The sequence below is a fragment of the Paroedura picta genome, chromosome 8 (genome assembly GCF_049243985.1).
Source record: "Paroedura picta isolate Pp20150507F chromosome 8, Ppicta_v3.0, whole genome shotgun sequence".
In the NCBI taxonomy this organism is placed as follows: Eukaryota; Metazoa; Chordata; class Lepidosauria; order Squamata; family Gekkonidae; genus Paroedura; species Paroedura picta.
In genome coordinates, this window is record NC_135376.1 from 29,563,601 (window position 1) to 29,851,958 (window position 288,358).

Below are 288,358 nucleotides of genomic sequence, written 5' to 3' on the forward strand. Positions count from 1 at the left end.
AATTATGTGTGCGTAAAGTGCCATCAAGTTGCAGCCAGTTTATGGGGACTAGGGTTGGGAATGAACTTGAAAAATGCAATTCATTTTGTGGCTTGTGGCATTCCTGGTTTGCAAACCATGAACCATTACAAACTTTTAGAGGCCAAACAAACCAATCCAGTTTCTGAGGTTCCATATCCCTAGTCCAGCAATCTAACTATTACACCACAAACTGGATTTCTGACAATTTCCCATTGAGAAGCTGCAAACCACAAGGGAGGACACATAAAACTACCTTGACCATTGCTCTATTACGATTATCATGATCTATTCTAAATAGCTACCTGATTCTTGAAGTTACAGAAGCTAGAGATTGTAAATGGAACTTTCTATGTGCTGAACAGATCTTCTATCACTGAGCCAATGCCCGTCCCCGTAAACTACAGCTTTTGGCTACACCTGTGCAGCCCCCGTTTCCTGGAGATGCCACCTTCTGGTTCTTCCCAGGTCACCCAAGTATTTTTAAAAATTTCCTGCAGTTGCAAGGAAGAGTCATTCTGCAGCATCTCAATATAATATAAAAAGAGGGATTAAGAGGTTAAGCATTCTGGAATAGTTGAATATTTTTGCTGCAAAGATAATATATATTTAACATGGGCCTTAAGCAACATGTCTGCACTGCCATTCCCCCAGGTGTTCACCAGGATATCAACCATTCTATGCACAGCCGCGCAATGGGTGATATCTGTTATTTTTGGCACTGCTGTTATAGAAATGGTTGTCTAGTTGCTGTGGCTGCTCTACTTCATTTATTACATTTCCACAAAATAGCATCCACTGGGAAAGCTTTGAATGGAGCCAGTTTGGACCCTGCGAGTTAGCTATCGTAAGCATATTTGCTAGGAATCCACTTTCAATGAACTTGGTACAGATAACTCATACAGTGTAAGGCATGCAAATGTAATATTTGCCTCCAGCTATTTCCTCCAGGTATCTCTAAAGAGATTGCTTGTATAAGCAGATCACACACACACGCACACGCACACACTGCACAGGAAAATACTTTTAAACATGGCATACAGTGTTTGAAGGTAATTGACTCATTAAATGAAATTTTAACAAGTCTCCTTGAAACTGGGAAGGTGGCTAATGCTTTGATTTTTCCAGTCTCTCTTGGTAGCTATAGCTGAATGTGAAATGCAAAGTTATCTAGATGGTGATATATTAACTATAGAACAATTATCTTTATCTTTCTTCACTCACGAGCATATTGATGGAGGTCATGTACCTTTAAACCCCCTTGAGCTTTGCAAAGACAAGAGACTGGAAAGTCCAGGAACGAAGTCCCATCAGGTGCTTGGCATTTTGGAATGTATAGCATTAGTCAAGCGTTGAACTTCTTTCAAGAACAGGATAAACTATTTGGACAAAAACACAGGGCTTGAAGCATTCGTGTCACATACGATTCAGTTCTCAAAAGGCTCTGCTATTTCTTTTAAGTAGGAAACAAATCGATTTCCCAAGTAGATTTTCTACTTGGAAACTTGAACGTTACTCTTGAAGATAAAAAACGGGATCCCACTTAAGCCGAGGCTTTGAGCACGCAACGTGAATGCAAGTGCCAACAACGCTCCCAAGTGCTTCTTTTCAGATTGCAGGGGCTCTTTAGGCCATTGTTTCCACTCACTTGTTACTCTTCTTCCCGGACTACTCCGAGCACATGTTCACAGTGGCAGCACACTTCACCGGAAGAACAGGAGAGCCTCACTCATCTCAGTGGGTGATAATACTCCCAGGCAATTTCTCTATTCTGAGAGCACTAAACCGAGTCAAGACCACATCTCACCAAAGTCAAAGGCCAAACTTACTGGAACAGATTAGGCCACGAGTAGTCAAACTGTGGCCCTCTAGATGTCCATGGACTACAATTCCCGTGAGCCCTTGCCAAATGCTGGATAAGACTTTTTCGATTCAGCAAACATTCATTTCCTGGGGACTCAATTAGACATAAACTACTTCATTTCATATATATACACAGGGCAGCGTGTGGAGAAAAACCTAAGAATTATGCATGAAAATATATATTTGCTGCTTTTCTTCCTCTGTAAACTGTAATCCCAATGTCACATTACACTGACTAGTGTATACATGCAATTGCAAATAAATAAACTTTTGATATTCTGTCCCGCATTACCAACATTCTCAATGGACTCTACAGATTAAAAACCGAGTACTGGTCTTAGTTTTATTAGTCTACCCCTTTGCTTTGGAATATATTTGCATGGTGCAAAATAGAAAGCAGTGTGCCACTAGCAGAATGCAGCATAAACTCTCTCAGCAGGGATCATGGCCTTCCTATTAGCATCCTGACTTCCAGCAGAGTCTTCTGTGTCCCACAGTTATGTACTTGAGCCTGCATCATCTCATTAGGCTTCCACGCACAGCACTGATATGCTGCTGGGGGGGGGGGGAGCACATGGCTGAAGAGCCAAGAGTATGCTTTTCAGATATAATTTCTGGCATCACCAGATTAAAACAAAAAAATCTTTCACTGAGGCCCTGGATTCCTGGGTTTCATAGACAAGGCCAAAACAGGCCTGAGAGCCAGCTTGGTGTAATGGTTAGGGGTTCAGACTTCTAATATGGCGAGCCGGGTTTGATTCCCCGCTCCTTCACATGCAACCAGCTGGGTGACCTTGACAGCACTGATAGAACTGTTCTGACCAAGCAGTAATATTAGGGCTCTCTCTACCTACCTCACAGGGTGTCTGTTGTGGGGAGAGGAAAGGGAAGGTGACTGTAAGCCACTTTGAGATTCTCTGGTAGAAAAAAGCAGGATATAAGAACCAACTCTTCTTCTTCTTCTTTTTCTGCACTCACATTTTACTTCAGATTATCACAAAATTCGAATCAGTATTATGTTAATTTCAATTCTGTGATTTATGTGCTAGGCTACTCTCAGCCAATCTCCACCCCCTTTTCCCCTGCCTCATAGATGGACACAGCACTTTGAGGGGGCTCAGTAACTGTGGAGAGGGGCTTCTGCTTGTGCCAAGCTCCCTGAATCCCCTGCAAGGAAGCGATCACTCTCTCCATGATTTCCAACATGATTGGCTTGGGGGGGGATGGGGGGGGAGAGGAGAGGGTGTCTTGCCCAACCAAGACCAGCCCAGCCCTATTCAACCTGGCCCCTGCACTGCTCCCTTGCTCTCCCTTGCTCTCTCTCTCCCCCAAGGAGCTAGAGGAGAGTCTCTAATTTCCAGCCTTCTCTGATGGAAGCAAGAGGCACCTCCCAGTTGAACAAGGTATCTCCTCCTGAGGGCATGTTCAAACAGCAATCTCTCTCTCACACATACACAAATAACTTTTAAAACCTTCCCTGTTACTAATTTTCTTGCACCAATAATGCAAGCTCAGTAAAAAAAAAATAGTAGCATCGCTAGACCAAACCCCTTTAAATAAAAAAAAATAAATAAATGACTTTGCAACAATATTTTATTACTGATGAAGGAAGGAGGACTGGTGAAAGGTGCTTTGAGCCACTTTAAGGCAGCTTTGTATATTCATCAGATAGTGTTCCTGATGCCTAGAATGATGACTCCCATCTTCTGCATGCTGCTATATATTCTAATGTGCAAGGCTTCCCCAGCTTAGGAGGATTAGCACAATTTATAACTGGTATCTGATTAGCTTGCTAAGAATCAACAAGGTCTAAATGTCTTGTTTCAAGGGTTCAAAAAGCCACAGGCTTTACCTTAGTTACTTACTATCTCTTAAGCAGCAAATCCACACTACATGCAAAGAGAACTTGGGAAAGCATGATATCGTGTGTTTAGCTCTTTCGGGCTTCTTTTCATTTAGCTGTTCTCAGTCAAATTTTCCTTTTGCATCCCTCCCACCATACGGGTGGTTCTGAGCCCAAACGACAAGGTGAACACCCCAGGGAGAGGATGACCATGCCTATGGAGCTCAACTTGATCCCAGTCAGCAATAGTGAAGGGGGAGGATATGAGTATTGTTTGTGTCTTTCTCTGGAGGCTGGGTTTGATGCAAGCCCTTGAGATGCAAACATCCCACTTTGCCTCTGTTGGCTGAGTCTGAAGGAAGCTCCTATGAAGCTGACATAGTGCTGTGGTTCAGCTTACACCCAGCACCAAGCAGGAAGAGGAGATAAACACTGTGTAAACTAATTGTTGACTCCTGGACTTGGATTGCCATGACCTGGGTGGAAGGTGTATTACTGTGGCACTTAGAGCTGTGGCTTGGCTTTATGCTAACCAGTAGTAGCATGGAGGAAAGGATGGCTTATATCTTCCATTGCCACCCAGACTCACAGTGCTATCAGCTGAATCTGAGCCAAGTTAATACAGCTCTGCTTCCAGCCTTTTGTGTACCATTTCATCCTTGTTTGTGTCTTGGGTTAATGTTGCTTTGTGTCAGTAAAAGCAATTAGTTGGTGTATACAATTCAGTCAACTGGGACAGCTGCTTTGCTTATTCAGATTGGGAGAAAATTGTTGTGTAGTTACACTAGAAACAAGCAAAGTCTTTCCATAGAGCCATGATATCTGGGAACAAGTATGAAAGCTTCCACAGTGTATTATCAAGCATGCCTGTACAAGCTATTGCCATTGCTCCTCATAGCAGCCTGCCACGAGCTTGACATCCCTTTTGTTTTTGGAGTCTCAAGGTGGCAACATTAGGGATGGACATGAACCTCATTCTTTTTAAAGTTTGGTTTGTAGTTTGTGGTTGAACCATGAATCGAACCATGACCCAAAACAAATCAGGAGGTTGTTTGCAAACCAAACCAGTTTGGTTTGTGAGCCTTATAAAGCCCTGCTTTCTGCTCCATGTGGCTTTTCTCAGGCAACAGAAAGCAGGGGTTTAAATGGCTGGGAGAAATTTAAACCCCTGTTTTCTGATCATTGCCAAAGGCCATTTAAACCAAACAGCTGAACACAGTGGAGCTCCCTGCTCCTCAGTTGATTTTCATGAAGAGACATGAACTGCATCAAAATTCCTGAAAGTTTGTAGCAGTTTGGGAGAATATTGCTTCATGAACTATGAACCAGAACAAACTTTAGGTCATGAGCTGGTTTGTGCCCATCCCTCGGTAACACTCAAATGTTTTCTCAGGCTTTTGGGAACTGATGTACCTCGCCAGGGAGCTGCCTTCAGTTAATTGGGTCACAAGTTGTAGCAACCCATCATGTCACAGGGTGATCTAACTTCTTCTCAGCTGAAAAATGTGCAACCTGCACATTGCCCACTAGTGATCTTTTGCCAACTTTTCTGCCACATCACATGAAGTCGAATTTAGGTTTCTGTTCAGTCAAATGGAGCTTGTTGTTGAGTATTTTACCAAGGTGTACTTGCAGTCTTTTAAATTACGCCTTGGAGAGATTCATATCCTAGCAACCGCAGCGATGTCTGGAATAACTATAATAAAGTAGCATTCTAAAAATATGTGGCTCTTTACAAAGATGGATTGGTTCTAGAATTGGCTTCAGGTGAAGGTGGGGAAGGGAAAAAAAGGCCTCTTGTTCCTCCAGATATCTGCCCTCTTTCATTCTCATTAACCCTTGCTGGAGAACTCTGGTAAGTAAGGATTGGAATGAATCACCTCCTGGATACCATGCAGGTAATTTCATATCACAACCAGCTGGCTGCCGTGATCTTCTTTCCCAGTTCTCTCTGCCTTCTGATTGGACCCTGTGGAGGGATCCAATTTTTCAAGGTAGCAGGTGGTTGTTTTGTGTTGGGAGTGGGGACTGACAAGTTGTTGGAATATGTTCTGTTATCCAGTCATTTGAGATATTGTGTCAGAATAGCAGCTTGGATCCTAAGCAGAATGAAAGGAACTTGCTAGGGGAAGGCTCCCTCCTCTCTCTCTCTCTCTCTCTCCATAGAGAAAAAATGCTGCTCCATCAGAGGAACTGCTTCACTGCCAACAGAATGGCACTTCAGGTCCAAGCCAATATTTGGGAAATGCCTAGCTGCCCTAATGAAAGGAACATCTGTTATTCATTGAACAGCTGTTCATGCCAGGATTTGTTCCATAGCAGACCGCAGCCAACTATGATTTGGCCATTGTAGGAGAATGTTCCATTACTCAACAACAATTGGATCTTGTCAATACTATTGATGTGGAAGAGAGGAGAAACAGATAAATTATTCCCTGTAAAATAAGTTTGATAAGATGCAGAGAAAAATCAAATGGGACATGGAGCAACTGTTTCTCTGTTCCAAAATGTCTTGCTAAGAAGGATCAAGATTCTGTTCCATATCCTTCAGGGGGGAGGGACAACTTGAAAATACATGGACTGTGGATGGCCTTAAATGTTAATACCAAAACCTGCATGCATGGAGAGGGATGCTTCCAGGATGAGTCTATCCCAGCTTCCAGTGCCTGTCTCCTTTCTTGGGGAAAAGGCTCTGTGAAAGCCCGCTGTTTTTCCCCTTTCACTTCTCTGGACCTTACTTCAGAGTTGAGCTGTGCTACTTGATGAAGCTGTCAGCATTGGCCAAGGCTGCCCCAGAAACATGGACAGGCTTACAATTAATTTGTCTGTCCTCTTCAGCCGCTGTCCTCATTATTCTGGCTAACATCTCAAGAAACTGGAGTTGTAGGATTCTTTTCTGGGCAGGTTTTAGGTGGCAATCAATGAGGAAAAAATGCAGATTCTATACAAGAGACTATCTTGCAAGTCCATTCTACTATAGGGAAAAAGCATGGGGGGAAACTAGTTTAGGAAAGAATGAGAATAAAACAAGGAAGGATTTGGGACAGCATGAGGATGTTAATGGAGTTTCCTAGACACAAGAAAAAAAACAACCTAGTAACATCAGGGAATAACAATTTAGGCCATCTGGAAAACATCCACGGTGATGAAAAAGTACCACCCAGGTAATTTCGACTTTTGGGTGGCTTTTACAAAAACAATAGCACAGGAGGTTTTCACAAGAAACAAGTTGACAAAATAAATGTAAACTAATGCAGCCAACAGAGATGCTCATTTGTTTGGTTTTTTAATCATCTGGATTAAGTCGATGAATGCTCATCAGTTTCTGTTCTTAAGTGTATAAAAATAAGTCTGAAAACGGGCAGGAGCCCAATGCTTATGCATTGTTGAAGTGCCAGATGCAATAACTTATAAATTTCTCATTATTTCAGGAAATAGAATCTTTTAAAATGATTTCTCTTTGCAGCCAAATGCATAATTATAGAGGAAACCTCTTAACATTGTTTCTAAAGGCACAGAAATCTTCTAAATCATTCAGGTGCAGGAATGCCAGGTTGCAAAACAACAAAAAGCAATGGGAACGACTAAGCTTTATTTTTTCCACATTTATTTATCAATTTTTCTTGCCCATTCATTCTTTAGGAAGTGTAGACCACTTCACCTGGATCCCCTGCAGTCTCCCACCCAGTCAGTGGATTTGCCAACAGATAAAGATACAAACCCAGGCCGAGCATGACTCCTTTCTTTTAAAGTCAGAGGTATTGTGTCCTCCACAACAGGACCACAAACAGGGCACAGAGCCTAAGGCTTTCCCCTGATGTTACGTTCTACCACTGGAACTGGCAACTTTGATGCCCCGGTTCCCATGTGAGAGCACAAATCCAGGGTGGATGAGGTGCACCAGGCCAAATGCTCCCCCATACAGGAGCAGGAAGAGGCAGGGTACCTACCCCAGCTCAAACTCCAGCCTGCAGCCCGGTGCAGAAACTTGATTGTCATCAGTTTGTTTTCATATCATTTACATGTTCTTTGGGAGTGTGTAAGTGGCAATATTCTAAGAGGCTTTTTGCAAAACTTCCAGAGTTCCCTTTTGACTAAGTAAAGCTAAATGCAAATAAGGACATCTCCATGGAATTATCCTCTGTTTAATCCTGTAAGCGAATGTGGGCGACGTCAAGGCAGCAGATGTTATTTTTAAGGGAACGGCTGAAAGTTCTCATAAAATCTGAGAGATGTTATTAAACATCAGAAGGATGTGAAAAGACAACTATCAGGCAAGGCTCAAAAGAGCAGCACCCACCTAGCAGCTACTGATGGCTTACACACCTCTTGCAAGCCTGCAATTAAACCACCCAGCTAATCTTGATAATTTGCGTGGGAAGCATGACATCCTGTATAAGGTCAAAAGCCCATTAACCTATGAATTCCTTCACTTTATCACACTTGCTCTGTTTTATATTTATTTATATTTTGACATATAGGCCTCCCCTCTTTATCTGCCCTTCTTCAAAGGGCATAATAACCACCTTCTTGCTGTTTTCATCAAGAGTGACATCTTCAGCAATTAAAGATAAGGGAATATTTTTAAAAAATCTATCCATCAACCAGTCAACTGGTATTTGAAAGAAAGCCACAAGAACGGCTCACCTTTTTAGGAGTTTTGAAAATTAAATGGACCATCATCAAAGGTCAGATAGAAGGTATGCCACATATTAGGAGAACAAGTCTCTTGGAGAACGGAAGGCTTGGCTCTCTGGTATTATACTCCACTGATGGCTCTTCCCTCTACAAGCCCCTGGCATTCCCAACCCAGAGTCGGCAACCCTAGATGCAGAAGAACAGGAAATCCCTTGAAGAATAAAAACATGGCTTCTAGAAAAAAAAGACTTGCAAAGAAAAGTCCTTCTGTCTCACCAGTAATTTGGTGTTCTTTGAGAGTTACCACCCATGCGGATAGATAAGGATGCTGCTGCCACAAGTGTGCTAGTAGAGTTTGGCTTCAAGATAGCTCCTTCCCCTTTCACTCTCCCGGGAGCCTCTTTTACTGAAGGGTGAGGCTGCCTGGATGCGTAACTACGTTTGAGGGGTCACTCACTTGAAGAGCTTTAAGAACTTTATTTTTTAAATGTACTGGAAAAAGAAATGGTAACAAACACTGTTCATAACTAGAAGAAAGTCACCTCTAAATGATCAAATGCTTGCATGACAATCAGGGCAGGATGAATAATTGGGATTTTGCCCCTAAGCGCTATGGGATGGACAGCTCTGTACGATACACAGAAAACTGGGTATTTGGGAGTGGAAAAGTCGTGGAGCTGCAACTCTTGAGCAGGAATATAAACTGTGTAATTGCTTAATAAATGAAAGTAATGGGCACTGGCCAGAAAACAAACAAAAAGGTGCTATCTTTTCCAAGATCATTAGGCAAATAAAAGCAACAAAGCATTCCCTAACACGTCTAAACTAAACTGAGTCTTAGTCCATTTACAGAGTTCTTGATCAAATCCGGGCCTATATGCTTTGTGTGATGGCCCAAATACTGTGGTCTGTAAAATGGGATAATAATAAAGAATACAATTATTTCCTTGATTTACAGATTGTTGTGTATATATATGTACATACGAACTGTCTTTTTTTGCTATTGTCTACCACCCATCACCACTAAGTGACCAGGAAATAAGTGACCCCAAGTTCTCTGGGAGGGGATCTTTATAGATGTTAGCTGCTACCCATCTTGGGGCTCTGACTGGGTTCATTTTCCTGCTGAAGGTAGACATAAAGGTAAAGGTATCCCCTGTGCAAGCACCGGGTCATGTCTGACCTTTGGGGTGACGCCCTCCAGCGTTTTCATGACAGACTCAATACGGGATGGTTTGTCAGTACCTTCCCCAGTCATTACCGTTTACCCACCAGCAAGCTGGGTACTCATTTTACCGACCTTGGAAGGATGGAAGGTTGAGTCAACCTTGAACCGGCTGCTGGGATTGAACTCCCAGCCTCATGGGCAGACAGCTTCAGACAGCATTTCTGCTGCCTTACCACCCTGCGCCACAAGAGACTCTTAGAAGGTTGACATAAGCCCAATCAAAGGCTTGATTATTGCCTAGTATGGCACTGACAGGATGAACACTTCCTCCTGGGAGACAGAAAGAACCTCCATGGAGCACCTTGGCTAGAAGTCAGAAACCCCGTGAGATTATTCTTAGTGCCTAGGAAGGTCACTCTTTGAAGGAAAGGTCATGGGGGAATCAGAAAAGTCAGATTAAAAAATAAGGATAAGAGTTGAAGAAGAAGTGACAGGCTCTGGGAGACCCACAGATTTCTAAGGCAAAACCACAGGGACCTGTGGGATTCCTAGAGTGTCACTATGTCACTTACAGTTTTTTGGGCCAGAACGGACATTGTGGCATACCAGCTTTGCTATCATTCTTCCTCCCAGTGCCAAATTTACCAGTAGTTGCTGGCCAGTGGGTTTTTGGTAACTCTAGTATCCAATAAAGTTGGATGTTAAAGCTTTGTTAGAGCAAGTTTGGTGTAGTGGTTAGGAGTGTGGACTTCTAATCTGGCATGCTGGGTTCGATTCTGCACTACCCCACATGCAGCCAGCTGGATGACCTTGGGCTCGCCACGGCACTGATAAAGCTGTTCTGACCAAGCAGTGATATCAGGGCTCTCTCAGCCTCACCCACCTCACAAGGTGTCTGTTGTGGGGAGAGGAAAGAGAAGGTGACTGTAAGCTGCTTTGAGCCTCCTTCGGGTAGAGAAAAGTGGCATATAAGAACCAACTCTTCTTCTTCATCATCCTCTTTTTTTTCTGGAGATAGATGAGGCCAAGTTGGGTAACCATGTTAGTCTGTAGAAGAAGAAAACAGAGTCCAAGAGCACCATAAGACTAACAAAATTTGTAGCAGGGTATGAGCTTTCATGAGTCACTGTACACTTCTTTTTTCTGTGCTCCATCTGATCAGCCAGTGTGGCATTAAGCACTGTGATTTCTTTAAAATGATTATGTTCAGGAGCTAACCAGGCTGACAGACTCCAGTAGTTATTTAAGAAGTGGTTTCATTTTTTTCTTTACTGTAAATTCACATGGAACTGAACACTTCAGAGCTAAGACAGCACAAAGACCTACCAGTTTGGCTCACATTCTGCTCACCAGTTGTGAATATGGACCTAAGCTAAGTTATGAACATGGACCCAAACTGGGTGACCTTGGGCCAGTCTCAGTTCTCAGAGCTCTCTCAGCCCCACTTATCTCACAAGGAGTGTTTACGGACTGAGAACTTCACTGCCCCAGCTCCTGTGCAGGAGCACAAATTGGGGACAGATGAGGTGCACCACGCCAAATGCTCTCCCACATGGGTGCAGGAAGAGGTGGTGGAACTTGCCATGACTAAAACTCCAGCCTGCAGCCTGGCATGAAACCTCCAGGGAGTAAACAGTCAAGGTGTCTCGTGGGAAGAGTAGGTGATTATAAGCCACTTTGAGACTCCTTTGGGTAATAACGAGCAGGGTACAAAAAAACAGCTATTATTATTATCATTGTTGTTGTTGTTATTATTTAAAGGACTACCAATGTAATACAACTAATAGGTTTGCTGACTTCCAGATGGAGCCTGAAGATCTCCCAGATTTACAACTGATCTCCAGATTATCTCTATGGAAGGCAGAGTCATTGAGGTTCTTCCTTTGCCCAAATTCTTCCCTCCCTAGGTTCCACCCCAAATATTCAGGAATATCCCAACCCAGAACTGGTAACCCTAACTAGTAACTACAGAATAACATGTATGGAATAGCAGTGAGGAGCCATGTTAATCTATTTTGCAGCCAAAGTTAAAAATAAATTAGTCTTTAAAGACAAACTTAACTTATTGACTTGATTTAAACCCTGCATCTCTCCCCAGCGAGGATCCCCTCAAAGTGCTTTACGTCATTCTTCTCTCTTCCATTTTATCCCTTGTGAGGTAAACTAGGCTGAGAGTGTGTCACTGGTCCAAGGTCACCCAGAAGCCTCCATGGCAGATTAGGGATTCAAATCTGAGTCTCTCAGACAGTAATCTGACACTCTTAACCACGACACCAGGCTAAATCTCAGAAGAAGAAATTTACTGTGACATAAGCTTTGGTGAGCTCAGTTTCTCAGATGCATCATGTATTAAGTTACTTGAAAGCACAGTTTTGTAGAACCTGAATCCATGTCTGCAGTGAAACTTCCCAAAAGAGTATCCCCTCCACTCTCTTGAATTTCGTGTTGTTAGTTTATCATTGCCATTTTACTCAATCTTTCTTCCAAGGTCCATCTGCTGGTCCATCTGTCTTCAGCCTCCAGAGCTCTATATGTCACGAATGATATGTGCAGAAATATTAAAGAATAACAAATCGGCTTCAGTGTAAACATTCTGTATTACATTATATGGTCTATTTACTTCAGAAATGAGGGGTGAGGAAATTGAAGGTAACTGTGGAGTTAATATTTCATGCCATTTATTGAAATAAGCATGTAGGTCAGATGCAATTCCTCAAAGTCTAGGATTTCTCTTCCCCCCCCCCCCTTGGACTTTTGAAGAACAGCTGTTGGACGTACAGCTTTCCCTGCAATTTTCAGAACAGTGGAAGAGGCCAGCTTTGCATGGGACAAGCCAATTATTTTTCAGACACGCACAGAAAAATAGTTGCATCATGATAGTAAGTGCCAAGCATGTAAACCTGAAATTAATTACTGGGCTCTTACTCTAATCCAAATTTTATAACCAAGCTAGCATTAGAGCAGGGGTGGCCAAACTGTGGCTCTCCAGATATCCATGGACTACTATTGCCATGAACCCCTATCTGCATTAGAGTCTTTTGATGATCCTCTTCCAACACTTTTAAGTCTCTTAGTCTTTTTCCCTTAAGTAACCAAGTACTGGACAATTGTCCCATCTCTAAGCTTTCTTTCAGTCTCAACACAGTCAACAGAGAAACCGTGAACAGAGTTACATGTGATTTATATAGGCATAGCTCAATTTAGGATTTCATGGTACATCACAGTGCATAGATTTAGGTGGCTTAATATTACTAACTCAAAGTTGAAAACAGTCATTGGCTTGTTTTGGTAATTTGGAAAATAATTATTTCTTCAGATCCTCAGCATGATTAACCAAACAGTGTATTGGCAAAGATTAGACAAGTACATTTTGTGGGCTAATTGTCGTACATAGCTTGCTGCTCAGGATACAGTCCTGCCTATCTTTACTCCATCAAATCTGTTTTGAGATTGGCCAAAATATTTCTCACACTTGTTTAGATTGGGACAGAAGCATGGCAGTTCCCATTTTTATCACTTGATTGGGTTTAAACTACAAGTACAACGATATAGGCTAGATATCAGGAAAAATATTTTCACAGTCAGAGTAGTTCAGCAGTGGAATAGGCTGCCTAAAGAGGTGGTGAGCTCCCCCTCACTGGCAGTCTTCATGCAAAAGTTTGGATACACACTTTTCTTGGATGCTTTAGGATGCTTAGGGCTAATCCTGCGTTGAGCAGGGGGTTGGACTAGACGGCCTGTATGGTCCCTTCCAACTCTATGATTCTTTGATTCTATGATTTCTTCCCTTCCTTGCTGAGTTATCTGAGGTAACGTCTGTTTCCCAAGAAAGTTCCTCTTCGGGGCTGTCCCAGTGCTCAGCATTCTAGCCATTTGCTCCACAGCTTTTAGAAATAGTATCCAGGTTCCCTAGTTTGCTGATGAAGTCTTGCTCCTTGTGTCAGCCAAGAAAATGTCCATAAACCACCTATCATCTCTTTCCATCCTACTTTAGCTATGATGACAACTCAGTTTAAAGCACATGTTCTTGAACTGTGTCTGTGCATTAAGGATAATCTATACTTGATTTCAGAGCCAATTCATTTGACACAAAGTTTTCATGGCCACCTCAAGGACTTTATGTCAGAAATCATAGAATTATAGAATCATAGAGATGGAAGGGGCCATACAGGCCATCTAGTCCAACCCCCTGCTCTACGTAGGATCAGCCCTAAGACTGCCAGTGAGGGGGAGCTCACCACCTCCTTAGGCAGCCTATTCCACTGCTGAACTACTCTGACTGTGAAAAACTTTTTCCTGATATCTAGCCTATATCGTTGTACTTGTAGTTTAAACCCATTACTGCATGTCCTCTCCTCTGCAGCCAGCAGAAACAGCATCCTGCCCTCCTCCAAGTGACAACCTTTCAAATACTTAAAGAGGGCTATCATGTCCCCTCTCAACCTCCTTTTCTCCAGGCTGAACATTCCCAAGTCCCTCAACCTATCTTTATAGGGCTTGGTCCCTTGGGATGAAGCTCTGTGCCCTCAAGCTGCATATGGACCAGATTCTGGCTGCATTCTTAGCACACGTGGTCTTTAGTTTTTTGCCGTATGGATATTAATTTTCAGGCTCCGTTCAGGCCAAGTGGCATGTTATATTAGAAGAAACTTTGGCGTCAGAAAGTGTGATCACTTGTCTACCAATGTATGGTGATCTCGTAGGGCTCTCAAGGCAAGAAGCTAACAGAAGTCGTTTACCACCATCTGACTCTGCATAGCAAACCTGACTTTCTTGGTGGTCTCTTATTCATGTACATACCAGGGTTGACCCTGCTTAGCTTTTGAGATATGATTAGATTGAACTAGCCTGGGCCATCTAAATCAGGGTCCACTGCATTCACTAAATGTAGTCATGGAGAGAAGGCTATTAATACAATAAATGTATTTATTCATTCATTCAGTTTTTCACTGCTCCTCTTGGCATAGCTGTTTCAGGGCAGTTTACAACAATTTTAAAAGCCATAATATTAAAACAGTTAATAATATTTAACAATAATAATTAAAACCATTAAAAATCCTAACGCCATTAGAAATGGCATGAGGTCTGCTGATATCTTTTCCCCATGCCTTTTTTTCCCAGTAGAAAACATTCTTTCTTCATAGCTACAATTTGTTCCAATTCAGGTATGATTCAGGCACTTGTATTTTTCTCAGTGGAGGAAATAACAGTGGAGGAGCAGTTTAGACTGGGAAAACAGATAATAAGAAAGGATTAATGTTCTCATGCCCTTGGATCTCCTAACATAATATGTAGTTAAGAGCACCCTTCAAACTCAATTTGTCTCCTACTCACTCCCCACAAAAAACCCTCAGCAAATCAGTTATGGGTCTCCTGGCATAACATAGTTTGTTCTCAATCATAAATCAACACATCTTTTGGGTCAAGGATATCTGAAAGAAAACTACTTTTCCCCCCTGACTCTGAACCTTGGGCTCATCTGGAAAGACTCTCTTGCAGGTGTCCATCTTTTCTGAAATTCAGGAGTTAGCTATCAGCATCCAAGTCTTTTCCGTTATGGGTCCTTCTAAGAAAAACCCATCTAGGCACCTCTTCCTTAGTTTTTAGGAAATAAAGATCTTTTTTTTTTAGGTAAGCTGTGAGGACTTATTCCTGTAGACACTGAGATCTGTGGTTTTCTCCTTCTTGCATTTTCATACGCATTGATTTTATGCATTTTGATTGTGATTTGATTGTTTGTTTGAAATTTCTAAACACTTTGACAGAACATTCATTTAAAGAAGAGCCTATACATGTATAACATACAAAACAAAATCATCCCTTCCTGTACCAAGAGCTGCATGTACAAGTAACATTTTGCTTATCAGTGAAGCTTCTTGTCACCTGGTTCTGCTCGGAATGGCACATTCAGAACCAAAACAGGCATTCTACTTCCATGCATGGAACTTTGGGATCGTGCACTCTTCAAAAGGGCCCGCTTTGTGGCAGGAAATGCTCTATTAATCACTACCGCCTTCTGAGAAGTGACATCATTGCTTCCCCATGTGATTCTAATTAACATTTCAGCCCAGGGTCTTGAATGGAAGGCCTGCACGCTTTGTGGATCCTCTCACCTGGCAGCTAAGGCATGAGGAGAGAAGGCCAGCAGTAAAAAGCTCTCAGCCCTGAGCCAGCCACTTATCCATCCTTGTTCTAATTTATGAAGGCAGCAGTGAAAATGGCAAACTGCATGCTAGGAATTAGATGGGAAAGGGGCTTGAAAATAAAACAGCCAATAAACAGTAATGTTACGGTACAGCTCCATTTGGAAATTAGTTCTGGTCATTTTATCTGGAAAAATATGTTGCAGAGCTGGAGAAAAGTACAAATGAGGACTATTAAGATTTTAGGAGGTGGGAGCATCTCTCCTATGAGGAAAGGCTGGAGAATCTGGAAATTTTCCATCTAGAAAAAATGATAGTTAAGAGGAGACATGACAGAAGTTTATAAATTGTTCATGAATTGGAGAAAATTGATACAGGCAGCATTTTCTCCCTGTCCTGTAATGCTGGAGCTGGGAGAACTCTTTGAAATGGTTGGGAAATAGAGTCAAGACAGACAAAAGGAAATAATCAAACTCTGGGATGTGCTGCCAGTGAGGGGAGGGATGGCCATGAGCATAACTAGCATTAAAGGGAGGTTAGACAGATTCATGGAGACTATTGTTGTCCAAAAAAACAATGTGTTTGATCCTTCTACTGAGTGGAGAGCTCTTTTCTGATGAAGACTGGCTTCCTCAATTCAAGGATGACTTCTTGCTTGGCAGAAGGGAAACTATGGATACAACCTTGTCATTCTAAGCCAGGCTTTCTCAACTAGGGTTTCATGAAACCCTGGGGTTTCCATCTTGGAGGGACTGAGTTTCAGCTCACTCTGTTCAAACCAGTCAGCCACTATTTCCAAACATTTGGCAAATGTATCTGGGGGGAGTTTGGGTGGCCATCCATCAGGAGATAGAGCTGGGTGTTAACTGCATATTGGTGACAAACCAGCCCATAACTCCAGACCAGCTGAGCCAGAAGATGCATAAAGATGTTAAATAGTGTGGGGGAGAGTACTGCTCCCTGTGGGACCCCACAAAGGAGTCGATAGGGGCGCAATAGCTCCTTCCCCACTAGCAACTTCCAGTGCTGCAGAAAGGAGAGCAGAGACGGAAGGGCTGTCTCCCGATTCCCAGCCCCGGCGAGGTAGTGCACCAATATCTCGTGGTCAACCATGTCAAACACAGCTGACAGATTGAGCATCTTGAGAATGGCCAAATGAGATCGTTTGTCAAGGCAATCAACACTGTCTCTACCCCATGGAAGCCCAAATGGTATGGGCTCAAGACTAATGTGTTAGTCTTTTAAAGCTGTCCATAAAGCCCTTCTTGCCACACTGTACAGTGCAAAGTTCTAAGCACTGATGCACAGCACTAGGATTTTAACCCCTTCTAGCCCTCTGGGACCGTGCCATCATCAGTGCCTGGTTTGGGTGCCTTCCCATATCTTTGGATGCCACAGGGTGCTTGCTAACACTTACCTGAAAAAAAATCCTGCCACCCTATTAGAACTTCACCAAGCCCTCAGGATCAGGCTGATTGTACATCCCAGTCCCAAAACAACGTACGTGAAGCAGGTGTTATCTAAATCAGTCACACACACCCTGATTCTGACTTGGTGCCCATAGTGACCAGCTAAGCCTACACTGTTGCCACAAGGAGGGAAAGTTGAGGGGCAACAGACAAGCATATATATTGAGGAGGAAACAGGCTCAAATAGCCTTCCATTGTCAGCCCTCTCATTAGCTATATTCCTTGAGACAACCCTTCCTTTTCCTCTGCTCCCAATGACTGGTGCCTACATTTGCCTGTGGGGGTGCACAACTGTCCTTGCCAATGTTTGGGAAGAAATAGGTATATTTCAGTGAAGAAATATTATTTAAAGAAATAGAATGTGGTAAAACTGGCATCTTGGCAAGGAATCATAGAATCATAGAGTTGGAAGGGAACTCCTGGGTCATCTAGTCCAACCCGCTGCACTATGCAGGACACTCACAACCCTATCACTCATCCACTGTAACTTGCCACCCCCTTGAACCTTCATGGAATCAGCCTCTCCATCAGATGGCTATCCAGCCTCTGTTTTAAAAACTTCCAAAGAAGTAAGTGGTTACTTTTGTATCTGAATTAATAATTAAATTGCAGTGTATGTCAGTGATAAATTATGATCTAATAGTTTTAAAGATGAAATCCAGATCAGTTTTCAGTGCTAAAAATCTCATTACCCTAATTTATTACGTTATTAATATATTCTATTCAGTTTCTGCTCCCATTAAAGCAGTGTGGTTTTTGCAAATGAGACAGAAATTTGGTGAGGCTTAATGCTGTTCTTTACACAAGCTATTAAATACTTGTGTTCTCTTAAGTACATGCTTAATTAGAAGTCTCTGTTAATATAGGCAGAGTATTTTTTGCTCATTTATCCAATTTCTGCAGCCAAAAGTTAACAAGGGATTGACTTTCTTTCTGTTGATTCTTAACAGCCTTATTGAGAGAGCCTAAATGTTGCACTTAATTTATTTTTCTGCTTGAACGATGAATGTCAATTTGACTGCAGGCTACATGTTTCTGTTAGCTAGCCTTTCTTTAGTGGTAATGAAATCCCAAGCAAGGACAGGAAGCATGCCATGTTGCACTGAGAACCAACACTGTTACAAACTGCTCAGCTGAGCACTAGGTGGACAACATAGCAAAAGTCTCTGGCTTATGGATTGCTGGGATGGGATGCAACTGAGCTGACAGTAATCAGGGTTGGAAAGGTGGCAAAATCATTTCTCTTGCAGGTTTGGGGAGGATTATTTTCCTGGCACCTAAAAGATTGCAAGGTGGGTGCAAAGCAAGGTTCTCTGGGGATGGAATTCCATAACGTTGATGCCAGAATGGGAAAGTCCCCATCCTCAGTGTTCACCCACCTATTTGCCTCCTCACAGAGGATCAGCTGATACTAATGTTGACTCTTTGAGAAGCCTGGCAAAGCCATTTGAAACTGAATGCTGTTCAAATCATGTTACTCTGTTCAAATATCATTTTTTTAAAAGCAACACTGGATTTTGAAAGTATTTCTAATTACTGCCATTGTAATTTCTTGACAGGTAAAATTAATATAGGTACTTCCACACAAGGACAGGATTTTGTGGTTTCCTTGTTGCTGGTGCAGTTGCAGTTAAAGCACAAAAGCAGCAGGGCTTTGAAGCTAGTATTAATATAACAATATTCCAGTGCTGATTTAACAAAACAACTAGATGTGCCCTGGTGGTGGAAGAAGGAAAGGGCTGCCAGTATTTCAATCCTGGTCCAGACTTTTGTGCTATATCTTACCTGGGCACACCATTTATTTTCACAAAGGTGACTATTTTGTCCTCTACGTGGAGATATGCATTAGTGCCTCTTTGCTATATATTTTGTTTAGTGCTCTTATCATTAAGATCCTCAAAAAAGAAAACCCTCAAATGTAACAGAATCTCCAGACAAATTATTCTGCTCTTAAAACATGTTGCAGTGTTACCTTCCAATTTTAAATGAAGCTGTGGCATATATTTGATTCATACCGGACTGTGTCTTTGGGTAGAAATAGCCTAATATAGAAACCTGGGCATGAGGGAGTCAATTCTTTCCCTTGTATCATGCTGAAGGGCTCCTCTTTTGTTCAAGATCCCCACCCCCACCCCTTGTGTCTGCAGCTTTTACCACTTAGCCAATTTCAAGGCCTCTTGAGAGAAATTTTCCTGGATGACATTTGGCAGCAAGTCCAAACAATCTCTTAAAGTAACCACACTAAATAAGGAGTGGGATGTGTGGCCGTTCCTCCACACTCAACTCTATCCGCATCTCCCCGCTAATCACATCAGAGGACCCTCTGGATGAATGACTTTATAATAAGTCAAGCAATAAGCTATAGAAGAGTGAGGTGAATACAAAACTTAGAGGGTTGATACAGTCAGCTGGGTCTATCAGGCTCAACAACCCATGCTCAGGGATTTGTGAGTGAAAATGCCAGGTCATGTTATAGATCTAGTACACTAACACTGCCATCCTAAGCAAGTCTACTCAGAATCAAACACATTGGATGGGGATTACTCCCAGGAAAGCGTTCTTCGAAATTGCATTGTTAATATATCCTTCATGCTTGCCTACACATTTCTGCTGATTGTTTCTATCAAAGATGGAACTCTGGATCTACCAGATCAGTGGTTCTCAAACTGGGGGTCAGGACCTCATTGGGGGTCAACCCTTTCACAGGGGTTGCGGCAGGGCAAGCAGCTTGGCCGAGGGGGGGGGAGGCGTGCAGCCACTGTTGCTGCTCCTGAAGGCACCCATCAATTAATATACAATTTATAACCAATTTATATACAGTCATGAACTGTGTTGCACAGCATCAGGCCAGCACCCCTCCCCAGGATGTAGAAAATGCACTCACATCTGTGAATGTGAATTTGTATATGCATCATTTTCTGTTTCACTATGCATTGTGGTTTTTCTCTGGTGGCAAGAGGGTGGCAGTGTCATGGGGTAAGGGGTATCACCAACATGATGAAGTCTCCTCTAGAGAATACTTGGAATCAAATTTCAGTAGCTCTAGCAATTATGGAAACTCTATGGTTTTACCAGAATGTCTGGTAAATATCACTGAATATGGTATGGGTTACTGTCAACATTTCATCTTCTCTCCCATGTACTAGAAGGACAAAGAGGTCCAGAGGAACAACCCTCAGTATGCTGCACATTAACCTGCTCATTGCTAATAAAATGAAAACAGCCACCATTTCTTAATTATATGATCACTTTTTAATTTCTAACTGAACAACCAATTCCAAAAATACCATACCTATGATTACGGTGTGTTTACACCTTTATGGTGTATGAACAACAGGTGTAAAGGATATAGTTGAACATGTGAGTAATAATACCCCATTAATTGATGACATCGCCAATTGAGAGCTGTCCCTGGTGTTTAGTTATCATCAAGAAGGCATTTTGGACCTAGAAGAAAGCAAGAAAAATGAAGATATCGTCTGGGCTTTATTTACATGATTAGTGATATGGAAAAGAATGCATACTATTTTATAGTGGATGAGGCACAGAAATTAAACAGCCCTAATTTTTAAACTACCAATCAGTTCACTGCATCAAATACTGATCTACTCTAAAATATATATAAATAGATGAGCTCATTTGGTTTACATGGAATTGTTACTCTCCATGACAACAAGATGTTTCTCAAAACCTATAGAATTTCCAGGTTTATAGTAGAGACGCTGAACTGTAATTAATTCATAGTTAATTTTTCTACTGAAACATATACATCCATCTTCGACTTCCTTGCGGTACAGCCACAATTCTTAAGACAAGCAATACATTAATTTTTTCCAGCCTTGGTTCTCTTTCTGGGATCTAGGTCAAACCAAAATGTTAAATCGAATTAAATCAACGAGGACCCCGATTGGTATAAAGAAGATTCTGCAGGCTCCAGTGACCTCACATGTTGCATGGAAATCAACAGAGCATTGGTTGTCTGGTGCAGCTGCGGTTGCTATGGCAATGCAATCAGAGGAGTATTCCATCTGCTGAGGTAAGGACCGCTCGGAAACCCCCTTGAAGGTCTGAAAATAGGAATGCAGTAAACAAATGAAATGACTCATCCGGTTATGAAGGCAGATTTGGAGGGCAGCTCTTTTGACAAATCCTGTTATGCTAATCATACTTTTAAAGATCCTTTGGAAACACATCGGCTTTGCACAGTTTTCTTTTCTTTTTTTAAAAAAGGAATCTAAAATGTCAGCGTTTTAGACAAAGACTGAATGGCTGTGTGTAAAAGCACACATAGCCTCAACTGTGCTCCTTGGTGTACCTTACAACATTTCACATTTCACTGGTCAAATTCCCAATGGTGAGATTTTGATGATAAAGGATATTGGGCTCAAAACATGTTCAAATCTGCTGCAAACAAATAAGCAAAAGAAAAGGAAGTCCCTAATTTTAGGCTTCATTGAATCAGTAATCAATTCCTGCTTAACAATTTGTATTTTTAGTCTTTTGAGATGTTTCTTTTTTATGATTATGAATGTTACCTGACTCTCTGCTCAGTGCCAAGCACTCTGGGGAACTGGATGCATTCATACAGTGCAATTATCCCTAACCCTCACTTGACAGCTCACATGCACTGATCTTTCTCTCATTCTGTATTTAGCCTCTCCTAGTTTTCCACCTGTTCACATGTCTCAAGTGAGTGATAATGGGTCACAGCAGACTAGGCATCCTAAACAATTGAATCCTCACTCATGTGGGTGACACAGAAATCTGAGCAAAAATCTACCTTCTCCAGGAAGACTCACTCTGTTTCTCCATACGTGAAAACAAACCTATGAGCATCAAAGGTTTGCATCAAAGAAGAAACTGACTTGGGGTTGGATTCCACAACCCACTAGAAGTCCTTTCTGAAACTTTAATCCCAGGGATATATGACTGACATGAACTAATAGATCAGAAGTTCTTTTGCTATGGGACTCATACAATTTTCCAACATCTCTGCATTTGTATTTTTGCATATAATTGTCCAGGTTGTAGAATAGCAAAATATAGCCTGATCTTGTCAGATATCAGAAGCTAAACAGGATTGGAACCAAGAAAAAGAGAAATCTTAGCTATAAGCCCACTTTGCCATTTTATCTCTGTTCAGAAAACTATGTTATGGGTTTGCTTCTAGAAATTCAGCATACTTTAATGATTAAAAGCAGCATTCTCTAATCTGGAAAACTGGGCTTGATTACTCACTTCTCCAAATGAGGTCTGCTGGGTGAACTTGGGCCAATCACAGTTCTCTCAGAACTCTCTCAGCCCCACCTACCTCACAAGGTACCTGTTGGGAGTTGAGGAGAGTAATTAAGTTTCTTTAAGATGCCTTAAAGTCAAGAACAATGGAGTATAAAAATCAATTATTCTATAAATGCATCAGTGGGACCTGTGGTTGAATATATCATTTCTTTATCTGTTCTGTGTATATTAAAAATAAGGCTGAAGTTACTTTTTCTGTTTAAGTGGATGCCTCCTAGCAGAATACAAAATAAAGTCCATCAAAAAGATTATTAAAATCTATAGGTAAGACAACAACTCAAATAAAATGCGAAGCTCCTGAATTTCTATACAATTTGAATAGAGTGATTTTATAAAGCTCATGTCAAATACAAATATTCCATTGTTTGCTGCAGGGACCAATAAATAATAATCCAGACTGTCTGACATTTAACTTTAGGAAGTTCAAAGGCTTCAAAGCTTTACATGTCATACAAATAGTTGAAGAGCACCAAAAGAGCTTTAGTGAAGTCTAGACGGAAAAGAGGGAAAAGGCATATCTATGTCTCATGCATCGTCCCTATTTTACTCTACACATGACACTAAGAGAATCTATATTGCTGCAAGTAAGTTTTGTCCAATAGTTTAATATAATTACCTTCACCCGAACACCCAGAGAAGATAGTCTTTGCCTGGATTTGCCAACATACAAGACACTGTGAGGACGTCAAGGGCTCACCACCACCAGTGATCTCTTCTAGCAGTAACAATAACATGTCAAATAGCTGGGAAACAAAATGGAATTTAGTGGAACTCCCTTAGGCCAAAGATCAAGAGGCAGAGCAGGTCCACTAGCATGACCTGAATCATTTGGCCTGTTCCAACAGCACTCCTCAGGTCTAAAAGACTGCAAAAGCTTCAATAAGTATTTAAAAAGATATATAGTTATCAAAAACAAAGAGAGCTATGGCTACATTTTCTGGCCTGTGTGCTTCATCACTGAGTTGTACTTTTTCGTTGGCATAGTTACCACTGAAAAGAGTCTAACTCAGAACAATAAAACCACTGGTTATTTTTCTGTATTGAAGACACGTGGAATTTACAGGGATAAATGCACTGTATTGAATTACTATGAAAGTTTCTTTAGTGAGGGCTTAGGAAGTAAGTTTAATTAAAATAGTTAGAGGGTGGTATTTTTCTTTACTTCACACAGTAAGATTCAGATATTTGAATGTAAAAAATAGCAGATTCATTGAGGCATTAATGATCACTCAGATTATATTGTTACTTCTAGTCTGCTAAGTATGTAGTTTAGCTTGAAGCAAAACTATAAGAAAACAGCTAAACCAATGTCCTCTTTTAACTTTTTTTAAAAGTTAACTATTTAAATTGTATTTAATTTAAGTTACCAAACTTGCTCTATCGCCAGCTATACTAACACAGTTGTTTATTTCTCAAAAAGAAAAGATGGACCTGATAGTTGGTACAAGCAGCATCACATTGCCTTTTCTACTGCTGGCTGTCTCCCATTCTCAGTTGTCGATTAAGTTCACTCCAATAAGCAATAGTGAAGATTATCAAGTATGCCTCAAATTAGCATAAAATCCAGCCAATTCTACCTTAAGATCGATGTTGGTTTCTGCTGTCTTGAATGTAAAGGTCTGGCTAGGTGTGAATACCGAATTGCAGCAACCTTCACTGTTCTTCCAAATAACCAAAATTGAGAAAGGAGACAAAATACAAAGTTATTTCTGTCCATGGTTCTGGATTCCAGAGGCTAGGTAAACATGATAGTCCAGCCCAAGAAGTTAAAGTTTTCAGGATTCAAGCAAGGTATCAGCATATAGCAACATCCTTCAAGAGACTTTATAGTTAAATGCCAACTCCTCAGACTTCATCCTGCAACAACTCATCAGCACTTTCAACATGAAACTGATGTCTAAATTTAAGGCAAACACTTCTTGTTTTAGCCTGCAGATCTTTGCCTGTACTTTTGCCTCTTTAATGGTGCAGACGATCCTGGAGGACTGGAAACAGGTAGCTGGCTTTCATCTCCTGGATCAGAGCCAGGGGATGGAGGTGGCTCTGTGAAAGCTCTCACTTCCTCCTCTTGTTTGTTGGCTTCTGTTGCCTCTTAACTGGTTATGCTGCTCCATTTCTCCTCTGTGAAGTGCTCAACATTACTGAGACCTGGCTGACCCATAACACTGAATTTGTTATAAGAGTCGAAAGCTACTGCTTTGCCTTAATACTAAAGGGTCCTCAACCTTTGTGAGCTGTGGCCATCTTGGAATTTTAAGTGGGGGTGATGAAAATCACTTCAAAATGACTTCCACAGAGGTGGAGCAAAACTCAAGATGGCCACTGTAGGAGATTAATGGCTTTCATGCTAGGGGGAGCCAAACACTGTCTCACCGCCTCACTTTGCAAAAGAATTGCAGAAGGGTAATAAAAAAATAGAGGAAAGCATGAAAAGAAGGAGCATCTGGGAAAGGAAGAAAGAGGAGGATTAAAACTATGTGAAAGGGAAATGGAGCAACACATTGACTAAGAAAAACCTGTCCTCTGTATTGGTTGTGGCTGCTTTTGCAGGTGTGGAAAGCTGCTTAATTTGAAGGATTATAAAGAATAATAATCCCTGATGTTCAATGGCCCTGTCTACTTTCTGAAAACCAGTGGCACCCATGAGCATTATGTTGGGTGACCTTGTGCTAAGGAATGACTCTACACTTGCACTGATGTAGCAGCTATCAAGGCATCAAAGCCAAAGTAGCCACAAGGCTACTGATTAAATATTGTTGTTTTAACACCAGCAGTATAACTTTTACTGGTTTCGACTGGTTAGCCAGCTGCAGCCTTTCCTGGGTATAAAAGATTTGGCCAGTGTGGTGCATGGCCTGATTACATATAAATTAGATTACTGAAATGTGCTGCGCATAGGGCTGCCATTAATAAATGTTCAGAAACTTCAGTTGGTACAAAATGCTGCACCAAGGATGTTGACTGAAGTGGGTTCATCTCCCAGTTTGTTTGTGAGAACATTTCAAGATGCTGACATTGACCTTCAACATCCTATATGATTTGGGACCAACATACCTGAAGGACTGCCCTCACCCTTATGAACTCACCTGGCCCTGTATTATAGTCATCTTCAGAGGCCCCACTACAGGTGGCCCAACATTGACTATTATTTATGTTACTTATAATCTGCCTTTCTCAGTTGGACTAAAGGCAGACGACAGTGTGAGTCAATACAATAAACAGGTTGTGATGTTCAATGAACAATGCAACAGAAATTTAGGATCTAGAACCAACCAGGTCTAAGATCAGAACTGAAGCAAAGCACAGAACAATGCAGAAATTACATGCTAGGATTCTACTTTCAGCAAGCTATAGCAGTGGTCCCCAACCCCCAGTCTGTGGACCGGTACCGGGCCGCGGCTCCTCGTCATCCTCCTCCCCGGCTGCTGCCTTGGGGGCTGCCCTGCCACTCTGCTGCCGGCTCACCTTTGGTGCTCTCCAGCGGCCGCCATGGCTGGGACTCCCCCTCGGCGTGGCACTGCATAGCTGTGGCAGGAAGTCAGGGGCGCTGGTGGGAAAGCAAGTGGAGCAGGGGCTCAGGCAGTGATGTCCCTCGGCAAAAGACTACCACCCCCGAGCCTCAGTAAAATTGTCAAGCATTGACCCATCCCCAGTGATAAAAAGGTTGGGGACTACTACACTACAGTATAGACTGTGGTCGTTACTAATTTATTCAAGTAACTCTGTGCATAGATCAAGATGGGTAGCCATGTTTGTCTGTCCCTGGCTGTCCACCAGGGAGATAAAATATTACCATTCTAAGCCATATGTCCTGTTGTTCTATCCTTGGTCAATTTGTAACCATAAATGCTTCAGATGAAGTATATGATGGTGAAAGTTTATTTTGATCCAAGATCAATTCCAAACAAGTAATAAAATAAGCAATGCATCAAGTATAAAACAATGAACAGAGATTAAAGGGGGGGGACAAGAAAAGTAAAACTCTCCTCCAACAGGCAGGCCAAGTTACTTGGACTCATTCAACCACTTGCATATTCCACAGGCAAGATTCGGCAACTTTGTGGGTTATCACCTCAGAGGAGTCTGCAAAGAGAAAAGAGATGTAAAGTTATTTGGATCTTGCCAGTATAGTTGATGGAACTGAACAAACGTACTGATGTCAAACATCATTGTAGAATGGCCAGTTACAGCAGAACATGTTCAGATGAAGTAGATGGGAAACCAGAGGAAGTATCTTGCTACTTGTTCTGCTGATGCCATAACTTTCTGGTGTTCCAAGTAAGATGTGGACAGCTCCCACCATCTGTTAATCATGTCAACATCCATACAGTTTTCAGAAAGGAATAGCAAGGGCGTGCTTTTTCAGGCAAATCAGTTTTTCATTTGCCAGGCATACAGAGGCAAACTATTGACACTCCAGATGGTAGACAGCATTACAGAGTGTGCACTCCAGGACGTCCAGCAGATGGAGAAGTGGGAGTTGTCTGGCAATTCAGAAAGGCAGGGAAGCAGGCAAGTGACAGAGCAGTCATGCTCTCCAGGTGAACTGAACTCTGTAGGTCAGTAGTAATCCCAGGAGATGTCCAGCCATCACCTGGAGGTTGCCAGTGCTAACCCAGGCCATTTTTAATTGGCTTTCCCTCAACCAGTCTCCAAAGCTACCTTGAACCAAGAGGAAAGGCAGGCAATAAATGTTTTAATACATTTTTTTTAAATGGCCATGTAGTGGTGGAGTACCCCTGAGGGCATTTGTTCATCGTGATTAAGCACGCTTGTCTCCTGCCACTTGCTGGCCTCCATAGCTGCTAAATTGACTCTAGAAGAGCCTTTGTCAAAAGCTTTTTGGAAGTCGAGGCGTATAATTTGTACTGGATCACTTTTCCCCTACCTGTTGACAGCAACTTCAAAATGTCTGGGAAGGCAAGAGTACTTTTTACTCTAAGAGTAAATGGGAAAAGCAAGAGTAATTATACTGAATATGTTTCAGTACAGAGCAAAGGCAAGCATGGCAGAGGAATTATTCCCTTGCAAAGCTTGATCTTCTGTCTGTTTAATAACTCACTTTGGTCATGTTTTCCACCAATTTACCTGGGGCACATTAAGCTGATGGACTTGCAATTTCCAGGTCTCCCTTAACACTTTTAATAACTTCTCATACGTGAGTTGCCTTTCAGTCCTCCAGGACAAGGCCATAGGCAAGATGCATAACATTTGAGGGTTTAGCAACTATTGGCTTGGTTAACGGAGAAGTCTTCTGCATGTTACACTGGAAACCTAATCCTAGTTGAGGACACTAAGCACTGGCCAGTAGTCACCAGAGGCTGGAAAACCTCCATCCCAAGTTTTCATTTTGCTATATTAAGGTAACCAGATTTTAACATTGGTAAAGCGGGACACCATTGACTGGGGGGGGGGAGGTTCTTGATTAAAAATTGGATCTATATGGAGCAACAAAAAGTTTCATAGAACACATAGAATGCAAAAATAGTATTGTAATATTTTTTTAAATTTCAACATAAGTACAATTTGCCAGGTACCCCCAGATGTCCCTCCAAAAGTGGGACAATCTGGTCACCTTATGCTACATTAACCCAGAGCCCTGTCTGAATGAAGAGAACCAGTTGCCAAGATGTGAAGAAACCAGGGCAGAGTCTGCACTTACTTTGTTTATTCCATTGTCAATCCTGTTGAAATCAGATCAATTTGAACTCGGGTCTTCCTCTCCCCCCCCTCCCCATTGAAACATGAAAGTGTTCTGCACGTGGTTAGTGTAGTTCAGAAGGGGGGGGGAGCCAAGCCTCTTTCTTTCTTTTCTTGAAGGGGGGGGAGAGGAGCCAATCAGGGAGCCTCTTTCTTTTCTTGGAGGGGTGGGGGGAGAGAGGATCGAAGAAGGCAGAGGAGGGAGAAAAAAATCCAAGACTGACAGGAGTTGAAAGAAATTAGGAGCTTCTCCTTTAAGGCAAGCTTGTCACATGGCCACCTTTGGCCAATCAGAGTGTCTCTACCATGGAGGATAGGCCAGATTCAAAACAGCCTGCTTTCTCTATCCGAATCTTGAAATATTAAAGTTTAAATGCACTTTAAGATATCGCACAATAAATGTAGGGTCACTCTGGATCAATCCTTCTTGCTGCAGAAGGAAAATTTAAATCGCCCAAAATCAAAACGGAAATCACATTCTGTGTAGATGGCAGGGGCTGAATCGATCTGGGATTGGAATAAAAGCTTTGTGCAGTTTACACCCAGGTTTCACTAACTAATAATAAAGTCATGTTCCTGTTTTTCCTTGGAGGTCTCCCATCCAAGTACTAACCAAGGCTGACCCTGCAAGATCTGACAAGATCAGGTATGCCTAGGCTACCCAGGTCAGAGCTACACCCCTGCAAGGAATGGGTGACCCTGGACAAGTGCACCTATGCTTCTCCCCAGGGGAGAATAACTTGATACATTGGGGGGAGGGGAGGAGTTTCTTTTCAACAATGAGAGTTCCTGTTGCGGAATACTAATGAAGTTTTACAGCTGGTCACTCGGCAAAGCCTATTAGAGTAAGCTTCATTAGCTCTTTTGTACAGTTTCACTAGGGGCTAAGCAGCATTCTTTATGTCTTTGTCGCTGCTAGCACATGTCTATGCAATCTAAATATAGGCACCTATAGATATGGCAGTTTATTGCCAAGGCACAGCTGTGAAGTTACTGCTTACAACCAAATTAGAGGGAAAGAACAATTGAACGGATCAGACCCCCCGCTAAAAACTATTGGTAGCTTTGCCTGAATGAAAATACTGTTTCTTTCTCTTTCTCTCCCCCCTCCCCTTACTCCTACATGCCAATATATCATGAATGGAGGAAACAATGCTGTGTTATTTTTATTATCAAAGTCATAATGAGGTTGTCGCTGCCAACTTTTGCTTTTCCATGGGATGAGCCTGTAGATCAATACTAGATGAATGTATGCCTTTCTCATCTATCATCTGCTTCTCAGGAATTAACTGGATCTAGAAATGACTGTTTGGGGCAAAATAAAATAAAAACCTACATTTGCCAGACAAGCAGGCCTCATCTACACACTGTATTTGCACCCACTGTTAGCAGTGAAGCCCCTCAGAAACACCAGCTTCACTTTCGTTCAATTAGGGAGTAATAATAAGATCCCCTCTGTTTTACTGTAAAATAAAAAGCAAAGGGCAGGTGCTGTGTCCAACTGAATGAGCATTGTATGGAATCTTAAAAATGCATTGAGGTCAGTGTTGCTAGACAGGTTTATAACAGTGCATGTTTACTTTTACTCATTTTGTTAAGGAACAATAGAAACACAGTCCTTAGAATAACAAAATATTATTTCCATCTGATTTTAGCACTTTACTGCAACCTACTGGTTCATCAGCAAACAGCAAGTTTAAAATCTCGTTTCCGTTAGGAATATTTTTAGAACCAGGGGAGTTAACCAAGAATCTAGTTTGGGGAGCAGACTAGGATATATTAATGGTACCCTAGTACATCTCACTTTTTTACAAAAAGGAGAGCAATTTTGTAAGGATGAATTTAAGGCTGACAAGTCGAAGGGAGGAAAATACCCTTTCAATGTCATGTCTTTCCTCCTCAGGTGTATGTGTCTCCAAGTCTAGTCCTCGATTAATGCAGAAGCTAAACCCTGTCAAGGTGTAACTAAACCTTGGCTTATATCTCACAGAAAATTTCCCATGGAGCAGGATTTGTTCCACAACACTGCACGAGTAGCAAACGTGGTTTTCCTCTCCCAACACATTCAGCCTCATGCGCATTGAAGATTTTTACAACTGGAAAATATGAGGAAATGACAATGAATAGGAAGGAAAACATGATCATGAAAGCAAGACAGCATTTCTCTTTGTTTTCTTTTGTCCCCTTTTTAAAGAAACTTTTAAAGAACATTTTTTAGAAAATTTTAGAAATTGTTTTTAGAGACAACCTCACTCCTTAGCTATTAATTGTTTATTGTGCGTGTGCTATAGCCTGGAGATCCAAAGACTGTCCGGCTGCCAAGCAAAAGATGCTAGGAGATGGTGTTCCATTGCCTGGCCCCGCATCATGACCCCAATGTTCCTTGGAGGCCATCCTTCCAAGTGATAGCTATGGCCAACCCTGCTAGGTTCCGAAATCTGATAGGGTATCCATGTGACCAACCATGCAGAAGTTTAATTCTCAATAAACAGCTCCCATCCCACACACTCCACAACATTCAGCTACATATGAGAATTAGCTCTGAAAGGAGTCGATGACACTTGTCCTTGGAGGCCAGCAGAAAGTATGCCAAGATTTCAGTACAAACCCAGCAGGAGCAAAAACGGCAATTCAGGCATCCAGTTCTCCAGGCAACTTGATTAAAACTGCCAGAGCAATGCAGCTCTGTAGCTAAGACTGCCTAATCCTTCCCACTTTCCTTGACAAGCTCTCCTGCTGTTCACATATGCAGCAGCTTCTCATGCTGGGTGCCAGGGGCACCTATCTTGGCCATGTGGGCTCCTGGAGGTCTGGCAATTTCCACGTCTCTCTGTTTTTATGTCAGACAGGGATGGGTTAGGAACTGGATGGAAAGACTACAGGCAGTATGAAAACATAGTAGGATGTAGTGCTGACAAAGAACATAACCATTTTAACCCATCAGGCTTTGTCCTTGAGGGTCTTAGTCATATTGAAATCTATCCAGTGAAAATTTCTGAGGAGGGCACTGTGTCATGAGATGGTTTAAGGGCTATCTTTTCCCCACTGTCACTGAATTAAAACTAATGCAATTCATTCATATCACAGAGCCTGTTGGATACTCAAACAATAATTGGGCTCATGAAAAACAAATTTATGCAAGAGAAAGATCGCTCAGGGATGGCATAAGGCACACCTACCTATGGACTACTGTGGCCCACAGATTTGATTCTGGACTAAGACTTTGTTTGTTTCTTTGTTTGTTTGTTTGTTTCTTTGTTTGTCTCTTTGTTTGTTTGTTTGTTTGTTTCTTTGTTTCTTTGTTTCTTTGTTTACCGGCCCTCTCAGTCACCCATCTCAGGGTGGTTTACAAAGTCCAGACAATGATTCACAAGATAAAATTATATAAAACCACAATTTAACACTGCTGCATCACTTCGATTACTTAGGAGAAGCTGTAGCCAGCAGATGTAGGCTATAGGGAAGAAGTGGGGGGGGGAGAGAGCAGAGGGGGCAGGAGGGAGGACCTTCCCCAAACACCACCATCCCCATGATTCAAAAGCAGGAAGTACCAGGCCTGCTCATTGCAAGTGGAATGTATTTTCAACTCAGAAGTGAACTGTTTTCCCTCTGCTTCTTCCCCCTTTTATTTTAGAAAACAGTGGGGATACAGAAGAGAAAAAGAAGGGAAAGGTTATACAACATAATTACATTTGTCAAAGGCATTACTATAGTACATAATGTATAGGACAGAGACTATTTTCACTTTCATTATAATTTTAAGGTATTATTTATAAAATACAATAATTTTTATTTCTGTTGCAGAACAATTGTATTCATCATTTAAATTTGAAACTTCGTAACAGATCTATTTTGACTCCAACACTAGTTTCATCATTACTACATATTCAGTATAACATCTTTTCGCTGCTTCTACATATTCATTAGAACCTTTAATAGATAAGTAGCATATCACAGTGTAAAATAAAGTCTGTTATATCTCAAATAGAGAACCTAGTCATACTCAGGATATTACATTTGGAACAGATTTTAATTCTACTTCTGTTTCACTACCATACATTTGTACATGATATTTTCTCACTGCTAACATAATATTAAGAATTCACGCTCTACCTTTACTCAAATTTTGTATTAAAACACTTTCTCAAATAGATTGTTAGTTTTGCCATTACTATATTCAACAAGTTGAATGTATAAATCTGCTGTCACCATACATTTGGATATCTCTTCTAAAATGTTGGATGATTTGTTAGGCAGCATGCCCATGGCTGCCATTGGGAATTTAAACTTTAATATAACTCTGCATTTTTTCAGTGTATTTTTTTCCAATATCTTTTTTTCTTTTTTACAAGTCCACCACATATGAAAGACTGTCCCAACTATGTCTTGAGACTTCCAGCATTTTCCTTTGTAGTTTTTATGTGCTTTCTCAACGTTTTTAAGAGATATATACCATCAAAAAAACTGTTTGTATCAATATTCCCGTAGTGTCTGGCTGACTGTAAATTTTATATCTTTCCCCCACAGTGGCATAGATATCTGTTCTTTAAGGTTTTTTATCCACTTAATCATACAAGTTTTCACTTATTCATTTTCTGCTTCTAGCTGAAGTAAAATCTTATATATTCATTGTAGTAAAAGAACTTTTTGTTTTATAATCAGCTGCTAAAATTCAGTTGCATGTCTTAGAGCTCCACTTTCAATACCCATGATCTCTATTAGACCGCTTATGTACAGGCTGGAATGCCCATGATGGTGGCAACAGGGCTTCAGGGAAAATCCCTAATTATGTATGATGTCGCTGCCATCTGAGCCCTGGCCTGTCCGAGGCTTCGGAAGACCCACATTAAGAAAACATGGATTCTTCCATGGGCCGGGATCTACCGCAGGCACAGGCAAGAACTAGGCTGGGCTAGCCCTATGCATAATTGGAGGGACCGGGCTTTTGGGTCCAGCTCCTTGTCCAACTTATGGCATCCCTGCAGGGATGCCTCTTGCCCCTGCCGGCTCCGCAGCTCCGCAGAATTGACAGGGGCATCCCCCCATCCCCACCATTGTGGGAGAGCAACATGCTGCTCCCCACCATGGTGCAGTGAGAGCCCCATGCCCCCGATTCCGCCTGCCACTGCTATGGCTGCAGAGCGCTCCTGGCACTTCCAGATCCACATTGTGCACATGGAGCCATTGCATCAGGGCAACCAGCGTGCACCAGGGAAGCCCCTCCCCCATGCATACATGGGGAATGGCAGGGCTGATGGAACGCCCTGCTGGCGTGGCTGCCACCATGCATAATAAGTCTTAGTGTTGAAACTAACTGTCAATAATATTTTAACCACTGAATGTTTACACTTAGTGCTTTAATACCTTGCCAAGACATGATTTCCCCCTAAGCGTTTATCATCATGCCATAAGTTTAAAAAATCATTTTTGTTTCTCATGGTATACAAATGTGATAAATAAAAATATAGTAATGATAAGCTTCTAATGAGAACAAAAGCAAGGAGTTTGAGGGGCTCGGTAAATTCTGGTACGTAAACCGTATTCCCAAAGAATTAAAGGGTTCATGTAAATAAAAGAACTTGACATACCTCAAAGATAAATGTCTGTTGCATATTTTCATACATTTTTACCCCCCCCCCTTCCCCAGGCTTTAATTTGTGAAGTGTCAAGCAACATTTAAAAAAATTATTATCGTACTGCACAATAAATTGAGTAGGTTTCCAATTTTCACACTTTTATTTTGTATTTCAGGCTGGTTCCACAAAGGGGCTGGAAAAGCTGCCCTAGGGACACCAGTCCCCAATTTGGACCTGGGGATCCCCAGGAATTACAGCTCCCCTCAAGAGACCCTGGGGAAAAATTATTATTGTTATTGTTGTTGTTGTTGTTGTTATTGTTGTTATTGTTGTTATTGTTGTTATTGTTGTTATTGTTGTTATTGTTGTTATTGTTATTAGATTTATTCCCCGCCACTCCTTTGCGGCTCGTGGCGGGTTACAACATCCTAAAATCCCCATTAAAACAATTATTATATTCCCAGCATTACTAACATGGCAAGATCGGCAAGTCAACTTCCCCCCCTCCCACTACTGGCGGGTGGAAAGGGGACCCTGATGGTGTTTACTTCGGTCCTAGTCCCAAATCCCAGGGGGGGGGCATAGGTCTATATTTTCAGCCCCGGCCTCAACCATAAACCTGGCGGAAGAGCTCCGTTTTGTAGGCCCTGTGGAATGATGAAAGATCCCACAGGGCCCACAGCTCTCCCGGGAGCTCATTCCACCAGGCAGGGGCCAGGACCGAAAAGGCCCTGGCCCTGGTCAAGGCCAGGCGTGCTTCCCTAGGGCCGGGAATGACCAACAGATTTTCACCCGCAGAGCACAAAGCTCTGCGGGGGGCATAGGGTGATAGGCGGTCCCTCTGGTATGTGGGTCCCAACTCGCGTAAAGTCTTGAAGGTTAGAACCAAAACCGGATCCGGGTTGAACCGGATCTGGGTTGCTTGGCAAGGTACTTGGCAAGGTGGGCTCCAAATGGCTGCTTGGCAAGGTGGGCTCCATAGCATGATACTTCACTGAGGTACCTCCCTGCCCCACATCCTGTCTGCTCTTGGCCTGAATGGCCTGAATGGTCTAAATGTTCACTTGTGCCATGAAGCTCACTGAGTGATTCTGGGCCATTCTTTCTCAGCCTAACTCACCTTCCAGGGATGTTGTGGGGTTAAATGGAGTGAACAGTGTAAGTCACTTTGGGTCCCCTTGGAGAGAAAGGCAGGGTGCAAATGAAGTAAACTAATAAATGCTTCACTGACAAATCCCGAACTTCCAGATTTTTAATCCACCCTTTAGCTATTTGTTCTTGAACAATGCTGTATATTGATGGTATTAAATCCCCGATTCTGCATCGGTCTCACATTTCATATTAAACCACCCTAGACCAGAGATTCTCTGCGAAATATCACATTTTTGCATCTGGAATCAAAATATTATCCTGAAATCAAGGACAAAATGAAAAGCAGATGCTCAATTCATGATAAAACAGCTGCAAATTAGAGTTTTCCTCTGCTACAGTTTTGTCTCAAAAATGCCCGCATGAGAAGTGGCTCGTGTGAAACAGAGCTCCACTAAACGGGGAAAGGAGATTGTAATTTTTTTTTAAGTCAAAGGAATGGCTTTGGGGAAGACAAAGTGCTTCAGAGACAGAGCACCAGCCTGATCATGTGACAGACCAAGAGGCAGAGCCAGTGCCAGAACAGCACCTGGGCGCTCTGCCAAGGAGACAGATGCTGATGTGAGCTTTTGTTCCCACAATCTGGTGTCTGCCTGCACAGCCTCTCCCCCCACCCCAGCCCTGTCTAGAGGATAAATTTCCCAAAGCTCCGTTGCATTAAATGTAAGAAATCCAGCATCTTCAGCCTGCATCTTTGGCACTGGGAGGTTGTTTGTACTTTGAGCAATCTGTGTGTATGAATGCCAGGGTGTTTTCACACAGAAAGGGTGACCGCTTCCAGAAAACGACCTTGAGTATTCTCTCTTCTTACTCAAGTTATTTATATTCACTAGGCTTATTGTCAAAGTGTTTGTGTGTGGATGTCTGCATGTTAATTACTTTGTGTATTTTAACTCTGGCAAGTCTAGATGACAGCTTGGATAAGGGGCAGCTTCAGATTTCTTGTTCCTGCTGTTTTGATCTGAAAATCCTCATTTCAATCTTGCTGCTCTCGTGAGTGACTTGAACCTGGGAGGCTTTTTTGCTGTACCCTCACACCATCCCCCCCCCCCATAGCAAGAATGCATTAATTGTGCATCAACAAATCAGCATGTTAGTAACAAACACACAATACATACCAATAAGATACATTTCTGGGTAAAAACCATACAGTATGCATAAATGATACAAATTAGCCTGTAAAACCAATAGCAAAAAGTACAGAGCCAAAGTGATTGGGAAAAAAAATAAAGCAATATGAAAAATGAAATAGGAAATGCTTGTTTTTTGTTGTTGTTGTTGTGTTTTACTTGTCTGTACCTCATGTGTAAAAGAATAAATAGGAAAGGAGGTGGTAAAATCTAGGACTGCACAAAACCCAACACACCTTGAATTTGGAGTAAAGTTTATGTTGTTTCAAAACCAACATGAATCAGATTCTTATAGCAAACATTAATCCTTGTTTCCATTAGATTCAGTGGGAATGGGAAACATATTTATGCATGTACACCCAAAAGAGGAAAAATCTCAGGGATTACACTCCTCATCCAAAGGAGTGGACCTCCTATATTGCATGCAGATAGGAGAAAGTACCCCTCATCCTGTAGCTAGATACAGCTCCCACTTGCAGAGGAGCCAAATAATGCACTCCCTTATTTCAGATTACATTCACTGAACAGTATGCTCCAGAGGAGTTATCTGTATTGTTTCCCTGTGTTATGTAAACCGCCCTGAGCCTCAGGGGAGAGCAATATATAAATATAATAACAAAAACAAAAGGAGGCAAAAAATGGCACTGAGTGGGTTTTTTACTTATTTCCCAGGATCCTCAGAGCTAAACTAGACATTACACCACCCACAGGTCTAACCCATGAATGCTGATGCCCTTGTAGAGCTGAACTTGACTAAAAAATGCTGCAAGGACCCGCAGTGTGGTGGAACCAGGCAATCTCCTCCCCCAAAAAAAACTTTTTCATTGAAAAGTAATGGAGGGGGGGGGAGGGCAAAATCATCTAGCCCAGCCATGCTGTATGTCCAATCAAGATTGGGCTGTTGTAGCATTTCTGAAATGGCCAAGTTCAGGCCTAAAATGGATCTGGTATTCACAGTTCACATCCCTGGATGCTGCAACATTTAGTTACGCTGTCAAAGAAGGGATGAAGAGGTCTGTCTTGTATATTTCCTTGTTGCTTTAATATGAGATCATAGATGCTGAAAGACTTTAAATCCCATGTCAGTATTGTTCTTACACATAGAAAAATGGCATGATTGTTCAGGAACTTCAGTCTCTCTGCATTTTCTTCTGTCTGGTGTGTGTTTGTATACTGTGTGTGTGTGTGTGTGTTGAGTGGATGAAACCTTAGTCGCTGCCTCTCTCCTCCCTTGCACCTACCTACAGTTTGAGCTGCACACCCTTAGCAAGATCGCTAGGGGCTTATGCTGCTGAAATATCTGGTTAATCATTGCTGGGACTGGCCACTAGAGGGGGAAAGAAATACATGCAAACTAATAAAATTCATTTTATACACACACACACACACACACAGTCAGGAAGAGAGGGAGCAAGAATAAGGAAACTATTTACAAGCCGCAGATTTGTCCCATTGGGGAAATTTTGTGAGCAATAAGACCATTCTTGTGCTTGAGAGATGTCTTAATTTTTTAAAAAATAAAAATATCTTTGTATGATACCCAAAAGAAAAACACAGAGAAAATGAACAATTCCTACCAGATCAGAATCCACTGACTGTTTCCCTCTGAAGAATGAGACTTTCAAAAAGGTGTTTTGCTTTAGGCCCTGCCATTCACAAGACCAGCAGTGGGGGCTTCACAAAACGGAACACCCGAAACTCCATCTTATTCCATCAGGGTAGGTCCTGGCTTCTGTGATCGGCAGCAGCTCTCTAGGGTCTGAAGCAGAGTTCTTTCCCATGGCTTACTACCTCAGACAGAGATTGAACAGCAGATGCTGGCAGGGGCTCATGGGAAATGTAGTCCATGGGCATCTGGAGGGCCGCAGTTTGACTACCCCTTCTGTATCATTAAGCCATAGCCCTATAGCTCAGATTTTTATCATAAGAAATGCCTTGCAGCACTGTCCATGGCCATCTCCAATGAGGACACATATTAAGATAGCAAGCTGAAGAGAGATGGGACAGCAGCTTGCAATCTATTTGGATCCATTCACCTTCAAGGAAGGCCTATCTCAGTAGGTCAGCTGCCCTTTCAAAGATGAGGCAGGAAACTTAACTGTGACTGAATTGGCATGCAGAGATAGCAACGCTGTCCCATGAAGAACATAAAGAGTCTAGAAGACAAATAGATTTTCTATGAAGAGCCTGTTTTCACTCAATGTGGACAAATTCCAGTTTGTCTACTCCCCTGCCCCCCCCCCCCCGAGCTCAGATCAAACAATTACTGGTTTGAGAAACTTTTAATTGAACCATGGTTTATTGTGTTGCCCAAATTTGGGGGCTTTGAATGGAGTTTGTTTCTTGCTTACAAACTTGGATTCTAAATGTCAGTTTGTGGAAGTGCCCTGAATTGGAATAGCATGGAATAACACATTGTGAATAGCATGAACTATGAAATCCCATCTTTAACCTCAGCTTCCCATGTGAGAGACCTGCCAGAGTTGGTCAACTATGAGAAGGTAGAGAAGACTTTGAAGGCACTGATTACCCTTTCGAAGTTGAGGCTCTGGAGCATCTGTACTGCTGTTCATTTAGGAAGAAACCTGCATGCTGCCCAAAGGTGAATAATGTCAATTTCCATTGAAATGTCTTTTTTGTAATTGCATTTTGATAATTAAATACATACCTTTGTGCTTACCAGGAATATAATGCACATTTCTTACTGGGCACTAACACCAAGAAATGTTAATTCATGTACTATTTTTTTTAAGTAGAACAAATTTAGCCACCTGATGAAACTCTGGGGACTTTATTTTTGTTTTTAGATTTCCAGCTGCTCCTCAAGCATTGTTATTACAGTGCTCTTTCTAGAGTAGGCTTACTTAACCAGGGTTTCATGAAAGCCTGGGGTTTCTTGATGGCCCTGGAAGGGTTTCCTGAATGGGTAGGAGTTAATCATTTTATATGTTTATGTTTATATAATTTGTTAAATATTTATTGGGTGATATGATCATATATGGCCATGTTAACCCAATCACCCCTCAAAAAATGACCACTGATGGGCCTGGAGGAGGGGGAGGGCCCCTGGGTGGGTATGACCACAGCTATGCTTCCCAACCATAATGTGCATGATCATGCCACTTCTGGGGTTGCTCAAAGACTGAAGGGGTTTCTCAATTATATATACACATACATACATACATATACACACACACACACACACACATAAGGTAAAGGTATCCCCTGTGCAAGCACCGAGTCATGTCTGACCCTTGGGGTGACGCCTTCTAGCGTTTTCATGGCAGACTCAATACGGGGTGGTTTGCCAGTGCCTTCCCCAGTCATTACCGTTTACCCCCCAGCAAGCTGGGTACTCATTTTACCGACCTCGGAAGGATGGAAGGCTGAATCAACCTTGAGCCGGCTGCTGGGAAGGCTGTTCTAGACCATCCCCCTTCCCAAACATCATTCATGTACAAAATGATGGGGGTAAAACCCATATTTGCTACCCTGAATCCCTTAGAGGTAAAACAGGAAGCAATTGCAATTAACTAAATAAATAAATACACAACTAATCCTGTTCATCTGAAAGGAAATAGTTTCCTGGTGTTGGTAGAACATTTGTAAGTGCTTTTGCATCTTTATTGTTGCTTTTTAAAATCATGGGTAGACAGTCTTGTACTCACCAAAGGCTCGAAGATTCCATCAGAACAGAAGCAGTTTCTGATTTCACTCCCTTGTATAACCTGAATGCTATGTCTGCTACTGCCACATTAATTTACTGTATGCGAGCCAGCAAACTAGTTTGACCTCAGGTTGACTCAGTGGTGAGTGCTTAAAAGGCTGGTTATAAAGTACAAATACTCCCTTGTAAAGAATTAAAAAAAATGAAAGTGGCTTCTTAATAATTTGCACATATTTTCATGTTGAAGAGAAATCAATATAGCTCCATTTTTCTGGAATAGGTCCAAGCCGCATAATGCCCTGAACAGACCACAACTGGTTCTGGCAAAGGAATGTGGGCCTTAGATTCTATCATCAGTGATATAACTTCAGGGCCGTGATAGATTCCGAGTTGCGTAGCCAAGTTTGCTTTTTTAAAATGCAGCTTTAAAAAATGATTTTAAAAGAAGAAACAAAAGGCTGGAACCCAGATTACACAAGTACAGTACTGCTCATGGAAGGGACTTTTTCAGTTTCTTCCCTCCTATTGCAGTCTACCCTCCCCTCCCCCCTTTGCAATTCTGCTACTGGGGAACTCCTTGAACAGTGTGAGAGCAAAATGGGAGTCTGCAATGGTATGGTGTTGTTTGGTTTTTGGAGGCAGCTTCTGAATATTGTTCCCTCTTTTCTATGAACAGAAGGGCTTCCTTTAAGTGGAAAAAATAGGTGAGACTCTCCCAGATCCCTTATGCTGAAGATACCCTTAGGTTTTGTTTTAAATAAACTCAAACTTAGTTCTCAAATCTATTTGTTAACTCCTGTATTGTTCTGTGCTTACATACAAAAGCTTTTACCATACATAAAACTTTGCCTTAACATAAAACTTTGCCCCTACTTTGCTACTTTGCTGATATTCACAGGTCTTACCAATGGCTTTAGCTATACTCATCATTCTTAGCTATACTCATCATTCAATTACTTATCTATCTTGACTCTTATTAGACCTTCCAGACAACTACTGTCCCCCCAAATATATAATGCTTGAGGAAGTCTTGCTTCAATGCATCTGAAGAAGAATGCATGCACAGAAAAATCTTATACCCAGATTTAAACTGTTTGTTTTAAAGGTGTCACTGGCCTCAAACTTTTAAAAAATAATGTGTAATACTTACATTCTTCTAATGAAAACATGCATGGAGCTGAACTAAGCATATGCCTGAAGAATAGTTATTCTTATATGTATTCCCTCTTAGACCCATTATGCACGGGGGTTTTAGTGCACATTCGGGGTGGAATGGCGGCGACTAAAATCACCGATAACGCACGGTGCTGGCTGCAACCGGCTGCAGCTTCGGTGCATGCTGCCGAAAAAGCCGCGTTTGTGAAACGCGGAAGAAAGCGCAGCTTCCGGGTGACCGGGGCGCAACCAGAAGTGGTGCCGGGATCGCCGTGTGCATAATCGGTTACTCTGGGTTTTGCCGCCGTCGTGCCCCGCCCCGTTCATAACCGGTGTGTGTCGCGTCTTCCCCCTCCGCATTTTCCATGTGACCCGAAATCGCCGTTTCGGCAGCCGTGCATAATGGGCCATTGAGAAGCATCAATAAATCTCTTTTCTCAAATTAGTCCCTTTGTAGGCTCCAATTAGTTGGGACGAGCAGCCATGTTTTTCTCAATTAAGAAACCAAACAAATCTAGTTTTGAGATTTAGGGAGACAAGATGTTGGGACAGTGTCAAAAAACATCAGTTTCTACTCATCCTCACTCACTTTCCAGGCCCCGTTTCTCCAGGCCTCTCCAGAACAACAAATCTGGTGAATGAAATGACTCACCTGTATTAACTGAAATGGGTGTCAGACTAGTTATGGTCATAAACGCTACCTAGTGAATGAATGACATGTATGCTGAAGTCTCAAAATAGTAGTCTTGGAAGACAGGCGACAATATCCCAATGAGGATGCCTCAGTGGAGTCTCTTAGGCAGTGGAGCAGTCTTTATGCCAACAGAGCCCCCAGTCTCAGTTGGATTTGCAACAAGCTGCCAACAATCAAAGCTGGTGGTGGTCTGCTCCATTTGAACTGGAGCATATTGTTCAGCGTATTTAATCTGAAAGAAAGGGGTGCATCATTTCCCAGCAAGAAGCATATGGAAAAGGCAGGCCACAGATGGTCTAATCTGGAACATCAAAGGCAACATGTTGTCTCTGTGTTCTATGCCACTCAGTAATACATTATCCTTAGACAGGGCAATCCCTCCCCCTCCCCCTGTATTCAAACTGTGGAAAGATCTTTCAAGAAAAAAGCCAGCAGGTATGCTGGAAAGGACAATAATTTCCATTGTTCCTAGAAAAAACGATTTCAGTGGAATTTTATTTTGGTCATTAAATTTCTCAGAACTGCTTTGTTTTCCAACTCTCAAGGAAAATGGAGGGGGTTTTTTTCCACATATAAATACACTTAATAAAAAATCTATCCAACCAAGAAAAAAAAGTGATAGATTTTCTGCCAACATTTATACTTACTTACAGTGGGTTCCTAAGAATTACATCTTTATAAGCCTGTGGAGTTCAATGGATTTATAAGGCATAACTCAAGACAGCACTGCCATAGCCATTTCTTTAAAAAATGTTTTTCTAAAGTTTGACTATAATAAGTCTTCTGTAGTGCAAAAATGATAACCTCCTCTATGAAAAGATGAGCATACCTTCATTTTCTGGGAAACCAATGTATTCTCAAGTGGTGATGTATGAATTCTGAGGTTCTCCTTTTCCTCAACACAGAAAATCTCTATATGTAAGGAAAATACATGAAGAGGCTGTAAGCCAATAGCCAAACAAGTGTAATACTGTTATCCCAGTAATCCATTTTAATCATAGCAAGACAAATAATGACAGTCAACCGCTAAAGAATCAAAGAAAGGAAGGGAAGGTCCAGTGGCCTTATATTCTGATCTTTAAATTTTGTTTATTAAGAACAGCGTTCCATCTACATACAAATAACAAGTAAGTAATCCATACAAGATTACAAAATTGGCTTTACGTTCCCATCTCGATGGATTTCTAACTATTTAAAAATTGGAAAAGAAGGGAAATTATATTCATGCTTTTCCAGTTCAATCAGGACCAGCTCCTGAATTGTATTAAAGGTTTATTACTGAATTAGAGCCTCTTGTGGCTCAGAGTGGTAAGCAGCAGAAATAATGTCTGGTGAAGAGGGGAGGGTTGGAATGCCTAGCTTTGAAGGAGCGAAAACCAAACAAAGAACTCACAATTTTTGTGTTCCTCAGACTTCTGCTCTCTTCAAGCTGGAGGGAAAAAAGAGATACTCTAGGGAAAATGCAGGCTTTTATCAGTTGGTCGTTCCAGGCTTAAAAGATTATTTACGACAAGGTCGCCATTATGACTCCCCGCACAGGAAGCGGTGATCCGGAGAACTTAGTCTCCATGGATCTGTAGGACCCTCAGGATGCCGTTCCCAGTTCCTGGGGGCAATCTGCAAACAAGATTCGCATATCTTGCTTCTGATCAGCCAGGTGCTTCTGCTCCTGGCCCTCTGCCTGGCTGGGAAGCCTGATACATATCGGGCTAGCATGGCGTCATCTTCAATCATCAGAAATACTGTCTGAAGCGGTCTGTCCATGAGGCTGGGAGTTCGATCCCAGCAACCGGCTCAAGGTTGACTCAGCCTTCCATCCTTCTGAGGTTGGTAAAATGAGTACCCAGCTTGCTGGAGGGTAAACGGTAATGACTGGGGAAGGGAATGGCAAACCACCCCGTATTGAGTCTGCCAAGAAAACACTAGAGGGCGAACCAAGGGTCCAACATGACTCGGTGCTTGCACAAGGGATACCTTTACCTTTACCTTACTGAATTATAGTATGACTTTTATATTTATATTACTTTATTATATTGCAATCTGGGACCTTCATACCTGTGGGACTGCCTCCTCCACTGTAACCCCAAAGAAAGTTAAGATTGAGCACATTAAATCTGCTTGGCCCGAGAGAAATCAAACTGGCCTCAACCAGAGCCATGGACTGGCCTGAAGGAACTTTCTTTGGAATGAGATAAGGGCCCTGCAGGAATTAATACTGTTCTGCGGGACCTGCAAGTCAGAGCTGTTCCACCGGGCCTAAGGTTGAGCTGCTCCTACAAATACAATCAATAAGCTGGTCTCCCTACACAGACATAAACACAAGTAAGAAACATGTCCATTGAGCTCATTAACATCTGAAGCACTTTACTACCCCCTCCCTTCTATCGGAGAGCAGGTGGGAAGTTCCTTCAACATTCGTTCATTTTAAAATGTTTCAATCTGTTTTTTTGATGTATGGTAAGCCACCCCTAGCCCTTGTGGAAGTACGGCATATCAATTTGACAAACAAATAAAATATTCCTTAGCTACATTTTAAAAAATTATCATTAGAAACAGTATGGGTACATAAACACTATTTTCTAGTGACAGATTCTTTCTATTCCTGATGGCATAAAATGTACTGTATAATTAAGAGAGTTGTTTTCTTTATTTTTCTCAAGTTTTACAGAAGTAAATATTTTGTGGTTATCACCAAACATTAAAAATGCATAAGATCAAATCCCATCTTTATCACTCCAAGCTGTAACAAACATTGGCCATTTCTCAATAAATATATCTGACTATAATTACCATTTTAAGACTTCCATGCTGGTATGTTAATTAATAAGTCATGGGACACTAATATGGGACAACAAATTTTTCAATATAATAAACAGACATCCAGGGAGTCTTCATTCTAAAAGTAATTCTTTATTAAGCAAAATTCTTAATCAATCCCAACACATTTCACTGTGTGGCTTTATCAAGGGACATCAAATTTCAAATTGTTTTCAATTGGGGACTTCACTTTAGAAGAATAATCTCTTAACAGAGAATCTGTTGTATATGGTTTTTAACCTGGATACAATTACCGCCAACCAAAGACTGTTGTAGAAAATTCTATGAACAGCTACACCTAGCTTGTTTGATATTATTAATATGAATTTTCTGTATGAAAATGTTCTGGAATTATTATTTATGCATAAATTATGGATCTATGAGGTTTGTGAAACTTGGGGTGGGGGGAAATCAGTAAACAGGTAACTTTATCAGTTCCCCAAGCAGGAGAGAAAGTGATTATTCCAGTTTCAGACAGGGGGTAATAGTGGCAGTTCCTGCCAGATGAAAAAATATACTGGACAGCCAGAAGGGCAGACTTTCATTTCTTAGTGTCCTGACTGCCCAGGTTCAGGTCATTAAAAATGGGATTTCAAAATCAGAGTCACCAACCTTCCCTACCATTATTGGGAATTAAAAACTTTAAGAAATGTTTGCTTCAACTTAAGTATGTGCCAAATTTAAAAATACTTGCATGTGGTTTTGTTGACATCTTTTGACTGCAAACAGAATCCTAGATTTGGAAGGCATAGAAGCCATCTATTCCAACCCGCTGCTCAATGCAGGATAAGTATCTATTCAGCCACTGCTTAAAGCTCACCAATGAAAAGGAGCTCACTAGCTCTTTAGACAGCTGATTCCACTGCTGAACTAGCTGGTACTGAAGTTTAAACATGTAGTTTAAAGCCATGACTGCGGGTCCTTATCTTCTACTGCACATAGTACTCTGGGTGCGCTGATTATTAATATGTGATTATTTCAGCTTGTTGATAGCTTTGTAAATGGGTTATCTATTGGCCTCTACATGAAAGAAAGCCATGGATAAAGGCTATATGGCCCACTTTACCACCCCGAGGGCCAAGGCCTGATGGGTTGCTCCCACCTTCTAATCCAAGGTATAAAGATCAACCTGCTTTTAATATGAGTTAAGTATCAAATAGCTCACTTCTTTACTGTGGTATTCTTTAGACCTCCTTCTTCTCCTGTTTCCTCCATTCTTCTTTCCTTTCAGATTATCTACACTTTTAGATGGTAAGCCTACTTGTGCAATACTCTAGACCAGCCCTTTTCAACCTTTTAACTGTGGAGGAGCCACCGAAAGATGTTTTCAGGCTTTGTGGCCCCCTAGAAGTGATGTCAAGAGCCTCTTGTGGTGCAGAGTGGTAAGGCAGCAGACGTGCAGTCTGAAGCTCTGCCCATGAGGCTGGGAGTTCAATCCCAGCAGCCGGCTCAAGGTTGACTCAGCCTTTCATCCTTCTGAGGTCGGTAAAATGAGTACCCAGCTTGCTGCTGGGGGGTAAACGATAATGACTGGGGAGGGCACTGGCAAACCACCCCGTATTGAGTCTGCCATGAAAACACTAGAGGGCGTCACCCCAAGGGTCAGACATGACCCAGTACTTGCATAGGGGATACCTTTACCTTTATGTCACCCTTCAACAGGAAAATGAATCCAATCAGAGCCTATACCTCTGTAATGCAAGTACCCAAACTTCACTCAATTCATCAAGCAACTCCATCTATAAATCACAAGCTAACTTTGATAGTAGTGTAGGATTTTATCCTAGTTTTGAATGCCTGTTTTTCTCTTGATCCGCCAAATAACCGTGCCTTCTCCATTGACATTAGCATCCTCCTTGTTTCCTGAAAGATGCACGCAGTTAATTGAGTGAAAGACTCTTTTTTTTTTTTGTGCTTCATTTTGATCCACTATGCAAAGAAGCATCATCAGATTTCAGGCTTGGATGGGTTTTTTTTCTTATCTGATACCATTCAATGAAGAGAGTAATTATGCTAGGACTGGTCAGTGGTAAAAGGAAACCAGGTTTCCACAGTTATTTGCTGACGTGTTCTTGTGCATTGATTTCTCGAGGGTGCCCCCGATTTTGCACCTGGCATTCTACATTTGTGGGTTTCTCCAGTGCCCTCCAGGACTCTATTCATGGCTTGCATTTTACACTTCTGTCGGAAGAGTAGGCATTCCTGGCTCTTGCCTCGCCTCCTTTCCCTTTCAAAAAAATTCTGAGCATGCACAATAACATAATGGCGGAACCTTCCCCCCCCCCCCTACACACACACACACTTGTTCTCATGTCTTGCTCTCATTGCAAATTTAAAGCCGGCTTGGGGAAAATGGTGCCTGATTGCACCTTTGGTTCCACTGTGCCACTTGTGTTGTTCATTTCCTCCCTCCTCCCTCAATAACAATGCATGTTATTTTGTTTTTTAAAGAACCCAGTCATTACCTTGGGTCACTCCTGTGTTGTAAAACAAAGCTTTTTTTTTTTTTTTTAACTTGGGGAAATCCCTGGATAAAATGTTAGTAGCCTCCCTGTCTGAAATTGACCACCACTACATTTCCCTTCATGAAATTGACAGTCTTCTGTTGAATGTTCAGTCTTGCTGGAGAGGGAGATGGAGAGATGGTGTGAGTGTCATGCTTGTGCTACATTGGAACTGCATTTTCACATAATCCTGTTCAAAACCTTTAAAAATGCAGGGGGGAATGGAGAAGGGCAGGCATCAATTTGAGGTGGGAAACAGTGGAGGAAGCCAATGGAACTTTTGCTCTCCCACTTAGGTTACTGCAAATTCTCTCCCAGGGGAGGGGATGGGGAGAATCACATTTAACTGAGATCCACAAAACACAGGGCAAACAGGGAGTGCAATCAGGAGAAGTGTGAAAGTAATTAAATTCCATGGAGCTTTATCGGTGCTGCCACAAAGTTTTTTAGTAACTGAGGAAAAGGCCATTGGACACTGGCCAGGGCATTATACAACTTAAAGAACCAATGCAAGATTGAAAAGAGCGGCAACAGTTGACCCATGTTGTGTTTATCGCAACAGGTAAACTGGTCCCAAGTCCATGATTTTGATCTGAGCTGACTTTAGATGTTCAGATGAAGACATCTCGTCATGAAGAAAGAAGCAGGTTCATGGCAAAAAAGTTCCAACGTGTTCCTTTGACCCTACCGTTCTCTCCGCATGTCTGGGGAGCCACCTCAATGCCTACTTAGTTAAGTCGGTTTCCTCGCACCGAATCCTGAAGCAAGGGATGATCCGACCCGCTCAAATGTGTAAAAATGAAGTGGCGCTTGGGCGCACGGCGCCTGCGGAGACCCCCCTCAGGAGGACCGACTACCGAGGCGCATCAAAGTTCGTCCCTCAGCAGCAGCCGCGCTTGGCTCTTCGCCTTGCCTGGCGTGCCGGGTCCGGTCCGAAAGGGGCGGAATCGCCCCAAGAGCCTGCCCGAGGCAGAGCCGGAGAGCATCGGGGGAGAGGGGCGCGAGAAGCCGCCTGCCTGCCTCCCTCGGCCGGGCCGGCGCAGGAGCGCGGAGAATGTCTTGGCGCGTCTGGGCCGGCTGGCGGGCCCGCTCGGACTCCGGCCAGGCGCCGGGGCCCTTTCCGCGCCGCGCCATTCCAGGTCGCCCCCCGGCTGCGCTCTGCCGAGGCTCGCCGGGAGGGCGCCTCGGACTGCTGCTGTTGCTGAGGGGGGCTGTCGGGGGGCGGGGGCGGCCGCAGGGCAGGCAGGCAGGCAGGAAGCAGGAGCCGCTCCTGCAGCGCCGACTGTCCCGGCCGTGACTGCGGGGCCCCACACCATCCCGCCAGCGCTTGGCTGCAGCGCCGCCGCGGAGGAGAGGAGAGGGGAGGGGGGGGAGCCCCAAGTTCCGCTTCCTGAAAGCGCCTCGCTGCAGCCGGACGAGTGTGCGAAGGCGCCCAGGCGGCAGTAGGACGGCGAGCCCACGCGCATGGCTGTCGAGAGGACGCGGCGCTTCACGCGGAGCCTGCTGCGCCCGGGCTCGGCGCTGGAGTTTCGCCACAGCGCCGCTGCCGCTGCCGCCGCCGCCACCGGCGCTCCGTGTGGCCGCCTCCAGCAGAGGGTGAGTCAGGTCGCCTCTTCTGGCGAGCGCGGGAAAAGCGCGGAGGGGCGCCCGGGCGAAACTTTGTGGGGTGGCCAGTGGGGTTTCTCGGGGCTTGCACACCGGGGGGGGGGGGCAGGCTTGTGGAGCGACTGTCGAGGAAAGGGCATTTGGGACACCGCTGTCATGTTCACTTAAGGGGGCGCCCCTTTCATCCCCACATCTGCATTTTGTCAAGCCGGGGTCCCTTCGGTAAAGCTTTCGGATTGTATCACTCTCAAATGGTCTGGGCAGAGGCTCACAACAAGCTGGTAAGGTAGGCCAGTTGTCATCGCTGCGTTCGAAAAAGGAAGGAGGGCTGAGGCCGGGAACCTCTTCCGGCTGGAGTCTGGATATTTTCTGCTTCATACCTGAGTCTGGTGCAATGCTACGGGAAACAGTGACACTTTTCTCATGTCGTTCAAGTCAGTGGGCATATAGAAATGTATAACTCAGATGAGGATCAAGATGTGTAGCCAGGTTAGTCTGAATGTAGCACCTTAAAGATTAACATTTGTGGCTGGTTACAAGCTTTGGTGAATCACGGTGCATGTGGTTTAGGATCTAGAATGTAGTTTAGGATCCCACCATTTAGCATTCTCATTGAGCTGGGCTGCCTCTCTAATATTGCTCCATTCTTGTTTTCCTTACCTCCAGACTTCCATGGAGACTTTCTGCTCATTTGTTTTAACTTTTTTTTTTTTTAAAGTGTCCTGTTACTTATTTGGTATGGGAACATTTTGATTCTGTGAGGCACATGTTTCTGCTCAACATTCGCAGAGAAATTGATGCATCTAAATGTTCTGAATAAATCACAATCTGTCTAGCAGAAGAAATGGGTGGATTCTGACGATCTGTTCTGAATTTGCCATTAATGCTACATTAATTATGTGAATAGCTTGGCTGTCTTGGATTGACAGCTTTTGAACATGTGCTGTTTCGACTACTGTCAGTGTTGAGTGACCAGAAAGGCATGTGACTCTTGAAACGCTTGTGGCAAGACATTTTCCTTTGAATCCTGTCTTGAGCATTGTCTTTGGAACAAAAAAATTAACATTTTAATCCAGTGTGAATAGCTGTCTACAAAAACAATTTTAATTTGATTGTATGATTACATGGGTGTGCTCAAAAAAGATACAGAAACCATTTTGTAATATAGTCAATAGTTATATTCTGAGATATATATTTATATATTTATCATCTGCTGAGGCTGAAGGCAATGCGTATGAATGTGCATGTATAATAGCTTGCCATGGGCCTGTGATGCTGAGCATGGTAGTAATATGTGAACTCACCAAAGGAGTTTCTTCACTGCTTCCTCTTTCTTGTCTTCAGGCAAAAGATTTCCCTAACAAAAGCCTTGGCTAGCTTGAAACTTGCTTGGCTTCTCGAATGCTGCCATAGCAGCATGACATGCAGACTTGTTTGAGCAATCCAGAGTATTCATTTGCTTCTCAGTTGTCCTGTGTAATCGGAGTCCACCAGTGGTGTTGCGAATATGCCTTTGGTCTACTACTGTATCATAACTAGCCGTTCTCTTACACGTATTTTGCTCATCAGCCCATTGCATCAGGTGATCTGTAGTCTTAAAGTTGCATAAACGTTTGGTTGAGATGAATTTTGGAAAAATCATAGTCAGATTTGGCATGCAGATGACAATATAGGAATGCAGATGTTGGAAAGAAGAGTAGTCTGAATGCGGTCAGTACAACAGGACGCAGCGCTTGTTGAGCATATTGCCATAATGAAAATCTCCCAATTGAAGGTGAAATGTGGTTGAACAGCACACAAAAAGAAAAAGAAAAGAAAGGGGGGAAGTGGATTTCGATGCCAGCATCATAACTTTTAGAGCAGAATTCAGCTCAGCCAGAATGTCAGCATTCAATTTTAATTTTGCCTTTTGAAAATCCTGGCATCAGATCCAGAATTGATCCACAATATGGAACAAGCCCCATTCAACTTGGGACCCCACTTGCCGCTTGCACACTTACTACAGATAGTGCCTGTCCAGGTTATAGTTGTATCATCCCGGTCCTTTCTAAGAAGTCAAGGTCATCTTTGGTGCTGCTGCATTCTGCCATGGTCACTGTGGTCACATTTGCATTCCAGACCCTGCTGTCTACCCCCATCCCCGCCAAATTTTAGTTTGAATGACATTTCTTATCTGACAGTAGTGTAGGTATCACTAGCCTCATATTGAAGTTCTGCTTAAAGACACCCTGTGAGGTAGGTGAGGCTGATATTACTGCTCGGTCAGAACAGCTCTTTCAGTGCTGTGGTGAGCCCAAGGTCACCCAGCTGGTTGTTGGAATAGACAACGTCCGGTGTACAAAGAGAAGAAGAGAAGAAGACCCTGAAGGAGTTAGCAAGAAGACTGTTAGATAGGTTGTTCCATAAATAAATCCTTTTATCTCCTTTATCCTAAAATAGAGTGTGTGCATATCTATGACTTATTTACTCTGCTAACACTGGTTGCATGTGGGGCAGTGCAGAATTGAACCCAGCTCGCCAGATTAGAAGACCATACTCCTAACCACTACACCAAGCTTCTCTCTCCTATAATTGGTTGTGGGTGTGTTGGGAGTTGAACGTTAGCTCTATCACCAGAGGCTCCAGGAATTTCCCAACCTTGGCAACCCTAGTGATGTTACACCCTTCCTCTTTCCATGATACTTCCTCTGCAACCCACATGACTGTTTGGTCTACACAAGTCTTGCACCCCCAAGAATCACCTTTCTTGGTAGGACTCATTGCTGGCTGGAGGGGACTTTGAGAAAGATCTGCCGCTACGCCTGGCATTGCAGTCTACAGACATGACTTCACGTTCAGGCCTTTGAAATTGTTGGTTTTTATATTGTTTATGTATTCTAAATTGCTGTTTGAGTCACTGTGACACCCTATATTTGTCTATTGAAAATATGTATTATATTTTATTCTCTCACGGAACTCTAGGTGGCTTACAATAGGTGGGGCATAAACATTCTGAGCCAATAAAGTATGTACATTTCGTAGTTCTTAACACTGGCCTCAATCCATGCTTATGAGTCTATATTAAAAACAAAAACATACTGTCTCAAAGAAGGTTGCCACCTATACTTACAAAACCCTCTACAAATAAAATGTAAGCCACAATGTAAACAAACTGTTAATGATGAGGCAAATCCATTAATTGGTATTATGGAAAGTTTACTCTCCTAAATATCCATAACTGATTTGTTTCACATGCATTTATTTTAATATTTTCAGTGGAAAAGTGGGTTTTTCCCATCTCCCCTCTACTTCCTTTGTCTTTATTTGTTTCTGGATTTTTCGGCCATATTAACAAGTCCTTTAAGACTGTTGTGTTACTTGTAGGGACCCAGCTCTCTTTTTTTAATTAGTGAGCTTTAACTGCACATTCTGAAACTCAGATTTAATTTGGAAGGGTTTTTAATGTTTGCTATGGCTTTAATGGGGTTTCAATGATAATTTCTGGTAGTTAAATAAATTTTTGGTTTTACTGTGTTTGTGTGTATTTGGTGCTATTTATGGAGAAAGGTAGAATGCAGATATTTTCAATAAAAATAAAATAAATAAATCCTGGGGACAATGTTTGCAGGAAATAACAATAGGGAGCAAAACACTTTTTAAGGCATGCGTATGTAATACCCGAAAGAAAATCTTAGAATCATATAATTTGAAGGTACCTTTGAAGGTGGCCTGAAATTGAATTAATGTGGCACTTCTGCTTTGGTAAGCTGTTTTCTTGCAATGCTTCATTGCAGGCAAGTATGTAGCATGCATGCATAGTTTTGTACATGTGTGCATAGCTTGCTACATATATGCAGTGGTAGCTGCAACATATATGCAATTGCAGGCATCCTTGCTGCTGCTTGTGTGCTGTGGATTAGGCCAGGTAATCCTATATATATATATTCACAGATATAGATTCAGGTGGCAAGCAATAGGACAGGGTTTGAGTCAAGTGGTACCCTTAAGACCAACAACAAAGTTTAAGTCTGGGTATAAACCTTTGTTTGCTGCCATGTAAGTGGGGCCTTCATTTCTCAAGATATCCAGGACAGTGCTTTTCATCAGCCCTGCCAGAATAGGAAACCGAAGGTGCAAATGTTGTAGGCAATTTGTGCTCCACTCAACCCATACGCACAATTTCTGTGCAGTCATTCCTTTCAGGATGCAAGCCCCATTGCAATGAATGAAGATTGTGTAGTGACAGGGCTTGGAAGATGACTTCCTTTCTCTGCTTCCTTTGTCTCCTACTCCTGATGAATGAAATTGCTGGCATGGAAGTATTCTGTTGGGAAGTTTCAAAACCAAACAAAGATAGTTTCACATTGTGTAATTAGAGACTGCAACATTGCCACAGGATGTGGCTGAGATACCCATGATTTAGCAATTCTCAAAACACAAATGTCATATGTATTAAAGTACAGATGATCTGAAATGATGGTTGCATTCATAGTACATTTCCCATACAATTGTTCCACTACCTTAAATGAGATTAATGTGGAATGGATTATTTGCACCAATATTTTGGGCTACTTTGTGTTAAAGTATTGAGGCCAGTGTTCTAAGTCAGGGGTAGTCAACCTATGGTCCTCCAGATATCCATGGGCTACAATTCTCATGAGCCACTATCAGTATTTTCTGGAACAATTGTATGGGAAATGTACTATGAATGCAACCATCATTTCAGATCATCTGTACTTTAATTGGTTGGTAAAATGAGTACCCAGCTTGCTGGGGGGGGGGTAAACGGTAATGACTGGGGAAGGCACTGGCAAACCACCCCATACTGCGTCTGCCATAAAAATGCTAGAGGGCATCACCCCGAGGGTCAGACATGACACTTACTTTGTTTTCTTGAAGGTGGGGGAGGATTGAAGAAGTCAGAGGAGGGAGGAAAAAATCCTTTCTTAAAGGGGGGGGGGAGAATCGAAGAAGGCAGGAAAAAAATCCAAGATGGACAGAAGTTGAGAGAAATTAGGGGCTTTTCCTTTAAGGCAAGTTTGTCACATGACCACCTGTGGCCAATCATGGGTTCTCTACCATGGAGGAGAGCCCAGATTCAAAACAATGCAATTTTAAAATATATTGAGCATTAAAAGCACTCAAAGATATCACACAATAAAGGTAGGGTCACTCCGGATCAATCCTTCTTGCTGCAGAAGGAAAATTTAAATCACCCCAAATCAAAACGGAAATTGCATTTTGTGTAGACGGCAGGGACTGAATCGACCTGGGATTGGAATAAAAGCTCCGTGCAGTTTACACCCTAGTTTGGCCCTGCAGTGTGTGGTTTCCTTCTGTCATTTCCTCTTAACAGTAATGCAGTAATGTTGTGGGCATGCTTTCTGGAATGCAACTTTCTCCAAGGTAACTGTGTGTAGGATCCTTGGTTGAATGTGTGAAAGTAGCCAAGGAATCCCATTCCTTAGTTAATGTGTTTAAGTAGTCAAGTTATCAGAATGTTCATGAGCCACTTGTGTCAGCAGAAGATCCATTTTCTAGTAGGTGGTGATAAACACTGTGGTATTTAACAGCCCATCTGCCCATGTTTGCATGCTTCTAGTAGCAGATTGTTGATTCCTGAATTGTCCTTAACCTTTTTTGTACTTTACATGTGATCCAATTGTTCTCATCAATATACTTGAAGTAAGCAAAAAAAAGCAAATCAATTCTAGTTGGAGCTTAAACTTTTGGGAGAAATATTTTGATTCAAAATAAATTGTAATTTGTATGGACTTAATCAGTGAACGTATCAGTTGTTGTGGTTTTATTAGGATTGCTAAATGTGGCTCCTGCATAAATCCTTACAGATTCTTATAAGGAAATTATGACATCTGGAAAATCTAGTATTCATGGGCTCTCCTTTGCCAAAACCACATTAAGGAGAGAGACATTGATTTTGCAATTTCTGTGACTATAGAAGCATCCAAGTGTTGCTGAAAAAATGTTGGTGAAACTTTCAAAGAAAGGTTTTTTATGCTTTTCAAACATTATGCTAGAGGCAAAGCCCATTGCATGCAAGAATAGAACAGGTGGTAGTGGCAACCATGGGGCTGGCTCATGCAGTGCTCCTTCCCCCACTCCCCAGAAATGAGTGGAAGGAAAGGCTCAGCTGAGGCCACACTCAATGCCATAGGGCTAGCAAACAGGTTGACTCTCTTTCCTCCCTGGCCTCAGACAGGAAGGAGGGCTGAAACAGATTGGGGCAGCCAGCCAGGGGAGCTAGGCCACACAGCTGGCTGCCCTCCCCCTGCTCCTTCAGGAGGCTTGGGAGCGTAGCAGCTCAGTAGTGGGGACTGGGTCATGAGGGGGTTGGGCCATGAGGGCCAGCCTCCTCCCCTCCGCCTTGGCTTACCGGCTGCTGGCGCTTTCTGCTCATGGTGACTAGAAGCAGTAGTAAGGAGGAGGAGGAGGACAAGGGCAGGGAAGACCTGCAATTGGCCCTCTTTGGGGGATTTCCTCTCCTATTGGGGGTATATCCTCCACTACGGGCTGATCGGGTAGGGTGTGCATCATCCATAAATTAACCCAACATTATTATGGCAAAAGATTAAAATGCCAGTCAGCTACAATTTTCAGCACAATGAATATTTGGAGGTTGCAGTACTCAGTAGAGAAACTGAACAATCATAGTTGAAATCATTTTGAGATTTAGTTTGTGGACCAAAACCTATTGTATTTTGCTTGTGGAGTTAACATTTTGTAATAAGTTCTCCATAGAGATATTAGTCCAGATGTAATCTGCTTTTGATTTAGATGGGGAACGTGGTTTTAACAGTGATGTTTTAGTGAGATCAGCCACCGTGCAGATAAGATCAACTCCTATAAGATAGATAGCCCATTGGTAAGACAATCACCCCTAAATTGGGTATCCATATATAGATGCTGAAAGGTTCTACCTACTTTGGGGTATATGTTAGGTATGCATAAAAATGACTGTATTTCTTTTAAGCACTTATAACCTGGCCTTTCTCCCAGTTAATTGAGAGCCAAGGCAGGTAACACCAATTAAATCTGTCTGGACATGTGCTTGCATCTGAGACTCAATCTTCCCCTTGAAGTTGGGATACTTACCTGGCCTGCAGCCACTGGAGGGGAGGAGGGAGCGGCCACAAATCCAGCATTGGTCAGGCCAGTTTGAAAGCCAGCTGTCTTGGACTTAGTGCTACCTCTGATGCAAGGGAGCTGGCTGGGAGTACACAGCCCAGCACCATTATGGCCTGAAGGGCCCCAAGGAGGAGTCGGTCCATAATTGAGAACTGTGGATTCTACTGCTGGGGTGGAAAGAGGAAGGTCATCCCAGGCAGCCACAGCCAAGGCCCTGGCTGATGATGCCAGTGGCAAGGAGCACGCTCCCCATCTAAATCAAAAGCATAAAGAGGCCCACTTGGGGCAAGTAGAACCAGCATGGCTGGGCCAGACTCAGATGCAGGGGCAACTGGGCTAATGGAGAAGAATGGGGTGCTCACAGATCAGTACAAATCAGCTTATGGACCAAATGCAGTTGGTTTAAAAACTAATACTTTGTTGGCTAGTGTCAAGACCTCCTTGTGCAATAAAAGATTGGGGTCCAACAGGATGCTCAAAGTCTTTGTTTGACAAATTAACACTTTGTACAATAGGCAAAACAAAAAAGGACCCTCCCCCTCCCCCCAATTGCGTAATGAGGAATGAAGATGCTCTAAGGAACAGAACAATGAGAACAGCTGACTCCTCCATATTAGCCTGACAGCAGCCTTGTGAGGTTAGGCTGAGTGTGGGTGACTGGTATAACTTCGCTCACCAAATTTCCATGGAAAAGGGTGGATCTGAACTGGGTTTTTGAGATCCTATTCAAGCTCTCTAACCACTGTACCACACTGGCTTAATTGGAATTAATTTCCCCTCTCCCCAACATGCCCACACATGAGACATGGGGATTCTTAATTAGGGTTTGCTTCAGGTTCAGAATATCAGTTTGTAAGGGGAAATTATAACAGGTTGAAAGTTCCTGGCTTTGTATGCCAGGGAAACCTGGATTTGTTCATTTTGATCTGCACAAGAAGGGAGAGGGAAGGAGCCAAGGTTCAGCAGTGTGGCCTCAAAATCAGGTTCACATGGACTAATTATGCACGGGCAGAAGGGCTGGGGATGGTGGTGACAGAGCATCGGGCTAATCTTCTCCCATGCATACACAGGACGCGGCGGGGCATTCTGGCCCACCGCTAGAAATCATCATCGGCATGGCACAGCCACAGCATAATCTCTTTTGGTGTCTGACTCCAGCCTCTGTCAGACTGAGGAGCTCTAGCCTTCACAAAGACATCTTCCAGTGTAAGTGGCATTTGGCTCACACCAAAAGTTCACACCTCTGATCACGGCCAGCTTCAGTACTTGTTAACAGATAGGAACAAGAGCACACCGTAGACACCTTCTTTAGGTGTCAAAAATATTTCAGATCATGGACTTGATGGTAGGAATTTGAAATGGTACCTTGGGTCCACCATGACATGGCCATACAATCTTTAGCAAAGTCTTTCCTGTCTGGCTTGGAAAATGCCATAAATATTATGACTAGATAATGCCAGCTTGATTCAAACGTGATATGATATTAACTCGTCTATCACAAAAAGAGTGATTCTTAAACTGGAGTGTGTAGATTAAATCTTCCATGCAGATATATCCAGAAAAAAGTGCTTTCTGGTGAAAAAATGTACTATATATTTTAGTCATTTGTGACCAGGGATAAAAATAATAATGAATGTTTTCTACAGTGTTCTTGGGAACAGATATGGATTCTTTTTTCCCCCTTTTTTCTTTACCAAGCAAGTGACTTCTTATAAATATCTGCTTAACCTAAAGTTTTTCTTGATGGCCCAGGAAGGGTTTCTCAAATGGGTGGGAGTTAATTAATTTTAATATATTTTTAAAAAATTGTTAAACATTTGTTGTGTGGTATGACCATATATGGTCATGTTGACTTGCCACCCCCTCCTAAAATGGCCAATTATGGGCCTGCAGGGTTTGGGGAGGGGAGGGGCCCAGCTATATTTCCCAGCCATATTCTTCATGATCATGCCACTTCTGGTGTTTCTCAAAGCCTGAAGAATGTTTCAGGGGTTTCTCAACACTAAAAAAGTTGGGAAAAGCTGGCTTAATCTCCTGTATATAGGACTATGCCATCATAAAACAATACTTAATACTAGGTTGTGCTTTTAAACCTTTTAAATGCTATCTAAATGAGATAATTATGCAGTTTTCAAAACTCTTGTCTTTTGAAAGTAAATTCTGCCATCTGGAAGTTCTGTACAGTATGCTGTTTGGCTGTTTGCTGGATGTATTTAATGCAAACTAAGTTTTATTCCATCATTCTGTGCTCTTTTTAAATATCTTAACTGCTAGAGCTGTGGATTAAGAGTCAACCAGCAAAGGGCAGAGACAAGAATGCCATACTTGCAAATTCCTTGGCTGCTGTTCTCACCCTGTATAGACCAAAACAAAAGGCCAAAGTATTCCCTCCGTTATAACCAAGTAGCTTGACATCAGAGATGAGTTTGTTCTCCGAAAGAGGAGGAGGTAGGGAAAAACAACAGCAGGCAGTGCAGTCAAAGGATTAAAACATAACAGATATGGGGGAAAAGAAAAAAGAAACAACCATAAAAGAGGGACTCGAAAAGAAATGGAAAAGCAGGACTGAAACAAAGAAAGATGCATCAAAACTTGGACAGGTGGGTAAACAACTAATGAACCCATTATTGAATGTTTGCAGTTTCTGAAAGCGCTTTATTTGGACCAAAAGTTAATTGAGCTTGTTGATTCAAATATATTGATTTGTGTTTCAGCTATTTTTAAAGAAGGTATGCAATTTTAAAATAAAAATAGGACAATTTGGTGCAGGTTAAAACCTGTTTAGACAAAACTTTTGTATTTTCTTATAAAAAACCCTATTTTTCTACTAGGTAGAAATCAGATGTGTTATGAAAGAAAGAAGATAAATAACTGCCAAATTGCTTGCAGTGGGGAGCGAGGAACAGAGAGCCATCTGATTGGTTGCAAGAGGAATTGTACACGGAAGGAAAAATACAAGAACTGTGGCAGAATTTAACAGGCTGCTGTGTTATGCCAGTTGAATTTCATTAAATTCTATCATTTAGGTTTAAAATACTCAGTGCCTGGCTGAAAAGCCTCAAAGTAATGAGACAGGAGCTGCTTAACTTTTGGGTGCATATATGATATGCACGAGTAACATCTATAGTAACTGTTCTTTTACGCCTACAGTGCTAGCCTGTTTACTTCAGCCTGGGCCACAAACTGGCTTGCTTTGTGCTGAAGTAGGCCGTTTAAACAGTGCCCCCTCTCCTGGTATGTTAAAGGCATGATGAGAGGAACTGGTGCTTGAGCAAAGTACCCACCTGTGGTTTTGGTTTCATATATTCCTTATTGTTGCTGCCTTGGTAGCCCTGATTGGGCAGAAAGGCAAGATGTAAATATATTATAAAAAAAGAAATTGCCAGTGAATGTGCATTATAAAAACTCAAGAAGCATTTCCTGTTTTGAGAGTTTTCAGTGACAGTTTCATTTTTGCAGTACTCTCAGGAGGCCTAGTAAATCAGTCTGGGCTCTTGTATGAAAGCTGTTGACACTCTACTATTGGAGTAATTATGGTTAACTTTATTGAGCAGATGCAGATGCAGTTTATTTCTCCATGTTTTTCCATTATGGTCCCACCCAAGTTGCTCATCTGCAGAACACTCCTGGTTCATTTAAAACTGGTGCAGAACAGTAATAATGTAGTAGTGGAGCCTGTGACACTTATATGTTAAGATTCCACTAGCATTGTAGTCCTAGGTAGAATTGCAGCCCTGTAAGCCATTCACTGGGTTTACAAAGTTGCAAGTATCTGGATAGGCTTGCACTTTAAGAGATTCTTGGGAAAAGTGGGAAGTGAAAAAGACTTGGTTGCTCATTTGGGAGTGATGTTTCACTGTGGTGCTTCTAGTATGCTAAATATTTCTCAGTACTTGTAGCTGTGGTTCAGTTTTCTCAGCTAATATCGATCATTGTGTTTGGCTAGAAGAAGAAGAAGAGTTGGTACTTATATGCCGTTTTTCCCTACCCGAAGGAGGCTCAAAGTGGCTTACAGTCGCCTTCCCATTCCTCTCCCCACAACAAACACCCTGTGGGGTGGGTGAGGCTGTGAGAGCCCTGATATCACTGCCCGGTCAGAACAGTTTTATCAGTGCCGTGGCGAGCCCAAGGTCACCCAGCTGGTTGCATGTGGGGGAGTGCAGAATCGAACCTGGCATGCCAGATTAGAAGTCTGCACTCCTAACCACTACACCAAACTGGCTACTGCAATGAGTAACTAGCAGTGAGGGAAACTCACTATTTACAGGGAGCAAGGCACTGACAAATTCATTGCAATGGTTTGCTCCATGAAGGGTTAGTCTGTTTGCCTAGAAAGTTACTGTGTATCTTGTGTATGGTATGACATGTCAAACAACAGTCACTATAGTATGCTTCCCTAGGGGAGAAAAATCCTGCATGTTGAAATCTTGAATGTCAAGGAAAAGGTTAGAACCCCTTTTTAATGATGGTGTTTTCTCAGTGAAAGGTTTTCATAAATATTCATTATACAACTTTATAGCAAGCTTCCACCATGCCATACAAGAAGCAATTCAAACAGCTCAACAATGGCCTAAATCCCACAACCTCAATAATGAATGCTCAACAGAAACCTACAATCTTTACCTGTACTCAAAAACTGCCAGGAGACAAGTATAGATTGAAATCTGTTTCATCAGCCCTCATCACGGCCCTAAGAGGCTTCATAGATGACTGGGGTTTGAACCCATGTCCCACCACCAGTTTTACTCAGAATACAATAGTATACTGAGTAACTTTTGTAATGTTAGAAGGGGAGGGATATGTCTTCAAGGGATGTGTTTATCTAGGGGTGATGATCAGTTGAGAAATGAGAGTTGTTAGGCTCAAGAACTCAGATTTTCTCTGCTTTTGCTAAATATCTGCTGTTAGTTTGCTCTGCTCATGAGGCTGGGAGTTCAATCCCAGCAGCCGGCTCAAGGTTGACTCAGCCTTCCATCCTTCCGAGGTTGGTAAAATGAGTACCCAGCTTGCTGGGGGGTAAACGGTAATGACTGGGGAAGGCACTGGCAAACCACCCCATAATGAGTCTGCCATGAAAATGCTAGAGGGCATCACCCCAAGGGTCAGACATAACCCGGTGCTTGCACAGGGGATACCTTTACCTTTATTATGTTGCAGGGAGATAGAAAACTGCTGGCAGAGGTCTAAGACACAGCAGAGAAATAATCCTGACTGGGTCGTTCTTACTGTGGGAGGGGGGAGAGGGAATCAGGGCCGCGCATGCGCACATGTGCGATGCACGGCTGGAATCACGCATGCGTGGCACTTTCATGCATGCGCGCATGCGCGAAAGTGCCACACATGCGTGATTTCGGCCACGCATGCGTGCATGCGCGGCCCGGCTGTGGCCACGCACGCGCGCATGCACGGCCCGGCTGTGGCCGCACATGTGCGCTGCGCGGGCAGGGCAGTTGCCCCGCCGGTGTCCAGCCAGAAAAAGGTTGGGGAGCACTAGATTAGAAGACTGCTGAAAAGAACTAGTTTATCCTAATAATTGTCTACAGTTATGGCTTTTGAACATGTTTGAAGCATCTGTTCATAGTTAAGCATGCTGAGAACTTTATGGGAAACAAGTAATTTTTTGGTAGCTGTAGTCACATGTGAAAAAAGCTTTTGAATTGTCTTGACTTATATGTTCTGCTCTGCTGGCACACAGAGCTGAGCAGTTTTGTGGCTGTAGCATATCTGTGGTTGGTAGACTTATATTCTTTTGCCCTGTGGCCATTTTTGCACCTGCACAGTAGGTTAAATGGATTTTCCTCCAGGTTCATTGCTAGGTCAGATGCTTAAAAGACTCTGAGAGATGAAAAACTATGACTCCCATGAGACTGTGCAACTGAAAGGGCAACACAGAAGGATGGCCAAAACAGTTGGATCATCATAGGTTTCTATGATTCCTGTCTGCAATGAAGAATCCTGACCATGAAGTCTTATTTCAGAAGTACAGGGTTAATCCACAGAGATGTGACCACTGAATAGGAACCCAGTTTTTCAGCTGATAGTTCAGGGTCTTTGTGAGCAGTTCAACTCTAGCTTGTTCCCTGGGCTACTTTTTATATATACAGATGGTCCCACAGAGGGCACATTGGTGAAAATGTCTTATGGTGTTTCACTGCCAGTTACTTAAATGGAGAATGAAGAATAATCATACACAAACACAACCGAGTCTTACTAATTAAGTCAACACTGAGGGCTTCCAATCTGTCTGGCTCTGCAGCAGATTGTGCCCATATTCTCCTCTCTCCTCTTCCTTGAATCCTGATACGTTTGTGGTGTAGTTGAGGAGTAGGAAAACCAGAAGAATGAAGACTGGCACCAGGGGAGAGTAGGTATCAAGTTGATATTCAGAGGAGGGTTGACTTCAGTCCCTAATTATTTAAGGAATGCGAACCAGTCTAATTTGTATTCCCAAAATCTCAATTTCCAACATTTGCTGCCATATACGGCTTGCCATTTATTAATGATATATATTTTAGTCAAGGAACAAACATGTATGTAAAATTAAATAATATTCTGCTGCTGATGCTTAATGCTTCTTCAGCCATATCAGCTCATTTGTGGAAATCCTTTTCACACCTACTTTATATTTTAAAAAGGACTTTCACAAATGATACATTATGGTTGGTTCTGAATATAGCTTGGTTAGCTTTTCCGTACTTTGGAAGAAAATATGATCTTACATTATGTTGACATGCTGACCTAAATTAAATGATGCAGATATAATACTGTGTAATAACATGCAACTAGCTTACAAGCACCAGTGGGGAGGAAAATGGATTCTTATTTAAGTGGAGACAATTTATATCAGAAAGGATATGGGGAGAAATGATCAAATTTGACTGCTGTTTGCAATTTTGTTATTTTTTTTTCTTCTTTTGAATGGATTTCTTTCTGTATCCATACTGCAAATTATAATCTGTGGACTCCTGATGGTTTGTGGAATTCCTCTTCATTGAATCTAGTGTGATAAAATAATGAGGGATCCATATTTTATGACAAAGTTAGATAATTCCTTCAGTACAGGGGGAAAGAACTATGACAGTTTGTGGTTATAGCCCAGGGGATGTGTAAAAAGATACGGCTGTGTGTCTTATCTAGTAACTAAAAGGAACATTCAAAACTTTGTTAAGCACAATTTGTTTAATTTTCTTTGGATGGTATAATTTTCTCTGTTCTTTCAAGTTAAATAAAATGGGTGTCAGTAGATCAGTTTTTAGTGGTAGTACTAGTTTATATATAGTTAAATTCTGCTCAAGAGGAAGGCAATGTGTGTGTGTGTGTGGGGGGGGGATCCTAAGTAGCAAACTAAATAGATGTGGAGAAAAAAACCTGAAAAAAAATTAGTTTGCTTAGTCAACAACCAGTTCCTGAATTATCCAATCTACAAATTATCTGCTTCTAGAATCAGAGTTGGAAGTTACATCTAGGGTCATCTAGTCCAACCCCCTGAAGAATGCAGGAAACTATTATTCTCTGCCTCTCTCTGAACCAGATGTTGGGTTGATTGTAAATTCCTGCCCTTCTCCTTTTCCTGTTTGTTGTATTTTTTTCCCCTCTTGCCAGCCACTTTGGGTCCTCTTGGGATAGAGTTACCAATTCTGAATTTGGAAGTACCTGGAGATTTAAGGGTACTTATGTGGGGTTTAGGGAAGGACCTTGGTAGGGTATAATGCCATGCAGCTCACTTTCAAAAGCAGTGGTTTTATCCAGAAGAAATAGAAGAAATGTTTTAAATAAGTAAATATAGTATAAAATATTATATAAAATATAATAAATAAATAAGTAGCATATGTAGCCTGGAGATATCCAGCCCCCAGCTGGAGGTTGGCAGTTTTACCATGGGGAGGAAAGTGGGATACAAATATACTAAATACCTTAACTGCTTGCTAAAATAATAGTACAAGGTGGGAGAGAAGCAGGTTAGAACTTGGATAATCCCTGGATAATAATTTCATACAACATAAAGGGGACTGTTTTTCTCTTAGACTCTCACCATTTGTTTGATTGTTTTGAACTTAATTTATAGTCTAGCTTTCTCACTTGAGATTCCAGGTAGGTTACCCGATTAAAAACAATACAATGAAAATTGTTGGAAAATTAGAGTAGTGCAGTAACCAGTGGATTTACAGTAAAATAACATAATGGTACAAGAAAATGTAAGCAAAATTGGATTATAAAGGAAGGAGGGCAACAAACAAAACAATGCCTCCCAACAAAACAATGGAAACAACTTAACATTCCACAGACATCCAGTCTGACCCTATTCCCTATTCCTGAACAGAGAAACAGTGTACTGTATAATTTGTACAGCGAATTAAACAGATGCATTCATTTGGCATGATAATATCTGAAAAGCAAACATATTTATGTTTTTCAAATGCCAGTTAATTTGAGCATGTTTTCCAAGTGTTCCTTATCTAGAACCAAATCCAGATTAAGAGATTTTCTTCTTTCATATTACATTGTTTGGATTCATCTTAATAAAATTTTATTTGGACAAGGAATTTGAGATTATGTTTTTGCTGCATCACGACATCCTGGCATACAGTACTGTGAACCTATGACAGTCTTTTGAGGCTGTGTTCAAGTCCTCTCCTTGGTTCATTTGGGTCATGGGTCTGGTGAGAAATAGGCTTCCCTTGGAATTTTGGTTCTGGGCTAAAGAATGAGGGGTGTTACAAGAACTGAAAGCATAGAATCATTAATTAAAGATCAATACAGCTGACAGATGATCCCAGCCCACACACGTAAAAAGTAAGTTGAAGCCATTCTTTGGCTCTTACATAACCCTAGATTTGCTTTGAACTGCACTGAGTTCCACCCATTTTAGGACATGTGAATAAATGTGCACAGATGTGATAAGCTGGTTATTAGTTCAGCATTGACAAATAGCTTGTCAAAGACACTTTCCTGTTAATTGCAGATCGAATCAGAGTTGGGCAGCTGAATGTAAAACAGGGACATCTAATCTCAAATTCAGGAAGTCATTGTAGCAGTATGATTCTTAGGCCTTTGCTCTAAGCATAAAATATAACATCTATTGCTGAACACTCCCATTCTAGTACAGCTGAAGTCTTTCCTGATTCTGCAGAGTCAGAGTCACATGAACATCCCAGTGATCATCTGATTGTCTTTAGTGGCATATGCAGATTGTTCTGACTGAACGTCACTTGCCCAACCAGTTGAGTCAATAGTCATTTGCTACTCTGAGTTCCTCATCTCCTATTATCTAAATTCGGTATTACCATGTTGCTATGCTGTTTCTTGGACTTTTTTGCTACCTGCCCTAGAATCCTCCTACCACCCTCAGGGCAAAGCTTGTGATCCCTGCCACCAACCTAGGCAAGACTACATTGAATGTGTTGTCCCCTGCAATTGATTCACTCTCTGGTCTCTGAAGAGATTTTTGACTATGACTTCATCATTCCATGAGGATATCATCACTTGGATAAAAGTGGAGGACACCAGTTGCACCATAGTTAATGAACACTGCATGGTAGGGAGGCTACCAGATATTGTTTGCAGAGAGGGCTCTAGGAAGACTAACAGTAAGAACAGGACTGTGGACTGTGGATTGAGGAGGACACTGATAACAAGATCAGAAGTCAGTAGGGGGGGGGATAGGCCAAATCATGTCACTCTTGAACCTCAGCTTTCTATCAGGCTGTATGCTAGTTACTTCATCTGCTCAGGAGAAAAACTCAAAACCATTCCTTAAATGTTCACTGTAAAGAAAACTGCATATTGACCTATTATGCACGGCCGCTGAAACAGTGGCATGGAGAACGAGGAGGAGGAAGAAGCGAAGCAAACCGATTACGCACACGATGGAACGCAACGGCGGCAAAACCCAGAGTATCCGATTATGCACGTGGATACTCCAGAGCCGCTTCTGGTTGCGCCCTGGTCCTGGGAAGCTCCACTTTCTTCCACATCTCGCTAACAAGGCTTTTTCGGCGGCATACGTTGACTCTGTGCCCGGTTGCCGCCTGTGGCGTGCATAATTGGTGATTTTAGCCGCCACCATTCGAACCCGAATGCGGACTTTCCACTCTGTGCATAATGGGCCATTATTAAGACTGCAGGTTTAAACACCTGATAAACTTTTTAGTCTGGAGCAACCACAGTTAATGAGGCAGTTTGACATGAGATTCTTTTCACTTGACGGTTCCCATAGGCCCATTATGCATGGCCACCGAAACGGCGATTTCGGGTCACATGGAAAATGTGGAGTGGGAAGACGCGACGCACACCGGTTATGCACGGGATGGGGCTCGACGGTGGCAAAACCCAGAGTAACTGATTATGCACGCGGCAATCCCGGCGCCGTTTCTGGTTGCGCCCCAGTCACCCAGAAGCTGTGCTTTCTTCCACGTTTTGCAAATGCGGCTTTTTCGGCGGCATGCACCGAAGCTGCAGCCGGTTGCAGCCGGCACCGTGCGTTATCAGTGATTTTAATTGCCGCCATTCCACCCTGAATGTGCGTTATTCCCCCTGTGCATAATGGGTCATAAGGAAAGCACAATGCCTGTGATTCCAAAAAAGTGCATAGCTATTTATCTTTTCTGGAAAATGAATCAGATAAATATGATAGGTACAGTAGGGTTCCTGCAGTTCACATAGGAGTTTGTGAAAGAAGTGTGGCAATTACATGACAGCGTTCGCCTTAAACACACTCTTAAACCTGTGAGCAAAACTCAGTTGTAAATGGAAACTGCAATCAAATATAGAAAAACTAGAAAAAAACACAGTTTGTAAATTCTTAGTACAAAATTTATTGCCTGCATTTCCTTGTTACTCAGAGTGTTTTACAAATAATAATTTAAAACATACAGAATGATGTATGTCTTACTGCAAGCCAAACACAAGGTATCTTCTTCAAGCCTGCCGACCTCTGTTATGTCTTTTCCTGCTGGCTAGCACCTTTTAAAGATGAGCTTGCCTGGACTTTGCTTAGTGTACTAAAGGGTAACTCCCAACCCTCTAGCAGCTTCCAGGCTGAAATAGTAAGTCAACCTGTTGAAACACAGCCACTTGTCTCAACTTATCTAATTTACATTGACTTCTCCAGCAAGAACTTTCTGTTAATATAACTCATAAAGGGCTAATGCAGTTCACATTGCATCATGCACACATCTAACAGTATTCATGTAATACCATCAGCATAATTGACCTTGGGCCATTCCGCACATGTTGGATAATGCACTTTCAGTTTGCTTTTGCAACTGGATTTTTCTGTGTGGAAGAAGATAATTTATTTCTAAAATGCATTGGGTGCATAATGGGCTCTTGTTAAGTATTTCAAATGAATCTACACAATAAACACAGAGCAAACATGGATGGGCAAAAGAATATTTCTCCAATCAAATAATAGCTTATAATTTGCCATGGGGTTAGGAAGCTTTCAGTATGCATTGAAATTTATTAGACTAATGTGTTTCTTTCAGAGCTCCTTATCCTATTTCCTGCTTTAGGAAAGACTAGTAATATAGCCCGCTGTACTTTGGATACAGCGGGCGCTAGCGGTGGTGCGGGTGCCTCTGAGTCGTCAGGGCGGTGGCGAGGCGGCAGCGAGAGAGCATTTGTTGATTTGGGCCACACTTGTACAAAATAGATTGTTCTGCAAACCAGGATGACCTCCTAAGATTGTAGAAAAATCTGAAATCTATCAAAAACAACAACAAAACCGTGAGGTTTCAGAGTGTTCTCTGCACAAAGCATGCTCTTTACTATCCCTGATGGTGTAGCAGGCCCAGCAATAGAAGCAACAGCAAAGCAGCGAGTAGGATGTGCTGGCCTGCAGGTGGCAGGGCCTGGTGTTGGTGAAGAAGCAGCCTAGGGGGTGCATCAGAGGCAGCACAGCCCAGGAGTCCCACGGGGCACGGAGTTGGTGACTGCACAGCCCAGGGGATGCTCTGGACCTTGTGTCAGCAACCACCCAGGCAGGCAGTCTAGTTGGGCTGTGTGTTGGCAGCTGCACAGCCCAGCAGCCCCTCAGGGCTCACAGGTGGCTGAAGTGAAAAACAGAGTCTGGCAGCCATGGCAAAATCTGAGAATCATACTGGGAGTCTGCCGCCAGCAGCAGCACAGCCTCTGAATTGTGCTGGGCCTGGCAAGAAAGGACGGGAGTCTCCCCTGTGATTATCACAGACCCACACATATCAGTTCTGTTTCTCTGTTGATCAACTTGTAATAGAGACCAAAATGTTGAAACTGGGGATGAAATGTCTCACAGCAATGCAGAGGATGTTCAAATCAGTACATGCAGGTGCTGCTGATCCCTTGTCCCTCTTAGTCGGCATCATTTAGTCCTTGCAATGCCCTGTTTTCATATATATATCTCTGAATTTAATTCTACTCTGCTGGAAATCTTTTGTGAAACTATAGCAGGAGATGGTGTTTGCTTGTAAGCAAACATGTGAGCAAATCTCCTTTGTTTAAAGTCCTACTTCCAATAGTTAACTGAGTGGTTCTTATTAATATTGAAAGCAGTAAAACTAGACAACCCATGAACCAGGTAGTGGTTTTTGCATATTCTTAGGTAGATGGTAGGAATGTGGTTTTGTAAATTAATAGAAAGAAAAGGGGACAAGAAAAGATCCTTTTTATGTACTGCAAAACAAGAGGTGAGGGCAGCCAATGCGGTTATGAATTTGCTGAATAGGAAGAAGATGGTAATATATATGTTAAATATGCAGAGCCCAGAAACAGTGATGTTAAGCTAGAGAATAAGTAGAGGTTGAGTTTAAGTGCTGTGTGGTTAACTTTAGATAACTTGACAGGAAGCATATTTGTTGCTTCTGGTTAACATTCTGAGAAACGTGCTACTCATGTGATACTTTCAGGGCCATTTCGCACGGCTTCAAAGTAGCAGAATGGTTGCTATTTGGAAACGCTACTAATTTGCCATAACCCACGACGTCGTAGACAATCTGCAATACTCCTGAAACCAATCAGCAAAAAGCGCTTCGTTGTGGCGCTTTCAGGGGAATCCAGAAAAGTGGATTCACCCTCTGGATAGCGATACACTCCTGCAACCAATCTGCAACAGTAGCGCTAAAGACCTGTGCGTTACCATTGTTGCTGGTTCTTCAAAGTCCCTCCCCCTGGCTCTCTCCTCCAAACTTCCGGCGAAGCGATCGCCATTTTTTTTTCTCCGAGCGAGCGGGGATAAACGCACCGGCGAGCCTCTTTCTGTTTAGAGGCTTCCCTGGCTTCAGTCCTTCACCTTTAGTCACTAAGCACAAACCACTGAAAAGCCCGTTTGCTGAAATAAAGTCCCTTTATTTTTTACAAATAAATTCAGCCGAAAATCGGGCCCGTGAGAGGGGGGGGGGATTTTTTTTTATCACTCGAGGCAGCATGCAAACGATCATACAATCAAACGACAGCTCACATTAGGCAGCTGGATGGGTCTCTCCGTAGCAACGAATCTACCTAGATTCGTTGCTATGGGTCGTTTTTTTTTTAAAAAACCTTTCTTAAAGGGAAAGGGGCTGTTTGGGAGCATGCTAACGGCTGCCCATTGGCTGCTTGACGGCCAGGGGCGGGACGAGCTTGGCAATAGCGCTTCCTTTCTAGCGATTTCTGCCGAGACCGGAAGCCTGTGGGAAACGCTAAAAAACGCAACTGATTCCACTACAAAGGCAGGTATGCATAACGACGAATTCCACTATTTTAAATGGCGATTTTTCATTCCGCAAACAATTTGCAACAAAGATCCCTGTGCGAAAAGGCCCTCAGTGTTCACAACAGGTGTGGTGAAGAAGAAAGATTCATTTCTGAAGGTGAATACAGCATTGTATTTTATATATAGCAAGTCCAGTCCAGAATGATCTACTTACCTTAATGAGGTGACTTTACTGAACATAGATTCAGGTGGGTAGCTGTGTTGCTCTGAGGCAGCAGAACAAAGTTTGAGTCCAGTGACACCTTTAAGACCAACCACGTTTTATTCACGATATCAGCACATTTCTTCAAACTGTCATGGTTTGAACTTATGTAACAGCCTGTCATTGCAGGCTGGTACAACAAAAGTCTGTATCCTGTTCCAGAATGGTACAGGAGCAAATTATCAGACTGCTGATTTCTGATCAGAATTCATCTGTTGCCATGCAAGCAGCTAAGTTTCTGCTGTCAGCTGCAAACCTAGAGCACGTAAAGATAGCTATTTTACCATACATCTGTACCTGAAGTGTGTAAGTGATTCTTTTTTTTTTTCTTGCCAGGATGCTACATATGGCCATGCTGGGGTGAGACAGAGGGAATGTTTTGATTGTTTATTCAAGCTCTCATTCACATATGAAGCTGCATTGAACTGTATCAGATCTTCCATCTATCCAGTCGTGGCTGTCCAAGGTCTCAGGTGGAGGTCCTTCACATTACTACCTGAGGCTTTTAACTGGTCAGGGTCTGAATGTGGAAGACAGAAAACAATAAATAACAAAATAACATAAATGTATAAAGAAACCAAAATGGCAGCAGGTAAAATCAGTGGACACAATGCACAGATAAACAAAAATCACCCAGGCACACAAAACAAAATCATATTTTTTTGACATCTGAAAGCCGCTAAAGCAGTGGTCCCCAACCTTTCTAAGGCTGGGGACTGGCAGGGCATCGGGCCGCGCCCGCGCCCGCTCATCGGGCCGCGCCCCCGCGGGCCGCGCCTGCACGGCCGCGCAGCCTGGCCCTGATTCCCTCTCCCCGCCCTCCCACAGTAAGAAGCTTCCCGGGCCGCAAGCTTGCGGCCTGGGAGGTTTTTTACTGCGGGGGGGAGCGGGGAGAGGGAGCCGTGGCCCGGCACCATGGCCTTCGCGGCCTGGCACCGGGCCACGGCCCGCAGGTTGGGGACCACTGCGCTAAAGTATTAAATGGACATGTAGGGAATTCCATGCATAAGCTACCAACTGACATGTGGAGAACCTAATGTGTGGTAAAGTTACAAGTCAACAAGATAATGTAGATAATCTCCTAACAGGGGTAGTCAAACTGCGGCCCTCCAGATGTCCATGGACTACAATTCCCAGGAGCCCCCCGCCAGCAAATGCTGGCAGGGGGCTCCTGGGAATTGTAGTCCATGGACATCTGGAGGGCCGCAGTTTGACTACCCCTAGGATGAGAGAGTTTTATCATGGGGATAGTATGGTCATCTGTATTAACTGTAAGAGTGACTAATTATACAGAAGTAATCTCCCAGTTTTGCAGTTCAGTAGAATGCCTACAGTCATCACTTTCTTTGTTGGGATGTTTGCCAAAACTACTAATAATGTTTTTCTCCACTGCAATTTTTGGAGGCTGATGACTTTCAGATGTTTGGTTCAGGAGGAGAGATTTGAATTTGAGTAGAATGGGTTTAACTCAAGAATATTCATTGTTTAGAACAATTGAACTATGAAATTGATTGTGAAAAAAAGATGTGAAATCTCTTTCCGCTTGCTTTAAGAGGTAATGGTATAACCAGATGTTTAAAAATGTCTTGCTGCTTTAAGGAATCCTGGCTGCTGTCATTGAAGTATATTCCCAATTGTCCTAGCTTCAATTATTTGAATCTGAATCCAGACAAGATAGAGGTAATGCTGTTTGGAAGGCTGATTTTTTGATGGATTGGATCCAATTGTAGTGTATAGAGTGGAGTTGCATTTGCAGAGCAGGTAATAATTTGGACCCAACCTTAATATTTGAAAGTCAGTTTGGTATAATGGCTAGGCTTTTGTAATTTGCATCAGATCCTCCAACTCTCATCCTTCCTAGAATTAGCTGTTCTTGTGAAATGCGTTTTAAATCTCATAAGTGGGATACTGTATTGTATTCTACCTACACTGGGCTGCCCTTGAAGTCAACCCAGAAACTTGAGATGGTCCAGAATGCAGCAACTATGGTTAGGCTTCCTGACTAGAACATATCTTGCCTAACTTAAATTATCTACATTTCGCCCTTGTTGGTCTGTGATTTCAAATCAAAGTGCTAGTTATAGCCTCAAAACCCTTTATGGTTGAGAACCCACATACCCAAAGGATTGTCTCCTCAACTGTGTCCCTGTGCACAAGTCCTAAGGATGCCTGTACTGGCTTTTTTTTTTCACTTGAGGCAGCCTGTCTGGCATCATAGAATCATGGAGCTGGTAGGGGCCATGCAGGCCATCTAGTCTAACTCCCTGCTCAATGCAGGATCAGCCTAAAGCATTCAGGATAAGTGTCTGCCCAGCTGCTGATTGAAGACTGCCAGTGAAGAGGAGCTCACCACCTCCTTAGACAGGCTACTCCACTGCTGAACTACTCTGACTATTTTTCTTCCTGATATCTAGCCAGTACTGTTCTACAAGAAGTTTAAACCCGTTACTCCAATCCTCTGCTGCCAACAGGAAACGCTCCCTGCCCACCTCAAAGTGGCAGGGAGATATTTAAAAGAGAGCAATCACATCCCCTTTCAACCTCCTCTTCTCCACTGCAGTTATAATTTTGCGGAATGGGCTGCCTTAGAGGGAGGAAAGGGCTGTATTTAGAAATTTTAGATTGTGCTGTCAGAGTATTTTATTTGCCAGGACTTTTAATGAGGACCTTTAAACAGCTTACACCATTCTTCTCTCCTCTGTTTTACTCTCACAACAAACCTGTGTGGCAGGTATGGCTGAGGCTGTGGGACTGGTCCAAAATAACCCAACAGGTTTCTCTGGCAGCATTGAGTCTCATACCTGAATTTCCTAGATCCTAGTCTGACTACTACACTACACGAAACGGGTAGCAATTGCAGGAACCATTTTGTGTGTGTGGGAGGAGATTGTTTTGTCTGTTTTAAATTTCGATATTTTTAATTGGTTAGGGTTTGTAAACTGCCTTGAGCCATAAAGACAAGACGTAAATATTTCAATGCATTCATGAATACAAATAAACATACAAACACGGATTCTCATCTGGGTATTTCCTAGTCATTGTGAAAGTGGTCACTGGAGGGTAAAGGGCTGCCTCTAGTGCCACAGGGATCATATATGGTAATTCAACACCTTGAGTGCCTTGTGCAATATATAGTCATTGCCTTCTGTTCTCACTGTGCTAGTCAGCTGTGGGAGGCAGGACCAAGTCAACGTGGTCCCTCATCTCCCCACCCAAGGTTGTGCTGAAGAAAGTACTCATCAGGAATTGCAAACTTTAAAATATATATAGTATAATTTGTTAACGCTAAGAAAAATTCAGTAAGTGGTGCTACAAATTAAGAAGCAACTTACTGAAAGCAATCCAGAACAAAAGATCTGCTTTTCAAGTATTATTCCCTAGAGGGTGCCATATACCAATTTTTTTGCAGTTTTCATTTGTTTGCTTACTATAAGATCCATGAACGATGACAGTACAAAGCTGAGGAATATTGTGACTCTGTGGTTCTCTGATGTGAAACCTGAGTTACAAATATGTACAGTGTTCTCATTAGAGGGAAAGTGTTTCTAGTCAAGCACACGGCAGACTAGTTTGACCTCGCCCCCCACCCTCCGATTGTATCTGCACACATTTTTATTAAAATAGTTTGAGGGATTAAGAATGATTCGTGGTTGGATTGATTTTTCTCTGATCCATTCCTTTTGAACAACGAATTCCCAGATGGCTCATGTGGTGTGACATTTCCGCTTGCAAAGTGCAAGCAAGTCACTTCTTATAACTGTCTCTCACCCTGTAGACTTGACATTATTTAATGTCTATCATACTTGAGGGTTTTTCTATAGTGGAAAGAAGACAAATGGGGTGCCATAGGAATCTAGAATGGGTCCTGAGCCATTCTGTCACCATCAACAGTAGATTTTTGAAATAAAGCTGCCAATCCCATTTGTTCAGTCTTTAGGTACTGTTTTGTAAAGTCTGATCTGTCAAGTATTGCAAGTGCACTTGATTGACTTTTTCTTATCCATCGTGGCAGTTCTTACACTTCTGGGCACCTCTCAGTTCATTGTGGTGCTCCCATGTGGGCACGCAAGAGACTGAATGATTGCTGGCCAGCAGTGGAGAAGAGCTTACAAGCTTTTCTGAAGACATTTCTAGGCCCTGGAATGCCCCCCCTCCCCTCTGTCTATCCAAAGCCCCTTTCCTGCCCAAAGAGTCATGTGACAAGGGAGGGACAAGCACTCCTCCTCAGTTCTATTCTTGCCACCATGAGGAGAGGATGTGCTTCTAAGCAGCTGCTTTGTGGGGCCTCAGAACTCCCAATGAAGTTTTCCCCCCATGATGAGCAGTGTAACATTTCACCTACAAATCAGTAGGATGGCTCTGTTTTAAAAATGCAGGGAGTGCAGTGAAAATGGCCCCAAATGATAATCATTCATCATGCCTCCTATGCTTGGGAGAGGGCCACAATACAACCACATGCCCAGCTTGCTGATGCTTTACCCCTAAAGCATACAAAGGCAAAGCAGTAAGCCACTACAATGGGGACAGGGGGCACCCCGCAGGCTCCATACTCATGGCAACCCACAAGATCTTCCACAAGAAATTCCCAAAGGTATCACCAACTAATGTACTATCATGTCCAAGGTTACAGATACCAGGCCCCTCCTCCTTATGTTCAACAATCCCAGCCCAAGAGGCAGGGTTGACAACAGGGAAGAAACCTCTCCCAGTCCCACCGGGACCAGCAGTCTAGTAGAGCCCTATCTCCCTGGCGTTCACTGTGTGACAAAAGGTAAGCTGTGGGAACCATATTGCGATTGGCTCTGCCTCCTCTGACAGCCATTTTGTGGTTGCCCCCACCAAACCATGACAAAATTCCAAGTATGTCTGCAGGCTCAGAAAGATTGGAAACCCATGGATTCCTGGGGTCAGCATACCAAAAGGACTGCATACTTACATATGAACCTACCTGACCAGTTTAGTAAGTTTCCTGCATCCTGAGCCCTAACCATTTGAGGGGCTGGTATTTTGGGGGTTTGGTATATTGAGCCTGACAAATATTGGCATTTTCTAATATTCCCAAATCCCAATGGTATTTGGATTACCTAATATTCAGGAATTCTGAATATTTTGACTCCATTATAGCCAATGGTCCCCATAGGTTATAGTGGAGAATTGATCTGGGGCTCTGGGGAAGGGCTGTGTTTTGAGGCAGCAGCACCAAATTTGCAGCATAGTTTCTGATGCCTCTTTTCAACCTCCCCCCAAGAATTGGACCAGGGAGGTCAATTCTATGAGCCTTCAAAAAGGTACCCTCCCATCCTCCATTGTTACCAATGGAGGGGGAAAAGGTATTTATATGTTAAAAGGAATGCAGCCCCTTTAAAATTTAAATTCCTTTTGAAAGCTGTGGTGGCATTGGCACAAGTGAACGCCAAAGGCATTTAAAGGGCACTCAGTCCTCCAGTTGGAGAGTTCAAATAAATTTAAAGGAACTGGGAGCCCTTTAAATGCATTCCAGCTGCAGCTATCCAGAGGTCCTGAAAAATCCCAAATAGTTTAAGGACCTTTTAGGCCAGCCAAATATAGGGAGGAATCCAGCTGAATTAATACCCCAAAAATACTGCTAAGGTTTATTTGGGAGGTATTTTTTTCTGGTTCGGTTTAGCTGAATACACCCCCCCCCCCCAAAGAAGCATGTTGAACCTCAACAAGGCCAGATCTCTCAGTCCTTTGCCCAACCCGGTGGAATGAGCTCGGATCAGGGCCCTGCCTGACCTCCCACAATTCTGCAGGGTCTGCAAAAGGGAGCTACTCCACCAGGTATTTGCTTGAGGCTGGCTGACCTAACACATACACTGGTCACCTCTCCCTCAGGCACCCCCTCCATGACCTGAGCCAATCTGACCTCCCTGAGGGGTTCTGTTAAAGTTACAGTATTGTTTAGTCAAACAATTGTTACAATATTGTTACAGTATTGTTTAGTCAAACCTATTGTAAGTCTGTTAATCTTAGAACCATTGTTGGAACTGTTGTTGTTGATGTGGTAAGTTATGACTCTGTTATATGTCTATGATGTTCAATGTAATAGCCTGTGATGTTTTATGTAAACCGCCCTGAGCCATATGGGAGGGCGGCATAAAAATAAACAAACAAACAAAAGTGACCAAGAAAGTGCCTTTGCTATAGTGTTACAATCAGAGAGATTTGTCTGCCTTTCTCCATCAATGTATTCTACTAGCAGGTAAAAGCTTTTTTGTTATTTTTGGCATTCACTCACCTAGTCTTTCTATCCGTCTTTCCTGTTTGTGTGTGTTTAATATGTTTTATAATAATGTTAACTGCCTTGGGTAACCTTGAACAATGGCATCAAAATGTCTTAAAAGAGAATACTAGAGCTAGATGGGATTAACCCATCCTGGGGCATGCAGGGTTTGTTCGTTACTTTCAGTTGTCCTCCGACCTTCTTGCCAGCCTATTTGGAATTTCTAACAATTCCTGGCCACAGTTGAGCCTTTTTTCCTAGGCAGGATGACTAAGCTCCCATCAGCAGTTCTGAGGGGCTCCTGTATGAAGATCACATTCCGGGACAGGTAGTGCAGATGTGGATGAAAAGAGCTTGAAACATTGGATCATGTGGTCTTGTTTTCCTCGTGGTATAAAGATCTAAACAACGGGAGTCAATCCTGAGGAATTTAGTATCTGCTGATAGAACTAAGATTGTACCATAGTGAAGGATGACGGTACAAGGATTACTTTAGCCATGGCACAATTCTTCTTGATGGTGATGATGTGGGAGGAAAAGATGAAATCTTTTTGATGGAGAGAACCTCAAATTTAGAAATAAAGTAGAATGTAAAATATATAGATATATATTACTGCTGCTGCTGATAGATGATGCTGTATGGCCTGGCTTGCGATCTTAGGTCAAATGAGTTGCCTATTACAGGAAATCAAGTAAATAAAAAATTGTGATGGATGCATATTTTCAGCCACTTCTCTTCGCTGCAAAGGCAGTTGACCTGCTTCAGTACAACTTCCTTGGTTTGGAGCCCAAAACTCTTACTTTGGCTTTGATCCATGCATCAGTTTCGAGGCGATTGTCTTTCAGCACTTGAGTAAGTTTTAGTTCACTTCTCACTCCTTTGGAGGACTGCATTTCTGTTTGGAGGATTATAGATCTTCTTCCTAAGCACATATTTTGTAACACTTTGTAGCCCTTTTCTCTCTGAGCTTTCCTTATGGGAATACTTATAGAGAAAGGACCTCACCTGATCCAGCACCCTTCATTTTATGTCTATATTAAGCTTTTTCAAAAGGATTTAGAAAAGGGGGGGGGGTCTAAAGAATTATTTGGCATTAGTTTTCATGGCATAATTGGGCCTTATTACCATGGTGACCAAACGTCATACAGATCTTCTCTATGCAAGCACTGCAGAATGCCATGAGGAAAACTGGAGCAGCAGCCTGTCAGGCAAGAGGTGTCAGCATTGCCCAAGGCCATACATCAGCGACTCTAACAGCAAACTCCCTAAGCCCTACAAGAAGTTAGTCAAGCCACGATGGATGCTATTATGACTAACGCCGGCACGAATTTTGATCTCCAAGCTGCCAAGCTGATGACAAAAGTGTCAGTTTCGTCTCCATGCGCAGATAGGAAACTAATGGAAATATAAATGAGGCAGGCAAGAGGGAGCAAGATTTCCCATTTGGTTACAGAAATGACACAGCTGTGCCACTGTGCAGCTGCAATTTCACTTGAAGAAATGAAACTACTTAGTGCAAAACCCATGTCTCAGACTCTTCTAATAACATATTTGCCAGTATGCAAGACCATGGAATGACAGTATGAGTTCTCATGTGTAAGACATTCTGAGGAAGGAGAAACACAGTCTCAAGGGTGCTAACGGCACTCAAGACGGATGAATGCAGAGCCTGCCTATACTCTCTGTCTCTTGGAACCAGCATGATGCAGTGGATAGAGTGTCAGACTATGATCAGGGAGACCCAGGTTCGAATCCTCACTCTGCCATGGCAGCTTGCTGGATGAGCTTGGACCAGTCACATGCACAGGGTTGTAATGAGGTTAAAATACAGGAGGGAAGAATGCAGTCTGCTTTGGGTCCCCATTGGTAGAAAGGAAACTTACTAGGGAAGTAAATAAATCTGTCTGTGTGTGCGGGGGGGGGGGGGGAGAGAGAGAGAGAGAGAGAGACAATCTTAAACAGGGCTACACAGAAATGGGTTTCATTTTATTCACTGAGACTTACTCCACGGAAAGTATTCTTTGGACTACAGTCTGTGTGTAGACATGCTCTGGGCTCCGCAGCCTCTGGATGGGGCCTTGAGATCTCTTGACATTATGACTGATTTCCAGATTACAGAGGTCAGTTCCCAGGAAGAAAATGGCCACTTTGGAGGGTGGACTCTATGGCATTATAGCCCTTCTGCAGACCTTCCCAACCTCAAATCTCACTGCCTCTATCCCCAACTCTCCAGGAATATCCCAATTTGGTATTGGCAGCCACATGCAGGCACCAACATGCAAATGTGCATTGCTAGGGTTGCCAACTCGCAATGAATATGTGTTGCTATTTTGGTTTTGTCACTGATGGCTTTGATTGTGTTGATTGCTTTGTAGTATTAATTATGAGCCTGTGAAAGCTGCCCTGGATACTTGGGGCTGGGAGGGGGGGAAACAGAAAGCCAGGTTGATCAAATAAATAAATAAGCACTCCATTTTACTCTAAAGAAGTATAAGCAAAGAAGACTCACTTGGCACTGAGTGAGTAGCATGCTTTGAAAGAGCTCACTTCATCTCCCTGGTAAATATTTTCATTAGAATGCTGCTGTGTTGTGACAGATTAGAGAGCAATTAAAGCCTAATCAACTCCCTGTGCAGAATAATCCCAGGAAACAGTGTGAGCAGCCTTCTCCTTCTCTTGCCTTTCTCTTTCTCTTTCTTTTTTTTTTGAACAATTCATTTCATGAAACATCCATTCCAAAGATTACATCAACGGGAATTACAGGCTTGCTTGAGTCCCCGTGAAACTCCGTGGCAAGGCTCCCATTGCCTTCCAAAGCAGCAGGCCCCTTTGTGTGTGGGGTAGATAGACACAAGAAAAGAGCCAAAGACGGAGACAACTGGGGATAGAAGAGAAAGGAACGCTCGCTTGCTAAAATTCTTAGTTCTCATAGTTTTGTGAGAGATGCTGTTTTTAGTGCCAGCTTCCTCTGAAAGGGCTGCTACCTCATGCGCCTCTACCATTAAACCTTGATATTTCTCCAAGGCAGGGTCATGTGATTTCTTACTGAATAACTTGGCTGCCAGCAGTTTGAATGCTAAGTTGCTAACTGCTCCCGGCTTCCTTTTGCCTGGATCTTTTATCAGTCAAGCATTTGCAAGAGCTCCCCATTAAAGAGTTACCTTGCTCGGTCTGTGTGTGCAAGAGATCAACAGGGCTTAATTCCTTGCCTGTGAGGCTTGACACAGGCAAGATGCCTTTGCCAATGTAAAAATGTCCCATTATGCAGAACAACTGCCTGTGTGGGATCATGCTTTAAAAAGCTTCCATTGAGAAAGCATTTCAGAGCTCAACAGTGGCGTTTCTCATTAAAGCTCAAGTTTGAGCTAAGAAATTCATATTTTTTCAAATGCATTCTGCTCCATTATGTTTGGATTGCTTAAGGAGGCTTGTTGCACAGCTGAAAACAGAAGACTGTATTCCAAAGCCACTGTCTCATTCTCTTTTCTGCAGAGCAGAAATCGGTTCCTCATCCTTAATAAAGAAGCATTCATTTTCATTTATCCCTGCTAATTCTCCCTATGCTTGTCATCCCCCCCCCCTCCAACCTCTGCCTGATTGGTAACAGGCATGCAAAACTAGCCTTGCCAGTTTATTATCAGACCATCTGCTTTACACTTTTCCTTTCTGTGAATGTGGGATTCCGAGGATGATTACAGAAAAAGGCAAGGGGGGGAATTATTTTCAGAAACAGCCTCCGTGAAAAGGGACCTTAACACACTGTGTTGATCTGTGGTTCCAGCGGATCAAATCTTTCCTATATCTGCATCCCAGCTATTTGGTTGTGATCAGATGATTGCAGCTCAAGGAAATGATTGGAGAGAGCTCGCTGGCTGCAGCTGCACTGTAGGCTGTTTTCAGGGACAAGGAGCCACTGTTTTTCAAACATAGCAAAAACATAGAAGTTATTTTGTAGGCTTCAGGATGCAGCTATGGGCTGTGCTGCCAGCATTGTTCTGCTTCAAGCCTTTCGTTCAGTGGTACAGAGGAACTGTCCGCATATTTGTAGGAGACGGCGAGAGGAATTGTCACATGAAATCCTGCCTCTGGATAGTGAGGATGAAATGAGCAGACCCAGAACTCTCATCATCATGGTATGGTATACTTTTAGCAAGCAAGCAAGCAAGCAAGCACAGTCACAGGGGTTTTTGAGAGAGATGGAATGTGATTTCTTGATCTGCAGGAGGAGGAGAGAGGAGGAAGGAACATTTGCTAACACTCTTGAAACTGTAATAGACCTCTAATTGAAATTCTGTCCATAAGCTGACAGGATCTGATTTTCACTTTCCTCTGTAACAGAAATTGGGAAAGGCTGTATGCTGTGTAAGAAGTTCTGCTTTGCCATCTGCATTTTGGTTTCTGTGAGGTCTTCATTCGCACTATGACAAGATGCAGAGTTTGTACTCAGATTGTAATATGTTGTATCCTCTTACTTTTGAATTCTGAAGGGTAGCCAGAGTGTGCACTGTGTTTGTGATCTGCTAGCAAAACTACTTTCTCAGTGGTTTTAACCAAATCTCTACAATGGATCAAGGTGTTTTCCAGTTCTCATAGCTCTTTACAGGCAGCCTTGTAAAGCACACCATTCCTTCTTGCCTTCAGGTACAGAAAGGAGAGAATTATTTTCTTTTTTACTTTGTCAATAGACTCTTCTGCAATAGGCAGCAATTGCTAGCTTATGAATGAATGTTAAGAAATGGGTCTACTTTTGTTTTGCTGTGGATGAAAATGAAATTTTCACTATGAGCATAAAACTGTGACTGTAAATGTGGTGTTTTGTTTGTGCTAGGATTTTAAAAAGCAGTACAAGACTCAAAAGAGTGTGTGGTGAAATGAGATCTCCCTGCCCCCTTCTTTTCAGTCCCCCAAAGTACTTACAGCAACTTAATTACTGGGCCACATTACTGATCCTCCTGATTGGGGTGTAAAATAAGAAGAGTCCTGATTGTCTGCTTCTTGACGTTTTAGCCTCAGTTACCATGACCACAGCACACCGTTTTCAAATACACGAAAGCATTGCATGAGCTATCACAAGGACTGAAGGCAGGTATGATGTGACTGGAAGGCTGCACGTTAGGCTTCATTGCTCACGGAGGTAAAGTATAATTGAATCTGGTCTAGATAGCTTTAGACTCTATCCTAGTAAAAAGTCTCTCTGAGCATTCAGAGATGCTCAGATAGTTGGAATCTGAAAGAATAATATATACTTTTCATCTTAAACTCTGGTCTTATGGCTTGTGAATATATTTCTTATTGAGCTTTGGCACATTGGGCTCCGGTAGGACTTCCACAGAAGATGCTTTGGCTTTAACTGATTCTCCACCAGCACAGACAGCTGATAGAGACCATTGTGAGACAAATGCAAATTGCATGGTGGTGGCTGGCATCTTGCTTTCAGTGTTGGGTGCTCCAGGGGAAAAGATACCTGTTTTTCCCCATGGACAAGTGCTATGTGTGTGTGTCTTCAGGCTGAGAGCAGCCCTAAGCAATGCACTTGGAAGTAAATGCTATTCAAAACACGACTAGTTAGTATTGTATTGTTAGACTTTAAAAGGCCACAATTATATCTATGCAATCAATTAATTGCCCAACCATCTCAAAAAATAAATTTGGCAATTATAAGAGAGGCTATGGAATAGTTTTCCATAATGACAAATTTTGGTTTGTCGTTATCTAAGCATTCCTGGGGTATCCGCCCCTTGTTCCCTTGCATACTACATGGTATTTAAACTTTTTCATTTTCATGGAAAATCATACCACATCATTACATCCCAACCACAAGCTGGAATTTGCTTTCTTCCCTACAAATTGTGTGACAACAAACTGTGGTTTATTGTGAAACTCCCTGTAAGTTTTGAAAACACCTGCATTGCTTTAAAAGAAATGAGGTAACACTATGTGCACTTCTTGAGTTCCCTGGATAGGGAAGGGAAACAAATTTAAAAACATAACATTATATCTAAACTAGCTTCAAAGCCCGTTCCTAAGAACGGGCCTTGAAAGGGTCCCTTCCCCTGACCAGGCAAGCTCAAGGTGGCTTTGGGCGGCAGCTACCGGATCAAGTCGGGTGGGCAGGGGCTGGCCAACTTGTTAGCAATGCCGGGACAGAGCTCCTTATCAGGCAGTCAGCAGGCTGGGAGGCCCTTGTTTGCAGGCCCAGCCTAGCAGGGCAAGAGGCCTTCATTAGCAGGCCCTCCACCGCAACCCTTTGCCCAAGGCCCTCTCCCCTTAACTGCTGCTGGCTCCAAGCACTGAGGAGCAAATAGGTTAGAGTCCAGGGATGGAGGGTGGGAGCTGCAGGGGCAGGGCCAATCAGGGTGCAGGCAGCTTTGCTGGCTGCACCCTAATTAGCCCAATTCCAACTTGGACAGCCAGACACGTTCCACCCCCGAGCCTGTTTCACAAATATATAGACTAACCATGGATGGATGGATAAGGATTGCCTTCTGTTACTTAAAAAAAATCATACCAAAGAATCATATGATTGTTAAACTTTGCATATCTGTCAGCTAGTACCAAGCTTTACCAAACAGTTTGAAATTGTTTCAGAATGATTTGGAGAGGATAGCTTGAGTACTTGGGGCCCTTTAAGGAAGTGATTGCAAAATGAAAAGATTCAATAACAGTGGCATCCTTACCAGAGTTACATCTTGCTAAGCCCACCAAGGTCAGTGTTTAGGATGACAGTGTAAGTTTGTAGTGCGGTGAGAGGCAGCTGGCATGATTCTGGATAAAGTTTGCTTTGCTTCCCTTTCTGCATTTGATTGCGTGAGAATAAAAGCATTAGTGCAAGAGTCAGAAGACATCAGTTGTGGCATGCAGCTTGTAAACAGCCATTTAAATAGCCAGATTTCATTGAACTTAAAACAGTCAGTTCACTGTGAGCCTATTATTTTACTGTCTGTGGGATTTGTATTCCATTCACCCACACAATCACTGCGGCAGAAGTTTGGTTGAAAAAGAATGTTTCACCAAGGCCACTTAGGAAACACTGAAGGTGCCAGGAGGCTTGACCTTTAGTTTAGCACATTCTTGCCTAACACTCTAGATTAGGGATGCCTGACCCTGGGTGGGCTCTAAGAGTTTCCCAACCTGGATCTGGCAACCCCTCCCCCATTTCTTGCCCACAGCCAGGGGAGACTTGGCAAACTACTCAAGATTTTCGCCATGTTGTCGACTTAAAGTTAGTGTCCATCCCCTGCTCTTTGCAGGTTTGTTAGCTCTGTGTGTCCTACAAGGTTTTTTGATTGCATGATGATAATAATTAATTATTGAAGTGGATGAATTATTGATCGATTTATAAGGCGCCCATTACTAAGATGTTCCAAATGAATGTAGCTAATAGACCAGTACCACAATGTTGCGTACATCCTATGGCAAATTTTAATCAATAAGTAACTACCCTGATGCCAACTCCACTTTGTCAGTCAGGGTTCTCTTAAGCATTTCCTAGTGATGTGTAAACTTTGTTTGTTTGTTTTTGACATTGTGTGGATCAGGGAGAACCCTGGCTGGATAAGCTGAGAGAATGTTATGCTTCCAACTGTCCATCACTGGCACTTGAAAGAATGTTATGTTTCATAGAATCATAGAATCGAGTTGGAAGGGGCCAGTCAGGCCATCCAGCCCAACCCCCTGCTCAATGCAGGATCAGCCTATAGAATCCAAGATAGGTTTCTGTCCAGCTACTGCTCAAAGACTACCAGTGAGGGGGAGCTCACCACCTCCATAGGCAGTTGATTCCACTGTTGAACTAGTCTGATTGAACATTTCCCCCCTTGATATCTAGCCAATATCATTCTAGGCATAGTTGAAACTCATTACTGCAGATTCTATCCTCTGCTGCCAATAGGAGCCTTTCCCTGCCCTCCTCTAAGTGACAACCTTTCAGATCCTTAAAGAGAGCAATCATGTCCCACCTCAACCTCCTCATCTCCAGGATGAACATTCTCAAGTTCCTCAGCCTTTCCTTATAAGGCTTGGTCCCCAGGCCCTACATCATTTGTCTCCTTTAAACCCTCTCCAAGTCCTTTTTGAAGTGACTCCTCCAGAACTTCACACAGTACTCCAGATGGGGTCTGACCAATGCGGTATACCGTGGGACTATGACATTTTCTGATTTTGATGTGATTCCTCTGTTAATACGACCACATCACACTGTCTGCTCTTATTTAGTTTACAGTCCACAAGTACCCCAAGATCACATTCACACATACTGCAACCCAGAACTGTAACTCCCATCCAGTATGCACGCTTCTCATCTTTGTGACCCAGATGTCAAACTCTACACTTCTCTTTATTGAATTGCATCTTCTTCTCCTTTGCCCACTTTTCCAGCATGTTAAGATCTCGTTGAACTCTTCTGGGGTGTTCTCTACTCCTCCCCATTTGGTGTCATCCGCAGATTTAATGAGGAGTCCCCCAACTCCCTCATCCAGATAATTGATAAAAATGTTGAAACATACCAGATCCAGTACCAAGCCCTGTGGCACTCCGCTGCTCACCACCCTCTACTCTGATTCTGAATTGTCTTAGCAAGCCTCTAGGTGGAAAGGTCTAAATGAAATACATGCCCAAGGTTATTAGAAAAAAGCCACTGTAAACCCCATACTTGTGTGGGGTTCTGAAGCTTGGGTACACTGAACAGGGGCACGTGAGACTACTAAAAGGACACCATTGCTAGACCACGTGAAGCATGATGTGGCTGAGTGTTAGATTAAAATTTGTTGCACCAGAATAGAACATGGAAGGGGGAGCACAGATAAAAACATGGTGAAAGTGGGTTTTTTTTTTTGTTAATAATGTTCACTTAATAAAATGATAAGATATGCTTGGTATTTGAGAATGGAGTAAACTGTGTCTGAATCAAGATACTAATAATTTTAACTTCAGTTTCACAATAATTTTGATACTCCTTATGGAGACATTTACATATTTGTTTAAATCGCTGTTGTTCATTGTCAGGTAACCAGAAGTGCTTTGATTTTATTTGCTGGTGTCCACTGACACCATGTTAGATGTTTACAACAAGATCCTGGATTTGAGTGAGTCACCTATGTGACATTTCTAGAAAGAGGAAGTAGCAACAATTGGATGTAGGTAAGGGAGGGTGGTGCGGTGCTGAAGAAACAGATGCTGGGGAGACGATGCACAGAACTGAATTGCAATCAGGTGACTAATCTAGAGGGGAAAACATTCTACAGCCATGGAAAGTGCCAGTTTTGACTAGAAAAGACAAGAAAAACCTTAGGAATTTTTAGTACAGACCTACAGTAGACACAGAGATAATGTATAGGCAGTGGGGAAGATGCAAACCAGCAATGATGAAGAAGAAAGCAGAGAGACTTAAAAAAAAATCAGGATTTCATGAGCTGGAACTAGGTTTAAATGCAACAAAAGGCCTTGGGTCCAAATTCAAACCTAGCTGACATCACATAATTGTATGTATATGCTGGGCAACTGTTTAGAATGCAGCGCTTAACGACATTGTATTTGCTTGCTATGAAGGTAGAGCACTATTCCATCAATACAGGGCCGTCTGATCTATGATGCCATACTGCACTTGACCCTGGGGATCTGCTATTAGCTTTGCTGACAATTAATTCTGCCTTCAAAAGCAGCCACAGTAGGAGCACAGGAATTGGATTGGGCCTGCAGTTCAATTGCTCCTGTCCCCCCTCGCCCTGCAGCTGTTATCAACTTCAGTAGGAAAAAACTAGCAAAGAAAGGGTGTATGCCTCCCCCCCCCCAACACTACCAGGGCTGCTAGCAGCTCAAGGGCACTTGTTTTGGTTGGAGAAATAGGATGGGGAAGAAGAAAGAGTGGACTTAGTCATTGCTGCAGCCCAAATCACCACTTCCTGGCTACTTTTAAAGCTATAGTTCACCTTGGGACTGCAAACAACAGCTAAGGGCCAGTTTGCACAATGTGGTATAGTTTGGCCCTAACTGGTAGAGAGTGACTCTTCAGGGAGTTGGGCTTTTTAAAAAGTAATATAAAATGTCCATTATGTGAGATCCTTTAACTGGGGAGGGCAGGGATCCCTCTGGGGATCTTCTGCATGAGCCATGGCCCTTCAGGATTTACCTCTGAGTATATCTTTGCAGAGTACAGTTTGGGGGAGTTATTTCAGATACTGCAGGTAAAAACCAGAAGCTCCCTCCAAGATTCTGACCCTCAGCATGAGCCTTTGGAGGCAAATAAGCGCTTCAAGAGAGACCATGAGTGAAAGACAGAGCAATAAAGTAAAAGGACCAGATGAGCAAGCAAGGTAACCAAAAGCTAATTCCAGAATAAAGGACCACTGGGGAAACAAATGGGAAATAAAATGGAAGGATCAAGAAATGAAGAGTGCATCGTAGAAGAGAGAAACCAATGTAAAATGTGTTCTCTCAGCTCTAATTAAATTGGTATGTTGAAGTTGAAAACATACTTTATTACCTTTTGCTCTATAAAAACATCCTTGCAATGTTCTGTGTTGGTGTTACATTTCTAATTGGATTTTTTATGATTAGTCTGTCCTTCAGCAACAAAATATAAGGCACAAGAGGGGGATTTGCATGGGCTTGCAGGAGGCATCTCATTTCCCCTCCTCCACTGTTTCCTCTCTCCCTTCCCTGAAATCTTCCATAGCATTTTCCCTTCCTGCTTCCTTCTAATCCACCAGCCAACCTACATTTATCTGCCTTCACATCTTCCATTTCCCCTCCTCCTCTCCTGGTGGCTGCCTCTACCCAAGAAAACTGTGGCACAGTTTTATGGTGCCTGCCACTGGCCCAGTTGGGAACCTTGCAGGAGTACCACACCGATGCCTGTATTCACTTTTCCACATTATTTCCTCTTGCCTCACTCTTGGCAACTCTGATATCCTCCAATATTCTCTCTAGGTACAATATCCTTCTTTTCTTCCCACCCGCCAAACATCCTGCTTTTCCCATGGCCCTTGTCTTCTGCTATATTATTTATTTCACTTGTCAACCACCTTTTTTCGCAATAGGGCCCCAAAAGCAGCTTGCATCATTCTCATCCCTATTCTCAATCATGTGAGGTAGGTTAGGATGACAATGTGTGAATGGCCCCCAGGTCACCCAACAAGATTCCGTGGCAGATTGGGGATTTGAACCTGGGTCTCCCAGATAATAGTGTGAAATTCTGCTATACCCTACAGCAGTGGTCCCCAACCTGCAGGCTGCGGCCCGGCACCGGGCCGCAGCTCCCTCTCCCCACCCCCCCCCCCCGCAGTAAAAAACTTCCCAGGCCGCAAGCTTGCGGCCCGGGAAGCTACTTACTGCGGGAGGGCGGGAAGAGGGAATCAGGGCCGGGCTGTGCCCGTGCAGGCCGCGCCTGCGCGGCCCGGTCCGCGGCCGTGGCTTCCGGGCGCGGCCCGATCCGCGGGCGCGGCTCGATGCGCAGGCGCGGCTCGCGGGCGCGGCCAGGCGCGGCTCGATGCCTGGGCGCGGCCAGAAACGTGGGCGTGGCCCGCGCGGGCACGGTCCCCGCGGGCGCGGCCCGATGCCCTGCCGGACCCCAGCCTAATAAAGGTTGGGGACCACTGCCCTACAGCAGGGGTAGTCAACCTGTGGCCCTCCAGATGTCCATGGACTACAATTCCCATGAGCCCCTGCCAGCAAATGCTGGCAGGGGCTCATGGGAATTGTAGTCCATGGACATCTGGAGGACCACAGGTTGACTACCCCTGCCCTACGGGCTTTTATGAGGTGGCTGCTCTTGAATGGTAGCAAGCAGCTGGGCCTGGGTTATCCCCCCGTGTAGTGAGGTGGGATGAGTTAATCACCGCATATGTTTTGATTTTAATTTATTAGGTTTCAGATAGCCTGCAAACTCACTTCATTTTTCAGGGTTTTAGAAAGATCTATTTTGTATTTTCAAATCTCCAGTCTCCAAATTTAAGTATCTACAGATCTGCTTGTGTGAAGAATTTAGACATATTGATTGCAGGGAGGCATTCTACTATTGGGTTTTCTTTTCTTGGGAATGGGGTTAAAGTTTAACTGTTCCCGTTGGAAATCTGACTGCAGAAAGCCAGAGCTGTTTTCTGATGTCCCTGGCTTGGCTGCTGTAGCTGCTGTTCTTCACATCAGGCAGCCAACACTCATTGCTGCTTGTGTCTGATCTCCGTTATGTCCCTGGTGTAATTGTGGGGGAAACTCTGCTGACATCACTGTCACAGGTTGAATGCTTGCAGGCTGCTTCTGCTTTCTGGAGCCTGTCAGCTTTAGCTGCTGTAATTGTAGCATTTAGAGGCAAAATCTGACAAGAGGCTGTGCTTGTTGCGACGCTGGACTGGCTATTCTATAACCCCACCGAATGGCTTTTAGGCTTGTAAATGTTCTGTGTTCACATCCCCAAGAAGTGACTGAGAAAACCAGCAAGAAATAAAAGTAATGGATCAGTGTTTTTTATCAGCCATATAGGGGCTGCTTGACTGAAAATACAAAGAAGTGTTGAAAAGGCTGTAAAGAGCTCTGCTCTCTGATGGTCCCGTTTTTTCATTACGAATTGCTGCACTCTGCATGTGGGTTGTGAGCAGCGTGATTAAAACAATGCCACTCTTACTAAAACACATGGCACTTGGTTTATTAGGGACAAATATAAATTTCTTTTGGGAGCTTGATCCACAATGGCTGCTTTAGATGTCTATATCACATTTGTATCCTACTTTCTTCCAAGAAGCTGGATGGCATACATCATTGGCCTCTTCTCCATTTTTCACCTCATTACAGTCCGGTGAGGTGTGAGTTACCCGCCATAATTTGCACAATTAGGGATATACCCAGTTACACGACACTCACTAGCAAACATGCAAGTTACTCCCCTATGTTTTTATTTGTTTACTACATTTACGTACGGCCCTGCAGAACACAAAGCAGGGTCTATGGCCTACTTTTAGACATCTGAACAAGAATGTTTTTACTTTTGTTATTGAGGACAAAACAAACTCCAGGTGCTTCTATTCATTTTTCATGGCCAGTGAAAGACCTATTAACAGAAGGCTCATCTTGAACAGAGAGGTATATTGAGGCGGTTTAAGGCAACAGAATATCCAGGTCTTCCAAAAACCTAGGTCCTGCTTAGCTTTATCACATCATGTACCTTTGTGGCTGGAACCTATGTTGCCATCTGTGAGTGATGAACATGTATATATGAACTCACTAGCAAATGAACACATATAAACCTTCTTTATAGAGCCTGTTCTATCGAGATTAGGGTTTCAGGTACAGGTCTTTCCTGGCACTAATTCTTTGAACTGGAGATGCTGGAAACTGAACCTGGGACTTTTACATAGAAAGCAGATATTTTTGCCACTGCCAATGGCCCTGCCCAGATGTTGTAAAATATTCTGTGAAACCTCCAATGCAGCTGTGTCATTGACATCTCCGCCCACCCTCTTTTTTTAGGTGGTTTCATTATTCAGGAAGGGGAAGGGTGAAGACTACTTGCTTTTGATTTTTAATAGTTACTTTTATTTTGCTTTATTTCTGTTCTTTAAAAAAATGAAATTGCATGCAAATCTTTTCTGGATATAGACCGGATAATATAGACTCATTAACATTTATTGAAGCCTTCTCAAATACAGGAAGTCTCAACTATTTAGAACTGTTTTCAAAAGACTAATAATATTTCTGTTTGATGTTTTTCTAATAAGTTAATGTTTTAAACTATTTTGATTATATTTGGGTCTGTTGACCAAATCTGGTTGACCGGTCCAATTCACAATTTGAGATAGATGAACGTGGGGCAGAGGAATATCAACCATGATAGATACAAGTTGGAAAAGTCTTATCACATCCCTCTCCCCCCCCCCCCGAAATAAGTAAAGATCCAGATTCTATCAGCCACATCCCAAAAGTATACTGCTGGCTGAAAAATAATAATAAACCAAGTCTGTGCTGTTCATGTTTTATGCTTCCCGGAATAAATTTGTCCTCCTCCCTTTATGATGTAAGATAGTTTGGATGGAAAGATCAAGTGTTTGGATGTGTCCTTGATGTCATGTTTTCCAAACTTCCTGAATGTTATAGAATTCAGTGTATGCCAGACATTGATGCATGTGGGCCTACAGACAAAATAATAGCCTAATTTTTTTGATTTATTTGGTACAGATCCCTGGTGCTTAGGAAGGGAAATGTCACTTTGAATCTAATCACTTATGCAAGGAAAGATGCTGACTTTGTACATTTAGCCTGAGTGTGAGGTTTAAAACTTTTTTCAAAATAACTCATTTCTTTTTTACTACTGGAATTTATTTTTAGAAACGATCAACATGTGGTTTGCAGTAAATATAACCTTTCACTATTTAACCAAACTAATTATCCCATGAAATACTGCAGTTTTGTAGCTTTAGCAAGGCTGCTGATGCCTCAGGGACCACTGTGACAGGTTTATATTTAGAAACCATTTTGTTTTATAAATTAGTGTCTGTTCTCTAGCCTAATACTAACACTTCCTACTGTTTCACTACTCCTGGCATTTGAAAACAAAGACAAATAGTCTTTAATTAAACTGGAGAGCATTTTGAAGACAATTGTCAGGGGGATAAAGGATTCTGAAGACATGACATATGGAGAAATGCTGAATGGTAAAGGAGGCATCATACTGAAGAAACAAGAGGGCAGGGGAAAATGTGGTTATTCCAAAAGCTAAGAAGATGAAGAGGAAGAAGATGAGGAAGAGGAAGAGTTGATTTTTATATGCTGCTTTTCTCTACCAGAAGGTGTCTCAAGGTAACTTACAATCACCTTCCCTTTCCTCTCCCCACAACAGACACCCTGTGAGGAAGGTGGGGCTGAGAGAGTTCTGAAAGGACTGCTCTGTAAGAACAGCTCTAGCCCAAGGTCACCCAGCTAACTGCATGTGGAGGAGCGGGGAATCAAACCTGGTTTGCCAGATTAGAAACCACCGCTCTTAACCACTACACCAAGCCGGGCCTTAGAAAAGGCCTAGGGTTAAAATGGAAGCATGCAATTGGCAATCAGGAAGCAGATAAACAAGGGAGGTTGGGCGCTGTGGCCTTTGGAGCCAGGAGGGTATAGGGTTGCCTGGTTCTTTTAGAGTAGTGTAGCAAGAACAGCTCTGTTAGATTATGACTCCTCTATCATTACAGCAATAAGATCTGGCTGCTTTGCCACATTGTTGGATGTTGTACTATGGCAATAATTCACCTCCCTGTCCACAAAGAAAAATCTAGTTGTGAATGATTGTGAATGATAAATGACAGTAGCACAATAGCCAACAAACGTATAGAATGAATTTTTGGGCATTTCCAAGTGCAGTGAGGACCAAATGTAGGAAGACAGCTGATATAACATGTTGTTGTTGTTGCTATTGTTATTAATTAGACTAGCAAGAAAGCCCATTGCAACCAGAAATGCAATGGGCGCTAGGACCCAGGGGACACTGGGAGGTGCAGATCTCTCTCTTTGTGTGTCTCTCTCTCCCTCTTATTGCGTGTCTCTTGGTGTGCCTCGCAGCAGGAGGCATAGCAGGTAATTAGGGCTCGTTCTTAGGAGGGAAGCAGGCCTGGTGTGCAGTTTGGGGAAGCACTCTATATCTGTCTCTCTCCCTGTGTCTCTCTCTCCGGGGCAGCAGGAGCCATACCAGGTAATTAGAGCTCATTCTTAGGAGGGAAGCAGGGCTGGTCAGCAGCCTGGGGCAGGTCTCTGTGTGTCTCTATCAGCCTCCCTCGCAGCAGGAGCGATAGGAGGGAATGAGGGCTTGTATTCGTTCTGGTAGGGCTCTGTGTGTCTCTCTGTCTCTGGCATGGCTGTGAGGAACGTGGCTAGCATCCAGGGATGGAGGGCGGGAGCTTTAGGGACAGGGCCAATCAGGGTACAGCCAGCGTTGCTGAGTGCACCCTGATTGGCCCTATTCCAACTTGGACAGCCATACAGGTTCTACCCCCCAGGCTGTTTCACAAATATATAGAGGAACCATGGATAAGGATTTCTAGCCCACCACTCCCAATATGACTTGTGGTGGTTAAAACATACAACATGGATTTGAATGACTCTGCAATCCTTTGTCTGCAGGCTTCTAGTGTAAACTAACATATAAATTGGAAGGCGTTATCTGTCACTGGTAGTCCAGGAACCAAGATTGTCAGGTTCATTACCCGTCCTTACATAGAAGAAAGAGACACTGGAGGACCTGGTGGTCATCACCAATGCAAATCCTGTGAAAATGCTCATGAGTCAACCATAGCCAAAAATGATTTCATTCATTTCCAGTAATGATTTCATTCTCAGTATCCAGTGCACTGAATCAATTTAATACACAATTAAAGAGTACAATCTTAAGCAAGAGCATGCCCCTCTCAGCTGTGCTGGAGTTTGGAGGACTGTAAATGAAATTTGGATTTTAATAATGGAGGGCCTTTGCTCAGAGAAGGTAAACACCATTTGGGCTGTGTTAGAAGAAGCATCATGTTCCAAACAAAGGGCATAATTGTTCCAGATTTCCACACTAGCAAACCTTCAACTGGCATACTTCACTCAGAGTCACATATACTGACAAAAATGAAGGGAAGGGCAACAAAGAAAGAACATGTTGTGTTAAGGCAGAGAGGAGATAACAGTGAGGTGACACCAAAGTAACAATTTTAAAATGTATTAAATATACCTAACGTGTTTCTTTCACAAGTAAAAGGTTATAAACTTTTAGCTATATTATTTTGGTGTGAAAGCTAAGCTTAATTATTGCAACAGTGGAAGTTTTCACCTTGGATTGTAGGTTAAGTAATGAAATGTTAAGGATCAAATTAATTACTACCAGCCAAACCATCCATGCTGGTTGTATTAATGTTAGAATGCCAGCAGAGGATTAGAAGATCTGGCACACATACCCTTGCCTTAAAACTAATATGGTGACTTTGGGCCAGTCACCAGAATCATAGAATAATACAGTTGGAAGGGACCTCCTGGGTCATCTAGTCCAACCCCCTGCACCATGCAGGACACCCACAACCCTATAGCTGACAGTGTAACCTGCCACCCCCTTGAGCCTTCAGCCTCTCTGTCAGATGGCCATCCAGCATCTGTTTAAAAATTTCTAAAGATGGAGAACCTATCACCTCCCAAGGAAGCTTGTTCACTATTTCTCACAAGTACCTCATGCCATTGTCCATCGAGCTGAGTTTAAAAGAAGTTGGGCAGAGGACACAGTAGATGGAGTGGCCTCGCCTTCTCCAGGCTGGAACTTGACAAAGAGGCTGGGAGAGGGAAAGAAGTACAGTAAGGAAAGCAGACTTACCTGCATGTGTCTCATTCAAGGGAGAAGTGGAGATGGCTTACTCTGAAGAGAGAAACTCTATGGACTGGAGGTGAAAATGACCAAGAAACAGAGACCAGTAGCAGAAAGAGCCATTCTATAGGTGAGGCAGGGCTAGGAACAGTCTCCTGACTTGGGAGAAGAGAAAGAACATATGCAAAAAAGAGCTAATGTAGCAGGTAAAGGTAACGGTATCCCCTGTGCAAGCACTGGGTCATGTCTGACCCTTGGGGTGATGCCTTCTAGCGTTTTCATGGCAGACTCAATACGGGGTGGTTTGCCAGTGCCTTCCCCAGTCATTACTGTTTACCCCCCAGCAGCAAGCTGGGTACTCATTTTACCGACCTCGGAAGGATGGAAGGCTGAGTCAACCTTGAGCCGGCTGCTGGGATTGAACTCCCAGCCTCATGGGCAAAGCTTTCAGACGGCTGCCTTACCACTCTGCGCCACAAGAGGCTCATAATGTAGCAGGTAGGGCTGCCAAATGTCAAGTAGTGCCTGGAGATCTCCTGCAATTACAACTGATCTCCAGGTGACAGAAATCTGTTCACTTGGAAAAAAATCGCTGCCTTGGAAGGTATGTTCTTTGGCATTATATTTGGTGCCCTAATTCTGAGGCATCCTTGGGCACAAATGTGACATTTAGACTCACATAAAACCAGTAATGGATTCTATAGCTGAAATGCAACTTAAAGACTGGAATATCTGGATTGATTTTGGCCACAGTGTTTAGGTAAGCACCTATTAAGCTACATTCCTTATTAAAATTGTTTTATCTCAGCAACAGATCATCTTCATATTCAATTCCTGTAAATGCATGCACACTTAAAATCAATCCTTAAGTAGGAGTTTTGGCAAACTATGTTCACTTAATAAAACCTGACAGTATCAGAATAAAAAAAAAAAAAACTCCACACAGAGTGAGTGAGTGAGTGGCAGTTGCAGGCCTGCCATGGAAAAGATTTCCAAGCTTTCTGATAGACTCGGAGCTCCTCTCCTCCCTCTGGCATAATCCCGCTCAAATGGTCACATAACCAGGAAGAGGGGCGCTACTCTCCATACCAAAAATTAAGTTTCCAGAGAGTTCACAGATGGCTAGGAGGGAGGGATGTGGGTCTGCATAGAAGACCACTCAAAGAACAATTGTTAGAGGTAAACACAATCTTGTTTTTTATCTTTGTAGTTTCTGTAGAGCCCCCCATGGGGAGAGTAACAAATTTATTGAGTGAAGGAGGCAAATGTGAGTCTCCCAAAGGGGTGGTCCTAGTCTATTAGAAAGTTTGGAAATATTTTCCATGGCATCAGATTTCTCCAATGATGGGTGGTGAGTCAACATTAGTGAGCTTGTCAGTGGCAGAATGCCATCAATGGCAAATTAGCAACTTGCCCTTGAAGTTGACTCTGAGTGTCAGTGCCAAGAATGTGCTTGGGATTAATGTTCTTTATTAGCATTCACCAACATTGATGGCCTATCAGTCGAAGGCGACTGTTGGCACTAACAGATGTCCGACTCAGAGGAACTGCAGTGAGATGACCATTTTTCTAACTTATTAAGTTTTTATTACTCAGAAGTGGCCCCCCACCTAGAGGATGACACCCCTAATGGCAACCAGTCTAGTGGGAATGGGCATGCATGTCACAAAGATGTAATTTATACTGTGTTTTGCTGAGGGGGGTTTGCCAGGAAGGCTACTGTTTTAAGCAGCATGCTCCTTATGTGATGTTCAGCCCTTAGCATGTACAAGTTGTGTTTCCTTCAGTGTTCCTGGCACCAGCAAGATGAATAGTGGCTTAACTTGGTTCCTTCTTGTCTGTTCTGTGTGGGCATAAATTTCAGCTGCCTACGCTTTCCAGTCTTCCATATATGTGGCATGGAGATGTGAAATTACAGCTGGTCTCCAGATGAGAGAGATCACTTCCCCTAGAGAAAATGGCTGCTTTGGAAGGTGGGTTTTATGGCATTACATCTCTCTGAGGCCTCTCCCTTTTCTGAATGTCTTCCTACCAGTGCTTCATCCTCAGACCTCCAGACTTCGCAGCCCTGCAGCTCCCCAGTACACACTGGATTTCTACAATTGTGTTTATGAATGTGAAACGTTATAGGGTCCTGAACTCCACTTTAAACAACAATTAGAATAACAGTGTGAAAATAAATCTTGATTTGCACAAGAGACAGCACAAACAGATGAGTCATTTCCTGAATACTAATCTAAATCTTGTCAGATCTGCTGATATGTTTGCATCAAGCAAAGAAAGTGTGTACATGAACAAAACTGAACTAATCAGCAATGTTTAAAAACAAACCATTATAAAAGTCTGTCCTACGTTTTGTTTGGATGTGACGAGAATGCAACAAGCCAGTTGGTGCGGTGATAGCTTGGACCGGGAAAAACTGGATTCATAACCACATTCAGATTATTTCCATCCTGGTGATTTGCCCTGGTGTTGATGCTGTTGGGAAGTGGATTATTTTGTCTTGCTTCTCTAAAGAACCATGTGCATTCATGTACTTTGGGGGTTTTCCTAGGGGCTTTCTGCACCGGGATCCTTGTAGCAAATTGTTTGCTGAACGAAAAATCGCCATTTAAAATAGTGGAATTCGTCATTATGCATACCTGCCTTTGTAGTGGAATCCAGTTGCGTTTTGTATTGTTTCCCACAGGCTTCCGGTCTCGGCAAAAATCGCTAGAAAGGAAGCGCTATTGCCAAGCTCGTCCCGCCTCTGGCTGTCAAGCAGCCAATGGGCGGCCGTTAGCCTGCTCCCAAACAGCTCCTTTCCCTTTAAGAAAGTTAAAAAAAAAAAACACCCATTGCAACGAATCTGTGTTGATTCGTTGCAACGGAGAGACCCATCCAGCTTGCAGGTGTGTTTGAGCTGCCGTTTCATCGTTGCCACGCTCCCCCCGAGTGAAAAAAAAAATCCCCCCCCTCACGGGCGCGATTTTCGGCCGAAAACAGTGTGAAAAATAAAGGGAAAATACATCAGCAAATGGGCTTCTCTGTTGTTTGTGCTTAGTGACTAAACAGCTCTGGGGAGGGACTGAAGCCGGGGAAGCCTCTAAACGGAGGTTTGCCGGTGCATTGATCCCCGCTCGCTCGGAGAAAAAAAAATGGCGATTGCTTCGCCGGAAGATCAGAGGAGAGAGCCAGGGGGAGGGACTTTGTAGAAACCACAACAATGGTAACGCACAGAACTTTCCCGCTAGTGTTGCAGATTGGTTGCAGGAGTGTATCGCTTTCCGGAGGGTGAATCCACTTTTGGGGATTTCCCTGAAAGCACTACAACGAAGCGCTTTTTGCAGATCGGTTTCAGGTGTGTGGCAGATTGTCAACGACGTTGTGAATAATGGCAAATCAGTAGCGTTTTCAATTGGCAACCATTGTGCGATTTTGAAGGGGTGCGGAAAGCCCCCCAGTTTTTTTCTGATCTTTTCCAAAACCTGCTTTGCTGCTGCAAAGGTTTTCAAAAGTTCACAGCAAAGCCTGGTGGATTGCTACTATTGAGTGAGAAATTTTCTAGGTCCTGCTCACCCAGCAGCCATTTCCTCCTTGCTACTATCAGGGAGCTCTTTTTTTTTAAATTGACAGTTGATCATTATAACAATCTATGTATCAGAACAAATTTGAGTCCAGTAGTGCCATAGAAATGAACAGAATTGTGCAGGGAATAAACTTTTGCAATCCAAAGCTTACTTTGTCATATATAAACAGGATGAAGCTCCAGCTGGAATAAAAATATAACTAGCTTGATTAGAGTTATGGGATATGCATAGAAGCACCAAATCTGCCCCATGTCTGTAATGAGATGCGTGTCCTGACTTGGTTGGCCGAGGGTTACTGAATTTCATGAGATCTTGGAAGCTAGGTTGGGCTGGCTCAGGTTAGTACGTGAATAAGAGGCCACTAAGGAGTTCTAGAGTTGCTATGTAAAAGCAAACAATGGAAAACCACTTCTTGCCTTGAAAACTCTATGGGTTGTCATAAGTAGATTTTGACTTGACAGCACATTCCATCAATGAGAAATGTCATCTTCATCTGGGCTCCAATTATCCTTTCTTTGCAGGACCCCAGCCACCTCTGAACAAACACTCATTTGAAACCATCTATGTATCAGGTTCTTAGAAACCTCAACTTTCATTTTAAGAAAGGCCTCTAGTCCTTTTCTTATGGAGATCCAAGAACAGGGGCTAGGAGTTTAGCTTTTTAAGTTTTAAAAAAGAAATGCACCATTTTGGGGCAAGGTGCTCAAGCAAATAGTGGCTAGGCAGATGGAAGAACATTATCTGAACCCAGTTCAGGCCTAGCTTTGGACAATAACTACCTCATTTGCCTTTACCGAGAAAAAGGAAGGGGCAGCATGACCCTGCTACATCTCTTCACAGATATTGATACCTTTGACCACTGCATATTTCCAGACAGATGCATGCCATAGCCCTAATCAGCTGGGGAGGCATGGCAGAATTTTTAAATATAAATTCTTTTAAAGTGTCATTTGCTGGTAAACTTAAGCCAGACAAAAGTGGGGAGGGAAGCACATTTAATCCAGTTTGTGTAAGAGTGTGTGTGTGTGAGTGAGAGAGACAGAGAGAGAAAATCATGTGACTTTGAACAAGGCAATTGACCTCCTTTTGCTTTAGTCATTTCAGCTGGAAAATTGGGTATAAAATCTGAATCTCTCCATAAACCAGATGTTGCATCTGAGCTGGGCTCTCCTGACTAAATAAATAAATAAAATCCTTTCTGTAACTACTGCAGATATTCCTGGTACTCATTAGGCAGCAGTTTAGAGTAGAGTATACAGAAAGCCAAATAAGCATGTCTGAAAATAGTCAACTGCACTGATTCTGAATTTCCCCAAATCCTAGAAAAGCTGTGGCAATCGAGACAAAGCTGATTTGATTTGCAGGTCAGCAAGGAGAGACGGAGGGGAGGGCACTTGCTTTGCAGACCTTTAAATGCATTATTTTGGTTTATTGTCTCTAATCTCAGTGGACCTGAGTCAGATTCAGGTCAGCCAAAAGGCAGTACAGCTGCAATCAAGGAGGAAGGCATCAGAGCCTTCTCTCCAAATCTCACTTTGTGTCACAGTCAAGGTCAGGTTAGCCTCACCTGTCAGTTTATGACAAGGATGGGGAGAACACATTCAGAGCATACTTGCAAAAATGCATTCATTCATTCACCTTCATTGACATTCCAGAATATTACAAAATATATGGCAGAAAGCCAGAGCAGGAGAAAATATAAATACAGTAGTTTACCACACAGTTTTGCATCTCTCCTCCTATACCTGTGTTATTCATGGCACAAAAGTGGGGAGAGGGTAGAGAAGTAATGTTTGCAAGTGTCTCTTTTATTTCCTGGAGGCAATTTTTGGAGACTGAACAAATGGCACTTTAGAAACCTGATTTAAAAAAAAAAGAATGCAGGAACTAGTAAACATAGCTGTCACAAAGCTTTCTTCATGTTTTTTTTTAAGGTCATTTCACATAAGTATTCTAATTAAATGCAACCACTAAATGCACCTAATCTCATATGGCATTGAGTGCTATATCTCCCTATATAGATTTGTGGACTGTGCTGTTTGTAATGACTTCTATAGGGGAAAGTGCTTTTTGTCATATGGTATCCCTCTGACTGTTTTGTGTATATCTTCAGGGATCAAAGGGGTAATCCTAAACAGTGTCACAAATCTAATTCTATTGATGTCAGTGGGTGTAAAAGGGTTTAACTATATAACTGAATGTGACAGACCAGCATAACAGCAGTGTTCTGAATGGACAAACACTGGGGGTTCAGTGCTGATTTCTGATTATTCATTTACCTAATTTATAGTCCACCTTTCTCTCTGAGAAGGAAGGCAAATTGTACTAAGGGTTGCCAACCTCCTCCCAGGCCCCAGCAGAATACGCAGATTAGTTCCCTGGAGTAAGTGGCAGCTTCAGTGGGCACTGGATCCCTTGCATGCTCCCTCCCCAAACTCAGCTGTCCCCTGTATCTCTAAGAATCTCCCAAGATGAAGTCGGCAACCCTACAGTACAACAGAAACAGTATAATATATACAATAAACAATGCAATAAAAATCCCACAGGCTATTTGAATTTCTTGGTGCTGCTAGTTCAGCAAGAGAGTTATCTTGCAGAGAAATCAAACGGAAATGCTTTTCCTTTTGCACAATAAATTATAATGTCAGCAACTTATAACAAGAGAAAAGGGCCAAAGGAAAAATTGCTAAAAAAGGGGCTCTTATCCTAAGAATGCTTCCCAGGGAGGATGTCTCATTGAATCAAATGGGCCTCACTTCTGAGTAGATCTGCTTCAAGTTGCTCCCTTGATGGACATGTAGAGCCAAGCTTTGGAAGCAGACATTAGCATTGCTCTGACAGAGGGGCTCCCAAAAGGCCTGAAGAAATATGTCCTGTTCCTGTATGGAAACAGGCAGCTGAGGTTTTTTGTGATGCAGAGAGGTAAATCTGATAAAACCACATCCTGTTAAGCAGCTGGGCATTTTTTTTCCTCCAGGCCTGCTGGCAACCCTACTGGCAAAGAGACCCTGCAGTGACTGATTATTTGTGCAATTTCTGCATCTCTTGAAGAAATCATCTGCAGCTGTTTCTGTGATCCTTGCTGGTTTAATATAGCTTTAAAGGAAGTGCAGAAGTTTTCATTTTCAACAAACTCTCCAAGCTATTTGTGTGCTGAGTGTTAGATACACTGGTTGAAGTCCAGAAATATGTTCCTTTGCAACTCATCCGGCTTCCATTTTCAGTAGTTTGAATGAAGAAATTGGAGGAGATTTAATACAGAAGAAGCAATCTTACTTCACTTTTCATATTCTCAGAAATTGTAGGATGGTTTCATTCCATTGCAGCAACAGAATTATTTGATCTTCAGTAGGCATAATCTTGCAGGGGGAGGCAGCCTGTAATTTATGGGTTTTAGAAGTTGGCAGACCTCCCTGAAATGCTCTTCTTCAGTTTTTGAAAGTTAAGGTTCCACTGTTGTAGCTGGAAATGTGACTGTTAAAATGCATCATTATTGCTCATAGACTTTGACTGATATTTCCCCTGCAACTTCTTGTACTTTTAAACGAGTTAATTTCTGATCCTCAGTAAATGCAAGTACCAGTGTTAGTTCACAGTAATTTTCAAACAAGCTTATCAGGGAAATTTGAGTCTTAAAAATAGGCCAAATAATATGACTGAGACCAGGGTAGAGTCTGGATTGACAATTAAAAAACAAAGAAAGTGCAGAACCAGTCGTGGTGTAACACTTCCACTTTTTCCCACCCACATCTTCCATCTCCACCATACTTAAGTAATGGCTGCATGAATAAAACTACAAAGTTATATTTGATATATTGCTAAAATAATATTTTGTATTCAGGAATGTATCCATATAAGGCATTATAAGAATCTGAACAACAAAGGCGGTAACAAAAAATGAAACACATTGCATTTTCAAGGCACAACAAACAGCTGGCTTACTCCCAGGCAATAAATTTGGGAGTTCCAATGACTCAGCATCTACTGATTGTAAAAAAATAATTAAAGATAGCAGATTTCTGGATTGCATAGAACTCCTTTTCCTACCAGCACAGTTTACTGGATTCTATCATCAATCATCATTTAAATTTTCCTGGATTTTCTGTAGGCAGATATGATTGTCTCCCTGGTCAAGGCAACATTATGTTTATTCTGCCATAACCTTTACTTCAATGGAGGACCTCAGATTAGAGAGCCACATGAATTGCTATTTGTTCATACTTTATCTTCTCTGCCCTGCCCCCCCCCCCAGATTCTGCTTAAATAGGGAAGCCTTCCACTCTCGAACCCTGGCTTGCTCCTCCCCTCTGTTTATCAACCAATCAGAAGTGTCCTGGAGCCCTGTCTCAGCTGCAGCTGTTTCCCAGGCAGGGCTTGCTGATGTGACTGGCTCCACCTGGCTGCCTCATTGAACCTAAAGTCTGTAAGCCTGGCTGTTCTGAGTGCCTCCTGGCCTGGTGGCTGCAGTTATTAGTTGAGTTGGGTTTTTCTCTGGCAAGCCTGAGGGGGGCCCCATTGCTGGAAATCCAGAAAGGCTGCTTGTGCCTTTTCTACAGTAGTGCCTTTTTGAGTAGTACCATTGGTAAGATGAAGCAGAGAACACAGATTACCATGAGTCCTCAATTCCTGGTATGAAAAGACCTTGTTGTCAGACATTATAGGGCTTGTAGGTCAAGTATCAGTTCTGCCTTTCTGTATGCCAGAGCTGCTGGTTAGATATACAGCCCAGAATCTGTCTGGCTGTGTTTTGGAGAGTGGCTGTCAGTCAGAATCAATCATGTTGGGCTGTACAGAGTGTGTGGCAGAACAGAGATCTGTGGAAAGCCTGATGTATTAGAGGGATTGAATCAACTTGCAGTAGATGGAGCATAGCTGGCATTTGTAAAACAAGTTAAGAGCTTCCAGCGAAATGATCGTGAGCTTAACCTTGCTCTTTGAAAAGTAGGGGGCTGTCATGGCCGCTAGTACCTTTCATTTACAACTGGTTCACCAACTTTCATCCTTCTTAGATCCATGATTTATCTATGCTCATCCATACTTTTGTATCCTAGCTGGACTCTTTTAATGGATTTTGCATTGGGCTCCCCTTGAAGACATCTTGGAAAATTCAGGTGGTTCAGAAAGTGGTACTCTAATTATTGTTGGAAGGTAGCCAGTTGGAATATATTTTGCTGCCAGTTTGTTTCTGAGTCAGTTGAAGGTGCTGGTGACGATTTCGAATGCCCCTTATGAGCTAGAACTCACATATTTAGAGGATAGCATTGTTATAGGGAAGGGAGCATCATTTTAAAAAGATTCATTCTTTTAGATATAGTTATTGATGACTTTTATTCTCTATTTTTCTTTTTAATTTTTATATTGCATTTTAATGAATGTTGTTTGCTGCAAGGTAGCTGGCTAGGAGTAGCAGCCTAGAAGTCAAATAAACAAATAAATAAAAGGAGATTCTCTTACATTTCTGTCTTTCTTGGTTTTGTAATGTCAGTTCTTGCAGTTTTTTTCACAGTGCACACTGAAGGATGGTGGTATAGTAGGAAGATACGGGAAGAAATTGCCTGCTTCTGAGCATCTACAGAGTGAAATTCTGAAATTTTGCAGAAATTTCCTTTCTCCCCCTCCCCAATTTCTTTTTGATCAAACCAGAATTGATCAGAAAGTGTCTAAATTCCTAAAACTGTTAGATTTCTTGAAGAAATAGGGTACAGAGTAATTAAGATAATTTCTCTTAACAACACTACTAAGGACTGTCTCCTGTGCCAACTGTGGCCCTTTGACTGCTGCTTGCTGACTGTATGCCCACTGCAAGTAGCCCAACTGGGACCAAGCACTTTGTGAAATGGACTCATTCAGGCACTGGGCTTTTAACAGGGTAAAAACTGCATGTATATCTTGAGTTTATTTGGGAATTTATTTTGTTGGCATTGAATTATGTTTGAAATTACTATTTGTAATGGCTGTAGGCAACAAAAAATAGGATAACTATATTGCTTGATATTATTTAAGGTTGTTTGTTATGGTTAAGTTTCTGAAAATCTTTTTCTGACATTCTCAGAATAGGCGTGGGGAGGGGAGACCAATAATAGATTTTTGATACATATTGAAACTATGAAGAATTCCTCCCCCCAAAAAAGCATATGCCATCTAGGAACCCCAAAAGTGTCTATGTTTTAAAGAAAACAGAATGGAACTGGTAGCTGAATTTATCCTGCAAGCTTAATCACAGCATGGCATCGACAGGCATGTGTGAAAGGCATGACATTATAAACAACATTGTTTTAATTTTTAAAAATAAAAGCAATCCAGAAAAGGCCTATGGATGCATCCCGGGAAAACAAACCTTAGCTTTTTCTATTTTCTTCTTAAAAGCAGTGTTCAACTCTAAAAATAGCTACGCAAATCTGTGATATGTGACAGAGTGAGCTTTGAAAACGGTTACCTTTTGCATTCATTATGGTTTTCTTTGGACTTGCTTCTCCATTCTGCATTTTGATGCTTGCTGTAGTGTTAAAATGCATAATAATGCTTAGCAGTCTTCATTTTGTTCACTATTACAGTCATCATGCGTGCCGGGTCATTTTCATGCCTGTTTAACAAATGCAGAACTAAGAGGCTGATGGGATGCGACGTGTCTAACAGTCCCAGGGAGTTCATGACTGAAATCAGACATCTCCAATTATTTCAGTAGACGGGACACACTTGCTGCTTATGCTTGTTCTTTTTGTCTATGAGCAGCATTCATCTGTCAACTCATTCAGAAAAAATTAGTTCAATAGTTTCATTAGGCAGATTTCTTTAATCATCATCTAAAAAAACAAAAACAGTCATTCAATCATCACAGAAGTTGAAGTTGGAGAGCTCCCAGCTAGCATGTTCCAGTATTAACATAAGTAGAAATTTGACACTGATATACATGACTCATTACCAGTTAATACACAGATGAGTTTTAGTCACCTATCTTATGGGAAGAGCCCTTCTGAGTATTTGATCCTGTGCATAGGTACAGTATTACTATAACAACTCAGTGCAGCTTCGAAGTAAGACTTGGTAGATATAAATAACCAAGCACATGGGAAAGCATGTTACTGGGAAACCCTGTCCATATGACTACCCTGTTTGTTGCAGATGCATTATAGTTCTGCTGTGAGTAGTGACCTGCTCCCACAAAGACCTGTCTGATTTGAACAAGAGCTATACACGCCATCCTTTCACCCACATTTAGGTTTCCCTGAACATAAAAATATGATAGCTTGTACTAGCAGGTAACCAAGTCAGGCATTCTGGGACATGGAACACAAACCATATGAATCAGGTACTAGTTCTTTATTCCCTGTTCTTCCTAAGGCTACTGTTTCAAAGAGCCACCTGCATTTTGAGCCAGAGTGAGTCCCCACCATTGCCTTGTATTCAGGATCCAGATCCACTGCTTTTCTTCTGTCTGAGCATATTTTACTGAGAGGCTGCCAGGTTATCCTGCCAAAATTGCATTTCTGGTCCTCCATACCCAGTGATTCACTGGCTTTCTGCCAGTATTTGCACCAGAGTGCCTTTTGCTAGCGTTTGGACCCTATACCTTTAGAAAGGGCTTCATGATTAAAAGGCTAACTGTGAATCATAGGGACCCCAAGGGTTGTCTAGTCAAATCCACTGCACAATGCAGGAAATTCACAGCTGCCTCCCTCAGTGACTCCCAGAGGAAGGCAAAATACCTCTAGGTTCCCTAGGCCAACTAGCCTGGAGGATCATCATTGCCCTGGCATATAAGAAAGGGTTCCAGGAACTGAGTGCTATTAGGAAGTTCTTCATAATATTTGGCCGAAATGTCTTTTGATTTAATTTCAGCCCATTAGTTCTGGTCTGACCTTCTGGGGCAACAAAAAACAACTCTGCTCGCTCCTCAATATGACATCCCTTCAAATACTTGAAGATATCTATGCATAATTTAAGTCAATCTATTTTGGATTCAAAAGTATTTGGTTATAAAGCCTGAGCTTTTCTCAGCCAATAGGTTGTGACATCCCTGATATCTTGTTGATGGCCAATTAGTAAATGCACAAATACTTCCAGGACTGATGTGTCACAACTGTATTTTGGCAGTGAAATCTTAAGCAGGTCTATGCAGAGTTCCATCTGAAGCAATTTGCTTAGAAATAGGGAAGTTTCATAGGATTGTACTGTAAATCACACCTGTAGCTTCAAGGACAAGGCCATCAAGGCACAACCAATTTATGGCATTCCTGCAGGGTTATCAAGGCAGGTGACAAACAGGTTTGTCATTGTTTGATTCAGTGTTGTGACCCTGGACATCCTTGGTGGTCTCCCATCAAAGTACTTTGGTTTTGAGATGCAAGTAGATCAGATCTGATGGGCTTACTAGTGCGTGGAAATTCAGTTCATGATGCTTACCTGGATTTCAGTAAGGCTTTTGACAGGGTTCCCCATGATGTTCTGATGGGTTAGCTGGAGGACTTCAGACTGTATTTTTATATGGCTAAGTGGATAGAACTGGTTAGAAAACCCAAGGAGTGGTTGTTGATGGTATTTCATCAGATTCGAGGGAGGTGAGCAGTGGGGTGCTACAGGGCCTGGGTCCAGTATTTTTCAATATTTTTATCAGTGATCTGGACAAGGGGATAGAGGGACTACTCATTAAATTTGCAAATCACATCAAATTAGGAGGAGTAACAAATACCACAGAAGATAGAGATTAAATTCAATGAAATCTGAATAAGCTGGGGAAATGGGCAAATGAGAACAAAATGCAATTCAATAAGGATAAATGCAGAGTTCTACATCTGGGTCACAAAAATGATAAACATGCATACACTTCTGGGTAGCCATGTGTGTGAATGGGATACTTGTGGATTGTATGAACGACAGGTGATATGACAGTAAAGAAGGCAAAGACAGTTTGGGGCTGTATCAACAAGGCACCCTATCAATATTGCAAGATGTTATCATCCCACTGTATACCACATTGCACCTGGAGTACTGTGTGCAGTTCTGGAGGCCCTACTTCAAAAAGAACATGGACAAAATTAAGAGGGTGCAGAGGAGAATGACAAGGATGATTTGGGGCCTGGGGAACCAAGCCTGATGTGGAAAGGCTGAGAGACCTGGGAATGTGCAGCTAGGAGTAGAGGAGGTTAGAGGCGACATGATTGCTCTCTTTAAGTATTTGAAAGGTTGTCACAGGGAGGAGGGCAGGAAGCAGTTCCTGTTGGCAGCAAAGGAGATAGGACCTGCAGTAATGGGTTTAAACTATTTGTAGAATGATACCAGCTAGATATCAGGGGGGAAAATTCAGAGTCAGAGTTGTTCAGCAGTGGAATTGGCTGCTTAAGGAGGCGGTGAGCTCCCCCTCACTGACAGTCTTTAAGCAGTGGCTGGACAGATAACTTATAATGAATGCTTTAGGTTGAACCTGCATTGATCAGGTGGCTGGACTAGATGGCCTGTATTGCATCTTCTAACTCTATGATTCTAAAGCAAATGGAGCTAACCTGACTTCAACACTGGTGTTGTGCAGTGCCAACTCTATAAACAATAAAATCTTTACTTTGCAGAGCACCAATATGGGTCACAAAAGACCTGGCATGTCTGCCCTGAGACCTGGGTAAAGGAGGGTGAAACAGTCACCCTGAAAGAGCTCCCCCTCCCTGGTGTTTTTAGTCTTCCATACCTTGGGTTGGGAGGGTGGCAATATTGACCCAGGATGCTTTCTCCATCAGACGGGCTTGCTGGTGTACTGTTTGCTTGAGACACAAGCGGATGCTCCATCAGGTTTGTTGGAGGCAGTGGTAACCTGGGGATTGCAGTACCCTGTAATTTTGGTCCTGAGGGACTTCCTCCAGCCAAAACCCAGGCCTAATGTCAGCTACAGCAACACTGGGGTTCTCACAGTTTGTTGCAGGCTACACCTTGGATTTGATCTTTGGTACAGGACTAGAGGTTGATCTGGGATGGGACTACTTCTGCTTTTTTCTTTCTGGAAAGGTCCCATTAGTAATGATGAGAGGAAAGTCAAGTCCATATGGAACACTAGAATGGCATGTGTGATGATGTGACGAGCACCCCACAATATCACTTCTTTATATGACACACACATGCCTGGGGCATACAAGCATATAGTTCCACCCTTCTAAACTGGCTTCCACTCAATAACTCTGCTTAGGATTGCTATGTAAAATTGTAATTACTAGCAAAATTTGCTCTTCTGGGAGGTAGTATGAGCATTGGGAAGAAACTGTCACAGAAAGTATACATCGGATGCAAATGAAACTTGGGTAAACAAAGTTTGAGCTCAATTTAAATAGCAATGGGCTGCATTTCCCCAGTGATGACATTTAGTGGCTAATGTGCTAGGTAAAAAAAAACATTCTCTCTGAAGCTACCATTTAATGGAGAGTAGACATCTCAGCTACCTGAAACAACTAAAGTATGGCCACACAGGTTTTTGTCCATGGAGAAGACCTTAGATTGCACGCAGAGGACTTTGTTGTACTGAGGGCTATCTTACCTATGCCTGTGTAGCCATTTCTTAATGTCTCAAACATAATTTCCTGCTTCTGTGCTGCAGGAGGGGAAGTCTTAGTCCGTTGGCCAGACATTCCTAATTCCATGATATCTGCCTAGGGGCTTTCCAGACTTTCCCATATATCCTTCTTTGGTAGCCTCAGCCACAAGCTATTCCCAGCTGCTTCCATTGACCTGTGGGTAGCGTTCTCATGTGGTTACTGCATCTGGGAATGGGGACAGAGCTTGGATGCCTACTCCTGCCTCAAACTGCCTTTCTCTACTCCCCTTCCTTGGGTGTGGACAACTGATATCACTTCCAGCCTGATTCTGGAGCTCCTCAAAACCTGAAAATATTTCAGGAGGTCCTCTACAATTGAAACGTTGGAAAAGGCTGTTGTAGGTATCAGTCTTGCTGCAGCCATGGCCCATTTGAGCTTCCAGACACACCCATGCACAGTCTAGGTAAAATGCTTCAACAAATGCACTTTTTTTTTTCTGAGCCTGTTGTATAATCCGTTAACAGCTGATCAAGCAGTTCAAGAGCTATTCCTGTTATCAATACAGAGGGGATGGAGAAAGGGTTATTGTGGGTATAGGAAAAGCACAATGCAAATAAGAATCAGATCTTCTGTCAATTATAGACAATGGAAGGTTTTTCATTCCACCTATTTCAATGGTTGAAGGAGAGGTCTGGCTGGGTGTACGTGTGAGGTTTAAGAAGCTCAATGTGACTTGATCCCCTAGAAGTATCTGTGGGATCGAGCTACACTTTTTATCAGGAAAAGCCTTGGTGGACAAAATGTGAATGAAATGTGAAAAGTAAATTACTATCCTCTCTCTCTGAAAGCTCAGAAATCAAGAAGAGATTTTGGCCTTTAACATCTGCTTAATGATTTCCTGTCTTGTGAAAGACTTGTGGAAGGAAGACGAAAGCTATTATTATCCTGTCCCTTAATGAGTGGTCTTAATGACTGATTGTTGACAAAAGTTACATGAGAGCATAAGGTCAATCCTGAATCTGAAAGAAAAATCGCATTTGTTAGCTAACTGGAGCCATAAGGCTACAATCCTAAACATACTAACTAGGGACTAAGCCTCTGGTCCCCAACTGTTTGGAGACTATGGGCACCTTGGTAATTCTGATACAGCTTGTTAGGAACAGGCAGAAAATGGCTGCCATCAAATGGTCACCACAGAAGGTGAAGGCAGACACAATAAGCGTCAGGCCGCCGCCCGAGGGAACCCCGGCAGTCGCGCGAAGCGCGGCTGCTGGGGGCTCCCTGCCTGGCGGCCTCGCTTTGCGCCTCTCGCTGCGTCAGGCTGCCGCCGCCGAAAGAAGGCCGCCGCCGCCGCCGCCCAAGCCGCTGACCAGGCCACCGCCGCCGACCAAGCCAGCCACCGACGCCGAGACACACCCACCCACAGTAAGTGCCTAGCGCCCGCTGCATTTAGCTGCAGCGGGCTTGATTACTAGTGTAATTATAGTTCTTTTCTGCTAAAGAAGTAGGGGGTAGCTTAAGTTACAATGGTTTTCATCTTTCTATCATTTGAATTGGTTTCCTTATTATTTTTTAAAATTTGCACCCCAAAGTCAATCAGGGAACAGAAATCTTAGAATTTTTTTTTCTTGAAAAGATAGTCTTCCATAAAATGCTCCGTTTCCTTCCCAGCCTTTGAAAAAGAGACATCTCAGCATACTTGGGAAGGGATCCCGTGTTAAATCGCTAATCTGTCTGGGTCGTTTTGCCTTGGCAGTTCTTTTCCTAGTGACATGTGAGAAGCTTTCAGAACTCAGCCAGTGTTGGTGGTATAGGGGAGAAACAAGGACAAATATCAACTTAGTTAAGGTTGTGGTTCTTCTTTGGTAGCCACTGGGAATGTCTGCATAGCTTGGCAAAGAGCTCCTGCTTTCTTTTCCATGCCTATTGCCAGGCGTCCTTGCCTTCCCATGCTTTGCTCAGTGGGAGTATATTGAAGCCACCCTTTTGCCAGCCATCAAAGGCCTGGACTAGCTGCCGAATAACCACTTCCCCACATTCCAGTCCACTCTTCCAGCATTCCATCATATTCTATAGAGGAAAAGACCAACAGAAGCTAGCATGCGGCTGTGTAGCTTGGAGCACTTTTGGTTCTTGACATTTTGGGTCACTAAATAAAAGGAGGAGATTCAATCTCTCTTACAGTGGAGTCCCAGAGTCCATCCTAGTGCTTTCTCCTATAGCAAAACAGCTATAGCTGCTGTGTATTTCAGTGCAATAGAGGAGGATTCCTCAGGACATACAGACAGAAAGGGCTTCATGTAACACTTTAGTTACAGAATTCACTGCTGCAAGATGTGGTAAAGAATGACCACCACCCTAGATAGTTTTAAAAGACAAATTCAAGAATGATAAGTCCATAAATGAACATTAACCTGCAATGACCAAATGGATCACTGTATAGCAGTTAGAGTGTTGGACAAGGATCTGGGAGATAACCTAGTTTGAATTTCCACTCTACCATTGAATTTTGCTTGATGGCTTTCAGGTAGTCACAAAGTCTCCACCTAATTTACCTCACAGGGTTATTTTAAGGATGAAATGGAAAAGAGAATGTATAAGCCACTTTTTGTCTTTAGTGTATAGAAAGGTGGGGCATAAATGAAGTAAATAAATGGAATCTGCTTGTTCAGAGGCAGCATTTTTCTGAATACCAGTTGCAGGTGGCAAGAATAGTGGGTGGCTTCATGTGTAGGACTATAAGGAACCAGGGGACCAAGCCCTATGAAGATAGGTTGAGGGACTTGGGAATGTTCAGCCTGGAGAAAAGGAGTTGAGAGGGGACATGATAGCCCTCTAAGTATTTGAAGGGTTGTCACTTGGAGGAGGGCAGGATGCTGTTTCCGTTGGCTGCAGAGGAGAGGACACGCAGTCATGGGTTTAAACTACAAGTACAATGATATAGGCTAGATATCAGGAAAAAGTTTTTCACAGTCAGAGTAGTTCAGCAGTGGAATAGGCTGCCTAAGGAGGTGGTGAACTCCCCCTCACTGGCAGTCTTCAAGCAAAGGTTGGATACACACTTTTCTTGGATGCTTTTGGATGCTTTGGCCTGATCCTGCGATGAGCAGGGGGTTGGACTAGATGGCCAGTTTGGCCCCTTCCAACTCTATGATTCTATAAAGAAACAACAAAAGAGGGAACAAAGTAACCCAACTGGTATACACAGGCTAGGAACCTGAAAGGTTGAGCAGCAGCAGAATATAAATAAAATATTAAAATGAAAATATTTATTTCAATACATGTGCATATATGTGCACATCAACCTATATCACACACTATTCCACACATCCAAAACATTCTAACATATGGATAAATGACAAGAAACCAGAAAACCAAATACATTTCAACCCCTGTTGGGGGTCTTCTTCAGTGGTCTAATACAGTGGTCCCCAACCTGCGGGCTGCGGCCTGGTGCCGGGCCGCGAAGGCCATGGCGCCGGGCCGCGGCTCCCTCTCCCCGCCCCCCCCCCGCAGTAAAAAACTTCCCAGGCCGCAAGCTTGCGGCCCGGGAAGCTTCTTACTGCGGGAGGGCGGGGAGAGGGAATCAGGGCCGGCCGCGCCCATGCGGGCGCGGCCCGATGCGTGGGCGCGGCTCGTGGGCGCGGCCCGACGCATGGGCGCGGCACGTGGGCGCGCCCCGATGTGTGGCCGTGGCACGTGGGCGCGGGCGATGCGCGGGCGAGGCCGATGTGTGGGCGTGGCCCGCACGGGCCGCGGGCTGCGCCCCGATGCCCTGCCAGTCCCCAACCTCAGAAAGGTTGGGGACCACTGGTCTAATATTTAAATACACTTGTGTGATGTAATAATTGGGACTATGAGTGGTAAACAATCTGAAATAGATAAAAATATATTATGAAGAGCATTGTAATGCCATAAAATCTATTAACTGGTGTTTTATATAGGTCTGTGTATAAATATGTGATTATTCACATATAGGTGAATATCATAATCATAAAGGACTATAAAGGTCAATATCAGCACCTTGAGTTGGGCTAAGAAGGAAACTGGAAGCCAGTGTAGGCAGAAGATGAGTGGATTAAAACCATGCCTATGAACTACTCCTTTCAGCATTCTGACCACAACATTCTATATCAATTGTGACTTCCAGGCACATATGAAGGGCAGCCCCACAGAGAGCACATTGCAGTAGTCTAATGTTATATGTTCACTTGGATATGCATCATAGGAGCAAGATCTCTTTGCCTTATCCAATTAACAGCCTGGGTCCAGCAGCATCCCTGAAAAATGAAACGGTTCCTTTAGGAAGAGTGCAACCCATCCAGAACAGGTAATATATCAATTAATGGATCACAGTTTTCATGGTCTCCCTGTGATCAGCTGGCAGTGCAAGCTAGAGCTGAACATAATCCACATATATAATCTATTAGATTAAATTCAAGCAATCTGATTCAACCGAGAGTCCTTGGAATTGTCCGGCAGCGTCATCTTTGAATTCATTGGCAATGGAGGAGGGGATAGTGGTGGGTTGCTGTTTTTTTTTGGGGGGGGGTCACAAGTTGAGGCAGAATAGCAAATTGGGTTGGGTTGGGTTGGGTTGGGGAAGGAACCTCCCATTCCTCTTTCTCATATCAAGCTAGATGAGTCTCAAAGTTGATGTAAGATTCACAAGATTGCATTCATTTTTGTATGTTCGCAAATTGCAATGTGAACATGACCTTTTTTAGAAGCTTTATAGCATTGCCGAAACAAGATGTGACACCTGAATACTGCAGCAAATCAGGTTACTACAATCAGCATCAAATTGTTACATGATGAAGCACAAATTATTTCTTGCAATCAGAGAGCAAAATGATTAGAAGATTTCCTCTGTGGCAAAAAAGTAGGCATAATAGACTATGAAAATAGTTTGCCAATAGTTTGCATTCAAGTTCAACTCATTCTGGTATTCTTTGAAGAGAAGACAGAGATGTCGAAACTAAAAGGGAGCTCTTCCACCAGGCATTTGGTTGAGACCAGGCACAACCAACAACATCTGCAGGGCCCCTGCCCCCCTCCCTCTCCCCACCCTCAGAAATCCATCAAGGCATTCCACCCCTGGACCCGTTTGAATTATTACCGTTTCATGTTGCTCTGTTACCCTGTTATCATCAGTTAGTATTATTAATGTTACAGTTATTTTTATGTATGGTTCTTTCTATAGTTCTCAGTTCCACGGAAACCGCCCTGAGCCTTTGGGGAGGGTGGTATATAAATGTAAATAAAGAAATAAATAATGAGATCTACACAGGATTGTAGGACTTTGTGGTACATTATAATTCCCTGGGTGCGCCCGCCTGCCCGCTGATGCCTGCACCTCCCCCCCCCCCCTCATAGCGTGGTGCTGGCTGCATAAGGAGAGACCGGCCGCTTCGAGCACTGAAGCGCCCAACCTAGATTTACATTGAAAATAAACACAAACACCCCACCGCCTCAAAGCACAGAAGAACCTCTCTGCCCCGGCTGCCTCATGTGCAGGCAGTAATCCAGGGCGGACTGGGTCCAGCAGGGAATATCTTTCCCCATCTGGACCCAGGAAGTGGCGCAGCTCAGTGTGGCCGCCACCATGCAGAATAGGTCTCTTTGTACAGGCAACACTAGTGAACAAACTGGAATTTCTTCATTCAGACTGGAATTCCTTTATTCATGACAAACCACAGTTAACAATCCAAGTACAACAATGTTTTATGATCCATTTGTTAGCAGCTTGTAGTCACACATCAGCCTAAATTGGAGTGAATCAAAACCATGGTTGTGGATTTTCATGACTTCTGAATACGGATGCTGTTTGAAGAAGCCTTTCTTGCTACCTAATCACCACAACAGATTTTAAAGAATCGAAGGATTTTTTAAAAAAATCTGAGGCAGGATTTTCTTGCGTGTGGGCACTAAAAGGGTAATGGGAAATTGGGTGGACTGTTCATAGACGTCATCCTTACCAAGATCTTATTTGTGGCTGCCTGCAGCACTATCTTCTTAACAAACCAATTTTGCTCACAGGAAGTAATGAGTTACAATTGAGTTCTTTTTTTCTGACTAGTGCAGTTTCTGTGGATGCATCATAAGTTCAGTTTTAGATATACTTCCCTCTCACAGAACTCAGCTAATACTCTTCACTTCTCTGAGTCTGCTGCATTCGAAAGGTTAAAGGAACATGTTTGTCTAATGTTCACTTATTTCACTGCTTGAGCTTCTTCTGATACAATGAGCTTTCGAGGGAAAGTGTTTAGAAGAGAGCACAGCGAATTTTGGAAGAAGCGAAGGACAATTAGGCGAGTAAACCGAGGAGAAATCCACAGATTGAGTTGTGTATGTATACGTACCTTTCCTTTCTTTTTTGGCAGGGGGGAGGGGACATTTCCTATACAAGTTCCTCAATCTGGAGCTAGAGGAGAGAGTAACAGGACTTGGTCTGGTATTCATAGCTGATCTGAATGCTAATTGCTCCCAAAAGCCCGTGACAATACCTTTTCTGTAATATGTATGATGAATACACAACTGTCAGTAGTTTTTCATCGTCTCAAAGTGTATAGAAATGTCAGCCAGTTTGGTAGTCCACAGACAGAGAGAGCTACAGAGAGGAACAAGGAACTACTGCTTACCTTGCATAGTTTGGATTTGGACATCAGGGCAAATGAGTAATGCAAATATTTATTTTGAGAGTTGCTGTTTGTGTATATGAGTCATAAATCTACAATGCTGAAGGAAATGTTGAGTCCAGTGGCACCTTTAAAACCAACAAAGTTTAATTCTTGATATAAACTTTCATGTTCATGCACCAGAATTAAATGTTGTCGTTCTTAACGGTGCTGCTGGAGCCAAACTTTGTTCTATAGAATAAGCTGTTGGCCATGTGGCCTGACTCCCCTTCCCCACATAAATTCATCTTTCTTGTGGATGTTTGCGGAGTAGAACTGGTCTCCTTCCCCAGCTTCAGTAATGTGGTGCTGGGATGACCAATGAGACTAGGAATCAAATCCCCGCTCTGCTTTTAAATCCATTCAGTGGATCTCATTTGTGCCAATCACTACCTTCCCTCAGAGGAGTGATTGTAAAGTAACACAAAGGAGAAAATCCTTCTTTAAGCTGCCTTGAGTTCTTTGGGGGAAGACCAGGGTGAAAATTAGACAGGAAATGCAGCTATCTTAGCCAAACATGTTTGCGGTATGTTCACCTGTGGTTTTATTTTGAGATCTTAATGAAGCCTCCATTTTCATAGCTTTCTGTAAAAGCAAAATAACGCAATATAATGTTGTTTTATGCCTTATGAGAGTATGGAACAATGCATGTTTGGATCTTGTAAGTAATTTGTTACCAGCAGTTTAGTATATAATACTATTAAGAAACTGGCACTCTTATTTAGCTTCCTTGAAGCATATTTGTATGTGCACAGCCAGTACAAATACAGGACATGTCCATAGCTGGCCTAAGATACGTACCAGGCCCCAAGGGATTACTGGGATGCATGTTTCAGTGCTGGCTAATGCATGTTACCTGTTCCAGAGCCACTATTTTTTGCACAGGACTGTAGCAGGGCCAAAAAAGATCTGTGTGACCTAGATCTATTGCATGGCGTTTAATTGCTTTGATACTTTTACGATTGTTAAGTACACACTTTTTATAAATTCATTTTATTTTTTAAAATCCAGGAGCCATTTTAAAAACTCTGTTTTTCATATTTCCTTTGTAATTCTTATGTTGTTTTCCTGTGCATAAGTGTTTGTTTTTTGGAATAGAAAGGCTATGTAATCTATATCTTGATTCTAAACTTGAATTTAAGTAAGATGCAGTGATGGTGGCCTTCTATTCTCTTAGAGTATTGCTTGTTTTGCATGTAGGGAAATATGCATGGATTCCATTGACTTCCCTTCTGTAGTTGGTAGTCTGGGCCTTCTCAGTAGCTATAACTAAGGCAAGTGGTAGTTGTACAGGCACCATAATCACTTCTTTAGTTAATTAACTTCATTTGTACCCCAAGGGTATATTGAATGCAAATAAGAACTCAGTTTGGCTTGTATCATGCTTTGGGTTAAAGCATGTAATGGTAGGCAGTAGCTTAAATGTACACAACATAGGCGAGAGATGAAGAAACAGTGTTTCACAAATGTAAGATATGTTTACTTGAATTTTCTTAATTGTATTGTTAAATCTCAGGAGCATCAGTCTATAGGGTATATGGAATTCAGAACATTTCAGTGGATTTCAGGTTTTTTGTGAATGCAAAGTATTATAAGGGCTTTTCTACACATTGGGCTTTATAGTGTGAAGCTTGCTGGATGTCAAAGCATGAGATTTAATCGCGACTCACTGGCACTCCACACTAGGGTTGTGCGCTCTGGTGTGTTTCTGCCACTTTGGTGAGTACCAAAGCCCAAGGCAGCCAGCACTGCAGCACGGAGGGGACGGGTAGTGGCTTCATGCCTGCATGCGGGCACCGGTTGGCGCGCCACTACTGGCACTGCACCTCCCCTCCGACCCACAGGGCTGGCCGCTTCAGTGCTTACTGAAGCAGCCGAAATGTACAAGAGCATGCAACCCTACTCCACACCTCTGGAGCTGTCTCAAATATTTCTGGCCACTTTGCATGCATCTTGCACTTCTCACTCACTGCCGGAACAGTGAGAAGAGAGAGCAACACACTTTAGTCACAGAATAATAGAATCATAGAGTTTGGAAGGGGCCATACAGGCCATCTAGTCCAACCCCCTGCTCAACACAGGATCAGCCCAAAGCATCCTAAAGCATCCAAGAAAAGTGTGTATCCAACCTTTGCTGCCAGTGAGGGGGAGTTCACCACCTCCTTAGGCAGCCTATTCCACTGCTGAACTACTCTGACTGTGAAATTTCTTTCCTGATATCTAGCCTATATCGTTGTACTTGTCCTTTCCTCTGCAGCCTTGTCTGTTCCTGTATATAAAACTGTCCTTGATATCGGAATTCTGATGCGCATTCATAAAGGGACCAAAGGCAGTGCATTCTGAAATAACTTCCGTTTAGCCCTGGATCATTCTGTTCCTAGCAAATTTAGGCTGTCAGGATTGAAAGCCAGTAATATGGTCTCAGAATTCATAAAACCATTTTAGAGCAACACGTTCTCTAGGAAAATTCTTCGTATCAGAATGTAAGCAATCTTTTCTCATGTGGAACTGAACTCTTGTCATCTGGACGTTAGTCCATTCTGGGAGAACTCCATGCCTCACTGTTATTTAGTTATCATATGTCATGGGTAGTGTAGCCAGGAGATCTGGGGATTGTCTGGCCGCTAGGCAAAAGACCTGCAGAGATGGCTTACCATTGCCTGCCTCTGTGTCATGACCCCCTGGTGTTCTTTGAAAGAACTCCATCCAATCCTTGGAGGTCTCCCATTTGAGTACTAGCCCGGGTCATCCCTGCTTTTAGCTACTTAGATCTGATGGGATCAAGCCTGCCTGGGCTATCCAGGTCAGGTCAACTGGAAATTGGGTCAAAGGGACACCTGCTCTTCACTCCATGGAAATGAATTTATCTTTTTAAAGCAGATATTTTTTTAGTCGATCATAGCAATAGCTGCCTTCTGTCACTATAATGATGCAGCATGAGAAAATAATGTATGTGTTAGTCCCCTTCCCCGGACACTCAAAGCGGGATGCCCCATGCAATACTGGTCAAAGAGAAATGAATATTTTTAAAACTATCACTCTTGCTAGCTGTCATATTAAGAAGCACACAGAAACTGTAGGTGATTGAAACTTGGGTAGATTTCATATAAACAGATAAATCACATCCTCTTTTGCTGCCAAAAAGTTTCACCCCAGTCAGTTAATGGTATAGACATGTGGATTTGGGTTGTGATGATAGGGAACCTTTGCAATTGTACTGTAGATTTGAAGTGAGTTCAGTGAACATAGCAATAATGTTGAGAAGACTATGATGTTGGATCTAGCCTCAGTTCTGTACAGGACAGCTTCCCCTTTCCAAAGCTAACCAAACTGTCCCCTAAATGCTGTTCCTAGGAAAAAGGAACCTAGAAGCAAAATGAACCTCCAGGTGTTGCCTTGAGATCTCCACTGTTACAACTGATCCCAGATGATATCAGTTCTCCTGGAGAAAATGGCCATTTTGGCAGATGGATTCAATAGCATTTTGTATGATTGAGGTCCATCCCACACTTCCCCAGGTTCAATTCTGTAAACTTAGGCAGATGTAAGAGGGTGGACGGAAGGGACTGTGTTAGTGCTTGACTCCTGTGGCTCTTTCTTGCATGCCCAGGAAAATGTCGATCACCACTTTGGGATCAGACCAGACTAGCCAGTGATTCTGAATTTGTTTGTTTTTTGAGGAGGCATAGAATTGGGGTCACTGTGGGTGAGCAAGTAGTTGTGAATTTCCGGCATTCTGCAGGCAGTTGAATCCTGGAGGTCCCTTCCAGCTCTATGTTCCTATGATCCCACCCCCAAAATCTCAAGGCATTTCCCAGACTTGGCAAACCTAGTTAGGGACAGTGCCCATACTTGATGTTTAAGCTAGGTTATTCTTTATATTATTAGCATTTGAGGTGTGCATGAGTTTACAAGGGCTAACTTTTACACATTCTCATGTTTTACCTTGTTAACTCTGTTCCCTAGTAACATAAACCTAGCCCTATATATGGCTACTTTCCCACATTTCTTATATAATGAGCAGAACAGGCTGTTGCTTGAAAGCGCTCATGACAGCGGAAACCATTTTGTCTCTGAAGTGCCAAAGTACATTTTGTCTTTGTTTCCTCCATTTTTTAAAAAAAAATATGAGGCACTCTGAAGGTCTCGGCATTCATAGATGGAAAGTATGTATAGTTCTCAATTGGTGGTTTGGATCAACATACCACAGTGGCTTTTAACTATGAGTAATTATGCTGCACTTCCTCCAGTGTGACAGCTGCAGGCCAGAGGTCTGGCCTTTTTCACAAATCCACTACTGTCCCATTCTTGAATGCTCCAGCACCATAGTTAGTAAACTTCAAAATTGTTAAAAATTATATCTGGTTATTTTAACAATACTTGTTTGTCATGGATCTCAGCCTAGCTAAATTTTCAGTAAGTCTGGGCTCTCTGAAGTTGCACCACATGAGCACGAGGAGGATCACTGCCAAAATGTGTGCGGATGGGTTCAGCATTTGCTGTCCTTTGGAAACACAAAAGTCTTCATTCCTCAGCAGTCCTATGCTGCTCACTACTTCACAGCAGAAGTGTACATGCTGGAAAGAGCACACAAAAGCAACCTGTGGTTAAAATGCTTCCTTAAAAGGCCGACTAGGCGGCAGGATTCTTGTCTTTGAACGTCTAACTGTTAGAATTTTTTTAAAATATATATATTTGCTACGCTTGGCAGTTGACCCTACAAAAGCTGAGCAATTCAACTTAAATTGCTGATCTTTGTGAGTGGGAGTAGAACTGACTTGTGTCCCTTTTCTTTCCCCTGGTATAATGACTAAGGGAATAAAGAGAAGGATGACATGACCCTCCCTGTATTGCTGGCTAAGAATTTCAGCTCTGTGCATCAAGCCATACTTTGGTTTTGATTCACTTCCAGAGCTCCCTGCATGATGCATGAACCTAGTCTTCCCATCTTTCTCTCTGGGTGCTTTGATGATCTTCTTCAGTCTTCCTTTTTTGAGGAATAAGTCCCAGTGAACTCTGGGCTTACTTTTGTGTGAACATGCATTAGATCATGTTTTTAAGAATACTGACTTTAGCTAGGTGAAGTCTGGAGGAAACTCAGAAGAGAAGCCCTGTATCAGATTGATACAGTCAGAAGACCGTTACTGAGGGAGTCAATGAGCCAATTCTAAAAGTATCTGCTTAGAAGTAAGTTCCTTTTCATTTAATGGGGCTTACTCCAACAAAAGTATTCTCAGGATTGCAACTTAAAAGAGATCTTCATCTCTAAGGAAAAATTCTACAGATTGCAATGAAGTGATACATTTACAGAAATATATTCTTACAATGAGTATATACTTTTTGATGTTCCCTGAATAATTGTTCTGGCCATTCCCCAACCCATCTTTCCTCCTATTCCCTTAAAGCCTCTGTTCACAGAAGTGTCGATTTACAACTGTGTAAATAGTGGTAGCTGAATTTCATAGCCAGCTACTTTGAAATAGTGGGTAGCTATGCTGGGAGCGATCGAGGGCAAAAGAAGAAGGGGACGACAGAGAATGAGGTGGCTGGATGGAGTCACTGAAGCAGTAGGTGCAAACTTAAATGGACTCCGGGGAATGGTAGAGGACAGGAAGGCCTGGAGGATCATTGTCCATGGGGTCGCGATGGGTCGGACACGACTTCGCACATAACAACAACAACAAATGACATCCAAACAGTTGCTGGATGCCTCCTTGATATCGTTGAACATATTCATATTTATTTGGAAGTAGGTCGTGAAGCATTCATTGTGGCTGACTTATGAGTAAATAGTCAATTAAGTGTAGTTACTTCTTTGCTCAAATTGCAATTTCATGCAAGTTGCAAATGGGCCATGTTGTGTAAAGTGTTAAATCAGGGTTTTCAAGGCAAGAAATTAATAAAGGCGGTTTGCCTTAGCCTTCCCCTGCATAGCAACTGTAGAATTCCTTGGAGAGCTCCCAATTAAATATTAACCAGGGCCAATCCTGCTCAGCTTCTGAGATTTTATGAGATCAGCCATCTAGGTCAGCGGTCCCCAACCCCTGGGCCGGAGACCGGTACCAGTCCATGGAGCAGTCGGTACCAGGCCACAGCTCCTCCTCATCCTCCTCCCCAGCTGCTGCCTTGGGGGCTGCCCTGCCACTCTGCCGCTGGCTCACCCTTGGTACTCTCCAGCGGCCACCATGACTGGGGCTCCCCCTTGGCATGGCACTGTACAGCTGCTGCTGGCAGCATCCCCCAACGGGCGGTGGGGAGTCAGGGGTGCCAGTGGGAAAGCAAGTGGAGCAGGGGCTCAGGCGGCGGCAACATCTCTCGGCAAAAGACTACCCCTCCCCCCGGGCCTCAGTAAAATTAAGATATGGACCTAGGAGGTTCAATAGTTTCAAAATTTCAAGCTTAATGAACTTGATGGATGTAGGAGGGTATAACTTTGCATGGGATTGCACTTATGTGCTAACACACTCATGTCGTACAAGACATTTCAAGCTCACCCCAGGGCTGATACCTTGTCTGGATTGGCTCAGAGAGTCTTGATGAAGGAAAACATCAGTTTGTGGAAGAAGGAAATTATTACTTAAACTAGCAATAGAGCCCGCTGTCAAAAAATACAGCGGGCCCTCGGGGACGGTTTGCCTCCCCCCATGTAGCAAAACGCTCCCCAGGCCCCGGGGCCGGGGGAGCATTTTTTGGCAGCGTTGGTGCTTTAAAAACACTCTCCAGACCCCGGGGAAGGCGATCCGGAGCTCCGGGAGCCGCGGATGGCCTTCTCCAGGGCCTGGGGAGCGTTGGTGCTTTGAAAACGCTCCCCAGGCCCCGGGGAGGGTGCTGGGCGGCTCAGCGAGCCGGCCAGCGGTCTCCCCGGGGTTTGGGGAGCCGTTGTCGGGGCGGGGGCCAAGGAGCCTACCTTCGATCTCAGCGGCCGGCAAAGTAATGGCCGCCGTGGAGCGAAGGAAAGCTCTGGAGGGGGGTGGGGCGGGTTTAGAGGCGTTTCGCGCCTCCCAATTGGTTGTTGGCTGGGCAAGCAGCCAATCAGCAGCCGTGCTGCGCACGGCTGCTGATTGGCAGTTTGGGGGTGGACTGACAAGCGGAGGGGCCTATCAGGAGGTGTAAACCGCCTCCCGATTGAGCCCTCCGCTTGTCAGTCTAGGGGAAGGGGCCTATTGGCACCCTTCCTCATCCCAGGCAGGGCCCGCCTTCGGGGCCCTTACAGCTTTATTTATTCCGCTCTGTGAGGAGCGGTTAAAGATGGATGACTGATTGCTTGTAGCTGTGATTATATGCTTCTGGAGTTCTGATAAATGGAATTCAGTAACTTTCTGATGGACACATTGACTGTCATATGACTTGTGTAAAAGTGGCAGATATTTAGATGTATTGACATTGTTAGGAATTAGTCATTATGGTAACCACTGGAACCCATAGTATTAGAGCACACACAGAACCACCAAGAAGTGTTGTCTGCTATCATACTGGACAAATTAGGGACTTACAGTCCATGTTTGAGACACTGGAACTGGGACAAAGAGCTCATTTTTATGAGGCACTGAAAAAAAACTGCTAGAAAGAGATGTTCCATGCTTGACCAGACTACTTACATTTAACATCAAACAAGTTGCATCCCATTTGTCTGTTTATTTTAAGTGACTTATGGAGCAAAGCCAACCCAGAGATGGGAAGCTTCTGTTCTAGATAACTTATTACTTAGAGAAGATAATGTACACATGTTTAGGTCTTCAACAAAGAGGTAGACTATAATCTAGCAATGAAAATAAAGAAACAGAATGCAACAGTTTAGAATGACCAAAGAGTCATAGGAAAAAATGAATTTTAATAGATCTAAGAAAAAAGAGATAATCTATGGGCATCTTTATCCTACTGTTTGCATCCTCTAAGGCAATGGTCCCCAACCTGCGGTTTGCGGCCCGGTGCTGTGCCGCGAAGGCCAGGGCGCTGTGCCGCGGTTCCCTCTCCCCGCCCCCCCCGCCGTAAAAAACTTCCCCGGGCTGTAAGCTTGTGGCCCGGGAAGCTTCTTACTGTGGGAGGGGGGAGAGGGAATCAGGGCCGTGCTGCGAATCACGCATGCGCGATGCGTGGCCGAAATCTCGCATGTGCGGCACTTTCGGCATGCGCGCTGTGCGGGTGGGGCAGTTGCCCCACTGGTCCCCAGCCGGAAAAAGGTTGGGGACCACTGCTCTAAGCCAAGCTGGAAGAACTGCAGAGTGCAGAACTAGCAGAGAATATAGATAGTGGACATTGGGGACACCTGGCAGAAAAATGTAGATCAGTGGTACACATCGAACCAGCCAAGGAAGGGCAGGGATATTTTTTTCTATATGCTAAAAAGGTTGTACAGTTCAATGATCAGCAGATTTAGCAAGAAGAATCCCTTTACAGAATTGTGGTGGTTGGAAACACTAGTGCCCAAAAGTAAAATGAGAATGGAGACATGGTGCCTGATCATTTTTGTTTACAAAAAAGAGTAGTCAGGAAAAAAAATGTGACTTCTTGAAGACAAGCAAATCCTACATCTCTAGAATAGAATCACAAAGGTTCAAAGTAGTTTATTTTTACAGAAACTGGGAAAGGCATGTGATCCATTTCTTAGTTCAAGGGTGCTTTTTGTTTCTAAGTGAAGACTGTTTGCACAAACTGGCAGACAGCAGAACTAAAAAAAAAACATAAAACAAATGCAAAGAAAAAACAGTATTGAAAGTCATCCACAGTTGATTCATGAAAAGTACATCCACATCCAGGCTCAACTGAGATGCTACTTGATACATTTCTTGTGCCCCTTAATCTGCTAAAAACAGCATTCCCTGTGAGCTTTAGGGCTTGAAGTCTGGTTCCAAATCTAACAGCCCCATCCCAACTAGAGTTACAGTCAAAGTACTTTGAAGTAAAGCATCTTAGAAGAATGGCTGGCACTGCTGATGTATCAAGTGAAAAGACCAGCCTCTCAGAGCTATGAGACTGATCAAATCTGAAGGATCCAGTTTTCCAGCCTAGAGTCTTTTCTCACCTAAGTGTTTCCTGTAAGGAGCACAGCCATGGAGCTTAGAGGGGGCAGAGACTAACTTTTACCAAGATTTTGTCAAATAGTCACTTCCTTTTACTTATTTTCCAGCTTTCCCCCTTTCTATTTTCCTCTTCTTCCTTCAATAGCCAGGTATATACTAACATTACATTGGCTCACAAGCTCAATATCTTTTTTGTGACACTGCCTGTTTTGGTTTTCATGAGATGTTTGAGTTGATGTCTGTCCTGCTTATCCTTTAGGTAGCAGTCAGTTTCTGGGGATACTTCTTATATCCGTAATCAACTTTAAAGCTAGATCCAAGTCCAGGAACATCTTAGAGATTTGGGGGGTATGAGCTTTCGAGAGTCAAAGCTCTTTTCATCAGATATCTGGTATGGATTATGGGCTATTGAACTTTAATAAAACGAAAGGGAACTTTGACTCTCAAAACCTTATATTTTGAAAATCATTCTCTACGGTGCTACTGGACCTGAATCTAGCTGTTTTGCTGCAGAACAACCCTCTGAAACCAACTTTACAAAGCAATACTATGGCAAATTCCTCCAATATAAGCATATTGACTATCCTGAGTAGTTAGTCATTATTGGTACAGTTACCAATGTATAAAGCTCTCAGGGGAAAAGTACTGCATAAGCAGTCACTGACTTTGAACGGAAAAAAATGACAGATCTAACCCCTTCCAAGTCACTCCTCCCAAAAACTGGGAGGAGCTTTTCCTTACCCTCCCTCCCTCCCTCCCTCCCTCAGAAGTCTTTCCCCGGGTTCCAGATTTCCCATCCCACCCTGTGAGGATATCAGTAATTAGGCTCCTGTCTCTCCATGGAATTCTGCTTAATAGCCCCAGTCCAACATTAGGACATACTCTCATACCACTATTAGAGTGTGCTTACTGTAATTTTGCTGGTTGTGGACTTTAAATTATATTTTAATCTTCTTTGGAGATGGGATGTTAAAAAGCAGTTTGAAGCTTTTGCACAGGAACCATAGGAAAAGCTAGCTCCAGTGTACATCTTTGGGGCCTGGATTTTAGGTGCCCAAGGCTTCAAAGGCTTCAGACAGGTTACTCTCAACTACATGGAGTCAGAATAGGGTATATATGTATTGTTTTCTCCCATTGCTCTGCACAAGTGCTTTATATTAAATGTTATTCTCCTGGCATGGTCCAATTTTGAAACCTCAGGCAAACTATGTGCTGCGTCTGCTTCTGCGGAATCAATTATGAGGATATTTTTAGTCTCATTGCTGGGAGAGCCACTGCTGAGAGTGGACAAATAATGAGAATTTGTAGGAGGTGGAGCATTAGTAACAATCAGGGAGCTAGATATCACTGGTGTGTGTGTGTTATGTGTGTGTGTGTGTGTGTCCAGCTGTGACTGCTAATGAAAATTCTCTTCCAGCTCTGGCAGTAGCCTGAGCCAGGTGCATGAGAACGATAACTGGACTGTTGAATATGAGTATAGGAAGCTTCAATTTATGATATCTAGTGAATGGTCTGTAGAAAGTGAGTGTAACAGTAGGAGTGTGCTGGTGAGTGCCTCTTTTTATAGAAACATCCGTATTTTCACTGGGTCCATTGCTCATTTAGGCTAGCAAATATATAAAAGCACTATAAAAATCCAATTCTGCCTCATTCAGTCTTGGCTCAGAGACTGCCTAATTGGTCCATTTCCAAGAGAGCCAGACGAGTTGAATTCAGGAAAGACAATCCCATGACTGTTAAACCTTTAAATTAGCTTAGCTCGGTTACAAATCTCCCAGCAAGCATTACTGGGCAGAAGTGCAGTAATTCAAACTGCAGCGCTTGAGAATTGCTTTTATGACTCCCCCCTCCTCCTCTTTGCGGTAAAGATAAAAAGGTCTAGCAAATATTGTCAGGATTTTCCAACACAAATGCAAAACCAAAGAGCTCAGATTTCGATATGAGAGAGGAATACTCGCACTAAGCTGCTGTACTGTTGCCAGCGCAAAGGATAAAATCATTACAACTTGAACTTGGAGCCTGAAGCCTTGTTAATTCAGGTGTCCTGGGATTGGGGCATTAAAGAAGCTGTCCAGGTTCTGATTACTTGCTGTCCCTGTGCCTCCCAATGCTTCTCATGGTCCATACAAGCAGCTATTTTGTACAAAGTTTATTTCAGTATATTTATATCCTTACTTTCTTCCAAGGGAGCATACCCTATATCAGGGGTAGTCAAACTGCAGCCCTCCAGATGTCCATAGACTACAGTTCCCATGAGCCCCTGCCAGTGAATGCTGGCAGGGGCTCATGGGACTTGTAATCCATGGACATCTGGAGGGCCACAGTTTGACTACCCGTACCCTATATACTCACATATAAGCCTAGTTTTTCAACACTCTTTTCACACTGAAAAAGCCCTCCTCGGCTTATACACAAGTATATTTTATTTTATTTATTATTTTATTTATTATATTTATATACTGCCCTCCCCGGAGGCTCAGGGCGGTTTACATAGAACATAAGAACAATGCATGAAACAATACATGTATATACAGTAATTGAAATAAAAGCCTGCTCCAGCCAGCCAATTGTTGCATTGCCTTTTGCAACTGTATACTGCAAGCTGAGCTTGCTGTGGCAGCTTGTAGGACATCAACGGTTTGACTGAGGGACTCTGATCTTTTTTTTCCGTTGCCTTCAATGGCAAAAGGAATAGCAAATAACTTATGGGGATATGTTTAATATGAATATTATTTTTAAGTAAATATAATTGAGTGCTAAAGGACAGTTTACAAAAACACTTGTTTAAATCAGAAGCTGACCTGGGAACAGCTCAGTTTCCCACAGTTGCCATGCCCTGCTGGAATAACATGATGCATGCCAACCTGTGGAGTGCAGAGTTACATTATGCAATGTTTACAGCTGGAGGTAATTCAATTTAGATCTGTCCAGCACATGACTTTGTTGCTTTGAGTAAAAATTTCTGAACCAGCCCATGGAGAAGTCAAGCATTTGACTCACATCAATGGCTATGGAATATGAGCCAAGACTGCAGCTGTAGCTGGTTGTGCTTGATAATTAGTGTGTAAGCCCTGAATGGCTTGTTCCCACTGTGGTGTGGTTAGCCAAAGAGAAGCTACAATATCAGAGTTGAAGGTCCTCATATTTCACTCAGGCCCTTCCCTGATGGACTTGAATAGACTCTTCACAATTCTGACTTCGCAGTGAAGGACCACAGAAGAGCCAAGGAAAAGTATCGCAAGAAGGAAATTCATGATGAAGGCAGTGGCAGTATAGTAGAAGAGTCTGGAAAGGGGCAGTATTTTTGCACTAGCAAGAGTCAAATAAACAAAAGATAAGAAGAAGACAAGCCAAAGGGAAATGCATTAAAAATGAGACCTCCTGGGGTTTCTTGATATTGTGTGATACGACCCTATATGTTCATGTCAACCCATCCACCCCTTCACAAATGGCCAGTGCTGGGCCTGAAGGGGGAGAAGGAGAAGAGTCCCAGGTGGACATACACAGGGCAAGGTTTCCCAACCACATCTGCACAATCACATCACTTATGTGGTTTCTCGAAGCCTGAAGAATGTTTCAGGGATTTCTCAACAGTAAAAAGGTTGAGAAAGTCTATCCTAGGGGAATGGCTTGTTGTGTAAGGGATTTTTTGTTGTTGAAAAAAAGCGAATTCCACTAACCAACAATGAGTGATTCAGGAAAAAGCATTTTTTCTTAGTTCCTAAGCTGACAGAGCAACCCACCCCATATTTTTTTGTACTCCTCCTCTCCTCATTTGCCTTCAAGTATGTAATAAAATACAGGCAACTTTTCCTTACTAATGCTTTCTGAGATAGCGATCCCATACCCAGGACAGCAGAAATAACCTTGATCTTCAAGCTTCTTAACAATCAGTTCAGACTCAGGGGAGAATTCAAGTGGAAAATGAGATCCTATATTCCTTATCAGACATCTTATTAAAATGCTATATTTTTGTTAATCAGGCTTACCTTTCACCTGCCACCTCATCTGTTGAATGATAATTCAAATCTACACTGTGTCCTTTCTGACCCAAGTATTTCAGCCAGATAGAAGGGTTGATAGAAGAGTTTCTTCCCTGTCAAAGTACTTCTTCACATTTCTTCCCAGTTTCAAAGTGGTAATAAATTTTATGTGGTCTTGTCATTCTATTTCAGATAGTTCCTGTGGGTGGGTTCTATTGAATCTTTACACTATAAAGGAGTAAGCCTCCTCAGCGGGAGGAACCTTCCTCAGATGGAGCAGGGTTTCATTGCTGGCGCATGGCTCATCATTTAGCATTTGGAATCTGGCCCATTGATGTCAGATATGATTAGGAACTTAATCCACTAATGTTTTTGCAGATGCACACCATAATAGTATTTATTGGATGGTGTAGCATTTATTTTTCTCAACAACTATTCCTCACATTAACACAATCTAAGATGTTATTTTCATATACTCCTTTGCCCACAGCATCTGTAATATCACCGAGTCTTCTCCATGTAAAGGATACTTAAAGATTTATCCGATTCTGCACCTAGAAGGGATGGGTCCAGATGCCTTGTTCATGCCAACAAGTCCAATCCCTCTCAGGCATGAGAACTGTGTTACAGCCCTGAGGCTATCTTGTCAGTCCATCCAATCTGTGTTTTATTTTTTTTATTTATATTTGATGGTTTGGCTAAAGCAAGGTGGTAATATGAGGAAGAGTCTGATTGAAGGGCATTCTTGGGTGTTTCCTTCAGTGCTTGCTGGGCCTTCTGTACTTAACCAACAGGGGCTGAGAAGTATTACAATTGATCTCCAGATGATAAAAATCAGTTCCTCTGGAGAAAATGGCTGCTTTGGAGAATAGTTTCTATGGCATTATGTCCTGCTGAGGTCCCCTCCCTCTCCATATCTTGCCACCCCCAGCTCTATCCCAAAATCTCCAGGCATTTCTCAGTCTAATGCTGGCAACCACAGCTGGAACAGTATACTCAGTTAGGTTCTGCAGTGGTTGTGGTTGCCACAGTACAACTAGCTATTTTCTGTTCCTTCACAGTTTGTGGCCAGTAAGTCAAGGAAGTTCAATGTTGGTGGCCCTATCTTCTGGCAGTGGCTGGGTTACTGAGCTCCCATATTCATTCTGTTTAAGGACAGGAAATAAACAACATTAAGCTTAAGTTCTGCACATCAAAACCATCGTTTTTGTTTTACATTAGAAAATTGCCCAGCTTTTGCACATTTCCAAATGGGGCTCTTTCTCTACCTTGCCTCCCAGATTACAGTGCTTCTTCTGGGGTTTCCATATGACACAGTCATTTGGTCATCCCTTTCCAGGTTTCCTTGGTGCCACTTTGCTGTTTTCCAACCTGTTTTGGTAAAAATAAATTACTGTAAAAGATCATTTATGCCTTGAAATGGGTTTAAGGAAAGTATTGGAAGAGAAGCTACAGATTTCTGTACCTCCGAGGTCATATCTAGGACCATTTCATTGCTTGCACACCATTTCTATATTTGCACAAACCACAAGCTGGCCTTTTGCCATTAAAAAAAATAAGGAATAGTTGTTTCATTATAGTCTGCATACACTATAGCAGTATACAAACTATATCACTGAATATAACAATATTTGCAGTTAACCAGAGGCCAAAATGTGGAGTTACCTTGGGTGGAAGCTGCTGTGTATCTTAGATACAGTAGCAATTTCAGCATCAGAATTTTTCTAATATGTTCCTGCTCCCTATTTGCAGTTCAAAAGAGTGTGTTCCCCCTGTACTTGCCACCCTCAGCCCTGAAGGCCTCTTACTAGCTCTCATCTTCCTCATTCTTTATTTCTCTTTCTTGTTGTTTCTTTCCCCCCACTGACTTAATAGCAGGACTTTCAGAAGCAGGACAATTTCCCCTTTTGTCCACTTGACATACATTCTTATATTTGAAAACATTGTTTTATATTTGTTCAGCTCACCCTTCTCTATTTTTGTGTTGTATATTGAGGCAGATGCAAATGTACCTTTTTCTTTTCCTGTTTCCTCTCAATGCTTTTGAAAATGTTAATATCACTTGAGCAACAATAGCGACTTCCGTGATGGCTTATGGAGGGGTTATCCCATTCCCAGCTGATGAAAGCATGGGGCTGATTGCCAAACAGTTCGTCATGAGAGCAAGACCGAGTTAAATGGCAAATTAAACAGACCAATGATACTTTTATTTCTAGCAAGCTTCCAGCATTTATAATGTGGCTAAGTATGTGAGAGTAATGGAATTAATCAGCTCATGGAAACAAGTGAATTCAAATTAGCTGTTCTGCAACCCGAATATTATTCATGTGCAGTACCAATGGTTGATATGGTGAGAGGGGCCCCCTGAGCTTAATGAGTAGGCTAATGTGACAGTGTGGGATGATTTGATTTATCAGCATAGCATGATTATCCCCCTTGGAGAAGACTATCAGGAAATAATCAGGCTGATAATGAACATTTTGCCCAGCCCCTCTGCTTCTTTATGGATGTTCCGCATTTACCATGCCATGCTGCGACTGAACACAACAGCCTTCACCTCAACAAGGAAATGAATCCCAGCTCTATTAATAAACAGAAAAGGGTAGAGAAATGGAGTTAGAGATTAATGTTTCTTTTGTTTTCTTTCTTCAGCAAGAGAAGCCCAAACTTCTGGAGCCTTTGGATTATGAAACAGTCATTGCAGAGATTGAGAAGAATATTGAGAATGACCATCTCAAAGACCTCATCTTGTTCCCTGATGATGACTTTTCTGTAAGTTTTAGATGTCTGTAGATAAAGCCAAGGCTCATCCAAATCCATGTTCCCAACGCCCCCCCCCCGTCTGCCTTAGGTGACTAAGGGATCCTGATGGATTCAAGATGGCATACCAAAGAGTAATTCTGCGTATATGGTGACAGAAACTTGTTACGCGAAATTTCCCAGTAAAATTGGCAAGAGTTTTTCATAGTGCCTTAACTCACCCACATGATGAAGCTTGGTCCCCCATGATCTGCCATAGAGCTAGTTGCCTTGCAGAGGGTAGGAAGATGTTAGGGAGTGTTGGTGAAAAACTTACTGCACATCAAGCTGATACCTGGAGAGGCTGTATATACATTATCTAAATATATAAAATAAGGTTGTGTTTGTGTTTAGAACCACTTTTTGAAGATAATTTCATTTTTAAATGTAGTGGCTGTTCTAACACCTGGCAATACTCTGTAGATGTCCCATTGATTGCCCTCCCCCCCCCCTGGCCATTTCACCTTAGCAGTTAGAAAGCAACATTATGCTACTGAACAGGAAGCATTTTTGTGGTGTGATAGTCTGAGCAGAGCTAATTCTCAGAAGGGAAGTTCTTTGTAACTCTACTTGAAGAACCATAGGAGAATGGCATTAAATAGTCATACCCCATTTATTTCTAATTTGTAGAACATGAATCCCCTTAAAACAAATAATTAGAAGGATGTAGTAAGAATATAAAAGATGGCCCATCCAGTCCAACACTGTGTCACACAGTGGCCAAAACCCTGGTGCCATCAGGAGGTTCACCAGTGAAGCCAGAACTCCAGAAGTTGTCCCGCTGTTGACCCCCCCCCCCCTCAGCACCAAGAATACATAGTGTCACCGCTCCAGACATAGTGTTTCATCTGTAACTTGTGGCTGATAGCCACTATGTCCATTCCCCTCTTGAAGCTCCCTGTGTTTGTAGCAGCCACGTGTCAATAAATTCATGAGTTAATCATTTGGGGGGTAAAGAAGTACTTTTATCTGTTCTAAACCTATAGTTCATTAATTTAATCGAGTGCTAATGAGTTCTTGTATTGTACAAAAATGGGAAAAGTCCTTTTTTGCCCTTTGCCTTGGCTGTCAGTGCCAACCCTTCCACAGGTCCCTTCTTCTGGGTGCTGCCACCTGATGATGTGCAATTTTGGAGCCCCAGGTTACATACTGTGTATCTTGTCTGATACTTCTGTGTTGCATTATTTCTAAGTGTTGAGATCCTAATCCTGCTGCATTGTTTACTGGATGTTTCATGTTTTCTGAATGCATTATGAGAGTCAAACAGCATTCTAGGAGTTAAGTGTCCCACATCCAAAATTGTACAATACAGTTCTGTACAGTTCTGTACGGTACTATTTAGTACAATTTACCACATAAGTTGGGACCATCCATTAGTCAGTTTTCCCATGCCTTTGTATATGTCTAATACCTTGAGGAGGGAAAAGTCATTATGCAATTATCCAGATCCATTAAACTGTGCAGCTGAAGATAGAAGATTTGGCACAGGATGCTCATCAAGTAATATGAAAATTGTACCTGTGGAACTTTATCTATAATAGTTCATTTATACATGCATGCTCTTGATGGTGAAGTTGCAGTGATGGACATATATGGACAAATCATCTTATGTTCTTTCCTTTTTATAAATATATGCCATTTTGCCTGCAGGTATCTTAATTCTCACTCTTTCCCATCATCCATTTCTTTTGTCAGATAGCTACAGTTCCCTGGATAATAAGAACTCTGTACTCTTCAGTCCCAGAAGATGCAGAACAAAAAGCAGAACATTTATTCGTTAAGGAGGTCAGTAAACATTTTTTTTGCACTGGATTTTTTTTTACAACATTTCAGCTTTCAACAGCATAAACCTAATAGCACTTCTTTTTGTAGAGATCGACAGTTATGATCATTGGAATTCTTTTCCTTTAAAGACCTTGAGTAATGTCTGTGTCAATGTTATTTCCAACAAAAATAGAGTTCAATAGCACCTTTAAGACCAAGAAGGATTTATTCAAGTTGTGAGCTTTTGAGTGCATGCACTCATGTCTTGAATAAATCTTTGTTGGTCATAAAGGTGCTATTGGACTCTATTTTTGCGGTGCTACTTCAGAACAACACGGTTACCCACTTGAATCTAATGTTATTTCCAGGCATCCTACAGGTTATTGACATTGCATTAGATATTATTTTTATTGACTTATCAGCCAAGAAAGCTTTCCAATTTGAAAACCTTATACCTTTTAAAACTAAATGCCCTGTTTGGAACCTTAGGTTTGCGTTTATTTGTCACACTCATTCTGATTTGTCAATTGTAATCACATAAACTGAACTGTGTTCGTTTCCATGATAACGTTCCATGATAAAGATGTGGACAGCCTGCAGATTTCACTGTGCTCTTTCTGTGCCTTTCACGTTTCTAAAAATGCTTGGTTCATTTGTCACTTTGGGCAGTGTGGCTGCTGCTGACATTTAAACGCTCATGGGCTATCTGTGAGAAGTGGAACTTTTTTGTTGGAATGAGTTCCAGCCACTTAAGGAACATTCTATGAAATAAAAATGAGAGATTTTCTTGGTGTTGATGAAGGTTTGGATCATATGGCTATTGTTTCACTCACCTGGCTTTTTATGACACTCATCTGGACACCCTTTTTATTATTTTATTATTACTCATTAGATTTATTGGCCTCCCTCCCTAACAACAGTCTTAGGGCAGCTAACATCAATAAAAACGTATACAGAATAAGTATAAAAGCATATATAAGCCTCATGAGTCAGAGCAACTTCTGGGGACTGATTTTATCTCCAAGTTTCCGATGGGGGGGCAGAGAGATGGAGGAAAAAATGAAGCTTGTGATTTTCAGAGACTTGTGCATTTTTGGGAAAATGCTGCAGGCTTTAAAACCACAAGGCAAAGTAAGGTAGCAAATTCCGTTTCTTTCAAATCTCATGATTAATGATCCTGTTATTTTTTTTTTGTTATTATTTACCATTTATATTGCACAACAGTTAATGCACAAAATGTTTTACTACCTCAGAAGGGATCACCCTCACAAAACTAATAACACAATGGAAAGCCAGAGAAGAGGCAGAACTGTCCAGGGGTTTGATGTGGCTGACTGGAATATGCCCCCTTACTGCACAAGCTTCCTGTCCCACTTGTGCCAACCTCTTCCATATAATCTTTCTCTCTTGCCCTCACTGGGCAAAACAAAAGCTGTTGCTTGAAGATGGAAGTCACAGTTGCACAGAGAAGCTCCAATACTTTCAAACTAATTCCCCCTTAGAATATTGCTGTACTCTTCCAAGAGAACAGAAAAACAAGCATTCCTTAATTATGAAAAATACAGTACTTGCTGGCGTATAAGACTACTCCCCCCCCCCTGAAAAACATGCCTCCAAGTGGGGGTCTATACGCCGGGTGCACTTCAGTTGGGATAGACATAGCTGCGCATAGTGGCCCATAGTACTGTAATGTAATGTAACAAATTCTATATTTTGAGTGGAAATGTTGGGGGGTCGTCTTATACACCCAGTCGTCTTATACGCCGGCAAATACGGTAGTTATCCTAATTTCATAATTATGTGAACCTTAAGATTGTAATCCTCCACTTAGAGGATATATTTAAATTTTTATTTTCTACTTCTGCATATGAGGAATGACCTTCTGATGGAAATAATAACTCTCCCTTTTACTTGATCGCTCTGTCCCTGTTCAACTTTTGCTTTGTTTTCTTTTTTCTAGTTGTTAAGGTAAATGCTAGGCAGCTACTTTCCTGATTTAGCAAGGGCTGACTATGACTGAGTTTCCAGCTCTCAGTTGTGATCCTCAGAGGAAAGGGAGACTTGATACTTAACACTGTAGCAAGGCCAGCACTGGCTTGATTGTCTTTATTGGAAGGCAAAGGGATTTCAGAGGAGAGTGTGACATTTATATCTGGAAAATCTTGCTCACTGGCAAGATATACTTCAGGCTAAGCCCTTCCATGAAGCCAGGAGGAAGTGTGAGAACCACTGTGCAATACTAAAGGACATGGAATTATGATTTCAGTGGGAATTTATTTAATGGCACTGCATTGGAATAAAGGCTTTAAACTGTTTCCCCTACACACACACACTTAAATAATAAAGCACATGGTACACTTTCTATTTCCAATCTATATATAGTAAGTAAAAGAATTCTACCCCTAGTTATGGTATGAGGAAAGACTGAAGGAGCTTGATCTGTTAAGCCTGGAGATAAGATAACTAAGAGGTGATATGATAATCATCTTCAAATACTTGAAGGGCTGTCATATAGAAGATGGAGCAGAGTTGTTTTCTTTTGCCCTAGAGGGTTGAATTAGAACCAGTGGGTTGAAATTAATTCAAAAGAATTTTAGCTAAACACCCAGAAGTTTCTGACAGAGTAGTTCCTCAGTGGAACAGGCTTCCTCAGGAGGTGGTCAGTCCTCGCAGAGGCTAGATAGTAATCTGACAGAAATGCTGATTTTATGAACTTAGGTTGTGAGTGGGCGGGCAGGAAGGGATGTGCCAGTGTTTGATTCTTGTGGCCCATCCTTGCATACTCAGGGAATTGCTCATTGCCACTGTGGGATGGTAGGTGAAATTCCTCCAGTTGAGTTCCTGTATTGTGTAGCGGGTTGGACTAGATGACCCTCCCATTCTATTCTATGATCTCTTCAGGATGGTTCAATCCACTGTGTCAAAGACTGCTGATAAGTCTGATAGAAGCAGAAGAGAGTCTTAGACAGAGGTCATCTACTAGGGCCACAATCTCCATCCAATACCCAAGCCTGGAATTTGACTGAGTCTGTGGCAGATTTCTTCAAGAAATCCTGGAACTGTTCTGCAAATGTTATTTCTGTTATTTTGCTGAGGAAGGGTATATTCAAGACAAACAGATGGCTGCCTGTTCTAGAGCCCTAGGAATGGTGTCTTGGATCAATGATTGATTATCATGGACATTAGAGACTCACTGATGTGAACTTTACACATGTTAAGTATCCAGGACAGGCAAGTGTCTAACACGTGGTGGCCTTCACAGATCCCAGGATCCTGGTTGCATTCATCCCCTTCTTATCAACCTCTTTGTTTATGTCAGAATCAGTTACAAGACCATGTATGGCATTCCATTCTGCAAGGCTGGGCTAAAGTAGCAAGGGATGTGGTTTTTTTATGATCTCAGTCTAGGCACACTGACAGAAGTACTATATGTATAAATATAGTCTGTCTAGTATTGTGACCACCAGAGTGTACCATGCAGAATTCTTTCTTTAGGATGTTTGGCAGTTTACTATTCATTGTGTACATCCCTCCTTATGCATATGTAGAACAGGACACACAAGTTTGTTCTGTATGTGGATTCTTGTTCCTTGTTGGGACTATTATTTTGCCATACTAAAATGAACAAATTTTGCTAACTTTTCCGTACCTCATTTGTTTTAGGCTTGTAAATATTACAGTTCTCAGTGGCATAGTGTGGACTACAAATATGAACAATACTCAGGAGATTTTAGGCATTTACCACGGTAAGAAATTTGGGGGGGGGGCTTTTCTCTGATTTGTGTGTGTATAAATAATCTCCTTTCTCCTACACTTCTCTCTTATGTTATTTGCAGCTGTTATTCATTCCAATTACAATGAATCCATATATTTTCCATTAATCTCCTGTAGAATTAATGGGTGTTCTGAAACAGACTATAACCTGTATCACAGAGCAAGTGTAGCCAAGTGGCTAGGAATATTTGCAGAGTTTGGCCCTTCCCCCATATAGGCAAGGCACTCCTTCAGTAGATCTCAGCTACAATACAATATTGGCCTTCCTTACTGACCGTTGTGTCACTGACATAATACATGAGAATAATTTCTCAAAAGCAGTATTTTATTTGGAACACTTATACATTACATCTCCATAGAACTGCTTACGGTGACTTTCAACTAAAACAATGAAAGAAGAGCATTAAAACACAACTATTAAAATTATTAAAAGCCACTAAAAATAATCCAGGGAATAAAAATAGAATAAAAGAAACACTGAGCAGCCTAAAAGGCTAACGACAAAAAGAGTAAGATATAAGGCTTAAAAATAATTTATTAAACAAGTTGAACCCATCCATGTCGTCCTGCTAAGTTATTTTTGATCTTCAACAAATGCTATGCACAGAGAGTCATGTACAATGAGAGCTCTGTTCAACACACAGTTATTCTGTTGTTTATCCTTGCTATCAAGAGAGCATGTGTTGGTTTTAGACATGAATGGATGCTATATAGATGTTAGCTCGGTCCTTTCTGGCTAATCCCATGCTTGTAAGAAATTGGAAAATGTGTAATTGTTCTTTTCACAGATAGAAATACTGTCACTTCTGTGAAGTATGCAAGAGCAACGAGTGTGTGTGTGTGTGTGTATGTGTGTTTATGTTGACGTGAATGAGAAATGTGACTAATGCCTACATCCTCTTTCTAGCTATGTTGTATGTGTGGGGGGGCAGGTTTCATTTCTATAAATGGCATTTTTTTATGTCATGCCATGTAGGTATAATATTGAAATTAGTCAAACCTTTCTAAAGGTTTGTAATGGGTGGTTGTTTTAGTCATTGTGTGGTTTTGAATTACATCGATGGTACAGTGGAAATCAGTGTATGTCTAAAGGAAGATCAAGTGAGAACATGGAAAATATGGGATCTCATTGCCCCCATGTTCACCTCTTATATACAGTGCAGTGGTTAAGAGCAGTGGCCTCTAATCTGGTGACCTGGATTTGATACCACGCTCCTCCACATTCAATCAGCTGGGTGACCTTGGGCTAGTCACAGTCCTGTTAGAGCTGTTCTCACAGAGCAGTCCTGCCAGAGCTCTTCAGTCCCACCTACCTCTTGTGGGGATAGGAAGGGAAGGCGATTGTGAACCACTTTGAGACTCCTTCGGGTAATGAACAGCAGAGTATTAAAAACAACTCTTCTTCTACTACTGTGTTGCCTGAAAAGAAGAGATGCCTTTTCTACAGGAATTGCTGCTGGCTGTCTCTGCAGTAAGGTTCACATTACATTTAGTACTAGTACAAGTGGGGTCCCACAAGAAACTTGCAGAAGCGGTTATCCCATTCTCCCCCCCCCCACCTTTGCTTCCTCTCCCCCTCCTCTATTTCTCTATCTTTCAGCCTTTCTCCCTCCCACTGTCTGTTCTCTTACACTGTCTTTCCTCCATGTCTGTCACTTTCTGGCTCTTTCTGCTTCCCAACCCCATCATTCTCCCAGGCAGTCATCTGCTTCTTCCCCCTACCACTGCAGCAGTAATGACAGCAGCTCTCCAGGAATCACAATGGATCTCCCAGTTACAGAGATCAGTTCCCCTCAGCGTTACCTGATCCAGGTTGGAAAAGGCCTGGAGATTCCTTGAGAGAGTGAGATCTGGGAAGGGAAGCAACTTCAGCAGGGTATAATGCCATAGGCTCCACCCTTCAAAGCAGCCATTTTCTTCAGGGGAATGGGTCTCTGTCATCCAGAAAGCAATTGTAATTTGGGTTATCCCCAGCCCTCACCTGGCAATTGGCAACCTTAGTTCCCCTGGAGGAAGTAGCTGCTTTGGAGGGTGGTGATGATGATGATGTCATCAGTTCATTCGTGTCCAACCCTTGGCAATTCTATCGGAAAGTCTTCGCCATGCACCCCTGTCTCTGACTGCTTCTTTTAGTTGGTTCATGGTCATCCCTGTATCAGCTTCGATCGTGTTGAGCCAGTGGGTCCTTTGGCGACCACATTTCCTTTTGCCACTGACCATGCCGAGCATTAATGATTTTTCTAGCGAGTTTGATCGCATGATAGGTCCAAAGTAAGTGAGCTTTAGCCGTAATATCTTCCCTTCTAATGACATAGTTGGTTTGCTCCTCTCTAAAACTATCTTGTTGATAACTTTGGCTGCCCATGGTATTCGCAGCATTCATCTCCAACACCATAATTCGAAAGCATCTATTGTCCTCCTGTCTTCCATCTTCAGAGTCCAGCTTTCACATCCATAGGTTGTTATGGGGAAGACAACAGCGTTGACTAGCCAGCACTTTGTATTAAGGCTGATATCCTTACTCTTCCATATTCGGTTCATGCTTAACGTGTTCCAGCCCAGTGTTATTCGCCATTTAATTTCACGGCTGCTTCCACCACTTTGATTGATCATAGAACCAAAGTCTTGGAGGTTGGAGTCTATGGCATTATGCCTGTCTGACGTCCCCCCCCTTCTCAAACAGCACCCTCCCCAAACTCAGTTTTTAAGGAGAGAGATGGATTTCCTAGCAAAATTTCCTCCAAAATAAGTATCCACTTTACAGGAAATTATTTTTAGCTACAGGAGAAATTATTGGGCTAGTTTTAGCAATTGCATCATTTCCCTTCATTTTTCAGAACGAATGACAACGTGACCTTGGAATTACTTTCCGCAAATCATGTAAAATAAAAGTGGGCAGTCATGTTACATGGAATCCTTGAACCGTCACACCAGGAAGATTCAGTTATTTTCTTCTCCCAAGACTCATGAGGTTAGCCAGATTCAGAGCGTATAGTCTGGTAGCCAGCGGAATTTTTCAACAGATGAGGAACTTCTCCTTTGTGAAAATATTTCTATGAGGAAGCACATGTCTTTCGGAGAAAAAATGCCAGACTTAGACCCCAGGAGCCCAACTCGTCCATGCTGGTTTCCTTCTGTAAATTGAGAAGGAACAATTTAGTTCACAGTGTGTGTCCCATGATGGTCATTTGAGTAACTGAACTGCATTTGTAAAAATATGAATTTTTTAAATTAAATTTTATACTGTGTGATATCAGCCTTAAAAGTTTAAAGAGTTTCTGAGGCTTCTCTCCATATTTCTTTAAACATTTTACAATAGCATTGGAATCATCCAATAAAAGTTAGGAAGCAACATATAGAACACTACCTGTGTTCCCTGGTTCTTCCTTTCATGAGAAGTTCTAGGGGTGTTGCTGCCTGGGTTTATTCCCTTTGATTGAGAGAGCCCTGGATTTATGGGCTATATTCAGAAACCTCAGAACCAATTCAGGATTTACATGCGCATGGCTTGTTGCCTTGTTGGTGTGCGCACTTCCCTTCTCTTACAGAGTTCATTTTGGAAACAAGCGCCCAGTCTTCTTTGTGACATTTTATGACAGCAAATATGTACAGGTTTAAGCGGGACCAGTGTGTTTGGTTGGCAAAAGAAAGTGTTTAGTCCTGTTCCCCTCTGTGCGTGTTTCCTAGGATTGCTAACCTCCAGGCAAGGCCTGAAGATCTCCTGCTTTTATAACTGATTTCAGAAATTAGTTCTCACAGGGAAAACAGTAGTAGATCCCCAGAGAGAAAGAGAACTGGCCCCCATGTTGCTACAGCCAACTCACAGTTTTCTCCATCTGCTTTTTCTTCTGGGAGTCTTTCAAATGTGTTTTTTTTCACACGTGCAACTTCCCCCTAAGTAGAAAGTCAATAGGAATTAAACAGCTAGCATGAATTAATTGAGAATAATATTCAAAAGCAAAGGTTATCTTACTCCAGTCTCTTTGATGGCTACCTTTGATATTTCAAAATATATTCCTTTAGTCAGCAGGGGTAGTCAAACTGCGACCCTCCAGATGTCCATGGACTACAATTCCCAGGAGCCCCTACCAGCGAATGCTGGCAGGGGCTTCTGGGAATTGTAGTCCATGGACATCTGGAGGGCCGCAGTTTGACTACCCCTGAGCCAGAGTAATAAGCATTAGGGCTTTCTGGAAGTGAAGGGATAGTGGGCTGAAAGCTGCATCCCAAGTGAGCCCCATTCAACTGAAGTCACCAATGGCACAGCCAAGAATAGACGGTCCCAGTTTTTACTCAGTGCCCATTTGTGAAGCTGAGGGACTAGGAACATAGTTAACCCTTTCTTGTTTTGAGAACGCATTCGCACTGTGTGAATTCACGCTGAGTCAGGTTGTTTTACGACTGGATGTCTGTGTTTTTGGTTTTGTATTGGCGGGACTGGTATTTAAAATGTTTTTATGTCTGTTAATCCAATACATATATTAGATGTTTGTAAGGGGGGGAAAGCAACATCCCTAGCAGACATTTTAAAAATAGTTGAAGACGATGATGAAAATTAAACTCTCCTTCTCTTTAGATTTGAACACAGACCAGAGAAACTGCCTTCTCATTCCTTTGAAATTGATCATGAGGATATTGATAAGGATGAAGTAAGCACATTCTACTGTTTTCTCTCAGTGCTTAGGTTAGCACTTTCTTTCATAGTAATCTTAATGGATGTTGAATGGAACCTCCTTTGTCATTGTGTGCAGAGCAGAATTTATTTTAAAAATCACAAGGATGTTTTAACAGAAGGCTGGTGTTCACATGGTGCATCTTGATCTGAGCTCACAAAAGGCAAGTAAAGGCAATGTTGACAATGCTGTCTCCTACAGGACACAACATCCCACTCATCTTCTAAAGGAGGTGGAGGAGGAGGAACGGGGGTTTTCAAGTCTGGCTGGCTTTACAAAGGGAATTTTAACAGCACAGTAAACAACAGCATTACAGTCCGGGTAAGAGAAAGGATTGCGTCTTCTTTATCTTATAGTTCTTTTATAGCCATCCTTCTGTACCCTCTCACTAATCACCACGTTTCTGTTTTCCATTTTCATTTAATTGCTTATGGTCACAAATAGAATCAATGGAAGTGCATTAAGCGATATTAGAGTGGTTGCTCCTATTGTCTGCTGAAAACGGATACTTGGAATTGGGTATCAGTGGTGCTCCATTTAAAATTCTGCCTCGGAATACAAATTTCAGCAAATCCAATGTAAACAACAGTTTGCAGCACAGCTAATCCTATATCTCTGTTATTGTTGTAGTCATTCAAAAAGCGCTACTTTCAGCTGACACAGTTGTCAGATAACTCATACATAATGAACTTTTACAAAGATGAAAAGATATCAAAGGAACCTAAAGGCTGCATCTTCTTGGATTCCTGTACAGGAGTCGTGCAGGTAAGCTTTCTGTTTTATATTTGTTTCCCTAAAACTAGTTAACGTTTGCATTATTTAAAAATTGTATACCCACGTAATTATCTTGAAGTGGCTAATAAACCACTGTATTCTGAACAAAATTGCAACTATAAGATGACAAATCAGTCTGAGCGTGTCATGCAATGAACGCCAGCTCTACTATCCCTCCAGAGAACTGTGGTCTCCTAGAAAGGTAGCTTAAGGGCCAAACATATGTGCTATGAGCAAACCATAATTAGGATTTCCCCCCAGTATTTTTAAACTTACAAGATGCTGCATGCAGTTTTTTTGAAGACCAAGGAAGTTTCACTCCAGAGAGGCGCATGTCATTCCTCCAACACCCCTTATAAAGCTACAGTCAGCTCTAGAGGTAGAGATGCTGGGGAAATGTCATGGGATAAAAGGGTGCTTCTTTTTGTCCTTCTTCCGGTTCTTCCCTTATCTTCAGAGCAGTCTTGTGGGGCTCCTAAAAACTCACAGGAGATCTTAACCATAGATGGGCCTCTCTAAGAAGGGACCACCAAGGGCAGGAGACCACAGAAGGAAAGAAGGAAAGGATGGAGTATATCTACTCCATCCACTCTCCAGGACTGGTAGGACCAGACCAGACATTATAGTACTGATGGGTCTGACCTTTGGATGCCAATGCAACTTCAGAGAAGAATTTGGTCATTTATGGCTATTTCAGCACTTGAAAACATGCAGAGGGATCTTACCACACTGCATGCCATCACCACATTTAGCCATTTTTAAATGGCTAAATTTTTCTCAAAAATGTCATTAAGAACTCTGTAGTGTCTAGTTTGACCCTCAGTGAAAAGGTTTAAAAGTGTAAACCAAGATGTTTTATTGCTAAATGGATTCCTGATAGATTTTGAGCATTGCAGTTCTTTACAATTTAATTACAACTGGAAGCTATAATACATGTAGATAAAATACAGGTAATCACAATGTTACTAAATATATGACATAAAAATATGTCATAGTCCAGCAAGTAATTATTAGCTACATTTAAAACTGTGTGAGAGACAGTGTGTGTGTGTGCATATATGTATATCAATTAATTTTTTTTAATTGGATAATGACCAGCATTATAATTAAATGATTAATACAAAGTAGTACATCTCCCAATAAGGAATGACCATTTTTGTGGATGGTAAAGGTAAAGGTAAAGGTATCCCCTGTGCAAGCACCGAGTCATGTCTGACCCTTGGGGTGACGCCCTCCAGCGTTTTCATGGCAGACTCAATACGGGGTGGTTTGCCAGTGCCTTCCCCAGTCATTACCGTTTACCCCCCAGCAAGCTGGGTACTCATTTTACCGACCTCGGAAGGATGGAAGGCTGAGTCAACCTTGAGCCGGCTGCTGGGATTGAACTCCCAGCCTCATGGGCAAAGCTTTCAGACGGCTGCCTTACCACTCTGCGCCACAAGAGGCTCTTCTGTGGATGGTAGAAAGAGCAAAATAAAGGTTGTATTATAATTGCAGCAACTGTTTTCATGTAATAGTTTGAGGGCTATATCCCCCTTGCCAGAGTGGAATTGACTTCAAGTCTGGTGAACCATCCAAATCCAGCCAATCTGATCTCAAGCACCTGGGCATAAGGAGAAATGAGAGAATGTTCCCAGCAGCTATGTTGTGCACACAGAACATTCCCCAGCAGTGGAGAGGATGGGGAAGCCTTTCTGATGCCCGACTTCTGATGCACGACTTTCTGATGCACAACATCAACTTGGAGCTCAGCTTTAAAAATTTGAACAGCGTCCAAAGACACAACACTTGCAAATATGACTCTTTGTGTATGAGGGAAGGGGGCACTCAGCTGTGTAGCTGTAGCTGCCCAACCCAGCTTCCTGGCTAGTAGTCAACTTTTACAGCTGTACTGTATCTTCATTGAACAAAGGAAGTGTGCCTCAAAAATGCAAATGTTTTCTAGTCCACTATAGTTCCTCTAACTTTTGCAGCATCAAAGTCAGTTGTACTATCTCTTTATAGCTTTTTGCCATGTGAGTTCTATACGGTATGGCTTTTAATCTAGAATGCCACTTGTTTTTTTAAAATGCTGCACATTTGTAGCAAACATGGAGAACTTTTGTGATGAAAGAACAAACTGCTGAAGAAGATGGAACTTCACCGAGAGGGCTGGTTGCCTGGAATACTGGTTACAGTTGCTAAATACCTTGGAAAAAAAAGCTTATAGTTCACTAACATGACAAGTTCTCTTTTAAGGACAATTACAGTAAAACAAGTGTGAGGATCCCATTCCATCTCATCTTCCCACCCCACTGGATTACCAGGCCATGCTGTACTGGCCATCCCATCTTCTCCACCTCCTCCACCTGACTGGCTCATGCACACAACAAGGTCCCAATTCAGAACACAAGCATAAGAATAGCCTTGCTGGATCAGACCAATGGTCCATCTAGTCCAGCATCCTGTCTCACACAGCGGCCAGCCACTTCCAACCAGTTTTATCAATGTCCATACAATATTGGATTGTTACTCATATTGCCTTATGACAAGGGGGCTAAGGGGTGGTTGTGCCACATGCAAGCACATTCCCTCTAAGCCAGGCTTTCTCAACCAGGGTTTCATGAAACTCTTGGGTTTCTTGATGGGCCTGGAAGTTAATTGATTTTTAATATATTTTTAAAATGTGTTGAACATTTATCAGGTGATATGACTATATATGGTCATCTTGATCCCCCCCCCCCCAATGTTCAACAATGGGCCTGTAAGGGAGTGGGAGGTGGAGGGGTCCCAGGTGGGTGTGTACACAGCTATGCTTCCCAACCATATTCTGCATGATGACACCACTTCTGACGGTTCTCAAAGCCTGAAGAATGTTCCAGGGTTTTCTCAATGGTAAAAAGGTTGAAAAAGGCTGCTCTAAACACTGTTGGGTGTGAGAGTGACCTCAGGTCTATGCCCCCACCTTCATCTGTATAATTTCTTCATCAATCAACACTTGAATATGTAGATGTCTACCACACAAGCACCATTTGTCCACCCCGCTTTTCTGATGGAGGATCTAAGGGGTAAAGCTACTTCTGTCCAGCAGCATTTTATATACCAAATTTGACCTTTTATCTGGACGACCTGAGAAAGCAGAACTCTTTTTTGAGATGCAGTACCCAGAACTGTACACAGGATTCCAAATAAGGCCACAATGTAGATAACATCAGTGGCATTACAATTAGGGATAAGCAGAAACAAGCTAATGAATCTTTATTCCTGATTAATTTTGTTTGATGTGTGGTTCTCAAGTACTGAAGTTTGCAAACTGCAGCCTAGCCCCAGACCTTTAAAGCAGTTTGCAAGTTTATGGTGAGCAAAACACGGGTTTAAACCCATGCCTTCTCCTCCCACAAAAGCTGCCAAAATAGATTAGTCAGCCCTTCTTCCATGGCTCAGCTGTTTCAGGTTCTAAAGAACTGATCCTGCTTCCATGACTCAGCTGTTCAAAGGGGCTTTCTTCGGTAGCCAGTCCCTGAGGCTAGCTGCCCAAGAAACTGAGCCAGATGGAGCAGACTGCTCCTGAGCTCAGTTGTTTGAAGGGCGATAGGTCATATGGAGGACCTCTACCTGGGAAGATGGAGAGCTACTGCCCATTTGAGTAGACAGTGCTGACCTTGTTGGACCAGTGATCTAATTCATGTGTGTTCAACCCTTTTTGTTAAAAAATAGTATCTTGTACTTCATGTACTGTATGCTCTTTGTTGCTGTTCTTAAAGAGTGCCTGATCTGTGTTCTCGAGCTTAACTGAAAGGAGAAGTAGACCTCATGTTAATAAATATACAGAAGGTCTGGAGCAAAGTAAAAACTCTAAGCATAAGCCACGTCTCTTGGGTGGTTTCCAGAGACAGATAGTTCCAGTAGACACCAAGCATGATCTAAGCCAAGGCTCAAGTATCTGCCCCAACCTATATGATGTAGTGTTTCTGGTATTCTCTCTGTATGTTATAATGCTGAAATGTAATTAGATGTGGGAGATGGTTGTGTTTTAAGTCAAAAGACCAATTTTCTTGTGGTAGTGGCAATAAAGGAACAAATGGAGGGGAAAATATATTTATCTATTAACTTGGCCACAGAAAGAAATGTTGGGCTGTGGATTTAAGAAGAGGCAGTCTTGACATTAAATCTTGTGTGGCTGCCAAAACTTTGAAGAGCATCTAGCAAGTAGATATTGAATTCTTGCTGTTCTGTGCATTTAAAGGCTCTGGAAGCACAAATGCTTTCTGCAGAAAAAGACTCCTGATAACATTCTGTTATCTAATGTGAATGACTTTGCAAAAGGTAACTGCACAGCACAGAGAGCACCCAAACTGATGGCATTTGCTTCATGTTTGCACAAAGATTGCCAGGATATGCGTTTTTAGCTTTCATGTGAGTATGTATGATAGAAATCCTAAGCAGGTTTGCTTAGGAACCTCCTCATGTTGGTTTAATGGATCTTCCTCACAGCAGAGTGCTGCTAGGGTTGCACTATAAAACCTAACCTCAAGTGGTGAGGAGTTCCAGGAGTAGAGCAGTTTGAGTTTGCTCTCTTTGGAGAAGAAACCACTGGTGACTTTTTTTTGTCTATACAAATATCTAAACAGAGCACAGGTAAAGGAAGAGGGGGCTCTCCTACCAGACAACAGATCTACTGCCTCATATGAGATCCCTGAAAAAGGAGTCTTGCACTCTCATCCTGATCCTGCCAACTCACATCAGTCAGCTTCTCTTTTTGTCTCTTGCTTCTCTTCCAAATGCAAAACTGCTGTTTTTCCACACAAATACTCTTGCCCCCTCCCTTACATAGACTTTCAAGCGCTCATCTACAGTAAAAAAAAAAAAACCTATTAAGGTGCCATATCTTATTACTTAGCACCTGCTAAAGAAACATCAACTGGTGATCAACCTACAAATAAAGTTTTAGAAGAAGAGCTGGGTTTTTGTACCCCGGGTTTTACCACCTGAAGGAGTCTCAAAGTGGCTTACAATTGCCTTCATTTCTTCTTCCTGCAACAGACACCATGTGAGGCAGGTGAGGCAGAGAGTTCTGAGTGAACTGTATCTGGCCCAAGGTCACCCAGCTATCCTGCCTGTGAAGGAATGGGAAAGCAGTCCCAGTTCTCCAGATTAGAGATTACCTCTCTTAACTACACCAAGCAGTCTATTGTACTACTTGGGTTAGTCAGCATTCGCAACAAAATTTTGATTGTTGATTTCCATTTGATTTCCATTTGCGGAGAAGTTCATAGAAGAGAGGAGCGTCTGTCATCAGATCCTCAGATACAGTCTACCTTTATTCAAAGTTAGATGGTAGAAAGAGGTAGGTGCAAGGCACTTTCCCCCCTAAGAAGCCAGTAACACATATCACCTTGGAATCACCTGGGGATTTCTTGAGCCCCTTGAAATCTCTGCATATTTTTGGTGCCTGTGTTTGTGCATGTCCTTCAAAAAGTGTGTTGGAAAGCCCCTATTCTGTGACGAGTTATACTCACGTAAAAGGGATTTTCATGAATCTCTTCTGTGGTTATATAGGGGAAAAATGAAAATGAAACTCTTAGGGTTGCTTTAGGCAAATGTGCAAAAGTGCAGAAAAGAAATGCAACTAGATATTCTGAGATGTGCCGTTTTCTGTTGAGGAGACTGCATAGATAGAAGATAGTTTCCCTTTCCCAGCAATTGTTGTCGTATCATGTCAGTGTATGAACTGGATACAACCACTGCCCTTCTATGCTCATCAACTGAAAAAGTGGCCCAGGGGGTAAGCAGCTGTCTTGCATTGAGCAGCTGGAGCACTGGGGTTTTCCACCAGTCACTCTGGAAGCTGCTGTCAGGTCAGGAAGCAGGCATGAACCATAATTTGCACATAAACCCTCAGACTCATGTGACTTCTTTCATTTCTTCCTGTAATCGGGAGAATATGTGTCACAAGTGACAGGAAATTATAGTGCATACACTGAGCCTTTTGAATACACATCAAGCTGCCTTATACTGAATCAGTAAAAAGCCAAAAAGGAAACAAAACCCTAACCTGATTAGATGAATTAGGAACCTAAAGGTTTAGCTGCAGAAAAAGATTTGTTTAATCAGGTGCACATAGTAAAAATTAAAAACAATTATAATATCTCCATTATATACTGTATAATACAATCAACAATAATAACACATGGAACATATGAGGAGGTAAGACTAGATGCATCTTTAAGGGAACACAGTTCTTTTAAAATTTAAATACCTTCTGCAAGCTGTGGCAATTCAAGAGTGATCTCTTAAGGCATTTAAAGGGACTGGGAGCATTTTAACTGCAGCTATCCAGCACTCCTGAAAAACCCTGAAAATTTTTGAGATTTTTTGAGCTGGCTATTTTTGGAACAACAGAAAAATTGGTGTGGGGGGGAGGTGACAGAATCTGTCTGAATTCATATCTGAAAAGTACCAATAAGGGCTCCCACTCCAGTTCAGATTAGCAGAATGTACACCCATATTTATGATTATGAGCTTCAAAAACACAACATATAGTGGAACTGATGTCAACTTTCAACTTGAGAGAGTGAAAATAGAAATGGGCATGAACTGAACTATGAACCAAATCCTGAACCAAGCCAGGAGGCCTGTTTGGAAACCAAACTGGTTCAGGATTGAAGAACCTGCAAACCTTCAGCAAAGTTTGCAGAAATCCTGAAAAGCAGCTAAGCCATGGAGAACAGCTTGCTCCCTGCCACTCAGCCATTTTAGGCTGTCTTATTCAGTCCCTTTAAACTTTAGCTGTTTGGCGCTGTCTTGTGTAATCCCTTTAGATGACTGAGCCTACAGAGAGAAATTTACCCTCCAGCCCGGCTTCAGGCTGCCTTATGCAGCTGCTTTAAATGGGGTTACTCAAAGGAGCTCAGTTGTATTGGGGATCTTTGTGCAGCCCCTTTAAACATGCCCGTCTAAAGGGATTGCACGGGAGAGCCACAAACAGCTGCCAGTGGAGAAACTGCTCCCAGACGTCTCAGCTGTTTGTCAGGCTGTCCTCTGTAGTCCTATCACACACACTTGCAGTATTTGCTGGCGTATAAGACTACTTTTCCCCCCTGAAAAACATGCCTCCAAGTGGGGGGGGGTCGTCCTATACGCCCGGTGCACTTCAGTTGGGATAGACATAGCTGCCCATAGTGGCCCATAGTACTGTAATGTAATGTAACAAACTCTATATTTTGAGTGGAAATGTTGGGGGGGTCGTCTTATATGCCCAGTCGTCTTATACGCCGGCAAATACGGTACTTAAAAGTCTTAAGTGTTAAAGCTGGCCTTACTTCTGAGTTAACTTCAGAAGATTGAAGTGCAATCCTGTAGTGTGCACGACTATCTGGGAGTAAGCACCACCAAAGTCAGAAATACTTATGTGTAACCATGTATAGGATCAGTCTGTTTTTGCTTATGGAAAGAGAATAATAAATGATATTTATGCAATGTTTTAATCTTTAGAAGGAGTATAGTGTTTAACATACATTTTGCAATTTTTTTCAGTCATCACATTGGAAAACTTCCATTGCTTGTATCAGCATTTGTGGGTTACAGAGTCAGACACCATCCTTGGCTATAATTCATAAATGCTACCTTTTTTAATTATCCAGGTTTTCCCATGTTACTTCACTCTTAACTATTTTTTTTTCAAAAAAAAATCTTGACCCAATAGAATAATAGACTTCGGAAACACGCCTTTGAGCTGAAGATGAATGACTTGACATACTTTGTGCTCGCTGCTGAAAATGAGCAGGATATGGATGACTGGATTTTTACTCTCAACAAGATCCTCCAGATAAATCCTGAGGGGTCAGTTCAAGAGAGGAAGAGTGCAGACGTCACAGATCTGAAATTTGGTGAGAGAGATGCTTTTATCATTTCAGGTGTAGAATAAAGGATTCCCTGTGTTAGCCATTGTATAAATAATCGGAAGCCCTGCTAACTAACTGGTTGGCCATTGTGTGAGATGGGATGTTGGGCTAGAGGAACTATTGGTCTGGTCCAGAAGGCCTCTTTGTATGTTCTTCTGTCTTTAAATCCTCGTTCTGCTCTGACTAGATGTTAATTGCATGGCATGAAATGTCATCCAAGTTGTCTGTTCCTAACCACACAGCTCCCTGTAGGCTAGAGTCTATTCAAACCACACTGCATAACCAGGTCTTAGTAAATGCCTTTCTATCATTCAGTTTCCTTTTACCTTTTAAATAGAGAGAGCATGTGGTTTCCTGCCCTATCGTAGAAAGATAAAAAAGAGGGCTGTATGAAGTAAGTTCAGTCCTAAGAATCTACATAAATCTATATTGAAATAAAACGCCACATGAGACTCTTTTGGCAACCTGCGTTGCTACCCTATGATAATCTTTTGAGTCATAATTCCAGAAGCAGGATAGTACTTTTAATCTAATCTACAGCACAAGAGATGCTGACAGTTTGATCATCACAAAGATGCCCTGTGGCTGAAGAAGTTTTGCAATTAGTCTTAGAATCACAGCCCTTTTTGGAATGGTTTTGCACAGATTATTAGGAATTATTTTTTTAACGAAGCCTGAATTGCATTTCTATCATGGCTTTTTTCTAGCATGGAAATCAAGGCAGAACTCCAAGGGTTCCTGGGAGGCCTTTCTTCTCAGCACTGACTGAGCCCATACCACCTCTGCTTCAGCAGAGTGTTTCTTCCATATGTCACCTACCCATGCCCTTTCTCCATACATCATGTGGGATTCCAATTCAGAATTTTTGTTGTGAGAATTGTACAATGGGAAATCGCTATTAAGTGTGAAGAACATCACACAACTTGTGAAATTCCAAAATGATGTGTATGCATCTTTGTGTTCACATTGCTGTATCCTGACAAAATTAATCTTTTAATGTTTTGTTTTAAGATTCTGAAGATGTGTCAGTAAATTATGATTGCCCTCAAGAGGAAACTGATCCTTCAGAAAACAGTTTGCATCCAGATTTCTCCAAAGTAAGAGATTATTATTACAAAGCTATGTGTTATATCTAACAAAGTAGCAATCAGAGGATGAATCTGTGAAAGGTTAAGTTTCTACTGGACTAAAATCTAGTTCTTCTATTGCAGACTAGCATGGCTACCCTCTTTAATTATTTTATTTATTTATTTAGATTTATATACCACCCTCCCCGATGTACAAGTGCAATTATTTTGCACTTGTACAGATACACTCAAACTTTACATGTGGACTTTTCTGACCAGCATTGTAATTATTGGAATTGCTGCCCTTTAGTGTGGGCTAGGACATACTTGCCCCCCTCCATGCCCCCAACTCCAGATCCACCATGCTGCGGTATAACTCTTCTTGTGAATGTGACAGCATTTACAGTGACAATGGTGCATCCGCATGAAAATATCCCCCCCCCCGCTTTCTTTGCCTCCCACCTCTGTGGCTGTCTTTACTTCATGTATTTCTCAGGGATTTTTTCAGGCTTAAAAACAATAGTAATAGTTATAGCACTATATATCCCCACTGTGAGGTAATTTCCCCCTCTAATTGTTCCCCCAGTGACTGAGCTGTTAGTGTGATATAGTGGTTAAGAGTGGCGGACTGTTATCTGGAGAACCCAGGTTTGACTCCCCGCTCCTCCACATTCGGCCATCTGGGTGACCTTTGTCTCAGAGCTCTCTCAGCCCCACCTACCTTACAGAATGTCTGTTTTGGGGCGAGGAAGGGAAGGGGGTTGTAACTTCAGGTAATGAAAAAAGGGTATAAAACCCAACTCTTTTCCTCTTTCTGTGTTATAAATTAATAAAGCTGACTGTCCCATCCTGTCACCAACAGAAGATTTGGCCCTAAAACCTTATGAGTTCTCTTTTCTTAATTTTTTTTCCAGAATGGCACTGAGATGATGTTAAAATCCAACAAAAACAAAATATTTTATTTAACACACGGGGAAGATTAGATGGAATAAGGAAATCAAGATGTGAAATAAAAAATAGTTGTACAGTTTGGAGAATCAGAATTACTGGCCTTAGAGAGGTTTAGGTGTTTTTTCTTGGTTTCTGAGTTTTCTCACTGAGAGGCTTTTGTTTCTGTGTTTATGAAAACATGTCTGTATTGTGAGTTCCTCTGAACTCCACAGGTTTTCTCTGTCAGTACCCAAATTTTCCAGCTTCCCTCTAACTTCTGAGGTGTCTGAATCCAGGTTCTTTCCTCACCAATCCCAGGAAATCCTCAACCAACTGCCTTTTAAAACTGGGCTTGTATCCTTATTCTCTCCCTAGAAGATTCCCCTCACCCCTGTTCCTTTGTCTTGAATTGGGAGCATCACAATAACGCCCCAAAACACTCTGCCAAATATCTTTCCCAGTCCTCCTCATTATGTAGAAATGCTGGATTCAGACTATTAGTCAGGAACATTCTCCAAGACTAAAATTATTCTCAGAGTAGTTATTGTTCAGCTACTGCACAGATAGGTCTTCTCTAGACACAGGTTTTGGCAGACTCTGAATCAGAATAACCTCCCTCCAGGACACAGCTCTAATATCAATTCTCTCTAAGCTATTCCTGACCAATCAGAGTACTTAGAGCTGACTGTCAGTCAAGCTGTCTGCCTCAGTAAAGAATTAACCCTTCATTTCCTGTTACTTCAGCACTTTGGGACCAGTACGTTAGATATCCTGGTTCAGCTTCAGTGTGAAAAATTGGGTTGCAGTTTTGTGGGGTGGCATTCGGAAAGAGGGAATACAGTTTTGTCATGTACTTACAAGAAACTAGCTTTCAGATTAAAAACTTCAATAACTATATCTGAGTTCATAAGGATAATGAAATATTATTGTTCCAGTACCTTACAGAAACAGAAGAGACTGTCAGAGGTTCTCGAAACATGGAACGACTAAATCTCTTCTCCCTAGATCCTGATATTGTTGTAAGTAATTTTTAATCTGCTTTGGTCCTTTAAATCACTAAATAAATTATATTATTAGTGGGCTTAATAAGTAGTAAACAATGCCTTTTGTTCTTTTCTTCTCCCCCTCATATATATCTCCTACTTTCTTTTTTCACAAAATTAATTTCTTAGAAATGTTATGTTGATTACCACTGGGTAACTGATTTAATAGTTATCCTAGAAAAGTCTAATTCTTTTCACTTTCTCAAGTTAACATTGTATCTATGGATTTCAGTTAATCAGTATTTTTATTCCAGGTGTTGAATCCTCAGAGGAAAGAGATCACAGGACCAGAATCATTGATCAGACCTTTTGAGGAGAAAGAGGCAAAGCGGATCATGATAACTTGCAAATCCCTTAATCTGAATCTACAAGCATGTGTTACTGATAATGAAAACGATCCAGCAACCAATGTAAGTTTGTCAAAAGGTAGTTATGTCCTTCCCCAAGACTCAAGTCACTTCTTGTCAAAGACCACTTACGCACTAGCGATATCATTTAGATTTGCATTTTTTAAGAGCTGACTTTTCCATCTGTTTCCACATTAAAATTTGCCTTTCCAGGCACAGATTTACCATGCATTTTGAAAATTCCTGGTTACAGTGATTTCCTCAATCATGGCGGAATCTGTTTCAGGGTTGTTCAATGGAGAAATGCGTGCATTTAGGCTTTTTCCCCACACCCACCATTTTAAGTCATTTGTGCTAGCCCCTTTCCTCGTCGCCATCTTCCTTTCCCCCTCTCTTTCTTCCCCTCCATCCTGAAAATCTGACTTTTTAATGGGGTTATCGTGTTACAGTACTGTTTCTGGCATTAAACAATTAATGGCAGTCTTCTGTTTTGCACTTGAACAGTATTGAAATGTGATAACCCAGGTTTTTTATTTTAAAAATCTGCATCCAGTATACTTGAGGTGGGGAGGCAATCAGGGGCACAGAATGGTGGAAATAAGGATCTCCTAATGCAGAAAAAGTCAGTTTGGGCAAAACAGCAGGTTTCACTTTGATTTCCTGTTTTGCTAGTATTTATTTATATATAATGAGGGTAAAAATCTCTGCTAGTGGATATTTAAGAGAGTAGCTTCTTCTCCTGCTTCTGAGTTTACCATTGTGCTTGAAAGATATATATGATGGTTTTATGTTATCGAGCACCTTGATATCCCTGCAGTATGAGACAGTGTAGGAATATATTTTAAATAAATAGAAAATAATAAGAATTGAAATTGATAATACTGACTAGCAGTACAAAATATTTTTGAAGTAGAGGTTGTTTGTGGACTTTAGACAGACATATATCTTGGGAGCAAAGGCTCTGATTGTCTTAATATTATGTATGTATTTATTTACCTATTAAAAGCATTGCACACTATCCATTCTGATAGATTTCCAGTATCATCAGAACAATATAAAACCATAGTACAATGTGCAAAGTAACAAACTAATTGCAAACAGCCCTCTCAAGCATAAGTCAATTATCATGTAAAGCAATTCCACATTTCAGCAGCTTTACAAATTCTTTAAGTCATAACGTAACACCACGATTTAATTAAACTATAGTGTGCTCATCCAAGCACAGGCGAGTCCACTAACCATGGTCTGAAGCTGGTTTATGTTGTTGTGACATCCTAGCTTTATTGCTGACTTTTCCTGCAGTGTTGGTCTCACACACTAAGATGCCTTCAGAGAAAAGGGCAAAGAAACCAGCATTTGTCAAGGCAAACTGGGAGCAGAATGATCATTTGCTAGCCAGATCCTGGTTTCATAAACTAACCATAGTCAAAATAGTCCATGGTTTTGCAATATGCTTGACTGATTCTGAAGACTCAAAGGTCCTTCTGAAGACATTGTCAGAGAACATTGTTGTGAACAAATGGTAAAATATCAGTAAAGGCAGGTTGTCTTCCTTTGTTAGGGCTTCCCAGCCTCTGAAAACAGTTCAGAGGGAGCCCCACATAGAGTGTGATACTATAATCTAATCTGGATATCACTTGGGCATGAGTATCTGTGGCAAGATACAGGAACAGGTGTGGCTGCCAGATCAGCTGATGTTGGTTAAAGCTGACCATCCAGGGACAGCTGCAGGTCCAGAAACATGGCCAACTTGGCAGATCACAGTTCTAAGGAGAAGTGACAATCATTCTGTATGTCCCAGTAATTACTTGCATCATAATCAGTAGAAAAGCGGGTCATATCAGATTTCAGATTAATGCAAAATAAATCTTTTAGTGGGTGTTTGTGTGTGTATGTGTGTGGTTATTCATATGTATGCAGGCTGCAGAACCTCTTGGGAAGGGCATTCATGACTACCTCACTGTTATGCTTTGGAAGTGGGCAGGCTATCCTTTGAAATAAGATTGCCTGTACTGCAAATGCAACAGAGCCCAAGATTTCAATCCATGTTTTTTACAGCAAAATGTACTGTCTTCATATCAAAATGGACAGAATAGCAACTGAAGGGGGGGATATCTAGCATATAATGGTTGTACTTTTGGGGGTTGAATCTTATTAACTCAATAAAATATAATGAAAATTAAATCACAAAACAATTAGAATTTTCACACGTTAGTGTATATGGTAAGAAGGAGGAATTAAGAGACTTCTAGTAAAATCCTATGCAAATATAGTCAGAAGTGAGTCCCTGGGAAGTGTGTGGTTAGGATTGCAGCCTACATCACTTATGTTCTGACTGTTCAGCTTTCATGGTAGGTGAGACATTGGACAAGACTCTTGATTTCCATCATTAGCAGATGACATCAGCAGTGTTTATTCAGTGCAAGCCAAGCAATACTTCTTTGGCAAGATGGAAGACCTGGCAAAAAGATAGCTACAGTATCAACGCTTTAATTTGGAAAATGCAGAATTGTTTTTCTACCAGCCAATCTAGCCAAGATGTTGAAGATTCATAATCGAACCATGTGTCTCTAATTAACAGCAGATGCTAGGTACTTAATTGGATTGAGAATGATGCTGGAGGAGGGGATTTAACCTTGCAATAATTTCCTGGTATAAATCTCGTATATCAACATACTGAAGTTGCTATTTGCCCCAAGTAGAGTATCATAGACATGAGTATCATAGACAAATGGAGTATCATAGCAAGAACTTCTATGGCTCAGTAGAAGAGCATTTGCTTGGCACTCAGAAGGCCTTGGTTCAATCTCCAGCCTCTCCAGTTAAAAGGATTGAGTAGAAGGTGATATGAAAGACCTCTGTGACATTCTGGAGAGCCACTGTCCATCTGAGTAAACAATCCTGACCTTGAGGAACAAGTGATCTGGTTCAGTATAAGGCAGCTTTATGTGTTGATTCTGTTAGGCACACAACATAAGGATATTGGGTTAAATCCCCTTCTTCAGTACCAAATTCTGATGGGAGATGTGAAAGTTGGATCCCACAGATCCTCCTCTTTCTTCAATGAGCAGCTTTTCAGGGGGATTTGGGGTTGTGGCAAGAAAAGGGAGGAAAGTAAATAATGTTCCACTTATGGAAATCCTTCCCCCATTGGAAATTCTCCATGCCATTTAAGCCATTATCAAAAATCTCAGGAGAAGAAATCCTTGATTTGCACAGTTGGTTGAATATTTGAGCTTTTGGCGAACAGTGAGATATAAATGTAAATAATAATAATAGAGAGACGAGGGTAGAGATTACATCTGCCTGGCCATCATGAAGGACCAGAAGCATGGATTAAAGTATATGACAATACTAAGATGGAAAGAAAGTAATTCATACTGGAGTTGGTACAATGCCATGGCAAGGAAACTAAGCTTAAAATGAAGAACTCTGCATTTGCCGTCTCATCTCTGCCATAGGTAGCACTGAGCTAGCCACCCGTGGTTATCCTAAGCATGCCCTCTTAAACCTCAGTTGTCTTAGCCTCTGCAATATTTATGTATTTTATAATCATTTTTATGCTGGCTTTCCACCCAAGCAGGATCCCTAAGGTAGCTCAAAAGCATTAAAACATTTAAACAAATTTTAAAAACAACATTTAAAATTATAAATGAAATCATTAAAAACATAAATGATACCAGAATCAGGAAGGAGGACCAGTAGCAGTTATTGGAGCCTTCACCTGCTGGTGGAACACACCAGTCGTGGGAGATAGATAGATCTCCCTGAAGAGGGAGTTCTAAAGCCATCTACCCTCAGATGTTGGGGGCAAATGAAGCAGGGCCTCCAAGGATGAAGAAGAAGAGTTCTTATATGCCGCTTTTCTCTACTCGAAGAAGTCTCAAAGCGGCTTACAGTCACCTTTCCTCTCCCCACAACAGACACCCTGTGAGGTGGGTGAGGTTGAGAGAGCCCTGAGATGACTGCAGTGAACATGCAATATTGTTACCGACATATTTTAAAGGGCTGTTGTAAGGATTAAATGCAGTCTATATAAAGTACTTTGAAGACTTGAAAATCCTATACACATTACTGTTATCCCTCCGATAAAATGCATCGACTGCATTGACCCTAGCTCTTTAAAATCTAATCCAAAGTGATGGCAGTGTGACTTGCTGGGGTTTTTACATGACTGGGAATTGTTCACGTTTCGCAGCTGCTACTACTGAAAGTGCCAAATATTTTTTTTCTATTCCTTGCGTTAGGAATGATTGACACAGCCCACCCTTTCTGTCTTGTGGTAGGAAAGCCTGCATCAGCTGCTGGTGCAGCATGAGAAATGTTTCAGTCACTTTCTTCTGTTGTTCATAAAGTGTACTTTGCACTCTGTATTTTATAGAATCATAGAGTTGGAAGGGGTAAGCCCTAAGTATAAATGTCTTGTTAATTTATCAGTGATGTTTCTCTGTTTTCTGTCAGATATCTGTTGATAATGATTTGTGAATTTCTGGTTAGTTGCTAATACAGATCCCCTGTGCAAAGACTGAAATGGAGTAATCACATAGCAATCTTAGATAGGTATAGAAGAACTAGAAGGATTTCTAGAGACAGTGGGTCACTTTACATACAGGATAGTTTCTTTTGCATTTGCCAAAAGTATATAGTACGTTAAAAGTGCTAATATGAATTTGAAAATCAAGTCCAAAACTGCCCTGTTGTTCTCTTATCTCAATAATCCAGAATTAATTAATCACTCATATGGAGCTGATCTATAATGCCATCTAAAATAGCTTATTACTAATATATCATGAACAGCCAGATCTGACATCTGCTATTTTTGTAAAAAAATATGAGTTTTTCTGTATTGATTTCCTCTCCAAAGTACTGTATAAGGTATTTATAGTAAGTCTTTCAATCAGATTGTGTATTTGTATATAAACAAACCACAACATAGATTTCTTTTTTGTAATCTTGTACCCTTCAATGTAAAAAACAAAAGTTACTACTCATTTGGAACCCAAGTTCATTATTAATACTTCCTCTGTCATTTTTTATTACACTAGCATTCTTAAAAATAAATATCAGAAGTTAAGAAATATCCTTAAATCTCATTTAATGATTAAATTTAATAAATATTTAAATATTAAATTTAACCCCATTGGACTGGGATTTAGTGAGTTACTTAACCAGTTATAAACTGATTAAAGGTTGCTGTCCTTTTAAAAACTCCTTTGGCCTGGCTCTGCCTCCCAGAACACCTATGGGAAGCCAAATCTTTCCTCAAAACCCAACTTTAAGACAGCCTCTTTTCAGTTCAGAAACTAAGCCTCAGCACCAGTAACAACAATGAGCTCATCTTTTCCCCAAGTTTTTCCCTGCCTCCTTATTTCTCACCTTAATTTATTATCTTCTCTGTGTTGAAATTTTAGATTGTAACAGCAATACTTGTACTGTGCTAATTGATGACATCATATTCCTAAGAAATTTATTTTCTCTGTTATCTGCTTTTTATCTCCAGATCGAGCCTTTCTTTGTGAGTGTAGCTCTTTTTGATACAAGGGAAAACAGAAAGATCTCTGCTGATTTCCATGTAGATCTAAATCATACCCTTGTAAGACAGATGTTGTCAGGTTCTTCACCTTTGATAGAAAATGGTACAATTGAGAATACTGGTGCCAAAGAGGATGAACCACATGTCAGAGGGTTTCCAGAAGAATGGCTGAAATATCCAAAACAGGTACTTTGTATCTAAGGTGCACAGGCATCTGTTTATTGAAAATTAAACAGAAAATTATAAATAAAGTAATTTTATTTTTTATTTATTAAGTTTATATACTGCCCTTCCTGCTTTTTCGACCAGGCTCTGGGTCGTTCACAATTGTCAAATTAAAACATCCTCCATAAGATTTATAATTAAAACATAATGGTAAAGCAAACATGATAAAAACATCAAAAATCTTAATCCAATTTTTAAAAAACGGTCAGTCCTTTGAGCTTAAAAGAGAAGGGAGGGAATCAGCTGAACAACCAGAGGGGACAGCCAAGAGCGTCCAGTAGCAGAATTTCAGAGCCCCTCATCAGCCAAATGCCTGGTGGAACAGCTCTGTTTACAGGCCCTGTGGAACTGAAGCACGGCCTGCAGAGACCAAATTCCAACCGGAAGCCAGAAAAGGCCCTAGTCATGGTTGATGATAGGCACACCTGCTAGTGGGTTCCAATTTTGGGAATGCCACTCTCTCTTGAGGGAATGATGAGAGAGGCACTAGGCACTTTCCGCTTCAGAGTAGAATGGTATGGATATTTAATCTACTCATGTTATAAACAGTCAGCCTTGAGTCATTAATTTTAACAGGTTTCCCAGGCTTGTGAATGCAAAGAGATGCTTACTTTTTAATTTAAAATTTAGGTACATTAAATTTTGTACTATTTGACTTTTAGAGTGACAAAAAGAGAGAAGTACTTAAGTTCAGGAGAGCATGTGTTACTACCTGATCGGGAGGAAGCAACCCAACCTTGATTCATACACAGATTCCATAGGCAGCATGTAGTGACAACGGATAATTCTGAGCTCCCTTAACGATAGGGGTTCTAAACCTTGGTTTAATTCCAGTTTAGAATCCTGGCTTGTTGCAGGAAGGACACAACTCCAATATATCTGATGTCAGATATCATGGGAAATTAGGCCTTAAAGCAATGAGGGGAAAAGGACAAGAGTACAGCAGCAGTTATGAATGCAGTCTGTTATACCTTAATCACTGCTATCGTGGATGGTCACCACTTGACTATATCTGAATTTTACATAATAAAATTTCACACTTTTCACTGCTTACATTTTTTATCTTTTTTTTTTGATCTTTTGACTCTGATGCTGACTGCTTTGTTCTCACTAACTATGTATCTTTCCACAAAGTGAGGATCCATCTTTATACATCTATGAAGTGGGTTTCATCCACAAAAGCTTAAACTAGTGTACAAATGGACAGTTTTCAAGATGATATAAGTCTCCTAATTAATGCCAGAGCATTGGCTCATTCAGAAATAATTTCTCCTCTAGATATGCATCATAGGCCAATATAATTATTGATGTAATTTATCTCATTACTCTAGTAGTAATGGATTTCTTAATTATTAATTTACAGTTTGGGGGTTTTTTTTGCTTAGTAGTGTGTTTGTATTGCTACCCTGTTATTGACTTCTCTCTCGTATCTATAGGCAGTTTTCTCCATAAGTAACCCCCATTCTGAAATTGTTTTGGTGGCAAAAATTGAAAAGGTTCTGATGGGAAACATTGCCTCCAGTGCAGAACCTTACATAAGAAACCCAGACTCTAACAAGGTAATATAATTCAAAGATTTGATGCCTTTTCTATCCTAGGTACGTAAGTCAACATGTAAGTGAAAAACCCTAATAGCAAATGCTAATAGCAGTCTATGGAGCCAGAGCCAGTTTATTAATTGTATGAACAATATTGCTTTGTGCATGCTCTTATTGCAATTAGTGATAGACTCCTCATTGCTTTCATTAAAAATCAGCAGTAGATAGTAGAAGCTGCAGAGTTGGCAGAGGGATTGTGAGAAGTGTTTGAACTTGTGTGACAGCAATGTGTCACATTTTGATTCCTTCAAAGACATCAGGACAGCCCGTATATTTTTGTCATGCTCACCTGATCTTCACACCAGCCCTGTATGCAGATTAGACAGAGGGAGAGAGAGGCACTGGCTCAAGGTCACCCAATAGACTTAATGGCTAAATGGGAATCTGAACTTAGGTCTTCCCTGCCCTAGTTCAACACTCTAACCACTAGAGCAAATGGTCATCTAGAGGTTACTAAATGTCTTGTGCTGTCTGAGGAGCTAATTTTGTTCTTTGTAAAGATCTGATGGGTGTGGAGTCATTTAAATATGATTAATATCATGGCTTAATTTCAATAATTAAATGTTTAACTGATATATCAATAGAATAAAGCAGGGGTAGTCAAACTGCGGCCCTCCAGATGTCCATGGACTACAATTCCCAGGAGCCCCTGCCAGCATTTGCTGGCAGGGGCTCCTGGGAATTGTAGTCCATGGACATCTGGAGGGCCGCAGTTTGACTACCCCTGGAATAAAGTTTATGAAATGATCACAATTTGTCCATGGAATTAACAGTTTTTCTTCTTTTTCTTAGTGGGCTCAGAAAGCATTAAAAGCCAACAAACAGTTCTGCAGCAAATTGGGGAAATATAGGATGCCTTTTGCTTGGTCTGTAAGGTAGGTAGTTGCCCATTTACAAACATTTTAAACAGTTATAGAGTCTAAAGAAAGGGAAAGAGCTTTGTACTTAGAACTACAAGACAGTACAAATGTTCTGCCTTTATTTCCAGGATTATTGTGGTAATTCCAAAGTAAATAGAACAAAAGAGCAGCAGAATTAATAATGGCAATTAGAAAGAATCCTCTATTTAGTATTTTCATATATTTGATAGAGCTCCATTTTAAAAAAGGGTGTTTCCAGTAAAACCAGCTTCATTGTACTGATCTCTAAGGTGTTTCATCAATGTCCTGCACAGCTGAAAGCCTGTTCATCAAATTCCTATAAGCAGCCATCTGTTAAATTTGTCAGGAATATTTTAAGGTGTAATGGAAATTATAACAGAGCTGCGAGCAAAGCCCATCTCATACTCCCTCCTGGACGCCTTCGCTGTTGAATGAAATCCAAATATATGTTGTATTGGTGAGGTTTGAACAGATTTTCTACATTTGCAGTTGGAGAAATGTACAGTCTATGAAAAGCATCATATCTCTAAGAAAGTTCAGTTAGGTGGTATACCTATTTCTGTATCATTTGCAACTGCAAGTGTGGGTTCACATAAGGTACTCCATTACACATTGAAAGCTAGCATATAAGGAAGAAGGCTAGTCTAGAATCCTTGTCACAGAAATCTAGTGTATTTTGTTCAGGGCTTATTGATGTGGAAACACATTTACTGGTGCACTTCCTGTAATGGAAAAGATAAGGGATGTGACATTCATTTGTGAGCCCCACTTGCTGCGCCACCATCCCCAGCCATCGCACCCATTTGTCCTCTCCCTGTGCCCAGCCTCCTCCCAAGGCTGAGTGCCATGCTGTCCTTCTCTAGCCTTCAGGCCAGGATGAAAGAGTCTGCAATAGAGATGAGGCCCTTCGCCAAAGACGGGCAGCAGTGGTATGAGGGGGCTCATTGCCAGGTCTGCCCAGCCACCACTGCATCCCTTTGTCTTCCAGCTGCCCTGGCCTCTACCAGTCTCCTCCTAGCTTCATGCTAAGAAAAAGAGGCCAGGCCCAGGCATGGAAGATGGGCAGCAGCGGCACGAGCAGAGCCACACCCATTATGTGGAATGTGTTTCTCCATAATGGGTGAGAATCCACTTGTTGCTAGATTTTTTTTATTGTTGTAGAGGGAAATACAATAATTTGAGTGTTTCCCATGCAGTCTGAAGAGGTACAATTCAAAACCAGCTTTATATTGAACCTGTGTGAATGAGGCCACAAGCTGCCATTTATGGCAAGCCCAGGTCTTTCCTAGAAACATTGTTCTCAAAATGAAAGAAGGCAGTTTGTCCACCACTTTTCCCATTTTACTTGAGTAGCTATCACCTTCTCCTCTTTTTAAAAATTGACTAAATGTAGATGGTGGCTTGCTTTGCTGGAAAACTCTTGTTTCTCAAACCTATTTAAAATTTTACTTTCTCCTTTGGAGAATGGCTCCTTCCAGCTGAGCAAGGGTTCAAATATATATCTGTTTTAGTGCACAAATTTTGACTCAGTTCATATAAAACAAAGTGGAACATACTGTGGCAGACGTGCCAGTCTGAAAATAGAGTTTTCCTTTGGACACACACATCACACTGTGATAAAAAGCAGAAATCTTGGACTTTAAATGTGATTTCCACTTCTTTCATTTCTGGCAGTAGCACTCCTCCCATTTAATATGGAAATTTCCCTTTTTATCATTTAAAGCAGGTACTGACAGCCGTGGAGTAATTTTAAAATATTCTGTCATTCATTCACACTCTGACAATATTTCATTCTTGCAGCTGGAACTGTCTTGCCATAGTTTACATCATAACCTTTGGGTTTCCAGTGCTTGGAGTTAAGAGTTTCTGTGTTGCCCAGTATTGCTTTCCCAAGAGACTGTAAGCACAGCATGTATTAGAATTACAATGTGACAAGTCAGTCGCCCATTCTCATGTTCCTACCACAGCTGCCAGAGTTTGCAAATATAATTTGTACTTGCAGGACTCTTTTTCCCCACAAAATATTTTCCACATTTCTCTTCCATTCTATTATTCTCATACAAAAGTTATAGAACCGAGTCTGTAAATGCCTTATGAAGGTATATCTGCCTAATCCAACTTGCATTGGCAAAGAATGTTCCGCCACCAAATTCAACAACAGATATGCAAATGGATTCGGAAACTAAGAAAGTTTGGGAAATTGAACAATCTGATAATAGAACTTTCTCTAACGAGCTAGATATGGAGGAATAGAAAACACCATTGTAAAACTACTGAAAATGTGGTTGATTGTTTGGAAGAAGTACAATTTTAAGAGGGATATTTTCCAGAAAGTCCAATATATTCACATTTAATTTCAGAGTTGAAGAAATCAGAATATATTGGAAGTAAACACCTAGTGGAAAAGGGTAAATGTGACTCATGGTTTTGAAAACTTTACATTAAAGAGCTAAGTAGTGAGTGATTATTTTCCATCTAATATGTATCCGAGACGTCGCAGCGAGGGACAGTATATAAATCAAATGAATAAATAAATTGTTTCCACTTCCTTTGCAGGCCAGTCTTTAAAGATAACCATGGAAATATTGACAGAGATTCCCGGTTCTCACCTTTGTTTAGGCAGGAAAGTAGTAAAATTTCTACAGACGACATACTGAAATTGGTAACAGAATACAGAAGGTAAGTCATGATTTCTTAAGCATGTGTAAGACTATGGCACAGTTCTAACTACTTTGCTTCAATAGCTTTAATTGTGAATAAGAAATAAATTCCAAAATTGTAATAATCTTCACAATTATTGCAGCTAAAAAGAGCTTCCAGCTGAGCTTGAAATCTGAAGTTGTTTTTGATACATTAATAAACTTTATGACCACATGACTATTCTGCTTTCTGAAATAAGTTTGATAGGGTTATTGTACAACCTTCTGCTACACCCTTTTAAGCCCAATGTATTTAGAAAGGTATTGGGTGCTTAGGGTAGTTAAGGAAAGGAAAATTAGCGAGTATCGGTAAACTCCATGAAAAGTTGAACTTCAGTCAGTTGGTATTGGGTAGAATGGAATGTCTGTGTTACAGAGTTCCTTTTATCTAATTCCTGTTTGATTTTATTAAGACCTTATTTTTCAAAGCTTTTGTTTTTTACATTTATCTGCTGAATCCCCTCCTGTGCAATGAGTTATAGAAGAAGGCAAGTGAAACAACACTTAGCCTTTTGAGAAGGCAGGTTTACAAAGAAGAATGTCCTTGTGAAATGGAACTTTGCAACCTTGCCTTCTACCAGCAGCTCCTTGTGATCTCCAGAAAGGTATTGCTGGACATGGGGGCATTGTCCCTATGGGCAAAAAGGCAAGGGAACTGCAGTGAAGAACTTGGTGTGAATCATTTGTCCTGTCTCTTGTTGCAGTGAAGCCTCCTGTGCCAGAAGAAGTCCTACTGGCACAAGGCAAAGAGGCAATTTTGTCCAGCTACCTATCCTGTCTGAGCCTCCCCCTATGTCCAGGAGGGTCCCCCAACACACCCAGCAGTGCCTTTGCAACAGTCTCCGAGAGTTGCTGAGGGAAGATGAGAGAAATTCCTTGCACTCATGTTTCACTAGATCCTCCCTCCTGTACATGAACAAGGCTGGTTCTGCTAAACAACACTTCTCTTTGGCCGTTTATGCCCTGGGAACTTCACTGCCCCAGTTCCCGTGCAGGAGCACAAATCGGGGGCGGATGAGGTGCACCGTGCCAAATGCTCCCCCGTGTGGGTGCAGGAAGAGGTGGGGCAACCTGCCATGACTAAAACTCCAGCATGGCATGAAACCTCCAGTGCATAAACCGTCTTTGTAATATATTCCAAAACTTCCACTAAAAAGCTTTCAGATATAGGAATAATGTCAGCTAGGTAAAAGTTATATTCTTCTCTATGTCTCTGTTTATTGTGATCTGCTGAAGCTGAAACCACCTGTCATGCAGAGTGTTCTGCCCAGAGGTATTTTCTGTGGCCACATAATAGTAGCTACTGAAAATTTCCTTGAAATAAAATTATCTAAAGGCCATTTTTCTTCTAGTTACTGAAAGTGAAACTATACTTTGTTAGAGTTCAGTGCTTTCATTAATGTTTTACTTAGCTGTTTACTTCATGCTTTAAAACCCTAATTATATTTTACTTTGCATGATGACTGTAGGCCATCTGTCCTCTAAATGGTTCTTTTTACTATGTTTGCAGAGCAGAGAAGATTAATAAAATACAGACCATCCCTGGCAGTTTAGACATTGCTGTTGACTGTGTACCTTTGGAGCACCCAAGTATGATTTCATTTTTTAACTGCAGAAGAGGGCTACAATTATTATGAGACACTTGGATTGTAAAACACGGATGTGGTTTTTTGAACTTCAGCACTTTTAATTGTCATTATGATAGTTTTAAATAAGAGTGGATTACTTTTTTGGAGGGTTATAAATATGCTTTGCATCTAAGTACAGTTTGGCATCTAATGTACAGCTTACATCATCATATGGGGTCAAAAATATGCCATTCAGGGGCAAAAAAACCAGGAGATTTATTCACATTTTCCACTCAAGTGACAAAAATGGGACACAAGTGACTTGCATTAGGAAGAGGTGTGAATTCTCCAATGTAAGGATATACTTTGTTCACATCTCTCCTTCTACACAAGACCTAAAACCAAGGAGCGGAGATGCTTGAATCACTCACATTTCCTCTCTTGCAACTTACATGGGATTTGAGAAGCTGCCTTCAGTCAGCTGTGTTTTTTTTAATATCATGATATGCTGTGATGGTAGTCCTTCTATATTCTTCCAAAATGGTCAGACCAGTGCTTGGGTTCTTACGCACTGCCTTGTGTTATTTCCTATTTGAAAAACTTACTTATTCAACATGGTTATTTAATTGAAGGCATGTGTTTAAGGAAACCTTTGCTTTCTTTGACTATTAATAGTTGTGTGGCATAGTGACTGGTTGTAAGACTGAAAGTCTGCAATCTAAATCATTGCCTCAGCCTTGAATCACTAGGCGGTCTTAGGAAAGTGACTATTCTCTATCTTGATTCCCTGCTCCTCCACATGCAGCCAGCTGGGTGATCTTGGACTCATTACAGCCCTGATAATACTGCTCTGACCAAGCAGTCCTGACAGAGCCCTCTCAGCCTCACCTACCTCACAGTGGGTCTATTGTGGGAAGAGGAAGGGATTGTAAGCCACTGAGACTCCTTTGGGTAGTGAAAAGTGCAGTTTAAAAACCAACTCTTCTTCAAATCAAAGCTCCTACAAATAGGCATTAGATGAGGTGTTGTATATATGGCATTTTTATTTATTTATTTATTCATTTATTTATTTATTTGATTTCTATACCGCCCTTCCATAAGGCTCAGGGCAGTTTACATACAATATGGAGGATACATCGAACGAATTAGTACATAACATAAACAAATACAACAACAACAATCCAATAGCACAATTTCAGTGATCATAAACAATACAACAGGAACGGAACCCAGCCAAGGCCCCCAAGAGGACAGACTGGTTCAGGCCATGGAGGGATGTCTGAAGGGGGACCTGTTGACGGTCTCAGGCAATAAGTCATTTCAGGGGTGTCATATATCAAAAAGCTTATTTTTGGTATTAAACATGTATTTTAAAAATAATAAATAATAAATGTTTTAATTAGATTTGATTATTTGTTTTTTCCCACTAATGGTGGCCTACTGCACCAGAGGAAAGATTTGTCATTGGCAGAGTACATTCACAGAATCTAGTCCAATATTTTAATTTTATTGATTTTAAGCATTTCTATCCTGACATATGGTGCAGAGTGGTAAGGCAGCAGACATGCAGTCTGAAAGTTCTGCCCATGAGGCTGGAAGTTCAATCCCAGCAGCCAGCTCAAGGTTGACTCAGCCTTCCATCCTTCTGAGGTCAGTAAAATGAGTACCCAGCTTGCTGGGGGGTAAATGGTAATGACTGGGGGAGGCACTGGCAAACCAACCCTGTATTGAGTCTGCCATGAAAATGCTAGAGGGCGTCACCCCAAGGGTCAGACATGACCCGGTGCTTGCACAGGGAATATCTTTACCTTTTTATCTTGACATATTTCCGTGGCCTGAAAGGTGCTGTCAGTGAACTGCAAGTTGCAAAGCCTTAAAACATCAAACATCATTTAACAGATTAAAAAATGCACAGATTTAGAAACACACAGCTAAATCTTCTGCAGCAGTTCACCTGCCTTCAAATGCCTTCTGTAATAGAACTGTCTTGCACATCATCCTAAATACAGCCTATGGGGTTGCCCTGGGCCATGCCAGAGGATAGGACCTGCCATGAGGAAAACCTATGACCTAGCTGTTGCTATGTGGACCTTTCTAAGAGAAAGTCACCTCAAGGAGAAGAAGGCTATCAGTGGAGGGTAGCTGTGTGTGAGATTATCCCAGGAGATGTGTTTTTCAGTCATATATGTCAAGGGTTCATCAATAAAACGTAATTGAAATCCATGCAGAGATAAGAATAAGCACCATTGTGTTGATGGCAGGGGAGAAGATCTGGGGCTCTGTTGTGTTCCCTGAACTAAATCTAAATCTTGGACAGTAGTTTTAACAGCTAAAAGGTCATGACTAAGGATCTTTCTCTTTTCTTTCTTTCTAAAGATTGTGTAACATCCTCTTTTATTCCAATCAAGCCCTTTAACAATACCAAGGAATATCAGCCAGCAATAGAAGTGGAAGAATTTGTCCAACAATCCACAAAGTACTCCCAGACTTATCGAGTATATAAGAACCAAATGTATATATATCCCAAACATCTGAAGTACGATAGCCAAAAATGCTTCAATAAGGTATGACCAGCTTCAGAACAAAAGTCTAAATAATTTAATATGATTTGAGGCTCTACTGACAGCCTTGAATCATGGGAAGTTTGTATCTACCTTTTCTCTTCACATTCAGATCTCCAGTGAATAAGAGATGTGTTTGATTATTTGTTTTGTGTTATTGTGCATACAGGAATCTGCATCAGTAGGGCAGGAAATAAATTACTGCTTCATTGCACTATTTTACACCAAATAATCACCAGTCCAGGGCCCATTCCGCACCCATAGGATAATGCACTTTCAATGTGCTTTGGCAGCTGGATTTTCCTGTGCAGGGCCCATTATGCACGGGGCAGATAGCGCACATTCGGGGTGGAATGGCAGCGACTAAAATCACTGATAACACATGGAGCTGGCTGCAACCAGCCGTAGATTCGGTGCATGCCGCCGAAAAAGCCGTGTTAGCGAAACGCGGAAGAAAGCGCTGCTTCCGGGTGACCGGGGTGCAACCAGAAGCGGCGGTGGGGGCGCCGCGTGCATAATCGGGTTATTCTGGGTTTTGCCGCCATTGCGTCCTGTCCCGTGCATAAGCGGTTTGCTTCGCTTCTTCCCCCTCTGCGTTTTCCATGTGACCCGAAATCGCCATTTCAGCGGCTGTGCATAATGGGTCCAGAACAGGAAAATCTGCTTCTAAAGTGCATTGAAAGTGCATTATCCTATGGGTGTGGATTAGGCCCAGATGTATAGACCCTTAGTTTGTTGCATCTATAGAATACTTCTGAATTCACTTCGTCTTTGGCACTTAATTATATATATATATATTTGCATTAAATTAATTGCCATTGATTTTGTTCAGTTTATTTGGATTTCTGTGGCAGAGATTAAGTGTTAGTTATGGCTATGTTTCTACTCAATTTAAAATTTATATTTATTTCAATAAAAGTAATGTTCCATTTCAAAATGGGGGAGGGAGTGGTTGCAGAATAATGGGATCAGGATTGATTATAAGAATCACGTTAAATTGAATGCACTGGGACTTACTGCAAAGAGAGGATGCATACACACAGATAGTTCCAGTTGAAATCAATGCAATTTAACTATGCACTGGGCATGAAGCAAAAGTATTAACAGAGAACTAGAGATGCAAATCTTTAAAATGAACCAGTTTTCACATTAATATATATTGGATCTGAATGCAGAAAGGCTATAGGTAAAATGGTCTGATTTAATTCCTACAAGTCAGCAGACGCCAAGTTCAAATATTTCCAAATTCTTTTCTGGCTTCCTGGCACTACTGGGCTCCAATCATTCTCCACTTGGCAATGCAGTGCCAGATTTGGAATAAAATGAGTATATTTCACACAGCTTTAATTAGCATATAATTTCCTGAGCTAATTATTTCCATTTGTGCTTTTCTGCTACAGGCCCGGAATATAACAGTCTGCATTGAATTTAAAAGTTCAGATGAAGAAGGGGCCAAGCCAGTCAAGGTGAGTATGGCTATTCAGTGGACTGTCAAAAGATATTTCTTTAGAAACTCAGAAAACAAGACTGTTCTGATCTAGCTCTTTTTAAAAAGGTGGACAGTATAATATATTCTACTGCTGTTTCCATAGCAATCATTTATAATAACCATTTATAATAATCTCTGGAACTGCCAGTTCTGCAGTGTCACTTTGCTAACTGAACCATTGAAATTGTGGAAGGGGGATGGCGCGCAATATGAGATAAAACAGCTTTCCAGTTTGATTAGCATGATGTCGACTTCTGTCGTCTCCCTTCGCTAGAAGACACATGCTAGAGAAGGCTGAATAGAAACTCCAGCCTTTTAACTTACTTGCATTAGTTGTCAGTTGTGATAGTCTTGCCTTTGGACCCCCATCCAACATACCACTGGTTCCCAATCTTTTTGGTATGGTGACTCACAAGTCCAAAATGTTCTTGATATGCTTACTGTTATAGCGGGTGGAGATAACACCATGCCCCTCTCCTCCTCATACCCCCATGGGGTTAAGTGCGGCATCCATCAGGCCCAGTGGGGTGACAGTTGCACCTTATAAAGAGTTAACGGATTAATGGCAGCTAGCTGACAGCTGGCCCTTAACCATTCAGCTATTGAAAAGCTCCACAGAGGGTCATGCTTCACAAGGCTTCTGGGTAGAGGGAGGCAATTGAGCAGGCCAAGGAGGACAAGCCAGCTCTGGCTCCCAACTCAGAAGCGACACTTCAGCCAAATCAAGCCTTGGTGCATGATGGCTAGGGCTGGGATTCCTGCAGTTACCCACCTTAAGCAAAACACAAACAACCCCTCCCCCCAGGAGACATGCACATTAATAAAACTGCAAAAGCCTGGTACCCACTTCTACAGGTTTTGCAACCCACTTTTGGGTCAGGGTCCACCACACTTCCCCATAACTCGGGGAGTTGCATTTGAAATTCCCCTCTATTGCAAACTAACTTGCCGTGATGCATGTGGGACACTGGCTGGAGAAGAAGAAGTCTAAAGCCTTCTTGTATCCATAGAATTAGTTTCACAGTTCATTGGATCATGGCCAGCCTGGACTCATCTATCACCTACCTTCCAGTTGAAAGTTCTAGCCCCATTTTGATAGGCACCGCATTTAAGTTTTGTTGAAGATTCAGTCTGTCAACACTTTCTAAGCTGTAACCTAAAGAGCAGTTATAGGTTTCATTCACAACATTTGAAAGTTCTAGCCCCATTTTGATATGTTTCATTCACAAAATGTATCCTAAAGCACATTGTTTCTAAACAGTGTATATATGGGAAGCCTGGTGGACCACTGTTTACATCGGCTGCATACACCGCTGTACTACATCATTCACAGAATCCCGATTTCTATGATGAGGTCAGTTTACTCTTTTTGTGACTACTTAAATGTTTGTTAGTTTATTAAAACGTTTATATCCTGCCTTTCCTCATGGTTCAAGGCAACTTACAATAATAGTTGTCATTACAATTCTAAAGGCTTGGTTTACTCAGGATATATTTAGCAAGCATGAATGTTTGTTTAATTGTACAGTAACTTATGTTCCCTTGTTCTTTGACAGATATATACTTGTACCCTATCTTGAATACAGCATATTCACAGATTGTAGATCAAATGGTTGAACACATATCCAAAAAAGCCTGCCTTTGGGTCATTTAAAATTATATTTATATATCACCTCTCCCGGTATAACCTGCTTGAGGCAGTTCACAGCATTAAAATGAACAATACATAAATATTTACCCATTAAAAATTTTAAAATAGTTAAAATTCATCAATTAGCATCAGCGAAAAATCATTTGTTTCTGTATCCCTCCATCTCCAGAAGCGGGTTAGTCTTGGGAAGGGTCCACTTGATAGTATGGTTAGTCGTTTACGGCCCCCAAACTAAAACTTGGCAGAAGAAGTCTATTTTGTAGACCCTTTGGAATTGGGGAAGTTTCTGAAGGGCCCGCAGTTCTTCTGGGAGTTCATTCCACCGAAAAGGCCCTGGCCCTGGTTGAGGCCAGACATACTTCTGTAGGGCTGGAGATAACCAGTCTGTTCAAATTGGCTGAGCTAAGTGCACTTCAGGTGGGGGAGGGGCAGCATACTCAGCTAGACTGTCCCTCAGGTATGCCAGGCCCAGACCACATATGGCCTTAAAGGTTTTGCTTGTGACTGTGTCTTTCCCCAGTGATAAGGCCTGTTTATTTCAAGTATAAAATGGCGAGCAAGCAAGGGACTGTGAGGGAAGAAGGGGGGGGGTATACAAGATTTACAATGAGAAATGGTGACCTTAATATTAACATTGTGATTCTGAAAAAAAAAACTCTCCTGGGCTGCTCTCTTTTAATTCACTGCAACCAGCCCATTTCTAATCCCACCCTGTCAAGAGCTTGAGAATGGGACGTAATAATGGATCTAATGGGGCAGGAGAGCTTGGCTCTAGTTCCCGGAAAGCTCCACAGCCCAACCGCCGCACTTCTCCTCTGCACAACTCCAGTGCCTTGAAGCTGATTTGAAGCTGCCTTCCAGCTGCATTTTCAAAGCCCTGCAGCCCACTAAACCCTGCCTGGCAGTTCAGAAGCACAGAACTGGGAGGAAGCTTTTAGTCCAATGATCTCTGTGCTGCAGTCCTGAAATCTTTGTCTCATCAGGTTCTCTTCACTTTGAATTCGTTCTGGGGTATGTCAGCGCACACCCTTATCCCTTGCACTTGGAGCAGAGCACCCTCACTGCCCCACCACTGGTTTACCCCCAAATGAAAGCTCCAGCATCGCGTACTGCAGTGGTTGACACCAGCCATCTGACTCATGCAGTTGGAGTTATATGTGTCCTGCTGCTACTTCATACTTGTCTATGGATCGGGGCCACCAATCAGTTCATGGCTATCAAATAAAAACTGTAGCTATCGTGTAGAAACAGCTTGGTGCACCTTTTTGCTATAGCTTCTGGTAGGTTCAACTGGAAATAAGCTGCCATGAGCTGAATGCAATTTGCTTGCATAGAAACATTTCTATTTTCTTTATTTAAAACAGTTTTGTGCCATCTTTCCACCCGTTGGGATCCCCAAGGTAGTGACCGATTAAAACATTAAAACAAACTTTAAAAAAGACATATGTACATAGACCACATAATTACATACACACCCACACATACACAAAGGCATCTTAATAAATGGGGGGAGGGTCAGTTAGACTCTGAGAACACAAAAACCTCCAAAGCAAAGCCCCACCTTCATCTGCTGGCAGTAGACAATAATCATAGAATTCATACTTTTTCCCTGCCTACCATTTCACACTACCACTTCAGGACAGTTGCAAAGACTGCCAGCCAATTTGTTACCACAGCAACACCTTTATTGCCATTCATAATTTAGTCAAGTGGATTTTGACACTTTTGTGCCTATTAGTAAACAACAGAATGTCAATGTTGCTGTTATTCTCTTAATGGAATTAAAGTATATGAATCAGTTAGTAAGCTAAAAATGGTTTTATTGTCACCTAGAGAGGGTAGTCAACCTGTGGTCCTCCAGATGTTCATGGAATACAATTCCCATGAGCCCCTGCCAGCGTTTGCTGGCAGGGGCTCATGGAAATTGTAGTCCATAAACATCTGGAGGACCACAGGTTTGACTACCCCTGACCTAGAGCTTTCTTACTTCAAGCCTTTCTCATGAAAGCAGAAAGCAAGATAATGCCATTTTATTCTTTGAATGAGGAGGGCATCTGAGACTTCCTCAAAAAGGAAATAGTTTCCGATGAAGGGTTTTCTAACTCACAAAAGCTTACGTTGGGATAGATTCTGTTAGACTTTACAGTGCCACAGGACTCTCATATAGAATAAGAACCTTAGACATTCCAGGCTCTGGGGTGTTAAAATTGCTGAGTATAGTTTGTTGAAAAATGTATTCGGGGAGATCAGTGCATGAGTTAGTCCTATTTTTTTTTTACTGGCACATTTATGCACATGAGTATTTCACAATTAAAAACAAGAATGCACAAGCAAATAAATAGAACTTTATCCAAAACAGTATGAGTCCAGTGCACTCAAACTTTGATCTGCTACTTCAGACCAACATGGCTACCCACCTGCATCTATCTTTGGTTTTCTTTAAAAATAAATTGTCCTGAAAAGCTTTAGCTGATGTTAGAGCTGAGCATATAAATGTACGCAGAGCCCTTTCTCCAACTCGGAGGTGAGTGGTTTTTTTCTTGTTTGAACAGAGCTTCATGTGTACATGGGAGCTCCAGGCAGTTCAGTTTATTCATTGTAACAAAGGTAAATATGTTAAGTAACCTCAGAATTCCTTAGAATCATAGAGTTGGGAGGGGCCATACAGGCCATCTAGTCCAACCCCCTACTCAATGCAGGATCAGCCCAAAGCATCCTAAAGCTTTCCTGCCTACCATTTCTCACTACCACTTCCTAAATCATCCTAAAGCATCCTAAAGCTTTTTGTTAGATCTGAGAATGATTGCAAGTGTCTACATTGCAGGTGAAAATCGAGCTTCCTACTCAACTCCACAAGACACACCACATTCTGTTTTCTTTTTATCATGTCACCTGCGACATCAATGCAAAAGCGAATGCCAAAAGGAAAGAGGCCCTGGAAACATCAGGTACCTATGATTTGAATCCCTGTTACTTGCAACACTCCTATCATTAAAGATTGTCATTTTTATGTCAAGGAGTCCTGATTTTTTTCTTGTCATTATTGCATCTTATACTTTAAATGAACCAAAAAGTTCTTACACAAAGGATCTGTTTTGGGGTGTAGTGGGATATGCTTGGCTACCATTACTGAAAGATGACCAACTCCTGTCTCAAGAACATAACATCCCAGTGGCAACCAGCCTGCCTCCCGGTTATCTAAGCCTTCAGGATCCTGCAACTGGAAAGGTATTGTCTGTCTGTCTGTCTGTCTGTCTGTCTTTCTGCAACAGTGTATATACAATAATGGATTGTTACTTATATTGCCTTATGACAAGGTGGCTGAGGGGTGGCTGTACCACATCCAGGCACATTCCCTCTAAAAGCTGCTGGGTGTGGGAGTGAGCCTCAGGTCCATTCCCCCTTCCTTCATACTGAGCCAACTGGGAAGGGTGGACTAGGAAATTATTATTATTATTATTATTATTATTATTATTATTATTATTATTATTATTATTATTATTATTATTATTATTATTATTATTATTATTATTATTTCTTCATGAATGTGTAGATGTGTACCACACAAACTTCATTATTCCACTCCACTTTTCTGATGGAGGGGTCTAAGGCCTACTTGTGTCCAGCAGCATTCTATATACATGATTTTACCTCTTCGTTGGATTACCTGAGAAAGCAAAACTTGCTTTTCTGTCCTTCCAACATTAGAGTCTACAAATTGGAGTGTATATATACTCCATATTAACCAACAAGTTACTTCTGTGTAGGTATCTGTCAACGGATCATTTGATTTTGAATATGTGTCCCTGGTATGTGCCACCAAAGCTGAACTACATCTTTGTTCCAGTTTTTAAATATGCACACCACATTTCACAGCATGAATAACAGGAATCATTTGATTCAAAAATATTTATCAAGGTGCCTGCTTTTTAGATAAGGATGAGAAAGACCCACACAATTGGCCTCATCCATTGGGTTTCTGTATTCTCACACAGCAACACTGGATCTCAGCACAAGCAAGTGACTTCCCTCCTGCTGCTGCTGCTGCTACTGCTGCTGGTAACTCTTGACAGATCCAGCAATGACTGAGGTTCTAGTCTGGCCTAGTTACAGCAAGGTTGCTGATATACCCATTGTGTCCTGAAAGATAACACATGAATAGTATCCATAACAACAGCTCCAATCTTCCTTCTGATTGTAAATTAAAAATGGTTTTCTTTTCTTTCTTTTTTGCATTTACAGCAGAGTGGAAGTGACATTAAATGGGTCGATGGAGGGAAGCCACTTTTCAAAGTATCTTCATTTGTTGTATCAACAGTTTATACTCAGGTAAGCATGTTTATTTTATCTAAACACAGTGTGAAAGAAAGAAGTGCAAAGTCTGTGTGCAGAACTGTTCAACATGAATCACTATTTTGCCAAAGGGGAGGCAGGAAGAGGTAAAATGTAAAATGTAAAATGTGGAAAGGAACATGTAATCAGACCATCACGTTACCGGAAGTACCACTACAAGATTATTTCAGATAGAATCTAGCCTGAAAGTAATGTTTTTAAGTCTAATACTGAAGTTGCTAATATCAACTGGTCTGATTTATCGGTTACCAGTGTACTGCCATTCATAGAAAATATTTTTTTTATTTCTTATGCTTAGTGCATTTGTTTGCTATTTTCAGGATCTGTATCTGAACAGATTTTTCCAGCAGTGCCAAAAAAGAAATAGGGATGTCTCACAACCACCTACCTCAAGCTTCATCATCTCCTGTAAGGTAAATGGAGACAGGAATTTTGTACGCTCATGGCAATATTGAAGAGATGACCATGGCTGTACTTTGCATCTGCCAGAAAAAACACTATATTTTGTAGGTATGATTGCAAAGTCTGATTTGATTGGATTTCACAATTCAATAAAACGCTCAAAGTGCCTCTTTAAAATTAGGTTTGTTTGTCTACACTGCTTTTTCTTATGTCACTTACGGGAAGAAGTATGTATCATAGAATATATGGTCATCATTGGTATTTACGGAACATTTTTCCATGACTTATGGCAAGAGCATCTGCAAAATGTTCAGCTGCTAAGTGAGCAAAAATTTAGAAGTATATGTGAACCATTCAGTTGTAGAATATTTGTTTCATTTGCTCCTGATCAGGCAGCCATTGGAAAAGCAAATTATGTTATCATAAAAAGCACAAAAAGCATTTAAAGTATTTAAAATCCCAGACATTAGGAACATGAAAGCATCATAAAACATTTATCAGCTTAAAACCTGGTCTCATAGAAACAGTTTTCAAGCTAGAAGCAAATTGCAAACAATTTCAAAAGATCAGTCCCTTCATTAAAAGCAGGGTAAAAAGCAAGTTTTTGACCTCGTGCCTAGAAGATGGTAGGGTAGGTGCCAAGCATGTCAAAAAGAGAAGATTATTCTGAAGATGATGTCCTAACACTGGAAAAAACATCATTTCTGATGGCCATTCTCCTCACCTTTGTAGTCTGGTATATACAGTAACAGAAAACAGAACCTATCCCGGGCTATATTAAACAATTCCACAATAAATACAAATAAACGTTTCTTATCTCTTCTTATATATTTATGTGTATAAGCACAACCAGAACGGCCTCTAGATTAAACCGTTTTCAATTTTGTTTTCCTCAGTGGTTGTCCTTCTTTAAATTATATTATATATATATGTGGCCTTTGGCTCTCAGGTTTGGGGAGGTCTGTTCAAAAGGGGATGAGTCTTTTGAACAGACCTCCCCAAACCTGAGAGCCAAAGGCCACATATATATAATATAATATAAAGAAGGACAACCACTGAGGAAAACAAAATTGAAAACGGTTTAATCTAGAGGCCGTTCTGGTTGTGCTTATACACATAAATATATAAGAAGAGATAAGAAACGTTTATTTGTATTTATTGTGGAATTGTTTAATATAGCCCGGGATAGGTTCTGTTTTCTGTTACAATAATTTTGAACCGTCCCTTTCTTTTCGTGGTGTACTCCTGTCTGGTATATACAGAGCAGGTCTCAGAAGGAGGATCTTAACTTTTATAGGGGCAAATAAGCTCAACCTCCTAGTTAGAAAATAGCCCTATATTTAGATAAACATGAAATTTACTGACTTCTTTCATATATAGAAGAGCCTCTTGTGGCGCAGAGTGGTAAGGCAGCTGTCTGAAAGCTTTGCCCATGAGGCTGGGAGTTCAATCCCAGCAGCCGGCTCAAGGTTGACTCAGCCTTCCATCCTTCCGAGGTCGGTAAAATGAGTACCCAGCTTGCTGGGGGGTAAACGGTAATGACTGGGGAAGGCACTGGCAAACCACCCCATATTGAGTCTGCCATGAAAACGCTAGAGGGCGTCACCCCAAGGGTCAGACATGACTCGGTGCTTGCACAGGGGATACCTTTACCTTTACCTTCATATATAGAAGTCCTTCAAAGAGCTTGACTTACCTAGGATTAGTCAGGAACCCAAAGAGTTAGCAGCAAATAAATATTAAAATCAAAATACAAATATACACAATAAGAAGATTAAAAACTACGTTTCAACCCAGAGGCTAATCAGTAGTCAAACAAACTATATGCACATATTGCACTGAGATCTGGTTGGCAGCATAAGATTCACAAAACATGAAGCTCCCAACAGTATATAATAATATCACATCTGGAGCTCAGAATCAAAACTCAAAGTAGTCAAGAACCATCATTCTATCTAGGGCTGAGATTCAAAAATAAAGTGATTCTTTCTTTGGTTTAATTGAAATCTATTGGTGTGCAGCAGTAATGGAACTCTTTGTGAGTCCCTCTTTGTGTTTCTTTCTTAATTAGAATTTGTTAAAAATTGAGAAGATCCACGTGATTGTAAATTTTCTCCCTGTGATCCTGAATCAGCTCATGTGGGTTCTTGTACAGAATAAAGAGGATGAGGTTACTACTGCTGTGGCAAGGTAGTCATTATTTTACTTACTACGGTTCTCATTTTCTATTTGGAATGGATTCAAATGACTGTTGTTGGACATATGCTGTTCACTCACATAAGCATCAGCAAAGACATCTTAATATATATTTGTTTTTACGTGTCTGAAATATACGTCAGCTTTACATACACTGTTTCATAATTTTTGGGTATGGCAATCCCCCCATTGCACAGTAATGGGAAAGTGGGGACAAGATATCATAGCTCTGTCTAAAATGTAGATTGATTGGTTTATTAGTTAATTGTTGGGCCATCTGAAATTGGTTAACTGATAGAATCTGATACAGACTCCAATACTTGGGGAATTACAGTGTATCTGCAAGACAAAATTATTCAAAAGAGGCAATGAGACAGTTTGAATGGGCTTAAGGTTCACTAACTTTTAATTAATTGTTTGTTCTTTATTTTCATTACCTGTTTTAACTATGTATTAATTAAATGTATTTTTAATTTGATTCACTTTCTGTTGTCACTGTCCTTGATTCTGACTGTGTCAGGATATCAGGGGGAGGGGGGGTGGCCCTCATTAAATGTATTCTAACTGAATATCTGCATGCATCAAAGGGAAGTTTGGAAGGGCAAATACAGCTGACAAACAGTACATGTGTCTTTATGGTTCATGTTGCCTAATCTCTCTGTTGCTTTGATTTTCAGGGTACTTACTGATATTGTTGCCAAGTTCCATGAAGAGCTGTTAGACCATTTCATTAATTCATACGTAAAGGTAAGAGTGTTTAATTCATTTTTGATCACCACCATTATGCTACTTACTCATTGTTGGTTTTTTCCTTCACGTCATCTTATGTGAATAGTTTTTGACAAGTATATTATCACCCCTAATTAGCTAATTGTGACAATTTATCAAACAATTCTGCCATGGAGATTAACACATGCTGCAAATGCTCAAGTGAACGTCAATGGTGAATTTCAATTAAGATGGGTGTTTGTGCTTTGATACTGTACTATTTTTCTTAGCTTTTCATTATTTTCTCAGGAAACCTTTTTGTTGTCCAAATTGCAGTGCTTTTGTACCTGCTTATGGTATGTGAAATACTTTTAACCTTCTGGCATGACTTCTTGCACTTTTTTTTTGTATATCTGCACTGCTTGTTCTGTCTCTTCCATTCAGTTTTCACTCAAGGTTTATCATTGAATGTCTAGGGATGTTTAGGAAGTCAGCTTCAAGAATCTTAAAGGTAGAATCCATGGCTTGGATCCAGGATAGCAGTTCTATGGGCAGAACGATTTCCACCCAGAAAGCATGACTTTTCTTTCTTCCACCTCTCCTATTGTAGCCTGAAATGACACTCCTTAGGGGCAGGGAATCTTCCTCCAGCTTGTGTATTTCTTGAGCACTTTGGGCTACAGTAGGAGAGGGGAGATGAGCACTTCTTGCTTTGTGGATGGCAGTTCTTCTGCCCATGGAAATTTAGCACTAGATCCAAGCTTTTGTATTCTGAAAAAGAGCTTATTAAGCTTGCACAAAGTGCTATGCAAAGATTGACCAAACAGGATACACAGAGTGCACAGCAGGGCAGTTGGCTCATACCTACTTGCCATGTCACCAGACTGTCCCCTAGTCTCCAGCTGTTTGCTATAACATCTACAAGGAATATGCATAGGAAGAATCCTATGCACATACCTTTCATAACACACATGTCTTAACTCTCTCCCTGCCATCATTTTAGAGCATGGGAATCATGAATTTATCACGCATGCCCATTTAGGAGGTCCCTACATGTAGATGTTATGGTAACTTTATGGAGCTCAAAGCAAAGAAGCCATTGCAGATCATGTACCACTCTACTGTGTGTTCACTGTAACCAGTTTGCTGACCATCTGTATAGTTCAAAAAGTAGTGAAATGCAGAACCAGGAGTTTTTCTGTACCTTTTTTCTGTCACAGTGTGATCAGGATTCTTTGGAGTAAAAGGGACAACAATTTATAAGGTACTCCCTGTGTTGAAAAATGTTGAGTATATCAATGAAACTGTTATATATGACAAGAAACATTTTTGGATACAAGCAATGCAAGAAGGATACACAGTATAGTTATAGTTATTCAAAACTAAATACAAAGTATAAAAACTGTGTATGGCTGTACAATAAAGTATACTGAATTATACTAAAAATTATCTCAAAATCCTGATTGAAGAAAATCTTCTAAATAATCTTATTCACATCCGGTTTATAGATTGATTATTTTAATGAAATATACCAGTTATGATCTTGTTTCATACCACTTCCTCAGGTACTGAAATCTTAACAAATATAGTTTCATAACATTTATCAAGAGTAGTTATACTAGATATGACAATCACCATACATATATTCCTCTAGACCTAAGTCTTATACAGCATTCTCAGTTTCAGTACTTTAAAAAGAAAGAGCATGAAAAAACTTATACAATCCAGAGTCATTATCCCAAATCTAAAAACCCCAATCAAAAAAGAAAACCAAATGCTAATCTGTATGTTGGTGTATAAAATACACAGTTTTTGTATTTATGTTTAAGAAGTAGTGTCATTTTGTGGCCAACTTATGACTATAGGACTTTCAAGGCAGGAGGCATTCAGAGGTGATTTCCCTCAGTTGTTTCCCATCCAAGTACAAATCAAAGCTGACTCTGTTCAGCTTCTGATGAGATCAGGCTAGCCTGGGCTATCCAGATCAGGGCTTTGACATATCAAAAGATAGATTTAACTTAAACTTTAGGTGGAGCTGATTGGGATAATGAGTTTGTAGTGGAAAGACTAGTTTGGAGATGTTATAGAGCCTCCTTCACTGAAGGTTGGACAAGCAGGGATGCCTCCAAAGTAGGATGTTCTGTGCCAGAGTAAGATAGTAGGCTGAAAGACATGGCGAAGAGCTTCCAGCTCATTTTTTTTTAAATCATACCACTTGTAGAACTTCTGCAGGCAGAGACCTCAGAATAATATAACCTTAAAGGTAAAGGTATCCCCTGTGCAAGCACTGAGTCATGTCTGACCCTTGGGGTGACGCCTTCTAGCGTTTTCATGGCAGACTCAATACGGGGTGGTTTGCCAGTGTCTTCCCCAGCCACAAGAGCCACAAGAGGCTCTAATATAACCTTATCTAGTAACAATTAAAATAAGTTCCAGCAGATGCTTGCATGCTTGACTCTGGGTATCCTACACAAATCCGGTATCTTGTAGGAAGTAGGAACTATGTTGAACTTATTCAGATCTCCAACATCTGGTTATTAACATGCTTAAATCTAGAAAGTTCAGAGAAGGCCATACTAGTCAAAGGAGTGAATTTGAGATTGATTCACATGTGCATGTACATTGCTCAAGACTCATTGCTCGATGACTTCCCATTTGATGACCTTAAGATGAATGTGCCAGCTGCTTCCATTAGAAAACATTATGTTTGGGGTAATGTGAGAGGATATGAAAGTTCTGGCTGTGGTGTTTGATCTGTGATACCTGTTCCATCCATGCGAGTCATCACCCGATATGGCAGACTTCAAGCAATAAGCATGCATGTGTGAACTTAGAAGGCTTTAGTTTAAAAATGTTTTTAAAAAGTGGCTAATGCTAAGACACGCAATACCACTCCAGAGGAGTAAAGGTGAGATTTGCTGATTTCTACATCAGTAAAATATCACAAATGATAAAGGTTTGCAGGCAGATATGCCAGCAAAAACATTAAGCTAGGATATAGACCAACTACTAATTGGACTTGGCTAGAAAATTAGATTTAAAACGGTTGCACATTTGTGTTTAAAAACAGTATTCTTTTGCCATTTTGATCCAATAATTATTAATATTTTTACATATCAGCCTCCTCATTACAAAGACATATGCCATGGCTGCTATAAAGAAAATTCTTGTTATTCTAATCCTGTTCAAAATATTTCATGGATAATGAAATCCATACAGCAATCATGAAATGTTATTAGTTCTGGTTATTTCTTTTAAAGTGAATGTTGAAGTGCTCGGCAGCTGGGTCAACCCAAATTTCAAGAAAAGATTGGGAAAGTGCCATGCCAGACTAAGTGTAGGAATCTACACTTAAGATTCTAACAATGCTATCCTAAGCAGAGCTGCACCCTCCTAAATCCACTGAAGTCAACTTAGAAGGGTGCAACTCTTCTTAGGATGGCCCTGGAAATTAAAAGCAGATGCAGTTTATTATTTCTGAAAAATTGCATGTGAACCCTTTGGTCATGAACCAAATATTCTGATTGGTGTGAGAACCCCCTCCTTCTGTTGTACTGTTTAGGAATAGTAAGAATGCAATGTGACTCCGTCATTCTGTGTAATGGTGCTGAATTGTTTATTGAGTATCCGGAGACATTATGAGGGGCAGAGAAGAAGGAAGCTTGGAGATGCACTTTCCAGACGCAGCACTATATCTAATACCACTTCTAGTTGTTGTTGCAGGACATTAGTTCAGTTAAGTGTAATGGTGCTTCACAACTAGTCCAGAATCTAATATCTTCTTAAAAGAATGTGTTTGGAGCTACAGCAGTGCACATACATCTTATGTATGAGCGAAAAGGTGTAAATGACTGAAGGATATTTAATTTGTTCCATTTTCTGAGAATAATTCTGTTAGCATGTCTCAGGTTGAATGCTCCATGCTGAAGCCAAGATCCAATAAAAGACCAAAAGTGCAAGTTTCATACATTTCCAGATTCACTGATCACTAAAATTTATAACAAAACAAAATAAGATCACTCCATACTGGTGAATGATGTTTCAGTATAATCCTAACCATAGTTACATCCTGCTAAATCGACAGAAGTCAGTGGACTTAAAAAGGTGTAACTCTTTAAAATCACACTGTCTATATGTATGCTTTCCACATATTATGAGAAATGTTTTGAATATGTAGTTCTTCATTATTTAAAAGCTTTTGGCTTCCACAAGAAAACCAGGGGATTACAGAATGAGTGGGGGAAATTCACACTATAAGCTAGGGCTGCCAACTCAGGCCTTGGAAATTCCTGGAGGTTTTGAGGTGAAACCTTGGGAGGGCAGGGTTTGAGGAGGGAGGGGCCTCAGCTGAGCATAATGCCTCAGAGTCCAGCCTCCACCCAGCCATTTTATTTTTCCAGGGGAACTGATCTCTGGAGATCACCTGGAGGCTGGCAACCAAAGCTATTCAGATGAAGAATATCCATTATCTGCTGTATTTCAAGCAGAAATAAGTTTGGTTTGATGCAGCTTGTATTCCTTCATGTTCTGGGAATCACAGAAAAGTATAACAAGTCCACTTTTCTCAAAATTGTTTCGCATAGTTAATTAATTCCATCAACTTTAGTCTCTGCCATTATAACTCCCATATTTTAAAACAATTAAAAGTGGAGTTACGAATGCAAGGTGTTCCGTTTGTTTGAATCAAGCACTTAAACAATTGCTTTTAAATTTTCTGTTTGCCAAAATCTTGGTTTGGATGCCGGTTTTGAAATATTAAAGGAAATCTCAATAAAACTAACCTTATTTTTCATATTTAATATGTTCATTCCCTATTTTGGTAACACTGTTGTTTTTAAAATAAACAAGTGTGCGACTAAAATTTCCCCACACATTAATGTACTGTGGCAAAAACCTGGAGCGCTGTTCACAAGCTCTAGCCAGGGAATGCTGGTGCCCAAAAGCTCTGAAATGCCAGGGGTGCAGAGACCCACAAAAATCAGGGATTGCTAAAGACTGTAGCATTATATGAAGTGATAGTATAAAGGCCATTTTTGGTTCCAGGATTTCTGCAGTTTCAGACATGGTGTATCTGAGGATGCTTGCTTGCACATAAAAGCTCATACCTTGACTCAAACTTCACTGGTCTTAAAGTGCCACTGAACTCTAAATCTTTCAGACACAGGCACTTCCAGCCCTGTCTGTGACTGTGAGACCAGGCTGCATATCTCAAACCCAGGCCTCGCACTGGAACCATTCCTCTGCTTGTTTGCTTGGTGACACTTTGTCAGTCAGGAGGTAAGGAAGGGACAGCCCATTTCTCTCACAAGCAGGGAAATCAACCAGTTGTGACTTTTAGCTTACGATAATGTAAACATGAAATCAATCCACAAAGGCCTATTTTAAACTCCTGTTTAATATGCAGTACATTGCAGCATTGGTGTTATGTCCTGAAAGAAATAATGCATTGCTCCTACAAAAATTGAGTTTCTCGTTATCAGCCATTTCTCCGTGTTTTATTTAGCACTGTGAAATTATGCCTTTCCCCCTCTTCAGTATGTATTCAGAACCAAGTCATTTGAAGAGAGGACCGTGCATGAAGAGCTAGCCAAGAACATGACTGGCCTTTTGAAGTCCAATGATCAAAGAACCGTGAAACATGTTTTAAAGGTGAATCCCTCTCTTTCTCCATTTTCCAAATTGGCAGTGTTGCAATGCTCCTGCTTTGCGCTATCATCCACTCCTTACTGTACTGCACAGTCCATTCCTTACTGCACATATGAGTATTTGTTTGTTTATTTATCAGCAATAAATATATATAATTTATTTATATTTATATACCGCCCTCCCTTGCGGCTTGGGGCAGTTCTTATGTATTCTTATGGATACATTCGCTGTCTCCGTTTACATGAATGGGACTGTGTGTGTAAGAGGGAGCTGGAGCTCAAGACCAGGAAGTTTTTTTATTTTTATTTTTTTAAGCAGGAAGGTTTCATATTTGAGTCTGATAGAAAAACATCAAGTCAAGGGTCGCCAGGAACTGGAATCCACTTGGAATTCAACTAGTTTTATTTTGGTGTTTTGAGTACATGTTCGGAATTTGAAAAATGTTTTTGGGAAAACCAAGGCGAAACTACATGTTACATGAAGTCCCATGATTCCTTCAGCCAGCAGTTTCATTTTTTACTGTGTTAATTAAAATTCTTAAAAAGCTGTAAAAGCAAGGGGAAATGATGAGTGGGGGAAATGAGCAATCTTTCATGTTTTCATGTCAATTTCTCTGTGTTCATTCAATAGCATTCCTGGTTCTTTTTTGCAATCATCTTAAAATCAATGGCTCAGTACTTGGTTGATACAAAAAGAGTACAGGTAAGATTATGTGCCATTTCTGGTATCAATTAGCAGATATAACTGTTTCATCATGCCAGGGTGTAATCATGGCTTATTTGACCTCCGACTTCAGCAAAAAGATCATTTTGGAGAGTCTACTGGATTTGAGGGCTTTTGTCTTTTAAGTGACTAAGATTGAGAGACCTGTATGTAAAGATCTTCAATCTTAGTTCCTTAAAGCCATATAAGATGTAGTCCCGAGAAGAGATTTTTGGCTGTTCCCTTCACTTCTCCCAGGCCAGTAGTTGTGGGTTTCTTGCCAGAACAAGCATCCTTTTTTGGCAAATTCTGCCCAGGAGTGTTTCTCAGTTGGTCTGGACCAGGGGTAGACAAAGTGCGGCCCTCCAGATGTCCATGGACTACAATTCTCATGAACCCCTGCCAGCAGTCGCTCATGGGAATTGTAGTCCATGGACATCTGGAGGGTTCTGCTTCTGAGCGATCTCATGTTCAAATAATTTAAATATATCCTGTGGAACTGATATTCCTAAAAGCTTTCTTTTCCTGTACTTAGTTTATAAGCTTTACTGAAAAAATAAACTGGAATCTTATAGTGCTTGACTAATACAACTTTATTCCGGCACAGGCTTTCATGGACTAGAGCCCATGGAATATAATTATGTTAGTATTTAAAGGTGCCAGAAGATTCCCTGACTATTTTTGCTGCAAAAGACTTACCCCTCTGAAGCATTACTCAGTTTGCTTTAACAGCATTAGGAAAATCCTTCCCTGTGCATTATCCTGAGGCATGCAAAATTAAATTCAGATTCCTCAGGCTTCATATGTGCTACAGTACTGCCTACCCTGGTGTGAAAAATTGGGAATCGTTCCACAAATGGTCATGCTGTGAATGAGAACTCTGTGCTGAGTCTCTGAAAAATAAGCTGCAGGAGTTGATTCAGAGAATTGGCCAGCCAAATCAAATCCACATCTGGCAGAGATAGGAGACAATAGGGCCCCATCTGCTGTTTCCCTCATTCTGAGAAGTAATTGGACACATCCTGGATACACGCATGGCCTTTATTTTTGGCCTATCTTTTGGAACCAAGGCCATGATTATTTCAGCCCCACTCCTTTCATGGAGCTGTCAAGATGACTTCAGCCCTACTCATTCCATTGGACTATCATTTAATTTCATTGTCTGCCTCCTGAGTTTCAAGAGTTATAAGAGCTATGCGTAAATTTCCCAGTTGTTAACAAAAGTTAACTTGTGTTTGTGCTGAAGGACTTCTTTGTGTGCTTGGCAGCTTCTCCTTCTGTAGCTACATCTACAGCAACTTGGGGTGAAGCAGAAAGGGAGTCTAGACTCACAGGATCCCATTTAGGTTGTTAACAACCTACCCCTGTTACTTATTTTTATGACTGCATGTATACCCCTCTTTTCTCCCTGGTGCTCGATATAAAAACACTCCTTTTAGTTGTATCTTTTGTCCCTGCTCTGATCATCTGAGTTGAATAATTGGTACACATGTTACTTCACTGTGGATTTTATTGATAAGTATACTTGAACTCACACTAGTTGATTAAAAAAAAACTTTTCTTTGAGCAGAAGATTCTGGGAATTTTATTAGTAGAGATTGACTAAACTGTTCCAAGTTCTCTACAAGGAAAATGTGGATCGAAATACTGTCCTGCGTATAATTTATCAGATTATAACCTGTAAACGGCTGTATATAATATGCTGAATAAAGTCTGCAGAGATTTAATGTAGATTATTCAATATTAAATAATTATTTTTTTCTGTTTCTGTATGATTTTTGGGCTGTAGTAAAGACTGACAGACTGACTACCCCACTTTTCTCCCCTGTGGGGACCTACAGTAGCTTAAAACATTCTCTTCTTCTATCCTCACAGCAACCCTGTGGGATGGTTTAGAATAAGAGTGTGTGATCAGCCCAAATTCACTCAGAAAGCTTCTATGGCAGTGTGGGAATTTGAACCTGGGTCTACCTTGCCCAATACTCCTGTACAGTGGTGACTCTGTTTTTAACTGGTGATGCCCTGTTGATAATAATGAGTAGATTGAAGGGAATTTTGGGTTCTCTGAACTGTATGTTCTACAGTTGCATGAAAAATTGAAAGTTGGTCCAGACTCAGAAGCTGTCCTGAATATATTACAGACTCCCTTGGCACCATCAGAAGGCTCTTGAGAAAAAAGTCTGGATCACCAATCCCAACACTTTGATAAGGCAGCTCTCTTCTGTACAGTTTTACAGAAGATTATTTCATGAGATTAAGATGGAATACTTAGGGTCAATATTACATTCCAATTCTAAAGAAGTCACCTCTTGTCTGTTTAGGCTCTTCGCACTCAGAGATTTCCAGAATCATTCCACAATGAGCTGGACACACTCATTATGGTCTTATCGGATCATGTAGTTTGGAAACACAGAGATGCTCTTGAAGAGACCAAGAATGCAAACCATAGTGTTGGCAGGTTTCTGAAGGTAAGCTGCCTTTACTACAAACAGCCCTTTTTTAGCCTTACTGAGATCAGATTATCTATATCCTACAGCCCCCACAAGGCCCTTTGCAAACCGTAATGAAGAGGAGACCTGTCCACCCTGACATCAGTAAAATGTCTTACACATAGCACTAAGATGGGGATGGGGGTCTTACTCACAACACTAAGAGACTGTATGCCACTCATGTGAGATCCTTGCTCATGGCAATTGGCACTATGTAGGCAACATGAAGCCATTACGCCATGGGAGCTGCCTTGTACCTGGCTGCAGGAGACTTAAAAGGTAGGCTGTATTACTTTACCTCCCATATCCCCCTGGGAAACCCAGGAATAATTTCTCAGAAAACTCTTTCATCAGTGCCTCAACTCCATATTCCTTATTAAGCTACTACTTAGCAAGATTGGATTCTGGCTACCAGCCTTTGTCTTGGTTCCTTTCTCAGCTCTTCATGGTGTTCAGTCCAAGAGAGAAAAAATAATTCTGAACAAACAATAGTTGGAATTTGAGAACCAGTAGTGATCTACAGGGCAACCGTTAGCTGTGCCACTTGATTTTTTGGTGCAAGAATACTAGATGCCTACTAAAATGAAAACACAAAGTTTAAACTTATTCATTCTGTCATATAACAGCAGCATACTTCGGAGGACTTGAATGCCACAGCCATAATTCTCTTTTGGGGATGGTAGATACACTGTTTATTAAAACGTAGCTGCTGTGATTTTTTTCAATTTAGTGCCGTCTTTCTGACAGAAGATATATGCATTTTAACACTGCATAGCTGACAGAAGTTCAACAAGTATCACTCTTCCAGACAGAAAGATATGCACCTTTTGTCCTTGACCCAGAACCTGCAGCTGGTGCAGAATGTAGTGGATAGGGTCCTTATATTTGTGAAACAGCCTGGGGGGTGGAATATGTCCGGCTGTCCCACCCTCCATCCCTAGACTCTAGCCTCTTTGCTCTCAGACATGTCTCAGTGCCTGGAGCCAGCAGCAGGTAAGGGGAGAGGGCCCTGGGCACAGGGTCATGGTGGAGGGCCTGCTAATGAGGGCCTCCCGGCCTGCTGACTGCCTGCTAAGGAAATCTGTCCTAGGCCTCCTAATGAGCTGGTCAGCCCCCACCCGCCCCACTTGATCTGGCTGCGAGCTGCGGCCAAAAGCCACCTTAAGCTGCCTGGCCAGGGGAGAGGGCCCTTTCAAGGCCCATTCTTAGGAACAGGCTTTGAAACTAGTTAATAAAATAGCAGTCTTTCTTGCTTGTCTCGAATCCAGATACTAACCATGGATGGCCCTGCTTAGCTTCCAAGCTCTGATCAAGCTAGTCTAGGCAATCAGAGAGCCAGCTTTGTGTAGTGGTTAGGAGCATGGACTTCTAATCTGGCGAGCCAAGTCTGATTCCCGGTCCCCTCCATGCAGCCAGCTGGGTGGCCTTGGGTTACCTCACAGGGTGTCTGTTGTCGGGGGAGGACAAGAAAGTCTATTTTAAGCTGCTTTGAGACTCTTTTGGGTAGAGAAAAGTGGCATATATGAACCAACTCTTCTTCTTTTAAACAAAGGAGGGACAAGAGCAATTTGGTCTCATGAGATTAGTCATTGCTCCTCCATTGCAAATGGGGAACTGAAGTTGTTGCCTACAGTCTACCCTCAAATTTAAAAAACTTGAACAGTACCTATACTCATAGATCATTTTTAAAACCCAACGTTGCTTGTTGACCCCAACAGACCCCACACAGAGAAGTTGCTTTTCTTTAGTGGCAGGAACCTTCTCCTTATTTATTTTTTTATTTATTGACCACTACTCCTGGACCCTGCCAGCTTGTGGCAGTTTACAAGAATTTAAAACCATATAAAGTACTACAAAAAATACCAGCATTTCACATGCAAGAAGGCTCTTTTCTCCTGGAGGAATATACCATTTCTAGCAGAACAGATCTGTCAAATTCAATCCATGATAATACTGGCTCTGTGCTCTGTATTTTATGTTACAGACTTTACCTAGATTATATAATTAAAATAGTTTTGTTTGTTTTAGCGTTGTTTCACATTCATGGATCGTGGATTTGTCTTCAAATTGATCAACAGCTACATAAGTATGTTTGGACCTGGTGACCACAAGGTAAGAGTGTAACGTTTACAACACTGTATCTTTAAGGGTTGACATGAAGAAAGAGTTGTTGTTGCCTAATTTTTCTTCCTCTGAAAATACTAGAGCTCAGGGGGACCCAATGAAGTTGATGGGTAATAGATTCAAAAGCAAAAGAAAATTAAATTTATTTATTTATTATTTCAGTTTATATACCGCCGCTTTTCCTAACAACCCACAGCGGTTCACCTAATAAAATGTTAAAAGCCAGTAAAACCCCCACTATACAATAAACAAGCGGTGATGACTTCTAATCCCACCTTGTTCAGCTGGAGGCCAAGTCTTCTTCCACTGGGAAGTGGGTGCAGATCTACCAAACCATGGGAAGGGGCCCTAGTTGGAATGCCAGGGTTCTGCCCTTGACCTCAACCATGTGTCTGGCAGAAGAGCTCTGTCTTGCAGGCCCTGCAGAAGCATTCACTGCCAGTGGATGTGGTGATGGCTACTGGCATAAGTGACTTTAAAAGGGGATTAGAGACATGGTAGTTAAAAGGAACCTGCAAATTCAGAAGCGGTAAACTTCTGAATACCAGTGCTGGAATGCTCTGATCCCTATTCATTGGCCCTATGCTAAAACTGGATGGTCATTATGTGAGATCCAGCAGGGTTCTTCTCTATCCTTTTTTACTATTCATAAACCAAAGTTTTACCAAAACATGGATCCAACACAGTTGTGACCATTTCAGACATACCCGCTATACATACACTATAAGCTATGTATATGAATTATTTGATCTGTCTATACAAACCTTGTCAGTCAGTCACAGGATATTCCATCTTTCCACCGAGACACACTGAACATTGTAGATATCCCTTCTTCCTCCTCCAAACACTTGGAAAAGCTTAACAGGATGCAATTATAAGACACCAAAATGAAATAATGTCATACAAATAATAATGGTGTGAACAGAGACAAAGATAACCCAATGAAACTTTGTGACAGGGACTTAGAAATTCCATCAGGGCCTGGAATGAGCTCTTCCAGGAGCTCATTCCACCAGGTCAGGGCAAGACCGAGAAGGTCCTGGCCCAGTCAAAGCCAGGGACCACAAGCAGATTAGCATCCGTAGAGCGGGGAGAGCCCTGCAGGGGGCATAAGGAGACAGGTGGTCCTACAGATAGTTTACAGGGGTGAAAACAGGAATTAATCCTTCCCTTCCCCATCACTTTTCTCCCTTAAATCTCGCCAGCTCAGATTCTGCTTTCAAATTTGCCTTTGGATAGTGATAAGCGATTATAAGGCCAGCATTACAAAGGGTAAGGAAGGCTGGGCATTAGAACTGTGTCTAACCAACTTCCATTTCTCCACTGCGTATCATGGCCTCAAACCACTGCTTTGTAAATGTTCAGTAGAAGATTTGGTTGTCTACTGAATGTGTGGTTCTAGCCATAATAATTGTACATGAAGATGTTAAATCTCTAAAGAATCCTCTAAAGAAAATTGTTACCAAATGTTTCATTCCTAACCAATGCCTTCTGAGGAGTTTCAGATAATGGCTAATAAAACACACATTAGTCCGTCTGTATGAAACAAATTACATCCCCAAAGATTACATGGTTGAAAATATAAAGGAGAACCTTTCATAATTATTTCCTACAATACTTGTAAACTCAGCTACTGATGAGCCAAGACAAATATGTCAGTCTCTTTCTCTCTCTGCACTCGTGTGCGTGTGTGTGTGCAAACCTACGCACTAGAGAAATATGTAGACTCTTGTCTGTTTCTGACAATATTTTCATTAGCTTGCTGTCTCTGTTTAGAAGATAAGAATAAATAACAGCCTGGAAAAAAGACACAGCAAGCTAATATGCACTTGCTCTTCACAACTTCTTTGCTGCAGTCTGATCCCAGCTTCTAAGAAAGCTTAATCGTATGTGGTACCATCTGAAAAATCATCATGTGGTTCTGTCAGTAGTTCAGGTTAATTAAAATTTTGAAACCCAGCATGTTCTTTGAAAGTTCACTTAAGCCACAAATATTTTTAGTTTTTCATTGAGACTTCTGCATATACATTGATGGGACCTAAAAAAACTAGTCACTTCATTTGAGTTTGAGCTTTTTAATCAAGGACCATTATTTAGGTCAGTGCTCCCCAACGTGGTGCCTGCCAGTATGTTCCTTGTTACCCACAGAACTTTTCAGATATTGTGTGGGGCCACCATAAGGCAGGGCTTCCAGTGAGGATTAATTCAGATGAAAGAGTTTTCCCTTGGAGGATGAGGACAGGTTGGCACTTGGGCTTTCCTTAGTCAGTGTTGGTTACGCATTATGCTCTGTAATGCAGTGCCAATCCATGTCAAATTTGCCTTCCCCATGGCTTACTTAGTCACTGCTAAATATTAAGGGAGACAACAGCAGCAAATTCTCCTTCTGGATGTGGAGACATCAATTCATGGGAACAAGCCACAAGTGCGAGCCTTTCCTGATCTGACCGCTTTTTTCTAAGCGTTTATCCCTGAAAAGACTTGCAGTCTTTTAGGAACCTTCCAGATTGGGGTCAGATGTCCTTGATCAGCTAACTACAGGTCTCCCATCCAAGTACTAATCAGGCCCAACCCTGCTTAGCTTTCAAGATCAGTCAAGATCGGGCGTGTTCAGGGTGGTATGGCCATAGGCAGTCAGCTAACTAATAACATCCCTTGATTAGAAAGCGCTGACTCACATGGACAAATACATTGCTGTCCCAGTTGCTCCTGTTCTAAATAGGTTCATCAGAGATGGCAAAACTTCCTCCAGAGCCTGTAAGTTCCATATACATTTATTTGTTCTATGGGCCCAAGGCCACCAAGCAAGCTTCACAGCACAAGTGGGGATTTGGACCTGAATTTTTCAGATCCTTGTCCAACATTTTAACCAGTACACCACATTGGCTCTCTGTATGCACCAAACCATGTGCTAATAGTTATATCTCAGAACAGGTATTTTTACCCTAATTTCTTGTACAGTTCTATAATCCCAGAAGGAAACTGACATCTGGAAGCAGTGCCTGAAGCATTATTCCTTAGCAAAGTGGCTTCAAAGGGTTCCTTTGAGTTGCTTTGAAAACCAGAAAGTATGAAATTCAGGAAGAGTAGTGATGCATTGGGTAGCTGTAAGAGTGGCAGCAGAAACCAACATTAGGTTGTTATTGTTTTCCTGATGCAAGGACGAGAGATTAACGAGAGGATTCAGCTCAAGTGTTGTAATGTTTCAGATTTTGTTCCAGTATAAATTTGACTTTCTACAAGAAGTATGTAACCATGAACACTTCATTCCTCTGTGCCTGCCTATGAGATCTGCAGACATTCCAGGTGAGGAAAATCATACAGGTAACAAAGAAGGAATAAAACATAACATTGGCTTTTTAAAAAATGAACTTTTTGTCATGTCTCATTTATTTTATTTATTTCTTAAATTTATATACCGCCCTCCCATAAGGCTTAAGGCGGTTTATATAAAACGTCTTGGGTATACATCGAAATCTATAATGATAGATTCAAATGGGTAGCCGTGTTGGTCTGAAGGAGCACAATAAAGTAGCACCTTTAGGACCAACAAAGATTTATTTAAGGCATGAGCGCTGATTTTATCGAAATCTCTGATTTTATCAAAATCTAGTGACAGTAACATAACAGTGGTTCCAAAATTGAACATAATGGATTATAACAAAACACTATAACAGATTCACAATGTGACAACAACTCTCAACTTTTAACATGACCCTGTGGGAGGTCAGCATGGCTCAGTTCATGAAGCGGGGTGTTTGGGGGACCAACAGATGTTGTTAAATTGGCCGGCCTCAACCAAATGCCTGGTGGAGGAGCTCCCTTTTACATGCCCTTCATGGGCTGTTGTAAATTATAGGAGGATCAGGTTCATGAGGTAAATAAAGCATGAATAGTTTGAAAGCAAGAAAAATATTTCATGAAACATTGAAGTGTATCGCAATATTCTTGAAAAGATAGAACAAGCTACCGTTGGCAATGAACACGGAAAGCCTGCCAAGCAGTCATTTGACTGGGTTCTAATGGGAGAAGAGAGATACATTTACTTGACAGTGGTCCAAGGTGATTTTTTAAGCATGGCAAATAAGGGTTCGACTTTTTAACAATAAACCAACTGAAAACATCTATTAAACTGCACCCAGATAAATGGCTGGGGGGGCATAGTGTGTAGTATTCATATTTTGTGTCAGACATCTTGACAATTCGAAGGAAAAGAACCATGTACACTAAATACTTGGGTTTGATGAAGGTTTAGGCTAGATTCATCCATACCTTTGGAATGCTGCATGCTGTAAATCTGACTGATAGTATTGACAGTATTGACTGACAGTATTGACTGTATTATGCATCTTTAAAGGGGGGTTCAGAGGAACTGATCTTAAGAACCTTATCCAAAGCCACTATTTTATAATGGCAATCAAAATAGACTGATGAATGATTCTATGAAACTGATTACCCAAAGTATAATTCTTGTTCTTCCCCCCTACCCTTCCTTGTATTTCCCTAACATAATTTAAGACCCAATAACACCATCAGAAACAACGCAGCAGTTTCATGCATCAGGTAAGAATCAAATTGTGTTCTCTTTTCAATCATCATTACTTGCATGTGAATGCTGATAGCTACTGGGGCGAATGGCCAATCAGGGGACAATATCAGTTGTATAATGGCGTGCTAGAAGGCAGTCTGGGAGTCCTATCTTTCCTAGTTTAGCAATGTAAGCAGCCTATGTAAACAGAAATCCTGCTGCCAGTCTTTATCTCATGAACTGTGTAACAAAAGAAACATTTTTTTCCAGTAGTGATTGTTTAGTTTGTTCTGAAACCCAGCGAAAAGACATGAAAACATAATTAGCTAGTTCCCTTAGTATTTGTTTCTTGATTGAAATAATAGTGAGCAATAATCCAAATCTTTGCAGAATCTCTGGAATGGTATGAGTTTTCTATATAAAATGACCATGTAGCCTGTTTCCTTCAAGATGTTCCAGAATACACAGTGACAAATGAGTTTTGCCGTAAACATTTCTTAATTGGATTACTTCTTCGGGAGGTTGGGTTTGCACTTCAGGAGGACCAGGATATCAGGCACATGGCCCTGGCCATCCTCAAAAATCTCATGGCAAAACATTCATTCGATGACCGATATGCAGAGCCAGTAAGTAAGCTCACTGCCATATTTATGTACTACATCAAGTTTTTAAATCAGCCCCCCAACTATCCAGAGTGATGATTAATCTCTTTGAATTCCTGTGTTTTCAGGAGAAACAGGCACTGATAGCGAATCTCTATATGCCTCTGTATGGCATGCTTTTGGACAACATGCCTAGGATCTATATGAAGGACATGTTTCTTTTCAATATAAATACATCCAATCAGGTAAACCAGATGGATGCCCATACATACTTTGTAGGTGTGGACAGAATGTAGTACAAACATTTCTTCCTCAAGACTTTTTTTCTAGCAATTTTTTCCAGCAATATGAATATGTTTAATCAACGTCCACTAATTTGAAAGTGTTACGTAACCACCTTCTTCACTGAGGACTTCTATGAGAATATGCTAACCACTGTTAGTTCTTATGGACTAACTGGAGAAAATCCCAAACACATATTGCATGAACTCGTTGCCAAGGGATAGTATTATGCTATTCAAATAGACAAGCAGACAACCTGCAAGTAACACATAGGGTGGGGAAACTCCATATTCCCACTGGGTCTCACTTCTTCCCCTCTCTGTCCTCCACCTGTTCTCCCTCAGCCCTCCTGCCGCGTCCCCTACTGCCTCTGCCTCTTCTTTCTCTTTCCCCCTTTCCCTCCCTCTCCTGCTCCCCCCTCTCTCCCTCCCTCTTTCACCCTCCCGTTCCCCCTCTCATTCTTTTAATCCTTGCCATAAAACAAACACAAACATAGTCCACACATCCAATTTACAATACTAGTAGAGGTTGCTTTCTCAAAAGCATCTCCAAATTTTAAAAAATCAAGCCTAATATGAAAAGTTTGAGAGAGCTGGCATGGTGTAGTGATAAAGAGTGGTGGCCTCTAATCTGGAGAACTGGGTTTGATTCCTCACCCTCCCACATGAAGCCTGCAGGGTAACCTTGGGCCAGTCACAGTTCTCTCAGAACTCTCTCAGTTTCACTTGCCTCACAAGGTAACCGTTGCAGGGAATAGAAGGGGGTGTGATTATAAGTTGTTTTGAAGCTCCTTGGGTAGAAAGAAGTGGGGAATAAAAACCTGCTCCTCTTCTTCTCACACATGTTTAATTTTCTTATGTGCCATTATTTTAATAGGGGGTATGAGTCACTCTTTGCAGAGTAATCCTCTCACATCAAGAGCTGAATTGGCCCTAAATTAGCTTAACTAGAGTTGGTCTGTGGATATTGACTAAATCAGGGGTGGGCAAACGTGGCGAATGCTGGCAGGGGCTCGTGGGAATTGTAGTCCATGGACATCTGGAGGGCCACAGTTTTCCCACCCCTGGACTAAATGCTGTAATTTGAGCTTAGAAGAGAAGTTCAGATAAAAATAAAAGTGAAAACCAAAAAGCTTCCATTGCTGAGCTGTGAGGCAGGAAGTCCTTGATTCAAACCTCAGCTCTGAACTTATGGAACAGCCAGAATCTCTCAACTTTAGATTCCGAGAATAATATAGAAATAATAATGTTCGTCTAGGAAACATGACTAATATTTTCTGCACTTAAACAAAGAGTGATCCAGATATGGAAGTTTGTGAGTCTTTGCATTAACCAGGGAGAGCTGCATTGTCAAACTGAATGTGGGAAATCAAACTCTAAGCAATGTCCTGTCCTTATCAGTTTAAGAAGTAGTTCTTGGATTGTTAAAATGATGAGAACTAACCAAATGTCTTTCCCCTCCCATTTCCTCTGAAATTCAGGGATCCAGGGATGATTTGAGTACCACTGGAGGACTGCAGAGTCAGGCAGGAATGAAACACGCAAACTCTGTAGATACCTCTTTTTCCAAAGATGTTCTTAACTCCATAGCAGGTGAGAAAGCTTTTGTACAGAGATGTGTGTCTGTGTTGCTCCACTATGAGTTTTGCCATTTGTTAGTTGCCATACAGTGTGTTTTCATAACTCCTTTTTCATGGAATGCAGGGAAACAAACTTTCTTGCATTTTCAGAAAACGCCTGGGCAATCCCCCGCCTTATTCTTCATGAACAACTATAACTCTTCCATACATGTCATTATATTAACTCTTTTGCTCGTGATTTCAACATTAGCCATTATCAAACCATTAAACATGAACATGTGTCAACGGTATTTCTGCTGGATTAAAATCTATTCTCACTTAGCACTTAGGGCATTTAAGTATCCACGCGCAGGAATACAAAAAGACCTGAATTGCAAGCCTGTTTCAAGTAGGTCACGTATTTCTCCACCGGTTTTGTTCTTTAACTGCCTCCAGTCCAAATAGTGGGGCAGAAATATTGTTGAATTTGCATTCCTATTCCAAAACATCATGCAGTACTTCAGTAACCTTTGGGCAGTTCTGTCTGAAAATCTATTATGTGCATCCCACAACAGCAATAACAAAAATGATCATTGTGTCAGCTGAGAGCCATAGTCATTGTTGTTGTCATTAATTCAACTGTATTGTGTTCTCAACAACAGTAACAAGTGTCCCGGCAGCATTTTGAGTTTTCCATTCTTATTCTTAGTTTCTGTCTCCATCAACATCATTTTAGCATGTTCGTTGTGGCTTTTGTTTCCAGCTTTTTCATCAGTAGCTATTTCTGCAGCAAACCATGCTGACTCCAGAGGCTCCTTAGCAAGTCTTGACTCTAATCCAAGCACCAATGAAAAAATCAGTGAGGGAACAGAAACCTGTGAAAAGGTGTGTATGTGAGAATGAGCAAAAATAATTTTGGAATGGAAAAGATCACTCCAGCCATGGTAAATATCCTCTATCTTTCAATCTGACAGATCGTGAGACCTTTGTCTCTGATTGGGTCAGCTCTTCGTTTCGATAAGCTGGATCAGGCTGAGACCAGAAGTCTCCTGATGTGCTTCCTTCATATTATGAAAACCATTTCAGAGGGTAAGGACAAGGGAATCCAGACACCATTTAAAGAGGATTCACATACTTTGTTTCAGATTTCATTTATCCTCTAGTGAGCTTTTGCTGAGACTCTTTAATTATGAGTAAGCCATAACTGTATATTGTTGTGTCTTTTTCCAGATACACTGATCTCCTATTGGCAGAGGGCCCCGTTCACAGAGATAACTGATTTTTTCAACATTTTAGAGTAAGCTGTTCTTCTAAGGGGGTTGGGGGTAAAAAAAATTGTGTCTGAAATTTCACATTTGCATTTAGGTTTGAACTCTGAAAGACAAATTATTTTCATTATTATCTGACACTCTGTCCCAGGATATGCTCCCCCACCCCTAGATGAGTGATGGGTAGGGATGCTAGCCTCCAAGTAGGACTTGGGAGTGTCCCAGGGTTACAGGACATCTCCAGACTACATAGATCAAATCCCCTGAAGAAAACTGGTGCTTTGTTAGGTCCCTGGCCTTCCCAAATTCCATGCCTAAATTGTCAGAAGTTTTCCAACCTTCATATAGGGAGGGGTTAGTTGCTGGGAAAGGCTAGTTAGATTCAAAATGCATAAGTAATTGGGTGATCATAGCTGTGAAAGAATTAAGGCAGTTGAAATTAGCACACAATTACATGTGAGAGCCAAGTTTGAATCCAGTGGCAACCCCAAAACCAACAAAGTTCAATTCTGGGGGTAAGGGAGAACTGAAAGGCTTAACATGAGCAACACTCCTTCAGATAAACTGAAACAGATTTCCTCAAACTTTACACCTTAGTTGCTAGGAAAAAACTAATTAGAATCAAGATGTATAAGTAACTGAGTAATAAATACAGCTAAACTGGGAATAACACATTTGGCAAAACTTGTGGATAGCAGCAAACTGGCATATAGATAATGAAAAGTTTGTGTAGAGACCTGAAAAGATCTCCAATATAATACAGTAGATTCTTCCCTTTGTGTAACTATTAAAGGCTTTGGGTTCTGCCAGCCAGCTCCTCACCCTTTTGATCAACAGCTGTGCCATGTTTTTGTTTTTCAGACCAGTTTGCCATATACAAAGCCAGTTACTTAAGTAAATATGAAGTGTGAGTTGGAGTTTATTTGCGTAGTCATAAAATATCCCCAGAATTGATGGGGAAATAATTACAGCTCAGTCTCTGTCCTGTTCAGGAATCCTGTTACAGTGGGAGCATGGTTTTTCCTTAATGGGTGGTTGTCTTTCTTCTGCTTGAAGCCAAGCAATGTCTACTTTCTGTGTGCCTGCATGTCTGTTTCCACTGGCACAGGAACACAAAATCTGCGTAGATGATCAGCTCATTAACAACACTGGCATTTTCCAGTTGGTGTGGTAACTTCCTTTTCATTTTGAATTGTCAGAAAGACTAGCCTTAGACCTTGAGCCATATTCTGCATCATGGCAAGAGACAGAATTATTGGTCTTGTGTGAAGCTCAGAGGAAACATGTTTCTGGCCACTAAGGGGTGCTTTGTTTTTACTAACGGTAGTAATTATGAGTCCGTTTGTGGAATTCATGTAAACTCTAAATGTTCGGAAAAAACAGCAAAGTGAAGTGAGAATCTGTTTTTTATCTTTCAGGGTTTGCCTTCAGAATTTCAGATATCTAGGAAAACGAAACATAGTGAGGTAATGATGTTCTTGTCTGAAAATCTGTAGCCAGATGTCAATTAAAATTTGCTTTTTTAATGTAGCATATAACTCGAGCATACAAATGTAATCCAGATAACCTGTTTTCACAAAAGGCTCCAGTGCATTGCACATCGCATCCAAGTCATTCATTACCACATTCATGTTAAGAAGTTAAGTAATTTTGTAAAATGAAAAGATTGGGGAATGGAGGGCCCCATGTATTCCAGTAGAATGACTTCAGTATATGTATATTTGTCTTTTCCCAGATTGATTTTGGGTTTTACCATGAGATACAGTATAATGAAATCCAAAATAGTTCACAGGGATTAGAATCTGAGACCCTCTTGGATATTCGTTTTGGCCACTGTCTCAGAAATGTGAGATCGTTATTTTTTTCCAGCTGCCAAGGGCATTTTTCTTTGGCTACATTATGACCGTTTGTTTTTCATTTCATGCTGAAACAATGAACTCCCTTGTCTGCTGCGTTTCCAGCAGCAAAAAAAATGAAAGGGAACGGCATTAATTGATTTGGGCTTTGTTATTGTGTCCTGCCAGATGTGTTTATATTTTCTCAGACACCATAGGCCCAGCTTCTGATATGAGAGAATCATCTACACTTATTTATTCTCCGTAGGAAAATTGCTGCCGCATTTAAGTTTGTTCAAAGCACTCAAAATAATGGCACTCTGAAAGGCTCCAACTCATCTTGTCAGACATCGGGGCTTCTGCCCCAGTGGTAAGAGGTCCTGTTTTTACTGAACATTCGGGGATGTTTAACTTGGGACTGCAACAAGCATGTCAGAAATGCAGAGCTCACTATTGGTCTGAAAGAAGCAAATTGCAAACATGTGCCTTTTCCATTCAGAAAGGGGACGTTAGAGGGATGTAACTCTTTAACTTCCCCATGGCTCCGTTAATGGAACAGGCCCTCCCATGCTTTGATTAGCATTTTGAAGAGGAAATACGGGGTTTTAAAAGAGCCCAATCTCTTTTCTTCTTTAAAAGAGAAAGGGGATTAGGAGGGGGGCAGAGAGATTCAAGGGGTGAAACTAGGTAGAGACTGAAGGGTTAAATTCCTCTTCTCACCTTCCCCTGCTGACCCCATTGTTGGGGCTGGGCAAGGTTAGATTTTTCCTTTTCCGGATGAAAAGAGATTTTTGATTTTGGTCATGCTTATTTTGGTCTTTAATTCCAACCTAAAAGGGTCCAAGTGTAAACCCATTCCTCCTAAAGCAGCCCCCATTTCTCTTCCATTTCTCTGGGGTTTTTTACAAGCTAAATTTCGTTTAACAAAAACCATATGACCATAGTGAATGTGTAGGTTTTATCATGTATAAATAAGTCCATTCGCCAAAAATCTAGGCAGTACAGATGTGAGTTTTCCTAAGCTCATATCCAAGAGCTGCTGAATAGGAAACTTTGAGTATAGTATTCCTTAGACATGGCAAAGTGACCTTGGACCCCATGTGTAAACCTACAGCAGATCTTAATGTGATAAACATTGCTCAAAATGTTATTGGAAATACGGCACTGTAGGGAGAGAGGGTAATCTTTCATTTAGGATGCTTTCTGATCTGCCCCACCCCCCAAAGCTGCTATTAGTTCTGCAGTGTTACCACATGGAGCACATTGCTAGAATACACATACATGACCTTATCACATGTACCTTCCAAAGCTGGTGTTGAATCCTGACTCTGTGAACTTACACAGGTGTGAACTTTGAGCAGTATTTTGTGAAATATGAAAGACAGAGACCTCTAGAATGTGCCTACCCAAAGCTATTCCATGGAAGACCCACCCATGGATGCCTCCAAGAGAGAAGATGGGGGAGAAGAGGTGTCAAAGGTCAGCAAGAGAGAAAAATCAGACACGAAGTTTTGGCATTTAGCCAAGAAAAGCTAGGCAACTAGCAGGGAGAGAGAAAGTCAATTGCCCAACTACAAAGGGAAGAAGGGAGGAGGCATGGGCTGGGACTCCAAGCAGGCACAGGAGAGGAAGAACAAACCAGAGGGTTTGAAATGGGAGGTGGAGGATTTGGGTTGAAATCTAGGACTGCTGAGCCAACAGGACATGGGGAAAAAGAAGGACAAAGACTAGCAGAGTCATGGAATGATCCATACAGCATATGAGCCTAAAGGATGAGCACAGTCAATAGGCATGATGCTGGCAGCCTGTTATCGCTGTATAATGGAACTGTCCCAGTCTATAATGATGGCTTAAAGGAAATGAGATCAAAGGTTTTCCACATTGTCCTTAAGGATAGTCGCCCTCTGCTCATTCCGTTAGTGCCTAGAGAGGGAGAGTGGGCACAAGCCCTGCGTGGCCCCATAATCACTGTGCCTGTGTATGGAGGAAGGGAGTACATGTACATTCCCTCCCTATAACTGAGGACACCACTTTCCAAACATTCCTAAATTACAACATCATCATCATCATCACCATCATCATCATCATTTGGATTTATTATCCACCGTTTCCAGCAAGTTGGCCCATGGCGGGTTACAAACAATTCACATACATACAATCCCAATTAACACCCCCCCCCCATTAAAACACATCAAAATACAACATTACATGGTGTTAAATAAAAACCCATTCCATACTGGTATGGCTCATGGATCACTCATGGAACAGCTGACCGCCATTAAAGCTGTTCCAAAAGCATGGTGGCAGATCTTCCTCCGCACATGGGTGCAGTGGTGGTGAGGTAACTCTCATGCTGAGACTGGGCCCAAGCCAGCAAGCTCATGCTTGCTCTCTGTCTCTGCACAGTGACTGGATGCACTTGAGGGGTCATGTCCTGAGGGTGAATGTTACTAGTTTTCCTAAAGACACTGTCCTTCCTCAAATGAACTTAATGTCGTGGTCCATCTCAGTGTGTAGAATTTGTACTGTATTCTTGCTGCATGTATTTCTTAAAAAGGTAAAGGTAAAGATATCCCCTGTGCAAGCACCGTGTCTGACCCTTGGGGTGAAGCCCTCTAGTGTTTTCATGGCAGACTCAATATGGGGTGGTTTGCCAGTGCCTTCCCCAGTCATTACCGTTTACCCCCCAGCAAGCTGGGTACTCATTTTACCAACCTTGGAAGGATGGAAGGCTGAGTCAACCTTGAGCCGGCTGCTGGGATTGAACTCCCAGCCTCATGGGCAGAGCTTTCAGACTGCATGTCTGCTGCCTTACCACCCTGCGCCACAAGAGGCTCTATGTATTTCTTAGGGACTGAAAAATAACAGTTACCAGAATACTTGCCTTGTGTTGTCACATATGGTTGGTGCAGATGGAGCACGAGGGGAAATGATGCGTCCTTTTGCTCCTTGTTCAAGAACAAGAAGTGATCTCACTTTACAGCTGGGCCCCTATGAATGAAGCTCTTTCACTAGCCCATTGTATTACAGCATATTTGCAGGAGAACAGGTGTGATGATGTCTCGCCAAAGGAAAGGAAAGGCGACTAGGGTGCTTCACACTAACTCCTAGCGATTGCTTCACTGTACACCTTATCAAACAAATGCTTTGTTGACATGAATTAAGTGAGTGGGGAAAGCTGTGATTAATTGAATCACAGTGCATGTTAATGCTCCTTCTGATTCATGTTAACCTTTCAAAAACTTCCATTTGAATATTAAGAATGAAAGGGAAGGGTGTGAATTTAGTAATGTTTAACAATACACACATTATCTTCCTTGTTCAATCATTATTTCGAAAAGTGTAGTATGTAACATCCTAGACAGTTTGCTGATATCATTCATTCTATTGCTCAAAGATCTGATTTCTGTTATATAACGCCAGCAACGAGACTTGCAAGGATAAACTGTACCCATGAAATGTGCCCGGTTCATTTTTTTTCTAAACCTAAATTCCTCCAGTGCAATAGAAAGTAAACACAAAAAGAGACACAGCTACCAATCTACTTAATGCCCAAGCAAAGTGCCAATCCTGTCTTTTCTCCACTTTGCTCCATCTTATCAGACTAGGGGTTGCTTCATGGAGCTTGGCGTGGGGTCTTCCAGAGTGTTCTGGCTGGCCACAGCCCTGATAGCATTCATTGTCTGGATGATTGTACCCCCCTACCCATGATAGCCATCTAGTACTGTCTCCCACTGCCTGTTCTAAAACATCCAAAAGTATTCATGGGCTCAACAAGGTTGGGAATCCCTCATGCAGAGTATTTAAAGGGAAGTCTGAAGGATTTGAGGGAATCATTGAAACATGGCATATAACAACTTACCATTGTGCTCTGCCTCCTCTTTCCACAGGATCCACTCTGCTTCCAGCAGCGAGAGTCACAAGCATCACAGATCTCAAACGTTACCGATAATCCGAGGGAAAAATCCATTTTCCAACCCTAAACTCCTGCAGATGATAGACAGCACCATTGCAAGTAAGGTTCCTGACCTCCTTCCAAAGCCTTACTTAAAAGCTGGAAGAAGTTAAAAGCTGGAGGGAGGACTTACAGCCGGGACTTGATTCAGGCATGATTTATCCTTGCCCCTCAGTTCCTTGCAGCTCTCCAGCTTGTTGAATATTACCACAGGATTATTTGTAGCAGTACTGCAACAGGTTTTTTTGTACAAACCCTTTTTAAATGTCTGATATCTCACTCAGAGGGCTTGTTTTCATTGTTTTCTTGAAAGTTTCCATTGCATCTCTTTTGTTCTAGGTGGTTCTAATGAAACAGACATTGTGCACTATGTAGATACTGAAGCCAACATTGCCACAGAAGTTTGCCTTACCATCCTCGACCTGCTGTGTCTTTTCACTCAGCACCACCAGGTATAACTTTCTTATCCTAAAACCAGGGGCAAAGTCGGTTGTATCCAAGAATACAATGGGCACTAGAGCTTGGCAGTGGGGAGAGGAAGGGGAGGAGTTGTCCAGTCGGTAAGGGCACGGGGTTGAATGTGTGCGTTGTGTGGGAGGTATTTAATCTCCATTGTTTTCCACTTCTATTTTCCTATACTGTTGCCTTGTTTATCGGATATCTTATGCTTTCTGGTGGCATTGCTTTCTATATTTCATAATCCACCTTGTTCCTCAGTGAGAAAGAAGTTCAGTCAGCTAGGATGGCACTGAAAGGGTGGTGGAGCAGACGGAGGTGGGTTGGCATTGTATTGCCTAACAGGCTTTGCACATTTGGACTCACTGGTGAAACCCACACATACTGAACCACTTTGCTTTAAAAGGCTGAAACAAGATTCTTGGCTGATTTTTCAGAAGCAACTGCAACAGTCTGATTGCCAGAATACACTGATGAAAAAAGTCTTTGACACCTACCTGCTGTTTTTGCAAATCAACCACTCTGCAGCAGCACTTAAACACGTCTTCGCTGCACTAAGATTGTTTGTGAGCAAGGTAAGTCCCTATATGATCTTCTCATTTGTGCCAAGAAATATTCCTCCATTGGGAGAAATGGGATGGGAGATCCTCGTGTTGAAAGGACAAAATGACAGTATCCTGCAAATCAGAGCCGTAAAAGAAGTTACAGAAAATGTCAGAGCTTAAGTTCAGTTCAAAACTTGAATGGTAAAAACACATTGCAAGTTATCTGCATTTTAAGTGCATTATATGGCAGATAAAAAATACTGAACAAGGTCAAGTATTTCTCCAAGTCAATATAGTGACATAGAAGAAGAGCAGCCAGTTGCTTACAAATTATAAAATGCTGTCCATTATCATATGCTGAAATTAAATGCTAGCACTGAACACTCAGTATTCTGGGAACATTCCATGTCAACATTCACAGAGAAGGGTTTGGGGGAAGAGTGATAGGATCAGATTTATTTTAAAGCTAAATCTTATATTTCCCTGGGGATTATTATGTATATTTGACCACCTTTCCCTCATATCCTCAGTAGATTCCCCCTACACCCATGTTTCAAGGGAATTGGAAATTTGTGTTGTAAACACAACACGAAGCGCCTCTCGCCGCGTCAGGCCACCGGTCGGGGAGCCCCCGGCAGCCGCGCTGCGCGCAACTGGCAGAGGCTCCCTTGCCTAGCGCCCGCTGTATTTTGATTACAGCAGGCTTGATTACTAGTTAGATAATATTAGAAAAGAAGAATGCCAACAAGATTAAATTACAACACAAATTTGAACTCTTATCCTGGACCCCTAAAAGTTTTATTAAGTGTGCCAGTGTTTGTCTCTTGTGGCCCTTCTTTGCATACCCAAGGAATTGCTGATTGCTACTGTGGGATAGTAGGTGAATTTCCTTCAGATCAGGCTGGATTCTGGAGATTTTTGATGGGGGGGATCAATTGGGAATGAAATTTGGGCCACTGTTGATGGACAAGTAGTTGTGCATCGTGCATGGGGTTGGACTAGATTATTCTGGTGGTCACCTTTCCAACTCTATGATTTTAAATAGTTGCAATGAGGGATCCCCCCCACACAAAAAAACTTCCAGTAGCCAACCAAAATGCATCATAGCCCTTTCCAATCAATTGAGCTGCTTCTCCAGTTTACCAAATACAAGTATTATACAATAAATTGGAGCCAGACTAAATGTTCTAATGGCAGAATGGGACTTTCCTCTCTCCTTTTCCACTGCAGCCCTGTGATGCCAGTAAATGCTGTTCCTAGGGGACACAGGACCCTGCTGGAGGGGGTCTGCAGTGGGAAGGAGGGATCAATGGAAATTGACAATTGAGTCTCAGTTCAACCCAGTGTGTCTTATAGGGCTACTGCCAAGTATCAGTTTCTATACTTCTCTCAGTTGGAGTCAGAAGTCAGGTGGCCATGCCAGAGTATCAGATGAGGCACTTCAGTGGCATCTCTATACCATGCAAGTCTAGACCTATCATAGTGCAAAAACTTTCTCCAGGCATCATGATGGACTATATAGATAAAATTCATCTGGTAGGTAAATTCTATAGGTTACTTTGAATTACAACTATTTATAGAAGCTCATGGCCCTTAGTTTGCTTCTTGTGCTGATATACACTGCATTTCAGAGATTTAAAAAACTCTCTTTTAGAAAAGGCACACCAAACATTTTTGTGGATTTTGTGTTTTTCATAGTTCCCTTCAGCATTCTTCCAAGGGCAAGCTGACTTATGTGGGTCGTTCTGCTATGAGATCCTCAAGTGCTGTAATCACAGGTCACGGTCAACTCAGATGGAAGCTTCTGCTTTGCTATATTTCTTCATGAGAAAGAACTTTGAATTCAATAAGCAGAAGTCAATTGTCAGGTCCCATTTGCAGGTAAACAAATCTAAGATTACCAATTGAATGCTTCCAGTGTTCTCTTATATTTTTTTCAGGGATAGGCAATGCTTGCTTCCAAATTCCTTAGAAAAATACTGAGGTTCCTAGGTTTCTTTTGTCAGCAAAAGGGATATTTCTTGTACATTTGTGTACAAAGTTAAGCAAAACAAAAAAAAAACACAACTCAGTCCCAAATAGAGTTTTTATATGTAGTTATGTTACCCAAATTGAATGTTTTTGAATTGGGGAAATTAGCAAACCTTATAGGAGAATTAGCAAAAGGGAGATAACAATGGGTTTTCCATTGGGATATTCCCTTAAGAAACTCTTAAATAAACCAGTCTGGGGTAACTGGGAAGTCATTTTTATTAAAGGAAAATTTAAGGGTAACTTACAGACATCCATACTAAAGGTTTTGAAACATACATACAAGATATTAGCTAAGGACAAGCAGGATTGAATAGCGTGCACAAAGCAGATGGGTGTATGCAGGATACCAAAAAACACACAGAAAGACTAGTGCTAGGTGCTCTATTTGTAGAAAAAAAATATAACCCACGGATAGCCCACTAGTGACTTCCTATGTGTTTTTGTGTACCCTGCACACGTTACCTGCTTGTGTGTGTGCTATTCTTTTCCTTCTCCAAGATGTCATGATATGGAGAAGACAGCTGCGCATTCAATAAAAACATCTGCTTTCCTGTTCGATTTACCTGTGCCAACACTCCCTTTTGCTCTTCCTTTTCTTCAGCTCATCAAGGCTGTAAGCCAGTTGATTGCAGATGCAGGAATTGGAGGCTCTCGGTTCCAGCATTCACTGGCTATTACAAATAACTTTGCTAATGGGGACAAGCAAATGAAAGTAAGGAATTCTTTGTATTACTTATGACTCCAGATGGGTAGATCTCAATGCACCTCCTCCTCTGTTGCCACTGCAGTCCTTTAAGGATTTTTACAGAGGGAATACATTTGAAAAGTGTACTTAATCTTGAAATGCACTTACTTACTTCATTTATAGTGTTCCTTTTTTTGTCAAGAAGAAAGCAAAATTAGAAAACAATGTAATAAAAAATTACAATGTATGCAACAAATCATGCAGTCAACCTGAAATAGAAAACAAAGCGGTAAAACTAGTATAATACATCTAATGAGCAGTGCAGTTGGGATAGGGGGAGTGGCCAAAAAATTTCACAGTCATTGTTCCCTTTATCAAAAATGTCCTGCTGAACTCTTTGTTCTCTGTTGCTTCTTTCCCCCAAAGAATAGTAATTTCCCAGCAGAAGTGAAAGACTTGACCAAACGCATAAGGACAGTCTTAATGGCTACGGCTCAGATGAAGGAGCATGAGAAGGACCCTGAGATGCTAGTGGACTTACAGTACAGTCTGGCAAATTCCTATGCCAGTACGCCTGAACTACGTAGGACCTGGCTGGAGAGCATGGCCAAAATTCATGCTAGAAATGGAGACTTATCAGAGGTAACTCTCTAAAACTAACAGCTTGTACAAGGAATCGACCTGCAAAAAAAGGGGGAGTTGGGGCAGTACTAAGAAACATGGGACCTTTGTGCCTGTTATCTGCCTTGTCTATGAAGCTCAGACATAGAGCTGGAAGAGAAAGATGTAACAATCTTCCATAAAGCAGAATAGTCTACATATAATGCATCTCAAACAGACATTTGTCCTAACGTTTTCTTTAATATTTCTTAGGAAGAAAATGCTAGGACATACATTCTGTTTGGGATCTCAGTTGAATTTAAGTTGCCCTTCTCTGGGTTGCTTCTCACCTGCCAGAATCACACTTTAGCAGCACTGTAGCAAGGCAACTATTAGGCCTGCAACTCAGCAAGGATCATATGGAGGGAGAAATCACTCAGGAGTGACTGTATACTGATTCCAGTAATTACCCTAGCAACAGTGGAATTGTTCAAGCAGCCACAGTCAAACAGTCTGGGTAATTGCCTACGTGATATCTACATGCAGGTGCTGACTTACTCCAGAATTACTTTCTGCCTGAGTGGGCCTTAAGTGCAAGTACCCCAGCATCTCCAAACATAAGAGGATTGCTGGCACATGTGGACTGACCAAAAAAGCATGGGAGATGAAGTTCTGTTTATTCATTTAAAAATGGCATTACACAATCAAGACATAGAAGGTAGCCAGAGATTGGATCTAAACAACTTGTGGCTAACCAAACTAGAAAAACGTTTGTTAGCCAGTGACTGAAACTGCTACCCCCAATTAACTTTTGTTTCAATTATTTGTTAAAATGCAGGCATTCACATAGATTATTTGTGCACCTAAAAGAAGATCCCTTATTTTCCATCTACTTTTGATAAATAACTTTCAGGCCCTGCTATATGTATTACTTACAGGCCAAATCCACATACGCTTCTTTAGTTGATAGTCTTCACCTTTTTAGGCAAATCTCTGAGTAACTTTAACAGCAGCATAACATGAATAAAAACTCATCATGAGTTCTTTGGTTTCCAAATTGCCGTGCTAATAAATCAATCAAATGAAGCCTTAGCTACCTTTTTTGGCAAAACACAATCTGCTGCTGTTGAGGATAAGCAAAGATCGGCTCAGTGCAATATTAATCCCTGATACCATTTCTTGTTGCAGGCTGCTATGTGCTATATCCATATAGCTGCCCTTATTGCTGAGTACCTGAAAAGAAAGGGTAAGATAATCATATTCTAAACCTATCAGCAATATAGAAAACAGTAAAGCGGGGAATGCAAGCTTCCGTTGACCTGTTTCTCTCTGATATGACTGATGTTCTTTTGTAGTTATTGCTTAAGCTGTGTACAGTCTTTTGGAATATTTTCCCCATGTGGCTACTAAGTGTCTAGATGGCAGCAACATTATATATTATATGAAAATTATATATTATGTGAGGTTAACACAACATTTCTCCTTGGGGGGGGGGTAGGGGCTTTTGTATTTCATTTCTTAGTGTTTCATCATTAAATATGCATGTATTAACAGAATGCTAATAACATCTTACACTGTCGTAGGTTACTGGAAAATGGAAAAGATTTGTACCTCTCGTTTGCTCCTGGAAGATGCTCAACTCTCTGATAGCAATGTCTTACTAACAACTCACACTGGAGGAAGTGAGTGTTCTAACCATAGTCTGTTTATGGGTCAGACAATATCATTCTAGCAATTCAGTGACTCCTATTATGGATATCTCAGTTTAAGAACTTACCCACAGGAGAAAGGATCATGGTGTATCGTTATGTTCTTTGGTAGCAATAAGTCAGAAATTAATCTCTGCTGCTGCTAAATGTTTTTAAGACTGAGTCGGAATATTAATGATGGAAAAATCTTGCACTGCAAATGGTATACTTTCCCTGACAAGGCTTATTCCAAGACAACACTTCATGCTTTTGATGTTTTATGTTTGGGCTAGTTGGCACCGTTCTAAAATAAATGCCAACTAAAATGCCCAAGAAGAACATGGATTTAGTAGAGAACTAACTTTCTGAAGTAACACTATGGAGTCCTTGGAGGTTAGAGGTAGCTCAGTGTGGTTTGGTGGTGGCTTGGTGTAGTGGTTAAAAGTGGTGGCTTTTAATCTGGAGAGCAGGGTTTGATTCCCCACTCCTCCACATGCAGGTTCTCACAGAGCTGTTCTCACAGAGCACTCTCTGCCTTATCCACCTCACAGGGGGAGAGGAAGAGAAGGCGATTGTAAGGTGCTTTGAGACTCCTTTAGTTAGTGAAAAGTGGGGTATAAAAACCAATTTTTCTTCTTCAGCCAACAGGGATATTCGAGAAATATAGTTTGGAATGGATTGCTCAGCATGTTCACCTCTGCAGCCCATATGAGAACTGCAGTATTTCCTAACTGCTGCTAGTCCTAATGGTTATTAGTAATTACTGTAGGAAGGAATAACTGGAAGGTGTACATGGGATATGCAGACCATAGCGAGATGCTACTCCCCCCACCACTTTTTAAGTTTGGTACTGTAAAGGTTTCTCTAGAAGCATCCTAGGGGGATCAACAAGGGTATGATTCTCACAGCAGCCTTATCTGTGGCAAGGTGTCCATTTGATTTGTTGTTCTGAGGGGCTGCATCTTGTTTGCACAGTAATCTCACAAGGATAGAATCTAGGTAAAATAATTAACTCCATGCCATCTGCAAATACCAAATGTGAATAACTTCTTTTATATATGTTTGTTATTAAAACTATCACCTTTTGACTGAACTATTGTCTTCATTGCCTTTCCCTTCATGCATCCCACGTAACTGGGTGGATAATTAAAAAAAACATCTGTCTATTTTGAGATCCATAACAATAAATAACTCTGTGAATGTCCAGTATCCCATGCATTGTATTCCCAAAAATCACTGTGTAGCACTGACAGCCCAGATGTATGTGTATGTGTGCAAGGGAATATTTATTTATAGGGAGAAAGTGTGTTTAATAAAGAAATAGTTATTAAGCAAACTCCTGTCAAGCAGGATATGGCAGAAAGAATATTGAAGAACCATTATCAGTCAAGTATAATGATTTATAGTGATCGCTTGATATGATGCTAATTGAAAGGTTGGAAGTCAATAATTGAAGCTTTCCAGTTTGAAACTACTTTCATATTGTTAGACCCCCCTCAATAGTTTGAAATGGGCTTAGTTTTGTACTATCAATTCTTCCTTCTCTCTGTTGTCCCTAGCTTTTGTTTCTTAAATTTACAAATTTACTTCAGCCAAATACTGCGTTATAGATATGGAGGAGGCTGATCAAAGTGCTGCTAATAGCAATGCCTAAGCCAGGGGTAGTCAAACTGCGACCCTCCAGATGTCCATGAACTATAATTCCCAGAAGCCCCTGCCAGCATTCGCTGGCAGGGGCTTCTGGGAATTGTAGTCCATGGACATCTGGAGGGCCGCAGTTTGACTACCCCTGGCCTAGGCATTAAGCCTGAGACCTACCTCTGGTTTAAGGCCTAGACATTGCTATAAGAAACATCTGCCTAGAAAGCATAGAAAATATGGTTCCATTGCAACTGCATTTCCCATGCTTCCCTTTATGGTTGTGGCAAAATCCAGGATTTAAATTCAGGCATAGTATTATGACCAACCATTCTCCTGTTACCATTCTATCTCATTAAGGTAAATTTGGAAAAGAGGAGCAGTAGCAGGGAAGGTTGGCAGCATGGCCTGGTGGGAAGAGGACAATGGCTCAGAGTGCACCCAAATTAAATAGATTGAATAAATTCCAAATTAATTTATTTGAGGCAGGCCTAAGCCAAATTGGTCCACAGAGAACTTGTACTAATTAATTCATTGTACAAAAGATTTCATACTTTCATAACTATAGACTAAAAGTACTTTATAGTCATATAACATTCATTCTAATGGCAGGTTTTTATGTATAAGGAAGCAATGACACTGTTTATATTTTTTAATAGTCCAAACCTATAAATGCCTTTTCATGTCAGCTTTACAATTATTCCCTAGACTCTAGGGGAGTGACTCAAATTATGCTTTTGTACAAGAATGTTATTTCTCCAGCAACATCAAATTACAACTTGCCTAGTGGCTTAATGAATTGGACGGGATTTATAATAACCTATCTGGCTGTTCCATTTTTGCTGTTTATTCTTTAGGCTGTGTAAAAGCAATTATGTCCAGCAAATAACAAACATCATTTTTATAGCAGTATCTTATTCTTCTTTTTCAATAATTAATTTCTTCAAGCACTTTTTATTCAAGAATTCTTCTCCTCTTGCTCACAAAGGCTTATTTTCTATGGGATGGCCAGCCTTCCTCAATATAACACCAAATATAAAAGAAGAAGGTGCAATGAAAGAAGACTCTGGGATGCAGGATACCCCCTACAATGAGGTTAGCCAGGCAATCATTTACAGATTCCTGATTCTGTTTTTTCAGACATGGGTTTCACTGTGCTTGGTTTTGGGATCTATACCCAGGAAGTATGCACCCTGGAGTATATTTTCCTTTCTGATGCCACAATTAGTTTTGATATAAACTTAGCACAAGGAGTTTCCAGGCAAGAAATGTTTTGTTCTTTAACACAGAGGCCCACACAGTGCAATTCAAACGGCAAAATAGGTTTAGCTGACATATATTTTGCCTTAAGAATTAGCATGGGAAGCTACAGTTCACCCAGAATGGCTGACTTATTCTAATGACAGTTGGCCAAGATGAATTCCTGGCAGCATGTTAGGTTAAGAATAGGGAATGATGATTTCTGAGGCTTGTTGCCACAAGGACCCAGACATGTGCATGTGGGCTATGGAAGAGAAGCCAAGCCCATTTCAGGGAAAAGCTAAAATCCTGCATTGTGTCAGTGTCAGAATTTATGGATGGGTCTTCCCAGGCTAGTCACTCAATCGCAAACAAACCACTCAGGCTTGTAAAGATAAAATGGAGAGGAAAATAGCTTTGTGCGGCACCCTGAACTCTTGTTAGGAAGGAAGGGATGAAAATGTAATAAATACACTGCTATGTGATACCTTCCAATAATGTGTATACTAAAGCAAGCAGTTACAACCTACTAAATAGTTTTGCCACCCGAAATTGATTTAATGTAGTTTGGTGGTTTTAATGGGGAGCTATTTGTTTTATGTGGGGTTTTATCTTGTAACGTGCCACAAGATGGCTTGCCAAGAATGGTGGGATAAAAATCTAATAATAATAATAAAAATAAAAATGTTTGCTTTGTAAAACTGGGCTTTTGAAGGCTTTTCCTGTGTCAGTGTAACTAAAAGCTACATTCAGCACAGATTTCACTGTGTTTTTTCGTATGGAATTACAGAACATCCTTGTGGAGCAGCTGGAATTATGTGTTGATTATCTGTGGAAATCTGAGCGATATGAACTTATTGCTGAAGTTAACAAACCCATCATTGCAGTATTTGAGAAACAGAGAGATTTTAAGGTAAAGAAAGCTCAAAATAACAAATGACATTTATTCCAGGAAAGGTTATATAGAAAGACATTGCTTGCAAGGTTCCTTTTTATGGTTTTATTTTTCCAGTATAATTGGCTTTTTATACAGATTTTTTTATACTCTTTGGATGATAATTGACACAGAACTCATGTATTTTGCTTATGACGGAAAACGTATAAAAGCTTTTAAATCGTTTCTCAAACAGTCCAACTCATCAAAACCACAAGTCCTGAGAGTGACTTGAAGATCATAGTTTTAATTTTAATATGTTCTTTCTCTCATTCTACTACTTCAGAGGCTGTCAGAGCTGTACTATGATATCCATAGATCATATCTGAAAGTGGCAGAAGTTGTGAATTCTGAGAAGCGCTTGTTTGGCCGATACTACCGTGTGGCATTTTATGGGCAGGTGAGTGACTCTTGAATGTTGTTGTGACTACAGATCACACAACAGATTGCAGATCTATTCCATAGATCCTTTTTGTAGGCAAGTACATTCTGTAATTAAGAACCAAGGTTCATCTGGCAACTGTGGGCCATGTTCTGAAGCCTTTACCCAACACAAATGTGTTCTTAATCTAACTAGTGATCACATTTGGACACAATGTGTCCAAATTGTTGCCAGTGTACTTATGAAATCAGGGGTGACTTTCTTCCTGTACGCACAGGATGGGGATTATCCTACAACAAGACAACTGCGAAGCACTTTTGTTTTTCAGCAAGGACTCTTATGTTTAGATCCTGTATCTCCTTAGCAATGCATTTAACTGAATGGTAAAGTGGAAGAGTTTGGTCAGTAAGGATTTTCTGCCAGCTGAGAACCTCATAACATAGGATTCCCACAAGATAGAACAGAGCCTGTCACCATTTTGGCACCTTTACCATCTGGTCCATAAAGACATAGATAACATAACTTTTCCCATAAAGAGTTTATTAAAAGGAAGTATCAGAAAGACAAATATTTTTGACAGTCAAATGGAAATGGAAGTTAGGCAGTGCCCTGCAGTGATAACTACACGCCCTCAGATATACATGGTACCCATTCATCATTACCCCTAAAAATGACTAAATTGCAGCTCTCGTACTTCAGTCACATCAGAAGACAAGACTCACTGAGAAAGACAATAATGCTAGGAAAAGTTGAAGGCTGTAGAAAGAGGAAGACACAACACAAGATAGATTGACTCTATAAAGGAAGTCATGGCCTTCAGTTTGCAAAACCTAAGCAAGGCTGTTAATTTTGGAGCTCATTGGGTAGCCATAAGTCAGAAGTGACTTGACAGCTCATAAGACATTGCTACTAAGGCTGATTTTAAAAATCCAAATCATTTTAAATGGCCTGAAATTCACTTCCTTGCACTAGTTGTCTTTCCTGTACACTCTTACTTTGTTTCCTGGCTTGCCTCTGATTCTCTGCCGTATGTTGTAGAGCAGTTTTGTGCCACATGCTATTTCTGCTTGCTTATTCCGGAGTGGCATGGATCCCTGCTTGTCTCCATTGTGTTCCAGTTTGGTGGAACAAACATGCTGTTTGAAAGTGCTTTGAAGGCATTACAGTTCCTTTTAATCTGTTTTTTAAAAGTGTATAAAGAACAGATTGATCTGAATCATTCTGTCTGCTAATTAGGTTTTAATGCTGAAATTTGCTCTTTTCTTCTTTTGATCTTGTTCAAGGCTGTGGTAAGTTGTCTGTTCTTCTGCATGCTTTGTTTAATTCTTCTAACTCGTTGTGCTTCTTGTACGGTCTGAGTTAACCTCAACTTACAGTGTTCCTTAGTATTCTGTGTGAGAGATGAAATAACATTACTTCCACTCATTTATATGCCATGTTGCATCCAGCAACTATTTGTTTTGTTCTGTTTCCTTGGGGCTATAAAAATGTATCTGTTTCTGTCTTGCTTGCATACTTGGGGTATAATCCAGTTACCATTTTGTGGAAGCTGGTTCAGACCATCAGTTTCCTATAACGAGATATCCATACTAAGCCATCTTGCTTATGTCTTCTGCATTTGCAGAAATAATACTAAGACATCTTGCTTATGTCTTCTGCATTTGCAGAGATAAGCTAGTATATCGTCTTTAACCCTGTCCCCCGTCCAGCTGCAATGATTCCTGGATCTCCTGCGTTTGTCACATTTTTGGTCCTTGGTTTGCAATACTGCTGGCTGTATTTTCCACCTGTCCCTATGCAGTGCCTGAAAGAAATGTTAAGAAGTGAGACTCTAGCAAGAGTAACTAGACCCTGTGATAACCAACCTATAATAAAACTATGATAAATATCCAAATATGTAATGTGCACATGGACCTCAATTGTGATGAGTGCAGAGACAGAAGAAGCGTTCCACAGTCATTAGTTTCTCTGTGGACATGAAGAAGGGAAGGAATCACTAAGCTTTTTCCTCCTGTGCTGGCTACCAGAACAAAATTAGTCTGAAAGCAGGAAGGGGTGGCTAGTAGCATTCTGAAAGAGTGATGAATTCTCTGATGCTCTCTGCTCACAGAAAGAGCTAGTCATCCTTGTGTTTCTGGTTTCTCCACTGAAAACCCAGAATGGTGTAAAATGATAATCTTAAATGGAGATTCATGTGGAAGCCCTCTCTTCAGTGTGCCGTAAAAAGAAATGTTGTGACATTGCTAACTGTCTACTAGAAATTAAGCCATGCAATCCTAAGAAAAGTTATATCCTTCTGTGTTCAAAGAAGATGGAGGTGTTATCAAACAGTTTAGGATTGGCTCTTGGGAAATCCAAGTTGTTGTGTGTAAATTAATACCCTCCTTTGTAGTAACTGTATGCAAATTCAGTTCATAGCCCCAGCATTCCAAGCAGCTGAGTAGGACACTGCCACCAGAGGAAGAGGCCCAAGGTCACTTTGTTTCCAGATGGTTCAATGGCATGGGAGGCTAGGGCCACCATCAAGGAGAGCTCTAAGAGCACTGGCAGCTTGGCTTGGAAGATTCAGCTACTGGGAAGCGAACTAAAGCAAGCAAGGGTTCAAGGCGGGACTAGTCTGTGCTTGAATCTGAAGAAGTGTGCATGCATATGACATCTTACACCTTGAATAAAACTTCTAGACTTGGATCCAACCCACTTTAATAACCCAGATGTTTATATCCCTACATGCTTAACTTCTAACGTGTTACAGTTAGTGAAAGTAATGATGAAAACTGGACGGGTTTTCAAATAATAATTTAGAGTACTGTCAGGTTGCAACTGACTTATGGAAACCCCAACGAGGGGCTTTCAAAGTGAGTGAGAAGCAGAGGTGGTTTGCCATTGCCTTCCTCTGCAGCCCTCTTTGGAGGTCTCCCATCCAAGCACTGACCTATAATGAGATATCCTGCCTAGCTTCTGAGATATGACAAGATCAGGCTATACCATGCTACTTCCCCCCCCCCCCAAGTCTGAATAGGGGAAAAAATTTTTTAAATAAACTGCAGACTTCCCTGTCTGTTCAGAGAGTCGTGTTTACTTATGTGCTACAAGGGAGGTTTACTAGGGAGAAAGGTTAATAGTAAAGAAAGTCCCTTTTAAGAAGAGAATTTCCTAGATAGTGTTCTTCGTGCATATAGTAACTGCATTTGTGTTTATTTGAAACTTCCTAGCAAGACTAGGTTTGCAGAAAGGCCCACAGAGGATTCCCATTCCATGGTTCTTGAACCCAAATGAAAAATAAAATTCTAAATGAAGGTTTAAGTAGCCCATAGGAGATGCTTTGTTAAATCCCATTATTCATAAAGACACTTGAAACAATAGGCAAAAACATTCTGTGATTATTGTCTTAATGCTTCATTCAGATTTAGCAAATTAGGTTTAATTATGTATACCTAGGGGTGTCGTGAACACTGCACGCTTTTCACAAAGCTCCTGACCTCAAAAACTGAATGTATGTTAATTGCTTTCTCAAAATGTTCCACTGCCAGCAGTGCTGTACAGCATGAGTCACCTCTTCCGGAGTGCGCAAAAAGAAGCACGTTTCTTTTTTATCACTGTTAGATTCTATCCAGTGAGCTCAAGGCTGGTGTAAACAAGTTGCTAAGCCACAGGTTACTTTACGGAGAATTCTAAAGTAGGTGGTATTTCACAGGAATATCCCTGAGACCATGTTGAGGAAATTGGTTTGTCAGAAAGCAGTGTACATATATATTACAGGATTGTCTCCAAAAATGGCAGCCTTCTGTTAGGTCCTCTCACTCCTTTTTGGGGGTAACATGCAGCCAAACAACCCATGTGTTGATTTCGTCACATTCGCTTAGTTGATGAGGAACAGAAATAGGATAGCCGTCAAGGTAAATATTACCAGTTTTCTAGGGAAGGGCAAGGAAGAGCTTAACACAGAATATGCATTCCTAAACCCTTATAAAGGCTCTTCCTGAGCTGCTCCATCATTTTAGGATTCTAATCCATATTTATACATTATACTCAGAATCAGGGATGGCACTTCAATAGTTCCCATATTTTCAGTTCTGGGTTTGAGGGTTCTATTATCCTGATTTTTTTTAATGTTGTTACCAGTTCAGGGTAAAGCAAAATAAATGTTTATTAGATAAATTAAAGATAGCCAGCGTGGTGTAGTGGTTAAGAGCAGTGACTTCTGATCTGGTGATCCGGGTTTGATTCCCCACTCCTCCACATGCAGCCAGCTGGGTGACCTTGGGCTTGTTACCGCCCTGATAGTGCTGCTCTGGCTGAACAGTCCTGTGTGAAGCTCTCTCAGCCCCACCTGCCTCACAGGGTGTCTGTTGTGGGGAGAAGAAGGGAAGGCTTTGAGCAGTGAAGAGTGAGGTATAAAAATCAACTCTCCTTCTTCAAAAAGATTTTTACAACAATACAGTTCCAGTGGCAGTTCTAAGTACACCCAAAATTAGCTGTCTAGGTATACTTAAATTCTTAGCAGCATAGTTCTTAAACTCTCGTAGCTTTAGAAAATTTAGTTCCTAGAAAGCAGCTTACTTCTATACAAGAAGAGGAGGAAGAGGAAGAGGAAGAGGAGTTGGTTCTTATATGCTGCTTTTCTCTACCCGAAGGAATCTCAAAGCGGCTTACAGTAACTTACCCTTTCCTCTCCCCACAACAGACACCCTGTGAGGTGTGTGAGGCTGAGAGAGTCCTGATATCATTGCTCAGTCAGAACAGCTTTATCAGCATTATGGCGGGCCCAAGGTCACCCAGCTGGTTGCATATAACAATTTATTCTGACACAAAAGTCTTTACAAAACCAACTTAGAGTGTGTTCAGACCAGTGAAACCTTCCAAAATAGGCTTGATATAAAGATCAGCCTATTTTGGAAGGTTTCACCAGTCTGAACACACTCTGACTGTTTATGCACTGGGCACTTTACTGCCCCAGTTCTCATGCAGGAGCACAAATAGGGGGCAGATGAGGTGCAGTGGGCCAAATGCTCCCCTGTGTGAGTGCAGGAAGAGGTGGGGCCACCTGCCACGACTAAAACTCCAGCCTGTAACCCAGCATGAAACCGCCAGTGCATAAACGGTCTCTAAGTTGTTTTCGCAAAGACTTTTGTGTCCAAATAAATTATGTTATAATCTACATTCTTTCCTATTTTTTTGTCTCACAGGATTTTCTTAAACTTCACTACCATGTTGATGATCTATTTCCCCTTGTATCCCTAATCTCCAATTGGTGCCTGGAGATTTTCCAGAATTACAGGTTATCTCCAGACTATAAAGATCAGCTCCCCACAGCTGCTTTGAAGGGGGGACTCTGTGCCATTGCACCTCACTGAGGTTTAGGGATGCCAGCTTCCAGGTGAGACCTAGGAAATCCCCCAGAATTAAAGGTCATCTCCAGGCAACACAGATCAGTTGGCCTGGAGAAAATGACTGCTTTGGAAGGGGGACTCTGGGGGACTTTTGAGGATCCACTTCCAAATCTCCTGCAATCTCCCTGCCTGGAACTAGCAACCAGCTCCAGGGCCCAGCCTCTCCATGCTGCCCGGCATCCTGCATGGACAAAGGTGAGCCTGGCCCCTCCTCCCCCATCGTTCATTCCCCCCTTGTTGGTGATCTGCCTTCTTGCCTCCCCAGCATTGTTTTGCTGCTTCACTTCATAGAAAAGGTGCTTGTGGTGGGCTCTCTCTGTGTTTCAGCAGGGGAAAGTACAAGGTCCAAAAGAGGATCTTGTGACCCAGTTTTGTGAAAGGAAGAGGATGTGTTGAAAGGAATATTTGTGAGGAAAGAGGCTGAGGCTGTGGTAATGAGGGCTGGTGGGAGTCTGGGGGCCAGGGAGAGAGAAGAGACACATGTTCTTTAGCTGCATCTCCCCTCCAGCAGTGAGGAGGCTGGCCACAGCAGGATTGTAAGTGGGCCAAAGACATCCCTCAGGCTGCCTCTTAGCATAACACAGACAAAAAAAATGTTCCTCAGCTCAGTTAGTTGCATTTACAGGCAGCTTCCTTCACAGCAGGCTTGAAAGGAAGGGGTGTGCAGAATCCTAAAGAAGAGTTGCGGTTGAGTGGGACATATTCCACCAATAGGAAAAAGAAAAAAAGTTTTGTCAGCGGTTGCTGTGTGGATTCCTTGGACCGCAGGGCATGCTGGTTAACTGGTGAGCCGTCCTTGATCACAAGTTTCCTTTTATGTGGGATGATGATGTGTGTTGTTCACACTACATCTTCACAACGTAAACAGAATGCAGTTTACCATTCTTGTTTATAATGTAAGATGTTAAAAAAATTATCCTATAAATTAATGCCTACTGAGTTTCAGTATACAGATTTGCTTAGCCAAAACACACAGAGCACTTTTCTATTGTGCATCAATGTAATGCCTCCTCACAGCAGAATCCCTGGAGGGCATGAAAGAACCTTGTTTCTTTCCTGCCCACTCAGCATGCAGGCACAGATGTGCAGGGAATTTTCACATCAGGCTGTAACATGGAATGAGTGACTTCGCGGGCCTCTCAAAATCTCATCCAGCCCAATCAGTCAAGAAATGCACACAAACCTTATGCCGTCAGGTTTTGCATAGATAAGATCATTTTCAACACAAATGGTTTTAATTAAAATCTCTCATATAATTTTAGATTTATCTTCTTCCATCTCTCCCTCTATTAAGTTTCTGTGTATTTTAGATAATAATCCTTTAGTTTTAATTTTTATGGGATCAGGTTTACCTTTGTCAGGTATACAAAGGGTCTTTAATTACTGCTCCAGATTGCAATATTGCAGTTGCCAAAGATCTTTCATCAGAATGTGAAAACCTAGATATGAATGAAGTCCAGTTATTTCAGTTTTACATCTTGTAAGGATATATTTCCTAAGGCAGACAGCAAGTTTGTAAATTCTTTGTAAGATGCCTTACTAGCATCTTGCAAACAGCTCAGGAGCCCAATATGCACAGTCCTTGCAAAATAATCTATTGCTTTTTTATCTCCTTTATGCTTTTATAACATCTCAGCTACTCATGATCACTTAAGTCAGGGGTAGCCAAACTGTGGCCCTCCAGATGTCCATGGACTACAATTCCCAAGAAAGCAAGAACTACAATAAGAACATATGGAGCATTCTGCAGTTTTGTGGGAAAGGGTGTGCATGGCTTGACACGCATTCAATATTCTCTGTCTGTATTATCGCCCCTAAGCCAACTGGCTCACATCCAATAGCCTTGACCCTCCAACAGATGTCTGGTCTACACATGCTGCAGAATTAGGTTATAATAGGGTAGCAGAGTGCTGAGTTGGTAGAAGAAACTGTAATGTTTGAGAATGCAGGTGAGGGTTCGTGTTCACCAAAGTTCCCACAACATTAAGAATTCCCTATGACTGGAAAACTCGAACGCATTGTGCAGGGCTAGTCTAGGCCCTTTTACTTGCAAGCATTATTACTCAGGAGAAAGTTAAGAGTATAACCCACAAACACACACATATTCCACACACACATATACAGTTTCAAATTGCATAGCTCATGCCATCATCTCAGAATTCTACTTCCTCATTTTGCTGCCAGCATTGACAAAGTCATGTCAGGACTATCATGCAGTTATGCCCTGAGTTGTGGCTGTCCCGCTGAAAGCAGTGACACTTAAGTGAATGACAGTCCTATTAGTGATGGGGACCAATACCCAATGGACTCCTGGTAGGTTATAGTCAGTTTCCAAAATGTCCTGTTTTTAGAAAGAATTTGAATGATAGTAATCTATAAGAAAAAGCCAGCTAACAATGCAATCCTATTTCTAAGCATTTCTATCCATCTTTCTCCACTTAGTAACTCTGTTTAGAGTTGCATTGTAATTCAAATTGAATAGAATGAACTGCAATACCAACATTGGTTTCTATAGCATAACTTTTATTTTAATTGCATTCTTTCCCCATCCAAGTCTTGGTTATAATGACTGAATTTATATTTTAGGAATTTATGAAAAAGTGGAGGGAGGTTGCTGGTTATCTCAGCAAAGTCTGTGAAGAAATAGATTAATGCTGGGGTGTAGAGGAGAAGCAACAATTTTGAGTCTTCAACCCTGTATGGGATCTCTCAAAGAATTGTTGAACAAGACTCAAAGTCACCATTCCCATCTTGCTCATTTCCCAGTTTGATTAGGGTGGGAATTCAGATATTGATAGCAAGGATATGCTGCAGTCAGCAAGGCTTCAGGGTCTGGGGTCAAGGGTGAAACTCTAATACATACCTACCTCTCCTTACAAGGGAAGCAGGCTTCAGTATTTATTAGGCATGTGATTCAACTCAGACAAACCAAAAAATACCTGAATCAATGCTGATTCATGTATTTTTTCAACTCATCTATGCCAAACTGCTCATTCCAAAACTGCATTCAAATAGTCCAAATCATGATTCGGTCACAATTCAGCCATTTAAATGCTTCCCCCCATTTGCCCAGGCAGTGCCTGACAAGATGGGGGGAAGAGCACATGCTGAACAGCTAATAATTACACCCCACCCACTCCCTTAAAATCTTTTCCCAACTGGCTGCAAAAGTAGGGCAAGCATTTAAAGCCAGAATACTGATCAGCTGATAATGACAGCCAGGCCACCCACTCCCTTTAAATTCCTCCCCAAGCTGGGAAAGAATTTAAAGGGAGCGGTTGCAGAGCTGTCATATCAGGTGTTAGGCAGCCACCTCTGCTTGCTTTCACTGCTTTCCCCCCACCCTACCTTCACAGGCAGTTTTGCCAGAGAAGGGAGGGGAATTCATGTGCAAAACCCCCAAAACTTTTGTAATCGATTTACCTGAATCTGAAAAAGTGAAGGGATATTCATGCATTTCAGGTCTGAACAAAATATTTCAGGCCAAATCTGAAATGGTACGAATTTTTTTCTGTGTGCACATGCCTAGTGTATATTAGATCTGTGACTTTCCTGGCATGTTGGATTAGAACTACCCACTCCACAGGGGTCTTACTAACTAACTCACCATATTCCTTTAAGGAGGCCACAACTTACATTAAACTCAGATACCAGCATTTGCTTCTTTATTTCCTTCACGCTACAGCAGTGCCTCTTGGACTTGCAGAGCTACTGTTCATTTCAATGCTTCATATACTGGTTACTAGGTTTCCCCACAGGGTGGCAGTGTCCTCACAAAAGAGGAATGCAATAGCGGACTGACTAATCCTTTACTCTCCAAAGATGTTTTATGTCAGCATTAGGTTTGTGTCCTGCTGGTTGAAGTTCAGATTCATCCTGTGCTAATACAGAGTGTGGTTTTAACGCTTTCCATCTATCCATTGTGCGCAAGCATTCAAGAAAGCCCGGGGAGGGTGGTGGTGGTTGTTACCTAAATGGTTAGATAAGTTACACTTCCATCTGCACTGCATTGCTTGACACTTGGACCGCTTATTGTACTAGCTCTCATTGCTACGGTTTGTGGTTTTTCGTCAGGGCTTCTTTGAAGAGGAAGAGGGTAAGGAGTACATCTACAAAGAGCCCAAATTAACAGGCCTGTCTGAGATTTCCCAGAGATTGCTAAAGCTTTATGCAGATAAATTTGGAGCAGACAATGTGAAAATAATTCAAGACTCCAACAAGGTACGGGGGGTGGGGACGCAGACTTACCCAACTCCAAAATCAGTCTGTTTGGATAGTTCTCTTGCACAAGCCCCACTGAAATGAATGGAAGCTGAACAAAAATACAGTAGAAACCCCCTCTCCACCCCCACCTTTTTACTGAGTTGAGGAACTGCCAACAAAAGGCCTTCCTTGGGGATTTGTGTCCCTCTCCCACTACAGTGAAGGGGCTTCCTGCTTGATGTCTGGTGGTTGTTATCAAGTACCCAAGTCAAATATGTGCACCCGTCAACAGCAGAAAAACATGCAAACATATGTGCTTGTGTTTCCCTTCGGTCAATATTCAGTAGTCTTCAAGTTCTAAACGGTTTGTTTAATTCACAATAGGTCAATCCCAAAGACTTAGATCCAAAGTATGCCTACATCCAGGTGACATACGTCACACCTTTCTTTGAGGAGAAAGAAGCTGAGGAACGGAAGACTGACTTTGAGATGCATCACAACATCGACCGCTTTGTGTTTGAAACCCCCTTCACACTGTCAGGAAAGAAGCACGGAGGGGTGGAAGAGCAATGCAAGAGACGAACCATCCTGACAAGTATGCATGTTGCTGCATCATTCAGTGCGCTGACAAGTGGCTGGAGGTTTGCTCTGGCATTGTCAGAGGTTATGTTTAGGACACATTTCAGAACTCACAGCACACTGTTCCACTTCCTCACCCAGAGGAAAACCCCATTGACTACAGTTAGACTTACTTCTGAGTGAGCCTGCATAAGATTGTGCTGTCAATCATTTATCTAGACATTTTGTATGCAGAACTTTTGCTTGACCTGAAATTTATTGCTTTTATTAGGGGAGGGCTGAAGGGAATTATTCATTAAACAAGGCTTTTTAAAGCACATTCATTTGGGGGAAAATCATTGTGATTGGCCATTGCAGTTAGTCATATTTCTTCATTTGCGTTATAATTCATGGGCACATTAATGAATTATAAATGCCAAGCTTTAAAACAGGAAGGGCGTGATTCTTAACACTTCAAGAATATGAAAAACGCAGGGCATGTGAATCTATCCATTTTTGGAACAGGAAAAATATAGAGGAAGTTTGTTATAGATTTGTTGCTGTTGTGTGTGCAAGGTTAATATGCTGTCTCGTTTATAGACGGAATGCTGTGATAGGGGAATTCTGCTTAAATGAGTGTCTCCTGTTTTCGAGTGCAGCCAGCCATTTATTTCCTTACGTGAAGAAGAGGATACAAGTCATCAGCCAAGTGAGCACAGAACTGAATCCCATCGAAGTAGCAATTGATGAGATGTCTAAAAAAATTTCAGAACTCAATCAGCTTTGCACAATGGAAGAAGTGGATATGATTAGGCTACAGCTGAAACTGCAGGGCAGTGTCAGTGTCAAGGTAAATGAGGTTTCATCCTTCATTGGAATGTAATGATTTTGACAAGTCGGAGTACGGAACAAAATCTCCCTTCTTCAAAAATAAGTCTGTAAGAAGCTTTTCAAGCTCCTAGGCAGTCTGCACTTACTTTCTTTATTCCATTGTCAATCCTGTTGAATTCAGATAGCTTTGAACTCGGGTCTTCCTCTCCCCCCCCCCCCCATTGAAACAGGAAAGTCTTCTGCACGTGGTTAGGGTAGTTCAGAAGGGGGGGGGAGCCAAGCCTCTTTCTTTCTTTTCTTGAAGGGGGGGAGAGGAGCCAGGCAGGGAGCCTCTTTCTTTTCTTGGAGGGGGGGGGAGAAGATCGAAAAAGGCAGAGGAGGGAGGAAAAATCCAGGACTGGCAGAAGTTGAGAGAAATTAGGGGCTTCTCCTTTAAGGCAAGCTTGTCACATGACCAGGTGTGGCCTATCAGAGGTTCTCTACCACGGAGCTTGGTTTCCCAATCCGGATTTTAAAATATATTAAGCATTAAAAGCACTCCAAGATATCGCACAATAAAGGTAGGGTCACTCCAGATCAATCCTTCTTAGTGCAGAAGGAAAATTTAAATCACCCAAAATCCAAACGGAAATCGCATTCTGTGTAGAGGGCAGGGACTGATTCGATCTGGGGTTGGAATAAAAGCTCCGTGCAGTTTACACCCTACTAAAAAAGGGCACCTTGCTGCAGTCCCTGGGCCTTAAGCACACCACACACCACCTGCTCTACTACCGTAGACTGGAATCTCTTCCTCATCTGAAGTGGGTTTGTTGTGGCTGCAGAGTTCATACTTCATGGCGAGATAGGGGCATCAAAACTTTCAGCTGACAAAACAGTCATCCCTGCAGAAGGGCACTGAAAAACAGATGGCAGACTTCAGAAGGTCTGCTCATAGCACAACAGATCTGACCTTGAAGTATGGGAGGTGTTCACATGAACTTATGAAGCAGACTCAGATCTTTGGTCCTACGCTCGTGTCAACCTCAGCAGCTCCATTGTCTCAGGCATAGAATGTTTTTTTCCCCAGAATCTGCTAGGAACTGAGCTTGAAGCCTTTTGTGTGCTTGGCCACTGAGCCTCAGCTCTTCCTTGGCTGTGTCCTTCATCCTAATGTTTTATCTGTCAGGTAAATGCAGGACCGATGGCATATGCACGAGCTTTCCTTGAAGAAACAAATGCTAAGAAATACCCGGACAACCAAGTTAAACTGTTGAAGGAAATCTTCAGGTAAGGCCTCTAGTTCCAGAGATGGCAAGACATCTACAGTGCAGTCCTCAGAATAGTTTCACTCTTCTAAAGCACATTAAGTCAGTGGGCTTATAAGGGGATGAGTCTCCTTAGGATTGAACTGCTAATTCTTTGCCTTTAAGACAAATTCTGATAAAGGCTGTGATTTCAGCAACACACGTTTTATTCCTAGGAATCTGTGTGCTCCCATTGTGCTTACCCTGATTTAATCCATAATAAGATAAGAAATCTGTTTCTGACTTCAGCGAGTGAACGTTATAAATTTTGTGCATTCTGTGCTGTGCAGGCAGTTTGCAGAAGCCTGTGGACAAGCCCTGGAAGTCAATGAGCGCCTTATTAAGGAGGACCAGTTAGAATATCAGGAAGAAATGAAATCTCATTATAAGGATATGCTCAACGAACTGTCTGAAGTTATGAATGAACAGGTTTGACATTCTGTTTCAGCCTTTTATACCTACATTCATAAGTTTCTCATTTCTCTGATACCAAATTCTGCTGACTCCAGGGAAAAAAAAGTCTATCAGATCAGCCTAGTGACATAGAGCTGGAAGGGATCCCAGCACAGCCCCCTGTACTCACACAGAACTCCAATGACCCCTGCTGTATGCCCAGAGGAGGGCAAAAAAGCTCCACAATTTCTGGGCCAATCTGGTCTGAAGGAAAATCCCTTCCTGACTTTGCACAAGAATTCTAGAGAACTAGAAAGACTGCTCACCACTTTGCATAATTTTAATTAGAACTCAGGAAAGTATTCAAGGACCTTTTTTTAGTATTTGACCCATTTTAAAAACTCTATCCTTGAGTTAATATGAGTTCAGAATTACTTATACTGCTTTTGATTTAAAAAAAAACACCCAGAGCCACAGGTTTTGGCATACCAAATCCTCTGTGATATGCACATTTCACAGATTTTTTAATGTGGTTTATTTCTTTTAACTTAGCCACTACAATTAAGCCACAAAATATCTCCTGCAGTTTTAAGTTCTCATTGTATTAATCATTATTCTGATTTCCATATGGTTTGGTGTGGGAATGGATATTTGTTTTAAATCTGTTCAACCCCCAGACCTCAATCCCAGAAAGACTTATAGTACAAGTCTTGGCTGATTTGCCAGCAACATGTCAAGCACTGACCCTGTTCAAAGCATGACACTAGCATAAAGTTTCCCTGCATTTTCAGTTAGTGTGAACCATAGCAGTAGAGAGTCCTGCGTGGAGGCCAGCCATACCCTTTTGTCACCATGCATACGGTATACCATGCACCATGCATTGAACATTGCACCATGCAATGTACCATGCACCATGCACCATGCATTGTACCATGCACCATGCATTGAATGACGGAGTACTATGAAGAACTGGGGGTAAAATGTAAAGACTATTAAAACTTCATCTAGAAGTCACCAGAAAAGTTTCAGTTCTTTATTCTATATTAGGATATCTAGGCCCTGTTCATGACAGAAACACTGCCACAACATTTCTTAATGTGTGTCAATCTGAAATTATTTCATAACCTGCTATATGTGCTTATTTGTCCATTTTAATAGGGTTTTAACGGGGGTTTAAAATCTTGTGGTGACTGTAGCACTAATCACTTTGAAGGAACTTGTCTGTGGATTGAATGAGCCCTCCTGTGATGAGAGGGTACATTCTCTACTCCAAAGGAAACCCATAGGCTCTTGTGATCCGTCTGGGACATACTCAAATAATATATAACTGTGCAAACCGATACAATGAAATCACCTGACAGTGACTTTGTCATGTGAACCAGCCCTGTGTTTTCTCATGAGGCCGTTGAAGTTCCATGTTTCTCATTTGTGACGGTGTTTGTGTTTCCACTGGTAGCGGCACCTTCATCAACATGTTTTCTCTCTCTCTCTCTGGCAGCTCTGTCATGGTCAGTGCTTATACAACTTCTCTGCTTCACTGTCTAACATTTCCCTCAATACTATAGCCAAAAGTGGTATGTTGGTTTTCTTTATGTCTACGTGTTCTTTTACTGTCCCATCCTCTCCCTTGCAAGTATTCCATGCTGACTGACTTCGAACATTTATCCAGGATATCATTTCTAAATTATTCTTGTGAGCAGGAGATTGAAAGGCAGCTGTTTCTGTTACGGAGCGTGGAAATTTTGTGGATAACCCTAACTCCATGTTTCATGTTCAGTTGCTCAAACTGAATATTTGTTATGAATGTAGCTGTGATATTTTTTTAACCTTGTGTGCTTAAAAAACACATAAAGGATGAAAACACAACACAGTGAGGCAAGTTCATATACATTTACGCTACAACTCAACGGACATAAGCCTCCAAAATAAGAAGGCTTTTTAAAAAGAGAGAGAGAAAGAAAGACTCACTCACAAGCTCTCCCTTTTGTTCTTCCACATCAGAGGTGGTTCAGAGGGATGGAGGGCAGTGTGCTGATGCATTAAATAAACCCTTGCCTGCCTATCCCTCATGAGCGAAACAATGCCCACTGATGCCACGCCATGAGCCACTGGCAGATCTCACCCCTCGAACACCCTGGTCTTTGGAGGGGCAGAGTAGAAATTCTTTCCCATTTGCTTTTTAGTGCCATCTGCCCTTGCCCATAACAGCAGCCTGTGATTAGTGTTTCCTTCCTATTAGAATATTTCCACTTGCGTTTGGCCCTTGCAGAAGCAAAAAGGTAGAAAACGTCATGCTAGCTCTTTCCAAACATTTTTCCTCCTGCAGGGGATATTGTGGAAGCAATTCCTGGGTTCTGTACTTCTTTTTCACCCTAATGTGTATATGCACTTCTTTCTCCCCAATGGACACCCAGAGTTACTTGCATCATTCTTCAACCTTCTATTTTATACTCAAAACAGCCCTGGGAGGTAGGTTATGCTGTGGCTCTGGCCGAGGTCACCCATGAGTGTTGATTTGAACCTGAGACTCCCAAATCCTTGCCCAGCACTCTAACCACTCCAGCACACTGGCTGGCATAAGTATTATAAGGAGGAAAGTGCTAGGTGTTGTACAAGCTATTGTACAAGCAGAAGTGTTCTCTTATTCATATTCCCACTTGCTCATTATTGGATCCAATTCAAAACTCATTTCAAAATCATTGTGGATATCATTGAAGAAGGGAAAGGAAACCATGAGACAAAGGGAAGAAGCGAAGGAGTAACTGCCCATTTAATTTCTCATCTCCTTCAAGGAGCACTTCAAATAGGCTTGGGGCAGGTGGGGGGAGGGCTGGGAATTACCTAGAAACATTTCTTTTATCATAATTTGAAGGCATTTCATCTGGCAGGTAGTTAAATCATTAAGATATCTGGCTGTTACAATTCTTGGAAATAAAGTTTAGAATTCAGCATATTGGATATGCTATGACACCATTGATGATACCCCCCACATTTTCAGTGTATGTTATCTGTCTTGTGTTTATTTTTTTTCCAAAGATCATGTACAAGGAGGATTCTGCAAAGCAACAAGGAGTGGAACAACCTTATTCCCATGCAATCAGTAAAACAATCACTGCCATGCCAGGACCACCAGTATCCTCCAGTACGGACATCTGATGGATGGACCTGACTTTGAATAGTCCAGGAGATAATTCAGAGAAGATTTTGGATGAGCAAACCATGAAGAACACAGTCAAAACTAAATGCAATGTGTTGTTTTAATTTATTGAATATTTTCAGTGTTATTTTTTATTGCCCTTTTGCTTTTTTTAATGTTATTGCCTTTCCTGATATTTGCACATTTCCTATGGTTTTTGTTATGCCTCAGTCTTTATTAAACCAGACGGAACATGAAATTCTCATTGGACATTTAGCTTCCCAGCAAGCCTTATGTTTGCTGTAAATGGTAATATAATCTAATAACGAGTCCTAGTATACTTATATTTTAAAGGCCAAAAGTGGATGTTTTATAACATTGAAGTATATTGCAGTTGTAAATAGAAGATGTGTAAAATATGTCATTTTTACAAAATTTTTAGTTAATAATTGACATTACTAAAATGTGGATAACATTTCAGATACAGCTATATTAAAATATTTGTCTACATGTAAAAAAATCGCCTGTTTTTCCTTAGGATGTCCAAGTTCTCTGATGTATTTAATGACCACTGGGGAAAAAACCATTGCTGCCCTGGAATCTGGCCCTGCTGAGGTGTCAGCAATAAGACTCTTTCTCCCTTTGGTCCCTTTCTCCAGGGTAATATCACCACATCTGCTGTTGCCCTTAAGCCCATAAACATCACAGGCTGTTGTAGAGAAGAAAATCATTGCTTTCTCTAGCCTCTCTTTGGAGGATGCCCAGACATAACAAAAGAGATTCAGATTTAGCATTTCTGATATCCTTGCCAGTGAGTAGCTGTGCCTCCCCCTCCAGTACTCTTTGGCCTTCATCTGCTGATGCAGAACTCCAGATTTCATTCTGCATGCACACGCAGCTCTGTGCATTGCTCAGAATGCACTGGCCTCTTGTCCAAGGAGCATAGCATAGCATTCATGAGAGTGATCCCAGTTTTATCTTCACAAAAAACCCACAGCAAAACAAAAAAAACCTTTTGAATAGGATGTGCGTGCGCGGGCCCCGAGCCGCCCTCTCCCCGGACTCCGGAGCAGCGGTCCACAGCGGGCGAAAGCTTGCGGACCACAGCTTTAAAGGGATTGTGATCCCTTTAAGTGATTTCTCCAAGCAGCAAGTTCATACAGAAAACATTTTAAGGGACTACAGTCCCTTTAAATGGCCTTTAGGATCAACTTTCCAGTCGTCCAAAAAAATCCCAACTATTTTCAGGATTTTTCAGACTTGGCCATTTCAGATAGCTGAAATTCATCCCCAATCTAGCTGAAAGGACAGGCAGAAAATACTTGATAATGTGTTTTTTTTTTCAATTTGGATTTAGCCCAATGCCTACTAGCAGCACAAAGACCCCATTGCATCATGCACCAACTCCTTTTCACCAGTTCACTGACCGTAATGAGGGGAAATTGTTCCATCATTCACTACAATATACATCATGTTGAGTGAGACGTTTAGTTGCAATGAAAAACCATCTTATATTACCAACTTCTGCTGCGTAAGCAAATGAAAGGAATTCTAGACTTCAGGAGTAAGAACAGCTCTGCTTACCACTAAAATTAGTTTTTTAAAAAAGCTACAAATACATACTAAAACACAATGCTTGTAAAATAATCTTTTTGACTACTTTTCCCATTTTTCCATAAGATCTGAGCAGCTAATATCAATATTAGTGCTATGTCTATCTGAGCTACTGCTATTTTTATGCTAAGTTTAAAATATAGGGATTTTTCCTTCTAAGACAGACTCCATCGGCCCATTTCGTACTCTCCTGATATTCGCTTGGGCTTATGGCTTCAAATGTGTGAGAAATGCCAGCAATTGCCTCCCAGTACGACTATGATGGAAACATGCTCAGTGGAGCCAGGGCAGACAACCCCTGTATAGCCTCCTGCACAAAATCTTTCATCTCTTGTAAATCAAGGACACCAGCACAACCCTTGTTTATTATAAGGGCTTTCCAGACAGGATAACCTGACAGGAAGTCAGTGTTGGCAGTACCATTGCGGTCTCGTAGCATCTGTCTGCTCAATATATGTTGTGCAACACACCTTGATGTGGCTAGCCTAATCTTGTCAAATCTCGGAAGCTAAGCAGGGCCGACCCTGGTTAGTCTTTGAAGGGGAAACCACCACTAGGGGGACCACAAAGTGGCAGGAAATGGCTAACATCTTTTGCCTTAAAAACCCGTTGTGGGGTTCACCATACTTCAGCTGAGACTTGGTAGCCCCCCCCAAAAAAAAAAAGAGTAGCATATGCCTGGTGACACAGGCTGAAAACCTTCGAGATCAGAACTTCTTGTTCTGTTTAGTTCTGTTTAGAAGTATGATAAATAAATAAATAGTTGTTCAGTTAAGTGCTCAGCAAAAATAATTAAGAATGAAAACCTATGCAAACTCCTTGGTCCACTCAGTTCATCACTGTTGTGTTGGACTAACGGCAGCTCTCCACAGACTCAAGCAAAGAAAGTTTTTCTCACAACCTCCTACCCGCAATCCCTTAGCAGGAGATACCAAGGGCTGGACCTGGAACCTTTAAAATGTAAAACAAGTGCTGTACAACTGGGCCATGGCAGCTCTTCTGAACAAAGCTGGACATTTCTGAGTCAATACACATGAGAAAAGTTTACTCATCAGACATGAAGGGAAGCAATTGTTAACATACTTAATTTGCGAAGAATTTCAGGTCCACTGCTGTGGCCTGGAAGAATCTCAAGAGTTTGATTTGGATATTAAATGTCCCTCTGCCTGCCAAGTAGGGAAGAAGTCGTATCTTGGGTTGCAACCTGTATGTATCTGGAATTCAGCCCGCCTTTTCCTTGAAAACAGAATCAGTTCCAGACACTTTGGGGCTGCTCTTGTCATGCTAAGAAAATGATAGATGGTTTCATTTATAAAATCGAACTGAAAAAAACACACACATACCTCTTCCAATATATTGTGCTGCTTTCCTTCATATTAGGAAGATTAAAACGTAGTGACAGTTTTGGTCAAGCCACAAACCAGTCAAGCCATCAAGTAATTACAGCTTGAAATGCCTTTCATTAATATCTTGTATGCACTGGTAGCTGCAATATTATTGAGCTGATGAGATGTTCTGTCATCTTCTAGCAGGATTCATGTTGCAGTGAGGCCATATGAAATGTGAATAAGTCATCATTAACCCAAATGCATTTTATTTTAAAAGACAGTATCAGCAAATAATTACATCTTCTACAAATCTATTCAATGCATTTCCTAAAACCAACAACGTCCAGTAGGATTAAGCAGAACCAAGTGGAAGCAGCTTTAAATTCCATTTGACTTGTAGAGTCAGGGAATGGCCTTGGGCCAGGTTACTATCTCTCAAGTTCAGCCCAATAACAAACTGAGATAAGGGTTTTTAAGGATTCTTTCCACCACAGGATGCCTAGAAGCAAGGGCAAGAGGCCCAACATGGCATCCCCACCTCCCCATCCTGAAATGTTGCTGCATTACCTAAGTGAAGATCTTCCAGGATTCAGTATATTCCAAAACTAAATAAAAACATGCTGTGAGAGAGGCAATTCTGGGAGTACCAGCTTGGCTTGAGGTGAACTCAACCTACTAGACAGTTTGGCTGTTTAGGGGAACTATTGAGAAGACAGAAGATGGGGATACCTAGGGAGTAGCTTTTCTGGGAAGTTTCTCCCAACTCAAACAGAATTTTATCAATACTGACATACAACTACTCCTGGGAGGACTTTTCCGTATGGGTGGCCCCTATCTCCCTCTTCTGCCTGTCCACAGTAATCCAGCTACTTATACTTGGGGTGGGGGAGTTACAACTTCAATCCATAAGAAATAGGGTTGTCTGCAAGGGGACAGGGGACAGAAACATAAGTTTTCAGCATCATGCTGATGCCCTGACATCACTTCCAGAGTGACCTGGAAGTGACATCATCACACTGGGACAATGCTGTAGCATTCTAGAATTCTGTTTTAACAAGTCTCCCTAGGGAAAGACCTTCCTCCAAATTCCATTTCTGCTACATCAAGAGAGCTTCCTGATTCTACCCTCACCAATGGGAAATCTCTGGAAGATCTGCTGTCTGGGAAGAGGAAGCCAGATTCTGACTTTAGGGGCTTTTGTCTTATTTTTTTTTTTAACCTTATGCTGAAGAAACTGGTTCTCTTAATTATCACACTCTTTCACAATCTTCTCTGGGTGTTTCATCAGACACTACTATGGATTGCAAAATGGGGGCAGGACTTATAAAGAGTCAAAGCAGAGAATAAAAAATGATGTTGCACTGGGGGAAAGTTACTTATTGCATTTCATTCAGAGATCCCTATGTATGTGTTACATTTTTTTAGTTCCCCTGACAAAGTGGTATGCAAGATATGTAGGCATCTCTGTGGTGGTATGCTGGTCTATGACTGTATTAAAGATCTACTACATGTGGAGATCTCTGAGTGACATATCATAAAGATACGATTTTCCCAGAGCAATCATGTCTTTTCTTCTCTGCTTCAACTGCCATGGTCTGTCCAGCTAGAAAAGGGATGGTCATCACCACAAATATGATTAATGAGGTTTTAGGGCTTTTCACAGAGATTACTCACTGGGTCAGAAAAGCAGGATGCCACGTGCTTCCTCAGGAAAAAACATCAAAACAAGAATCCCCTAAAAACTGTAGTTGGTATTTCAATAACTGGACAGTTTCTAAATTAATAATTTCCAGTTACATTACGCTAACATAATGTAGGGTTTTAATGAGTGAGGCCTTATCCCCTGTGCTCAATTTCTGGCTTCTGGCTTTCGAAGCTGTAAAAAGCCCGAGGTTAGATCATGCTGCAGTTTCAGGAGTACAGCAAAAGACTTCTGAAAATTGGAATGTTCAGCCTGGAGAATAGGAGGTTGAGAGGGGATATGAATGGTAGCAGTTAGATATTGGGGGGGGGGACTTCACAATCTGAGTAGTGCAGCGGTGGAATAGGGTGCCTAAGGATGTAGTGATCTCCCCTCACTGCAGCCTTCAAGTAGGCTTTCAAGCAGGCCCCTCACTGCGGCCTTCAAGCAGTAGCTGGACAGATACTTATCATGGATACTTTAGGCTGATCCTGTATTGAGCAGGAGGTTGGACTAGATGGCTTGTATGGCCCCTTCCAACTCTATGGTTCTATGGTATTAACTGGTTTCTAGAATCTTTGGGGTTTTTTGCTCTGGTCTTCTATATCTGATGATGGAACATGGAGAGCTATGAAAAGCTTGTGCTTTTATTTTTACATTTCTCATTTTGAATACTCAGTAAGTAAAACACTAATTTTAAACTCTTCATTTTTCTCTCTGTCAAATGGGAATGACAAACGGGCTAGCTCTTGACTAAATTAGACAGGGAAGGGATATATAATTAAAAATCTTTCTGAAAGTCTGTTTAGAGCTAGGGCTAGATATTATAAACAAAAATCAGACCCTCAAAACGTGCTGAAAGATATTTTTTATCAGAAATGTGAAGTCCTCCATGCCTGGCGTTTTTCAGTTAGGCAATTGACTAAGACATTTGTGATGATTAGAACACTAATGACTTCTGGACAAAATCCAGGCGTTGTCCTATAACCTTTACTCCAGATGCTTTTTGATCATTTATAGCATTCTGCTGGCAATTCTGGAGGCAATTCAACCTTCTAGGCAAATGTAACAGAATGAAGAAAAAATTAATTGCTATTTTGACCTGCACAATAGCAGAGAGCACCCTTGTCACGGCAAAAGGTTTTCTACTAGTAGACCAAAGATAATAGTTAAAAGAAACTCTGCTGATTCTGTTAAGAAATTATTTATGCCTTAGTTGGTGTCATCCCAACACCCCTAAAGGAGTTAAGAGTTATACATATTTAATGTTTAATCACATCTTCAGTGATACCAAACCGCAAACAAAGTTTTAAATTTCAATTAGAGGAGGATGCATTTAATATCTAATAAGAATCATTTGCTGCCTAGTAATTGTGTTGTAACATTCACTTACAACATTCTTATTAGATAACCATTGATAGTGCAAGGACGGAATCTAGGTAATATATGGATGTGGAAGTGAGCATTCAGCCACACATCGTTAATACTAGAGATGGGCATGACCCAACCCATGGGTCTCTGCAGACCCACGAAATTGAGTCGTTTATGGCTCGCAAACTGGGCTCATATGGCCACGCCCCCGACAACCGCCACCTACAACCGCATATTGGTCTTACCCCACTGTGTGCATTCATTGGCTTTTTCGGGGGTGGAGTTTCCTCCCTCAGCACAATCACATTGGGTGTGTGAAGTGCACAAAAATATGTCTTCTGGCATAGGTGGGGCTTGGGAGGGTTGTCTTTTGGTTTCCATGGGTATTCCAATGATTACCCATTTAGCTTGATTGGCATCCTTGTTAGCCAAGAGTAGAACTCCCCTGGGTTTCAATGGAAATGCCTTGGTATATGTAATCTCTGTGGCCACATGAGAGAGCATTGTGTTCTTTTGCTCTCGGTGGAACTGTGTGGCAGAGAGAGAGAGAGAGAGAGAGAGAGAGAGGCATTGCTATTTGGAGGGAGAGAATTTTGTGGGATAGATAGCGTGGTTCTAGAGAGACGGAGCACCTTCAGCCATATTCGTGGGTCGGTCTTTGTCTGCTCATTTTGGCTGGCATTCAAGGCCCCTCCCCCAACTGATGCCCAATTGGCTTTCAATGGGAGCCTTGCTGTGCCTGTGGCATTGGCTAGGCTTTTCCACTGGCTGCAGGCAGACATCTTTTATTTTCTGTCTTTGAAGTATTCTGTCTGGGAGCTGGGGAGAACAATTTTATATATAACTATGAGAGGTGATCTATGCCTATGAGCAGTTAAGAAACCTCCATTAAACCTTGAGCCTACAAGGACTGTGTATATGAAATAAATGAGGAGAATTAAGACACATTATGTACAAAAGGAACGCCACTGATGAAGAGTGAAATTGAAAATGGGCAATTGAAAAACTCATGTTTATCTGGAACCTGTTTTGGTTCATGAATAATATTTCAGTTTATTGTCATATGGATATGAAGTGAACATCTATTTTGAAATAGAAAGCAAATACCAGAAGTAAACACATAATAAATCATTTTTGAAACAATAATAAAAAGAGAGAAATTTGGATAACCCATCTAGTTGGGCACATGCAAATAGCATCAGCAGGCAGCCATGGTGATCCAGACAGAGGCTAATGCTCAGTGATCTACCCAGTTGGCCACAATCCAGGTGGGATTAACAGTGGGGAGTAGAACTATGGCCCTGTTAAAGGGCAGTGCTCCCTCCCATGGAATCTAAGGTGCCCCACAGAAGGCTTTTGATGGGAAGAGCATCCTTCCCTGCCTAACACTCCCAATGGAGAAATAAGTTTACAGTGGTCACATTCATGGTAGAGTTTCAGGACAGGAGAATGGATCTGAAGTCTGGCTACAAATGTCCATGAATGATGGATTGCAACCTCTGTTACTGGGGATTAAATTTCTGGAGATGCTGCATGGAGGGGTAGTGGAAATGTTACTGGTTGAGCCATAGCTATCCCCTCCCACAGGAAAAAGAGACTGAAAACCTGGCCACACATCGACACCCAAAGTCAGTCAGGCATCCCTGCCTTTGCTTGGCTACCTGTCCTGTCTCTTTACTAAAGGCTAAATGTGTGGAAATAGGCAGCTGGAACTTTTCATGGCAGGAAGTTAAACAGCATCCCTGGTACACAGCATTGCATTAAGAGAGACAGCATGGTGTAGTGGTTAGGAGCACCAACTTCTGGCTAGATAGGTTTATTTCCCTCTCCTCCACATGCAGCCACCTGGGTGACCTTGGGCTCACCATAGCACTGATAAAGCTGTTCTGGCAAGCAGTAATATCAGGGCTCTCCCAGCCTCATTTCCCTGACAGGGTGTCTGTTGTGGGGAGAAAGGAAGGGGATTGTAAGCCACTTTGAGACTCTTTCTGGTAGAGAAAAGCAACGTATAAGAACCAACTCTTTGTCTTCTAAGCTCTTATTAAAGGAACTCAACATTTTCTCCCATACTGGGTGGTAACCCCATGCACAGCCACAAGACCATATAGCCTGCCCCATGGTAGTGGAGAAGCCTAACAAACCCAATGCCCAACTGTACAAAGGTTGGGCCCTAGATATGCCCAAGAAGCCAGGGAGGTTCTGCAGGAGATGTGCAGAAGCAGAGAAATGTGCATAGGCTCTCTCTGTGAAAATCATTCATTGATTACTGTATGAAGAGGTCATTTGGGGAGCTTTATGTGCAGCAATAATCTCTGTTTGAATAGGCAAGAGAGCTTGAAGAAGGTGGCCCCCAGCCGACTGAGGGGAGAGGTTTTGTATGTGAGTAACTGAGAAAGAAAAGTTGGCAGGCTTGTGCCTGGAATGGAGACCAGTGGAATGTTTTAATACTTTTGATGGTATGTTACGGATTTTTAAAAACTGTTCTGAAAAGGGCTGCTATCTTGGGAATCCATTAATCAAAAGTGCAGGATACAAGTACTCCAGACAAGATAAAAGCAGTCAGAAATTCAACAGGTATTGTCTTTCCTACTCCTGAGTTGCTATGATGTGGATAGATGGCTGAAAGTGTTCCATTGCAACTCATTACAAACCTTTAAGGTCACAGGATGCCCCTCCTCTTGTGAACATTTTGTTAATCCTAGACCAGGGGTAGTCAAACTGCGGGCCTCCAGATGTCCATGGACTACAATTCCCAGAGGCCCCTGCCAGCAAATGCTGGCAGGGGCTTCTGGGAATTGTAGTCCATGGACATCTGGAGGCCCGCAGTTTGACTACCCCTGTCCTAGACAATTTAAGGGAGGGCACAAGAGGCTTCCAAATCACTGCCAGAAAAGGGGGGAAATACAGGTACTCCTCTGATACTTGTGCAGGTCGGCTGGAATGTGAATAAGGGTGCCATACGTGGCTCTCCCTTCCTCCATTTTATCTTCTCAGCTACTCTGTGGCTGCAGCAAGAGGGGCTCTGGAAAAAGATCTTGCCAGCTGCATTCCATCCAAGTGATGGCACGCAGAAGAAGAACAAGCCCCAGGGCCCTTGCCTGCAGCTTGTGAAATGCAGACTTTGCCCAGGAGGTAGCCTTGTGCTTGTTTTCTTTCTCTGTTTACATTGTAATTTGTTTCCTTAGGCTATTTATAATTTATGCTGCTTCGGATACCAAGCGGGGAGAGAAGGAAGGTAATAAATTGCCTAAATAAATAGAATATGCTGAGAGAGAGAATGACTGGCCTCAAATAACCTTAGTGAGGGTGATGGCAAACTGGGATTTGAATTAGCTCTGCGCTCCAAGCATGACTCCATGCCATCTTTGACTACTGTCCTAGGCTAACACAAGCCAGTTGGAATAAAAATGCCTGCACCAACCCTGGAAGTCATAAAGGCCCAAGCTTTGACAAGTCTCTGGGGAAAAGAATTCCAGAGTGAAGGAGTAGCTGCTCCAAGTGTTTCGCTAGAGGCCCTGGGCTGCTCTTAGTCATTTTGGAAACCTGTTCAAATTCTGAGATGGGACCCCAGAATCACCCCCACCTCCACCACCAGGGCTATGCCAAGGGTGGCCCTCACCCAGTGCAAGCTGGGCAGGAGTTATTACTGCTCCCGGAAGCCGGATGGGGCAGGTGCCAACAATGGCAGGAGCTTGCTATTCTCCCCACCACCACCACCACCCCTTGACTCCCAGCACAAGGTCCAAGGCCCCTGTGGCCTGTTGGCCCCTGTATGTGCCGGCACACTATGAGACTCATGCAAGCACAGTAGCACATAAGTGTGAGATGAAGTAAAAACAATGGTGAAGCAGGAACAAAATCTTTATTCCAAATATCAATTCCCTACATGTTTCATGTCAAGCTTCCTCCCAAGGCTCTAGACAGATGTCAGATGTCAAAATGAAAGAGAAAAGAAGAAAAGTTTTAAAAAATCTTAGCACCGTTTCTCTTCATTCTTTGTTTTAAAAAAAACATATCAAATCAATGATAAAAACATGCTCAACCCCACTTGGCTTACTGGACACAAGCAGCTTGTATGAAAAGATAAATGAAATCTGTTAGCAGCTGGTTGCTACCACGGGTCTGTTTGAAATGACAAAAATAAAAATCCATTAGCAGCCGGCTACTGAAACAGAATACAAAGGCTTTTTGAAAGGGGCCCGAGGCCCAAGCCAGCCAGCAGATGTTCTCACTTAACCCATGAGAGACCCAGGTTGTCACGTTCAGAATCCACTCCACCTTGCTGCCTTTTGGGCAGAGCTAGTAAGCAAGGTGACCAGATTGTCCCTCTTTTGGAGGGACATCTGGGGGCACCTGGCAAATTGTTCTTATGTTGAAATTAAAAATATATATATTACAATACTATTTTTTGCATTTGATGCGTTCTTTGAAAAATTTTGTTGCTCCATATAGACCAAAATTTTAATCAAGATAGAACCCCCCTCCCCGGTCAATGGCGTCCCACTTTACCAATGTTAAAATCTGGTCACCTTACTAGTAAGTTCACTAGGTGCACAATCTGAGGAAGCAGTACTGCTGTGGAAGGAAGTTAACCATCTCTAGCCTTCCAAATTTCTATTCAGCCCTCTTGTGAACATGAAGGTTGAAAATCCTTCAGTAGTCTCTGCAGCAAGACAGTGCGTTAAGCTGCTAAATTATTCAATTTGCTACTACCCATTCAGTCAGAAGTGCTGTTTAAATAATCCATTCAGTTGAGAGTGCCAAAGAATTTAATGAATTGTGCTTCAGAATGTCTTGGCTCTCTCTGTCACCAGCCAGAAACCAGGAGACGCCAAGGCTGGTCATTCACATCAGAGAGCAGCACATGCTGCTTTGGAGAAAACTGGTTTCCGCAGGAAATGCACAGTTTCTTTTTATTACCATAAATTATATTGTACACTACAACTATTCCAGAACACCGATTGGGGGGGGGGAATAGTTTTTTCCATCAGGGTAATTTTTTGTTCAGGTTCTGGATGTAGTATTTACAGCAGTGGTTCTCAAGCTTCCTAATGCTGTGACACTTTAATACAGTTCCTCATGTTATGGTGACCCCCAAACATAAAATGATGCAAGTGTTCTTTCACAGAAATTAAACTGAAACTGACCAATGGCGTGAAGATCCATTGCTCATGATTGTATATAAATTGTTTTTTTCCATCGTTTCTCAGTTCAGTTCAGCCTCTTGTCCCACCAAGCTGTGCGGCCACCTGGAGCGCCTGGCGGGAGACTGCATCCCCCCCCCCCCAAGATAACTGTTTTCCATAGTCTGGAGATTAGAGATAATTCCCAAAGAACTCCAGGTGATATCTGGAGGTAGCGAACCGTAGGAAGAGCCAAGGCAGTTGTTAAATGTTTTTATCAGGTAGACTGTGTTCAATTAGTACCTTCCCTACCTATACACACCAGACCTGAGTGCTACTAGCAGTCTTAAGTTCCTATGTTACCTATCACAGGCTTCAATAGTTGGCCAAATTCTTCCCATAGCCATCATTTTCCTCCTATGCAGAGCTTTTGAAAAAAATTATAGCACATATGGAAAGAGTCGACAAAACAGAAATTGTCTATCTTTATAATTCCACAGTTACTTCCTCCATAAGCTGCGTTGCAAGTGTAGATGAGGGTTATTTGAGTCAAAATGGTGGCAGGCAGGAAGTCAGGCAGGCAGGCAGTGACAGAGAACTCTTTCAAGGAAAGGTGGATATTGGACTGATTCTGCACTTACTTTGTTTATTCCGATGTGGATCCTGCTGAAGTCAGATCAATTTGAACTCGGGTCTTCCTCTATCCCCCCCCCCATTGAAACAGAAAAGTGTTCTGTACTCAATTGGAGAAGCTCAGAAGGAGGGGAGTAACGCGCATCAGGAGCCTCTTTCTTTCTTTTCTTGAGGGGGGGAGGAGGGAGAGGATTGGAGACAGAGAGGAGGAAGAATAAATCCAAGAGGAAAATCTCTGCCGAGAGAAGTTAGGACTTCTGGAGCTTCTGCCAAGACAAGTTAAGGCTTCCCCTTTAAGGGAAGCCTTGCAACCTGGGAACGAGGAAGCCTTTGTACTGATGTACTGGCCAATCAGGGCTTTTCTACAGCGTTGGAAGCTCAGCATCAAGTTAGGGAAAAGCAGAGTGCTGCACCTTTATTCATGCCGATTTTTCAAATATCAAGGGTTATATCCACTCCAGGATATCACAGGGGAAAGGTAGGGTCACTCCAGATCAATCATGGAGAGAGTTGAAAGAGAGACAGGGGGTCTCTGATCACTGTCACTCAACCTGTTGTATGTGACAGAACAAATGATTATATGTTTTAATGATGAATGTGGATGCTCCTTTAATGGCACTCCAGGCCTGGCCAACAGTTTTGTTGCAATGCTCACTGGGGCTTGGAAGAAATGACTTTTCCTTCTATTTAATGGGTCAGGCAGCTGTGTGTCTATGTAAATAAAAACAAAACACAATTTTGATGCTGAAAGGAATCATAGAGTTGGAAGGGGCCATCAAGTCCAACACCCTGCTCAATGCAGGATCATTGGGAGGCCACACATGAGTTATTTGTCCCATTGGGAAGTAGGACTCCCCCACCCCCCATTTCCCCACAGCATCATGGTTCATTTATGAACCTCCTGAGAGTTCTTCAGCTTTTCTCTAGTCTTTCCCAAAGCTGCTTTGCTATGAAGTTCTGGGGAAGACCACAAGAAAGCCTGAATAGCAGCAGTGTTGAGCGGGAACATTCAGATTTCCTTGTCCTGCCCCCATGATAGCCACATTACTTGACATGATGCCCCCCCCCCCTATCAACTTCCTTCCCCAGAGGTAAGATTTTCCCTCTTTCTTTCCCATTACTGACTGAGCTGCCCTAGAAATGTGTTTTCTTCTTTGCTGAAGAACTCTGGTTGTCCCACCTTGTCCCTTTCTCACTGCTCAGGGAAATGCCATTCACCAAGCAAGATTGTTTCAGGGTATTTGAGAACTGATTGCTGAAGAGCAGGGAGTAGCCAATCCCTGTGACTAAAGCTCTGCTGCTTAGAGTCATTCGCTCAGTTTGCATTCTGAATGAAACCCTGAATTTATTTGCACCACTGACCTTATCACCTGTATGTGTGGATCAAACAGCTATAAGACAATCCTTGCACGGGTAAATGCATTCCCAGGGACAGAGCAATCATTTGCAGAGCAGTCATTATTGGAACAGCAAAGCATTGTCTTGTCTGAATTTCAGAAAACAGAACAGGCTTGGCATGGCAAATTGCTACAAGCAGCTGTTTAGCAATTCCAGTAGCCACGTAGCTGTCACTTGTGGCCGAAAGCAAGCATTTAGGCAGAGTGCTTTATGCTCAGGAGGCAGCCTCTGCTTCTATGCCATAGTCTTTCCTAGCAACAACAGGAGGCAAATAGGAGGGCCAGCATGGTGTCATGCTTAAGAGTGACGGCGTCTGATCTGGAGAGCTGGGTTTGATTCCCTGCTTCTCCTCCACATGTAGCCAGCTGAGTGACCTCAGGCCAGTCACAGTCCTATCAGAGCTCTTCTCACAGAGTTTAGTATGTCCTGGGCATGGCATGTTGCCCTTATGGAATAGCCTCCTTAGGAAGATTTACAAGATCACTCATTGCTCAGTTTCAGGAGATCCCTAGAGATTTCTTGATTGGCCCATGAATTAATATAACACTTCCTTGTTAAACAAATAAGACTTTTAATGGTATGCTTTGCTGATGTCTGTCTGATTTCTGTCTCCAGTTTTTGCTGTTGACGGTCTTCCAGATATTATTCCTTTGTGTGTTGCCCTGGGTATCTTTAGACAGAGGGCCATTACATGACTTCTGGAAGGAAAAGCATAAAACCAGCAGTGGCCTGCCCAAGATCAAAAGGGCAACGATGTTCAGCTGCTGTGAATGGGAGCTGGCTGTTGAAAGAGTGACCTAGAAGGCCAGCAATGATACTATAATTGGGAGCTCTCTGGTTGTCACTTAAGAAGCACATGATCTCTTGCTAGGGGGGGGAGAAACCAATAAGAAACTCGAGGATAGAATTCTGTTGGCCCAGTCTCTGATGCACCACGACTTTTCACTTTGCAGACTCCAGTATCAGTGAGGTGATTGTATCTGGCCCAAGCCTCTTAAGGGAATTATCACCATCGCTGGGTAACATTTTCCCTTGCCTTAGATTCATTTACCTTCAGGAGGGCAAGAACATGCTGCTTGCCAGATGCCTGTGGGCTCTGACTCACTCTGGTGAATCCAGTTCTTCCGGGTTTGACCTGCACATTGTTTTCAAAAATTTAGTCCCTATCCCTAGTAAAGGATGTAAAGATTATGGAGGAAAATCAAGTACATCCCCTAACTAAGCATAAGAAACGTACAGTGTCATCCTAAACAGAACTGCACCTTTCTAAGCCTATCGAATTCCATAGCATTAGAAAGGTGTAACTCTGGCTTTGTAAGCAATATTTTGTTAATGGTGCTTGTGATTTTGGTTTAAATATCATTCCTTCTTTAGTATCTAGAGTTAATGGAAATAATTTGCTACAAAAGTTTTTTTAATATACAAGTCAACTGCAGCTCTGGAATTCATTATATATTTTCAGGCAGAACCCAGATCTTTTATCTAGAGATGGTACACAATTGTAGTACCAGGACCCCTCATCTGACTTCCATCAGCCAATGTAGCCGGGGAGGGGGGGAGAGATTGTTTTATTTCTGAAATGTCATGAGCACACTATTTCCAAGTAGTTTGTGCCAGTTTGGTGTAGTGGTTAGGAGTGCGGACTTCTAATCTGGCGAGCCAGGTTTGATTCTGTGCTCCCCCACATGCAGCCAGCTGGGTGACCTTGGGCTCGCCATGGTGCTGATAAAGCTGTTCTGACCGAGCAGTGATATTGGGGCTCTCTCAGCCTCACCTACCTCACAGGGCGTCTGTTGTGGGGAGAGGAAAGGGAAGGCGACTGTAAGCCGCTTCAAGCCTCCTTCAGGTAGAGAAAAGTGGCATATAAGAACCAACTCCTCCTCCTCCTCCTCCTCCTCTTCTTCTTCTAGTGTGCTTGTGGCCTCCTCTAGAGCTCTGGGCCTCAGTCAAATGTATCTGGTCTGCACACAAAATCCACATGCTGTGCTTGGACTCTGTTTCCAGCTTCCTGAAGACACTATCCCCTGCATCAGTTTTTCTTGCTCTCTCTGAGCAATCAGTTCAGCATGAATGTAGAATCAAAGCCACTAGAAACTGGTGACACCATTCCATCAAGTATTTTCCCCCTACGTGTAAACCCATATCAATATTACTTTTACTATAGTGTTTTGAAGTCTTTTGGTTTCCTTGCTTGCAGATGACCAGTTTTGCAGTCCACACAAGAGAATGTATGCCATGCTTATGAATGACAGCTGGGCCCCTTCTGCACTTCAGTGAAGTAGTACCTGGCTGCCCGCTAAAGAATACTGTGCCAAATGGGGAAACAGTGCTTGGGTGAGGCCAGGCATTGCTAGGCTGGCTCATGGTCTGCATCATAAGGTATTTTACCATGGACTCAGACACATTACATCCATGCTAGCTTGACCCTCACATGTGCCTGACCTAAGTTTGAGTACAGTGACACTTTTAAAAGCAACAAAGTTTTATCCATGCTGTAAGTTTTCATGTGCACGCCCACTTCTTCAGATACAATGAAACAAAATTTCCTCAACTATTACATATAGGTAGAGAGAAGGTAGGGAGTTTAATAGCCAGGAAGGACTAGTTGCATGCATATGAAATTGGGTGATTATAGCTGAGATTGCATTGAGGCAGTTAAGATCTGTGAAGGGCAGTAGATTAGCATACAGATCTATGAATAAGCATACATGTGAACGGATTACTTCCATTCCATGACATTTTATCTGAGGAAGTATGCTCGCACACAACAGCTCATACCTTGTATAAAACTTTGTTGGTCTTAAAGGTGCCATTGGATCCTAAATTTATTCATGTGCATGATATATTGCTGTCTATTTGCAGGAAGGCTGCCAACTGGAATAATGGGTGAGCAGCAGGCAATTCCCACAGACCTGCATTGGGAGGAGAGCCTAAAAATGCAAGAATGGCATAGGAAGCAGGAGATTCATTGTGTTTGCATGCCAGGTGCTTTCAGACGCTCCAAATGGGTATAAAAGGTGATGGTCAAACAGTTGCACAGTCATGGGTAACAGCCATTCACTTATCTTTTGTGGGTCTGTAATTGTTTTATAAGACCTCTTAAAGGCCTGGTCATGCATTATTTTTAAGCATAGCTCTAAAATATGCAATATTCTACAATAAAAGTGTTCTACAATATTGTTCTTCATTCCTCAGTTTTATCCTCACTGGTCCGTGGTCAGGTCACCTCGTGAGTTTGTGTGGCAGGACAGGGATTCAGATCTCAGCAGGAAAAAGAGAAGGACACAGAAACAGAGGAGACACTATAGGAACCTTTGGGGAAGGGAAAGATGAAATGGGGGGGAGATACCCCCGTGCAAGACCTTTTGGGTACACCACTTATCTGTCTCTGAGCTAAAAAGGTCTAAATATGTTTGCATATATTCTGCTCAAGTCTGTTTTTTTTTAATCAACAGTACTAGCATTGTAAAAATATTTTTAATTCTAAATATAAATGTATCTATTTTTTTCCATTGTTTAACCCTGCTAAATCGGACTTATTTTGATAAAGCAGAGTTTTGTATGCACATATGGAGATGCTTGACAAAAAAAAAAAATCCCTAGAAGATGAATCAGTTTCCTTTGTTCAGGTGAGGCAGTTAGTTTGCTTAATAGCAGTTCCAGGACTGTTATGCAAGGTTGACTGCATTGTTTCATATTCTAGAATGCATCCTTGCTAATGTATGCCTTAGTCATGTTTGAAAATCAAATTTGTCATAAATACACATGCCATTTTTAGTATCATTTGCTGCTTTGCACACCAGCACTATTTACATAATTTACTAGGTTGTGCGCTCACGCACAACAGTCTCAAGTTGTTTGCCCTAGGCAGCAATACTCTGAGTGATGTTAAAATGGTGGCCAAACTCAACCACCGCGACTAGATGTCTGGGTGGAGTGAACTTTTAAATAGCCTTAAGGTGACACCAAATACCATTACTAACCACATCCTTTTGTGGTAGGTACTCCACAAGAGGTGCCGCCATAGAGAAGGCCACCCACCTTATCTCCAGCTATGGTGACAAAGGAAGCTGAATGTTTGAAGGTCTCAGTAAACCAGGTTCATATGGGAGCAAGGAGTTTTGAATTGGTTTTATGCCAATGGGTGAGTCTATTTGAGGTTGAATATTAATACCAGATCAGGAAAAGATACAAATGTTTTTCTTTAAGGGTATTTTGCAGCACCGAAACACTCCTAAAGGCCAGGTAACAGGAGCAGCCCAAGATATTGTCTTTCATTTCTAATACAAGATTCATGCCTGATCTGTCTCTCCTTACCCTCCCACTGTGCACACTTTGTTTAGGTGAATGTAGCAAACAAAACAGAGTGGGAGCTATGTGGAAATGTATCCTGAATTACCATTCAGACATAATTCTAGACAACCCGTGGTTTTGGTGAAATGATTGGACAGCACAAAAAGAGAAGGAAACAAGGAAGAAAGAAGTGTTCCGGAAGACCTTGGCTTCATTCAGTAATTTTGAGTCTGCATTGTTGGCCAGCCCCTAACTGGACAGGAACGTTCAAAATAGAATGCAAACGTCCAGCATCAGCTACCAGGACCCAGGGCCTGAGACATGTGCAGGAATGAATGTAGTTCAGAGTTGACTGGCATGCTACAGCACTTGGTGCCACTTTACTTTACAGGCTGGGCTGACAGTTTTGCGCAGAAGTAACCACCACCAAAGCACGGTCTGGAAAAATGAAACCTGGAATGAATAAATCATGGAGGTGCTCTTAAAGCCTTGACAGTTTATCCAAGCTCTTCTGGTGGTGAAAGACGGCACAATGCTGAGTCCAGGGAGGGACTGCCATTGTTCAGGTGTGTTTATGTGCCACATGAGCCCCTCACCTTGGATTTATGGTTTCTCTTTAAAGCAAGCGTTGCCAGAGCTGGCGGCTCTGGTGGGAAATGGAGGGGACCAAGCAGCTCATGCAGGTCATCCAGGAAATGCGCTCTGAGATCATCAAGCTAGAGAGAGAAAACAGAGCCCTTCGGGGAGAACTTCAGTTTGATGGGCCAAAGGGAGCAAAGCAAGAGGACGGGACAGGAGGATCAGCCAGAAAGGAGGAAGCCTGGAGCCCCACTAACTCCAGTGAAGAGGCTGCTTTGGCTTTACGCAGGAACGTCTCTGCTGGATCTGCTCTGATGCTACAGGAGCAAAAAGGTATTGAGCAGCCGTGGGATCGGATGTGGGGCTCAGACATACTTCTTGTTTAGAAATGGTTGCTGGGCTTTGAAGGCAAAAACATCCTCTTGAGAGCCACAAACTCCCTGGGTAGGACTGGACACTGACTCATTTCTCAGTTCAAATTCTCAGCCTGACCAACACAAGGCATGGGGGGGGGGACCCAAGAGTTAAACTGCATGGATATCATTTTCTATATCCTTTCATTCCAAGGCAGTCCAGGTCTCTCTTCCCTCAAGCACAGAAACAACAATGGGAATTGTATTGTATGACTAATGCTCGCTAGGGCATGCAGTGACCTCAGTGGTTTCACCGTCAAGGAAGAGAGATTCCTTCTTTGTTGTCTTATTGAGACTAGACTAGAATGGCTAGTGGGGTTTGCTTAGGGGGGGGGGAAGCTCTGGGGCATTAACCCCTGTGCATCCCACCTCCTTGATCCCGTTCATGGTAGTGCCAGAGAACAAAAGAGTGTGGTTCTTGGAAGCCCTGGCTGTTCGGGGAAAAGCGTTTTCAGTTCAAGAGACAAAGCCTCTTCTCAAAGTTGCCTCAAACCCCATTGGCACAAACATGGATATCTGAAGAATGCCTGACCCAGTCAGATAGCTGGTTCTTTTAGATCAGCATCAGTCTGCCACTCTGACTTGTCAGCACCTCCTCTGTTTCCTCACTCTGGCTATCCTTCCACTGGCAAGATCAGGGACTGACCAGGCAAAGCTTGTGCTTTACCCTGAATGACCCCTTGCTCTCACTCACATGCACTGGGGGAGGCACACTGGGAGGTTGGGAGGGGCCTTGGGCAGAATGTTTTCTGTCTAAAATCTACCTGTCTGTATTCTTTGTACAGGTAACACGATGACGGTCAGGCGTTATTCCATCTCCTCCTCTGTGCATTCCCTGTCCAGCAGCAAGCACCATAAAACTGACAAGAGGAATCCATTCAAGGGAGCCCTGGAAGTTAAGGGCATCATCAAACCACCAGCTTTCCCTACTGATGTGCAGCTAACCAATAAGGAAGAAAAGGGTTTTGTGAAGATCCCATCAGATTGCCTCTCCAGCAGTACGTCGAATAAAAGGAGATCTTTCCAAGATCATGTTTACAAGTGCAGGTAGGATCCATTCAGTGCCGAGGGAGGATGAAATCTTATCTTGAATATATTTCAGGCTGCCAATGTGTGTCTAGCTGGTGGTTACAGGCATCAGAGGTTTATTGATTTGAATGGCTGGCTGCAGTCATGCAAATGAATGGATCATTAATACCCATAACCATGCTGATTTTCTTGACCACCACTGTCAATTGAGCAAAATTAAAGTGTGTACATCCAGTATAATATGACAGGGATGGCACATAAAGATTTGAAATGTCCAACTTCAGAGCTGTGACCCTCCATTGGGTATAACCATGTGGAATGCTTTTACTGACTCAACTGTGGGAACAGTTTCCTAGGTGTAACAGACTAGATGTCCAGACAAAACTAGTGGTTAGGGTTGCTTGAGCAGCAAGTTGGGTATATGAGATGCTGCTAGCTTCTGGGCAAGTAACAGGGGGAGTAAGCAGGGTGCCGAGACTGGGTTGGGGAATTCCTGGATATTTTGGGGTGGTGGAGCCTGAGGATGGCAGAAATGGGGGAGGGGAAGGACCACAGCTGAGTATGAGAATGCACCCTTCAAAGCATCCGTTTTCTCCAAAGGAACTGAGCTTTGTAATCCAGTTGTAATTCTGGCAGATCTGAAGATTGTCAAGCCTTGGAATGAAATCTTTTCCCCAAATCTTACAAACTTGAACAAGATCAATATTCTCTAGGATCCAGAGACATGCAAGTGAACAGGGGACTCGTGTTGTTCATTTGCTTTGCTAGACTGAATTTGTTATGAAATGTAGCAGAGATTCTGTGTAGTTTCCACCTTGGATCTTGCTTCTTCGTTTTCTGTGTTCTATTGCTGCTGCTGCTGCTGCTTTTAAAATTACTTATTTTGTTGTTTCAGTGCCAGCACTTTCATTGTTTTGAGTGATTGCGTGTGCTGCCTCTGCAGTCTTGAGGCTGACAGTGCAGCCTAGAAGTCAATTAACTAAGTAATCGATCACTTATTTGTGCACATTTCTTTCCTAGGGGTAAAGTAAAGGCCGTCAGTTTCCTGTTACCGGTGGACATGTCCCCCTATTCTGAAAATCAAGGTTCTTTCACATGCCAGCAAAATCAGAACACAAAACAGTTAAGTCCCATTATTGAGAAGGACATGTGAGCCGGTGAATTTTTAAAGGGCCATCCTTGACTCCAGAGATAAACTAGCCTTAAGCCAGGGCCCTCTGTCGGATTACGTTTCTGAAAAGCACTTTGGCAAGACGCCCTCCGAGAATCAGCAAAAGAGCCTGTCAGCTCATTGGCTGCCTGGTCAGCCAGGAAATAATAACACCTGTGACAGACACTGTCAAAGGCTTGTGCAGCCAGTGTTGAAACTCAGGGGGAACCGATGCCTCTTCATTGTATTGTGTATATATATATATTTTGTAAAATCCACAGCTTAGTTCGAGGACTGCATTAAACGGCATTTAATAGAACAGATTGTCACTGTAAGTCTTTTCTGGAGGGCTTTTCTCATTCGTTGCTGATTGCCAGAAACAGAGAAGCTTGTAAAGAACACGAGGGAGTGTCTGCTTAAGGCACTGTGAAGTGTGTGAATGAAATGCTGAATCAAATCTGTCCATCTTTCTTTTAAAAAAAATGTTAAAGCTTATAGACTCATAGAATCCTAGAGTTGGAAAGCTTGTTTGCATCCATTTCTGTTCAGTCTCCAATAACAATCTGGCAAATAACTCTCTGGCAGGAATGCTCAAAAAGAGAAACATAGATTTTAAGAACTTCGTTTTCACTATGAACAGTGTTCAGGCTAAGCAATAGTGGTGATGTCGCTTAGAGGCCGAGGGATCAATTGGAAAGCCCTGGGCGGAAATCTTACACCTCTGCCATGAATCCACTAGGTCCTTAGATAAACTGCTTTCTCTTAGCCTCAGCCTTTGGCCTGCAATGCAGCGACAATGGAGACCTCCCACACAAGGACTGCAACAAGATGGCCAACCCTTTGGGTCACCTGAGAGACCCGTATATAAAGTAAGTATGAGAAAGGTTTCTTCTTTCCCCATGACTCACTTTATGCAAGAATGACTCACTTTATGCAATACCTATTCCGGCTGAAATGCCTGTTTCACTGCAGCAAAACGTCCCAAGAAGAGGCTCGCAAGAAGTGACAAACCAGCTATCTGTGAATGAGGATCTTCATTTCCAGCACTCATGGAAACTGAACCCCAGGATGTTATCCTGCTGAATATGCCCCAGAACAATGCATGTTTAGGAGGCATGCTCAGTGAGCCACAAATTGTGACTGCAGATGCATGCCTTGTAACATGAGGCAGGCAGGAATGGGGGCAGTTGTGCTGGATGCTACTGAGAGCTGCTGGGGAATTGCAGTGGAGAAGCTAAGAGGTGGTGGGATGGACAAGCCTCCTGTGGCCTGTGATAGGAATGAAAGGATTAGCATGAAGCTTATTGGAGCAGCAGCAAAATGCCTGACGTCACAACAGGGAATATACAAAGTATAAGCAGTATATTTCTGCTTAGACCCTTTCTGATTTCAGGGCTAGGTGACCAGGAAGCTACATGTCTAGCCCAGGAAGTCAGCACATTTTAGGAGGAGGAGCTCCTACTCTTTTATCCCTCTCTTTCCAACACAGCTGGCAAGTTCCCAACTTGCATTAAAGAACACGCTGGTGAGCGACTGTTATCTCATAGCACTTAGTGCTGCAAGAGTTGCCAGCTGCATGCCTGAAAACCCCACCACCCTCGAGACTTTGGAAGCAGAGCATGGGCAAGGGAGATGTGGCATATGTGTTGACATCACTTCCGGCAAAAATTTGAAAACATCACTAAGGCTGTAGGATTTTGTCTATCTATTGTGGATTGGTGACAGCAGGTCTGCCACCCCTCATCTGGCTCACAGAGCAAGAGGTCCCACTCCTTCAGCTTTTCAGCTGACCCACAGCTGCCTGTCTCCCCCACTTTGTTTTCCCACTGCAAACCCATGGTTTCTTCATACACAGGCATGCCCCTTTGCCTTCTCATTATCTGGGAAGGATCACTTTCCTTGACCTCTGAGATGTCTTTGAACAGAGTATTGGGACATGCCTCCTCTCAGCTGGCCCTCTTTGAGGAAATAGAAGGATAACCTTTTCTCTTAGTTCCTGATGCCAACGCTCTTTAGACTAAACCATTCACATTTATTACACACTAGAGACATAATGGTATGTCTGAAGATAATAGAAATATTTCTACTGGGGGAACTAAATAGTTAGCTTTTCTTTTCTTTTTGCTATCACACGACAGCTGAGTCATGACCACCCCATTTGGTATTCAAGATATATTTCAGACATGGTTTGCCATTGCCTGCCTCTGCGTCACACCCCTGGTATTCATTTGAGGTCTCCCACCCAAATACAAGTCAGGGATAACCCTGCTTAGCTCTAGACTACCCGGGACAGGGCAGATAGCTAGTTCTTTTGGGTTGTCTGATGTTTTAGCATGGCAACATTGTTAGGACACACCAAAAAATACAACAGTACATTTGATGGTGCAAATAAAACATTTATTGTCCAAGAATACACCATGAAAGGCCTTCACAGTGAAATTCATATGGATAAGAATTCTTTACCTGCATGTATGGAATCTGACTGAGGAAAACCACTCCCTCCCGCCCCCCCACCCGCCCCCACATACACAGAGAGCTACAGGGTACAGCCAGGGCTGCTGACAATCAGTGACTTTTGCTGAAGGTGGGTTAAACTGTTAAATAGCTCCGAATGAAACCAGTTTATTCTACTCCCTTTCAAGGCAGAACTTGTTGTTCCTGATTTCGTTTCCATCTTCCTTCGGGCCTTTCTAAAAATAAAGCAGCTGCATGTGGACATTGACCTTGGCTACTTTATACATTCCCAAACCCGTCTTTTGTTCTTACTGTGTTGATCATACTGGTGACCTGGTGAGAACGGTCAGTTTGGGTAGTGGTATTAATGCATAGATTTGCTTCTGTTTGCAACTCTGTCTTCTCCTTTAATCTATGAGTTTCCAGTGGCTTTGCTTCTAGCTGTGGAGTTGTTTTCTGCCATGCCTTCCCTCCCCTTGACCTTGACATTCTGCCAGAGAGGAATTCATTAATGACCTGGGGGCAAAGGGACACTTTGAATCTCACTTAACAAGACCTGTTTTGAACAATTAATTGGGGGGACTGATTTGCATTTAAAGGGATGCTTTCAGGTGTGACAGCTTTGAGTCTGAGGCACATTGATATGCATAGGTTAAGAAATCAATGTGAAAACACACACATCCCACTCACATATTTTTCTGGAGGCAAGCCTGGTTGATTGCAGCCAAGGGCCATTCAAGGTTCTGCCTTCTCCTCCTGGGCCTGGGATTGGCCAGGAGTGAGCTGAGCCCTTGCAGTGCTGTCCCCTCCCAAGCAGTCACTGAGGCAGAGAGGCAGGAGAATCAGGCTTGATCACAGCGGCTTCCACACATTATGAGTTCCTTAAATTTGCATCCATCAGGGGTTTTCCCTCTAATGTGGGAATAGGGGTGCACAAGTGTGTACCACTCTGTGGCTGGGGGCTGGAAAAGAATCATCTGAGAAATGGCCCTACCTACTATTCAAATGCTGCTAAACCATAGGAATTGTGGCATTACACAAAAGGAGTCAGCTGGCTAGTGGGTGGGTGGGGGGGAAGACAACTCATAAAAACTGCCTTGCAAGGTCAGACCAGGCATCCACCCAGCCCAGTAGTCTGCTTCCAAGAGTGACCAATCAGATGCTTCAGGATGCTCACAATGAAGGCATGAATGTGATGGCAGACCCTTGTTTCTATCTTCAGTATCTGATATTTGGCCACTATGCAGTGAGTATTGGGCTACCATGCCAAAAATAGCCACTGACAGGTAGGACTGCCAACCCCAGGTTGGGAAATCTCCTAGAGCCTCTTCAGAGTAATTCCAGGAGATCTCCATGCCCCACCAGTCTTCCGTGATGGCCATCTCAGTGCATCGTAATGAAAATGAATTTGTGTTTCGGAAAGAAGTATTTTCTTTCATCCACTCGAACCTCCCGGCCTCTTCCCAAAGCACCACTGTGTAAGAGCCCAGTGGCTGCAGACAGTATATTGCACGGATGAAACATTCCCTTGAGCCTTGCTCTACAGCCTGTATCTACCTTTGCTTTTTGGAAAAACCTCAGGATACGATCAATGACAATTTCAGTTACTATGGCATACCTGGAGTGCAGCACCTTCTGCCTCACGCAACGAAAGGGATCACATTCACATACATAAGACAATTCAGTACTGTGACCAAGAAATGCCAGAGGTGGTTTCTTTGTGCCACAGGAGATTGAAGGAGCATCCAGTTTAGAGCACATACCTTTAAAAAAAACTTATGCAAGGTCAGAACTTCAAGGGAAGTAGCAAAATATTACACCACGTGACATACTGGTACCATTCCACTCGGACATCCAGGCGCTTAAAGTAAATTGCAGAAATTGGATCTGACATTCCTGATCCGGGGCTCCTCTGCTGCTGGCTTGCTTCTTCTTGGCAAAAGGTGATAAGAATCTTTACATGCCTGCTGGTCACCATGGAGACTTTCATAGGTTTCTGCATCAGGAAGTTTGCCTGCAAAGACAAGTTCTTTCCATGAGTGCCCCTAAAGATTGCAGGCTTTGCGTTAAAAGCTGCAGTATGAGCAAACTGTAAGAGTAACTTAATATATGTACATATGTATGTACGCATGTATGTATTTACAAATGGGGGCCCATGATTTTTCTGGGAGGGCTGGATGCCCATGTTCTCTCCCACTTTCTCACTGGGCCTGGGACAGCCTTATGGGCGTCTTGCAGCCACTGGGCATTCTGCCTATTCCCACCTACCCCCTGCTCTCAGAAGCTCACCTGGAGCGGCTCTGGGCAGGCTCACTAAGGCTTCCTTCCTTCCCCTCCCCACTCTTAAAGGCTCACCCATAGCTGCTCAGGGAGGGCTTGCTCAGGCTCCTTCACACAGTGTTGTCTGGGCCTGCAATACTTGCGGGGGGGGATTCCCTTCCCCTCACTTTTGCGCTTGTCTCAGTGTGCCTCAGGGGCTTTGCCAGGCTGTGCAACCACTACTGCCAGGCCCCATGAGGCTCCTGGGTTACATGGCCCCCTCTGAGCCCACAGTCACTAGGGGCAGCGAGATTGTCTGGCTGTGCTGCCACTGCAGAACCCAGCATGGATCCTCTGGAATGAACGCTGGAGGTAAGTACATTCACTACCTTTGCACTGAGAAGGTTGCTTTGCTTTTGGGATAATTGCTCCCTCCATATAGGTTTTTCTTTAAGATTTCAGAATCCCTCAGGAGTGCAGAAAAATCTCTTTAGCCTCTGCGTGGCCCAATTCACAGATTTAGCTATCTGCATATCACAGCCACTAGTGGCTCATGGTATAAAGACCTGGTGACAGAGAGCATTAGTAACTCCGCTCTCAGCTCAAAAAGATAAGTGCCCTTCCTCTTCTTCACCTCTTCTCACTGGGAAGTGAAGCCGTGGTTGGTTTCAGTGTCATAAGTTGTGTCAAAACTGCACAACAGCATTACATCAATCCTCTCAAAATACACTGAGCCGGTTTTGTAAATAAAAATTCTGCTTTCTTGTTTAAGCAGCAGATGCTCCATTTCAGGGGCCACACAGGCTCCAGGATCCAGCCAATTCACACAATCCTTGAATGAGCCTCTCTCTTCCAAGCCATGCAGCAGCTTTCCAATTGGCATACTCACGGTGGTAACAACAACAACAACATGTAGCCATGTGCTACAATTCAGTAAGGATCCAATTAGCTAGGCAAATGGAGTGATCTTTTTTTCATTCACAATTGAATATCCATTCTTTCTATCTCTGTCCTGCACAGCCATTATCTTGAATGTGCAGAGACCCAAGAGCCAATAAATAGACAGCTGCTATATATAATGGAGTCGTTCCCCTCTATTGCCAAGTCCTTCATTTACTAATCAACCAGGTCCCTCTTTTTGACATAACCTGATCCCACACCCAGTCAACATCCATCTAGCCAATTTGGTGTAGTGGTTAGGAGCATGGACTTGTAATCTGGTGAGCCAGGTTTGATTCTGCGCTCCTCCACATGCAGCCAGGTGGGTGACCTTGGGCTCGCCACGGCACTGATAAAACTGTTCTGACCGAGCAGTGATATCAGGGCTCTCTCAGCCTCACCCACCTCACAGGGTGCCTGTTGTGGGGAGAGGAATGGGAAGGCGACTGTAAGCCGCTTTGAGCCTCCTTCGGGTAGAGAAAAGTGACATATAAGAACCAACTCTTCTTCTTCTTCTTCTTAGTACCTGACAAGTCTTTCAGTCTTGTCTGATTCCTTCCTTTGAGGTTGGTCTGTGCTTCTATGGGACTGTCAGCATACTTCATCGCAATGATAGGAAGTGTTTCCTCATCAGGATTCGGCTGAATGTCTTGGAAAGGAAAAGAATTTAGGTGTAATTTAAAGTTTGTCTTTCTCAAAGGGAGCATTTGCTTGTTTGCCTAAGTCTACCTTTCAAGCAGGGGGTTGGGGACGCCTCAGCTTGGCACTCCTGAGAGGACTGAGCAGCTTCCCGGCTTGGATCAGGTGTCCTCGTTGGCCTTCCCATGATCTCGTTCTCAGTTGCAGCCATGTTTCGAACCAGAAAGTAAGTGTGCATTTTCCCTTTGCCTTTCACGTCAATTTCTCCTCTTTCCAACATCTCAAAATTCTTATCCTTTAGGCAACTGAAAAATGAGAAGATGGATATCAGAAGTGAGATAAGTAAACATTTCTGAAAAAAAGGAACTATCATGTAAACTTTTCTCTTGTGAATCTAAATAATAAACAAACAAATAAATCAGGACTCTTGTAATAATAAAATAAAGGAGAAGAGAACTACATACACAACTTTGAGCTCTTTGGTGGAAGGAAGGGGGGGGGAAGCCCGTTTTTCTGGGCTTTTCAAAGTCTTTTTCTTTCATACAAACACATAAGATCATCATTCCTGCATGCACACTAACTTGTGTTGAAATATTTGCCCTTCAGTCGGATGGATTTCTTTCTTAACTTTGAAACAATTGTTTTGGAAATTCAAATATTTAGAGAGCTTTTTAAAAAAATGCTTGTGGAATCACTCACTGGTATACGCTGGCAGTCAGGTGAATTTTGCTTGGGACTCCATGGCTCTCCATACGGGATGCGATATTCACACTGTCCCCAAATAAACAGTAACGCGGCATTTTTTCCCCAACGACCCCAGCAAGGACAGGTCCTGTGTGGATCCCAACTCTAATCTGAAGAAGGTCAAAGACAAACACCAAATCTTCTTTCAATTCTGCAGTCTCTCCCTCATTTCTAAAACACCAACCAAACCAACCTTTCTGTGGTGATAATTCCAACTGACTAAATGGACTCTGGTTCATGAAAGCTCCTACAAGAATAAAAACTTGTTTATCCATAAAGTGCCACAAGAGTCGTTTATTTCCCAGGTTGCAAATTCTGTCGAATAATATTTTGCTAAGTGATATATTGAATATTGTGGGGGTAACTTTGGCCCACTACAATTTCTCCTGGATGCTCATGATGTCAGGTCCATCCAGTGTGTTTCTTGGCTCAGAGAGTCTGTTTTCTCATACTGTTCCTCTGGTAGAAGAAAGCTTCAGCTTTGCACAGGCTTGGCATGCAGAAGGTCCTCAGTTAACAGGTGTCGGGTAGCAGGTGATAGGAAAGCCCTGTCTCCATAGCACACCCTGGAGAGCCATCACCCATCTAAGCAGACCATACAGATTGACCCAAATGTTAACTTGATAGCATTTAACTTTAGCCTAAGAATTCAGCCTATTGAGAGGATGCTTGAGAGATTGTTCTTATACGACCTACCAGGAAGGTCTCTTGGATAAGCACTCTTGACAGGCATGGGAGCCCCTTAAGGCACAAGACCTCACTGGCTTTGAGAGTTTTTGTGCCCTACTGCGAGCTGACATGATTAATTTGCTTCTTTTAGTACTTTCCATCATCCAGAACTAGAGCTTTGGAAAACAACATGCATTTAAGCAATGAAGGCCATAGCCCTTTCCTGGGACTAAGCCCTGCTGAATACAATGGAGTTTACTGAGCTGTGAGAATTAAAGCCCTTTTGAGTGAATTCCAGACAATTCATTTATTATTTTATAAATCATCTCAAATTACAGACAGATTTTGAGATTTAGACCATTGTAGAGATGAATGTGGTCTTTACAGTCATTCCACTTTTGCCTTTTCTAAACAGGTTTTGCAGTGATTTCCATTAAAACCTTCAGATCCCACTGAATCAGAGATGAATAGTTGTACAAAATAAATGTGTTCTCTCTCTCTCTCTCTCTCTCTCTGCCTCAAACTTGGTGGAAGCACGAGCAACTTCTGGACTAGTAGAATACCTTCAATGTCAGCAGATCAGTAATTCAAAATTTGGTCCCCAACCCAAATCTCTTGGCTCGCTCTAATATATAGACAGGGTTCCTGTCTAATCAGAAGGACTCACTGTTCACTTGGATGAGAGGTTAAGCTCTATTTTGTGGGTAGTCAAACTGCGGCCCTCCAGATGTCCATGGACTACAATTCCCAGGAGCCCCTGCCAGCGTTTGCTGGCAGGGGCTCATGGGAATTGTAGTCCATGGACATCTGGAGGGCCGCAGTTTGACTACCCCCTGCTCTATTGCATGCACAGTTTCCCCTTCCAGAGGATATCTTGCCAAGAAGTTTTGTGAGCCTGTTGAAGAATTTGGAACTGTCAGGAATGTCCGGACTGGAACGACCAATTAGGTCTTTTTTAGATGTTCATTTGGGAAGCTGTCAGTGGAAGCTACAATCCACCTGATATAAATCACAAATCAATCAGCAGCTGACGTTCATCTTTGTTTTCTACTTTGAGCTAAAGCATCTTCTTCCCCAGACAGTAAACGGGAAACGAATGGCTGTTTTGCAACCCACTTACTTGAATAGGATTTCCTGAAACTGGATTCTTTATATCTTTTGCTGCAATGATCATTCCCAGAGCAAAGTTGGCAACCCGTTCAGCATGTGTTGATACAGGGACAGGAACCCCTCCAACCACCATATAGGCATCCCCGATGGTTTCCACCTTCACAAATAAGCAGACACAGCCAAGATTGGATTTTTGACTCTGAGCTTCATTGAAATTAAAATATGTCCACTTTAAAGGCTTGTTTGCTCATGTTAAGAGTCATAGTGATAACATTCATTTATTTGCTTTTTTCCCCCTTATATTCTGCCTTGCAACCAGAAAACTGATTCATGGAGTGGCTAATGACATAGTAAAACCATGAAAATCACTATACAATACAGATCTAAACTGAACAAATAAAATAGCAGAAGAATATTGAACAGAATTCAAAGCTTAAAATCTTAGAGAAACCCTAAAACTAAGGAAAACAGAATGTTTTAAAATTAAACAATGAAACCAAATGAGCAAATAGGAAAGGGAAAACACACATACTTAAGATTAAAAATTCCTCACTTAAATGCATCTCATTACGTACTTCCATCAATCAAAGCCCTCCCTTTCCATGAAACCACCATGTCTTACAGGCAGCTATATAAATAAGTGATCCCATGGTGTCCTCTGATATGTTTCTTCTGCCTCACTGGAGAAGGAGATGCTTCAGAAGCACCCAAGTGGCATCACCTTTGTGTTTACCGGAACACCATTGAGAAACAGTTCTTTCCATCATTGTAGTATTCTTGACTTGGAACATCCCAATATTTTGTTATTAGCCCCAGTCCCCATGTCAGCAGCCGTTTTGTCTATCACCTCCACCCCCCCCCCCAACTCCAGAAACACTGCTAGAGCAGGGCTGGAGCAGAGCCCCCCAGTAGTTAAGTTAAAATGAGAGTACTTACCTTTATGACTCCTGTTGCTTCCACGTGCAATGAGCCTCAGCCAGCATGGATTCGTATGGGTGAGCCACTTCCCCTTCCCACCCATCCCAGACCCATCATTAGTCATGGGGGGGGGCAGGTTGACATGACCATATATGGTCATATCACTCTATGGATTTTTAATGTGTGTGTGTATTCCTACCCAATCAGTGAAACCCTAGTTGAGAAAGCCTGAGACAGACAGACCAAAGCAAAATGCAGACATTGATTGAGATGAGAGTTGAAGAGATCTGTAGTTGCCTTGATCATAGCTAAAGGTATACACTGGGAGCAAAGCTCCCTTGCCCTGTAGAACAGAGATATGGCTTTCATTTGCTCTCATACAGTGAAATCCCAAGTAGTGTATGACCTTATCGTCAATAGGCTTAGGAGGGTGCAACTCTACTTAGGACAGTGCTCTTCATTTCTAGGTCTGAATTGTTACTAGACTGGAATTTATATACCCTTTGGCTGTTAAATTATTTGACTGGGTGCAGCATCTTATTTTTAATACTTAACAAGGAAATGAAAGTTCTGATAACATTTTGCACCTGTGCTTTGTTTCCTGAAGGCAAGCAATGTTATTACTTCCTCTTACCCCAGAGATAACTGTCAAGTTCTAAGCTAGAGTGTGAGGACCCCAGCAGTATCCCAGAAAGAGAGATACAAGAAGAGGGCAAAGAGGTAGGGGACATACAACTCACAGGAGTCAGGAAAATCCAGAAACTGGCAAAATAACAGAAGACTGTAGGCAAGTTGGAGGAACAGACAGAGGTTAGCTTACCAGTCTGTCAGTAATCTCCTCCTGCTTCCTTTTATAGAAGTTTCTAGGGAGATGACCCAAAAGTGGCCTCAAGTGACTTCCCATTCCAGGGATTCCTGTTCCCCTCCCTGTTCCATTCCTGTCACTTTCTCAGCCTGAACAGCTGCTGGCATCAAAGAACACTTACCTTATAGACGTCGTGGACTGTGGTCAGCCTATCAAAGCGCAGGTACATGGCATTCAGCATAAGGACAATCTGAATAGGCTCACAGTGGGCACAAATGTTGGTGAAGGTGACAACATCACTGAATAATATGGTGCACTCCTTAAACTCTCCTGCAAGCAGAAAGGATGAAATTAGAAGCCTGCTTTAGTGCGAGGAGCAAGGGGTTTCTCCTGTTCCACATCCCAATCTAAAATAAGCCTCTCTCCCCACTCAATATTACACTTATAGATGGGGGGGGGGAATGACTTAAAAGCAGTGTTGGTGGACATTGTTTAGGTGAGAAATATGGCACCAGAGGAAAATGCTGTACCACCTTAAGGGCTATTCCCTGAGTCCTCAAAGCATCTATGAGAGGCTGCCAGTGTGCGTTTTAAAGTGGGAGACTATAATCACCCTATCTCAAATTCCACTCCTGCAGATAAGTAGCCCATTCATGAAATGCCCATTCAAGAACATTCAGGCTCTCTCATGCGAAATCCCTGACTCCCACCCCGAGTCACTGTAAGAAAAACTGCATGGATTGTTCTATTCACAGTCATCTGAGGGCAAACTCATGAAAGTGCCAAAGGCCCAGTTGGTCTCACCACTCTGTTTCCAACAGCAATGCTTCTGGGAGGGTTACAAACAGTGTGTGAGGGTACCAGCCTCAACACAATGCAGGCACTCTCCCATTGACATGTATGGGGTTTCCAAGGATATACCTTTGCTGATACAATGCTCCAAATCCATAGCTGAATTAAATGATACCCCATTGTCAGCTAGCATAAGGATGACAGCCTAGCTCCTCAAGACCCTTCAATTTGCCAATGGACCATGCTTTGGTGAGTAATTTCAAGTCATTTTCCCATAAACTTCTGGATCTCAAGTTCTGCCACTCCCTATCAAGCCCTGGACATTTCACCACCTGTTGCCAAGATTGTAGCTATTCACCTGCCTCAACTCGTTTTCCTTCTTTGAGTTGGTTGGCCACATGCTTCGGAAGCATGGCGTAGAGCAGCGTCTCCGTTTTTTTCTTCTCTTCCTCCAAATGCTTGGACAGGACCCGCAGCTCTTCTTTCTTCCTTTCAAGCTGATTGGACAGCTCCATCTCTGCCAGCCGCTGCTGATTGAGGAGGATCAAGTCCCTGGTGACATCATGGGGCGCAATGTCGGCAATGTGCATGTGCCTCTCCTCCAGCTCATGCAGTGTGCGCAGGAGAGGGGAGCAAAGGTAGAGCATGCACTGAACACTCTCCATCCAGATCATCTGCCCTGGTTCAAACAAATGCAGCATCATGGACTTCATTCGCGGTATTTATTTAATTTGTATGTGTCCGTGTTCAATGGCCTACTGCCCATTGACTCCAAAACCGTCCTGAACAGTTAATCAACCATGCCATCCTAAGCAGAATTTCACCATGGTGAGCCTATTGGCCCCAATGGATGTGGACAGGTATCATGCAGCTTAGCATTATATGCAAATTAGCCATTATTTGCATGTCAGATTTCATAGGGAGGAGATTTCAGTGAAGGGCAGGGAAACTTTCAGCAAGGGCTTTATTGACAATTCAGCTGTTAAAAATAGTTGTTGTGGCTACAGTTTATCCTCAAGGTATCTATAGTAGAGACATAGATACACATCAAATACAGCCCCCCCCCCACCTACCCACCCACCCAACGTGTTTTCCTTTAATAGGAAAAGAATCTCTGCCTCAGGGGAAGGTGCCTCCAAAATACACCTATTTTCATTGCCCAAAATCATTGTTCCATGTGTAGCAGCAGGGAAGAATAATGCCATATGAGCTGAGGTCCAGAGGAACTGGTATCCCTATTCCCAAATGAGCTGGTACAACTTCAGACTGAGGTCAGAGGACATCTCACCAAATGCTTCTTTATACACACAAAGTTCCATGCCTATATTTTAAAATTCCCTGAAGATAGAAAATTGGTGAGCTATGGGAAATAGTGTTGCCAGCTCCGACTTGGGAAACCCCTAGAGATGTGGGGGTGAAGCCTGGAGAGGAGGGAGCTCTGGAGGGAGGGGACCTCAACAGGGTATAATGTCATAGAGGCCATCCTCCAGAGCAGCCATTATCTGGGGGGGGGGGGAGGGAGAGAGAGCTGATCAATTGTAATTTCAGGAGCTTGCCAAGCCCTGCCTGGAGGCTGGCAACCCTAAGATTTTGCTCAAAAGCTTTCTGCTGGACATGTCAGCATTCTGTGTTCATGGATTCCTATTCATTTTGTATAAAGGAATGTTCAGAGGGGCGAGCCCCAAGTTATAGCCTAAACCTAGTCCTTTGTCTCCCACACTTGGTCTTTGTGTGTCCCCAGACAGCTCTTCAATTAGTCCCATTTCTACTTCCTAAGTCTTCTTCAGAAAGCAAACTACCTCTCAGCTCCAACATGGGGCGCTGCCTCCAGGACTCCGGCATCATCTCTCTCTTGGTCCGGAAAACAAACTGGCTGTTGATGAATTTCTGAACACTAGAAATGGTGAATGTTACTTCTGGTCGGATGATGCTGAAGTACTGATCGAGGCGGATGCCCGTGATTTGAAGGCCTGGCACAATCTTTTGGATGCTGACTCCAGCTTGCTTCACTCGGAGCTTAAAAAGAAAACAGGAGCATTTAGGATTCCTACTCCAGTCCCCAGGAGAATGTTAGATGTACAAACACTTATAGGAAATGGGTTGGCGACATCCTTAAAGACATAATCCTAACTCTGAACATATCCCTCAACTCCACCCTTAGCTGCCCTCCACGTGTGAAGATTTAGCAGGCCCTCCAGTATTTCACAGGTGACAATGAAAACATCCTTGCACCAGCCCTATTTCCATACCAAGGATCCCTGCTTGAGCCATCCAACATCACCAGGTCTTTTTATATTAAAGAATGAAAATAAGAAGGCAATGTTCACTGCTAAAAAGCGATGACCATAAATGAAACATGGTTGAGATCAATGAGATCAGACTATGGTAGGAGTCCCTATTTAGTCCAAACTAGTTAAGCAGTAGAGGTAAATGCCAGGACTCTAAATTGTACATAGAAAAGAAATAAAGATCAGTGATACTCTATCAAGATTGGTGAGATACATGTGTTCCCAGGAATAAGCTTGATTCACCAACCTCAACATTACTTTCTAGACCAAGTGAAATTGCAACCATCATCCAAGGCAGCCCCATCTAAAATATGTTTCAGTAATCTAACCTGGATGCAATCAAAGCATACATAACTATGATAAGATCTCATTTTTCCAAGAAAGTGTGGCCCTGGAAAGCCAACCAAACCTGGTTCATAGTTCTATATTCAACAAAAGGGAGCTGAACTTCCAATAGCAACCCTTACATAGGGCTGTAATCATTGTAATTTACTATATTTATAATTACTGTTGGAACTGACTATATTTGTTGATCAAGTGCATCTCAGTCTGGTCAAGAAGGGAATAAATCCTTTACTTTATCAAGTCAACCATGACACAACTTGGTACATTAGGTAACTGAAGTGTGACTCATGCAAAGGTGACCTACTTGTTATTTTGTCTTACCGCTTCATCAAACACAATATGGAAAGGAAGCCCACTGCAGAATGTCTTGGGGTCTATCCAAAGAGTCTTAGGATAGACAGGATGAAATCCTCTCAGAAGTTTTCCTGTAATATGGGCAAAGTTGGAAATAACAATCTCACTATGATCACTGTTGGGAAGAGTAGCACCCCCTGCTGTCCTTAGTTCCCTCTAGTTTGGCTTTGCTGACATGTAGGGAATGTGTGAATTCTTAGCATCAGCATTCCCCAGGATTCCCCTTCCATTTCCGGGAATCTCTGAGTAAGAAATGGATTCAGCTGGTCTCCAGAGCCCCTTTTTGGAAATGTGCATGGACATTTTAAAAAGTGCAGCTATTTCAGCATACTTTGGATGACAAATAACTATCTTTCTCTTCAGGCAAATAACAATCTTTCTCTTGGCTTTTTAAGCAGTGACTGCTGTAGAGAATTAATGCAGCATTCAACAGGTAGAACCTTGAGTGGGTGAAGCAACGTGTAACATTGGTAATAGTAGGTGGCTAGGCATGAGAATAAGGGCATAACAACTTAAAGACTGGAGCATGCTTGGTGCTTTAAAGCAGAGGTAGTCAACCTGTAGTCCTCTAGATGTTCATGGACTACAATTCCCATGAGCCCCTGCCAGCAAATGATGGCAGGGGCTCATGGGAATTGTAGTCCATGAACATCTGGAGGACCACAGGTTGACTACCCCTGCTTTAAAGTACTAAATTGTTCTGACAATGGACAGGAATTGGGACCTGATTATATAAAGCAGCAATCAGGCTATACAGGATACTGTACAGGATACTGATGGGCTTGGTGTATAAGAACTATCTCCCACCTCCCCAATAAGCTCAGGCAGGCAAGATCCCATTAGATCTGGGAAGCTAAACAGGGCAGACCCTGGTTAGTATTTGGATAAGAGACCAAGGATTTGGATGGGGTTTGTCCAAGGAATGCTAGGGGTCATGACATGGAAATGATGCAAGAAATGGCAAACCACCTCCAAACGTCCCTTGCTTGGCTGCCAGACATCCTTGGATCTCCTGGCTATCCTACACATACCATATGATAAATCCCTCCATGTAGGAAAGAAACTTGCCCTTTTCCCCATTGGCTAAGATGGCCCTGAGAAGGCTACTTCTGTGAAATTCTGGACTAGCCTAAAGTATGACTACAAAGAGGCACCACAAACCTCAGATAAAGTTTCCCATGATATGACCATACTCTACCTAAACACAACCCAAATATAAAATGAAAGAGCAAGTTTGGCGTAGTGGTTAGGAGTGTGGACTCTGGCAAGCCAGGGTTCGGTTCTGCACTCCCCCACATGAAGCCAGCTAAGTGACCTTGGGCTCACCACAATGCTGACAGAGCTGTTCTGACTGAGCAGTGATATCAGGGCTCTCTCAGCCTCACCTACCTCACAGGGAGTCTATTGTGGGGAGAGGAAAGGGAAGGCGAATGTGAGCCGCTTTGAGCCTCCTTCAGGTAGAGAAAAGCAGCATATAAGAACCAACTCTTCTTCTTCTTCTAAATAATTTCTCCAGCAAAATGGGTCTCTAAGGTGATGAGGGCCTAGACCACCACCACCACCATTGAATGCAAATAGTCTAAAGGAACCTGTCTGCCATCTCAAAGGCTTGGATTATATCAGCACAATGGAAGGCAAATATCCACAGATCCTTCTGTAGTTGGTGACAATTAACTATTTGGGATACAAGTGACCGTTCTGAGGGTAACATCTTGAGATGATTAACTATGCAGCACAAGCATTTAGTGCTTAGGTACTAAATAATACCATAATGTTGTTTAACTACAATGTGAAATGGTAACTTTTTCTAGAAAAAGGAAAGGATTTTAAAAGCCCCGACAAAAATGGATGCCACAAAGTTTTTGAATGAAATCACGTTTTACCTTTCCCTATTGTCACAATTCCTCTTATTGTTTCCCAGTGACTTTTCTTGACAGGGCAAGTAGAAGCTAGACTGGTTTTGTCTCTGATCTTATTCATGGCTCTTTCAAGATCCTGTAGAACAAACCCAACACAGTCATAAAAAATGTTTAATATTTTTTAAAATGAGAAATATGCTAAGCATGGGAGCTGCCCCAAAGAAAGAAATATAACAGTAATGAAAAGCACAGGGGGTTTCAGTTCTTTCAACTATTCTTCAATAGTTACTCAAAGGCCCCATTGAGCTCAGTGAACCTACTTCCCAAGTGCCCATACGTAGGAATACACTGAACATTTAGTCAGACATTTTCGTAACCCATGGTTTGACTCTAATGGGAAATGTCCACTCACTGAAATGACAGTGGGAGTGGGGTGAGGACATTGAACTCCACTGAAGGGAATATCCCTTTTATCAATGGTGATTCCCCATAGGCTCCAGTTCCCAATGAAGGATCCCCAACACAGTGTCCATCAAGTGTTTTTAGAAAGTGGGCAGAGGCAGGTGGGTCTTTTGCCCAGCAAGGTGAAGTCACTTTGTGGCTGTGCCCACCACCGTGGTTCAAAATTCCAAAGATGCTCACAGGCTTTAAAGATGCCTGTCCTAGTGTATGCAGATATCTGGAATTCTAGAGTCCCCTGCAGGTCAGGGACTCTTAACTTTAAATGATTTATGTTCTCATGCAGTTCCTCCAAGAGGCTAAGGGAGCCTCCTCAACTGGCTTGAAGGGAAGGATGACATTAATTTGCTTCCAGAATCTCCATAACTGTTGAGACTGGTTTTCTATAGCTGTCCTGGTGGAACATGTGGAGCTATGGAAAAGCTTGTGCATTTTTAAATTTGAGTTCAGTGTACCTTGGAGGCCAACACAATTCTTGGGGTATAAACTTTCATAAATCAAACTCCTTTCATCAGATAACAAAGGAAGCTTTGATTAATGAAAGCTTTCCTTTCTCTTGCCCCCCCCCCCCCAATCCATCTTCTTGGTTTCTAAGATAGTACTGGATTCAAAATGAGCTGATTTTTTTTTAATGGGGGGAAAGCCCTCCGGTGACACAGGGGAGGAAATAGCTGCCATGTGCGACTGGGGCAGGGAAAATGGTGCCAACGTGGATACGGTCTAGATTTCCCCTTCCACATGAGCATCCACCCTGGCTCTGCTGCAATCCAAAAAGGCCAAAGTTATGCTACTTTAGCCAAAATTGCAGAAAAGCCAGGGGGTAACTGAGCTTACACAAATGCACCTTGGTACCAAGTAGAAGCTCATTGCATGACGTCAGGACAGTTACATATGCTCAGCCTCACCTACCTCAAAGGGATGTAGTGAGGGTAAAAAGGAGAAGAGAACAATGTAAACAGATTTGAATCCCCATTCAGAAGAAATGTGGGCTATATATAAAGTAAACAAACACAGTAGAGACATTTTAGTAGGTCCTTCTCCTCTCTTGGTTTTACATCACCTGCCTTCTGTACTGAAATTTTCATTAAAAAAAGAAAAAAGAACACAGTACCTCTTTATCAAGCTGCTTTTCAGTCTGCTTTCCAAAACTTGAAAGGTGATGTGAAGAGGAAGCAAATTTATTTCTCCTCTTGTATGAAAACACGGGCTTTTGTGTTACAAGGAATACAATGTGTTCTTTTTTCCCTGTTCTTTCTTCTTCTTCTGTTTGATTTACTATTTCCATGGAAATCTCAATGTTGAAAAAATCCAAGGCAGCTGCACCAATGATTCCTGAAACAAAAGCAGAACCCAAACATTGTACCGTCCCTAAGTTGTCATCCCTTAAAAATGCACATCTGTTATATGGCAGAATACAAACATAATGCTTTGGCACAAATACAGAGGCACGGGTCCCTTCAGAAGTATGTCTGAGCAAGTCATCTTTAGTGGAGACCTTTCCCACAAAATCTTGCCATTGGCTTGAATCCAAAGGAGCATTTCCACTGATGAATGGACTGAAACTCCAGTGACAATATTTTGGGCTGCATTGGGAGCGGGAGCTGAGAAATTTGTGGTCTGCAGCTGGAAATGCTCTACTGGATCCAAGCCTTTGTCCTCAGTCTGTCATGTCAAACTGTCTTTTTAATGGGTTCCTCTTTAGAATGGTATATTAACATTGGGAACTTACCTGTGTGAAACCTGGTCTATGCGTACAGCAAAATAACATAATGGTAGAATTGTCTGTACCGCAGCTTTGATCACATATTCATAGAAACTCCCTATGAATAATAAATCAGCACGCCAGGAAGCAAATCTCTGTCCTAGACTTGTGCATGCTGTGGTCATTTCCCCCTTAAAGGGAATGTTTATTTTTCTGAGTACAATGCTGCAATACCACCCCCAACAAATATACAAATATGAATTTTTGAAGACCAAGTAGATTTGTGAAATTTAATTGTGTAACCTATCAGTAAAAATAAAGCAATGGATTTTGATAGAAAGGACTGTTTGTTTTCTTCATCTATGAGTTTAACTAGGAATACACAGTTCAGCCTACTATTTCCAGGGCTGAGAGAGCAGTTCAAAGCAAGTAAATGGGCAGAGAGCAGCAAAAGACAAGCAAGGTGTCTTCCCCACGCCCTTCGAGTCAGGTCTGATGATGCCTGGGCAGCCTTTCGCTTGAGCCTATAGCAGGAGCAGATGATCAACTAGCGCTGACGAGAAAACTCACAGAAGGCTTCCATCACCATGAAGCCTGAAAAGACGACAGGAAGACCTTTACAAGATAAAAACTGGAGTTAGTTCCTGTGCTCAGGCTATGAATGTTGTCTGGGATCCACAACTGACCCTCCCCTCCCAATATTTAAAGGTAAAGGTAAAGGTATCCCCTGTGCAAGCACCGAGTCATGTCTGACCCTTGGGGTGACGCCCTCTATCGTTTTCATGGCAGACTCAATACGGGGTGGTTTGCCAGTGCCTTCCCCAGTCATGACCGTTTACCCCCCAGCAAGCTGGGTACTCATTTTACCGACCTCGGAAGGATGGAAGGCTGAGTCAACCTTGAGCCGGCTGCTGGGATCGAACTCCCAACCTCATGAGCAAAGCTTTCAGGCGGCTGCCTTACCACTCTGCGCCACAAGAGGCTCTCCCAATATTTAAAGGAGACTAAAAAGCTGTTGTAGGAGGAGGGGGTTGTACGAACAGGGATGTGGCCCTGAGAAAGGGATTTTTTTTGGGGGGGGAGTTGTGATCAGGGAAACAGTTCAAGGGAATTGTTTAAAATCCCACCCTCCCCACGCTGCATCAGTCCCACCCAGCTGCTGTTGCTTTCAAGGCTAAATTAGGTACTGGATAAGCCATTCCCTTATCCCCAATACAGCATTGGGCCATGAGTAACCACATGTGGGGTAGTTCTTTTCTTTCTGTTTAGAACCCTAAAGGTTCTGCCCCAATGGCTGCCCCCGCAGTTCTGAGAATACCAGCAAGGCCTGATGCAACCACCTATACTTTACACATAAGCACACCTTATCCCAGTGGTTCTCAACCTGTGACTACCTTAAAGTAAATTAAGAACGCTGGTAAGAGGAAAAGATGTTAGACAGATCTAATCACTAAGGATTGCACCTTTTAAATGTTGCCTTTAGGTAAATGACATACCTGGAACAATATGGCAGAGGCCTCTTCTGTCTGAGTAATAATGCAAATGCATTGACCCGTCTTCATTCTTTTCTACCCTGAATGAAGGTGCGTTCATTTCCTGAAAAACACACCATATGATCAGAATGAACACCCCATATTTTAAAGTTCATTGCAACCCTACTGAATATTTCCTCCATTTTGCCTCGCACCTAGCTTTTTCTCCCCCCTCCCTCAAAAAAAGTGTGTTTTGTGTTCTTAAAAAAAAAAAAAAGTAGAACCAATTTAGAGTCCAGGGGCACCTTTAAACCCAGCAAAGTTTTCTTCAAGGAATGATCTTGGGTGCCCATTATTCTCTTAATACGGATGTATTTATTGAACTCAAGATGGAGATTTGACAAAGGAGCAGGGAAATAAGGAGATAACCAGTAGGAAGGAAGTCCTTGAAAGCAGCATGTTGGCAGAGTTTAAATATGCAAGAAAGCGAAGCATTGGCTGCCTGAAGAACAAACAGCTTTACTGAGGACAGAGAAACAAGGAGACATCATACAGTCCTCCCAGCAACTAGAACTGTGCAACAATGTTGTATGGAAGCCCCCTCCCAATCCTCTGCAATTGGGGGGGGGCATGGAGCAACACCTCCAAGTGGAAGCAAGTGGAACCAACCACAGCTGGCTTCAAATGCGACACAGAGTAAAACGGACTTCTGTGGCCAATTATTTCAGACCCAGGCAGAAAGCAACATACTACTTTGAGGAAACTAGCATGACAGCATGCATTATTTGTTCAGATCCCCTGTACAAAGATTACATTCACTTGCCTGGTAAGAAAGACTCAGATAGCTGTGCAGGGCATCCAGGTTTTCTATGAATTCATAGAGATTTCCTCCCAGTGTCCGCAGCATATGATCATAACCTGACCGCTTGCAGAATTCAAAGAAGTATTCTCCAAATTGCTTCAGCACCATATCTGGAGGAACATCTGGTGAAATGAACATACATTAACGCCACAGACCCAATAGGCTTTGGTGATACAAACTCAACCTGATTTATATGCAGTCGTGATCTACCAGCCCTTCTGCTGGGTAGCCCTGTTGGTCTGAAGTAGCAGGACAGGATTTGAGTCCAAAGGCACCTTTAAGACCAACAAAGTTTTATTCAAGGCGTGAGCTTTCATGTGCATGCACACTTCTTAAGAAATGTACTACTTACGTTCACACAAAAGCTCACACCTTGAATAAAATTTTGTTGGTCTTAAAGGTGCCTTTGGACTCAAGTCCTTCTGCCTTTGGACTCAAGTCCTACCAGTCCTTCTGCCATTAATTGCAATGGGAAGGGGATTCTAACATTGAAATCCACTAGATCATCCAGAAAAGTGACACGTTGATTTAAGATGGGAGTATTTGGATTTAAACCAATCTGCAGCCTAGATTGATTCTCTGAAAGGAGTCAGAAATGATGGAGGAAAGACAAGTACTGCCATAGTCCCTTGGATATAAATGCCTATAAACAATAATAGTGTACAGTGAATCAATCTAATCTGAACACGCAATGCATACATGCTGAAAATGCATAATTTCTATCATGTGCATCACAGGAATACCTGTCCCCCAGAACCAAGACTGGCCACAGCTTCCCATTATCTGTATGTGTGGTAGTACAACAGCATTTCTTGTCAGGAAGCAAAGCTTTCCATTGGTGGGGGGGGGAACTTCCCCAGGGGAAAAGGGTTAGACAGAAACTTTCCCGACTATAGTTGGGCAGAGAGGGGGGACCATCCAACCAAATTAGGACTTTGTGGCTCTCTTCCTCCACCCTTCCTGGCTGTCTCTTATTAATGGCATCAAAAGACAAGGAATGGCATCCTAAGATGACCAGCATGTTGCACACTCTCAGTAATTTGGGCAATGGAGCTCAGTGAACCTACTTCCCAAGTGTCTACACTTTAAAGCTATGCTGTGAATCTGTCCCTTGGACTTGCCACTTGTGGCTCTGCTTGGCCAGGTTTTATTAGCTCCACTGCTAACGCACAGGCCTGGAGAATTGTATCAGTTTAGATTCAAGGAGCAGCCTGGTAGGTTGGCTGCACTAAAAAAAAAAAAAAGACCAACAACCCCAAAAGCAATCTTGGCACCTTGTATTGCCTTTCCCGCTTTTCGTCTCAAGACATCTCACAAAGTTATTCTTACGACAACTTCAGACAGGTGGCCCTGGATATGCACAGGCTGCTCTTGGCAAGATGGAGGAAGGGCGGAATATATACATGTTAAGCACTCAAGTCTTTGACAGCAGCCTTCTGCCAGTGCCCCAGTTCAAAGGGAAGATGGGTGGACACTATGGGATAGGACATCTTCTGAGGTGGAACAAAGAATGTGTGATTTCTTTCCCACACCTATTCTTCTGCCATTTCAATGCCTTCGTTTCAGGCACTCCCAGACACTTGGCTGATTATTTTTATGCACATCACATGTGGATCTTAATGAGCTGTTTTGACTGCTGTTGGTGATTGAGGAACTAATGCTTCTTAATAACTGTTCCATTGCTTAATAACTGTTTTATTGCTTTGTGTTTATTATTAAGTTAACTCATAGGCCTGGCAAACCACTAGGATGAGAGGGGTAGGACATAAATCTGTTAAATAAATAAATGAAATATTATCCTAAAAGACAGGCGTTAAATGCCAAGACTAAGTGTTGGTACCAAAAACAAGTCTTGGTTTCACTGCAGCCAGATGTTAAAATGCTGTTTGATTTCTAATGCGGCATCTGATGTATTTTCCTCCCAATCAGCTACAAAAATCCACAAGGCTCAGATACTGCATTTATTCCAAACAACACATACCCAACATTTTGCATGTCTTGTCAATTAGCTGCATTGTGATCTCATCACTGTAAACTTCAAAGGTCAGAAATGTATCCTGTACTCCAGTTTGGACTCTGTAATAGAAATAAAGGTTTCAGGACATTGCCGTACACATCACAGTTCTGTGGTTCAATCTCCTGCGTTTCAGATTCTCTACTTTAGATAGACGTCACCTGAGATAGGACATCTGTGCTTTTACTGTTTTTGAATTGGACAAAGAATCAAAGGATGATTTTTCCTCTTCCTTGGTGAAGAAGTGTCCTTATGAAAACCTCAGTTGTAGAAATATGGTGATAGTACCACGGAATTCCTATATTGTTCCCTGTTGAAAGAAGCAGCTATATCTCTACAGCTAGTGAGAACATGTGTAGGGATGGTCATGGACTGGCTGACGAACTGAAGTTCTTCACAAATTTTGGCTGATTCGTGGTCCATGAAGCAATGTTGATGAACCAAAGACCCAGCATGAACTTCCACAAATTTTGGTGGGTTCATAAAGAGTTGAAAGCAGAGGCTCACCCTGCTGCTCAGCTGTTCAGAAATCCCTGCTTTGTGCTTCCCACAAAAAGCTGTGAAGGGCAGAGAGCAGGAGGTGCATGCCCATCCCTAGAGATATCTACCAATGAATCATATTGTTTTTGTTGTTGTTGTTGTTGTTGTTGTTGTTATTACTGTTTGTATTTATAGCCCGCAACTTCCCTAAGGCTCGTGGCAGGTAACAGCATTATAACAAAATAGCTACCAATAACACAACAGCAAAATATTTAACTCTGGTTATTTAATAATTATTATTACATGTCTGCTAGATATGTACTATGACCAGCTGGTACTGACAGCAGTTTGGCATCTGTTATTACTAAATTCTCTTTATCTGGACATATATAAAGAAGTCAGAATGAGAGCCCCACATGGGTCTGGCTGTCATATGCCTGCTGGCAGACTGCTCCCTCATTGCATAACAGATGCAAGTAAATTTTGATGGGTAATGCAGTGTGTAGGCATGGCACATCTTTTGGAAAATGTGGACCTCATTTAAAGTCCATTACAGTCCAAGGAACACCTCTGATCAGCTTTTCTGAAGCAAACAAAACAGACCAAGAGGGTGAGAGAATAATGTTTTTCTGTTCCCGTGAATGACTCTTCTTCGGGCTGGTGGTTGTAATTTCTTCCAAAGGTGATGTGGCTTCATTCCTGTGCAATGACTTTTTAGGCACAACACCAGAAAGTAACATGCCTGTCACAAATGCCTTCAACCAACACAATGCAGCCCTAAATTGTTTTGCGTAACAAATCAGGTCATTAGCCTAGGGCCACATCCCCTTGTAGGGCAAGGCAGTCTTTCTCCTTTTTGTGCACATGTCTCCATATTGCTTTAGAATCATCCCCGGTGATGGCAACTCATTCCTCAGCACATCATATTCCTTCTGTCTCTCTAGATTTTGCTGAAGCATTCCTTGCCTAAAGGCATTTGCAATAGGCTCGGCCATAATAAGAACTGGGTGTCCCAAGATGTTCCTGATGGGGTAGCAGACCTAAAAAGGCTGTGATTCTTTGACTTCTTTCAACTGGGCTGATTCTGCACTTACTTTTTTTTTCTGCTGTCGATCCTTATGAATTCAGATCGATTTGAACCTGAATCTTTCTGCTCCCCTCCCCAACTTGAAACAGAAACCCATCTGCACTTGAGCAGGAGGCTGCTCTTCTGAAAGGAGTGAGTGGGCGGGTGAGTGGGAGGGCTGGGTGGGGAGAGCTGAGCCGAGCTGAGCCAGCAGCAGCCTCTCACAGAATGAGGCAAATCTCTGCTGCGAGAAGTGTGGGTTCTGGAGCACAGTCACCTTAAACCTTTAAAAAAGTAAATCTTGGGAGGAAAATCTTGCAACCCAGAACTAGGAAGTCTTAGAACTGGTGCCCAGCCAATCAGGGACAGACTGCTTCTCTACATCGGCAGGGAGGACATTATTCCGGGAAAACACAGATCTGCACTTTAATACTGGGAGCCCTCAAAGCGGCTTGATCAATTATACTGAGTTTTCTCCACTCCTGGATATTGCGGGGAAAAGATAGGGTCACCATGGCCCAATCAGATTGGTTGCAGATGGGAAATTTAAATTGCCCAAAAACAACATGGAAATCACATTCAGTGTAGATGGCAGGGGTTGAATTGACGTTGAATTGGAATAAAAGCTCTGTGCAGATTCAGCTCTGTTCCTCTGTAATGGCTATTTTTTTTTCTTACAGTCAGAATGCTACACTGTACCTTTGCAACATGCCCCTTCACCCAAGAATGCTTTCCTAATGCTTCACAATGGTGTCTATTAGCCGTGGACACTGTAGGTGTATTTATAAATCCACCTTCTCCCTGTCCAATAGCTCTTCTTCATAGCATGATTTTGAAACAAAACTAGTTTCCTTAATTTTTTTAATTTACAAAATTTCTATCCTACTTTTCTGCCCTTATAAGGGCCACCAAAGCTGCTAATGTTTGTATATTGATAGCCCAGTTTCCTCCCCTATGGCAGGGGGGGGGGGAACTGTGGCTCTCCAGATGTGTATGGACTCCAGATGTGTATAGACTACACATGAAACCCTGCCAGCATGTGCAGATGTCAATGGACATCTGGAGAGCTACAGTTTGGCCACCCCTGCCCAATAAGGACCCAAAGTGATGTTCATAATTCTCTCCTCATTTTTATTCTCACAATAACAGTCCTGTTGGCCAAGGTCACCTAGACCGTTTATGCACTGGGAACTTCACTGCCCCAGCTCCTGCGCAGGAGCACAAATAGGAGGTAGATGAAGTGCACCAGGCCAAATGCTGCCCCACGTGGGTGCCAGAAGAGGTGGGGTAACCTGCCACGACTAAAACTCCAGCCTGCAGCCCAGCATGAAACCTCCAGTGCATAAACGGTCCTAGTGAGCTTCCATGGCAGACAGTCGATTCATATATGAGTTTCCCAGACTCTGGTCTGAAACACTAGCCACTATGCAACACTACTGTAATGACCAACTAGCAGGGGCTAGGGGGATCCCAAGGGCCTATGATGCTTTACCTGAGGATTGAGCTAGGACTGAGTGTGATGGACGGGGACTACTTTAATGCCATGCCTTCTCCCAAAGAGTACTATGGTCCTTTAAATGTCTCATCACTGGATCCAGGGGAGGACTCAGTTGCTTCCTGGTCACTGTATTATCCTTACAAGATGAAGTTTGGCTAGAAAGCCTTTGAGGACATTACAGCCCAGGAAGTCTATTATGACATTTTCTACAAATCCATTACCTTAATTTCTCCCATATTTCTTCACCATATTTTTCAACCACCAAAGACTTCAGGCAGGTATTTATGAAGCCATACTGCAAGAACCAATGTATGAAAAAGAAAGATAAAGATTATAAAACTTCATTACAGGAAATTGGAACATTTTTGTATTTCTGTTTATTGCATGAAACAGTAGCTGAATATTTTAAAAATAGATTTACCGATTGCATACTCAATGAACAGTTTACTATATAACTACAAGTACTTGCCAAATTCCTTTGATTTCTAGTGGCAACCCTCTTTTTTTTGTAATTTACATGTCAAATATTGACTTAATGAAGGTGTCTGTATTTCAAATGCAGAAGGGTTCAATCCCTGGCCTCTCTAATTAAAGGGCCTCAGATGAGGTGTAAAGAAAGACCTTTCTCCATCTAGTCAGCAGAGAGCTAAAGGAACCAATGATCTAAATCAATTAAAGGCAGTTTCATATATATATATATATATATATATATATATATATATATATATATATATATATATATATATATATATATATATATATATATATGCGCGTCTAGTCAAGGCTATATATATATATATATATATATATATATATATATATATATATATATATATATATATATATATATATATATATATATATATATATATATATATATGCGCGTCTAGTCAAGGCTATGGTCTTCCCAGTTGCAATGTATGGCTGTGAAAGTTGGAGTGTCAAAGCTGAGTGTCAAAGAATAGAGGCTTTTGAACTCTGGTGCTGGAGAAGACTCTTGCGAGTCCCTTGAACTGCAAGGCGAACAAACCGGTCAGTCTTAGAGGATATTAGCCCTGACTGCTCCTTAGAAGGCCAGATCCTGAAGATGAAACTCAAATACTTTGGCCATCTGATGAGAAGGAAGGGCTCCCTGGAGAAGAGCCTAATGCTGGGAGCGATCGAGGGCAAAAGAAGAAGGGGACGACAGAGAATGAGGTGGCTGGATGGAGTCACTGAAGCAGTTGGCACAAGCTTAAATGGACTCCAGGGAATGGTAGAGGACAGGAAGGCCTGGAGGATCATTGTCCATGGGGTTGCGATGGGTCGGACATGACTTCGCAATTAACAACAATGCATGTATATTCATCTGCTGTGTCTCTCTTCTGGCAGTGTGGGCTCACAAAGCAGGGTTGCACCACTGGAGGTGAGCGTTCAGGTTCCAGAGTGGAAAATCGAAACCAACTCATACCTAAAGAAGAAGCCCATACAGAGGATGTAGCCTCGTCTATTTTGCCATCGCAGTGGATCCCAGGCAAGATGTTAGCTGCCACATAGGAACTCCTTTAAACTTCAAAATGTTCTTCAGCATTCCAAATGAATTGCAGTCATCTGCTCTGGGGCTCATTGCACACATATTGGATAATGCACTTCTGATGTGCTTTTGCAACTGGGTTTTCCTATGCAAATCGGAAAAATCTGCTTCTACAGTGAGACTGGAAACAGGTCTGTATACTTCATGACTAGCCGCAGCTTGGGAAGCAGGAATTGGCAAAGACTCCTCCCAATCTGCTTGGCTCTATGATTCCTCTACAATCTGTTTACCTAGCAACAGCGATAGATGCAGCAGGAACATCCTCCCCCCCCCACCCCACCCCACAAGATCTATATTCTGGATATGGGCGTTGTAATTTGTTTCCAGTGTTTTGAGTCCAGGATATATGAAGTAGATCCAGCAGTTTGAGCAAGCTGGAGAGGAGGAGGAGGAGAGGAATGGGAAGGCGACTGTAAGCTGCTTTGAGCCTCCTTTGGGTAGGGAAAAGCGGCATATTCCTTCTTCCTCTTCTTCAAGCAAGAAACTCAATTATTCCCTTAAAGTCAGAATAAGGGAATTAGCCCTTTTAAGGACTGTAGGAGCATTCTCCCCAGCATGGTAGATTAGGATCTGGGAGACCCCGGTTTGAATCCTGATTTGGGCCGTGGAAGCTTGCTGGGTGTCTTTGGGCCAGTCACACACCCTTAGCCTAACCTACCTCATAGGGTTCTTGGAGGAGAAGAGAATAATGTCAGCCTATTTGGGTGCCCATTGGGGAGAAAGGCAGGATATAAGTAAAGGAAATAAATATTCCTTCTGGGTGCCTGTCATGGAGTGATGAACTTGCGACACTGTTCTAGATTCATGGGAAAAGGTTGGGTTGGGAAGGGAGGAAATGGTCCTGGGAAAGGGCCACCCTCACCCCTCCAGCCTGCCCTGGCCATGTCTGCTCTGGCCCCCAAGAGAGAGGGAAAGCCTGTGCCTGGCCCAATCCCAGGGCTGGATAGGGTGAATGGCTGTAAGATGGGGCCATGGAGAAGGCAGGGCTGGCAGCATGGTGAAGGGTGGGTCATGCGTGTTCTTGGCCATGCTAGGCACAGCAAGTCTGAGCCAAGTGGCTCCTCCTCCAGGTAATGGCAATGAGGACTCATATCTGCTCATCTCTTTGGGACAGGGTGGCCCTAGCATGGGGGGGGGTGGTCCCAGGATGGAGTGCCCCAGTGGGTGGAGTGCCCCCCACACACACCATTAGCCTACTAGGCTTTCTCCCTGTGGCCCTAATGTCCAACCCACCCTCATGGAAAATTAATATCCTCCATTGAAATGTCACAAGCAATGCCTCTGTTTAACCGTTTAATAACTGTCACCTCTGTGGTGCACATATAATTCTGCTGCTGGAGTCTCCCATCCATGTGTCTAGCCCAGGGAAGCATTTGCTTCAATAAGCCTGTTCAGTGACCTCACAAGGCTCCTTTTAGCTTCAGATTCTGTATCTAAATCATCCCCAGACTTCTGCTACCTCCCGCTGACAAATCCTCTATCAATATACTTGAAAGTCAGTCCATTTATTTTTACACGAACTCCCCTAGGTAAGCGCCCACTTTATCAGATCAATTTGGTCAATAAGCACTTGTCCAGCTATTCCCTCCCTTTCTTCAAGTGGGCTCAGAGAGAGAGGGAGGGAGGGAGGGAGGGAGGGAGGGAGGGAGAGGGGGAGAGGAAGCAACAGGTCAGCTTGGCAAATGAAGAAATAACATTGATTTCCTCCCCAATTTTGGTAGGTCCCCCTGATTCATCCACCAGTCATTAACTTAGCAGTGCTAAGCGGAGTTACATTTTTCTAAGTCTTTAAAAAATTATGTAGGTGTGCGTGTATTTGATTATATTCCACCGTTCTTAGCACAGCTAGCTCAGGGCGGATCACAACAATCATATAAAAAAAAACAAGCCCCCCTCCCCGCACACACCCCGGCCACAACTTCCCCACCCACGCCCGCCTCCCCTCCGGCTGAGAAGGCCGTGCCTGTGCCTGTGCTGAGGCTCGTGCCGTCTACGCTACGCGGTGCAGTTTCATGCGCCTGGCCCCTCTGCAGAAGTCTGCTGCTCCCCCTCAGCCGCCCAAATGCAGCCCGGAGCGGCGCGGGAGACGGCCTCCTGGCCAGGAGCGGTCGCTCTGCGGGGAGCGGAGGCGGCCTCGGCCCCTCAAGCACCGTGGGGGCAGCTACAGGTTACAGAGCCGGAAGGCCGCCGAACGCAATCCGCCCGGCTCTCCTTGGGCCGACTTCGCTGAGTACTCCGACGATGTTGGGAGGTTCTGTTATTCGGAAGCCCACCCCTGGGCACGCTTAGGAGTCGGACTGGCCGCGCTGCCGCTGGCCAGACGGGCCCCGACCCTCGAAGGTGCCCGCGTGAAAAGAAGCACGCTCGCCTTTCAGGGGCCCCAGACCCTTGTTTGCTCTTGCTACCCCCAGAGGAGCCCTCTGCATCACCCGTATTGACCTGCCGCCCTCCTGTCCCTTCCTCGCTCTAGGCTGGCACACACACACACACACACACACACACACACACACACACACACACACACACGGTCGATTTGCCTTTCAGCGCACGGCGCTTTAAAGCCACCCGAGCCTGAAGCTCGTGCGGTGCAGGAGAGCCTTACTCACCATCCTGGCGCGTCAAAGGATCGGATCGCGCAGCATCGTTTTCTTCCCTTCGCTCGGGACCGGCGCTCCGAGTGCCTGCCTACATGCCCCCGCGAACGGTAGCCCGCGATCTACAGGCATCCGAGGACTTGCTCCCTCCTGCAGACGGCCGAGGGCTTGGAAGCCCTGAAGGGATCGGCAGCTTCCCGGGGAGTTGGCGATCGGGCCGGGGTGTTTACAGCCCACATTGTCCCTGGACCTCAGAAGAACCCCGCTGCGGTGACATGGTCGGGCTGAGTCTCCCGGCTGCTGCAAGGTGACACCGGCCTGCCTCCGAGTCGCATTTCACCGCCGCGGATCTGACCCAAGCGCCGGGTTACGCCGGCGCGGGAACAGCGCCTCTCGCTGCGCCCACCATCAGTGCAGCGCGCCTAGCCCGCGGCGGGAAGCAGAGGTCGCTGTCCGAGGGTCGGTGGTGCTGAAGGGCCAACCCGCAGTGAACAGGTCGCTCCCGTTGGAGGCCAAACTGTGCGCTAGCCAAAGAAAGAATGTGGCATTTTTGTCAGCAGCAATCCAGCCTGGACGAACCTCAGCACACCTGAGTCCTCCTTAGAGCACCTCCCTGTGCCTTTAGTGGAATGGGAAGATCGCTTCTCCTCCTTAAACAGGGTGCGCTTGTCAAAAGACTTCCTGCCGAAGAGGCAGACAGGCTTGGAAGGATGCCAGACGTCTGAGCAATCGGTTTACAAACGGCCTCGGAGAATCCGATTTCCTTCCTTGATATTCCGTGGTCGCTAAGCAATTGCATCCACGTAGGACTGACTCCTGCAAGCCAAACGCCTGCAACTTCCCAAGATGATTCCTTCATCCTTTTCACCTGATCGCCTCCACGTGGATTCATTGTGTGCGTGGACTGCAGATGTGAGGAAAAGCTTGTCATCCAGTTCTACAATGCCTACCCGGTAAATATCTCCAAGCAGATGGGATGCGGGAACAAAATAAAAGGCTCCAACACAAAAGTCTGTTTAGCACTTCTGGAGTGTTTGAAATGTGGCCACAAAGCATGTGTGGATGGAAAAGAGTCAGCTCATTATCAAAGGCTACCTAATGGGTTGAATCCTACCAGCTGCTCTTCTTGATCTCACCCAGTCCCTCTACCCATGCATGGCTTTTCTCCACCTGGTCCTCACAAGCCCTGGCATACCCTGTTTTCTCCCTGGTAGGACTCAATAATTTGGGTGGGGGAGATTTGAACTAGGGATTTCTGGATTTAATTGAATAACGATTCTGCTCCTCTTCCCCATAAAATCCATAGTCCATTGCAGTCTTCAGAAACCCTCCCCCCCCAAAAAAAAACCCTTTCTGCAACTCCCAGTTGCATTGATGTGGACATACAAATTCACTGTGAAATTAAATAACTATTTACCTTGCTCAATTTTTTCTCCTGTTCATCTGAGAAGTTCACAGAGGACTGCATGGTCCTCCCCTCCTCTCCTTTATCCTCATAGCAATCCTCCAAAGGAAGCGGATCTGATGAAAAGGGATCTATAGGGATTTGAACCTAGTTCCCCCAGCTCAGCACTATAATCATGACAGCCCACGGACTTTCAGCACTGTTTCCATGAGGCCAGAGTTTCAAACCTTGTTGAGCCAGCAGGCCTTTCGGGATCCAGTAGTCAGGCATCAGGTTCTTACTTGCAGGCTTGCTTAACAAGGATGAACTAACAGGATGACGGTGGGAACAAAACTCCCTTTCATGCCACTCTTCCCACACAACCCATGGCTTGATGGTTATCCCTCCATCCCTGACTCTTATCCCCAGTTGTTAAAATAACATGGGGGAACTAGAATTCTAATCAGTCTTGGCTATCAGTCACGGGGCAATGAGTTCGACAACCAGCCAGAAATTGTTCTTCTTCCATGTTTTAAAACTGCATCTGGATTATGGATGGGCAAGGGAAGGCAGAGTGGGCTTGGATTTGACCAGGGATGAGAATGGTGAACTATCTTTTGAGACAATATTGATCTGGATTTGGGGCAGTTTTTGTGAAGATTGCTACATTTTTTTTATAGCCTTCCAGTTGCATTAATTGGTGCAGTGGTTAGGAGTGCGGACTTTTAATCTGGCATGCTGGGTTCGATTCTGCGCTCCCCCACATGCAGCCAGCTGGGTGACCTTGGGCTCACCATGACGCTGATAAAAATGTTTTGACTGAGCATTAATATCAAGGCTCTCTAAGCCTCACCCAACCAGAGGAAAGGGAAGGTGACTGTAAGCCACTTTGAGACACCTTTGGGTAGAGAAAAGTGGCATATAAGTACCAACTCTTCTTCTTCTTCTTAAAAACTCCCAACATTTTCTGTGGTGGCAAGCATAGATTTCAATTACTCAAAGTGCATAGCATTGCATGGGTATTAAACAGAAGAATGGTAGTGATCCTTGTGAGTAGAAATCATTGCACAAATTAATATGCAAATTGAACCACAACAAGCTTTAGGTTCCTATTAATTCATTTTTTTACTGTTTGGTTCATGTTTTCTCTTCCTCCTCTTATTTGACAGATAATACAAAATGTGCCATGCTTTTGTTTTTAAGCCCAAACTAGAAAGCTGAAAAACTAATATATTCCTTTTCATTTGATTAATAGACTGGCAAAGAAGATTACTCTTCAAAAAATACAAGACTTTAACAAACCTTAATTTTAAAAACACCCTGAGTTGTCTAGACATATTTCCCTTTCATCCAAAATATGTCCTTGTCCTGCATCCTCATATTTCCAAAACAAACTTTAAAAAAATGACCTGAATCTCATATTCCATATACACAGATAATCACACTTCAAAGGATTCATTAGGCATCAAAATTAATTTTTTCCATAAGTGATTTGTTTACTTCCTGTTGCTGACATTCTTAATTATTTTGTTACCCAAAAACATAAACATGAGGAAGGAGTGAGAAAGCTGGAATATCTGTCTTTCACATGTGGCATTTGCAATAGGCAAAATTATATATCACAGTAGATATGGGGTGGCAGCTGTGATTAATGTCATGCCTTGCTCCTTTCATGTCTGTAAAAAGGTTCTCCACATCAGAGACACTCTGTAATTCCTAAGTCTCGCATGAAGAGAAAATGCATTTACACCCAGTTTTTAGTGGCTGCATCAGAAACAGAAACTAAACTGGTTAATGTCATCATTTCAGAGCAACAGCAAAAATAACAACGAAACACCTGACAATCTCTCACACACATGCTAGGAGAAAAACATCCATGCATTGTAATGGTCCAGAATCTTTCCTGGTATTTCATTTTAATTATATTAGACCACTGTCTGTTTTATCACATTATACATTTTGCTATGTTTCCAGAAGGCTGCAGGGCTGCTATTGCCAGTCCACCAGTCTGGCACTGACATGCAGCTGGCTCTGGGTTTGCTTACATTGCAAAGGAGTTGTTCTTCAGACTCATGCAACCAAAACACACAATGTGTGATGCAAACACACACAGTTATGGGCATGACTGCAGTACTGATGCCTACAGTGTCACAGAAATACCAGTCCCGTATGACACCATCCATGACTGACGGAGGCACAGGCTGCACAGATCTCAGGTTTGCAGGATACATTATGTGACCATCTGAGAACTCAGGATACAAGCACAGTTTGTGGAATGTTTTGTTTTGCTGCAATTTGCATTTTCATAGGATCAAACCCTACATGACTAGGGGGGTTTGTAGATAAATTTAGGATAATTTTAGGCTACATTCATTTTTTTTTTAGATAAATAGATCTTTTTTAGGGGAGAACCATATTAGTAAAGGACATGTCCGCAGTTTAGAGATTAAGAATGTCTGCAGTTTTACCACTAGAGGGCATGCCTTTCAAATGTTAGATGCGGCATATTTTTAGCAAAATATTTTTGTTCCAAGTTTTTAAGAATTTGTTACAATGGAAGAATTTGTTACAATGGTATTAACTTAAACTCGGTTCATTAGATCATGGGAGAATGTTGCTATTCTTATGCATATGTTAAAATATATAAAAGTTTTCTGGTCTCAGGTTCCGAAGCATTGAACTCTGTCACCTTTTTGTAAAGCTACTGTTACTACTATATTTTAATAAACAGATTTTGATTTTAAAATTTGCAAGATTTAAGATACTGTTGCAGTAATCCAAACCATTATTATTTGCTAATTTCAGCTGAATATCATGCTGATATTAGTAAATCTTATTGTCAGGAGTCAGCCAGCTGCCTCTTCCTCTGAGGAAGGGGGAATAGAGGATTCAGGAGTTGCACCTGGGGAATGGCCACTGGAGCAGCTAGATTTAGAGGCCGAACCAGCAAAATAAGCATCAAGGGATGGCAGCTCAGGAAAGGTGATGGAATGCCAGGCTATTAGCACAGGGCTGCTTGATCTTGACTCATGACAATGAGTTGGTGCAAGACCAAGGTCTCAAAGAATGAAGAACCCCCTGGGTTTCAGTCATTAAGGTAATAAAAACCTTAAAATAAAAAGAGAAGTGGAATAAGCCATTTCTGGAAGCAACTTTCACAAACCACTCTTCTGTTTTCCAAGACTCTTGGTAAAACAGTATTGTCTGGACCTTGTTACTAACTGTGTTTATTCTTCAGAGAGAGCTTTTTCCTGATACTGAACTAGTTAGCTAATTCTGCTTACTTTATCACCTTGGAACTGCCTCTGGACTTCCTGGAAACTCCTGGACAGCGTTAAAGTGTCAGGCACTGACCTGAGCATGACAGCTGATTTATTACCTTGCCTGTGGGAGACTGTGTCAGCAACCCCCAGGCATAGCCTTGAATGTGACACTTATTCTAGAATTAATTAGCATTGATGGCTTTGATTGGTTAACAGTGCAATCCTCAATGGATGTACAGCCTTCTAAGATTACTGACTTCAGTAGACTTTGGAGACTGCAAAGCTGTTTAGGATTGCATTGTAGACCATAGACAACTAAGGCAGAATACATCCTGATCATTTGGAGGTCTCCAACTTAAAATCCCAAATTTCACACCATGAAAAAGGGGAAGAAATTATTTTCCCCGCTATTCTTTAACTACCTTTGTGGTATGTACACATTAAAGGTAAAGGTAAAGGTATCCCCTGTGCAAGCACCGGTGGTGAGGTAACTCTCATGCTGAGACTGGGCCCAAGCCAGCAAGCTCATGCTTGCTCTCTGTCTCTGCACAGTGCCTGGATGCACTTGAGGGGTCATGTCCTGAGGGTGAATGTTACTAGTTTCCCTAAAGACACTGTCCTTCCTCAAATGAACTTAATGTCGTGGTCCATCTCAGTGTGTAGAATTTGTACTGTATTCTTGCTGCATGTATTTCTTAAAAAGGTAAAGGTAAAGATATCCCCTGTGCAAGCACCGAGTCATGTCTGACCCTTGGGGTGACGCCCTCTAGCGTTTTCATGGCAGACTCAATACGGGGTGGTTTGCCAGTGCCTTCCCCAGTCATTACCACTTACCCCCCAGCAAGCTGGGTACTCATTTTACCCACCTCGGAAGGATGGAAGGCTGAGTCAACCCTGAGCCGGCTGCTGGGATCAAACTCCCAGCCTCATGGGCAGAGCTTCAGACTGCATTTCTGCTGCCTTACCACTCTGCGCCACAAGAGGCTCTTATGTACACATTAAGATGCTCTTAAAGGAAACTGCTCCATATTGAGTATCTTCTTCATAGCAGCTCAGGTTTTATATGATACCGAACAGACAGTATTTAAATGTCATTCAGGAAATCAGAAGGAGACTGAGGCTGTAATGAATTCAATGAAAAGGAACTACACCGTTGATTTCCCAATGTTACAAATAAGAGAAAAACAAAATCAGCAGGCCAAAATGATAAGTCTCACAGCCACTCTTGTTTGGTGTATAAATAATATAATTTCTGGGCAATCAAGTATTGATTGCAATCAAGTATTGAAATTATATGATTTATACACCAAATATATATGATTTATACACCAAATAAGAGTGGCTGTAAGACCATTTTGGACTGCTGATTTCATTTTTCTCTTTTGGGAGACTGAGGCTGGGAAGGGCAGCCACGATGGCTCTAGAAAAGATCCTTAAGTGTATCACTCAGGAGCAAGATCAAGTTAATCCATGCTAGAGTATTTTGCGTGTGAAAGTTGGACAGCTACCCTTTTGGGGAAAGGTGTGATAGAAGTCTAAAAATAAATAAGCAATGAAGAAAGTTGATTCATTTGAAATGTGGTATTGAAGGAGAGTTCTATGGATACCATGGATCACCACAAAGTCAAAGAAGTGGTGTGTAGATCGAATCAAGCCTGAATTCTTCCTAGAAGCTGAAATGGCTATACGGAGGCTACTGTTCTTCGGTCACATTATGAGAAGACTGTAAAAGACAATCATGCTAGGAAATGTTGAAGGCAGCAGGAAAAGAGGAAGATCCCACATGAGATGGATTGACTCAGTCGAGGATGCCATGGCCCTCGGTTATCTGCAAGACTGATAATGATAGCAGGTTTTGGGGGTCCTTAATTTACAGGGTTACCATAACTCAGAAGCGACGTCATCGCACTTAACACTCACACAAATGTAGCTAGACCAGAGAGCTGAGTGCATGATGGAGGAAAGGTATGATGATGTTGTTCAGTGCTGGACTTTGCATACCCTGTATTTATGCTATTCCAGAGGCACATGGGGAAGGGGGGAGCATTGCACAAGGAGGATCTGCCACACTGTCACCACTTCCGAGAGGCAGACAGGATCATGGGAGCTATTCATGGCACCACAGACAATTTTGCTTGTACAAGTGTATATCTCATTTCATTTCAGTCTGCTATGATTAAGTTGTTTTTATACCAACCTGCATTATAAACAGGAAAAGTTAGACCTAGCCATTAAGGTCTTCCTTAGGAACCAAGTACCCAAGTTGACTGCAAGACTGATTGCCTTGTCATGCCATCAAAACAAATAAAACTCAATGCTTTGGGTTGTTGTTGTTTTTTTGCTTCATTTGTTTTCCATGCCATGTATAAAGTTATGCTGATTACCACCGGTGCCTCCCTTAGGACTTGGGAGAGCCCTGGCCAAAATGTACTGGCATTCAGTACTTGGGAGTCCCATCACAGAAACAAGCCTGACAAAACAAATGAATGTAGGGTTGCCAGCCTCCAGGCGGGGCCTGGAGACTTCCCAAAATTAGATGATCACTTCCTCTGAAGAAAGTGGCTGCTCTGGAGTGTGTGGACTCCATGGGAGTCGACTCCCTCCCCCTCTCTCCTTTCTCCAGGCTCCATCCCCCATATCTCCAGGACTTTTGCTACCCAGCACTGGCAAATCTAATTACTGTTGAGCCTCATGAGTGGGCTTTAGAGTCTCATCTGCTGCAGCTGAGTAGGCATTATTCACCTCATTTGGGCTCCAAGGTTGCCCACACACAGCTGTTCTTTTCTTTGAACATAAACAAAATGCATTTCACAAGAGCTATTGCAAGATTCACATTTCAGATTCCCTGCTCACATTTAAGAACAAAACCTTCATTAAGATCTTTCATTAAGGGTCATGATGATCTATGGAGGCCCCATCTTAGGTCAATTCAAATGCAAAAGGAAGATTTCCTGTCCTCAGTCGTAGTGGTCTTGGCTCTGCGCTTTGATGTATGATTCAAGCCATGAGACATGTCCAGAAGCCTTAAGAGCCGTGGAAATAGGAAAGGAAGCAAAGACACTTTTACTTTGTCAAACCTTTGGATGGCACAAGGACCAAGGAGGCCTGAAATACTTGCCTGTTTTTAGTTGGACCCTGCTCTGCTTTTGTTGTCTGTTTGCAAACTTTTGTTGTCTGCTGCTTATTCTATTATGTTGTTTTTCTTTAAATTGTTTTATGGGTTTTATGGGGGGGGGTATGCTTATTGTTAGCCACTATAAGCCTTTATGGGAGTGGCGGGATAAAAATATAATTAACAACAACAACAACAACAACAATAATAATAATTCATGGTGCAAAACAGCCTTAGATTTGGGGCTGATTCCTTTTCTTTTTATCATGATTAATTATTGTCTGCTGTTGTAATCTAACGTTTTAATAGTCAATTCTGTTTCACTATTTCTTTTCTTTCAGTCACCTTGGGAATCAAATACATTCTAACAATGAAAACTGCACAATAGCTGCTGGGAATACAGGGCCAGGAGGCAGCTACCATTTCTACAGCTCTCACAGCCTTCCTTTGGCAAAACTGCTCCTTCCTGACTTCAGCAAATGAAACAGGAATGAATATAAAATCTTTCCTATTTTCCCTTTCACTTTATTTGTTGTCTGCCTAGACAACCAGAGTCCTAGTAGCCAGCCCCCCCACCCCCCGTCCCCAGCCACCAGCAGTGGGTGTGAGGGACCTTGGTTGTCAGATCCAAGTTGGGAAACTCCTGGAGATTTTGGGGTAGACCAGGACATCAATGGGGTCCAATGCCATAAAATCCCCCCTCCAAACTCTTCATTTTCTGCAAAGGAGCTGATCTCTTTAGCCTGGAGATAAGCTGCAATTCCAGGGATCCTCAGGTCCCATCTGGAGACTGGCATCCTTAGGTACTGATGTAAATAAACAGATCCTGTTTTTCTCTCTCCACCTACCCACCTTGTGTTCCTGCATTTATGTGATGGTAATAAACCATTCTGCTGGGAAGTACCCTCTGTGAAGCTGTAATAGTTACTCCTAAATCTCCCAACTATCCAAGTAATGCATAGTTTAAATATTTCAGTCCACAGCCCCCAATAACAGAGTGGGAAGACAATATTTCTTCCAAATGAGTTCCAGCAAGCTGTTCAGACGGAATACTGACAGCCACTCAGCCTTTATTGGAAACATTTAACTCCCAGGACAATTTCAGGCTGGCCTGTGTGACATCTTCTGTTCGCCTCCATATTACTCATTGTTGACACACACAGAGACAAACACATTCATCCAACTACCCTTTAAAGCTGCAACAGTAAAAACACACTGGATAATTATTTCTGATTCTTCAAGTTGATCCAATATTTGTTTCAAATGAGTAGCCGTGTTGGTCTGAAGTAGCACAATAAAATCAGAGTCCAGTAGCACCTTTAAGTTGCAATATTTGTTTGTTTGTTTGTTTATTAGATATCTTACCCACTACTATTGAAAGAATCGTAGT

General features: G+C 42.2%; 3 protein-coding genes and 1 long non-coding RNA gene across 14 annotated transcripts; 2 read left to right on the forward strand and 2 right to left on the reverse strand.

Annotated features, from left to right (window-relative positions):
- Nucleotides 1-14,492: 14,492 nt before the first annotated feature.
- LOC143842605 (uncharacterized) lies at nucleotides 14,493-24,215 on the reverse strand. Its single transcript, XR_013233216.1, has 4 exons — nucleotides 24,018-24,215; nucleotides 21,089-21,209; nucleotides 20,435-20,589; nucleotides 14,493-14,757 (listed from the first exon to the last, which is right to left on the reverse strand). It is a non-coding gene; the product is annotated as an uncharacterized LOC143842605 (long non-coding RNA).
- A 23,515-nt stretch (nucleotides 24,216-47,730) lies between these two features.
- On the forward strand, nucleotides 47,731-229,222 carry DOCK10 (dedicator of cytokinesis 10). 11 transcript variants are annotated; one of them, XM_077348873.1, is made up of 57 exons: nucleotides 47,731-48,428; nucleotides 129,453-129,572; nucleotides 131,295-131,384; nucleotides 135,027-135,109; nucleotides 139,714-139,786; nucleotides 140,012-140,131; nucleotides 140,441-140,575; nucleotides 148,269-148,452; nucleotides 149,479-149,564; nucleotides 151,400-151,483; nucleotides 151,762-151,917; nucleotides 157,355-157,573; nucleotides 159,049-159,171; nucleotides 160,003-160,085; nucleotides 162,648-162,770; nucleotides 164,301-164,380; nucleotides 166,735-166,922; nucleotides 168,320-168,385; nucleotides 169,670-169,762; nucleotides 172,884-173,007; nucleotides 173,166-173,287; nucleotides 174,302-174,388; nucleotides 174,733-174,825; nucleotides 176,886-177,004; nucleotides 177,688-177,757; nucleotides 183,254-183,367; nucleotides 183,995-184,066; nucleotides 186,388-186,534; nucleotides 188,584-188,667; nucleotides 191,889-191,985; nucleotides 193,198-193,242; nucleotides 193,658-193,833; nucleotides 193,938-194,054; nucleotides 195,572-195,683; nucleotides 196,413-196,534; nucleotides 196,624-196,738; nucleotides 196,880-196,946; nucleotides 198,336-198,383; nucleotides 199,021-199,122; nucleotides 202,643-202,767; nucleotides 203,047-203,159; nucleotides 203,601-203,738; nucleotides 205,407-205,589; nucleotides 206,344-206,454; nucleotides 206,854-207,069; nucleotides 208,216-208,273; nucleotides 208,611-208,709; nucleotides 211,342-211,448; nucleotides 212,383-212,505; nucleotides 212,813-212,926; nucleotides 222,373-222,519; nucleotides 222,886-223,096; nucleotides 223,719-223,909; nucleotides 225,056-225,156; nucleotides 225,464-225,602; nucleotides 227,065-227,140; nucleotides 228,603-229,222. In XM_077348873.1, the coding sequence occupies exons 1-57, from the start codon at nucleotides 48,297-48,299 to the stop codon at nucleotides 228,668-228,670; spliced, it is 6,591 nt and encodes a 2,196-aa protein (XP_077204988.1). In that variant the 5' UTR covers nucleotides 47,731-48,296; the 3' UTR covers nucleotides 228,671-229,222. The 11 variants fall into 11 exon arrangements, with proteins under 11 accessions (XP_077204988.1, XP_077204989.1, XP_077204994.1 ...); XM_077348879.1 differs by lacking the exon at nucleotides 47,731-48,428 and adding an exon at nucleotides 48,900-48,926; XM_077348876.1 differs by lacking the exon at nucleotides 47,731-48,428 and adding an exon at nucleotides 58,019-58,162.
- Nucleotides 229,223-246,799: 17,577 nt separating this feature from the next.
- CCDC195 (coiled-coil domain containing 195) lies at nucleotides 246,800-249,617 on the forward strand. The gene is made up of 3 exons (XM_077347837.1): nucleotides 246,800-247,055; nucleotides 247,921-248,182; nucleotides 249,185-249,617. The coding sequence occupies exons 1-3, from the start codon at nucleotides 246,800-246,802 to the stop codon at nucleotides 249,315-249,317; spliced, it is 651 nt and encodes a 216-aa protein (XP_077203952.1). The 3' UTR covers nucleotides 249,318-249,617.
- Nucleotides 249,618-251,815: 2,198 nt separating this feature from the next.
- Nucleotides 251,816-284,773, reverse strand: LOC143843187 (guanylate cyclase soluble subunit beta-2-like). The gene is made up of 16 exons (XM_077348881.1): nucleotides 279,222-284,773; nucleotides 275,264-275,337; nucleotides 271,966-272,060; nucleotides 269,946-270,106; nucleotides 269,147-269,246; nucleotides 267,060-267,280; nucleotides 265,514-265,625; nucleotides 263,598-263,701; nucleotides 262,443-262,659; nucleotides 261,002-261,322; nucleotides 260,033-260,181; nucleotides 258,139-258,285; nucleotides 256,305-256,459; nucleotides 255,696-255,910; nucleotides 255,493-255,615; nucleotides 251,816-253,782 (listed from the first exon to the last, which is right to left on the reverse strand). The coding sequence occupies exons 1-16, from the start codon at nucleotides 279,222-279,224 to the stop codon at nucleotides 253,631-253,633; spliced, it is 2,349 nt and encodes a 782-aa protein (XP_077204996.1). The 5' UTR covers nucleotides 279,225-284,773; the 3' UTR covers nucleotides 251,816-253,630.
- Between the last annotated feature and the right edge of the window lie 3,585 nt (nucleotides 284,774-288,358).

Excerpts from the sequence above, each read along its gene's own strand:
- DOCK10 (XM_077348869.1), top strand. The coding sequence starts at position 79,710 with ATGGGCTGTGCTGCCAGCATTGTTCTGCTTCAAGCCTTTCGTTCAGTG. Across the intron at positions 135,110-139,713 it reads GATTTTAGGCATTTACCACG|ATTTGAACACAGACCAGAGA; the intron begins GTAAGAAATTTG and ends CCTTCTCTTTAG. Across the intron at positions 159,172-160,002 it reads GAAACCCAGACTCTAACAAG|TGGGCTCAGAAAGCATTAAA; the intron begins GTAATATAATTC and ends TCTTTTTCTTAG.
- CCDC195 (XM_077347837.1), top strand. The coding sequence starts at position 246,800 with ATGGAGGGGACCAAGCAGCTCATGCAGGTCATCCAGGAAATGCGCTCT. Across the intron at positions 247,056-247,920 it reads GATGCTACAGGAGCAAAAAG|GTAACACGATGACGGTCAGG; the intron begins GTATTGAGCAGC and ends TTCTTTGTACAG. Across the intron at positions 248,183-249,184 it reads GATCATGTTTACAAGTGCAG|GGGTAAAGTAAAGGCCGTCA; the intron begins GTAGGATCCATT and ends TTTCTTTCCTAG.
- LOC143843187 (XM_077348881.1), bottom strand. Across the intron at positions 269,247-269,945 it reads ATCTGAGTCTTTCTTACCAG|GAAATGAACGCACCTTCATT; the intron begins GCAAGTGAATGT and ends TGTGTTTTTCAG. Across the intron at positions 258,286-260,032 it reads CAGTCCACGACGTCTATAAG|GTGGAAACCATCGGGGATGC; the intron begins GTAAGTGTTCTT and ends TTATTTGTGAAG.